Source organism: Oryctolagus cuniculus, chromosome 7 (genome assembly GCF_964237555.1).
Source record: "Oryctolagus cuniculus chromosome 7, mOryCun1.1, whole genome shotgun sequence".
NCBI lineage: Eukaryota > Metazoa > Chordata > Mammalia > Lagomorpha > Leporidae > Oryctolagus > Oryctolagus cuniculus.
Genome location: NC_091438.1, coordinates 68,193,832 through 68,447,129, shown reverse-complemented (window position 1 = coordinate 68,447,129; position 253,298 = coordinate 68,193,832). Strand labels below are relative to the sequence as shown.

Here is a 253,298-nt window from a genome sequence, read left to right as displayed (position 1 = left end):
TTCTCATTCTCTCTCTTAGGGAAAGCAAGGAATTTCCAATTGCCTGCTAGCTATAAGCACAGACGGGCTAAACAGCCTAGCTATAAAAGTAGAACACTAAAATTCTGATCAAGGAAAGAAATAACAGAGAATATTCATCTCAGTTTTTATTAAAGTGGAAGCAATTTCTCTCGCAATGTATCACTGCTTGGCTAAAGCTCCACAGACAAATTAAGAGAATAGTCCCCAAAAACGTAATTTCACATTCTAAAATACTCATCTCTGCTTTCTGATTTAGAAAAATTAAGCTGACCACAGAGGTGTGGACAAATTAGTCTTCTTTCCCATTGCTAGTTCAGCACTGTTATCATTGGTATTATTAGTTGTAACAGCAGTTGAAGGGAGACTAATGAAAAGCATCTTGTCTCACTGTTAATGTTTAACAGGTAAAAGTAACTGAAGCATTTGTCTTGTGTTATTGCTGACTCGTTTAACCTGATACATGCTCACTTTGTTTAAGCCAGCAACTGTTCAATTCAATTAGGAATGTAAGCATAAAAGTTCAAAACAATTCAAAAGTTAATGAAGAAAAGAACAATTAAACATCAAATATTGTTATAAAATGTGGAGTTTGGACTTTGAGATAATTTTTTCATTTTTTCCCAGTCTTCCTTCTTCCCTCCCCCATTTCCCTCCCTCCCTCTAGCCTATCTTCCTTCTTCCTTGTGTCTCACCTTTCCACCCTTCCATTTCGTTTCCCTCCTTGCCTCCCCTTCCCTCCTTCCTTCTTTCTTTCCTCTCTCAGTTAATTATTGGGAAACTGCTTTATTCCGGGCAGTAATGTAGATCCCGCAACACAACATGTGTGAGGCCCTGTATAACCTGTGTAACTCAACATGCTCTCTGCCATGATGGTCTCTACATGATGGCTCTGTATAAAAATAAGAGAAAATAAGCAGATTGTAAATTGAGTATAGGACTGAGTGTGATCAAGAGGCATTTAACAACGTGACAGTTTGAGGTAAAAAAAACTGAATGCACACAGTGGGATATAGAGGTGTTCCCATTGGTTGTTAGTGGGTTGTTCTTCTCTTAGGTACTTGGTCAAGTACTAGGGACTGCAACATTCATAAAGGCATTCTCTAAATCCACCTTTAATTAGTTTCTGTACCTGAAATTTTTTTAATAAATATTTAAATAAACATTTTATGCACCTGAAATTTTTTAATAAATATTTTAATAAATATTTTAGGCATACATCATTTTTTTTATTTATTTGACAGGTAGAGTTATAGACAGTGAGAGAGAGAGACAGAGAGAAAGGTCCTCCTTCCGTTGGTTTACTCCCCAAATGGCCGCCATGGCTGGCACTGTGCCGATCCAAAGCCAGGAGCCAGGTACTTCATACTGGTCTCCCATGCAGGTGCAGGGACCCAAGCACTTGGGCCATCGTCCACTGCCTTCCCAGGCCACAGCAGAGAGCTGGACAGGAAGAGGAGCAACTGGGACTAGAACCTGGCGCCCATATGTGATGCCAGCACCACAGGAGGAGGATTAACCAAGTAAGCCATGGTGCAAGCCCCCACCATAAAAATTTTCCAATTGAAGGGATGCACTGTCTCTCTCAGAGTCAAGTTGTTTATAACATAAACTTATGTTAATATTTAAAGAAGGCTTTTCTTATCTTACACTTCCTGTTTTCTTTCTTTCCTTTTTTTCATTCCTCATACTGTTCTAAAATGGTTTTGGACATCCCTTTTGTTCTGGTGAAACTGGAATATCAAGGTTTCAAGAAACTTTTACAGGACATAAGATGTTTCAACACCAACTAAAGAATGTCTTTTAAGTTACTGTCCCCAGGAAGAATTTCAGTACAGTCTGACCTTGTTTGTATGGTAACTCCAATTTTCTTTGCAGATTCTTTAGAGGGGACTTCTCCTCTCTTTCTTGGGTTCTCTAGAAGTTGTATCATTCCTCCAGAGTAACATACCCAACGCAAGTACATGTGATGAAACGCTGGATCTTATTGGAAAGATTTTACTGCATCATTAGTCAGTAACTGACAGAGATTGGTCTACCAAAACAGTTCACATACATTTGGGAAAGTAATTAACTGGAGAGGGTCAAGAACAAGGTTTTGTGTCTCCTTGTTTTATAAACATGTGAACTAATACTTCCCTGAAAGTCATTTAATCAAAATCACTGTATTATCCAACAAAATAAAAAATCACATCATTTCCTTGAAAATTTGACTTACTACTATACTCATTTTCTCTTTAATATGGATGCTCTGTATGGAATTTTCAGGAATAACAAGGCTTTACACTGGACCAAGATGCATAAGAAAAGATTTTGATAATAAGAAAAGAGGACATTCAGAATGTGGGTAGCTTAGAGGGAAGAAGGCCTTTTTACCCATTTGTGGAACAGAAAATGAATTGTTGACTGGACTACAGGAAGTATGTCAGGAAATAATGGAAAATAAACTTGTAAATGTTAGGTGGATTCTATCAGAGCAACTTAAAATCAGAATAATGAAAAAAAGGGTATAGTTTTTTAATAGGCAGATTTATTTCATAATGTTATATCAAGATGAACTTGAAAGAAGAATTCAGGCTAGATTTTATGTAGAGACCAGAGGTAGAGATACTTGCCAGTAGTGTTTTGCAGTATGTTTTGTAAGTAGAAGACAAAGAGAACTTATAACAGTTCTGAAACTGGAGTGTCAATAAGATGGAACATAAATATTTTTATATTTCAATGAGACCTTGGACATATAAAATGAAGATTAACAAAGAGTTAAATATGTCCAGAAGGATAGTGGTATCATTGATAAATCATAATGATTTGGCTGGTGAAGTTAGCAATATATAGAACCTACAGTTCATCAGGGAATACTCTCTCAATATAGACATAATTTTTGATTCCAGGAGGCTTAGAGTCTAGAGTGGGAAGGGAACAAGGAAATGGATTTTTATTTATAGTAAAAAATGGTGTGATGGAATTAAGTACAAGATAATATGGCAGGAAAAAGGGGGTATGTGTAAATAAGACAACTAAGTAGTAATTGCAAATCTTCCTAGAAGCAGAAAAATATAGGCTGATCTTTGAAACAAAAGCAAGAAGAAAGCAGATAAGAAAGACATGCCAGGAGTAGGCATTGTGGCACAGTGGGTTAAGCCAATGCTCTGGATGCCTGTATTCTTATATAATTGCTGGGATCAAGTCCTGCCTAAGATGAAAGATTCTCTCTCTCTTTTACTTCAATTTCAAACAAAATTGTGAGACATGAGCCAGTTGAGATCTCTATGGTTTTGGCTATTGCTCATGCTATTGTTGGCTATTGTTCACATGACGAAACTGTTGCACCCAGGTCAGCTGCAGACAAAGGCAGAGCTTTCGATGGAAATTTCCAATAAGTAGGATCAGTATCCTGAATGATTTATTAAAAAAATCATACCAGGAAATGGTGTATGATTTTATCAATATGATCCTGAAGACAAAACACAATTTGAGCAATGGTCACTACTAGGTAGAAGTGGCCCAGTCCAAGCAAAAGCATACCAGTGAAAAGTGAAGATCACGTTAAGAGTTTTTCAGGATTCTCAAGGCATTTTGCTTGTCGACTTCTTCAGTATTAAAGAAAGTTGACATCTATTCATTAGGAGAGTGTTTTGATTGTGTAAGAGAAACATCTGGTCAAAAATGCCTGGGAACACTTCACCAGAGAGCCCTTCTCCATGATGGTAAGGAAGGGGTAAAACACTAGAGAAGAGCCTTGGTTCTTCCACTTTATCCTGGCCTGGTAGCACATGTTTATCTGTTAAAATCTTGTCTTTTTTCTAAAGATGATCTTCATTTGTAAGGAAAGTCTTTACTTACTGGGGAAAAAGGCAAAATAGGGAAACAAATGTTGAGTGGGTGAAAAGTTGAAATAATTTTTCCTTTTAAAGTAGGTACAAGAGTTGGCATCGTGTCATAGTGGGTAAAGCTGCTGCCTGCAACACTGTCACCCCATGTGGGTGCTGGTTCATGTTAGGAAACCATTCATGGAGAAAGTAACTGTAGCGCCGTTTGAAAGAAAATAACTGTAGCTCCGTTTGAAAGAAAGTAACTGCGCAGTAGCAGCTTGAAAGAAAAGTAGAAAAGTAGCCACTCTAACTGGTAACATTTGAAAAGGGATGGCCTAACTAGATGGCCTAACCACAAACCACAAACTGTCATTGCCATGACTACGGGACCCTGTGAGGTCAGAATGTGGGCGGGGCTAGCCTCTAGAAACTGTATATAAGGGGACCCTCAGCCACTGTAAACCAGAGTTTGCTCAGCCTCTCTCCCTGGTCCGTAGTGCCTAGTGCCCATGGGGAGAAGCTCCTGGTCCGTAGTGTCTACTGCCCGCAGGAGTAGGCTTGAGCGATCTCTCCTCCTAGTCACCTAGAGTACCAATAAAGTGTGTTTAGCTTGACCTTTCTCAGTCTCCTCGACTCTTCCTTCACGGCAACCTGGCCAGTTCCTGGAGGGGGAGATCCTGACAGTTCATATCCCCACTGCCATACTTCTGGTCTAGCTTCCTGCTAATGGCCTGGAAAAAGCAGTGGAAGATGGTAAAAGTTCTTGGGTCCCTGCCACCTACATGGGAGACCCAGAAAAAGCTCTTGGCTTCTTGCTTAGGCCTGGCTCTTCCCTGGCCATTGTGGCCACTTGGAGAATGGATGGAAGGAAGGCCTCTCTCTCTGTCTCTGTCTCTCCCTCTTTCTGTAACTCGACTATCAAATATATAAATGAATCTTAAAACAGATACCAAAGAGAGAAATAATGCAAATAACTATGGCAACCTTTTTAATAAACTTTGACCTGGAAAATTTTTTTCTGTGTAGAAGTGTTAGTTACTCATTCAAGAGATGAAATTAAACCTAATTTTATCACTTTGCCATTTCCTATACTTATTCTCTTACCTTACTTAAACATAGAAATTTATTTCCAACAAAATAAATTAGGAAAAGTTAATTTTTTCATGATATTGCCAAAAGGGAACAAAGATTATAGAATTTTTCCATATGGCAAGGGGATTACTTGTCCATTCAGTTTTAGCAATTTGCTTATCATCATTTACTATGGTGTTTTTCTGTGTCAGATATCATGCCAGGAACAGAGCATGAGGAAAATAACTCATTGACCCCACTCCCGATGGGTTCACAATAACTTGAAGGGAATAAATAAAAGCAATGTGATGTGAAAATTTTAATAACACACAAGCAACAATAGGAACACAAAACAATGCCTATAAATGTGCATCAGAAATAAGACAACATTATAAGTGAATTTTTAAAGATGCATAGAAATTTAATGAATGAGAGTGAGAGGTCAATCTTGAAAGTGAATTATGAAGGATGATTAATGTAATCCCCCTTCACTTGACATGAAAAATAAGGACTTTGTTGGTACTGAGGCATTTTATGGAGCCATAGCTAATGGAAGTGGTCCTTAGGTAAGGCAAAAAGTAAAACTGATTTTTACAGCTGGGGAATCAGAGGTCAGTACTCAAAAGAAGAATGTCCAAATGGGGGCACCAGATCCAGGGCACAAATTAGAGAGTTGGTTAAGTTAGATCCAAAAACAGTGGATGAACTAAACAAGTTGAAATATGATATTGATGAAAAATACATGGAACAAACATTGATTTTCATGTTAGATTTTGTCTTTTTTAAAAATATATTAATATGAGAGTGTTGATTTTCAATGTATACTTCATATTCCAAGAGTACAGCAGTTTCTAAAGGAGTTTAATGGTAGAGGAACAGCAAAAATGTTTATTTTTATTATTTTTGTTTTACACTACAGTCAGAGCTAATGGATACATGTTTCTAAATTTTGGGGGGAAGAAAAACTCAAAGTAAACATCGGTGAGAGAAGCAGCCTCAATTCTCTACTCATCACGACTTTGTATAAATGTGACTGGAGTTCTGTTTTTAATAAAAAGTATTTTAAAATTTTCCTGCACTGTAGATTTTATACATTATCAACTACATGCAGTTCCAAATCGAGGAAAGTGATAAAACTTTATTTTTTGCTGTTTATGTTTTGTTTCAGTGGCTAATTTCAGAAGAGTTTGCACTTAGATTTGATGGAGCACACTGCATCTGCTCAATTCCAGCCAGAGTCTAATGGTGCTGCCAAATGACTGCATTAGAATTTTAAGTGAATGTTCTCCAGATTCAAATAGATGTGAGACAGGCTTATTATGATAGAGAATCTTGGGTCAGTAAATTGGGCATGAATGCGTCTGAACCAGTGGATCACAGAAAATGAACTGTCTGTCTGTCTATCTATCTATCTATATCTATCTATCTATCACAACTCTTCAGAGCATTTACAGGAGACAACTTAACCTTGAGTGTTCCTAAAGAAAAACTTACTGATAATACTATGGTATTGATTTTCTCTTTTCCTAAGTAAGCTAAAAATCTCAAGGGTTGCAAGGATGTTGATAGATGTTCAGTGCTTGCTCTAATAATATTTAATACATTTTTATTGAATTAGATTGAATTGACATAGTGGTGGTCTGCTGGGTCATAGATTTCATGGAGAATCTGATAAAAACTGTAAATCCTCTAATAGAAAAGTTATACAACCACACATCAAGTGAAGTATGTGTTTTCATGAGATCCCAGTCAAGTCCGGAAGTGCATTCTTGAACTTTAAGATACAGACCAAAAAACAAACAAAGATTCTGACACAGGGAAAGATTAGGAATACTTTGCTCAGGTAACCAGGAGGATGATGTCAAATTTTTCACGAGGATCGGACGCTGGCATTCTATTCTTTCAGGGGAGGGGCCTCCCTGCTTCGCCGGGATACCTCCTTCAACTGGGTTCTGTGGGGAGCAACTCGGACTAGACTGTTACTGGAATTAAGACTTATTCTATGCATCTGCTCTCCCACAATATGGCGCTGGGAGAGGAGCAAACAGCTTCTACCCAGCTGCCTCTCACCAACTTGACAAGCTGCAGGAGCCGCTCCTGATTGGAGGAGAGCAGCGCGCTCGGCGTGTGGGTAGCAGAGCACGGATTGGTGGAGAGGACTATATAGGAGGAGAGAGACGGCATGGTGGTGTGGGTTGGTTGGAGAGTGCGTTGGAGAGTTCGCGGGGAAGTTCGTTGCTTCGTTCTTTCTCATTTCTCTCTACTCATTCTTGCTTTGGGAGTTTGCTGTTTACTTATTCTTACTTTACTATAGAAAGGACTTGTAAAAAAGGGGAACATCAAGCGTCCGGTCTAGTGCGGCTCCTCCGCGTGCGGAGGAGCAGCAGGTTCTCTAAATATCATTTTGTACTTCAACTGGGCTCTCTAAATATCATTCCCTACTCTATCCTGCCCCTGGCAAACACCGAGTCACTCATTATAGATTCTTAAAATGTCTTTCATAGCAATTCATACAATGAGAACTTCCTTTTCACTAATTTTTGGTGTTGTTTCATTCTGCTTTCACAACAATGAAAGCACATAATGACTTAATCTGTTGACAGCTATATTCCTAGCATATAGACCATAAGTTGGTACATGGTTTTACTTAATGATTTTTCAAAACAAATGATTCAGAATTGCTTAGAAGCAAAGTCTGTAGACTACAAATTGGGAATCTATAGGAATTCATGTAATCTCAAGAATGATGTAGACAAACAACTGGCTGAAATGTTACTGTAGCAACTGTATTATTGCAGTTTGAGAAACTTCTATGACATGCTGAAACTGAAAGTGACCAGTATTTTCTTCATTCAGCTCAATTCTTGTTCCATTTTCAAGGATTTTGTCATATAATGTTTATTTTCCAGAAATATCTACTGATACACATTGTTTCCAAGTCTGAATTCTGTTAGGGAATGACATATACAAGCAATATTTAGTCATTACAAAAAAAAAAACATATTGAGGCTCTTCTTGGATTTGCTATGGGTGCAATCTAGAACTGAACCGCATATATGTATATATGATTGTATGTGTGTAATTAATCAGAAAACTCTTTTAGCCCGTAGATGTTTCTGAGAACTCTTTCATATCTACCAAATTGCTTTACATCTCTAACTAGGAATAATATTCTAAGGTGGCCATAGTTATGAAAGTTACTATATACTCTTGATAAGGTACAACTTTATGCTCTTATTTTATATTCAAGTCATGTTTAATAATAATCTATATTTTTAAAACTTAATTTGACATTTGAGGAACTGAGCTTCAAAGGGGATAAGCTTTATGCTAACCAGTTTGACATTTTGTAGACAAGGCAGAATCCAAACAGGATTAAAATCCCTCTAAGCCTGATGGAACAAATCAACCTAAAAGAGATAAACCACATAATATAATTTCAAGATAGGAGTCAAATATATCTGCTTGATAAAGACAGTTTGGAGAAGATTATTTTTTCATTGGGTAAATCATATAGTGAATAGTGTTCTATTCACTATTAAATAGATTTTGATGATTGAACTCATCAGTTCTTAGAAAAGTAATGAAAATATCAATGAAGTTGGTCTTTCTTTCATAAGCATGTTTTCATTGTATTTTTTCCAAGTATAAGTTCAACAATTAAAAAATATTTTATTAAGCTCCAGACCTTCTCTGAAGGGACTGATCATGACAAATCCCTAACATTTTTATGCTGAGTTTAGTTAGCTTTTAGAATCAGAAATAATTCCATATATAGTCCATTGAACTGAGTAATATTCAGTGACTCTGAGCCTTTCTAGAAATTTCCATTTCTAGCTATAAACAATCAGTGAGTAAGACTTTGTGTTATCCTATAGCAATCAAATTTTAATTCATGTCCCCTGCCTGTGGTACTAATACTTAGGAGACCACATTATAGTAGCTCTGTCCTTGGTCCACTTATGCAGTGACGGAGAGGATGAAGTACATTGCTTCTAATTGTCCACACTTTGATCAAATTAAGGAAACTCAATTTGTATATGTGATAAAGGATATAATCATAGCTACTCAATCAAATCAGTAAGATGCTGATTTTTTTGTTTTAATAATTATCTTATTTTGAAAAGGTATTTTGTGTAGATACTTCAATGATATTTTTTCATGTTTACTTTAACTTGAAGCAACACTTTCAATTTTATACCAATTGCATTCAAATTAACATTTGAACAAACAGTGCTATTAATACTGAGTGTCAAGAAGACAAGGTTTTTAAAAAATTAAGCTATCTATTCTTTATGAGGAATAATGCTAAAGGATTATTATATGTAAAACTTATACTAGTAGAGGAATAACTATTTTTAATGAATATAATCACAATTTTATATACATTCTAAATTTTACATACATTCCATACAATTTATATACATTCTAAAATAATTTTCTTCCAGAAAAATTTGTACTTGTAAGTTTGGTAGTTCTTTAATAGATATGGAGCTGTGTTTGATATTAGAGTAAGGATTGATAAGTAGTTAACATTATTTTTTGAAGCCAATATTTCAGCAGAACAAATGGTACTATTGATAAAGTTTAAATGACTCTGAGTGTGATCATAAGAATCAAATATTTGGGGTTTATGGAAGATCAAAACTAATCGCTCATAATTCAATGAAAGGAATTCAATTGCATTATATTCTCTTTTTAGCTCTACACAGTGGTAATGCACTGAAACACTACCATTTTCCATACTCATACATACAAGTTTAGATGCAATGAATAACATTTCTGATCCTTATTCCACAAATACAAATAACACACACAACACAATCAGACCACGAACATATTATTATTGAATGACATGAAAGTTTGCTAATGATCAGATTAATTAATTAATTCAGAAAATATCAGTTACACAGTTTACTTAGGATTACAAGTTTCTGAGATTCAACATATTTACTGCTTGAATTATATGGATGATTTAGAAATACACATTATTTGATAAAATTTATTTTAGTTTCAGAGATTTAAAAACAACAGTGATTAGAGTAAGTTCTTGTTTATTTCAGGCACAAAACCTATAATAATTCATTAAGAAAATGCTTTTAATTTGTAAATATTTAATGCAAATCACATTTTTAAACTCATGTTAACCCCACTTCCAGTGACACTAATAAATTCTGCTCTTATTTTAGTAGCACAAATACTATAAATTGGATATGGCGATGAAAGCTTACATAGAAAACGATAAAGTACTCAAAAGCTGCATACTTCGCACATAAGCTGTGATCCACCGGATTTTGAATGTGTATGATACCATATAACATCACTTTTAAAAGACAAGTAATGGAGAGATATCTATTAGAGGCCATCTGCTTGAATTTTCATTCATTTCTGAAACTCATATGTGACTTTCTTGCCTCATACAAACTCTTGGAACACAAAGATTTGACTGATTATTTTTATATGTGTGTACAACAATAAATGAACCTCCTAAATTTTCCAACTCCCATACTGAAGGAGAACTTGCATAAACTTTTTAAAAGAGAAGAACATTGCTAAAGGATCCAGAGTGGTCATTCAATCATGCTACCTTTTTGTAGGTAAAAAAAGGAAAGAAATATTAGTTAAATCTTTGTGAATAGTTTCAAGAATGGGTTATTTAATCCTATAATTTTGGCAGTGACATACATTAAAGTGATGTTTCACTTGAAATGAAATACTCTTAAATATCAGCATTTTTATCCAATACCTTATGTGAATTAACATATACTCATTTCTCAGAGAAAATTGTGGTATTCAGTATGTGTAAAACCAAAGATTTACAATAATGTAAGTAATATATTTATTATAGAATAGACTTTTAAATGTTAAACTAACCCATAATAGTTTCCATAAAGCTGCCTTAGGGAAGTATTTTTAATACATGGAAAATATATCCAAACTTAATAACATGTTTTGTTTTTCATATATATATATATTAATTGTATACTTTGAAAGATTATTAAGATAAAAATATTATTTAAGTTTCTTTTTGTTGGCTATATTGTTTCTGTACATATAGTGAATCAGTGTATCAAGATGTTGCCTTCTCATTTATTTTCTGAATTGGTTATTTATACATTTGAAACTGCACAGACAACTCCCAAATATCTTCCATCATTTTCTTTTACGAAAACACTGCCAATAACTTTCCAGTGATATTCATCTAAATTTAGAGGATTTAACAGATAAAATAATTAAAAGTTTTCATATGTGCTTCATAGGCTTTTTTTTTTTTTTTTTTTTTTTTGGACAGGCAGAGTTAGGCAGTGAGAAAGAGAGAGAGAGACAGAAAGGTCTTCCTTCTGTTGGTTCACCCCCCAAATGGCCGCTGTGGCTGGCGCACTGCGCCGATCCGAAGCCAGGAGCCAGGTGCTTCCTCCTGGTCTCCCATGCAGGTGCAGGGCCCACTGCCTTCCCAGGCCACAGCAGAGAGCTGGACTGGAAGATGAGCAACCGGGACAGAATCCAGCGCCCTGACTGGGACTAGAACCTGGGGTGCTGGCGCCACAGGCGGAGGATTAGCCTAGTGCTCCATGGCAAATTGTGTGTAAATATGTTATTTACCAGTGTATTTCATTGTATAGAATAAAATGTGTTTGATGTATAATAAATAGCTAGAGTCAATCCAAATCCAATTTTTATGACTTGGGTATAACTTCTGCAAGCATTTTTATGAGTTCCTTTCAGTGGAGTAAATAGAGTTAACTTAGCAATAGTGAAACAGATTTTTACCTTCATTTTCAGTGGATCTGCAAATGGAGTAAAATGAAGACTCAATGGAAGATACCTAATTTGACTTTCTGTTTAGTTTATAATACTTATGAAAAGGGGTGAGCCATGAAAATCCTTCTTGCCTACACTTGAACATTTAAATAACTACTGAGGATAAATTTCAGTGCATTTTATAAAAAATAGTACTTGCGTTCACAGAAGTGAATAGATACAATTGTACGATGGTGATTACAATGGTAGAAATACATATTGCCAATAAAATGCTAGCAAGAGATTTAAAAATGACTGTACAGCACCTCATCAGAGAATTGTGTTAACAGCAAATTGATTAATACTATTTTTCCATATAAATTAAATCCTTGATTTTTTTTTAGAAATAAATGGAGGGGGAAGTGCTTTTTTTTAAAATCCTATTTCCTACCAAAATATTTCTTGGTGTGGAGCAAAAGACAGTAAAAAATGACAGAGTTTTTTTAAAAAAAAAGACATTCATGCATTTAAGCCACCATTAGTCTCTGACTCTAATATAAGGCAGATCATCAATCATTTGCAAAACTATGACTTTAGCCACTTAAACTCTTTTTAGTGCTTTTCATGACAAGACATGATAGGCCTTGTAAATTTAGGAGTTAAGATGTGTTTCCAACAGATTAACATAGGTCAGCTATTTTTTTTAACACCAACTTTACAATAAAATGTTCTGCTTTGGAGAAATGATGCAAAGTTACAGTAAAGAACAATAGAAGGGGTCCTATAGAGTTTATCACGAATGACACTGTTTATATCAGTGAAAAGAAGTCACGTTTGTCTATGTGTCATCCTCAGTCTTAATGATATGGAAAAGAGTGACATTGAATAGGACCTGGTGACCATTGTTCCAGGCATAAAGAGCTCTATCTCTTGCATTGTAGTCAAGCATGGATATGTGAAAGTATTGGTTATGGAAGGGAATATCTGTGTACTCATAAGTGGAAGTTTTGGTGGAATAGGAATAGTAAACCTTGGCTCCAGTTAAGTGGGAGTTGGTGACATACAGTGTCCCACAGATCATGAAAGATTCCCCTGCACTTCTCTTGGGGTAGCCGGTGTTCCAGCTCTTCATCACCTCCAACGTATCTTGGTTAAGCTGGCTGATGACAATATTGCCTGCATTCTGGTTGGTTGCATATATGGCCCACAGCCCGATTTCATCAGCCATTAGATCGATGTCAGAGAATCCACCCCAGGTGTAGGGGTAAACGTTGTGAAAACCAGCATACTCTAGGCTTCGTTGGGCAAGCACTCTCCCCAGATCAAAGCTGTATTTGATGATGATATTACTCTGATACTTGTTAAAATAGAGTGAACCGTTGTAGACAACATGGTTAGTTCCTGCCCACTTGAAAGGGAGATTGTATGTCCTTGATTCAGCCCCACTGACAAAGTCTGCAATTGATTTGTATTCACGGACAATCTTATTGTTAGTATAACTGTCCATGTACCAGACCTAAGAAGGAAAAAAAAAAAAAAAAGAAAGAAATGGGGTGACTAAATTCTGTACTTTTCAAAGAATTCCCAAATAGACATTTCACAATTCTCAGGCTCCTGAAACCACATTATCTTACTTTTGACCTGCTGCCTGTGATAACATGAAAACTCTAAAGTTATAAAAATATTGGTTTAGTTTATGCGGAAAAGAAACATGGATTTTATTGACTTGAGGTTACTTTTGTTTTTCCTTAATTTTTAGATTTTTGACCACTGAACAAGCCAAACATTTATCAATACAGATTATGTCACCTTATAAATCACAGAAATATATTTAACCTTCAGAAAATTATGTTTATTGCAAACTTTGCTCTGTAAAAAAAATGGTTGGTATAGTTTTACATATATAACGTATCTTCCCTCGTTGGGTACCACAGAACCTTCAAATAACATTTGTTCATTGAACCAGATTATAGTTACAAATATCTTTTTTATGAATCTGATGAACATTTTTATATAAGTGATATTTATATAATCCATCTTTAAAAATATAGTCTAAAATTTGGGCACAAGGAAAATTATCACCATATCATTAAGAAAAAAACAAATGCAGAAAGGACACCAGCCTAAAAGAGAACTGAAGGAATGACCACTTATTGAGCATTTGTCATGTGTGAGGAACTGACAAATACCTTTTAATGAAGCTATTTTACTAGTTTAACAACTAGTTTGGATGGAGCTCTTGAAAAAACTTAATTTGGATAATGAGTTGCATAATAGAACATATGTTGAGCTATGGTAAATTTTAGCATATTACTTCACATAATGTAGACAATGTCAACTTATTGTCAAAAGTTCCCAAAAGTTTTGTTATTGTTTCTTTAAAATTGTCCTTAGACTCCATAGATATTTTAGCTTATTTAATGAATTGGCTTGGTTTTGAATTTTTCACATATTTAGTGCTATTGTCATTCACATTAATAGAGGAGTCTAGAAAGAATATACTGAAAAATTGGTATGCTTATAATCCATCATTTTTAAACATAAAATAAGATGAAAATTAAGAAATTAGAATCAGTATACTAGTGAATTACAATAGAGAATGTTGTACTAAAATAGGTTCATAAAATATATTTAGATATATTAATATTATCAAATGGCAAATACTTGTAAATGATGTAATACTTTTTAAGTTGAAACTAACAGCCCTGAAAAATGAATAGTCCAACAGGGAAAAGGTGTAAATAAAGCATAGTTCTAAGAAAAGGCATTTGTGGAAACAACATACTCTGTTATTTTTCTCAGATGCTAAAGGATCTGTCATCCAAGCACCAAATCGGGTTCCAGATGTCTTGACTGTAATTGGGCCTGTGATTTTCATCAATTTGCCACATGCTGAAATTAGAGAAACAGAATCCTGTTGAGTAAACATAGCTAACAATTCCAATAGAGACACTCATACCATCAGCAAAGACATAGATTCTAAAAGCAATTTCATGGGATTTATATCACATACTCAGAATGGAAGGTCATACTGGGTGCTGTTCATTTAACCAAAATTTGATTGAGTAGTAGTTTTTTCAAACTCTACAGTTTAAGTTTGCAATTTCAAAGTGGGAAATGATGTGTGCAATCTCGAAATAAACAAATGAGGAAAAGTCATTTTCATATCAATTCAGCAGCTGCTTTTTGAAAAGTAATTTATCAGAAAAATTTAAACAAATTGCCAATGGACCTATTGACCTGGTGAACAGCAATGCCTGTCCTTCCCCTGGGTGACTTACATAAACCAGAAAGAAAGCTACAAGATGATTTTCAGTTTGTGGGAGTGAATAAACAGCTCCCATGATAGATATCCTTATGGAGTAGAGCAATAAAAAATCCAATCACTGTGTGCCTGGAAGAGGTATATTTTTTGAAGGATAAATTCTTTGTATAGGGATGGATAGGACAGCCATGAACATGCAAGGAACACAACCCCCAAAATTCAAGCCCTGAGACTTATAATTCATATGCAGTAGAAGAGGTAGGGATGTAATATATGATGAAAAAATAATGACTTACATGAAATGTTTGATATTTTTCCCAGTATGGCTATAAATAAAATCCCAAGAATGGCTTGGGCTTCATAAATTTCAGGAGCAAAATCAAACAAATCCAGGCCTTTTTACACTACTTTAAAAATAGGAAACTTTAAGTCATTTGCTTCCCACATTATCAAGAACTATATGACTGACAGTAAATGCTGACCTTTGTGTCCTTTTCTATCCAGAAACTTCTTACATTGATATACAATCTATTTCACTATTTTTAATTTTAATTTTTGTGCTTTTGCAGTCTTTTCCAAAAACTATTTTTGCTTACACTTTCCCTTTCTTGTATAATTTTGTAGCTTCAGGTCTTATGTTTAGGTCTTTGACAAGCTCATTTTTTTGCATATGGTAAGATGTAGGAACCTAATGCCATTTTTCCTACATAAAATGCATGCATATATAGCAACAAAAAATTTTAAAAAGAGTTTTACCAGCATGATTTATTGGAAAGATTATACTTTCTCCATGTTATGTTCTTGGCATATTTGTAAAAATCATTTTGCAGGCAGTGTGCATCAGGATTTATTTCCGGATTCTCTGTTTGTTTGTTTTTTTTTTTTCATTGCTCTGGGTTCCTGTTTTTGTGCCAGTACCATGTTGTTTGGTTACTGCAGCTTTGTAATATGTTTTAAAGGTAGACAAAGACACACATTGTAATAGTTCTAGCAATTTCAACCACCTCAGGATCACTTTGACTCTCCTGGATCTTTTGTGGCTCCATACGAATTTTAGGATTGATTGTCTATTTCTGTAAAGAGTGTCATTAGTACTTGAAAGGGGATTGCATTGAACCTGTACATTGCTTTGGGGACTATGGTCATTGTAATAATAACTCTTCCAATCCATGACCATGAATATCTTTCCATTTTATTTGGATCCTCTATAATTTCTTTCATCAATGTCTTAGGATTTGAATTTTAGAGATCTTCAACCTCACAGGTTAAATTTATTCCTATTTTATTTTTTTGTAGCTATAGTGAATAAGAGTTTATTGATTTATTGTATCAGTAAGTTCATTATTGCTGTAAAAAACTACTATTGTTTTTGTATAATGATTGTGCATTCTGTGATTTCACTGAATTTATCAGTTTTAACAGATTTTCAGTGGAGTATTACAGTTTTTTTATGTCTTTCAATAGAGTAATGAATAATGTTCTGTATTTAAAATGGGCTATTATCCAGGTATAGAGGAGTACGGAATCTTGTCAATTTGCAGCAAAAAGGAAATAACTGAAAGACATATATAAGTGAAATAAACAAGGCACAGACAAGTACTATACATTCTCATTCATATTTGAAAGCTAAAATTGGGCTATCTGAACTTAAAATAGTGATTTATAGAGCTAGAAACCAAGATGAGGAAAGGGAGACACAAGAGGTTGAATGACACATAGAAGGATTATGTTTTAGTAGTCTACAGCACAGTGTGGTAATCACAGATCACATTAACAGAATAACAGTACCTTCTATATATTGTGAAGAACTAAGAGAGGGAACTCAAAACCTCCAGACATAAAGAAGTGTCAAGGAAATGAGAATGATGATTTTCAGATTCGATCAGTACATGTTGTATGCCTATGTTGAAATATCACACTGTTGCGTATAAATATGAATAATTATTTTACATTGATACTTTTTATAAAAGTAAAACATTGATTTCTGGTCTAAATAAAGGAGTGTCTGCAGGCTGGCGCTGTGGTGCAGTAGGTTAATCCTCCTCCTGCAGCGCTGGCATCCATATGGGTGCCGGTTCTAGTCCTGGCTGCTCCTCTTCCAATCTAGCTCTCTGCTGTGGCCTGGGAAAGCAGTGGAGGATGGCCCAAGTCCTTGGGCCCCTGCACCCGCATGAGAGACCAGGAGGAAGCACCTGGCTCCTGGCTTCTGATGGGTGCAACTCTGGCCGTGGTGGCCATCTGGGGAGTGAACCAGTAGAATGAAGACCTTTCTCTCTGTCTCTCCGTCTCACTGTCTGTACCTCTACCTCTCAAATAAATAATTAAAATCTTAAAAAAAGAGTGTCTGTTCCTAAATATTTATACCATTTTTTTGTTTATTTATTTTAGTCTTGTTTCATGTATCTCCCATTTTCCTTTGTCTATCATCAAAATGTATAAACTTGTAGTTAGTTCTTATTGGTTATTCTGTGCTTAAAAAAGAAATACCCAAAGCAAATCAGAGGCAAAGATGACTGCAGCTTGAAGTTTATTTTGGCTCATTTTTCTCTATATGTGCTCCTTATGGGAATAATTTACAACTGGCAGAATAATAAGTAGTGCAGGTAGGAAGTCAATGCATGGTAACTACTAATTTAGTAATCCCTAGCATTTCAAGAAACCTGAATTGAATAATTTTCCCCTGTTTAAAGAAATTGAATGTGATGGCATCTTTACACGATATAATGAGTTACATTATAATTTATTCAGACCTGATAAAAGAGGCCAATTTTTCAGAAGACTTTATGGCATTATCTACATTAAATAGCAAAACTTTGGGTTAAACATATTTGAAGTAAGTCAGCTCAACTTGTGGTAAATAAATGAACAGCCTATGGTTATAGAAGTGTCAAGCTGAAGTAGTAAAATATTAGCATATTTTGAATGGACCTCATGGAGTATAATACCTAAATATGCAATAAATAAAGTAATACAATCTTTAAAGACAACTAAGTAAATATTACTAATCAAACAGGTGATAACAGTATGAAAATACCAAATGTGTGTAGGTTGTAATGAACAGAAAACACCACCCTCTTCCAATACACAGCACAAAATGAAATAGGTGATTTTTTCTTTAATCCTGAGAAAGTAATACTGGCTTGAGATGAAGGACTAAAACATGATTTTTCCTTTTCCATGATCTCACTGAAATAACAGTAAAGGAGTAAAACATAGAAAAAACAACAAACACATAAACCCAAAATGAAGAGAATGGCCTAAGATCCATCAGTGTGGCAGCTTTAACAAATTTCTAGAAGGCAGGGGAGATGGAGAGTGATCATCAAAGTCTGAGGACAGTGAGGTGCAGCACTGTCTGTGAAGGGGAAGTCAACAGGGGAGGGAAACACACTACCTTGAAAAAGAGAAGTAAGGGACTTGGACCCACAGGGATACACGTGTTGGGAATGAGACAGGGCCTTGACAACAAGGCTGCTGAAGAAATCGTGCCTACAGAGCAAATGATTCCCTTTTTGTTCATAGCTACAGGACTCCAGGAGACAGATTTTAAATGATGTCTACACAGTTGTGCTGATTACATGAAGGCTTAGGCCAGCTAACACAGGTATTGGATGCACAGAACAAAGCCTCCTGCATAATGACATGGGTACTCACTCACTCTGCCTGCTTGCCATGCACAGAACTGTCATGCCTTACTTAAATACAGAGGGTTTTGAAGATGTATTGTTCAAGTCTTTAAAAATTAATGGACAATCAAGAATAATAAGATATTTTAAAAAACTGTGTAACAGGAATAATCATGGTGAATGTGCAATGAAATCAGGGCCCCAGTAAAAGATAATTCAGAGAGTTCAGAAAGCGGAAGATACCCCAGTATTTTCAGAAAGATTTCTGTACTGTATACTGCATATTGGAAAAGGAAAACACACCCACAAGAACTACTGGAAACAAGAATATGATTACATTGAAAAATGAATAGATTTGAATAAAAATTTATCCCTCAAAATAAACTAAAAATATGGAAGAAAATAGAATCAGTTCCCAAAGTCCAACACCTCAAGAACAGGTTTACAGAATGAAAGGAGTAAAAAAAGGAGTGGAGAAATTTGTCAAAGAAATTATACAGGAAAATTTTCTTAAATATTATGAGTATAAGGATATACCTTAATAAATAAAAACAAGATCTGCATCTAAATTATCACTAGGAAATGTTATAAGATTAAGAATAAATTGAAATGAAAACCTTTCAAAGAATATGAGCTTTTCACAAGCAAATGTACAGAAACAACATTGCAGCTGGGCTTCTTATCACCAGTCATGGAAGACTGCTGGAAGACAATAATCAGGTACTTTATATTTAGGGAAAAAAATCAGCTGAAGATATGAAAAGAATACTTCCTGACATATTAGTTCTCCAAAAGTGTAGCTATAATGCATTCTTTCCTAGGAAGTTACTTGAGGATATATAACAGCAAACGAAGTGAGTAAAGTGACAGAAGACAAGAGAACAGGAAAACAAGGACTTCCTGTCCCAGGATTACACCTGTGCTAATATTAAGCCTTGAGAACAAGTAATCCAGGATGGACAAGAATACTAAGAGGTATCAGAAATCAGTGAAGGCTGACTGTATGATGTCCTCCAGAACAACTGGGTGTGGTAAGGCAATAATTGGCGTAGAAGAAGTCATCTGAACTTAACTCTAGTGTATTCTTTGAATTGCAGAGATATTAAAATATTTCACTTAGAGACTAGGAGAGTATGTCTGAGTTACCAGTTAGTTGCCAATGAATTATGTATGCATTGTCATAATAATATAAACACTCATGTTTAACTTACAGAATTGACCTACAAACTCATTACAGAATATTTGGGAGTCATTTCATCTGTTCTGTGAAAGGCAAAGACAAAACATTTCTAGTCAGGATAACAGAAAAAAGGTAAAGCTCACAATGTTACGGAATTATAAAATGTGATATGAGAATATAAGTGATACAGGGCGTAGCCATCTTCATATTTAAAATATCTGATCATAAGATATTTTCCTGTAGTTGAAGAAAAAATAGTGACTATTTAAACGTGAGGCTTGAGTTATAAAATTGATAAGGGTGAAACTGTGAACAGTTGTAAAGGCCTATTATGAGGATAAATGAAAGAAGGAAAATGAAGTTTACTAAGTAATCTAAATTTTCATCTTACAGAGCAGGAAGTCAATAAGCAATGTCTAAAAGTGATAAACCAAAAACAATTGGAAAAATAAGCATATTACTAGAAATACGGGATTAACCAGAAGCCCTACAGCTAAATTGTTCAATGTGGTTGCCTCTAGAGAACAGAGCTGAAAAAAGGAAACTGTTGGTTTTCATTTAGAGCCTTTTTCCTTGTAACTACACAATACTACACAATTTTCTAGCCATGTGTGCATAATATTTACATTATTATTTAAAAAGATTAAAATAGCTGCAAAAACTTAACAGCTATTAAATTGTCACAGTAAAAATCACATTTATTTATTGCCTATTGAAAAATTACTTCCAGGTTTTATATGCCATGCTTCCTTGCAGAGCTAATACACAGGTAGAAATGGGAGATGTAAACAGTCTTCAAAATTAGAAGCTCTGAATAGTCTACGTTTTAATTTGGTTTGCATTCTGTAAGACTAGATTGAAGACTGAAGTTGTATTTTTCAGGATTCTAGCTCTATACTACAAGTCAATATCTTTCTTTTAACCCTTTCAGCCTTACAAAACTAGCATGCTTACTCTGCATTAAAACATTTATCAGTTAATTTAATATAGATGTCAACAAAGGCTAATGAGTTATTACAGTCAGTAGTACATGTTTAGGAGCTGTATTAAAAGATGTTTTGCACATTATTGAAATAGAATTAATGTTCATTTTAATTCAAAGTAGTTAAGTGATTATGATCTTGGGAAAAATATGCTTTTGTTGAAGACCCACCAGTTATGATGTGGGGTGGGGGCAAGGGAATTAGTGTAAAACATCTTAAAGCATATATTGAAAATAAATGATCTTTCAAGATCATTTAAAAAAATACATAGAATCCTATAAATCAGTTATTTGTTCAAGATACAGATCAATATAACATCTCAACTATGACACATAAATGTAAGAGGATGTTCATCCTCAGAAAACTTTATGCCCAGAGTATATAGGCAAATGAGAAGGCAAGCAGTATGGGATTACGGTGGCTTCAAGTTGTTTCTGTATTGAAGATGAATAGAGATTTGATAGTTATAGAATTTTGCTTAACATTTTAGATGGCTAAATTATATTACGAAACATTCAACCTGCCTTATTAGCAAAATGCTCTTTTCTCCGCAGGTAGCCTTCATTGGACAGACTAAAATATGATATAGACAAAGCAAAAATATATTAACCTCCATGATTCAAATATATGCACATTCCATACACTGATAAATTCACTGGGTTTCCATAAGTAGAAATTCACTTTAATATGAATAGAATTGGATGGGTTAGTAAAAATCTAAAAAAGAACTGTCTTGAATTGCACCATGGTGCTCATCTAATCAGTGCTGTCAAACAACCCTCAGCAGCACAGCAGTGGCTTGGGGCGTCCTGGCTTTGGTGGTGACTGACTTGGACCCAGTATTGTCTATGACAGTTAAGGGACACTACTGAGACTCAGGTTACTTAGATCCATAATTAGGACAGAATTCCTATGATGGCTTAAAAGCTTCTGAGATCTACAATAAAAACTTCTGTGGAGGCACATTGGGTTCATCTACTAGGTGGATACCTGAATCCCATATCAGAATTCTTGAGATCCAGTTCTTTCTCTGCTTCAGATCCAGCTTCCTGTCAGCATGTTGCCTGAGAGGCAGCAGTTTAGGGCTCAAGTACTGGAATCCCGCCACCCATATGGGAAATCCAAACGGAGTTCCTGGCTCTTGGTTCTGACCTTGGTCCAGCCCTTATCAGTGATTTGGAGTGAACCAGCAGGTGAAAGCTCTCTGTCTCTTTCAGTTGCTTTGCCTTTCAAAAAATTATGCACACATACACACACACACATAAAGACTTCACTTTCTCTTTATAATCATTTAGATGAAATATGTTAGATAGTAAACAAAAAAAAAACAGTTACTGTCTAGACATTTTAGCACTCATTTACTGACAATTTATTTTCTACCAGGACTATGCTAGGTGCTGGGAATGTAGATGAACAGGGAGACAAGATACATCTTGCATTGTAACTTTTGTGATGAAATTATTTCAGAAAACATTTTACTGAGAAGAAATGGATGAGTACAGTGAATATTTGTAGATATAAAAATAAATTATATAAATTCAGCCCTGAGTAGCATAACATATAGTTGCACTTCTTCCATTAAGACAGCTTTGTTAGATAAGTTGAAATATATCTTAAGTCAAATTTATCTCTACTTTCCTTCTGCAAAACATTCCCATAAACTGTAAAACACAGACACAAGTTTAACTGTCTCCCATAATTTGTTTTCTGTGAAATATGAAGGTCGATGTCTAGAAATATAGATCTAGACAAATAGATCAGAAATTAATTTCTTCCCAGTTTTCACTGATTTGGTATTGCACTTATGCCTTGGTACTAATTATCTGTTTTTAAAATTAATTTTTAAAGATTTATTTATTTATTTGAAAATAATTATTGCATAGAAGACAAAGGGAAAGAGGGAAAGAGAGAGAGAGAGGGAGAGAGAGAGAGAGAGAGAAAGAGAGAGAGATCTTCCATCTGTTGGTTTACTTCCTAAGTGGCCACAATAACCAGGGCTGAGCTGAGACTTCAATCCAAGCCTCCCATGTGGGTTGCAGGGGCCCAAGCACTAGGGCCATCCTGCACTGCCTTTTCCAGGCCATTACCAGGGAGCTGAATCAGAAGCGGAAAAGCCGCAACATAAACCAGAATTTATATGGGATGCCAGTGTTGCAGGCGGTGGCTGTACAGGCTGAAACATAATGCGAGCCCCAGTGGTAATTATCTTGTGTGTATGAAGGAGAATTATCCCTACATTCTAGTAAGTCAGTATAATTTTATATACTTTAACCTTTCAGTGTTTGTTTTTAAGGTTTATTTATTTGAAATTCAGAGTTACAGAGAGCGGATACACAGATAGGAATCTTTCATCTGTTAGTTCAGTTCCCGCATGACTCAAACGACTGGGTCTGGCCCAGGCCAAACCCAGGAGCCAGGAACTTCCTCCAGGTCTCCCACCTGAGTGCAGGGGCCCAGGAACTTGGGCCATTTTCTGCTGATTTCCCAGGCACATTAGCATGGAGCTGAATCAGAAGTGGAGCAGCTGGGGCTTGAACTTACGGGCATATAGGATGCAGGCGCTATAGCTGTGGCTTAACCAGCTGCACCATAGCACCGGCCTCGTGCCTAGGTTTTTAAGTTAAATGCAAACAATTTTCAATATATACTTGTGAAACCATGTGGTCTGCCTCCACATTAAGTCTGTAGCCAGGAAAAAATCCTATGAATATGTATGAACTTTGCATTTCACATTCTCTGATTTGCCTATGAGTAACCCTCTCTCCATCATGTATCCTTCATGTCTGTCATCCATTGGATCACTCCCGTCTGTGCAGTGAATCACAGCATGCAATGACAGGCTTTGTCTTTCTAACACCTTCTTGTATTTTACCTTACCAAAGTCATACCTTCTGAGTAAACAAATCTGGGGAGCCGGCGCTGTGGCACAGTGGATTAACGCCCTGCCCTGAAGCGCCGGCATCCCATATGGACACCGGTTTGAGACCCAGCTGCTCCACTTCCGATCCAGCTCCCCGCTAATGTGCCTGGGAAAGCAGTAGAAGATGGCCCAAGTCCTTGCGCCTGTGCACCCATGTGGGAGACCCAGAAGAAGCTCCTGGCTCCTGGCTTCGGATCGGGATCTGCGCAGCTCTGGCCGTTGCAGTCAACTGGGAAACGAACCAGCAGATGGAAGACCTGTCTCTCTCTCTCTCTCTCTCTCTCTCTCTCTCTCTCTCCTCTCTCTCTTTCTCTCTCTCTCTCTGCCTCTGCCTCTCTGTAACTCTGATTTTCAAATAAATAAATAAATCTTTAAAAAAATAAAAAGTTTCTCTTTATGGGCATTTGGTGGAGTGGTCGAGTTGCCACTTGGGATTCTGCATCCACATGTTCAAATGCTACTCCCAACTTGGGAGGCAGCAAGTGTGACTCAAGTTTCTGGGTTTTTGCCACACATATGGGAGACCTGGATTGAGCTCTAGGCTACTGGCTTTGGTCTGGCCCAATCTAGCTGTTGGGGGCATTTGAGGAGAGAACTAGCAGGTGAATAATCTCTCTGGATCTGTCTCTATTTTTTATTCTGTACTCTGCATTTCAAAAATAAGTGAAAATAAGTAAATAAAACTATTTAAATATAGAGGCCAGCATTGTGGCATAGCGGGTAAAGCTGCTGCCTGCAATACCAGCATCCTATATGGGAGCCAGCTTATATTCTGGCTGCTCCACTTCTGATCCTATCCCCTGCTAATTGCCTGGGAAAGGCAGTGAAGGGTGGTTCAATTGCTTGGACCCCTGGCACCCATGTAGAAAACCCAGATGAAGCTCATGGCTTCTGACTTCAGTCTGGCTCAGCCCTGGTTGTCACAGCCATCTGGAGAGTGAACCAATGGAAGCAATATGTCTCCGTCTCTTCCTCTATCTCTGTTACTCTGACTTTCAAATATATAAATAAACCTCTAAGAATTTTTAAAAATAAAGTAGCTCTTCCTTAGATGAACTTGGTGGAATGATTGTTGGCTAACTGACTCTTTTAATGTGTTTGGTGGGAGTAATTGATTCATCAGTCAACCCTACCTTAGAGAGCAAACCCTTAGGTGACTAAAAAAGGCTTTTGGATGTGGAGTTTTTCATTCAGTCACACATTTATTCATTGCTTCAGGTAAAATTTATTGAGCAGCAAGCACTGTGTTAGATACTGAAGTTACAGTGAAAAGCAAGACTTGATACCTCTGTTCTTAGAAATCTTACATTTTCATGGAAAAAGAGAGTAGATAACAAGCAAACGAGATAAATGTGTAAGGTAGGATTAAATGTAATATAGACATTTAAATAGAACAATTTGATAAACAGTGGCTACGGGACTGCTTGAGACTGGGGACCAATGAGTAGGGAAGACCTTTCAGAGAGTGTGATATTTAAGCTGAGATCCAAATGACAAGAAGTCAGCCACGGAATCATAAGTTGAAAGTAAAGATACTTCACTGTCTAGTTTGTCCAGTGGGTTGGCATTTCATTAGATTTAGCCATTTAGTAATCAGCTTTGTAAGGCAGCATCTTAAAGTGGTGGGGAGGGGTCAAAGGTTAAAACGTGTGACTGCCTAGATTTGGATCCTGATTCTATCCATTTCTCTGAGGAATATGAGGTTTCTAACCCTCTCAGTAACAACATATATCTCAAAGTATTATTGAGAATATTAAATAAGACTTTCATACTAAGGGTTTAGCATAGTGTTTGATACATATTGGCAAACTGAAGAAATATTAGCTATTACTATGGTTCTTGCAAGAGCCTAAAGTCTGGAAAATACTGGTGAATTAAGAGAAACCCAAGACCACAGTACCTAGAACACTCATGGAAAAGAAGATGTTGTGGGGATGAATAGTATAGTTTATGAAGTCTGTAAATCAGGGTGAATATTTGAATTTCTTCTAGATACGATTGAAAGCCATTGGAGAATGAAGATAAGTGAAAGAACAGGAGCTACATTTTTTAAAAAGATCACTCTACGTGCTGTATGGGAAATTACAAAGGAGTTAGAGAGTAGACAAAAAGTCCTATTAACAGGTTATCACATTGGTTCAGGTGAGCAATGATGGAAACTCTGATGGGACTGAGAAAAGCAGGTAGCTTGGGGTATATTTTCAAGGGTAAAATTGTCAGGACTAAGCCTTGGATTAGATGTGAGGATGGAGAGTAAAAGGGGATATAAAAATATCAACTCAAAATTATTATAAGATAGCATGGACATTTTTGGTTTGTCCAGATATGTAGATTATATTGTCATTTACTCAGATGAGATGACTGGGAGAGTAACAGGTTGGGGAGGAAGAATCAAGAATTCAGCATGGCTATTTCTGGTTTTTCATGGACACTGTACATGCCAATAGAGATCATATATAAAACTAGGAGGCAGACACTCTTTGAAGAAAGAGTTTTGACAGTCTTCAGTGTAATGACAATAGTGAAAGCCAAACACCGCACATTATCTTTGAGTGAGGGCATATATAGAGAAAACAAAGGTATCCAGAACAGATCTACAAATCAAAATATTTATGAAGCCCAGCAAAGGATCCTGATAAGAAACTGTAAGTGGGATAGAAAAATTAGTGTAGAATTCATAAATCCAAAAGAAGAAAGGATGCGGTATTCACCCATAGTAAATACTACAGAGATGTTTAGCAAATAAGATAGAAGAAATGATCATGACATTGGACAAGAAGTCACTGGTGATCACAGGACTCAAACGGAAAGAGTAGTAAGAGCCAAATTTGGATTGTAATTGATTTGAAATGTTTATAAGCAAAGTATCAGCTATAAAAGATACTTCTAAGGGAGAAGAAATAGGGAAACAAGAAGACAGGAATTTTTTTCCCATTATCCTGATGTTACTGCTGTTGTATATGAAAGAGGTTTATATATATATATATATATATATATATGAGTAATCTAGTTGAGAGGGAGATTTAAAATGTGCCAGTTTGGTACAGAAAATCAGACATGTAGACAAATGAAACAGAAGAGAAACCTCAGGAATCAATCCCTATATCTATAACCAACTAATTGTTAACAACAGAGCTAAAATCCATCCAGGGATTAAGGGAAGCCTCTTCAATAAATGGTGCAAAAAATTGGATCTCTGTGTGCAGAAGAATGAAATAAGACCCTTACCTTACAACTTATACAAAAATAAACTAAAATTGATCAAGAATCTAAATTTATGACCTGATATTATAAATTACTAGAGTAGAATATTGGAGAAATTGCAAGACATTGGTAGAGGCAAAGACTTTTTGGAAAATATTCCAATAACACAGGCAATCAAAGTAAAATCAGACAAATGGGATTACATTATGCTAAGAAGCTTTGTTACTGGGGAAAGTAGCACTTAACAAAGTAATGAGACAACTGACAGAATGGGAGAAAATATTTGCAATCTGCAACTGATAAAAGATCAATATCTAGAATCTATAAAGAGCTTAAGAAATTCAACAACAAAACAATCCAGTTAAGAAATGGGCAAAGGACTTGAACAGGCATTTTTCAAAATTATTCAAATGACCAACATACATATGAAAAAAATGCTCGGGATCATTAGCCATCAGCGAAATGCAAATCAAAACCATAATGAGATTTCACTTCACCCCAGTTAGAATGGCTCTCATACAGAAATCAACAAACAAGAAATGCTGGTGAGGATGAGGGGAAAAAGGTACCCTAATCACCTGTTGATGGTAATGTAAACTAGCACAGCTGTTGTGAAAGACAATATGGAGATACCTCTGAAAGCTGAAAATAGATTTACAATATGAACCAGCAATCCTAGTCCTGGGAAATGAAATCAGTGTATAAAAGAATTATCTGTAGTCCCATGTTTATTGAAGCTCAATACACAGTATCTAAGATATGGAATCAAGCCAGATGTCCACCAACTGATGACTGGATAAAGAAATTATGGCATGTACTACTCAGCCATAAAAAAAGAATGAAATTCTGTCTTTTGCAACAAAATATATGCAACTGGAAACCATTATACTTAGTGATATAAGTCAGCCCCCAAAAGACAAATATCATATATTTTCCCTGATCTGTGGTAACTATTAGAGTAACAAAAATATAATGTATAAGAGTGAAATTGACATTTTGAGCTTAAATGTTTGTTTATAGCCCTTGTCTCTACTGTTGAGGAATGATTTTTTATCTTCTTACTATTTGTCAAATTCTTTATTTAGTGTAGAGTTAATCTTATGAGTATAAAGTAAACTGAAAATAGATCATTGTAAAAAGTAAGGAATTAAGGAGGAAGAATGGGAGTATAGGCAGGAGGGTGGGTAAGGTGGGAAGTATCACTATGATCCTAAATCTGTATATATGAAATAAGTGAAATTTGTTTATAAAAAGAAAGGAAAAAAAGGAAGTTTTGTTTTGTGTATGTGTGTGTATGTGTGTGTGTGTGAAAGTACTATACTGAAAGTAATCTAGTAGAGAGGTAGAAACTGATCATGTGAAAGAGAATAATTAAACGCAGTCAAAGAGCAGATGGTTACTTAATCTGTTTAGTAACCATGAATAATCACGACTCTTTCTATCCTTGTGTATTTGTATGTTTTTGTCTGTTCTCACCTCCAGTAGTTTCTCAGAATATGTTCTTTGTGCAGTATATTTTACCCAGGTTAAAAAACTAAGGTGGAAATTAGAAAATCTAGTTTATAATCTAGGCCACAGTATCATGCTATTATGTAATGCTGGACAATGCATTCATTCTTTGGAATGGAGTATCTTTATCTATAAAATGAAAATTCTAAAGCATGATATTTTTCTTTTTTTATAAAAAAAGAATTTATTTATTTGCTCATTTATTTCACAGAAAGAGGGGCAGCATGGAAGGTGAGACAGACAGAGAGATATATTCCATTTGCTAGTTCACCACATAAATGCTCACAAGAGCCAGAGTAGGGCCTGCCTAATGCCCCAAACCAGGAACTCCATGTGGGTCTCCAACATTGGTGGCAGTGACCCAACTATAGGGCCACAACCCACTGCCTCCCTCCCTGGTACACTAGTAGGAAGCAAGATGAGAAAAGAAGGCAGAATTTGCCATTTTATTTTTTAAAACACATGATCACAGTCATCATCGACATCATGTACCTTTATTCCCAGAAGTAAAAATCAGAAAGACCTCCCATTGTTGATTCTTCCCAGTAGAATCTTCCCCTACAAATGCTTCTTATCTTCCTATATTAAAATAATGTTGCCAAATTAAGTTATGAAAATTAAATTTGGAAAGATTTATAAAACTTCTTTTCATTATAATTTTTGTGGACTTTAATGTTACAGAAACAGAGGTAAACTCAGATTCTAAGAGAGCACACAAAATAGAAAAATAAAGTAAAAAAAGCAGTCAAAAAATCATTTCTGTTTCTCAGATACTCCAAACTAGCTTTTGTTCAAACACATCATTATCTTTTTCAATTTAATCCTGCTTCCAATGAGGAAAACCATTGCCGACAGAAATGATAATTTCCTCAAATGCTCAGAAGACAAATGTTCCTGCAAAGGTAGATGGGAAACAAGGAAGTTAAGAGTCTTGCTTCATTGATTTTCTCCTGTTATGATCTGCTGTATGTCGTCTGACACAGGAAAACATTACTATTTATAACATATTGCCTATGTATATATTGTATATTTAGAAAACATACTGAATAGGTAATTGAGGAAAGTGACCATTTTGTTTTGCTGATGATTTTTATACATTAAATTTTTATGATCAGTCACAATCCATATTTATCAATCGGTAGCTCAGAAAAAAATATCATTTGGGATTCATCAGGATGATCAGATGTTTGGATCAACAAAGCGTAGAAACCATCTGTCCTCTCTGTTGTTCATTTCTTTAATATGCAATTGTATTTTATAGTATCTGGGACTAGTGACTTCTAGATGGATTTGAATCCTAAGAACACGTCCATTTATGTAAATGAAATTGAATAGTGAATGTAATTATGTATAGAATGTTGTTTCTTTGTACTTAGGCCACTGGAGAATTCAGTGGCCTTAAGAAGTAAGCCTATTTATTAAAGATATTTAAAGTAAATTTCCTTCTATCATGCATCTGGTAATAAAATTTCTTTATATTATTTAACATTTTATTTGCATATAATTATGCAGGTGAGGTACAAATGGGGATAAGAACAAAGAATGCCATACTGGCATAAGTATCAAAAAAAAAATTCCCATAGTTATCTGGTAAATGGGGTGGAGAATAATACAACTCTATCTAAACAATTCCAATTTTGCAAATGCAATTTTATCCTTCTAATCATTTAGAGAATTGCCTGAATTCTTGCTTTTATCTTTTCTGGGAAAAATATCTATGAATTTATCTTTAGGGAGAGACCTATTTAACAACCAAATGAAGAATTGTAATTGAGGAAAATGTTAGAGAAGAGGAAAGAGTAATGATAAATCAATTTATGGTAAAATTTATCAAATGCCCAAAAATGTGGCCTAAATAACTAGGTTCCTGAGTTCTAACATAATGAATCATCAGCTGAATGGGCACTGGAGAAACTGCCATTGCTGTTAATAGCTAGAGTCTGGGGGACAATAATTATATGATGACTGCTTTGAAGTTCTCCTCAAATAAATTTGAGGGACTATGCTTGTAAATGTCTTCTAATTCATTTCTTTTTTTTCAAGATTCATTTATTTATGTGAAAGACAATGTGAAATTGAGAGAAAGAGAGAGGGAGAGAAGAATAAGAATAGAAGAAGAAGAAGAAGAAGAAGGAAAAGAGGTGGAAGAGAAGAGGAGGAGAAGCAAGAGAGAGAGAGAGGGAGAGAGAAAGGGAGAACATCTTCCATCCTTCCATTTGCTGGATCACTCCCCAGATGCCCACAAAGGCCAAGAGCTGGACCAGGTAGAAGCCAGGAGGCAGGAGCTCCATCCAGGTCTCCCACATGGGTGCAGGGGCCCAAGAACCCAGGCCATCTTCTGCTGCTTTTTCCAGCCCATTAACAGGGAGCTGGATTGGAAGTGAACCACCACCCATCAGGGATGCTTTTACCTGCTATGCCAGGTAGCAGCTAAGAGGTGGAACCTTTACCTGCTATGCCACAGCAACAGCCACAAATATCTCTTTATTTAAGTAATAAGTAGAACAGAGATTCAGGTGTTTTGTGATAAGATTGTATTGCCAGGAAAGGAAGAAAAGATGGCAACAAAATCAAAGCTGAATAAAGGCCATACTTTTGTTATCAATAGCTATGTTTTCTATTTTATATATACTCATTTATTGAGAGTCATTAAAGTCATTTTATTAAAAAGATTTGCTCCTACACACTCTTCTAACACTAATTCTTGCCTACTATGTTTTGGGTATATTGTCATCAAAGATCAAGTTGAACAGAATGTAAATGGTTTATGACCTCTCAGAGCAGGGGGAATTCGCTAAAATAAAAATATGTTAAAATTATATGGGGATTTTCTACTTAGCTAAGTGTCATGGGAGATTGTGGTCAGGGGCTTTGGGAGACCACGCAAGGAGAATCCAACCAGATTGAAGAGCCATCAGGGAAGACTCTCCAAAAGGCTTGATGTCTGTTGTGTGAAGTGAAAACTTGCTGGAATAGGTACATTTGGGAGGAAAAGCATTACATGAAAGGCTAAACAAGCTCACTGTCCAGGAAGTGAAAAGCATGAACAACTGAGAAACTGAAATGATTAGAACAGCTACAGTTTATGGTGAGTGCATGATGAGAACTTGAAGAGGGCTAGAGAATCATGCAGAGTTCATTTCTTCCAGAAAACCATGCAAAGGTGTTTGGTTTCTGTTGTAATGATAAACCAATAAACACAACAGTACCATGGCCAGATTTCTATTTGAGAAATATTTCACTAAATGCTTAGTGTGCTGGAGAGGGGATGACTTCAACGAAAGCAAGGGATTAGGAGGCCATTGCCTGAGAAATGAAATATGATGCTCTAGAACAGAGTGGTGGAAGTGAGGATACAGGAGAGAGGTGGGTTTGAGAAACCAAGGAGATGGGCAAAGAACGACATGATGATTGCAGCAGGGGATGAAGTTCAGGGAAGAATCAAGAATGACTCTCTGACTTCTTTCTTTTTACAATTGAGTGGATGCTGGTTCTATTCACTGAATTAAGCTTTTTGAGATATTAGGAAATTTATATATTATTGTATGTACCAAGCATCATTATGTGAGGAAGAAATCTAGGATTCAAAGTTATTACCTCCAATATGTATCTTTAGCAAGTTAATATAAACTTTGTGAGCATTTTTAACATTGCCAATACAAATGCCTGTCCCAGAGTTCTTGCATAGATTAGAATTAACACAAGCAAAACAGCAGGCAGTGTGCCTGCCAAGCAGTAGGCCTTTAACAGTGCTATAGCAATCTACTTATGGGCTCATTGTCTACATTAAACTGTGAGCTTCTTGACAGTAGAGCGAGATGGCCTGCTATTCAGCCTTGTATTTGCAAATGCCATCACAAATTATGATGTCAATACATATTTGTTGAAGGGGAAACTAAGACTACTAGTACCTATATAATTTTATTTCCTTTTGAAAAACTAATATGTTGGGGGCCAGCATTCTGGAGGAGTGTTAAGCTACCTCCTCTGATGTTGGCATCCCAAAAGGGCACCTACTGGTCCACTTCCATTCCAATTCCCTGCTAAGATGCCCAGGAAAGCAGCGGAAGAGGACCAAGTCCTTGGACCATTGCTTCCCACGTGGGAGAACCAGATGGGGTTCCAGGCTTCTGGCTTCAGCATGGCCCAGACTTAGCTGTTGCAGCCATTGGGGGAGTGAACCAGCAGATGTAAAATCTCTCTCTCACTCTCTCTGTAATTCTGCCTTTCAAATAAATAAATAAATAAATCTGTTAAGAAGCTTATTTGTGGGGCTGGCGCTGTGGTGTAGCAGATTAAGCCGCCGCCTGCAGAGCCAGGATCCCGTATGGATGCCAATTCAATTCCCGGCTGCTCCACTTCTGATCCAGCTCCCTGCTAATGTGCCTGGGAAAGCAGTGGAAGATGGCCCAAGTGCTTGGGCCCTGCACCCACATGGGAGACTTGTTCATTCTTGGTTCCTGGCTTCCTCCTGGCCCAATCCAAGCCGCTGCAACCATTTGGGGAGTTAACGAGCAGATGGGAGATCTCTCTCTCTCTCTCTCTCTCTCTCTCTGTGTGTTTCTGCCTCTCCTTCTGCAAACTCTTCCTTTCAAGTAAAATAAATATTTTTTTAAAAAGAAAAGCTAATTCATTATGAACATAGTCAAGAAGTAACCCAAGTCACGTCACTTGGTGAACTCGTGTTTCTAACGCTATTGATTTTTCTGTTAAACATGAAATCTCTAAATGGTTTGTGCTAATATAAAGATGCTTCCAATACTTCAATAGAAGGCACCAAACCATTGTCCTAAAACAGAACTAACCCGAGCGAGTAGGGGACAGAGTAATGGAATCTGGAAAGCCTGAGTATAATCTACATTATGTATCTACTGCTGATCTTGGAGTGAGTGTAAGAGTTTAACTATACTTTTTATGTCAAATTCTTACATGCATATAACTATATTTTACATGTATAGAAATGTGAGATGGTTTAATTAAACACAGGGGACTTTATTATATTCAGTCTCACATAGAAGAAAATTAAGCACTTCAGAAAGAACATTACTGTACCTCATTCAGACCACTAGGGTGCATTGCTGTTGAAGGATTTTCCTACTAATTTTTCTTCTCTTTAAGCCGTTAATTCTCTAGAAGTAAGCTAATGGTGGCCTATTGGTCTTAATCACTTGTGATGCCCTCAGAGCCTTATTTACTATTTGGGAGTAACTTAGACCTTGCAAACAACAAGGCTAGTAGTTCTTTTTCTTTTTTCAGTACTTTAAAATTCATGTTATATATCCTATAATATTTTACTTAAAAGAAAATTCACTGAAAAAAAAACTGCATTCATCGTTGTTGCAATTTTATTCTTTCATCCCCATCTATTTCTACTCCCTGCTAGTTGATTGTGAGTGTTGAAAGAGGCTTTTGTGAAGAATGAAGACGCTGTTGATGAATGAGTCTTCCTACCCTTTGATAATATACTTGCTGATACTATGATTATCCAACGTCTGTTCTACATCTGAGCAGCATAGCATGTCGATTTTAGACCTTTGGAATATCAAACCTCTGATAATTTTCTTTTCCCCATGCTTTTTGTTAATTGTGTTAATACAGATTACTGTCTGTTTTTTGCCCCAAGCACATGTGTTCTAATATTTCAGTATTTGAGTATTTGTGAGAATACCAGGCATAGTGTTAAAAGTGTTCTCAGAGATGAACTGAGCCAACTTATTGCTTACCAGTAAATCTAGTACATATCTCTAAATTATGTTTTATTTCCTATATAACTCTTTGTGTATATATTTACATATATGAGTATGAGAGTGCTTCATATAGAAATGAAATTAAAATAAATTTAATTATAAAAATTTTGTAATCCATGCATAATTTTTATAAAATGCATTTTTACAGTTTGAAGTACCCTTTCAAATGGAGACATCCTCTGTCAATTGGAGTGTTCCTTTTTTTTTGTTTTTTTTTTTTTAAAGTTTATTTATTTATATGTATTTGAAAGGCAGAAGAACAGAGAGAGACAGAAAAAATAAGATTTGGGTTCACTAGCCAAATACTCCCAACAGCTGGAGCTCCATCTATGTTTCCTATGTGGGTGGCAGAGACACAAGAGCCTGAGCCATCATTTGCAGCTTCCCACAGTGAACATCAACAGGAAACTGGACTAGAAGCAGAGTTCGGAATGGAAGCCAGGCACTCTGATATGAGATATGGGCATCCCAAGTGACGTGGAGTATTCTGCTGTACCGCAATACCTGATACGCATCCCATTCCCATCCCCATTCCAAGTAGCTCCTTTTTAAATGGAAATACGAAGACTTGTTTATTGGAACAGGCCTTGTGGCATAGTGGGTTAACCAGCTTCTTGGTTCTCTCTATCACAGAGCCTGGGGATTAAGTCCCATCTTTGATTTTGATCCACACTCCAGCTAATGTGCCTGGGTGGCAACAGATGTCAGCTCAAGTACTTGAGTTCTTGCCATCCACATGGAGACTTGGACGCAATCCTGGCCCCTGGATTTGGCTGGGATAGAGCTGGCTGTTGCAGCATTTCTCTCTCTCTCTCTCATTCTGATTCTGACTCTCACTTTCCTCTTCCCCCAGCTTTCGAATACATAAAAATCAAACTTGTTTGTTTTTTCAGGTACCATGTAGTTTATACTTCACTATATTAGGTCTCTGTCCTCCTCCTGGAAGTATTTTTCTACATTGCAATTAAGAGTTGCAGTGCACTTGATAAATATCTTTTCTGCTCAGAAGATAATATAAGTGGTTAATTGCTATAAAAACAGTGGAATGCACAGAAGTACACAGTTCTTGAGTCTAAACTCTTTACAGAGTTAGATTGATTGTTTCTGACACTGGCCTCTCTACTAAATGACTAGGGAGCTGACAGCTACTAGTAATCTAGGGCAGATTTTACTAAACATGAGAAATACAGTCTTCCCTCTCTGAGTTCTGAATCTTCAGATTCAACCAACCTGAGATAAAAAAATATAGCAAAGTCCTATGATGGTTTTTCTTGTCCCTATCCTGTAAGTATAACAACTATTTCCATACTATTTGTATTGAATCAGGTATATTGAGTAATCTAGAGACGATTTGATGTACACAGGGTATTGAAAGCATTATGCCATTATGTATAAAGGACTTGAGCATCCTCAGATTTTTGGATCCACAGAGGATCCTGGAATCATTCTTCTATGGACTTGTAGAAATGACTGTTACTTTCGATATTATAAGGGCATCTCATTTTATTTAAATAGCATTTTCTCAATAAATAAAAAAGTTGATTACCCATTTTATTGCTGTTTGGCTTTTGTTTTATTAGTTACTGGATTTTATACTTCTTACTAGTTAAAATAAAAATAAGTATAAACTGAGGCAGTTTATTTGACATTTACATTCTCTCAAAACTTCTGTTCCATGGGGAAAGTAATAATAGCATCTGTGATGCCACATATATATTGAAAAAGTCTTAAGGCCAAAAACACCATGGAAACATTACCCATGGTTCAGTAAAAAGAATCAAAATGATGAATTTGTGTTCACCTAGGTTAACTCTTTATTCAAATATCATTTGCAATATTGGAGGAGGTTAATTTTGTACAGTAGTATGTAAATTACAGAAAAAAAAAACATGGGAATTATGAAAGATCTGAAAGGAGTGCAGAATTACCTAACCACAACAGAGATTATTTCCACATAAGTGAACTCAGACAGTGTGTATCAAATAGATTGTGGCAAACATAAATTAAAAAATAAGTTTACTTTGGTGCAAAAAAATTAAACACAGGTAGATTTTCATAAAAACAACTCACTCATATATAGAAAAATGGGAAAATGTAAGCATTTCCATACTAATTATTGAGAAACATGATTGACATCCTTTATGTTTTAAGGGGTTTATAAGCTCAGAGCATCCTGCTGACTATCCTTGGTTTAGCAGATTCCATTTGTACTTAGCAATGTCTGGTCTCTGCATACAATGTCTGTGTGCTCTGTTTCATTGTGAGATGTTAGAAACCAAAGAATTAATTGCTTCTAAATATCTGGAATGGTTCACCTATAACAAATGAACTTCTTCCAAGACACAGCAAAGTCCTACAAAGATCTGTCCTATGTGTTATAATTTATATAAAATCTGTAACCAGATATTTCATGAACTAATAAAATATGCATTGGATATTTCTTTGTCATCATCAAAGTAATTTGGATATGGGGACACTATGTAATTCTTGGGCTTGAGAGCTCCCTTTTGTTCCATGGAGACAGCATCTGGTCAGCTATGTAAGTAACAGGAATGTATTTAAACAGTTGTGGAAAAACTGAATTGAAAATGTAAGCATACTTTGGCACAAAAATAATGAAACATATGCATAGTTTATTCATAATATATATTTTCTACAAATTTTGAAAGAAATTATATAAAAATAATTTGGTGCCAAAACAAACATATTTTTATCCTGTTTTTCTACAATCCTTTGAATTTCTCTTTTATGCACACTAAGCTACAACTATTTTTTGAGTAGATAAATATAACAGAAGAATGAATGTATGTCAGTAAATTTACTTCCTATATATTAAGTTGTTTTTTTCACAGTTTGAATTATTAAAGCAGGGCATATAAAAGAGGTATTTAAGTGCTATGTCAAGTAAATAACTTTTCTTTGTTCAATCTTAATCACAGCTATGCCATTTTCACTTATATATTATGTAGCTAAAAGGAAGCACTTTTTGCAAGTTCAACTCTTCCTTCCTGTCACTTGAAATATCTAAATGTTAAAAATTATTCCTATACTCTTTGTAGAATTAATATATTCAGCAAATATTTATTGAGTAAACCTCCCCACCCCTGCTTTTTTTTTTGACTAGGTCGTTTTCTGACCATCGGTGAAATGTTAGGGTTTGAGAGTGCCCAGCAGGGACACACAGGATAGTGTGGAAGAGCAAGGAAGGTTTCTGGAAAGGCAAGCATTTAAATTGAGACCTGAAGAGTAAGCAGGAGTTTGCCACATGTGGCATGGCATGTAAGGCATGTTTTTAGAGAAAGGATATGGAGTGGTGGGGGGAGTGTTTCTGGAGCAGGAACAAACAGCCTCTCCCAAGAGTCCAGTGGTAAGAGAGTAAAGGGCACAATATCTAGTTATAGAGTTTGAGGAGGAAAGTGACAAAACCAAGATGGGAGAAGTAGGGAGAACCCCAAAGGAAGGCCCTTATAAGGACTTTCTAGGATACAAGGTGTGCATAGGACACTTGAAACGGAGCAAGATAATTTCAGATTTACACTTATGGAAATTCCTTTGTCGATAAAATGGACAATCGATTTGAGAGTCTATTGTTAAAAGATTAGGTATAGATGAACATGGGTGGACATTATCTGATGAACAATAAGGAGCTGAGGACTCCTGTACCTGCATTTAGCCTTTGGGCTTACCTTGTTTTGCTATGACTAATTTTATTGGATTCTCTTGGAAATTCTGGAATAACTACTACTTACACCACTACCCTGATGTAGTGATTCCTCACACTGTTTTGAAGCTTTGATAACTGAATGCAAAGTTTTGCATTTTGGCTATCCTTCTATTATTTGAATCATATTTGTAAGATAATATTTAAGGTGTTCTTCTAGTCCATTCACATTTTATTTTAAATATTTACATTTATTCACTGATGTTTTATTTTTTTAAAAAAAGATTTTATTTATTTATTTGACAGGCAGAGATATAGACAGTGAGAAAGAGAGAGAGAGACAGAGAGAAAAGTCTTCCTTCCGTTGGTTCACTCCCCAAGTTGCCACAATGGCTGGAGCTGCACCAATCCGAAGCCAGGAGCCAGGTGCTTCCTCCCAGTCTCCCACGTGGGTGCAGGGACCCAAGCACTTAGACCATCCTCCACTGCCCTCCCTGGCCACAGCAGAGAGCTGGACTGAAAGAGGAGCAACTGGGACTAGAACTGGTGCCCATATGGGATGCAGGTGCTGCAAGTAAAGGATTAACCTAGTGCGCCACAGTGCCGGCCCACACTGATGCTTTCTTGCTAGGAATTGATTAATCTTTTTTGTTCAAATACTTTACTTCTCTTCCCAGTTTATTTCCTATACAGAAAGGCTTTTCTTTACCATGAGTGAATATTTTTCTGTGGTTACTGAGTTGCCCTCTCTGTCATGTCACATCGTGTCAACAAGTACATTGTGCTGCAATAGATTTAACAACTCCTTGCTCAATTCTTTTTTTTTTTTTTTTTGACAGGCAGAGTGGACAGTGAGAGAGAGAGACAGAGAGAGAAAGGTCTTCCTTTGCCGTTGGTTCACCCTCCAATGGCCGCCGCTGCAGCCGGCGCACCGCGCTGATCCTGGCAGGAGCCAGGAGCCAGGTGCTTTTCCTGGTCTCCCATGGGGTGCAGGGCCCAAGCACCTGGGCCATCCTCCACTGCACTCCCTGGCCATAGCAGAGAGCTGGCCTGGAAGAGGGGCAACCGGGACAGAATCCGGCGCCCCAACCGGGACTAGAACCCGGTGTGCCGGCGCCGCAAGGTGGAGGATTAGCCTATTGAGCCACGGCGCCGGCCAAATTCTTGGCTATTTTTTTATTTTGCATTCAAGTTGGAGATGGTGCCAGTGACTACTACTTCAATTGAATAATTAGCTCATGGATGCAATGGAAAAGTTGGTAAACCCAAACCAGATATGGCCACACATTTTAGGAGACAAGAATGAGTTCATATCCCATGTCCCACACTTAATCTCTTTCACAGCATTGAATAGCTGTTAAACTAGATGCTTCTTTTTTATTTCTTGCATAGTTCAGAATAGTTGATAGCAATTCTGCATAGCATAGGATTTTTTTTTTTTTCTATTTGCACTAATCATTGCTGTTTCACATTAGCTCCCAGGGTAACTTCCGTTTCCCCAGTCAGTAACTTTCTCCACCACCAAAATGTCTCCTTTTTCTTAGTTAATCAATGATAAACCATTACATATTAAAACCAAGACTGATTTTCGTGAGTGTAGCCAATAGAGTAGGTTGCCTTTGCCAGACCATGTATTATAAGTCACCAAATGATAACACCAGTATTCTGACCAGGAAACTCTTCAGTAACCATGAGTATTCACACTAAGTCATTAAGGGACTTAGAATGCAGGCATTGGTGTCACTATAATAAGTTACTTTGGAACTATGAAAAATATGAAATTGCAGTTTTCATTGAAGCTACTTAAAATCACGACTTAGACAGATGAAATTGTCCTACTCACTGAGCTTTTTCATGCAGTCACGAAGTCTGGTTTCCAGGCTCAGCACTCTTTGATGGAGCTCCTCATAGTCATAGGCACCAATTTCTTCCTGAATTCCAGTGAGCACTGCAGATAGATTCCGAATTTCTTCCTTGAACTGGGTGATTAACTTGGCATCTGTTTTGTACTGTTCCAGCACAGGGATCAAAGGCAGGAGCTCATCCATCTTCTCTTTTAACTCCTGGAAAAGCAGACAATTGCTCTTGAGAGTTTTCTAAAACAGACCAACCCGCTACATTCTTTTTATTATGATACTTAAAAGAAACTATTCAAAAAGCTTCAAAATTTCATATTGATTTTTGATTGAGATCTAGTATTTTGTGAAAATGTAAGTGGCCATATCATCATTAGTAGTCAATCCACGGATCTTAGTGCTTCTCTAAAACTCTCTGGAATTGGCTGCATGCATTACTATTAAGCAAATGTATCCTTATCTCATTTAGAGAAACTTCCTCCAGTAGCAAATATGGGTTTGCTTATCATCTCACATCCTGACAGCATTTTAGGAAAGTGAACAATGCATCATGTACTTAGGAAATAGAAACAGGCTTCATCTTCTAATTATGAATTAAGTTTGAACAGGTCAAATACCCCATTACTGTATAGTTAAGTCTGCCTATCTGCTTGCTAAAAATCCATGTTACTGATGGGCACGCAGAAATTTCTGATTCTGGATCAGCTCTCTCCTAACTCTTAGAATTTTTCTATTCTGATAGTCTACCACTTTGCTCATCCATTGTGCTTAGATACCTGGATGTTTTTAATATCTATCTTAGCACAACTTCATTAGGAAGGTAAGCTTGCAAGTACAATAAATCATGTAAAGCTTCCCAAAGCTCAAAGAAATGTATGTTGCTGTTTACCATTTTGAGTTATTACCTATATGCAGACTCCATTTGTCTTAGCATAGATAATTTAGAGGTCATTATGGAAAGCAGAATTGCTTACCCAGGTAGGCAATTAACTCTTAAAGGGACCATGGTGCATAGTGTATGGAATAGATGAACTAGCTGCCCAGAGTTGTATGAAAAAGAAACACTGACTTTCCCAGGTGAGCAAGGCATGTATGTTGCCAAGTAGCGTCTTTTATTCCTACTTATCAGGGGCTAGGCCAAACCTTCAATGCCACCTTCAGTTTTCAGGTGTGTTACTTTTACTTCTTTCCTATAAACTTGATGTTAGTGGTCAATGAAAATTTTCAGGAGTTTAATTGTAAATTTATTACATATGATACCATTTGTCGAAAGAGCTGTCACTCTTATGACCACTTGAGAATAATCCATAGGTACTGTCAGAAACCATGCTGTATATTAACTTAAGGGGCTCAAAATTGCATTTTAAGATCACATTTAGAAGTTGCTCTTACTAAAAATGCATTACAACAGCAGGATCTCAGGTTGCTGCCCTAATTTATGGGCTTGTTTCTCGTGGTGAAATTTCCACTTGCTTTTTAAATTTGGGTATCATTGAACTTGTTGAGTGGAGTGAAAGGAGTCTTAATAATGAGAAAGATTCATAAATATCACATTCAAAAGGAAGACTAGCAGAGCTTTGCTCATTTTCATTGCTCATTTTGAAAAAACTTATTAGTATGAGCATGTTGTGGCATCCCTAAATGGAGACACAATTGTTTCATTAGGATTTTAATGAGAAGAGTTCTGTTGGTACCATTTGCTGCATATTACAATAACAGTTACAGTGAAAGCTTTTACATTCTACTATGGGCATATATAAAAGAGACAATACAATGTCAAAATTTTAGTGGCTCTCTTTGATCAAAATAGCTTTTTATACTTTTTCATTTCAAACTTCATTATTAGATTTTTAACAATGAATTTTGAAACTCTGGAAGCTTGTCAGAGAATAGTGAAATGTCCAATGAACACACAAATCAAATACTTAAAAGGTTAAAGTGGAATAGCTTAGTTTTGTGTTTACCAATGCCTTCTCAAATTTTACCTTCTGCCATGTTGCTCTTATAGCAAACGTTGTAGTGACAATATTTTCTTTAAAGTAATCTTTGCACATAAAAGTGACACCTACCATAAGCTTTCCGTCTGAAAATGTGCAAAAGATATAATGTACTTACTCTTTTTGGTAAGATGAAAATTAAATATCAGAAGAGGAATTTCTAGTTCTTTAACGTTAAACTTACTTTTGTTATGTTTTATTTCTTGGTTTCAAATATGGTGCCTCAACACTTCTAGCAAAATATGACTCCTGGTAAGAGACCATGACTAAATAACTGTCATTATTTGTGAGAGGCCATCCAGCATGGCTACTGAGAGGCATAAGTCTGCAGCTGGACTTTTGGCTTGCAATATTGATTTTGATTTGTATTAGATTATGATCCTGAGCAAATGATTCAATCTCTTCACCCATAGCTTTCCTTTTCTGTAACATAGGGATGCAAGTAGGATTGTTGTGAAGGTTAAATTAGTTAATATCAGGTTATATGGAATTCAAAGGTGTTTTGGTACAAAAAATTTTTGAAATCTATGTGTAGATTTCATACTATTCATTTTCCACTAACTTCTGGAAGAACCCGTGTATATTTAAGGCGCTTACAACACTGCCTTAAATATCTGTACTTGTTCAGAAAATTAATTATTGTAACTATTGTTAGTGCTAACCGTGTTTGGTCACATAACCAGCATATTCTTGGAGTACATGAACTAGAAAGATCCAAATCGTTATGTCACACAGTGTTAGCTGAAACTCGGGATTTGTTATTGGTAGGCTGGTTACTGCTAGGCAATTAACAGACTAGGCAAATTATTGTTTTGATTTCTCTCAGCTTTACATCTGTTTCATTTCTTTTTCTCCTGTCTTCTCCCAGGGGTTCCCAAAGATGCCCAAGCTTTCTGGTATATCTCCAGCCTTTCCTAGCAAGTCCCTCATTTTGCCCGTTGGTCACCACATAGGCCATCTGCACCAATCTGAGCTCCTCTCCTGCTGTGCCTGTAACTTTCTGGGCATGCATGGCATCATCTTCAGGTTCACATTCAGGGGTGGGAAACTTTTTTCTGCCAAGGGCCAACTGGATATCATTCATGGGCCATACAAAATTATCAACTTAAACATTAGTCTGCTATGGACTTATTGAAGTTAGGGTCCAGCCTGTGGTTGCCTTGGCAGGTCAAAATATTTTATGGGCCTTCCACGGTTCCTTAGCCAAGATTTTTCCCCTGCCCTATAACCCTAAACCTGAGCCTTGAAATTTAACAACAAAAAATCTTTTCGTTTCTTGATCCTCCCTGTAATTTAGTACTGGACAGCAGTTGCTACTCCTACACTGCTTTCTTAAATACACATATTGCCAATCTCCTGATTAGTCTTCTCCAGATCCCCTTTAGATAAACTTAGTAACTCTGATCCTTAGGTTTTTAAGTTACATTCATGCCTTCATTAACCATCAGTTTATTTACTTCTTAGTTGTCTTTCACAGAATAGAGATTATATACTATATATCCAGAAGAGGGCCCAGCACTATCTTGTGTATTATATGTGCTCAATAAATACTACTTAATATTAATTCTTGTTCTCCTTAGCCTTATATTCTTCTCTGTTTACCATTTCCCTGTGCATTCTCTATTGTCCGGTTCACTCATTCTCTTTTTTTCTAAAATCTAAATTTATTGTGTCTGCAAGGTATTGTTCTAATTTGCCTTCACTTCTTAACCTCTCAGTTTTGCTTATCTCTCTCTTAAATCTAAGCCCATTATTTATCTCTTCATTCCTCTCTTTTTTCAATGTTTTCAAAAGTTTTCCTGTTTTCCTCCTGTAGTAACCTCTAAGAGCTGTTAAGTTCAAGACTACGGTTTCTATGTTACTCTACTCAAGCCCTTTAGCACTAATGAAGGGAACTACAAAGCCATGGATATTTTCGCCACATTAAAAGGTGCTATGCAGAGATCCTATTGCATGCCATCCCCACCCTGTGGGACTACCTTCCCATGGGTCACTGTTGTGTACACAAAGCACTCTTTATTTGACCAAGTGCTTGAATTCAGTTAGACTCCCTCAACATTGTTAGTGAATTTCACTGCTTACTTGACAAGGAAAACACAGGCTAGGGAGTGAGCAATCACTCTGTTTTATAAATGGTGTGCTACACTTTTGTAGTGCAGATTATTTATTTTTAATTGAGACTCAAATGATATTATCAGATCCAGATTTTTTTAAATTCATGACTCTGCATACATAGTTAATAAAAATCCACATTGTGTGCTTAAAACCAGCAATTCTCAATTTTTGGTGTTTCTAGATAATTACTAATAAACCATTAAAATTAAAAAAAATATACAAAATTATGGAAACCTTCTTTCATTTACTTTATTAATGATATTATTGTGTCTTTTAATAATTTATATCCACTACATTTCAACTAATAGGGAATAAAACAATAAGAAAGGCTTTGGTAATTAAATTATTAATTTTCCTTGGGATTTCCCCTTGCCTGATACAATAAAGCATCTATAAATCTATCTGGAATTTCCACCCAGCTCTTGGAGGATAGGTTTTTTTTTTTTTTTAAATAGCAATTCTTTTATGCATTCCTACCAGCTAATGGTCAGTTTCAGTGGAGAGATGATTGACATCCCCAGTGAGTCTTTAACCTTGGACATATGGGCCAGTGCTCAGTTATTTCCAGCTGAGTGCCATGCTGGCTATCCATTGCACTCAGTGTCTTATTTGGATTGACAAGATTGCAGAAGCGAAACTTACTTGAAAATGCTTGGTCATTAGTGTCTTCCGATCATCCTCAATCTGTCGAAACTTGGCCTTTAGCCCTTTCATTTGGGTTTCCATTTTTAAAACATATTGGAAATCTCTCTGAGTTCTCAGGTTTAAGACTTCAATAGATTGAGACATGTTCTGAACCTGTTAAACAGTAACATTGTTGTACATTATGATCCGCCTATTGGTTATATGCAATAAGTAGCAAAAATGGCATTAACAAAAAGAACTGGAGATGCCAAATCCATAATTGCCTTCCCATGTGTACATTTTCAGAAGAAAACTTTTCATGATAAACATGCAAATAATTCAGCAAGAGAAAATTATACCTATGCTAGCATTAAGAAAGATAGGCATTCTAGCATTAGAATAATAAATTTATATTTAATACGCATAAATAAATGTGTATTTAATACATTAGAAAAATAAATATTAAAAATAGAATTTTCATCCCCAGGCTTTGGAAGCTAATAATACCCAAACATGTCCAAATAAGTTGTTTCCATAATCACTAATTTTGACTTATTAAAGATTACAGATGCTTAGCCATTGTGAATTGTTGTGAAAGTATCAAACAGAATTGTTTCATTCTAGTACAATTACTTCTTTTTGGTTCTAAATTACTCCCAAAGATGAGACTGAATTGAACAGACAAGTAGTGGTGATGCTGGGACACCCCTAAATTGTATAATAGCCTGTAGATGGGATGTAGAAAAGGCAAGTATCAAGAACACGGTAGACAGGTAGTAGACATGTATTAAGCTGTTAGAACCATCCCAGATTCATTGAGTCCCAGGCTAGTGACAAGTAGGAAGTAGATGACCTAGAAAGTGTGCAAATTGCTGGGTAAGAAATGCCACTTTAGGAAGTCATCTTCAGCCTCGTGATTAAGACATTTGTGTCCCATGTTGGAGTACTGGGGTGTGAAGGCTATGTCTGACTCCAGTTTCTTGCTAACGTAGACCGTGGGAGACAGTGGAAATAGCTCAAGATTTCTGGCTTCTGCCACTCACATGGATAACCTGGATTGAGTTTCCAGCTCCTGTTTTTGTCCTGGCCTACTTTCAGCATCGCCAGCATTTGGGGAGTGAGCCAGCAGTTGGGAGCTCTCTATATATCTGTCTCTCCCTCTGTCTCTCAAATAAATACAGTTTATAAAAATGATGCCTTAATATTTGTGGTAGTAAAACACTGAAAACAGAGGATAAGCCTGAAACCATGCAGGAGTTGCTAATTTAATTAAGGAATGGGATATGAATAAAGCCTTACAAACAAAAGGAGAGTACTCCATACTCTTTTGCTCAACGTATTGTCTTCTACATAACAACCTTGGCTCTACTGGAAGTCTGTCAGAAATGCGCACTCTCAGGACCCAACCTAGAGCTACTGAATCAGAATCTGCATTTTATCAAGATCCTCAAGTGTTTCTTCCTTTTTTTAAAGATTTTATTTATTTACTTGAGAGGTAGAGTTACAGACAGAGAGAAGGAGAGAAAGAAAGAAAGGTCTTCCACCCACTGGTTCACTCCCCAAATGGCTACAATGGCCGCAGCTGTGCCAATCCGAAGCCAGGAGCCAGGAGCTTCTTGTGGATCTCCCACAAGAGTGCAGGGGCCCAAGCACTTGCACCATCTTCTACTGCTTTCCCAGGCCATAACAGAGAACTCCATCAGAAAAGGAGCAGCCAGTACATGAACTGTTGCTCATATGGGATGCTAGCACCACACGCAGAGGCTTAGTCTAGTATGCCATAGTGCCAATCCCCTCAAGTGATTCTAATGTGTAGCAAAGTTTGAAGACCATTGCTCAACATGGTAGGATTAGCAAGAAAGAAGTCAGCATACTGATCTTTACATATAATTCGCATAAAATGGTAGTGGGGTTTCAGGTGAATTTCTGTTCCATATCTTTTTATACGGTATGCTATTTATTTTTAATTAATGTATATATTTATATAGTCAGTACAAAGTAATTTTCATTGAAAAATTTGTGAATTAAGAGGGATGATTTGTTTAGAGAAAAGTTTTGGTCATGAGGGGAAGTCACAGCTTAGTGGAGCAGCCAGCTGTCAGGAGCCCATGGCTGAGGCATTTGTCAGAATCACCATATTCCTGAAAAGGTAGAGGGCTCTGCTGACTTGACTTGTTTCAATTTCCACTCTTCTTATCAAACAAGGTCAATTTTCCTTTGGATTTTTCCCTGATGATCTTGATCCATTGCCTTGCCCTATATGAATCTTGTCTTTTGAAGACATATCACAGTCTGGCCTACATTAAAAGTACGTAGTGTGTGTTTGCAGTGAGGACAGGAAATGGCTCTCTCTCTCTCTCTCTGAATTCCCAGGCCCTAGAAGCTGTTTCCTCTGCATTTCTTTTGTTTCTAATACCTTACACAGAACCAGGCACAGTCTAAGTTCTCCACAAATATTTATTGACTAAAATTATCTTGCATTTCTTACAGTAATAATGGATGATAAGAGTTTATATGTTCTAAGAAGGACTTCCTCCCTCTTGTCACTGATTAGGCTACAGCATCACAGGGCTATCAGATATTTCTCAATTTACTATCTTTCTATATTCTAAAATCTCCATTTAAAAACTCTTCAATGCTGTACAGAATTACTGGGCCAACATTGAAAGCATGGTGACCCAATCAAGAATAATTACAATGCTTTCAAAATAATTTTCTAAATTCATTTATGGTGAAGCATGAATAAAGAAAAGCCATTAGTATTAAAGAAATTGTTTATCCTTTTTGAATATGACATTTTTCTGGAAGTCAATCATCACTTATTTGGCTCCTAAGAATTTTGTGTACCGAGGCAGATTCTATATAGATAGAAAAAAATGGGCAAGCGACGATATTTTAGATAAAGCTAAAATAGCCTCACTTTCATCGTTACCTATGACTCAATCTATTCAGTAAATTCTCAGTTTGTGTTGTGTTGTGGGAAAATGTACTGCAAGGAATTTTGCTGAGACTTGTTTGTGCCTTTCATATTGTGGAGTAACATTCTGGGAAAAAGTCTAGAGCTAGGGCTTCCCAGTGGCAAAGGCTTTGGCTCTGGGTTGATGCTGGATTGTCCTGCTGGCTGTGCCTGTGACCTGCTGAGCCTCAACAGTCGTACGATGCAGTTGTCGCATGTCATACATCCATGAGGACCCTGTGAGAAGGAGGTCTCATTTAATCTGCTCTCTCTGATGGTCCTCCATTCACCTTTCCCTGTGTGTCCCTATGCTTTGACCCTCTCTACATCCTTCAGGCAAATTCATTGTCCCCTTTCAATGTTAATTATTTTGAATGCATTTGTCCTGTCTTTTTTTTATATATAAATAAAATTTCCAAGGTCTTCCTTCCTGAACTTAAACACAGATTAACTGAAATTTCTACTCTTGTCAGTAATTATTATAGAGGCTAGCTGAGAAAATAAAAGTTCCATGGTGCAGTATGTTTGGAAGCCTTGCAATTAACAAAAACTTAACAGAGATTGCTTGACTGTGAGACTTTAGAGCCACATTAGTTATGAGTTATACTCTGGCAGCTTTTAGGAGTGAAGTTTCATGTACAGTGTTTTTAGACTTGTTTTTCTTGGTAAGGATGTTAACAGCATCCTGGTCCACAAATCACACTTTAGGAAACATTGACCTAGAAAAAACAGGACATCTTCAACTACAGAAGAAAGCCACATGACTAATAAAAAAATTAGGTGAAGCATTTTAGTTTTGTCAAAGTAGGACTTGAAATATTTTAAAATCATTTTTTAATATTCAGTAACATAAATACTTGCCAAAAATGTCTGATGCAACATCACTTAAATAAGAGTGAGTTCCACCAGAAACATTCTGGATGAAAACATGAGACTCATCTTCGATAGCTTCAGTACTCTACTGGAGCCACATGGGAATGTTTACAAGCTCAAAAACACCAGTTTCCTTTTACGTGAATTTAAAAAGAGAATCACCTCTTCTATAAGTGTTGCACTGAGTGATCAAATTTAAACATAAAAACATAATAATAATCATGGAAACTATAATTAATATTGTTGTTAGTAATAATATTCCCTTGTAGGTGACTAAATCAATTCTTTTGATTAACAATGAAGGGGCTGCTTAAAGGTTAAGCGCTGTTTATCCCTTCATACCATGGGTATATGTGAAACTAAGAGGAAGTCTGTGAGAAACTGGCTCTTAGTTTACTATTCCTCTGTTGGCACGAAACTTCCGCATTGTAAATCTGATAAAGCTAACCACCATGGTTTCACTTTTGTGTACAAACTTTATTTTTTAATCTAGATATTGACGAATTTTAAAGGTATAATTTGCAAAATTTCCTTAAAGCATTTAAATTACATATGAGATGGAGTGGTCACATATATTTCCATAAATGCTTCCTATTAATGCCCTGTTCATAGTTTCTTGCCTTATTTATCTTTAACTAATACCTAATTCTGTTATAGTTCCACAATACATTTTACTTTGAACAAGTAGAGGGAATTAATTACTTCCCGTCATTAATGTTTTCAACTGAATTATTCTCGACTGATTCGTAAAGAAACGTTTGAGTCTATGTACTGGCATGTGTATGCAGCGCTCTACCCAAAAATTGTAGCACATGCAGTTATGGTGTTTAAGAAAAGTTTTCATGATACCTGATATAGAAGAAAGATATTTCTGCATAGAAAAGAATAGTGGTGCAAAATGTCAGTACTCTGAGGGGAGAAGTAAGTTAATAGAAGAGTAAAATTGAATTTAAAAAGAAGACATATTTTTACTAACACAATTAATCTTATTGGTACCCAAACAAAATGAATCTACGTACTTGAATTTTTTCACAGAAATAAAGAAAATTAAAACAATACCCCAAATTAATCATAATCCATGTTTATGATTTCTAAGAGTTAACAAGACACATCAGTCAGAATATTTGGAATGAAGAAGACATATGCTCTTTCGTGGGGTTAGGTATGAGGAAGTAGGAAGAATGTATATTGTAAAAGGAGGCAATAAGTGATGATGACAACTACAAGGAGGGGAGGAAGAACAGACCAATCTTTGTATGAAAACATGAAAAAAACGTTTTTTTAAGATCTTAAGATACCAACAGACTTCTAAATAATGTACAGAGAGAAAGTTATTTTTATTATATAACATTAGAAAAAGTTATCATGGCTTAACCTGAAATTGTGAAATCTAAGAATGTCTACATCAACAAACTAGCTGTTGTTTTTTCCTTCTCTTAATTTTATGTTAAAAAATTCCTATTCAAAGCCATAAATGTGTGGATGATCATGAAAATGATATTGCACACAGTGAATTGGTGAGCATGATGTTCTCTTCAACACATATTACCTAATTTATCTTATTATCCCTGACGGTGTTTAAAATTCAAACATTTTGTCATCTTTGCATCATTCTGGCCATCCCAGCTGTCCTACTATATTCAGAGCCCAGCACAGAGAAAGTCTGAATGGGGATAATTGAAAGAACCATTCACTGGTCTCCCCTCTCCCCACCTAAACATAAAAAATCTTTTATGAGCTAACTTTTGTCTGTAAAAGAGAATAAATCAAAGGCATTCTGCATTTGATTGTCATGGATCCGGTTTAAGTAAATTATGGAAGAATGGTATTGAATAAAATTGAAGATCTTAATGTTCAAAGGGGTGACTTAGCAAATGATGATAAATACTTGGAATTATTCATTGTCTGTCAAGCTGGCTTACATATTGCATGCCATTACTTTAACTTTCTTGCAGAGTTGTTAACGGGATCCAAAAAGTCTGAGCTCAGTCAAGTGGGATCCTGAGGTTTATAGCTGACTTTCTGGCACTGGGATACTTCTTGCTTTTTTTTTTTTTCTTACTGGGAGATTGGATATTAAGACACTGATTTGTGACAAAGTCAGTCTTAAGAAACCAAGATTGGGAAGAATAGAAAGTCATGGAAATAGAACACATTGAAAGGAGGTTAGGTAAATGGTTTTGAAGAAAAAGTTTTTGAAGAAAAAGGAAAAGGCTTGTTTGAGAAGGGAGGCAAAAATCAGATGGACTCTTCTAAACACTACTTGTTCTTCCACATTTATTTCCTTTTAAAAGAATGATATATTCAACAAAAATACATGTAGGGGATGCAGAATACCTACCTTTTCCAGCAGTTGGCGAAGTTGCCTGCTCTTGGCATCCCTGGAACACAGGTTTTGTTCTGGAGCAACCACTGTGCAAATGCATCGCCCATCAGGATCCTGTGCAGAGCTGTACACTTGCCACCCTTCTTTGGGACTAATCTGAGTCTGAGAAAACCAACAGCAAACACAAAACACAGAAACACATTATAGAATAAAGCGAATGTGGGCTTGTACCATTTAAACTAAGCATCTTCACGATGTATTTTCATTTTGTAAAGATTTATTTGTTTTTGAAAGGCAGGGTTACAGAGAAGCAGAGGCAGAGACAGAGAGAGAGATCTTCCATCTGCTGGTTCACTCCCCCGATGGCTGCAACGGCCAGAGCTTGACCGATCCAAAGCCAGGAGCCAGGAGCTTCTTCTGAGATGCCCATGCTGGTGCAGGGGCCCAAGGACTTGTGCTATCTTCTACTGCTTTCCCAGGCCACAGCAGAGAGCTGGATCAGAAGTGGAGCTGCTGAAACTCAAACCAGCACCTGTAGGGGATGCCCATGCAGATGCCCCTATGGCCCCCATATGGGATGTTGGCACTACAGGAGGCAGCCCTACCTGCTAAACCACATATTTTCATTTTTTAAAAATTAGGAGAATAATAATATTAAACAATATAGGCAGCAAACTTCAGTTATAACTTCTTTATCCCTGCCCAGAAGGAAATTCTGTCGCTCCTTTAGTATCCATATTATTAATTCTTTGTTCATCTCACATCACTTTTAAATGTTTTCTGTCATATTTTAACATTTTAATGCAACATTAGAAGCATCTAGTAACCACTAAATGAATGTGACCATTTTTCTACATCACATTTGTTAGCCTGCCCTGCTTAACAGTAAATGGCAGTTGCTGGTATATTTTATATTTTTCTGACTATTATTCATGACTCATATTTTGAAACAAGGCTCTTTCTTAAGGAGCTTCTGATGCATCAAAACCCCAATTATTAATAAACCAGGAAAGAGACTGTATGATGATATAGGGTAAAAGTAATTAGGTAAACACTGTTTTGTAGGACATACATGCAGAATCTCAGAGGAGTTAAAGAGAGCTTTTTTGCAAGAGTCTGCTAAATTGATCTCCAATATCTACTGTGCACATATTACTTACTCTTCCACCCTTGAATCCTAGCTGAAACTGCTGACATTTAAACCCTAATACAGTCTGCCTGCTATTAATGCTCATAGTTTACCCCCTGTATTGCCCAGCAGGAACCTCCAATCCAGCCAAATTGGTCTTTGTATATCACGCAATCACACTGTGTTTTTATCTCATTAATAACATAATAGCATAAAATTACTATTAATTTAGTTGACAAATATTTGAAACAACACCGCATTTGCAGCGAAACTGGTATCCATGGGCTCTTCCTTTCTTTCTTGCTTTCTTCATTTTAAATTTTAGCTCCCACATGTAAGGGAGAACATATGGTATTTGTCTTTCTGTGTCTGGCTTATTTAATTCAACATTATGTCTTCAAGTCTCAACAATTTTGCTGCAAATGATTGAATTTGATTCTTTTCTTAAAGCTGAATAATGTTCCATTGTGTGTGTGTGTGTGTGTGTGTGTGTAGAGAGAGAGAGATACAGTAGCGTTTTGTTTATTCATCTGATGATGGACACCTTGGTTGATTCCGTGTTTTAGCAACTGTGAACTGTGCAAGTATGCCATGTTGATTCATAACTTCGTACGTTGCTCATTTCACTGATTGACTGGAATATCTCTTTTATAAATTGTTGATTTATTCAGCCCTTGTGACTTCAACATGTTCTGAAGAAGTGTCTCAAATATTCATTAGGGATTTAATATATATTGTTCAATATTGTTATTTTCCTTACACCTCTGATTTCAACAATTAACATTTAGCTGTGAGAAATGTGAAAACCTCCTATTTTCCCTATCAAGAATATCCCATGAAGTACAAAGGTAAGTATTCTTATTTTGTTTAATTGTTTTTCAAGAAGACTACCAATATACATCAGAGTAATGCACATTTATTTTCATTTATGTCAGTGGAAGAAAGCTGTCATGGTTAGACTTTTAAAAAGCTAAAAATATGAGGCTGGCACCATGGCTCACTAGGCTAATCCTCCACCTTGCGGCGCCAGCACACCGGGTTCTAGTCCCGGTCGGGGTGCCAGATTCTGTCCCGGTTGCCCCTCTTCCAGGCCAGCTCTCTGCTGTGGCCAGGGAGTGAAGTGGAGGATGGCCCAACTCCTTGAGCCCTGCACCCCTTGGGAGACCAGGAGAAGCACCTGGCTCCTGGCTTAGGATCAGTGTGGTGTGCCAGCCACAGCACGCCAGCCGCGGTAGCCATTGGAGGGTGAACCAACGACAAAGGAAGACCTTTCTCTCTCTCTCTCTCTCTCTCTCACTGTCCACTCTGCCTGTCAAAAAAAAAAAAAAAAAGAAAAGAAAAGAAAAGAAAAGAAAAAGCTAAAAATATGAAATTTCCACGTTTGTAATACAAAAAATTCTAGCTGATACATTTTTTATTTTCAATAAAAGCTCCTTTCAGAGGCCGGCGTTTTGGCATAGTAGGCTTCCCATGTGGTGCCAGCGTCCCATATGGGGGCCGGTTCAGATCCCGGATGCCCCTCTTCTGATCCAGCTCTCTGACATGGCCTGGGAAACCAGTGGAAGATGGCCTAAATCCTTGAGTCCCTGCACCCATGTGGGGGACCCAGAAGAAGTTCCAGGATCCTGGTTTTGATTGGTGCCCCTCCAGCTGGTGTGGTCATTTGAGAAGTGAACCAGTGGATGGAAGACCTTTCTCTCTGCTTTTAAATTTACCTCTTAAATAAATAAGTAAAATATTTCAAACAGCTCCTTCCAGTACACAAACAGCAGTGGTTGTGGCTGGTGTGTATCACTACTTAGGTGCCCACTCTTCCAGTTGCTGAGGATGCTGGCAGCTTGGTTCTCAGTTGAGTCTTGGAGGATTGTCAAGAATGCGGCCTTCGCAAGGGCAGGTCCTATTTCAGGGACAGTTGGCATGCATTGACTTTCTGATACAAGATTACGAAACAGCACCCTGAAAAGCGGGAATTGTTATCATACTCATTTCACAGAAAAGGAAATTTGTTAACCTTCTTGAGAACATACAGCTTGTATGTAGAGGACTAGGAGTTGAAGTAAGGTGGTTTGTGCTAGTGTAGTTCCATCCAGCAGAAATATAATGACAGCCGCATGTGTAAATTAAAATTGTCTGGAACCAGACTTCAAAAAGTAGAAAGAAACAAGTGAAATTAATTTTAATGCTATATTTTACTGAACTCAATTTATCCAACAATATTATCATTCCAACAAGCTTTGTAAGAAATTATTCATGAAATATCATATTCTGTTTTTTTTTTATTTTTCACATTAAGTCTTTGAAATTGAGTGCACCATTTACTTATGGCACATCTCAATTTGGACTTGTCACATCTCAAGTGCTCAGTAGCCACCTAGGGCCTCCTATTTAGACGGTATAGCTTTAGAGTTCTAGTTTTAATTCCTATGCAATGGCATAGCCATATCAACATGATGCTAACTATGCATATACTTGTTTTAAAGATTTATCACATGGACATTGAAGCAGCCACCTAACAGATGTTACATAGACAAATCATCGTTTTGCATCTGAATTTGTTTATCCTGTAGATTTATGAGCTAAATCGGTGGGTCATCTTAGAGTTTACTTTTACAACCAGGATTTGAACTTTTTCAGCCTTCTTCTGTCTTTCCAAGGGTTAGCAGAAAGGGAGGTATTTCTTGTATGATCAGAAGAGGAACGCAAATATAGATCCAAGGAAAGGAGGTATTTAATGAATCACTCTGAGGGTGCTTGGCCAAGGAAGGATAAAAGTAGGACAGAGTGAGAGACTCAGATGCAGCTAGGAACGAGTGGTAAATGGAGACTGGTACAGAACTATTTTGCACAATGTTCAGCATTACTGGGCTGCTATATTTACCTACAAACAATACGCTTGGTTGAGTTTTGAGAGCATAGTCTTTTTTTAAGATATTGTTTATTTATTTGAGAGATAGAGTTTTAGACAGAGAGAAGGTGACAGAAAGAAAGGTCTTCCATCCGCTGGTTCACTCCCAAATGGCCACAACAGCTGGAGCTGGACCGATGTGAAGCCAGGAGTCAGGAGTTTCTAATGGATCTCCCATGTAGGTGCAGGGACCCAATCACTTGGGCCATCCTCTACTACTTTCCCAGGCCATAGCAGAGCTGAATCTAAAGTGGAGCAACCGAGACTCGAATGGGTGCCCACATGGAATGTCGACACTGCAGACTGTGGCCTTACCCACTATACCACAGTGCCAGCACCAAATCAGGAGTATAGTCAAAAGACTGAGCTAGGCTGTTTTCTGTATCTTTCGATCTGCTATAATCTGTGGGGTCTTTCATCCACAGAATTCATAGAACAGACATAATATCATGATTATCATTTTGCAGGCCACAGGTCATCAGACAGCATAAACCAACACAAAGTTCCTTTTCTTTGCAAGGGTCTTAATGTATTCACCCAGGGAGCTGATAAAGATTCCAACCACAATCACGAACAAATATTGGAGAAGCTGGAAATTATAAACTCAGTAAACTCATAAAGATATTATAGCTGTTATCCTTGATCTATTATGAACAGCAAATAATGCCAGATCTGTCTTTTCAGTTTCTTTCAAGCAGTTCGTAGATGTTTTCTATACTGCCTTTTATTTCCAGGGAAAGACTCAGCGATATATATTTTATTTTTTATTATTGTTATTTATCTATTCGTTTTGTACCATTCTCCTCACACTTTTGTATATTATGTCTGAAGATCTAGTTAGGATAGGAGAGGTCCTTAGAATTATATAGTATTGGGGCTCGTGCTGTGGTTCAGCTGATTAAATCCCCAGCCTGCAGTGCCAGCATCGCAGGTGGGTGTTGGTTCAAGTTGCAGCTGCTCCATTTCTGATCCAGCTCTCTGCTGGTGTGACTGGGAAAGCAGTGGAGGATGGCCCACTCCCTTGGGTCCTTGCACCAGCATGAGAGACCTGAATGGGTCTCCTGGCTCCTGGCTTCAGCCTGCCCAGCCCTAGTTGTTGCTGCCATTTGGGGAATGAACCAGTAGACAGAAGATCTCTCTCTTTGCCTCTCCCATCTCTCTCTCTAACTGCCTCTCAAGTAAATAAATAAATCTTTGTTTTTAAAAGGAGTAATATACTATTAGAATTGAATAAAATCTTAAAGATTATTGGGTTATCATTTTTGATAGAAGAAAAATCCAGAAATTAGCTAGAGAATGGAGCTAGAAATAGCTTAACAAAATAGTTTCAATGATATAATTACAAATTTAAGCTGAGTAACAGCATGGGATTAATATATCTGGACATAGGCTGCAAAATTTTTTAGCTAGGCTTCTCTTAACATTGAACACAAATCTCAAATATGTCAGAAAATTAAGTTTTGTCACTAGAATGAATTTAGCTTATAGATAAAAGAGCAGGGGGCACCCAATTATAATATGAAAATATTTTAACAGCAGAGCAAACACTGATTATTAAACCTGGCAGCATTAATATTGATGCGCACTTGTCAGGTGTTTGGCTAACTAGCGTGGAGCTTATCACGACAGGGCTAGGTGTCAGTCTCTTTCTGGAATGAGGAAAGCAGGAAAGGTGAATAAGCTTGGGTGTTAATTTAGCATTCCCCCTGAAGTGTCAGCTTAATAAAAGCAAAGACTCTAGCCCTGTTTGTACTTCCGATTGTCTTCTTGCAAGAATCATTGAAAAGAATCACGGCCTTCTCTACTACACTTAGTTTGAATGATATAATTGATATGAAGTCAAGAAAAGGCACCTTGAAAGAGGAAAACCAAATACCTAATGGAAAAAATAGTGAGTGTCAGATAGTCTTGTGGGTTTGGATCGAGACTTCTGTGTTGGGCTGAGTGAAAAGAGAGGAAATTTCATGAGAATTTCTAGTGCTGTCTTTTACAGCACCCTTGATGTCACTGAAAAGAGCATCAAAAAATCAGCTAAGAAAGGCAGAAGAACGTACTTCGCTGATGTTTGGATATCCCAGAGAAAAGACTGGCTCCAATTATAATGATTTTAACATATAAGAACAATTGTTTGGGTTTCAATAATACTCATGTAATAGCGTTTATAGAATTTTATCTATATCTTGGTGTTTCATATATGTTGCCCTTGAATATCATAATAAATCTGCAGACTCTGATATTATTCTGCCCATTTTATAGATAAGGAATCACAGACGTAGAAACAGGAAAGAATTTGCTTTAGGTCAGGCAGAGAATAGTTGATGGAGCTAAAATTTGTACCTGGATAGTCTTATTACAGAGTCTGAAGTTAAACTACCATGATGCACCAAAAGTTCTTTGAGCCTCCCTTCATATATGATGATAGCAACCTTGACAGCACTTTCTGAATGACTGGGAAGTCCAGTACTTGAACCTGGAGCATACATATAGTTTATTACTACCCAGAGAATTACTAATCACAATGATTACTGATGCAATTCTTTGAACCTATTGTGTTAATTAGAAGAACTAAGTGAAGTATTTAGCAGTTTTTAATATTATAAAACTCATAAAATATTTTAAAATGATCTAAATAGGAAAATTGAAATGATCATTTTAACAATTGAATGTCAACTCCAGATTCTTAATTATAGCTTTATTACCAAAGTGTGCTTTTTAAATATGAAGCTATTGTGTGAGAGTTCTTCCAAAACTCTGGGGGCTTTGTACCAGAAAAGAAGAATCCTATGACCCGTGTGGTAAAAATAAAAAAAAATAAAATACTTTGCATTTCAGTAGATTTTTCTTTTTATAACATTTTTCTCCTGGATTAGTCTCACTTCTTTTGAGAAAACTACTTCTATCCTTAGAAACAGACAAAATCTTTACTTAAGAAGAAATTGAAACAAAAAATTTAAGTCATTTTCTGTCATTCATCTAGTTTAACTGATGCTATTAAGTGATACTTATACTAGCTTTCTCCATGTCCATCCCTAAACAGCTACAATGAGTACTTTAGAGGAGACAGACTCTTACAACTGATGAGAGGCGTTTGCATCCATGTAGGTCAAGGGCATTATTTAAACAGTATAAAATCGAGTAGCCACTGGTCCATCAAAGGAGCAATTAGCAGTTAAGGTTCATCAAGTTGCAACCACATAGAGCTGTGGAAGGCATTGCAATCACTTTTCAAGGCCACATGGACAGCTAGGCAAGGGAGAGGATGCTGCTCCTTTGAAGAGCATAAAGCAACTGGCTGAGTATGGCTGGAGTTTACATTTTATGTTGAGTTTTGGGATATTTCTTAAAAGTACAGATGAGGCAAAAAGGAATAAGGGATCTAGCTGGTGAGAATGGTGTACAGACGGGGAAAATAAAGCAGAAGGAAATGCTTCTATTAAAAACTAGTTAATTTACAGGGGAGTACTTGAGTGATGAAAGCCCTTTATACATTTTTTTTTTTTTGACAGGCAAAGTTAGGGGGAGAGAGAGAGAGAGAGGTCTTCCTTCCATTGGTTCACCCCCCAAATGGCTGCTACGGCCAGCACGCTGTGCTGATCCGATGGCAGGAGCCAGGTGCTTCTCCTGGTCTCCCATGAGGGTGCAGAGCCCAAGCACTTGGGCCATCCTTCACTGCACTCCCTGGCCACAGCAGAGAGCTGGCCTGGAAGAGGGGCAACCGGGACAGAATCCGGCGCCCCGACTGGGGCTAGAACCTGATGTGCTGGCGTCGCAGGCAGAGGATTAGCCTAGTGAGCCACAGCGCCGGCTCCTTTACACACTTTCTGTCAGAGGACGGGTTTGGTCATAGAGAAGTAAGTATGGGGTAGCATGCTAATGGCTTCTGTTGTGGATAGAGGACAGATGTGAGGACAGGAGTTGGTGTGATGTTGACAAACCACGCAAAAGGAAGCTATGCTCTGAAGGTGTTAATAAAGATGTCACCATGCAGAAATTTCCCTTCTATAACTTCTACTTTTTTGATTGCCTATTCTTCACTCCTTAGTGAAACCAGTGGGCTTAAAGAAAAGAGGAAACCACAAAAATAAAAAAAAACTAAAGATATCACCAAATTTAGGTTGGTCATGTCTGCTCATATCCTTTGGAAATCAGGATGGCTAAGAGTCGAAAAGTACAGAAGTCATTAAATCCTTTGTCTTTCTAGTCCCTGAAACTTCTCCCTGGGTTTCTGTTTGACCTCTGCCTGATAGGAACTTCACTGCTTAATTGACAGTCCCTTTCATTGGTGAAAAGTAGAAGGGTGTGGCCTGAACTTCTCTCTCTCTTTTTTTTTTTTAAGATTTATTTATTTATTTGAAAGGCAGAGTTACAGAGATGTAGAGAAAGAGAGAGACAGAGAGGTCTTCCATCCACTGGCTCACTCTCCAATTGGCCACATAAGCCGGAGCTGCGCTTATCTGAAGCCAGGAGCTTCTTCTGGGTCTCCCATACTGGTGCAGGGGCCCAAGGACTTGGACCATCTTCCACTGCTTTACCAGGCCACAGCAGAGAGCTGGATGGGAAGTAGAGCAGCCAGGACTTGAACTGGGGACCAAACTGGATGTCAGCACTGCAGGTTGTGGCTTTACCCGCTAGGCCACAGCACCAGCCCCAAACTTCTCTGTATATAACATTGATCTTTGGGCTTACTTCTACTTCAGGAACTTAAATTAGAATAAATCTTTCTCATCCACCGAATGATTCTTGTATAACATGGCACCTATCACACATTTAATGTCTCTCTCAAGATTTACCACTCTTACCCATCTCCATCCATGATTTGAAATCAATTGTCTTATCACAAAATGGACATTGACTAAGGAATTGGGGAAGCAAATTAGTCCCCTGAAAACCATTTAGGTCAGATGCCTTCACTCAGGACTAAAAACACACTAGTTAACTAAGAATGAGAAACTTAGGGAGCGACCAATGTTGTCACACAGTGGGTTAAGCTGCTGCCTTAGACATCAGCATCCCATATGGGCACTGGTTTGATTCCCGGATGTTCCACTTCCAATCCTGCTCTCTGCTAATGCTGCTGGGAAAGCACCTGAAGATGGTATTTGGGGAGCCCTGCTACCCATGTGGGACTCCTGGATGGATTTCCTGGCTCCTGGCTTTAGTCTGGCCCAGCCCTAGCCATCTGGGGAATGATTCAGGGGAGGAAGATAAGTCTCTCTCTCTTTAATAAATAAATACATCTTCGAAAAAATTAAGAAATTTACAGAGCACAGACAATTTCAGGCTATTCTACTATGTTTACAGAACTTCACATTGACTAACTCATCAAAGCAGTTACTTATGAGAAGTCAGCTGGATGTGTGAAAATGTAGCAAAACAAAAATTGTCTGTCCACAGGGCCCTTCCAGGCCTCTTCCCAGCACAGCAGTAGGGCTGACTGAGAGCAGCTGGTGCCTGCTGCCTGCCCTCTCCGTTTTTAATTGGCCCATTGCAGGTGCTTCCTGGTGTGGAGGCCACAGCGTGGGGCATGGTTCTGAAGCCCAGCCTCAAGGGGAAGTTACTGCGCATCAGAAAGAAGTGCCAGAGGGAGCAGCAGCCTTCAGAGTGCTGAGGCTTCCCACCGCAGACCCGCACTCCTCCCATGGCTGGCGGGCCCAGCCACAGTTTAGAAGGAAGAATCACAGAGAATGAAAGAAAGGAGTGCTTCAAGATTCTAAGAAAAGCAAGAGTGTGACACATCTGCAAGAGGCTGTATCTAACCATGTACTGAACCTTGAAAATCTCTTTCAACTTTTGAGACAACCAAATCCATGCTGCCTATTTATGAGCTCCCCCAACCCGCTAATATTTCATTGTCATTTCATGATAGGAGTCCTATTTTTTTTTTCTTGTTTCTGTCTGTCCAAGTCATTTGAAGCTACCATTACAGAAGGGCTATGTCAATATTTGGGCAAATCTGAATTTTTACCATCTGCACATTCCTTGAATGTGTTAAAAATAAGTCTTAAAACTTATGTATGTGTTTGTGTGTGTATGCATGTGTGTGTGATATGTACAAATGCAGATTCATCACACTCCTACTGTTCAAAACGAGGGCATAAAGTGAGGAAATTTTGGAAAAGAGCTGTCTCATTAACTTATAGCTGTGCCTGCTGGGCCAGGAACTGTAATGCGTCCACCGAGGGCAGATCTTCGAAGCCCCCGCGGTGGAAATACAGCCCAGGTCCCTTGGGGAATTAGCTGTAGGTGGCCAGAAGAGTCCCTCTGTAACGCTTTGCTACGACACCTAAAACACCAACAAAGGATGTTTATTTCTTTTTAGAAAATGGAAAACCTCTGGGAATGGTTGTGGCACAGGTGAGTTTAAAGCTTTTCTCTGGGACATGGTTAAGATTGTAGCTTTACTCTGGCTCTGGGAAGCCAGAATGAGTAGCAAAGCTATTTTGAAAGGATGAGAGTGTAGGGGTGCAAGAGGAAAGACGGGAGTCCAGCCACTTGAGAACAATCTGTGCAGGGCAGAGAGAACCTAGTGGGGCCCTGGGGCCAAGGGCAAGGCCAGGGTGGGGGGAGTTAGTGGGTGAGATAACTTCCCCAGCCACCACTGTAGTCATCTGACATGGTTCTACCATTGGCTCGGCAGTTAACCAGCTGGGGGAAATCTGATTAGTCATATATTTCGGGTCCATCTCCTTACTTCAAGAATGAGGAGGCTGGACTAGAACGGTCCTATTTCTAACTCAGTTATGGAGGGCGCTAAGGTTTCTATGAATAAATTTTGACTGGGGCCAGGAGTTGGTTGTATGAAGAAAGAGTGGATGGGGAAGGCCCAATAAATGCCTATTCTTTGCCTGTTGCATTTCCACTTCAGGTTTCATCCAAAAATATTTATTCTACATATATTATTTAATATTTAATTAGACAAAAAGATATGCTGTAACTATATAGAGTGAAAATAATTAGCCCAGGTAATTTCCAATATTTTTACCATCTTTTCAGCCTTCACATTTGATGATCTTAATCTAAGAAATGTAGATTTATTCATGAGTCACCATGAGAACCCTAAAATATGAGCAATCATCTTGGAGAACAGGGGAAATGTCACACAAAAATTAAAATAAGTAAATAAATAAAAAGCATTTTCAACCTCATTTCTTAAGTCCAGTGAATGCCATTTACTGATTTATTGTCCCTAGCAATAGTGAAAACTTTCCCGAGTCTTCTGTTGCTATTATTATTTGTTTTTTTTTTTCAAAATAAAAGCTGATCATGTCAGAACACTCATAGAACTATAGCTGCGCTTTAAATGTTTCCACTAACAAATTTTCAGTAACAAGGTAAAAATAATTAATTCACTTTAAATTTACAAGATAACTAAGTCTTTAAAGAATCACGTATAATTTTGGAAATTTGATTCTCTTTAGTTATTAGCAGTAGAAAATAACAAAACCAATGTCTGTACACAATAAACATTTTGTCTGCCCCAAAATAAACAAGGTACCTAGTTTGGAATATAGTTCATTCATTAGTTCCTTAGTTTTGATCTGTTTTTTTTTTTTTTTTTTCTGAGAGTTGATTCAAAAACTGTTATTGAGAACAATCAGGCACATGGTCACTGAAAACATTTGGCTTAGTAAATATTGAATAATGCATATTTCTGTTTTATTTTTGCTTTTTGGTGGTATATCATGATTTCTTTATAACTACAAATCTCTTACTCCTCTTGCCAGATCATTCAGGAACAGAAGAGAATCTCAGTCCTGGAGGAGCTGGGGTTAGCCTGTGTGACACAAGGGAGGTGAAAATGCAAAAGCAGGTCAAACTGTGCCTCGCACGTGCTCTGCTGATGCCTTAAGCACTGGGAGAATCTAGAAAATTATGTGATTGATTTGGACTGACTCTACTCAAATATACATTGATTGATAGATTAATTAGTAGTAACTGCAAACAACCCTTGTAAATGGGGAGCTGCTTTCCAATTCTGACTTTTTCTGATCCACTGAATAATTCATACAGGTAAAAAGCCCCACATGCTAAATATGCCTGTAGTTTTTATTAGATGGAAGGAAAAGTGTTTGCCAGGATACTTTTTTACAAGAATCTGTGAATTTTTATTTGAAAAATCAATGGTTTTCATTTTTCTTTGAAATGTCTTCAGAGTGTTGCTATCTAAACCTTGCTTCAAGCTATCAGAAAACACTTTGTTAGAATGTAGAAAGATGAAAAAGCCATTAATTTTAGGTGAATGAAGACTGTACAGGCGAGATTTGTGATACAAAAAATCTTCATAAATTATTAAATAATCCAGAAAGATGGTTTCATCAAGTAAATTTTCCGTTGTTCCTGTTTCTTAAAGCTCTTTTTGGCTGGCTTTAAATTGTTGAGGTTTTTTATTCATTTATGTTTAAAAGATTTTGGTTTCTCTGACTGCATTCATTACACACAGTCACAAGCATTACATTCCAAGGCAGAACCTGCTGTAGTAAAACAAGATTAGATAGAGCAGACTCTGTAGGGAAAATTGTGGGGATTTTATAGACATTAAAAGAAGTAAAATAATAAGAAACTGAAATCTATTTCTTTAAGAACTCTTCCAAACCTCAAATGAATACAGTTAAGTTATAGTTATTTATTTTTCCAAATTGAATGATTCTGGTATTTACTTCTATAAATAATATCTCATGCAGTCCTCTCTTTATTCAGTATAACTTTAAAGTGTTCATAAATAAATATCCATGACTAGAGTTACCACTTTAACATTATATCTTTGATGACAGCCTGTAAATAGAGAAACAAAATCTCAGCTCTTGCAATTCATAAAATAAAATCCACTGGTTTAATGCATTTACTTTCCAAAATCGCCAAACCCAGCGCAGTGACTTACTAAGGTATCTGGCGTCGACAGCCTCGTGGTGTTCAGTCCTACCAAGGATGGGAGAATTTGGGACATCCAGTTTGAGATCATTGCCATTGTACTAAGCACAGCGCCAAGCTTCAGCAGTGGAGGACTCATTGCTGTAGAGCTAATGAGTTTTCATAGTGACTGATTAGGAGCCTGGTGCTGGGCTGGCAGCGGGAGGCGTGACTGCAGCATGCCACATCTACAGCATGAAAGAGATCAACTTCCCCAGCTCTAGTCACGGGGAAAGCTTACAGAGCCTCCCTTCCCACCCACATGGGAAGTGCCCTGCTCTTCCTCTTCCTCCCTCCCCTGACACTTTGCTGGATTATCAAACAAAATATTCTGGCTACGCCTTAGGTGGTGATTCTCAGAGCAGGGGTTGGAAGGACGGGGAAAGTGAGCCTTTCCTGCTCCAGCAGTCAGTTACCATCAATGCAGCCCATTTCCTCTGGGCTTTGTGTACGTATAATCAGCTGCGCTTTACCCTTCATAAAAAAGATACTTTTGTAAATGGAGGTCTGCCAAAGTGCACATTTCAAACACCAAATTTAATATCTACAGATTTCTCTGGGCAAGGGCAGAGTGCTTTTTAGAAACAGCATGAAAATAAAATCTGCAAATAATTTCCAAGATGATCAGATAGTGAGTTGGAGACACATGTTTTAAACAGTAATCTAAAATTGGCATGGTTGCTTTAAAAATATAGTCAAAGATTAATAGCTACTGCCTGATGGCAAATGTTACTGTAAAACACTCTACACCTGAACAGAGAGAAAAAGCAGCCTGGGAAGAAAGTTCTCTAATAGAATTTTCTTATATTTCCAGCTTTGCTTTTAAGAATGAGTGCTTTGCTTCCAGGTGCTCAATCACACAGCAAACTCCTTTAACTCTATTTTCACATTCTGAAGACTAATAGACTGATGTTGAAAGTCTGTGTAGTGAGAAAAGGTGTGACGTATTGAAAAAGGAATGGGATTTGGACTTGGGGAGGCTGAGACTCCAGCCTTGTTCTCCTCTGGTAAGCTGTATAACCGGGCAGTGACTCAATATTCCTTGGCTTCAGTTTTGCTTATCATCTAAGGGGTTGGATTTGATACTCTCCATGGCCGCTTCTAGCTCTGAAATTCAATGATCTGCTATCAGAGCTCTGTTGACAAAATGGGATATATTGAATCTAGAGCTTACGTGTAATTTTATTATACTCTTTTTACAAATATTGCAAATTACCCACATCCAAATCTCAGGTCCCGAATGGAATAAATCAGAGACCATTGCTTGCATGATGTATGTGTGTTAGAATAAAAATATACAGAGAAGACATGGAAGGAAGTAAGGATGAATGAAAATTAAATGAAAAGAAATAGGTTATAAAAAGAAAAAATATTGTTTTGATTCCTTAGGAGAATTCTGGAGTTGTTTGCATTTGAAATTTTTGTCTAAAGATTTATACTTTTCTTAAACAGTTTTGGCAGGGGAAATAAAGAAACGTATTTAATAAAATTGAAATTATACATATTTATAGTGTGTGCTTGTTTTTGTGTATTCTTCTCTCAAAAACAGCTTAAACTGTTTTTTAAATTGGAAGCTAAGAGATTCCTCAAATTTTCTTTATGTTTATTATCATGGAATCCAGCCTACTTTTTTCCTTCAAAACACATCCAAATATTTCAGTTGGCTCTTATATTCTAGCCTCACTGACCTAATAGCCAAATATTATTTTTATATTTCAAAAAATCTAGCCATGATAAATCATAAGAATAGAAGCACACACACATATCTATCTATCTATCTATCTATCTATCTATATTTATGTGTTAGACATAGTAGGAAGTAACACAGACAATTCAGAGAAAGGACTATAGAATTTTAAAGTAGTATTCCAATGAAGTAATGACAAAAACTAAAGTAGATCTAAAAATTTAAATGTTTGAAAAATGCACCTGGAACTTTCTATGACTTTAATAAAGGAAGAATTAATGTCTTTTCAAGAGCTTCATTTCCAAAATTGAAAATTAATATGCATGCAATTAGTGTATAATTTGAGAAGCAATGTGACATATGGTAATTATATTTATTAATGAACTATCAGTCAACTAAATAATAGCATCTATGGAACAATATGAGATTGAATGCAAGGAGAAAACAATACTCTTGTTTGCAAATTAAAGGAAGGAAGGAAGGAAGGAAGAGAGAGAGAGAGGAAGGGAGGAAGGAAGGAGGAGAAAGAAAAGCAATACAAATGGAATGTTTTATATAATTTTCCACAGATGCAATAACTTCACTAAGGAACTGAAAGAGCACAAAGGTGAAAAGTTATGATTCACGGAAGTTTATGAACAACATAAAAGCTAAAATATGCTGTTTTTAGAATAGATTTAAATGACACACATTGAAGTAGAAAAGCTCAGATTTCAACGATTATCAGTTATGGGAAACAAAAATAGCTACAATTTGCAAAGGGCTAAATCGCTTCCATATCTTCATAATCTATTGAAGTCATTTCCATTTTAAAAGTTGAGTTCCAGTTTGTAGAGGGAAGGGGATTATTCTACATAGACTTAGCAACCTGTATGCAGGCCAAGGAGACAAGTAATTGCAGAAATTTCAGAAGCTTAGTATGACTAATAATAGAATAAATGGCAAGGTCTTAGGCTGGAAATTCTGGCTGTCATGGACCTTTATCTTTTTTGTAATTTAAGGATGTGAAGCAAAGTTGTGTGGTCTTTGGCTTTATGTCCTGAATTAGTTGGTTTTCATTTTATTATGTAGGATAGGCAAGCAGGACGTGTAGAGAGAAAAAGCACAGGAAGGTCACTTAGAAAAAAATTCTGGAAGTTTAGGCAAGATGATAATAAGGTCCTGGAATTATTGTTAGTAGGATTTAGGAAGATGAATTCCATACCAGTTTGCAGCAGGAGAATTGGCCATCTTTACCCACTGAATGAATGTGAGGTATGGGCAACAAGAATTCACCTGGGAGAACTTCCAGGTTTGTGGCCTGGATAATGAGTATCATTCATCAGGATACAAAACACTGCTAGGAGTATGACTTTTAGGGAGAAGACAGAGTTCATTGTCTAACCTTAATGGGCTAATGAAAATAACGTGTTGTTTGTACAAGACAAAATGGTTATCTTAGGAACTCAGTCTTAAAACTACCAGAGGTTTATTTTAGACATTAATTCGGCTTATTCTCGAGATTTAATTACTTATGCATTCTTTTGAACAAATAAACAAAAACAATCTCTCTCACTAATAAATAGTGAATGTATTACTAAATCTAATAATGTCAGAAATACGTGACCTGACTACACACTTATTTTCTTTATAGAATCCCATACTGGCTCAATAAATATAAAACCTACAACTGGGCATTATTGCTAATGCAATGTGGGAAGATATTGATTAACGTATTTATTCATTAGATTTTTATAGTAGCCTTCATTTTTATTAGTCAGAGAATATTTCATTATAAATGTATGTAATAGATAATTAATAAGCAGGTAAATATTAAGTGAGAAAGATTTGTAAGTAGTCATATGTAATATTGACATGCTCCATCATGGGAATTTTGCCTTTTCCTTGATTTGTATCACATAAGTTTAAAATTAATTTTCAATATATATGTCCTAGTTTGGGGGTTATATGACAAGTGTTTGTGGTTTTCTGGGGAATCTAACAACTGCAGATAGGAACTGTTAAATACATGAAAATAAAAACAATGTCCCATAAAATATGAAAGAAAACCAGTTAGATAATTGTACTCCAAAAGTTTAAGAAAAATGAGAAGAGGAACTGACATTTCTCGATAAAAATAAAATATAAAGAATAGTCTACGTGTACTTTATTTTTTGTAATTTAAAACATATGTTAAATTTGCTGATGGTTTGAGGCAGAGAGAAAAGCAGCTTATTAGATGTAGTTGGAAAGACACAACTATAAGGACTGAAGAATTATTGAAGAAGGAGCAAGGGGAGGGGGACGAGAAGAAAGGAGTCCAGGAGATCAGCAATTGGGTACAATACAAAGGTTGAGTGTTTAAAAGAACGGCTAAAGCAAGGACCTCTAAAAAAACAATGAGCACTGGTTAGCAAGTTGGAAAAGTTGGAAGGGGGCATAAAATAGAAGCTCCTGCTGAAATCACTTTGGAATGCTTCATACCTAGGAGGGGGGTTTTGTGTGAGAATGACCAGGTACATAAAAAGCTGGCCTCCCTCTGTGCATTTTGAAGACAGTTTGGAAGGTTATTATTTCTTCAGGTTCTTCCACTTACCAGCAAGGTATAATTTAGTCTTTCTGGACCTTCATTTTCTCATCTGTAACATTGGAGTAAAATTACCCAAAGGAAATTTTTTTTTGAAAATTTTTGATTTTGAAAGATTTTTGAATTGAAAGATTTTGATTGAGAGAATGTATTTGAAAGCACCAATAGCCTGTCAGATGGTCAATAAAATGCAGCCCTATCTTTGCAAAGAAATGCCATGGTAGAGGCAGGTTAAAAAGAGTAAGTCACCTGAAGGAAGAGTTAGTGGGAAGTTTTGGGAATTTGCAAGAGCTGGAAGAATCAATCTGGGATATGTGATGTCTGACAGCCTGGGCACTGCCATGAAGAGAATAATGTGACTTTGCTGCATTGCACTAAGTCATTCTGGAACATAGGGCTGATAGAGCCCCAGAGTGACTCACTTGGCCGACTCCAAGTAAAGGAAAGGGATTGCTGTTTTTGCTTCCCCTTCACTGAGAAATTGAAGCAACTACAAAAGAAGTCCTATAAGGTCCCACTATCATATCAATCTACTCCTCAGCAGTCCCCACACACAAGGGCATTTCAAAAAGTTCACAGGAAACAGAGTTTAAAGGGAAGGGGGTAGTCATTTTGCCCAGTGGTGAAAATGCCCACTTCCTATACTGCAGTATCTGGGCTCATTCTTTCCTCCACTCCTGAACCTTGATTCCTGTTGATGTGGATCCTGGTGATGGCTCAAGTAATTAGTTCCCTGCACCCATATGAGAGAACTGAATTTAGTTCCTGTCTTCTGATGTTGGCCCCTTGTGGGGAGCAACTCGGACTAGACTAAGTTACTGGAATTAAGACTTATTCTATGCATCTGCTCTCCCACAATATGGCGCTGGGGAGGAGGAAACAGCTTCTACACAGCTGCCTCCAGTTCAGCCAATAAACTGTAGGACCTGCTCCTGATTGGAGGAGAGCAGCATACTCGGCATGTGGGTAGCAGAGTTGGGATTGGTGGAAGAGGACTACAAAGGAGAAGAGAGACAACATGCACCAGGAACATCTATCTGAAGGAACACCTGTGCAGCCCCCGAGAGAGCCTGCCGGTGGTGTGCCGCTCCCCCGCGGAAGTGGGGAAAGTGGCTAGGGGGAACCGCCCTTCCACGGAGGTCGAAGGGACGGTAGCCAACCCGGGAAGAACCAGCAGCAAACCCGGGAAGGGCCGAGCAGACAAAAGAACAGCGCAGGGTCCTGTGTCGTTCCTCCATGAAGAGGGGGAGCGACAGCCCCTTAACCATTGTAGATATTTGGGGGGTGGAGGGCATGAACTAGTAGATAGGATCTCTCTCTATCTCTCTTTTAAATAAATAAATAAATGTTAAATTTGGTGCAAAAAAGTTTGGAATCCATACATAGAAGAGGTCTCTAAAACATCCACGGTTTGGGACACACTTGGTGGTGTAACAATTTAAACCATTGCCTCTGATGCCTGCATCTCATACGGGTGCTAGATTGTATTCCAGCTGCTCTGCTTCCAATCCAGCTTCCTGCTAATGGCCTGGGGAAACCAGCAGAGGATGGCCTAAGTGTTTGTGCCCCTGCCACTCTGTGGTAGACTCAGATAAAGCTCCTGGCTCCAGCCTGGTCCAGGGCTAACTGTTGCTGCCATCTGGAAAGTAAATCAGATGATGGAAGATCTCTTCATCTCTCTCAATGTCTATCCCTCTCTGAGCTCTTTCAAAACAAATAAATGAATCACTTAGAAAAATAAAAACATCCAAGAAAATGCGTACCATGAAAAACTATACGTTTTTAAATTTCATTTTCCGTGAACTTTTTTTTTTTAAAAGATGTATTATTTGTTTAAAGAGTTACAGAGAGGCAGAGGCAGAGAAAGAGAGCTCTTCCATTCACTGGTTCACTCCCCAAATGGCCACAATGTCTGGAGATGGGCCGATCTGAAGCCAGGAGCCAGGAGTTTCTTCTAGGTTTCCCATGCTGGTACAAGGACCCAAGGACTTGGGCCATCTTCCACTGCTTTCTGAGGCCATAGAAGAGACCTGGATCAAAAGTGGAGCAGCTGAGACTCGAACCGGTGCCCATATGACATGCCAACATTGCAGGCATTGGCTTTACCCGCTATGCCACAGCACAGGCCTCTTCCATGAACTTTTGAAATGTACTCATACTCTCTTTTTGCAACAGATTTTCTCTGCCTAGGCAAAGTTGATCTCTATCGCGTGCCCTAAGTAGATCAGTATGTTTCAGACAATCATGCATATGAATTATCTAGAAGCTTGTTCAGACCCAGATTCTAAGGTCCCACCAGGAGAATCTGCCTGAGCTACAGAGAAACACAAAATGATTTGCATTTCTAACAAGCTCCCAGATGACTCTGATTCTTGGCCCACCCCTTGAGTAGACTGCCCTAGATCATATTTCCCTCACCTACTTAAAGACAGCTCTCTTGATTCTTTCTTCCATCAATAATTTTTCCAAACGCTTTTATGGGTCATTCCCAAAGGCACACAACACCACCTTTACCTTCTACTTTAAATACAAACAAAACTTTCTTCATTTTACTTTCTCTCTAGACATTCCCCTTTTCACCTTCCCTTTACAGTATGCTTTCTTGAAAGAGTTCTCTATATGCATTGTCTTTTGTTTCTCGCTTCCTAATCAGGTCTCTGTCCACACTTTTCCACCCCACTGATGACGATTTTACCAAGGCTGCTAGTGGCCTTCACATCTCTAAATCTAGTGGTCAATTCTCAGTCCTCAATTTTCTTAACCTGTGGGCAGCAACCATCTAAATGTTACTTTATCCTTTTTAAAATAATTTTTCCCTTGGCTTCTGGAATACTACATTCACCTCGTTTTCCTCCAACTTTGTGACCTCTCTTCCTAAGTCCCCTTTGCTGATTCTTCCTCATCTATATGCTAATGACTCCCAAATTCATTTCTTCCTCACAGAACTCTCCTATCAATTCCGACCTGCATATCCAATTATCTACTTGACATCTCCACTTTGATGTTTAATAGACATCTTAAATTGAACATGTGAAAAATAGCACCTGATATAGCTTCCCTGCCCCCAGCAAAGAAAATTAAACAAAATATGGGCACAGAAGCTTCAGTCATCACTTGGGACACTTCGGTCACTACTTGCGGAGGAAACCAGCAGATGAAAGATTTTCTCTTTCTCTCCCTCTCTATATTTCCACCTCTATCTGCCTTTCACATAAAATAAAAAATAAAATAAATAAATAATGTTAAACAAACAAACAAAAAGTATACACATGCAGTTTTTCCTGTAATCTTTCCTATTTCAGCTTACTGGCAACTCCATGTTAAATTGCTCAGGCCAAAAAGTTAGGTTCTAATTTCCACATTTTTTTTTCCCTTCCAAATCTCTTGTCAATTCCATCAGCAAATTTTCTAATCTGTAATTTCAAAATATACATAGAGTTTGGTACCACCCCTACTGTAACCATGCTGGTTTAAGCTACCATCATTTCTTAATCTGGTTTATGACAAAAGCCACTGGTTATTGACTTGGTTTCAATTCAGTTCATTCAACTAGAATGATCCTGATAAAATAGAAAGCATACTATATTATTCCTTTGTTTAAAACTCTAATAGATTCACATGTCACTCATAGTAAAAGTCAGAATATTTAATTTCAACTGGATAGTTCTACATAACCTGACTTGCTTTTTTTTTTTTTTTAGATTTATTTATTTGAAAGATTGTGGAAGTGTGTGTGTGTGTGAGAGAGAGAGAGAGAGAGAGACAGAGAGAGACAGAGAAAAAGAGAAATATCTTCAATCCACTTGTTTATTCCCCAAATGCCAGGGCTGTAACAGGCTTGAAGCTAGGAGCCTTGCACCCCATCTGAGTCCCTTAGACGTGTGGCAGAGGCCCAAATACTTGGGCCATTGTCCTCTGCCTTCCCAGTCACAGTAGCAGGGAACTGAAGTGGAAGTAGAGCGGCCTGCATTCACCAGGCACTCTGTTAAGGAATGCAGGCATCCCAACAGCAGCTTAACTCACAGTGCCAGTGTCCCCTCAACTGGCCTCTTGTCTTTCTGACCTTGTTTCTCACACCTCTCTTCTCTGGTCACCCCACTGGAGCTACTTTATCCTCCTGGATGCTCCTCAAGACGATCCTTCACCTCAGCCTTCATACGCACTCCTTTCTAGTGGAATTCCCATCTCCAAAATACCTCCTTTTAGCCTTTTTGGTTTCACTCAAAGATCGCCTTCTGGTAAGGTCTTGGCTGACAGCATCATGTAAAGTCATGACAAGTCTTATCTCATTGCTCCATATTGTGTTTTATTACTCTGTATTTTTTTTTCAGCTTAAAACTGTTTGATTCATCATGCTCATTTATCTGTTTTTAAAGTTCCATGAGGGCAGGAATGCAGCTTGTTTTTTTTCACTGATGTATTTATTCCCAACACTAGGGAAATGCCTATCAGATTTGACATTATTTAGCCCTGGCTTTCTCCTTGTTTAAAAAGGAGACTATTTTCAGTTCAGATTTATAATATATTTTTGCAAAATGAGTCACTGTAATATATTCAAATTTGCATTTTGTATGTTTATTTTTGAGTGTGCAAGATGGATGCATATAGGTAGTGGTATAAAGTATTGAAACATTATGCTTAGCATTCCAATTATTTTTTCCTTCCAGTTTTCAGATTTAGAATGCAAGCACTTATGGTCTAAGCCAAGAAGTATTGGCTCTCATTTATCTTAATAAGCCTCAAGGGTCACTGGAATCTTAAATGAATCTGGAGGCAATCTCCTTTCCTCTTGCCTTTGAATAACCAAGTTCGTCTCTACTAGCATAGAAGAGGTGGAAGAGACTGTCAGTTATGGGAAGAATGAGTGTAAAAATATTTTTATTTGTATATACACCAAAATATATATTGTATACTTTTTATGTATGACAATTAAAAAAAAAAAAAACAAGAAAAGAGTGAATTAAAAAATGAATAGAGAAGGTATAGATCTGAGTGTCTATCTACCCAACTTGCCTTCAGTTTGGCCCTGAGCAATCAATTAGGAATCACTTGTAGCTCCTTGAATTCAGTACTTGGCCATTCTCGCCTTAAGGTTTCACCGTTGTCTTAAAAGTGCTCACTAATGAAAGAATGAATTGAGAATGAAAAACATTAGCAAAGTTCTTTAAAGGAGGGATTTCTGTCTTCTCATCTTTGCCTTCATCTGTGAGGCTGATTGATGCTCTATAAGCCCGGGGGATTCTCTGTTGGCAGCTGTAGCTGCTACTTCAAAAGAGGAAAAATGGATGTGTGGGGGAGGAATATATTCAGTGAAAACAGGTTTTTTTCCTCTGACTTTCTACTCAAAATAGAAAATGTGGGAAACTGTAAATCCAGGGTTAGGCTAGCATAGAGGAGGTTACTCTGACCAGAAACCCTCAGCTTAGTCCCTGCTTTGCTCTTGGTCTTAAATTCTTCACTTGAGAAATAAGGATATCAAACTAAATTTCTAATATAGTTATTTCCATAATGTAGTGCCACATGTGTAGTTGCTCTCCCTGCCACCCCACCACGTCACGTCCCTTTGTGTTTTGGCAGTACTAAGCAACAGACTATGTGACCTCCGAGAGGTGCAGTTTTCTCATCTGTAAGTTGGGGGTAGTAAGAAACCAGTTCTTGGTGTTCGTGGGGGAAAAATGAACTGTTGCAATAAAGCACTTGCCACCAGGCCTAGAATATATTGAACTTTTAATCAACATTTGCCACTGTTATTCTGGGGAAAAATGTTAACATACCCCCCCCCCCCCTTCTTGCAAGAAGGAATAGAGTAGAAATTATTAGGGATAAAGAAATGAAAGCCATTAAAGTTCAGGGTAAATTACTGCTATAAACATTTCTTTTTTAAGAGATTATTTATCTCTCTAATATGATTTTTTTGATAGGATTGACTGCTAACGGTATTCTGGATAGTGTATAAAACACACCCACCCCACAATCCCTCCCAGACCAGCTTCCTGTTTAAGTCTGTCTGCCTGGAGCTGTTTCTGAGAACTTTACTGGGATGGACTCATTCCCCACACAAACCAGTCGGTAGGAATTGCTATTATGACAGGTTATGGATACACAGTTGGGTCATTGAGAGTTTACATTGAGAGTTTAAATACCTTAGCGGAGATCACCCAGCTTATAAATGACAAGGCGGGGGGTGTGAGCTTCCACCGTCACCTTACAGATGATACATGCTTCTGTTATGAGGCCATGCCACTTATTCTATCTCACATATCACAATATTGCCTTTGAATTTTTGCCTATTCAAATAAATTAAATTAAATGGATGAAGCATTAGAGTTTAGTTATTTGCATTTTCCCAGAAGTTGAATGCTTAAAAATGAACACAAAAATTAAGCCATGTGTTTTCACTGACTGAGTTTATCTTTGAATGGGCAGAGCGAATTTTTCAGCAGGGAAACACTGTCAGGTGAGGGATTGGTCCCTGATTCATTTTCATTGGAATCTCTTCAGGTTTTTCTAATTCACCCAACTCACCAGGGCAGACTGAAGTGTTAAATTATTGCCAAAGGTTTTCTGGAAGAAATTGTTTAGGAAGAGAAATCTCAAGGAGGTTGGGAAATTGCCTGGTGATCAGAAAGGAGACTGTTACAGTGGTAGCGTGAAAGAACAAAATTGGATCTTCAAATGTGCAGTTTTCTGAAAAGTTGTTATAAGTTGTTTCATGAAGCTTATCTCCCTCATGGAATTGGAAATGTATGTTTAGTAGGAACCAAAAATCTGGTGGTGGTAAACAACTCCAAACATCAAAGTATGAAAGGAGATTACATTTGTAGCCTGCTTTTTAACATATTCACATAAATAGCAGGAGACCTTGAGAGCTGCGTTTTCTGCAGTAGCATTAGATTCACTATATGTCATCATTGCACCTCTATCAATATGTATAGTTAAGACTGTTTTCTGATTTGAAAGCTCAGGGCAAACAAACACAGTTAAATATAATGTTTTAGATCTGGACTTGGAAAAAAGGTATACTTTGTTGTTGGCAATATCGTAATTATACACTTTTCCACAAGGCATTAACTAAAAGTTAAGGCCAGTTCATTAAAATAACCACCACATAGATAAAACTGTACATACACTTGAACTCTTTAAACTGCCCTTTTTGATTTCAAAGCAATTAAGAACTGCTAACCTTATAAAAATTATTTTAGAGCACAAGCTAGTTGATTTAAAACAATTTCCTTTGTGACTACTCATCTAGAAGTGATTCAATGACATGTAGAAGTTTGAACTTAGGAAAAATTGTGAACAAAGGTTGCTTTCTGTTATTGAAATTAAAGAGTTGCTTTTTTTTTCTATTTTGTAGCTGTTTTTATCTCAATGTTTTCCAGCTTATGCATTTTCCTGTTGTCAGTAAATATAGACAGAAGTTATTACTCTCTCATTGACCTTTAAAGATGCTGATTTATTAAACATTTATTAAGTGTATTCTTTGAGCTAGGAGCTGTACCATCCTGAAAATTCCACATTAATATCACACAGCCTTTGTATGTAATATAGAGTAGGGAAATGGATATTGTAAAGAAGTTAAAGAAGAGGCGAAATGGTCAAGAAAGATTTCAACGGACATATATTGCTTGAGTTAATTTTGAAAGTTCAGCTTTGAATCACTAACCTTCCCAGGGAGACTAACAGAAACATTTACAGAGGACCCTACAGTAAAACAAATATAATCCATATGGAGTTTATCCTATGCTCCAAACAGTACAGATTTATATACCTCAGACTTTCTTTGTCAAAATATACGTCTTTTGTCTCGGTATACTTTACATTCTTGAAAATAAAACCGTGATATTTACCTAGCACACACTAGAGGCGTGAAGAGACTGTGAGAGGGAAGTGATCACTTGTTAAAAAAACCATCTTTTCCTTGAGAAGGAAGACAAACAATAGACATATCTGGGTTCCTGAAGGGCAATGGGTTATCAAGAAAATAGTTTCCAATTACATGCAAATATCAACAATGGGCAGTTTGAATTCTAATATTTATACATAGGTCATAAAGTACAGTGCTAAAACTTTACTTCTCATATAGAGGCCTCATGTCAGGTACGTTATTACATGAGAGTGATTGAGATCCTTGCCATTAATGAAAGTGTATTAACTGCAAAACATTCTTTCTCACTCTCTATTTTTTTCTTTCCTTCTCTTTTCTCCTCTCTCCTTCCTACCTTTCTTACACTCTTACATCCATCCTTCTTTCCTTCTTTCCCCCCCTTTCTCATTGTTTCTTTTCTTTCTTCCTTTCTCTCTTCTTTCACTTTATCCTAACTTCATGGAGTCCTTTCTAGGTGCTCCATACCGAAGCAGACTTTGAGTATGGCTTGAGAGTGTTCTCCAAGTGATTCTAATGGGCTCCATATTTTTAGCCATTATTTAAGCTCTATGGCTATTGTGTAGTACAGATAATTCTAATACTTTTCACTTCATATTTGCTAATCACTATGGTTTCCATCTGATTTACTCCTTAAACCTCATAGACCTCAAAGACTTAAACCCCAAAGTCTTTGCTGATGGCATTAAGAGGGTGGAAATTTAATCTAACTATGGTGTTCAAAGGTTCGGCCTTTGGAAATAGGTTAGATTACATTATTAGAGCTGGGCCCCCATGATTGAATCCTGCTGGTTTTATCAGAAGTGGGGTAGAGACCACACAGATGTAGACAGAGATGCACATGTCCTCCTGACATAATGTGATACATCTCCGAGCCTGCATCACACTCTTTAGACCTTGTATCTTTGGGATTATGACCAAACTAACTTTATTTTTTAAAGATTTATTTTATTTACTTGAAATACAGAGTTAGAGAGAGAGAAAGAGAGACAGACAAAGGGAGAGACACAGAGAGAGGGTCTTCCATCCACTGATTTAATCCCCAAATGGCCACAATGACCAGGGCTGGGTCACGCTGGAGCCAGGAGCTTTTTCTGGATCTCCCACATGGGTGCAGTGGCCCAAACATTGGGCATCCAGTGATGCTTTTCCAGGCACAATAGCAGGGAGCTGGATTGGAATCCGAGCAGCCAGGACTCAAACCGAGTCTGTATGGGATTCTGGCATTGCAGGCTGTGGCTTAACCCCCAATGCCACATGCCGGCCCCAAAATAGCCTCTTTTACTTAAAAGCAGCTTGTTGTGAAGTAACACCTTGACAGTAGAGACTCCATTTTAGAGCCTCTGAGACTCCATCTTGAAAAAGCACCCCTCGCCATGAGACTATGGTCTGAAAGTAACTGTGGTCTAAAACTTAGACAATAATAGGACACTGCATCCCACTTGGTAGAGCATAAAAACTCTTTAGCATGATCGCTCAAGCTTAAAACAGATAGGCTGCACCTGGATTAAAGTTAACATTGTAATTGATACTGGTTTCGCATAGGCCTTAGGTTAGCTTGGCCTAGTAACCATGTATTCTCCCTCCCCTCCTTGTTTTTGCCTTTATAAACCCTGCTGCTTTAAGCTTCAGAGTCAAGAGTTCTTTAGGGCATGAGCCTGCTCTCCACCACTGGCAATAAAGGACTATCAAATTTTATCAGTATGTGGTGCTCCTGTTTATATTCACTCGGGTACAATAGTTGCAGGCATATCATTATAGTAATGAAAAGCAAATGGATTTTTGTTTTACATCTGTACTCATTCAGAGCTCCTTAAACATGACAAAACAAGGCCAGACATTGAAGTGGTATGCCTGCATCCCTTATCACAGTGCCTGAGATTGAGTTCTACCTCCTCTTCTGATCTGGCTTCCTTTTAATACACTTGAAAGATCCTGGAAGGAAGAAGATTATGCCCCAAGTACTTGGTTTCCCACCACTCACTTGGGAGACCCAAATGGAATTCCTGGCTCCTGACTTTAGGTTGGTCCAGCTCTAGCTCTTGCATACATTTGGGGTTTGAATCAATGTATGGGGTATCTCTCTCTCTCTCTCTCTCTCTCTATATATATATATATATATATATATTGCTCTCTCTCTCCCTGCCTTTCAAAAAAACAAGCACCAACAAAACAAAAATTCTTTTCATAACATTCAAACGTGCACGCTTGGGCAATAATTTACCTCTTATAGCCATTAATAGATTTCAAAAATTTACTGAATTTAAAGCTGATAACTAGGGCTGACTTTCTGGTGCAGCAGGTTAAGCTGCTGTTTGCAACATCACATCCCCTATCAGAGTGCCAGTTCAAGTCCTGGCTGCTCTGGCTCAGGTCTAGCTCCCTGATAGTGTTCTTGGGAAGACAATGAATGATGGTCCAGGTACTTGTACTCCTGTTACCCATTTGAGAGATCTGGATTGACTTCTGGGCTCCTGACTTCAGTGTGGTGTGTGGCCCAGTCATAGCCATGTGGCCATTCTCTTCCCCTGACCCCCGTCTCTTGATCTCTGTCACTCTTTCTTTCAAATAAATAAATAAATAAATATATTTTAAAGCTGTGAATTATGTATAACTGCTTTTTAATAATGGTGGCACAACATTCAAGTAAGCCTCATTGTTAATTTTTTCCTCCATGAGTTGGTAATAAATATTTCCCTTCTCTGTGTTTGTGTGTGTGTGTGTATGTATGCATGAGGCATTAATATTTTTCTACAAAAATAGAGTTCAGAATTATTTCAGAATCAAGGTTTGTTATAAGATAAATTATTTATGCATTCAACAGGGTTTACTGATTATTCCCTTATATGCTAGATATTAAATACTAGAGATCAAAGATGAATAAAATTCACTCCCATTCACGATCTCAAATGGTAAGGGGCACAGAAAAGGAACAAAAGAGAACTGTAACTGTAAAGGTAATTTCAATGTGACGTGATACATAGTGTGTACAAAGTGCAGTGTACTGTATCAGAAACAGATAAGCGAGTAATTCTGGTTTGATAAGAGAGAAGCTTCAGGGGGCAGTGAATTTAGTTGGATTCAGTAAAATTTCCTCAGTGGCTCTGGAAGGACAGACCATTCAGCACTGGTGACTGCATGTGAGAACTCACTGCTGAGGTATGAGATCTCTTGTTATTTCGGGGACTAGATTAGTTATTTAGAAGAAGATCATTCAGAAGAGCTGCAGTACGTAATGGGCATACATGAGGAGTGAGAATGCAGTTAGGAGAGCACTGAGACAGCTACGTCAGTGCTTAAGTAAGAACAAAAGGACCAGGGGAGCCTAAGCATGGGCCAGGCTAAGTCCATGGGAACTTGTGAGAGAGTAGATTCAGAGACATTAGAGAGAACAAAGGCACAAGTTGTCTATAGATTCTTAAAAATACAATATTGCTGAAGAAGTCCTTGTGAATCATCTAGAACAACATTAACTAAACATTGAGGTGCATATGAATCACTTGGGGATCCTGTGAAAATGCTGATTTAGGTCTAAGAATTGGGAGCTGGGTTTTAATGCATTCTTAACAAGGTCCCAGTGGATGCAGAAGGAACTGGGCAACACATAGCCTTTTAAAAAACTTTTAATATTTTCATCTACTAGAAAGACAGAGGGACACACACACATGCACAAAGAGAGAATCTTCCATTAACTGGTTCATTCCTCAAATGCCCACAACCACCATGGCTGGGACAGGCTGAAGCTAGGATCCCACAACTCCACCTAGATCTCCTATGTGGATATTTGGGGCCCAAGCATCTGTGTCATGATCTGCTGTCTCTCAGAGGGCATTGGCTAGAGGCTGCATCTGAAGCAGAGTACCCAGGACTTGAACTAGGCACTGCAACATGAGAAGCAGGCATCACAACTGGCAACTAAACCTGCTGTACCACAATGCCCACCCCACAGAGCACACCTGCAGTCAAAGAGGTCAGAGAAGTCAACTCAAAAAGATAGATCCACATGAAATGCTGATTTGTCCAGGCAGAAAAGAATTTAGGAGAGAAGTCAGATCTGCAAGATAGGTGAAAATGAGGACTACAAAAACACATACGTGTTTTTTACAAAGAAAGAGATCTTCATTAATACTTTCAATGCAGCAATAACTATTAACAGAAAAGTGATATTTACAGTCAATTTACTTTAAATGGTACTAAATTTGTTTAAAAGCAAAGAAAAGCTGACAGTTGAAATTTTATCTTAAAAGAAAAGATGAACACAAATATAAGTTACCTTATCATACATTTGTGAGTATATTTGTCACCATGCATTAACTCAGTATAAATAAAAATAGATGAAGTATAGGACATACTAAATCTTGTAATTTTGTCTTTAGACATTGAATATACTAGGATATTTAAAAATTAATAGAAAATTGAATTAAAAGATAAGCTTATTTTAGTGGAAAAATTTGGAAATCCATGCATAGTTTCTTTTCACAATATGTATTTTTATGAACTGTTTGAAGGTCTCTCGCATCTATTGAAACAGCACACTGTACCTCTACAAGTATGTATGATAATTATATATCAGAATTTTAGAAAAGATTAGATGAAGAATTGATTTGTATATATGTGATTATTATATTTTAAAAATCTCACATTGATTTTCACAGCACAACTATTCAAGACTTGATTTTGCATAACTCTTCAAGGACTTCTTTATTCAGGGTTTCTTTTATTTCTTTGATATTCAAATCACTGCATTTTGAGGAGCTCTTCCCATAATTTCTCTCTTCAACTGTTAAAGGACATAAATTTCCCAGCCACTCTTTACTGATTACTTTGCATTTGATCAGTTCTCACACAACACTTCCATCAACTTCATGAAATCATGTGTCTTTTATATGATATGGATTAGCTTCTGTTTATAGTCGCAATACTCAAAAATCAGTGATTCAAGATACATCTCACTATTAGGCATTGAGGTATATTTTAGTGGGATTTAGAGGTAATTTACTCAATAAATGGCCATGCAATTAGTGATTTTTTATTACTTTGGGTGATTTTTTGCTGCCTTACATAGATTTGTAATGGCAGGACTTGGGTAACAGATACTTGGATAACCATAACTCAAGGTTGCTGGAGATTTAAATAGAATAGACAGTCACTCATGTACTCTAATTTTGGGATATGGGTGGTAAAGAGAGAAGGAGGATGCTTTCACATAGTTCACTGATTTAAAGAAGAGATTACATTTATATGTAGAAGGCTTAATGCACTCTATTCTCAGCAGCTATGGAAATTTGAAATGCATTTAGTTTGATTTGATTATACTTCCATTTGTCAGGATGAAAATGATCAGGAAATATGTAGAACACTGGGTTCTACACAGAGGGTCCCGGTATAGCCACTGAGTATTAAGAAAGCCCACAAACACAGTGAATTAAGGGAAGGTGCAAACAACTTTGATTGTCAATTGAACAAAGACAAAACTATACCCATGTGATGATGGGTTGGGAGGTGGGAACCTGGATTCCAGTCTAATTCTCCATTCTAAATTAGCAGTATGCATGCCTTAGATTCCCTTGAAGCTCCAAAATTCTGGTACTCATACAGCCCTGGGTTAGAATCCCAGTTTTGTCACTTACTACGTGATCCCAAGTTTTTTCCTGAATTTCATTTTACTAATTTTTTTTTTAAAGTTTATAGCAACTACCAATGAAGCCCATCATACGAGGAACACCACGGATATGTCTGTAGCTCTACGGAGTTTATTAACTGGTTTTATCAAGGAAGACTGTACAGAAGAAGAACCATGGAACACTTCATCAAGGAAAGAAGACACAAGGTTAAAAATAGGACTTGGGAGGCATGGAGTTTAGACAATATTTAAATAAAGGAGAATCTTGATAGTGCCAAAAAAAGAGCAATGATCTAAGCAAAGAGGTTAACACTAGGCCTGGGTTGAGAAGTGGGCTCTGGATTTTGTTTCCTTGGAAACTACAAAGTTAAGATACATGTTGAATATTGCATCAGAAAAACCCTTATCTGAAGTTTTGCACCTGGGCTGAAAATTGAGGCTGCTTCTAAGTGTCAAAATGACTCAAATCCTCCAGGCAGGAGTGGGCTGTTCCATTTTTACTGATCTGATTTCAAAATGCAAAGTTTCTAATAGTTTATGATTTTAGAGAACAAAGTATCTCAGTACTACAGCCTTTAGTAAAGTAACAAAAGCAGTTTTTAGCAGCTAAACTTGTAGTCTTGTACAAATAAAATGAGGCAATATATATTAAGTGCTGAGTATAGTGTTTGTTTTCTAAGCAATTGTGATTATTGCTGGTAGTAATATTGCTTGACTGTCCTTTCACAAATAAACCTCTCATAATAAAACTGAACACCAAGTTAAAGTGTCCAATCTTTGCTTACTGAAAAAGCAGTTTCAAAAACCTAACCAGCCAGTAAAGGGATGAAATTGATTGCCTTTTCCTTAGTATCCCGGCATTGACCAGTGATCTGGATGTTGCACAATCACCCAATCACCAGAAATGCTATTCAATTAAGAGTCTTGGAGTGGAACATGCACTTGTACTTTTTCAAAAGCTCCTGATTTTGAAGTGGCACCAAATTTTAGAAATACTCCTATAACTGAGTGAGAGCATCACCGTATATATGCTATTCCCAGATGGCCAGGAGGAATGTGTAGAACATCAAAGAATATGGCTCAAAGATTACATAGCACATATTTCACTCAATATTAGAATGCCTTTGCAACATTTCTGACACATTGATTTTTCAGACTGAACACTTTTCAGTGTTAGAGAAATCAATCCTATGATAGTAGATGGATATTAGACATTTCCAATCATGGGTAAGTCATTATCTTCATGCTCAAATCACTATCCTAATTATGCTTTTTGATGTACAAACCAAGAGATCTTCTTTAACCTAATGGCCCTTCAAATATCAAGGTCTCTAAACTTGTCACTTTCCAGGAAGAACATGCTCAGACTTTTTATTATCCCTCTTATGAAATGCTTGCAGGGACTCCACGTCCCTGGTTACGCTTGGAAGACAGCGCGTTTCCCTGAAAAACTCCAGGTGTGTCTGATGAGACTGGATCAGAGAAGTAAAGAGGCTCATTTAGAGCAACGGCAATATATTTTTCTTTTGTAGAAATAATGAAAATTATCACAATTTAAATATATCATCACTCTGTAAGGAATTGTAATTATAACTGACACAAAGACTACATTAGCATTATAACCCAAAAATGCAGTCTGTGAAAATTGTCTAGTTGCAGAAAACAGAGTAATTTTGCACTTGTGATAACATATGCCAATGATGAATTGGGTTATAATTGTCTCATCACTATGCACAAGGATTGAGGAAAGATTGTGCTTTTAAATCCCACTAAAATTCACCACTCCAGGATTTCCCAAATGGCTACTGGCTTGCAGGATATGACAGTCTTATAGTGCAGACCTCAGGGCAACTTGCTGCCTCAGGAGTGGACTGAGACTTATGAAGGGAACCACTTAGAGGCCATCAGTGACTCTTTACTGCTGCTTGGGGCTTTGAGCTTAGTTTCAAATTCTGGCTCTTCCTCTTCTCCTGACTCTCCTGACAACCCAAGCATACTGGTTTAGTTGACAAGGGATTGGTTTAACAGGGAATGATATTAGCATAACATAATTTATATTGGTTCATATACATTTTTCCAAATTATTAGCATTTTTATACCAAAGTGACAAAAGCAAAGTGTATTCTTACAGCTAAACTCAGCAAGTTGCAGAGGTTCTTTATGCAATGATCAGTCACCTAACATTTTTCTGACTTGACTTGGACATGTGCTTGCTCTGCTTTCTCCCTGACTGTGACTTGTCCTTTGTCTCTGTAACTTGGCCACTTCAATCTATTCTTCCAACCCATCCGATCAAACGATACTCAACTTTTCTTGAAAGCTGAAACTCTACCACTGAGGCGTTTTCTTACCTATTAGAAATCTAAGATCTTTAGAACTTGGTTAGTACGCTACAGTTGCTCTTAATGTTCAAACTGAATCATATGGGCTTGAGTGGTCGGCCATAACTCACTGTTTGATAATTTTCTTTTTATTGCATAATTTTGGAAAACATGAAGTTACCTTTCAGAATGCACTGTTACACCTTTTTTGCAGTGTAATCAGGACCCTTTTGTCCAGGAAAGACTGAGAGACAATATGGTTGAGAGGACTTTGTAAGGCAGGAGGCCTCTGAACTTCACTCACCTCAATGTCTGTACCTCCTCTATCTCCAACATTTGCAGTCAGCCTCAAAATCCATGCTGACAGGCCTCACTGAATGTGAAAACTCAGTACCTAAATAGATGGGACATTACTTCCATGTCTAGAACTTTTAGGCCATCCCTTTCCAATGTACAGAGAGACTGGCCCATGAAAACAGTTTCCCAAGATCATTCTATTTCTGCTTCTATCATAATAACCTCGAGCCCCTTCCACTTGGTTTTATCCAATAGGAGTTTCGCTTAATCGCAAGTCCTTTATGTCGATATCCTGGCACAAACCCCTAAAACGGATCAGTTTTTCTGTGCCTGCCACTTTTCATGTTCTCCTCAGGCTTTTGCACCATGGACTTTCTGTGTGGTTCTTCTCTTTATTCTTTTTTTTTTTTTAATTTTTGTTTATGTATTTGAGAGGTAGAGTTACAGACAGTGAGAGGTAGAGACAGAGAAAAAGGTCTTCCTTCCGCTGGTTCACTCCCCAGATGGCCACAACGGCTGGAGCTGCGCTGATCCAAAGCCAGGAGCCAGGTGCCCCTTCCTGGACTCCCATATGGGTATAGGGGCCCGAGCACTTGGGCCATCCTCCATCGCCCTCCTGGGCCACAGCAGAGAGCTGGACTGGAAGAGGAGCAACCGGGACTAGAACCAGCACCTATATGGGATGCCGGCTCTGCAGTCGTAGGATTAACCTACTGTGCCACAGCACTGGCCCTCTTCTCTTTATTCTATCTTCCCTCCTCTAGCTCTGAGCACTTTGGAGTCCCATCCCCTAGTCTGAAGACACATTAATTTCTTCAGATCAGTGGCAGGTTATTCAGGAGTGCTTTGTGTCAGTGCACCGTGTAATAGTTTATTGCTCTGAAATCATTATTCCAGCATATCCAACAGCCTCATAACATCACACTGCAAAATTCTTGGGAGACTGTGGCTGGGGTGCTCATTTGTCCAGGACTTGTAATGTCCACATTGACTTGGAGTAGGAAAGTTCAAGGACTAAGTTCAAAGTTGAAATCATATAGCCATGAAATAACATTTAACTCTACTAGATTTTCTTTTAAAAAGAAATGCATTTTTAAAATAATATAGTTTAAGAATTCACACAGCATTTCATTGAATGTTTATTTGGTGAGAATCTTTCTCAGGAAGTCCAACAATTTGTCATTATGTGCAACAAAGCTGTTCGCCTTTCCAAATGCTCACAAAGGAGAAAACAGCAACTGTTTTCATGAGCTGAAGGAATCTGTCAGAATATAGAGAATTAGTAACCATTCATTTGTATATTTAAAATTTAGCTGTATGAAATAAGCTTCCAGCAAATTGTCTTTTCATCTAAATGTATTTAAGGGAATACAAAGTTTGGTAAATATAAATAAATATAATCCAGCTATTGTCTACTTAAAAATGTAATTGCTCTGTTGAAATTAGATCACTACATTTAATCCTAGTCAATAGACTCATTTGAATTAAAGTGTAGTTTTAGGCTGGTAATAGATGGAATAAATCTGCCTTAAATATGTTCATTCTATTTTTACTTTATCAAATTAAAATTCTTTCAATATCATTATTTAAATATTGTAATTTACAAATTGAATCAATGGGTAGCAGAATTTAAAAAATACATAATGCCACATCAGTTTAATTTACAGTGATTAGTATCTTGATTTAAATACTTGCCTTCCTAAAATCCTAAGTAGTTTGTGAAATGTCAGAGTATATTAAGAGTGCAATCTTCTTCTTAAAACATCTGGTTTATGTTAATTTAAAAAATGTCTATAATAGGAGATGGAAAATTAAGGAACATTTAATAGTACTTTACATAAATATAGTCAATTATAAAAACAAGCATCTATCTTTTCATATAAATATTTTAATATACACATTTTGCATAGTTTTTGGAAATAAGGCAATAATTGAAATGCAATATTTAATGATCACTTATTTATTCAGAACTTGAAGATGTTTTTAATAAATAATAAGCATGGATCATAGAATGAAGCTTCACTAATTTCAAGTTTTGTCTAAGTGTGTGATATAAAATATTTGGGTTTACTATATGTTGAGTCTAAGAGATAACAAGAATAAATACTACATTTTAATGGAGTCAGAGGATTATGCCATTCCTAAAAGTTCAAGAACTCAGCTCATTGCCTGCATGGACACTGGCGAATTACAACTCTGCACCTTCATGCCATCAAAGGGCTTTATGAGAGAACACCTAAGTTGCATTTTAAATTTACACGTCCTTATGATCAGTTGCATTTTCCCCTTGTATTTGAGACTCATAGAGAAAAGGGGGAGTGGAGAGTGAGTGTGTGTGTGTGTGTGTGTGTGAGAGAGAGAGAGAGAGAGAGAGAGAGAGAGAGAGATATCTCCCATTTATGACTCATTCCCCAAAAGTCTAAAAAGACTGGGATGGGGCTAGGTCAAGACTGCATTTAGGGGTTGGGAATGTAATCCAAATCTCCCACATGGTTGCCAGAACTCAATTATTTGAGTCACCACCCCTGACTCCCAGGATCTTCACTGGCAAGAAGTTGGAGTCCTAAACCAGATCTAGGAATCAAACCCGGGCACTTCATTGTGGAATACAGGTGTCTTCACCACTAGACTATCATGCTCATTCCTGTATTTTAAATAGGTGCTTATGGTTAATTTACACTGTTCTGTCTACTTTAAAGATGAGTAACTGGAAGCCAAGAAATAGTAAAAAGATGATCAGCAATGGAAAAGGAGTTGAATCTCTGATCTATAAAATCTAGAAATTATCATTACTGCTTATTTCATTGTGATTTTCTAGGACTAAAGCATTTTTCAAGACTTATTTATTTATCTAAGAAGCAGAATTATAGAGAGGGAGAGACAGAGAGGACTTCCAACCACTAGTTCATTCCACATTCATAGCCACAACTCATTTAACTTTTCCAACACCTCTGTACCATAAATACTTCAATTTTTTTTAAAAGATTTATTTATTTATTTGAAAGGCATAACTACAGAGAAGCAGAGGCATAGAGAAAGAGAGAGAGAGAAAGAAAGAAAGAGAGAAGTCTTCCATCCACTGGTTCACTCCCCAGATGGTCACAATGGCCATCACTGGGCTGACCCGAAGCCCAGAGCCAGGAGATTCCTCTGGGTCTTCCACATGGGTACAGGGGCCCAAGCACTTGGGCCATCTTCCACTGCCTTCCCTGGCCATAGCAGGGAGCTGGATTGGAAATAGAGCAGCCAGAACTTGAATCGGTGCCCATAGGGGATGCCCATGCTGTAGGAGGAGATTTAACCTACTACACCACAGCACTGGCCCCCAACTAAAGCATTTTGCTTTTTAACCTAAAAATGATAGGCAGCCAGTTCAATATTGCAAAAGTGTTAGGGTCTTCATATCTTAGTTGTTCTTAATGTTCTCCTCCATATGAAGAATGCTCATGAAGGATCTTTAACTCCTTTGGCAGTTACACCATATTTGTAAAGTGACTCTAAACTAGTATATCATTTCCCAATCTGGTTGTTTCCATGTACGGCCATGTTCTGTGTCTTGAAGCAGAGGGAAGCTTACAATTGTTATCTCACCATGTCTGCATAACTCAGGAATGAAGAACTTGTATTTTAGAGTCATCCAGACCTAGGTGGATGTGGTGAATTCTAGCCTTGCTACTTAACAGCTCTTCAACTCTAAGCAAAGTTGTTTATCTGCAAACCCCTCAGTAACATGTTTACAATACGAACGGACAATAAGGCTTGCCTCAAAGTTATCATGAATGCTGTTAGTGCTGTGTCTGAAATATATCAGTATTAAAATGCTAGCTGTTTCAACATTAACAGTCTCATCAAAGGTTTTTGGGTAAATATTTCCAATAAAACATATAGTCAGTGGTTAATTATAAACATTTATTTGGTAATTATAAAACAATTATTTTACCTTTTCCACATAATATATATTTTATCTCTTTGCACCTGGAAATTGCAAAGAATGCTGAGACATTAGTAACCCCAAGGATGCTATTCATTGCCTTAAAAGTCTTCTGTAGTTTTTCAACATTATGATGCTCACCTTTGTCCTGTGCAATGTAACCTGGCACAGGATTTAGCCACAGTGCATAGTAGTGTCTTCCGGTATCACGTTTTCCCCATCACTTTCATGGAGAGTAGTAAATATGAAATTATTCACCCAAGAATTAGCATAGACAATTTAGTTGCATTGTCATACTATATGCAACTCCCAACTTTTCATAAAGCCTATATAACTTCTATGTTTAGCAGTTTGCTCTACTTTTTCCACACATTCCAATCTAAAATTTGCTCCAGTTACCAAGTGTCCAATGTCTCTATGCCCTTGAGTTTGATTTCATTCTTCTAGAATGATAGTTGCTTTCTAAGCTATCAAAATTCAATTTGAAACTTATTAGCTCTCTGAAGTTTCTTTTTTTAACTTGTAACCTCAAACAAACCTAGAAGAGAGTGAGGGTCTTCTTTCTCTCAGAATTTGTCCCTGCAGAGATTTAGACAGAAAAGGTCGGAATTATGTACATTTTTTTGAATTATCCATATGCCAGGAGCTTTCTTACCTCCAAATGCTGTGAGGAGTGCTAGACTATGTAATATAGAATTTTTTTCTCAAGTGTCTTTAGTAAAGCATACAGAAGTTACTGGCTCCTGGCTCCTAGCTCCTGGCTTTGGCCTGACCTAGACCCAACTATTTGGGGAGTGAACCAATGGATAGAAGATCTCTGTCTCTGCCTCTACTTCTCTCTGTAACTCTGCCTTTCAAATAAATGAAGTAAATCTTCAAAAAGAAAGTACAGTGCTAAGTACTTGATGGAAATCATTGTGTCAATGTGTATGTTTTTCTTTTGATAGATGAGTGAATATAATTTAGGACCATATTATTAATTTTATTGTCACTTAACTAGAAAACAAATAGAATAACAAATTACTTATTAAATTTTTGTTTGTCTTAAATGCAGAGAAAATATAGTATAAACATTAAGTTTAAATATTTTGTTTCATAAGAAATATCTCAGGTCATCATTCACTTTTACTGTCTACAGATATACTGAAATGTATGTTTTCTGATATTCTCACAATAAATTTTATAAACAATATTGAGTTATTGAGTATCTTTGGTTATATCTTCTGCAGAAAGACACATCATCATCATTAAAAATTGCTAGTCTGACAGGCTATCAATAGATACAGATCCTGAAACAGACACAAACCCAAAAATATCAGAAAAGTTTGGTATGTATTAATTCAACAACAAAGATCACAGATATGTCATTTAAATATAATTTAAAAATAGCAAAAAGCAAAAAATAATCAAGTGCGTATTTATAATCACTCTAAGATGTGCCAAAAAGATTTAATTTTTATAATTCATTGAGATATAATACATTGGGAATATGTGGATAGATATAATATGTTGTAAAAAGGTAGATGAATATGCATTGAAAGCAGAATTTACATTAAAAACTATTTAAAGATATGTATTTTTAGCTCCCTATGTGCTGGGACTTAGGTAGCACACAGAGCAGTGAGGTTATGTGTGCATAACATAATCTGATAAATGTCATAGAAAAATGAATAATTACTGTGGGATCACAAAGGGAACTACTTGCTTGAGTTGAAGGGTTGTGAAATGCATTAGAGAGGAGATAATGAAGCTGGATTTTGAAGAATGGGTAGCAGTTTCACAGGAGTGAAAGCAGAAGCTCAAAAGGAGATCCTGGAGTATTAAGGGAAAGATGGAAAGCCAGGTCCCTGAAGCACAGACAGGTGAGGCTTAGAGTTGTGTTGAGAGACACTGAAGGAGGTGGACAACTTGTAGGCCAGCGTCAGAGTGTCTGAGCAACACGATTTGCAACAGGGAGGTTGTAAAACTTTTTATTGAGTCATGGCATGACCAGATTTCTTTGTTTACTGATTTCAGTTACAGAATTCATAGATGAGAGATACTGGATTTGGTAGAGTGGCCAGTTAACTGGTCACAGTGAAGCTTCAGGAAAAGTCTTTTCAAAAGCCTGGAAAGAGGCTAAGGAGAAATGCTAGAAGATATTTTGGGTTGACTAGATTGGAGAAAATTGAAGGATGGGTGGAAGTGCCAAGAATGAACCTCTAAGAGGGTCAGGGAAATCAAGAGGAAGCACAGGTTTGGGTAGAAAGAAAAACATGCAGCTTTGAACATGTCAAGTGTGAAAGAAATGACAATATGACATTAAAGCGGAACTGTTTCACAAGCAGAAACATGAGTAGGAGACTTGGGAAGCTGCTGGAGCAGGAGAGTCAGGTTTGCTCTCTATCACTTTTGAGAGTAGAGGGGCAGCAATGAGAGTGAACATACAGAATTAAAGCAAAAAGGAAGATTGCAGACAGAATCCTGAAAGATTGCATTACTTTAGAAATAAGCTGAGAAAAAAAATGGGTGATCAATCACAAAAAAGAAGCAATGCTACAAAAACAGAGAAGAGAAATAGGGGAGAGTTTTGCCCTGTGTTTCTGGGAATAAGCCAGAGGCATCAACAGTGTCACATGCTGCAGAAAAACACAGTAGAAAAATGGTACTTTAATCAAAAAGTATATGAGCTACTCATAGTTTGATTTCCTTAGGAGGGTTAGGGGAGCCAGTCATCTGAAAGTTTGTGGAGAACCCAATGAGAACATCAGAATGGCAACAGCAGTATCATCTCCTAGGCAGATGTTTGACCGTCAAGAAACTTATTGGAAAAGTCAGATGATTTTAAATTATTCATGGAGTTTATAGCTTTTAATTCACCTTTTAAAAATAATGAGTATCAGCAGGCGCCGCGGCTCTCTAGGCTAATCCTCCACCTTGCGGCACCGGCACACCGGGTTCTAGTCCCGGTCGGGGCGCTGGATTCTGTCCCGGTTGCCCCTCTTCCAGGCCAGCTCTCTGCTGTGGCCCGGGAGTGCAGTGGAGGATGGCCCATGTGCTTGGGCCCTGCACCCCATGGGAGACCAGGATAAGTACCTGGCTCCTGCCATTGGATCAGCGGGGTGCGCCGGCCACAGTGAGCATTGGAGGGTGAACCAATGGCAAAGGAAGACCTTTCTCTCTGTCTCTCTCACTGTCCACTCTGCCTGTCAAAAATAAATAAATAAATAAAATAATGAGTATCTGTAAAAAGCTATGGTAACTCTCTTCCCTAGAAAGATCTCAATTGTTCTCTTTTAATCTGATTTCAGAAGTTAGGCTTGCCAAGTTAAATGATGATGAATGATAATTATTCTGTAATGAAACCTCAGCTTGGCATCCACAAGCTAGGCAGCCTGGAGTGAGGATAATAATGTTGTATCTGCTTACTATATTTTGGTAATGAAGATGAACATTTTGGTACTTTCTAGAATTCAGAAGTCTTATTCTATCAGTTTTGCTCTTGAAGCAGCTCTATTGAAGTGTCCCTTGCCCAACATCTTAATGTATCTGATGAAAAATAGAAATAAGTCCCAGAAAAAACTGAAAAAAGATTGATTTTCAGAATCTTTTCTCAAAACAAAGGAAATCATAAATGCCATGGAGCCAATGGATCTACAGCTGAATGAGCATATGGGTTTCATGGCAGTAGGACACTTTAAAGCTGGTATCAGATAAACAGTTATGCTTCAGTGAATATTTAAAACTTTGGAATATAAAATTCAGATTTTTAGGGCAGGCATTTGGCCTAGTGGTAAAGATGTCTCCATCCCATATTGGAGTGCCAGAGTTTAATACCTGGCTCAAGCTCCTGATGCCAGCTTTTTGCCAATGGAGGCCCTGGGAGGCACAGGTGATGATTCCTGTAGTTGGATTCCTGCCACCAATGTGGGAAAGTTGAATGGAGTTCCCAGCTGTTGGCTTTGACTTGACAGTCTCGGCCACTGCAGGCATTTGGAGATTGAACCAGAAGCTGGTTCTGTCTAACAGTCTGTCTCTCCCTCTTTTTTTTTCTATCTGTCCTATTGCCTTTCCAATTAACTAGCTAACTGATTAACTAAAAGGATGTTAAAAATAGTATAATACAATGCTGCAAGTCAGTTGGGGAACTTTTTTCACACTACAGGAATATATATGCTTTTTACTATTGAATATCAAACTGAAGGGTTTCCAAGCTTTTTCTCTATTTCTGTTTAAAATGATTGATTTTTAATGGAAAACACATAAATATACATACACACACAACTCACAATTATTCTACAGCCTATTCACTCTGCAAAACAGACACAAGTCAGACTGGCACACAAATAAACGGAGAGTTCTGCAGTACCACATGGGAATTTTGATTTAAAAAGCAATAATTTTAATACATTAAATTCCCTCTTGCAGCCTTCAAATTCCTCTCATTTGCTTTTCAGACTATCCCATGAAGTCTAAATGACCTTAATTTGCAAAAATACTAAGAGGTGTAGGGAGGGAGATTGGGTTGTGATTTTTTCATGGTTATGTATAGTATACATGGTACATCTGAGTTTTAAATTCAATTCTTTTTTCATAATGTATTCAATTCTTTTTATTCATAACATATTTTTCTCCCTCAATATGTCAGAATAGTTGGCTATAGCATCTCTGTAACTGAATGTCCTGTGTTCAAATTCTGTTCCCTTCATTTATTAGCTTAGTGAAGTTGCTTTCAGATGCTTGCATTTCTATTTTCTGTAATTGTAGAATGGAGAAAATAATGGTATCAGAGCTACTGTTTAGGTCAAGTAGGTAATTCTTGCTCAACATTTACATTTTGGCAGACCGGTTAATCACTAATAAGTATTAATTATTATTCAAAAATAGACATTTTATGTGTAAAAATGTGTTGTTTAAACTCTAGGACCTAGCAGGCACAGTATTTTGACTACTAAAATGTATTGTTTCCTCCAATGTTTACTTGCTTGTTTCTTCTTTTACTGCCCCTTGTGTGTAGGCTGCTGTCCTGAGAGCAGGAGCACTGCCATCCCTTCACAGTACTTGGATTCTGTAAGATTTGGGACTTTTTCCTGTGTACTTTGTTTATCATTGGCCATTTTTGAAAATGCCTTATTTTGTTCACTATGTCGTATTCAAAGACTGTATTTTGAGCAATTCTTAATAGCTCATGATTGCATGTCTAGAATGAAATTATGAGAAATACCAGTTCTGATGAACACTTGTTGAGTTTAATTTTGTCCTCACTAATATGCTGTATTACACAGGCAATTCAGCTACTGTCATCCATGTCTAGGAAGGAAGAGCTACACCACTTGGTCATTTTTGCCTGAACTGATGGCTGTAGTTATTATGGTCAATACTTTCTTATGTTAACACTATGCAATACAACTTTTAATAATATAGTGATGACAGTGGCAAACATCATTTTGCATCTAAAATGACAGGCATTATGTTGAAATATTTCTGTATGTACTAAGTAATTTGATCATTGCAGAACTAAGGAAAACAAGTGTCATATTTTGAATGAAGAATTTCAGGATCAGTAATATTAAATATCTTGTCCAAGTTCACACAATATAATTGGCCATGTTTTATTTCCTGTGTATTAGAATTAACATCCTAAATATGTTATGACATTATATGATGTATTGAGTGGAAGGAGATAACTTTTTTTTCTAAGTGAAGCTTTAAGAAATGGGGACAGGGGTCTGTTCTCACCTCTGCAATTGGCTAAGTAATTTCAAATTGGTCACTTTGATTTTTTTTTCAATACTGATTTAAGAAGTGAGCAGATATTATACTAAAAGTTACCTTAACAGGCTTAATCCAAATTTCTCTTGTTTGTGGATTACATTTTGTGAGTCATAATGACTGTGAATATTCTCATGACTACAATTTCATTAAGTAAAATTATTTCTAACTTTATAGCCTGGTAAAATCCATTTAAAGTAATTTCTTTATGATATAAAGTTATTAAATTTGCCAGTAATGAAGAAAAATTGAATGACTTTGTATATATCAATATTTTAAATATATAATCTTCTCTAGAATGGTAAGAAGCTACCAAGACAATACATAGTGAGCAATTTGGAAAAGCAATTAAAATATATATTCTAATAGAACACTGAAACTATTCTGTATGATACGTAAAAGGCAGGTAAATATCTGTATGTGCTTCTCAAAATCTATATAGATTTTGACAAAATTCAATTTAAACTAAATTTAATTTAATTCATCAAATCAATTAATTTAAATTTAAATTTTATTTTAATTTAATCTTGACAGAATTTAAATTTAATAACTAAATCATAAAGAAATTACTTTAAATGGATTTTACCAGGCTATAAAGTTAGAAATAATTTTACTTAATGAAATTGTAGTCATGAGAACATTCACAGTCATTATGACTCACAAAGTGTAATCCACAAGCAAGAGAAACTTGGATTAAGCCTGTTAAGGTAACTTTTAGTATAATATCCGCCCATTACTTAAAGCAGCATTGAAAAAATCACCATACAAAGAGTGAACTCTAAACTATGTACTTCATTTAATAATAATATATTAATGTTAGCTCATAGATTATAACAGATGTATCCTATTAATGCAAGCAATAGGAGAAACTGTGTATGTGTGTGCAAGATGGGTGGAGTATATGGAAACACTGAAATTTCTACTGAGTTTTTCTGTAAACCCAAAAGTGCCTTTAAAATAAAGTATAGGGGCCAGCATTGTGGCATAGTAAAGCCACCACTTGCTACATCAGTGTCTTATATGGGTGAAGTTTGAGTCCCAGCTGCTCCACTTCTGATCCAGCATCCTGCTTATAGCCTGGGAAAAGCAGTGGAAGATGGCTCAAGTGCTTGGGAGCCTGCACACACATGGGAGAACTGGATGAAGCTCCTGGATCATGGCTTTGTCCTGGCTCAGTTCTGGCTGTTCCAGCTATTTGGAGAGTGAACCAGTGAGTAGAAGGTATCTTTTTCCACATCTCTCCCACTGTTGGAACTCTGACTTTCAAATAAATCAATAAATATTTTTAAAAAACAAAAGAACATTTGCTTGAAAAACTATTTGGTCAAAAAAGAGGTAACTATTTATATTAATCACTGGTTTCTTCATTCTAAACAGAATTTCCCAGAATTTTTGGCAGATTCAGATTTGATCTCTTAATTTATTTACTGTACTTCAGATTAAAGGATTTTAAAAGTAACATAAGAAATATTTAAAAGATGATGCTTCTGATCAGCAATTATTAACTTCCTCTCTGTTTAAAATTTATTTTTCCTTTATACTTAAAATTGGGACTATTCAAAGTTGCTCAATTCATGAGTAAGTTTCCACAATCCTCTTCCTCTAGCAAGAGTCACCTGCTCTGAGCAGCCTCAGGGTGCAAAGTGTGTTAGAAGGAACTGGTAAATCCCAGAAGGTGGCACTGCCAAGTGTTGGATGGCTTCTCCAGCTCCTTCCTCCATGCAGGTCCCTGAGCTTCTGGGCAGGGACACTCTAGTGTGGATGCCTTATCTTCTCTGTCATACTCATGAAGTGTATGACTTGGGTAAAATGATCAGTTTCTGGGGGCCAACGCTGTGGTGTACCCATTTACACAATATCTAAACCATGCTTGGTGAATGATCCTTCATTCAACTGTTCTGAGCATATCTGTGAAACTTTTTTTGTGAACAATAAAGTACTATGCAAAGATCACATCCTAAATATGCAGATTTGAAACAGAGACAGAGATGTTCCATTTCCTGGCTCACTTCTTAAATACCAGCAACAGCCAAAACTGGGCCAATCCAAATACAAGAGTCTAGAGTTCGATCTGAGTCTCCCACATGGGTGACAGGGACTCACTTACTTGAGCTATCCCTTATTGTCTCCTACTAGTAAGGAGGTGGACAGGAAGCAGAGGAGCCAGGAGCTGAACCAGGCACTAGGAACTGGGATATGGCTGTACCAGGTGGCAACTTAACCACTGTGCTAACTGCCTGTCCCATCAGTGCTACTTTCAATATCAAGCTGTGTTTTCATTAAATACTAGGATTATTTTTAAAAATTTATTGAGAGGCAAAGAAGATAGACTGATAGAGTTCCAATCTACTGATTCGCTTCCCAAATGTCTGTACAGGCCAGGATATACTGAGGTTATGTGGGGAGCAGCCCGGACTGGACTGAGTTACTGGAATTAAGACTTATTCTATGCATCTGCTCTCCCACAATATGGCGCTGGGAGAGAAGTAAACAGCTTCCGCACAGCTGCCTCCAGTTCAACTAATAAACTGTAGGACTTGCTCCTGATTGGAGGAGAGCAGCGTACTCGGCGTGTGGGCAGCCGAGTTAGGATTGACGGAGGAGGACTATAAAGGAGGAGAGAGACGGCATGCACCTGGAACATCTATGGGGAACATCTAGCTGAAGGAACACCCGTGCAGCCCCCGAGAAAGCCGGCCGGCGGTGTGCCGCTCCCCTGCGGAAGTGGGGAATGTGGCCAGGGGGAACTGCCCTTCCACGGAGGTGGAAGGGATAGTAGCCAACCCGGGAAGAACCAGCAGCAAACCCGGGGAGGGCCGAGCAGACAAAAGAACAGCGCAGGGTCCTGTGTTGCTCCTCCACGAAGAGGGGGAGCGACATAATGGTGCCGTGACTCGGATATGAAGCCTAGGCAGGGTTTAGTGTCGTTCCTCCACGAAGAGGGGGAGCGACAGGTTAAAGGCAGGAACTGAAAATTCACTCCAGATCTTCCAGTGGGTGGCAAGAACCCAATTCCTTGAACCAACTACTGCTGTGCCCCAGGTTCACATTATCAGGAAGCTAGAGCTAGAGCCAGCTGTAGCTTGGGACATCCGCATTCCAAACCTGAATGCTTAGATTCAAGTTCTGGTTCCTCTTTCCATTCTAACTTCCTGCTAATGTGCATTAGGGTAAGCAGCAAGTGATGGTTGAAGTAGTTGAGTCCCTGTCATTCACGTGGGAGACCTGGATTGAGCCTCTGGCCCTTGACTTTGACCTGGGTGTTGACTTTTGGGGAGTGAACTGGCAGATGGGAGGTCTCTCTCTGTTTTTCTACTCTCTCTCTGATATTCAAATAAATAAAACTGTAAAAAATAAAAATAAATAACAAAAAACCCAATGATCTTAAAATTTTTCAAAGTAAATTAGTTGGTTACATGACCTTTAAGTTTTTAGACTTTAGTGAAGTACATCTCTTTCCAGATTTTTATTTATATAACACATTTTTTCATTAAGGCTTAGTTGTAACTTTAATATCATCGCAATAATGTCTTAAATCTCAGAAATGTTCAAATTCCCTCAGAATTTTCTGGCTAAGTTTTCTCTGGTTGGTGATTATGACACTGGCATAACATATGTATGGCAGGTGGCATTGCTTTAGATACAACTCAGGAAGTGAGAGAACTTCCTGAGCATGCTCTCAAGGCACAGTGGGGAATGTGTCTTTTTAACCGCACATCTAAGACAAACTACAACTCTGCAGGAGGCATTCATTTTAATGTAAAACTGTGAGATTCTAGAAACTGACTAATCTTTAGAAAGGCCCAAAGTGATTCTCTAGCAAGAGACATTCATCAGGTAAGTCTAGATAATACTTCTGATCAAATGGATGATTTAAAGGATTATTCATTCCCAATTATTGTGTTTGTGGTTCTATGCTTCATTTGTGGGTAAGGTGGTATGCAGTGATGGTATAGCATACCCGAGCAATGGATCTCATCAAGATGTAAACTTACAGTGTAGTGCACACAAAACACAAATATATTTGTATGCAAGTGTGTTGGGTCAGTCTATTAAACTATCACACCAGAGGAAGCTGACTCAACAAAAGTTGATACAATTTTATCCTACATCACCTACAATGATGAATAATGGTAGCTTCTGAGATTGGTGGGTAGAGGCAGCAATTGAAGTAAAAATCATGTAGGCAAGGTCACAGTGACCTGAGATTATGTTGGAAGTCATTACTGGGGCCGGCACTGTGGCATAAGGGAAAAAGCCACTGCCTGCAGTGCTGGCATCCAAATGGCGGCCACTTCTGATCTCTGCTATGGCCTAGGAAAGCAGTAGAAGATGGCCCAAGTCCTTGGATCCCTGCACTCACATGGGAGACCCAAAAGAGGCTCCTGGTGCTGTTTGCTCTCTCCTCTTATTCTCTCTCTCTCTGCCTCTGCTTCTCTGTGACTCTGCCTTTAAAATAAATAAATATTTTTTTTTAAAAAAAGAAGTCATTACTATGAAAAGCAGAATAATTAGTAGCAATGTGTCTTGTGGGTCAAATCTTTTGAGCCATTGCAGCCGAGTTCTAGAAAGCAAGCTCCTAATGGAAGTATACAATATTACTAAAGATCTTTAGAACCTAAAGAAACTTTAGAACAAGTTTGTTTTCATACTTCAAGATCAACTTTAGTTTAGTTAGCAGAAATCAGTCTCGGAAACAGCTTCTAGGTGGACCTCTTCATGGACTTTAAAACCATTTATAATGATTGACCTTCAGAGAAATCATATGAGCTGCTAAATCTAGGATGTCTGGACCATCTTTGTTGAAATTTTGACCATCAATACTCATGAAAGTTCTGAGGAACATCACCAGAACTGTTCTCAAGAATATTACCAAGGAAGCTTAGGAGCGGGATCATTTGGAATGAGCTGAATTATCACCCCAGCCTTGAAATTCTAATAAAATTAGAAGAGAATTGTGAAACATCTTCAGAGGATGTCACAGGGTCCCAATGTATTAAAGTATCATTCTTTTCTCAAAGACTAATGAGGGTCTAAAACACAGAAAGTATGGCTTCATGGTTATGTATTAATTACTGTATTTTCCTTTCAATGTCAATTTTTGGGCATTATTTATGAATGCTGCTGACTATACAGCACAGTTTGGTGATCTTCCAAATTTACTCATAATTATTCCTATTTTTGATATCTCTATGTTATATAAATGAAAATTTTTTTCTTGAAATAACCTACTCTCACTTCAATATTTTAGCTGGTTCAATGAATCATAAGCTATTCAATGCAAGGCTTTAGGCCATTTCATCTTTTCTTTGTAAAATATTTTGCTTGATTTTTGTTAGATAGTTAACATGTCGTACATGGATTTAATGAGCTGATCTTACATCATGGCTAGGTTATTACTAACACACATAATAAAAATAGGTTTATATATAGAAGCCTAGACTTAGCTATGAAAATGATCAAATATCATTTTGTTTATATAACTCTGAATAGTAAATAGTCGACTACCCTTTATTCTGTATTCAGGAAATTTTAATTTACGGAACAGTGAAACAAAGATTACTGGTCAATGCATTTTCTGAATTTCTTAAATATTCAGAGTCAGCAGTTGCTCCTCTATGAATTTGTAAGCAGCTATCTCCTGCTACAAAATAAAAAGAAAAAAGCCAAAAAACTAAAAATCAACATTCTCTTAAACCACATTCTAAATTTAAAGAGAAATAATATGTAGCAGATGGGAAAAAAAATTCCTCTCTGGCCAACTCCTGAAATCTGGGATTGTAAAAGAGCAGCTGATACAAAAAGCATCCAGTTCTTCAACTGTCAGAAGTCCCATCTGCTTGTTCTGTACTTTTGCCTAAATATTTAAAGTTATGTCTAGCCATTTGATGAAAACATGTAATGATTATTAACTATTCATTGGTTATAATTTTTGCCATGGACCTCAAGATAATTCATACCACATGATATAGTTTGATTTTTATACAGAACAGGAAAAATAATTCAAGTCAAATATAGATATATGTATTTGTATATACATAGATTTTTCCCATAACCCTCAGATATTTATATATATATATTCTTATATATGCATATAAATGTTATATTCTCTATATATGATGTTTACTTGATTTTAAGATATTTTGAATGTACATGAAATATTAAGGTTGTAAGTGTCTTGGGAGACCACTAAATTAAATATAAACATTAATGTATAGCAATACAATTTTTAGAAATGTTATTTTAAAATATATATGCATTTTAAAATCAACAAAAGTGACTTTATATTATTTCTATTATTAATATTAGTGCATATATTTATTTAAAATTAGAGTTCCTTTTTTTTTTTTTGCCAGGCAGTTAGACAGTGAGAGAGAGAGATAGACAGTGAGAGAGACAGAGAGAAAGGAAGATTAGAGAAGTTCTGCCAGTTCTTATAATACTGTCAGGTAATCATATATATATATATGTATATATATAAAATATCTATATATGAATATATATTGGATTAGGAATACTCTGAATAATACCAAGTAAATCTTCAACCAAACTCTCTTTTGTGTCTTGCAAAGCCATCAGCAGAGCTCTCACTCCTGTAGTCATGGCTGTCCATTAGCTCTGATATGGTACCACGAGAATCCCTGCAACTTTATCATTTTTCTTTGCCAGGACAACACTGATGTAGCCCTGGCAGGGCAAGAGGAGGTAAACTGTGAGATACTGGCTATGAGTTTGACATCTGTTTCATTTGGAAGAGAACACAGCAATCTAGACCTCTTGGACAGGGCTGGATAACACTGATCAAATAAAATTGCCGGTAGTGAGCAACACTATGAAAGTCTGACAAAGCTCAACCAAGTAAGGGCAGTTGCCAAGGAGGATGCAATCCAGGAAAAGACCTGGCCATTTTATGAAGTCCAGGTGCTTGTGAAAGAGTCCTTTCTAGGGTGGGAGTTGGGCACAGTGGTTAAGACTCCATCTGAGACACCCACGTCCTATTCATGTCTCGTTACAAGTCCTAGCTCCACCTCCTTTCTAGCTTCCTGCCTTTGCTTACCCTGGGAAGCAACAGTGATGGCCCAAGTAATTGGATTCTTGCCATCCACATGGGAGACCTAATTGGGTTCCTGGCTCTTGACTTTGACCTGGAATAATCCTATCAGTTGTAGGGAAGTGAACCAGGGGATGGGAGATGTGTTTCTCTCTCTCTCTCTCTCTTTCTCTCTCTCTCTCTCTCTTCTTTCAAGTAAATAAAAGACATAAAATTTTTAATAAGAAAAGTCAAACCATCTCTTCAACAGCAAATTTGATGAGGATCATTAATGCCTGGATCACAATGAAGATCAGCCTCCCTTGAACTAATGCATATTCTTGGCCTTTTAGTAAAATATTGTTGAGGAACAGTGTTTATTTCTTCTTACAGTTTGTTGAACTCTTTACTTAGTGTAGGGTTAATCTTAAGAGTATAAAGTAAACTGAAAGTAGATGATTGTAAAAATGAAGAGAGGGAATAAGAGAGGAAGGAGGTGGAAGGATGGGTGGGAGGGAGGGTTGGGAAGTATCAGCATGTTCCTACATCTGTATATATGAAATACATGAAATTCGTTGACCTTAATTTTCAAAACAAATCAATTTAAAAGAATGAGTAAAATTGTTTCCAAATCAAGAAGGTGAAATGGACATTAATTGCCAATTATGAAGAAAGTTTGAGGAAATGGTCAAATATCTGAAGTATCTCTGTAATAACCAAAGGGCTGAAATTACCCATTGGTGTGTCAGTTTTCTCTGAATTAGACAAGAGCCTGAAATCTACCAAACCCATAAAGTTAGTGGGGGCTGAGAGACTCTGTGAACAGCTATGGCAGTTGTAGCTTCCCAGGATCTAAAGATCACTAACACTAACTTATCCCTATCCACTGCCTCCCTCCCTTTTGTGTCTTTTCATGTCATGTCACATTGGTCAACCCTGATGTGTCAAAGTCTAAAGTTGTAGCTGCAGTTAGGAGAATGGAGCCTCTTTCTCATTCCCCTCTCATTTTAAAACTATGTCACTTATATCTACAACTCAAAGAATTTAGGTGGAGTGTTTCTAAGTATGGTTTCTGAGTTGAAAGCTTTTGGTATACTAAGACTTGCTTGAGTGAAGACAGGGACGAACTAAATTGTGATCGATGATGATCAAGAGTACCTCAAGCTATTCTGAATGGCCAATCCTATCCTGTAGAAATTGTCCCATGTGGATGTTGCCATCCCAGTGTAAGAAGGTGAATGTAACCTATATTGCTGTTTTAAAAAATAATTTTAAAAAACCTGATCAGTATTTCCACTTTGACTGCAAAGGAGTCTGATTAGAACCAAACACCACAATATTTACTGTTCTTTTTATAATCTGTATATACAATTCAAAAGAATAGCAATTCTTTCGGATTTTTACATGCAATGAAAATAATGTAGTCAGGGGCCGGAGCCATGGTTCACTTGGTTAATCCTCCACCTACGGCACTGGCATCCCATATGGGTGCCAGGTTCTAGTCCTGGTGGCTCCTCTTCCAGTCCAGCTCTCTGCTGTGGCCCAGGAAGGCAGTGGAGGATGGCCCAAGTGCTTGGGCCCCTGCACCCACATGGGAGACCAGGAGGAAGCATCTGGCTCCTGGCTTCAGATTGGCATAGCTCTGGCCATAGCGGCCATTTTGGAGGTGAACCAATGGAAGGAAGACCTTTCTCTCTGTCTCTCTCTCTCTCGCACTATCTAACTCTATCTGTCAAATAAAATTAAAAATAAATAAATAAATAAAATAATGTAGTCATAAACATTTTAAATTGTTCCCTGCTCCACTCTGATGTAAGCTTCCTAACTCCTTACTGGTAGTTGGACTATATGCTGTTGCACATTTTCCTTTACTATTGTCAGTGAAAAGCCTTTAATACTCTTGATAATGTCAGTTATGTTTTTTGCTTTGTCGCCTTTCTAAGGTATGTTCTCATTACTTGGCTTTTTCACTTGAGTATAAGACTGGCTTTTAGTATAACTTCCTGCCCTGTCCCCCTTTCCATTTCTCTCTCTCTCTCTCTCTCTCTCTGTCTTTCACACACACACACACACACACACACACACACACATATTCTCTCTCCCTCTCTTTTTGGCCACAGCAGTACAAATAAGAAGTGTTATAGGATTAATGACAGTAATTATAAAGATAGATATTTTTACATATATAATTTATAATTTCATCTTTACATTCTCAATAATGCACCTTTTGGAGTTAGAGGTTATATTTGTGAGACATGAGTAGGTTGAGAGTTAACTATATATCTAATTATATTTATCTATATCTAACTATATTTAGAATAAGAAATCAAAAGAGTAAAGGGCAAGTGAACGGGTTGCATTTGGTCTCTCAAAGAGCAGTAAAAAATTCTTGTTATGATTTTGTTTTTCCAAGCGCCAACTTGCCTTTCTCCATCTTTGCAGCCACTATCACCGAGTCTCACAGGCAAGCAGAATGTGAAGGCTTATTCATCAATGCTCATTCAGAGCACCAGCAATGATTTAGAAGAATCTGTCCTGTCCTGGACTTCCTACATCTTTAGTTGTTTATGCTCATCACATACTTTCTGGAACCTCACATCTGTTCTGATCCCTTTGAGATTTTCTTCTTTATTTGTTTCCTTTTTCATGTTTCTCTGTGATTAGAAGAAATGCATCAGTTTCTCCCAACACATATATAGATATCAGAGACAAAGGAAGAAGTTGTCTCAATGTTGAATTCATTTATTGTAAGAAGTCACACAAAAACCTCAGTTGAAATTTTGAAGATTCAATCTGGAGTTGCATTTGGGATGTGAGCAAGACAGCATACAAAAATGGGAAGGTTGCATTTCTCTGTGAGATATGAAGTGTGTCAGAGAAGAGAGGTGAGGGAGGAGAAAAAAAAAATGGCACAGGAAGAGCCAGTTCTGTGGCACAGGAGGTTAATCTTCCACCTGTAGCCCTGTCATCCTTATGGGCACCGGTTCTAGTCCCGGCTGCTTCTCTTCTGGTCCAGCATTCTGATATAGCTTGAGAAAGCAGTAGAAGATGGCCGAAGAGCTTGGGCCTCTGCAACAGTGTGGGAAACCCAGAAAAAGCTCCTGGATCCTGTCTTTAGATTGGCCCAGCTCGCCATTGTTGCCCTTTGGAGAGTGAACCAACAGATGTTAAGACCTTTCTCTGTTTCTCTCTCACCGTCTGTAACTCTATCTCTCAAATAAATAAATGAATAAGTAGGCATGGGAAACAAAGGTTTAAAAATTGTACAATATTTTAAAATTAAATATAACAAATACTCAATTTTAGTTCTTTTATAGGACCGAGGCACAACTTTGGATCAAATGTCACTGACACATAAAAATCTTGGAAAGGGGGCAGGCTGGGTGGTAGGCAGGTAGTGGGGCAGGGTGTGTGATAACTATGTACGTGCAAGATTTCATATTTGTTTTTCACATCTGATTTAGTCCCAAAGCAGGGAAAGACAGTGAGTGAGACTAGTAAGGGAAGAAGTAGCATCAAGGACATGAACTGTTGACATCAGGGAAATCAGCACTGGCTGTTGTAACCACTAGCTGGGACATCAGACTCAGCGGAGAAGCCATCCTTTGCAATTGCCGCAAAGACACTGAGTGAACCACTCAGCTGAGGCCCATTAACCCACTGAGCTGGGAGAGAATCTTAAATCATTATGTGAAGACACTACATTTTGGGGTGATTTGTTACACAGTGGTGGATAATTGGAACAAACTACTTTAGCAGATCACTAATGAGATCATATTTTTTTATTTGTTGATCATTGCCATTTTTTTCAGTAAACATTCATTAAGTGTCATATATTATGACAAGTTCTGGGAATAATTAAGAAAATAAAATATCGTATCATTTTACTCCTATGGATTATAAATAATCTACCCTCCATTATATAATTTTTGCCATAAAAACCTTAATAGGGGAAATTAATGAATATTTTAATATTTGTTATAACACAACTAGACACTTTCAAACAAAAATTAATGTAGACTTTTTTCAAATTATCTACTAAATTTTTAATAAAATAAAATACAATAGAAAAATATATACAGAGGCTGACACTGTGGCATAGAAAGTTAAGCCTTTACCTGCAATATGACATTCTATATGGGTATCGGTTCGAGTTCCAGCTGCTCCACTTCCAATCCAGCTCCTTGTTGATGTGCCTGGGAAAGTAGCCAAAAGATGGTACCAGTGCTTGGGCACCTGTACCCATGTAGGAGATCCGAAAGAAACTCCTGGCTCCTGGCTTCGGCTTGGCCCAGCCCCAGACATTGTGGCCATTTAGACAGTGAACCACAAGATGGAATAGAAGATAAAAGATCTCTGTCACTTTCTCCTTCTTCCTCTATGTCTCTGCCTTTCACATAAGCATATAAATCTTAAAAAGGAAAAGAACATATATACAGATTGGATGTTTGCTTAATTTCCTAGTGTGGTTTAAACAATCCAGAGACAAAACCGTGAAACATAAATTTCAAAAATTCATTCCATAAAATTAGAAGATTATCTTTTATTGTGGCCAATGCTACAGCATTCTGAATAAAACAACTGATAGACTAAGAGAAAGGAATTATATAATTTATGTTCTAACAGAAAATGTTAAAAATCCCTAATATTTAAACAACTCCTAGTTTTTTATAATGAAATGTCAACATTTCAGGGGAAAAAAAGAAAGAAATATAGAAATACAACTCACAAATAAAGAAATGAAAATGGTAGATGATCACATAGTAATATATTTAAATTCACTACTAGGAAAAAGAAATTTTGAAAAAATTCTCACCTTATTAAAATAAGACCTAGAACATCTATTCAGTTAGCTTCTTGAGGAATAGCATAGCCTTTTATCTTATTTCAAAGGGTAGGTGGGGATATATATATATATATATATGAATTGGTAAAATCTTGTGTAAATTAAATAATGATTATTAAAAATCAATCACACAGTTGTCTGTTATAAAAATCAATAAATAAGGATATATATATATATATACATATATAAAACATGCCAAGTGTTGCATTGTTTGAAACAACATACATGGAAATCAATAAAGAGCAATTAAATTGATTCTATCTATACAGCTATTAACTGGAAATTGTTGACTTGGAAAAACATTTTATTTTTAAAATGGAAAAATCAAATTGTTATATTATTATGATACAATTATATTTTATTGGTTAAAAGAGAAAAACATGTAATACATGTATATATTTTAATATATTGATCTAGCAAAGGAAATTTACTTAATAATATACTTAGATAAAACTGTAAGCATTAACAGATAAGACTAAAGGAAGAGACTTTTTCTATATGTATCAATGATACTTGAATATATTATTTTTATAATTTTAAATATCTTCTGTTTTGTAATAGTTCAGTTCACAATTCCACATTCAGAATCCATTTTTTAAAGATTTATATATTTATTTATTTGAAAGGCAGTGAGAGAGAGAGAGAGACAGAGAGTTAGAGACAGAGAGAGAGGTCTTCCATCCCCTGGTTAACTTCCCGGAAGGCCATAACAACCGGAGCTGAGCCAATCCAAAGCCAGAAGCCAGGAGCTTCTTCTGGGTCTCCCACACAGGTACAGGGGCCCAAGGACTTGGGCCATCCTCTACTGCTTTCCCAGGCCATAGCAGAGAGCTGGATTGGAAACAGAGCAGCTGGGACTCGAACCAGTGCCCAAATGGGATGGCGGCACTGCAGTCAGCAGTTTTACCTGCTGTGCCACAGCGCTGCCCCCCTAGAAACCATTTTAAGGAAATAATTGAAAAGTGAAAAAAAAAATGTAGAGCAATATTATATAATATAATAACTAAATTAGAAGCATTTTAAAGATTCAGTCACAAGGAACTGATTAAGGAAATCATATTGTAGTCCAGGTATTATTTTCATGATTATTAAAATTGTGCCTTTCAAAGAACATTTAATGAAAAATAATTGTAATGTAATGTTAAGTGAAAGAAGGAGGATAATCACTGTACTAGTAATAATCTTAGCTATGCTAAAAAACAGAACCCTTCACAATTCTGCTCATTAACACACACACACACACACACACACACAGAGAAACCTAAACAATCTGGAAGCCAACCATGGTGATGATACCTGGCTATGATTAGAAGGGAGATTCTTTTCATTTTTTTTTTATTTAAAGGTTTATTTATTTATTTGAAAGGCATAGTTACACAGAGAGAGAAGGAGAGGCAGAGAGAGACAGAAAGAGATCCTCCATTTGCTGGTTCACTCCCCTGATGGCTACAAGGGCTAGAGCTGTGCCTATCCGAAGCCAGGAGCCAGGAGCTTCTTCCAGGTCTCCCATGTGAGTGCAAGGGCTCAAGGACTTGGACCATCTTCTACTGCTTTCCCAGGCCACAGCAGAGAGCTGGATAGGATGTAGAGCTGCTCGGACTTGAACCGGCGCCCATATGGGATGACAGCCCTGCAGGCAGCAGCTTAACCCACTAAGCCACAGCACTGGCCCGGAGATGTTATTTTCATTTTACTTTTTAAATCTTTCATAATTCTGGAATTTTTAGAGTGTCTACTGATTTACCAGAAGAATAAATCACAGCCAATATGTAAATACTTGAATGATTCAGGAATTTCTTGAATTGTTTAAAATGGGATTGGTTGATTTTCATTACACATAAGATAAAACTTTTTTCTGATATCAAAATAAAATTTTTATTATGTCATATGATTATGCTCCAAACCTTTTAAACACAGAGCAATATTAAATAAACAAAAACTCATACAGAGAAAATCCTGAATTTTAAAACTCAATGAAAAAAAAACCTACATGATTCACTTCCTAAATAATTATAAAGTTTGAGAAGATGGAATTTCCATACTAATGAAAATAGATAATGGTCCAGCAAATTCCAGGAGGCAGACCAGATTAACCTCACTGAAAATAATTAAAATTCAAATAGCAAACATTTTCACTTTCTGGCTAATACAATGAGTTTTTCAGGTCTCCATAACAAAATGTAATTTTAGCCTAACTAAATATTTGGATAATCTGATAATTTGAGTTAATAAAACAGCCTCTCTTCAGTAAGTTATTAGTAATACATTAGCTTTCACACTGATTTAGCAAATGTATCTTCCTAATTGAACTAATGTCAGCACCCTGCAGATAGTTCTTGGTAGGAGAGCATATTACTTCTACCCATCCCTTAGAGTTCAAAAGGATTTAGCTAGAAGTTTGAAATCTATACTGGTTAATCCACCCCATGAATCATTAACCTCGTGTGTAGAATATACAGCACCTTCCTAGTTGGGTTAGCCAAGGCAATTTAACTCCATTACATGAATTCAAATAGAAAACAAATTAAGAGGACATTTGTCTGGGAAGAAATAATATTTTTTAAATAATATTTTTTAAATCAAGTGTTCCATATAAAGAAGAGGGGTAATATAAAGTAACATGTAAGTTATTAGTACATGAATATTAAAATAAAAGTATTAAAAATGGAAGAACCAGAGGAAAAGAACAAAAGTACTGGTGAACTGAAGACCACTTTTAGTCATAGAAAGCACAGTTTAGAGTATTTGGGTCAGTTTCTTAGATAGCATCCCCATTTTAAATGAATTCTATTTTTTGTGTAGGTACAGAAGCACACTCAGTGCTATCCAGATGTGATAAACAATAAATACTAGTATTTATATGCATTAGATCACCCACATTAATGCCAGTTTCACTGTTGTCTAGCCTAGTATGGAGCCTGAGTATTACACAAAAATGATGGTAATAAATGCATTTCTGGTAAGTATATACAACATTACATTTAATATTAATTACAACTGTTTAAAATTTCAGGTTTGACACAGACATTATTTACTATGGAATAATGGAAATAATGAAATGTAGTTATATTTTACCAAGTATTATCACCACACTTGTATAAAATTGCCATTTTTAAAAAGATATAAGTTTGGGCTGGTGCCATGGCTCACTTGGTTAATTCTCCGCCTGCGGCGCCGGCATCCCATATGGGCGCTAGGTTCTAGTCCCGGTTGCTCCTCTTCCAGTACAGCTCTCTGCTGTGGCCCGGGAGGTCAGTGGAGGATGGCCCAGGCCCTTGGGCCCCTGCATCCACATGGGAGACCAGGAAGAAGCACCTGGCTCCTGGCTTCAAATTGGCACAGCACTGGCCACAGTGGCCATTTGGGGAATGTACCAACGGAAGGAAGACCTTTCTCTCTGTCTCTCTCTCTCACTGTCTATAACTCTACCTGTCAAAAAAAAAAAAAAAAAAAAAGATATAAGGTTAAATATTGCTGGTTTGTTGTGATTTGACCTAATATATACTTTTCCCCAAACCTCAGATTTTGTGCACTATCGCTAGCATGATTTGGCCTGTTTAGTACACACCTTTTTTAATTTTTTAATAGATTTTGGGTTCACTCCCCAAATGGCCACAATAGCCGGAGCTGCACTGATCTGGAGCCAGGAGCCAGGAGCTTCTTCCCGGTCTTCCCACACAGGTGCAAGGGCCTAAGGACTTGTGCCATCTTCTACTGCTTTCCCAGGCCATAGCAGAAAGCTGGATTGGAAGAGGAGTAGCCAAGAATAGAACTGGCACCCATACGGGATACCAGTGCCACAGGCAGAGGATTAGCCACAGGAAGAATTAACTATTATAAACGTATATGCACCCAATTACAGGGCACCAGTTTATTTAAAAGATATGTTAAGGAACTTAAAGAGAGACTTAGACTCCAATACAATAGTATTGGGGGACTTCAATACTCCACTTTCAGAAATAGACAGATCAACCAGACAGAAGATCAATATGGAAACAGCAGATTTAATTGACACTAAAGCCCAAATGGATCTAACAGATATCTACAGAACTTTTCATCCTACATGTAAAGAATACACATTCTTCTCAGCAGTACATGGAACTTATTCTAGGATTGACCACAAACTAGGCCATAAAGCAAGTCTCAGCAAATTCAAAAGAATCGAAATAAGCTGGCGATGTGGCTCACTAGGCTAATCCTCCGCCTTGTGGCGCCGGCACACTGGGTTCTAGTCCTGGTCGGGGCGCCGGATTCTGTCCTGGTTGCCCCTCTTCCAGGCCAGCTCTCTGCTGTGGCCAGGGAGTGCAGTGGAGGATGGCCCAGGTGCTTGTGCCCTGCACCCCATGGGAGACCAGGAGAAGTATCTGGCTCCTGCCATAGGATCAGCACGGTGCGCCGGCCGCAGCGTGCTGGCCGCGGCGGCCACTGGAGGGTGAACCAACGGCAAAGGAAGACCTTTCTCTTTGTCTCTCTCTCACTGTCCACTCTGCCTGTCAAAAAAAAAAAAAAAAAAAAAAAAAGAATCGAAATCATACCATGCATCCTCTCAGACCACAATGGAATGAAACTGGAAATTAGTATCCCAGGAATCCCTAGAGCATATGCAAACACATGGAGACTGAACAACATGCTCCTGAATGAACACTGGGTCATAGAAGAAATCAAAAGAGAAATCATAAACTTTCTGGAAGTAAATGAGGATAACAACACAACATATCAAAACATATGGGATACAGCAAAAGCAGTGTTAAGAGGAAAGTTTATAGCAATAGGTGCCTACATCAAGCAATTGGGAAGGCACCAAATAAATGAGCTATCAATGCATCTCAAGGATCTAGAAAAATTGCAGCAAACCAGACCCAAAACTAGTAGGAGAAGAGAAATAATTAAAATTAGAGAAGAAATCAACAGAATTGAATCCAAAAAAAAAAAACATAAACCATCAGCAAAATGAACTGCTGGTTTTTGAAAAAATATTTTTTTTTATTTCTTAACAGTCTCTCTGTTCTCAAAAATTGAAAAACTCTCTACTCCCTTTCTCTCCCCTCTTTCTCCTTTCCTCTCATCTTCCTTTTTTCTTTTCACTTTAATATCTAAGGTTTTGGAAGAAACCAAATCCTTTTTTTGATTAATAATTGTAAAAAATGGCCAAAAATCCATGTTGTGTGCTAAGCACAACCACTCTTTAGACTGACACCCAAACCTCCTTTCCTAACACCTGTGAGTTACATTTAGCATTCTCAGAGCCTCAGCAAAGATGCCACAGGGGTGGCAGAGCTCCACAGTAGAGTTTCTTTATGTGCAGATTTGGTCTTCTCTATTCAATCTCCAATTATTCAATAAACCAAAGGTAATTTTATGCATAGTTTGCTATCATTTCATTCAATATGGTTGGTAAATGGTAGTAGAGGTAGGATGTGACTTTTTCCAAGCAGATTGATATGAAAGATTTTAGTTTATTTTAAATTATTCATTCATTCACAGGCTTATTAATCCATTCATTTTTTTTATAATCCTTGAGCCTTGATCTCTCCTACATGTGAAAGAAAAATTAATGGTTTACGTGAGCTAATTTTTGGTAACTCAGGAAACTATTACATATACAAAGATCAGCAGGGCTGACAAAGTTCTCCTCACCTTGGCACCACATAGTATAAATTTGTATACAGAGTATTGTAATAGAGATATATCATGGAGAACCAGAAATATTAACTAAGTGCTCCACTAGTGAGATGTCAGAAGGAGATGATTTTTCTAAAACAATCTCTTTTCAGAGACTAACACTATATGATGAGATGCACAAAATGGTCTGGTTTATTAAATTAGTACTGCTAATAGTCTTGACAATTTTTAAATCCTAAGAATAACTTTTCAGGTAGGTTTCATTTTTCATTTTAGCTGTGTAAATTCAATGAGAATTGTACTTTTGCAAACTGCCATTTAACACTGTCAATTATAGTATAATGTTATTTTAGTATTTGCCTTTATGTATTATGTTGTCTCCTTTTAATATTAATTTCAAAAATAATGTAACAATAATACAAATTGTAAGTATTTCAGCAACTTAAACTATTTGCTCTGTAACACTGTAACTTCAAGCATCTTTGACATAAATCACATATTAGCAAAAAAGATAGATCTTCTACAGGTTTGCCATTAACATATTTTTAAATGATTTCACCAAATGGAGCTAAAGATATATTACAGCATAGAAACACCTGCATGATTTCTTGTTTCAAATTCTCAGGCTATATAAAATATAGCCTCAGTGTTCAGCTGTTTATTTTCCAAGAGGGAAGAACTATCAGTAGCTATAGATGTAAACACTCTGCTTACTTTCAGGTCAACTCTGGGTCAAATGACTCAATAAGATGAATGAGTTCAGGTTTTAACGTCTTCATTTGCTAGTCCTTTTCTGAGAGTCATTATATCCTTACATGCTGTATAACCTTTATTTCAAACCTCAATTAATGAGACATATTTCTTCATCAATTTTACCCCAGCCCTGGACTACATTACTGTATTTGCTTATTTATTAACAATCTATTGAATTGTTTCTACTGGTTTCAACTAGAACATTAAACCTCCAATTCATGAAGCAGAGATAAATCATCCATGTCATCATATTCTGAGCAAACTACTTCTTATTCAGGCTAGGATTTTGACCCTAGACTTAATGTGTTATTCTACATTGGTAAATCTCAAGGAGAGTTTTTATATTAAAGTAGACCTCAATGATATGTGCTCATTCCAAGAATCATGTATTAATCAAGTACATTAATAAAAACTTTTGCAAGTTTTTTCCCTTTATTGAAAGTCTGAGCCTCCCCACCTCACATGCCCCATTAGGCCCAACTTATGCCTTTGAACCATGTCAAGACACCCCTTGAAGCTTTTGAGCACTTTCTCAAGGTATGCGGAGTAGTTGTTTACAAAGAGTATGATTTACTTGTTATTAGGACATTAAGTTAATTTAATGGTCATGAATAGCTTTTGAACTTGAAATGAAATAGAATGTATGAGATAAATTTCATGATTCATTGTAAATATGAGTATATAAATTCCATATATGTTCATGCATATGTTTGTGTGTGTGTGTATTTGTGTATACATGAGGATACTTATAAAGATCATGGAAACGTGGAATTAAAAGATAAGCTTATTTGGTGCAATATATATGCACCAAAGTATCCCAACTACCCATAGCAAAAATAATCAGTGATAGCAAAAATGCCAGAAGAAATTAAATGATAACAACGCAGGAATTGTTCAAAATTAACACTCCAGGTAATCCTAAAACATAGCAAAAAGTATAAAAATATTTAAAACTAGAAATCATCACAAAGGCAAGATGACAACTATGATGAACTTGCAATGAACTGTAGTTTCCAAATCTATTACATGCTTTTTTTAAAAAATGATTTGCTTAATTGTTCAAAAGTCAGTTACAGAGAGAGAGAGGGAGAGCCACAGAGAGAGATCTTCTATCCTTTGGTTCACTCCCCAGATGGTAAAAACAGCTAGAGCTGAGCCAGGCTGATGCCAGGAGACAGGAGCTTCTTTCAGGTCTCCCGTGTGAGTGGCAAGATCCCAAGTGCTTGAGCCATCCTCCACTGCTTTTTCCCAGGCACATTAGCATGGAGCTAGATTGGAAATGGAGCAACCAGGACACAAACCAGAACCCACATGGAATGCTAATATCTCAGGCAATGGCTTTACCCCTACGCCATAGTGCCAGCCCCTCTAAACCTATTAAATTCTAAAAATTTGAATGTGTATGTGGAAATGATGAGCCTTATAAAGTGGCTAGGTATTGCACTGCAAGAGAAGACTCAAATACAATGCTAAGTGAGCTGCTTCATCTGTATAGTTTGTGAATGTCAAATTATAATAACTCCTATTAACTCTCTGAACAAGTAACAAGTATAGCTTTCAAGTGCGCAAGCAATTCAAAACAGTGAAAATTTCATGGAACTGAAGTGCACTTAAAAAAAAAATCAGTTGGCAACCACAAGAGCCCATGTAGATAGTGAACAACAAGGTAGGAATAAAATGTGTTAGAATTTTAACTCTAACATTAGAAATAATTTCAAATTTTTCAACTTTTTGAATGATAAATAAAACTGTTCTTATCAGAACATTAAATTATCTGGGGCTGATGCTGTGGTGTAGTAGGTTAAGCCTCCGTCTGCAGCACTTGCATCACATATGGGCACTGGTTCAAATGCAGCTGCTCCAATTCAGATCCGCTCCCTGCTAATGCTCTGGAAAAACAGTGGAAGATGACTCAGGTGCTTGGGCCCCTGCACCTCCATGGGAGACCAGGAATAAGCTCCTGGCTCCTGCTTTCTGATCAGCCCAGTATTGGCTGTTGTGGTCATTAGGTAGTGAACCAGCAGATGGTAGATCTCTCTCTCTCTCTCTCTCTCTCTATCTCTCTCTGCCTCTCTGTAATTCTGCCTTTCAAATAAATAAATAAATATTTAAAAATCATTAAATTATCCTGTAGTTGATAGATTCTGTAATATGAAAATTAATATAACCCAAGCAAATCATCTAATGTGGTAGGAAAATCATTGGTTCTAGACTACATACAACCTTCGAGATTATGATTAAATGATTAGGATGCAGTTTATAAGATCATAAAAGAAATTTTTCAGGGCTGGCGCTGTGGTGCAGTGGTTAGGCCACTGCCTGCAAGTGCTTGCTTCCCAGATGGATGCAGGTTCGAGTCCCAGCTGCTCCACTTCCAATCCAACTCTGCTAATGCATCGGGGAGAGCAGTGGAAGATGGTCCAAGTGCTGGGAACCTTGCACCTATGTGGAAGACCCAGGAGAAGCTCCTGTGTCCAGGCTTCAGCCTGGCCTGGTTCCCTGGTTCTGACCATTGCAGCCATTTGTGGAATGAACCAGTGGATGAGAGATTTCCCTCTGTCTCTGTGTCTCTTTCCCTGTCTCTCTCTCTCTCTCTCTCTCTCTCTCTCTGTATCTCCCCCAGCCCCGAGTTTCAAATAAACAAAATATATGTTTAAAAATAAATCTTACTATTGCTAAAGCATCTTTCTGAAATTTACTTATCATCTTAAAAGTCAATATATTTTAATTGACTATTGAATCTTATCTTGTGAAACTATGATGTGTATGAAAGCAAACTTTTTTCTTTTTTTTTTTTTACTTCTGGGCATTCATTATTTTATTAGCTTTTATATAGGAAAATGTTTGAAAATTGAGTTACCCTCCTTTAATATTTATCTATACTAGAAATGCTTACTTACTAACTGAAAAAAAATGCTTTAAAGAAGTTATACCTTCACCTTAGGATGATTTTATACATTGAACTTGCTGAGCCAGTGTTTTGTAGAAGATACAGCCACATGAACTATTTCATTTTGTTCCTTATTTTTAAAAATATTTATTTATTTTATTTTGGTTTTGAAAGTGAGAAAAAGAGAGGGAGGGAGAGAGGGAAAGAGAGAGAGGGGGAGAGAGAGACTGAGAGAGACAGAAAGGATAAAAAGACAGAGATGAAGAAATAGAAAGAGAAAAAGAGAAAGAGAGAGAAATCTAGCATCCCCTGCTAGACTCCCAAAATGCCACGAGAGCAGGGCCAAGCTAAATCCAGGAGCCTGGAACCCAGTCTCTGTCTCCCACATGGCTTACAGGGTTCCAAGTACTTGAGGCATAACTTGCTGCATCCCAGGGTGTAACTTAGCAGGAAGCTGGATTGGAAGCAGAGGACCTGGGTCTGGAACCCAAGCACTCCAATATGGAAAGTGAGCATCTCACATTGGAACTTAACCACTGTCTCAAATGGCCGCTCCTTGTTCCCTTTTTTGTCAGAGATTTTTTTTTTTTTTAGTTTTATTTAAGGAATACAGACTTGCATTTAAAAACACAAATTTGGGGACATCGCAATTCTTTCCCCCTCTCTCCCTCCCACCCATTGCAATACATCCTAGTGTGATTTTACTTTGAAAAGGAAATCTTTGCTTTACAATTGGGATTTTCCTTCTTGAGTTTTTGTTTAGAAGTAATGAAGCCCATATGAAAAGAAAATGTCTCTTAACTATATAATATTTTCTAGATTATTCCAGGGATGTAGGAAAAATATCAAAGAAGTTAAAACACAGTTGCTTGGCATTTTCAAACTGCATCACAATTTCTAAATGCTCTTTTAAGGAAAGAACTTGATGGATAAGGACAACAAATTGGAGAAAATTAATGGTGATGCTGTGTGTCTTGGCATTTCTGTCTGCTAGACAAAAACAAAGCTATTAGTCTATGAAGATGTTTCAAAAATTTCATGGAAAATGGAATTAAAAGATAAATTTATTTAGGTGCAGAAAATTTTTGAAATACAGTTTCTTTATAATATATATTTTCCATTAACTTTTTGAAGACCCTTTATATTTCTTATAGCATCAAGGATCATAAACAAGCAAATACACTTTACAATGATTTTTAAAATATTGTCATGATAACTCAAGCTCTGTGTTCTGATCTTGATTATGAATTCTTAGGTCATAATTGTTTTTTCAAATGGAGTTAATATAGTCTAGGTAACATATACTTCCAAGTGCAGAATAAATTGATATATTTAGTCTGACTTTCAGGGTTTTTGAAAAAAGATATTTTTTCAAGGTGTTTTGTTTGTGTCTCATTATAGCAACTACATTTTTGTTTATTACTGGTTATATGTGCCAATTTGCTTGAAATTGTATTGAATTTAATCATCATAGAAATCTTCTGAATTGGGTAATATAATTTCTCTTTGACAGATTAGAAAATTTCAGAGCATTAACAGGGTTATATATGTATATATATATATGATTAATAAGGTTAATAAGGTCAGAGTGTTTATCCAAGGTCATATCACTTGTAAATGGCAGTTCTTGGATTTGATTTTTGACTTTTTGATATATGAAATAGCAGTTTCATTTGTGATATGATTAAAAGTTTTAAAATTACAGTGAGTGAGTGGTTAAATGTGATTCTGAATAGTGCTCAAACTTGACTTCTCTATGTTTAGGTATTTATATAGAAGATCAAGTAATTTGGGGAAATAATTTATATCGGCAAATATGAATTTCTATTAAAAGACAGAATGGGATGATAGAAGTAGAACACCTTGAGCATATATTTAATCAGTCCACTCAACAGGTATTTATCCAGGAGCCATAGATTATAAAAAAGGAAAAGGTAATTGTATTCGATATCTATTGTTGTGAAACAAAGTACGAATTTATTCACTTTAAATCACCAATATTATTTATTTCACAGTTCCTGCGTCAGGATTGGTGCAACTCAGCTGGATGCCCCTGCTTTAAGGTGTCTGACAAGACTACAGTCAAGGCTGGGGTTCTGATCTGATCTGAAGGCTGAACTGGGGGAAGATCTGTCTCTAAGCTCTTGTGGTTGTTGGCAGGATTCCCCGCAAGTTGCTAGACTGAAGGCACAGCTTCCTCACCGCCTATTCACCAGAGGCTGCACTCAGTTCTTTGCTGGCCTCTCTCTAGAGCAGCTCACAAGAGGATAGCCGGTTTTCTGTCTAATAAGCCTGGGAGGGAATAAGGGCAGATGAAAGAAAGTGAGGAGGTACAAGACTGCAGCCAATCTCTGTAATTAATACTGAAAGTGCAATCCTATCACTCTTGCCCGTTCCAGTCATTAATGGAGTCAGAGATGGATCCTTAGGGTGAAGCGGGGAAAATTGTAAAAGGGCATACATATTAATGTCCAGAAATACTTGGGGACAATGTAGAAATGGCCTCCCAAGGCATTCACCATTTGGTAGTTACTGGTAAATATTTGGCATATGAATTAAGAGTCATAGAAATTAGCATGCCTTTTATCTTATGAGTTTAGTCAGTAGGTGTCTTCCCAAAGGGAATAATTAGAAACATGAAAAAAAAATCCTTAACATACTTGTCCAAGAATACTTTTAAACTGCAGAAAACAGAAACGATATGATCTATCAATATGATTGGATTAAATAAATACATTCATAAGTTTCATATGTGAAATACATAGATTAAATTTGGAAATGGATTTGTACATATTTCATCTAATACAGGATTTTTTATTTATTAACTTTACTTCAGTCTTTATTCAAATATTAGCCTCTTTATTTATTTATTTGACAGGCAGAGTTATAGACAGTGAGAGAGAGAGACAGAGAGAAAGGGCTTCCTTCCTTTAGTTCACTCCCCGAATGGCCACTATGGCCAGAGCTGAGCTGATCCGAAGCCAGGAGCCAGGTGCTTCTTCCTGGTCTCCCATGTGGATGCAGGGGCCCAAGCACTTGGGCCATCCTCCACTGCCTTCCCGGGCCACAGCAGAGAGCTGTACTGGAAGAGGAGCAACCGGGAGAACGGACACCCATATGGGATGCTGGCACTGAAGATGGAGGATTAACCAAGTGAGCCATGGAGCCATGGCGCTGGCCCCTGCCTCTGTGGTGTTTTTTTTTTTTTTTTTTTTTTTTTTTAGATTTATTTATTGCTGGTGCTGTGGCACAGTAGGTTAAAGCCCTGGCCTGAAGTGCTCGCATCCCATATGTGATAATTAGGGCAACAAGCAACATTATAAGAGAATGAGATGTGCAAAATACACAATTGTCACACTGAGGGAAGAACCAAGATGTTAGGGAAATTATATTTGACTAGAATCCTGATGAATTCATAGAGTTTCATCAATCTCATTGGATGAAGTGGAATTTCAGAAGGAGATAAAAACCTGACAATTGGAGAAATCAAATGTGGCAGGCGAAGGGAAAGAATGAAGATCAACATGAAGCATGGGGAGCCCATATTTATGGGCACAGAGATCAGAGCTGGAAAGGTAACTTAACATAGAGAATCAGGTTACAGGACTAGAGATTTGGATTTAAGTGGTCGTCTGAAAGTTTTCAAGGCTAATGACATGGTCAGTGAATGGAAAAATGCAGAGGCAGGTAGATGAGTAGCAGGATCACTATCTTGGAGGCTATTGCAACAGCCATAGGCAGGACTGATAAGAACATGAACATGCAGGAGGACATAGACATGAGAAATGCAGAGATTGTAGACTTGAGAAATACTTGATTGTGGGGACAAATGTACAGGAGAGTGCTAAAGCTGCCTCTCAGATTTTAACTGGGATAATGGTGATGCTTCAACTAAAATAGAGAAGTCAGTGGAAAAAGCACAATGAATTTCATTTTTCTGGTTTAATTTAAGATGTTAGAAGTAAATAAAAGTGGGGATAAATGATATTCAATTTAAATTGTGAGCTAGGGATTCAGTAGTGAGGCCATAACAAGGGTTTCCGACTCAAGAACACTCTGCCTGAAGGCACGAGTCAAACCCAGAAGGATGAATGAACTTACCAGTTACTATAGAGCAGAGAAGACTAAAAGCAGAGCACATGGTTGCAAAAAGAGATTATTACTGGAAAGCTGAAGAAGCAAGAAGAAGCAGGACTGGAAACAGCCAAAAAATGCTTAGAGAGAGGTAAATGACAGGACTATGACAGAGGAGGAGTGACTGCAAGGAGGGCATGATTGGCCAGAGGTCAGTAGCAATTTGCAGAGAATAATGACAAAACCATACTCAATAGACCTTTCGCTAGACTAAGTGCACATCGGAAGCCTGACTATGGGGTTAAATTTGAGAAGGAAGCAATCCTGAGAAAGTGGAGGCATGATGACATTGCCTCGTTCCGTAAGTTTTGGCAGTAATGCAAGGGAACAGATTGTGTGGGAGCTTGAAATAGCAGCATCACAAGGAGGAAATGAAGAAACTGAACATGTTTGTCACCCAAATGGGAAGGAACTATAGAGAGGGAGAGCTTGAAAATGGAAATGAAACTATGGGGAACCAACAGTTTTTAATATGCAAGGGGCCAGAGAATACAGATTAAAAGAGAAATGCTTATAAGAAAGAAGGTCTCAGTCATCAGATACACAAAAAGAGAAATGGGGCAACTCTGGGGCTCAGCAGTTTAAGCCATTGCTTGACATGAATTCCCCCTCCTAGCAGAATGCCTGGGCGGAAATCTCATCACAGTCTCTGATCCAGCTTCCTGTTCTTGTGTTCCTGTTGTTGGGCACTGTGAGAGGCAACAGATGATGACTCAAGTGCTTGGGTGCCTGCTATCCATGTGTGAGACCCAGACAGAGTTCCTGGCTGCATGTTTTAACCTGGCCCTACCCCTGCTGTTGTGGGCCTCCGGAAAGTGAACCAGTGAATGGAAAATCTCTCTCTCTCTTTCTTTTAAAGAACTAAAAATTAAATAAACTGTAACAAAAGATGAAAATGGAAGTTTCAGTATTAATGGATGTGTAAAGGAAACAATAGTTGGTTTGTTATTATTGCAGTAGTCAATGAAAAAAGCTACTGCTTGTTTAAGGATTACTGTTTGCTAGGAATTGTGCTTGATGGTTTATATACATCAACTCATTTAATCTTTCCAACACCTCTATACCATAAATACTCCACTTTTTTAAAGATTTATTTATTTATTTGAAAGGAAGAGCTACAGAGAAGCAGAGGCAGAGAGGGAAAGAGAGAGAAAGAGAGAGAGAGAGAGAGAGAGAGAGAGGTCTTCCATCCACTGGCTTACTCCCCAGATGGCCTCAAGGGACAGATTTGCACTGATCTGAAGCAGGGAGCCAGGAGCTCCTTCTGGGTCTCCCACATGGGTGCAGGGGCCCTAGGACTTGGTTCATCTTCCATTGTTTTCCCGTGCCACAGTAGAAGATGAATCAGAGGTGGAACAGCCTGGACTGAAACAGGCGCCCGTATGGAATACTGGCATTGCAGGTGGCGGCTTTACCAGCTATGCCACAGCACTGGCCCCATATGCACCAGTTTTATATGTAGGAAACTGTATCTTAAGAAAAGTATTGTAGCATATCTGGTAAAGCTGACAAGTGCAACACTGGCATCCCATATGGGTGCTGGTTTGTGTACTGGCTGTTCCACTTCCAATCCAGCACCCTGCTAAGGACCTGAGAAAAGCAGTGGAAGATGGTCCAAGTCTTTGGGCCTCTGCAACCAAGTGGAAGACCTTGATGAAGCTCCTGACTCCTGGCTTCAGCCTGGCCCAGTCCAGATGTTCTGGCCTTCTGGGGAGTGAACCAGCAAATGGAGGATATCTCTCTGTCTATCCCATTCTTTCTGTAACTCTGACTTTCAAAATAAATGAGTTTTTTTTTTTTTTTTTTTTTTTTTTTAATGAAATGTAACTTGTTCAAGGTTTGCCGAGAGAGCTAGATCTGGGAATCACATGTAAGAGTCTGGCTTCAGACTCCGCACTATTGACCATTGTTTGTTCTGGGAGTATTGAAAGCGTGTGGATGATGAAGATAAACGGATTCACCACTATTTGGAACAAATCCCACTGGGGATTCCCTAGTGGCAGTGGCAATCTATTTGATAGTCTGGCTTAGAATGTGCTGTGCTTAGTGTGAATCTGTGGCTTTGAGAGAGAGACAGAGGAGGATTTCAGTTTTGGACAAGCACTGCAGAAGGACAAAGCACATGGAAATTATAGGGCAAGAGTTGGCATTTATTTGAAATGGCTGATCCTGGAGTCCAGTTTGGGGTGGAAAAGGAAGGAAGTCCCCATGGAGAGTGGCCAGTGGGCATCACAAGAAAGATGAGTTTTGTTAGGTTGGTAATATGAAAATACTGTGTTGAGAGGAGTACCATTCTTTCAAAAATATTTTATGTCGAACATGTGCCACTAGGATAAGTTCTGCATATACAGAGGTCAATAAGACATAATTGTGCCTGAGAGAAAAGATTTAACATGACATTTAGAGAGTGTAAGTGATGGAGAGGTTGCTACAGTCATGGAGCTAAGGAATGCAAGCTGGTATAGAGAATACATTGACTTTAGAAAGTATTTATGTTTATAGTTTCCTTCCCTTTCCTATTTTAGCTTTTATTATTAATGATAATTACAAATTTCTTATTTATAGCTTCTGTTAAAATCTGTAACATTTTGCATGCCCTATCAATGAAAAATGATTTTTAACACTTTTGTGAATAAATAGTTCTAAGGGGGGGCCGGGGTGGTGGCACACTAGGTTAATCCTCCACCTGCGGTGCCGACATCCCTTATGGGCACTGGGTTCGAGTCCCAGTAGCTCCTCTTCCAGTCCAGCTCTCTGCTGTGGCCCAGGAGGACAGTGGAGAATGGCCCAAGTGCTTGGGCCCCTGCACCCGCATGGGAGACCGGTAGAAAGCTCCTGGCTCCTGGCTTCGGATAAGCACAGCTCCGGCTGTTGCGGCCAACTGGAGAGTGAACCAACGGAAGGAAGACCTTTCTGTCTCTCTTTCTCACATCCTATTATTCTGCCTGTCAAATAAATAAAGAAAAAATATCTTTAAAATAAATAAATAAATAGTTCTAAGATAATATACTTATTTTGCAAATAAATTTGAAACTCATGCATGTAATATTTAAGGATATGCATTTTATATGAACTTTAAAAATGCCATTTGTATATAGGATTTCAAAAAATTTTGCACCAAATTAATCTTTTAATTTCATTTTCCAATAACATTTTGAAACATCTTCATTTAGTTTAATGTATTTCAATAAACCTCCTTTTAAAAGAATTACATACCTGAAAAATTCTTATAAACAAATATATAGTATTTTAAACAGGAAAGGTTTTTTTCATGAGTATAATCTGTATGCATTGTAATACATTATATGGGGTTAATATTTTGAAATGACTCTGATTATAATAAATTTGATTGTGTTTTAAATATGATGCAAATAATTACTTTTGATAGGATTTAGATTCCTTTTTTTTTGGACGGCTATGAATATGGGAAAAATATCTCCTTATTTTAAGAAAATCAAATTTTTTCAAACATCCCCTTTTCTATAACAGTTATTTCCTAGGCAATATGGTCAACTATGAGATTTTTTTCTGTTGACTCAGTTATCACTGTAGTTTATTAAGCTATAGGTCTTGATGTATAGTTTCTTATTACACACTTACCTGAAGAAACTATTTAAGATCATCAAAAAAATAAATGGAGTAAGTTACAAGGAAGTGATGTTTTTAAGTGATTGAAAATGGGAGAGGTTATGGCAGGGCAAATTGAAACAGAGCTTCAAAAATAATCATGTCTGACAGGAGAAAAAAGTCCTGATTTTATTTTAGGAACTAGTCTGAAGTTATTTATAATATACAGCAGGGTAGAGGAAAGAAAAAAAAAATCATTTCTGATTTCTGAAGATGCAGCTGCTGACTAGAAGTGGACATACGGTTCTACAGAAAGAGTGAATGAAAATGACTTTGTCATTTTCTAACTTTCAAGTAACTTAGAATAAATTGTTTATCTTTTAATATGTAGAGGAAAGCTAAATCTGTTTTAGCACTTGAATAAATGTTTGATAAATACAGGGAAACTGCAATACTCCAAACTGTGAACAGAATTGCAAAATGCTGGCGGCCAGTAATACAACTTAGTGATGACAAATCACTGTTTCTCAAACAGCTTTCCTTCTTGTAAGGTGAAAATTGATAGCGAAAAAAATCAAGGCAAGCAACTTTCTCCCTGCCACTGGAATAACTCTTAAAGTTACAAAAAGCATTCATGCAGGAACAATAAAACTTCTGAGATCAATTCTTCTCACCTCTGTTTACCTGTGCTCTCCAAGACCAGAGAACAAGCACCAGCAATTGTCTTAACTCCCGTTCATCATGTGGCAGACACAAGAGTAAAACTTGGAATCTTTGGTTGACAGGGTTGGGGAGGTGCTTCAAAGATTCTGGTGCTGGGGTAAAATAAAAATACCTTTTCCAAGATTTTCAAAATAAGGTTTTAGTAGTAAGGTTGTAGCAAAGCATGACTAGGTAGATGTAAACTTGTCAGAACACGAAAGTGCATAGTTCTGCACTTTCATTTTTCATTATCCAACCAGCTACTCTTACTCCTGGATACATTTTTGGGCTCCTCCAAACCACGCCTTCTTCCAAGCTGCAAAACCCTAATGCAACTGTGGAAGAAAATACTGCCCCCAGGTTTTGAAACAGTGAGAGTAATCTGAAGAGAAGGAAGCATGCATTTGATTGCAATTGGCTCAACTAAACTTCCCAGAACATCAAAATCTCATTAATAAGTCTCCATCAAGTCCGAATATCACTTAAAACTCTCTCAACGATGGACTCAGGCCAAATATAATTTAATACTCTGACTGGGTATGGGAAACTGTTAGCTCATGGCTGTGTTGTATAGCCAAAAGAATTATCTTACTTTATATCTATTTACTTCTTGGAGGAAGCCTACAATTTGATCTGTAAGAGTTCTCCTGCAGATGTAAGAAAGTTACAAACTAAATTTCTCAATGGGGAGCGATTATCAAGTTAACAGCCAGTTTCCAGAGGGTAAATATAGCCTTTTGAAACCTGGATGACTACATCACAAGAAAAGGTGCTATAAAAATTGTGATCACTGACTTGCAGAACTGTGATTGACAATTAATGCCTGAAGTCGCAGTCACAGTCACTATTTTCAAGACAGAATTACTAGTGGCAGCAGCTACCTATGAAAACACTCAACAAGTGCTCCAAACTTACCTGGAAAGTACAATGAATAATTCAGAACCAGAAATAACACTCTGATTTGGAGTGGAAGACCACAGTTCTTAGAAGTGCAAGGAGGGGATGGTCTACTTTCAGCACATTAGCTCTGTGTGGGCATCTTTCTCCCTTTTGTATCTGCTTAAATCACTGGCAACCAGCGGGGATCAGGGAAATCTCATTCTCTCATGCTTCTTCCTTTTTCTAAGTAGGGCAGGAATAGGCTTGAATTTAGAATTCCTTTTCCTTGAAGAGACAGGGGGAGAAATAGCAATTTTCACCTAAATATTGGGAGTTTTTCTTTGACTGATAAGCCAATTCCACAGAAACCAGGGTTTAGATTGTGTTGAAGAAATGACTTGTATACCTACAGTCCTTTTAATGTTTGACTACTAAATATACTTACAAAATATATCATTTTAAGTCATTACATTATAATAAACATATATTTATAAATGACTTGGATTTGAAATTCAAGTCCTAGCAACAATGAGAAAATTCAAATATCTGAATATAATCAGTGCATCTCCTTGTTTCCAATTCTGCGTTACCTACTCGCTGGGGCTCCTATTTTATCTCATGTGTTTTGTATTAACAATGAGATTATTTTCAAACTGATTTACTTGAATGCCCTCATACATTTATGGAAATTCAGGCACAATGTGGATAGAAAGATACTAGAAAGTTGGTTTAGAACATAAAATCCATCAACTCTAGCCTAAGCCTATCATAATTTTAAATGAGTCTTTGCAGATTTTAAAACAATACAATAAAACCATGGAAGAAGTTAAGATCTTCCAGAATGCATAAAACTAGAGCAGGAATAAAGTTCTCATTGCAAGCAATGGAGATCACATAGTCTTTCAGACAGGGCTGAATTTTGGGCACAGGAAATTGAAATCTACCTCAATCAACTGGAAATCTCATAGCTAGAAACATTCACTTGATTTCTAACAACCTCCATATAACATCAGGGAACAGATTCTGAATATGGCATATAAATATAATCACAATCCATGTCACAACCATTTGGTCAATGACAGGTCAAGTAGAAGATCACGGTCCTGTAAGATTAAAACAGATGAAAAATTTCTATTTCCTAGCAACATTGTAGCCATTCTACTGTCATAGCTCAAGACATGACTCAAGTTAGTGGTGATTCTGGTGTGAAGGAACCTACTGTGTTGCCAGTCATACGAAAGGATGCTACATAGAATTATGTATAGTAGATAATACCTGGTAATGAAAATGAAACTCTGCTTCTGGTCTATTTATTTATTACCATAATATTTTAATCATTATTTTACAGTGCATTCCTTCTATATATAAAAAATCACTGTCAAACAGTAGGCAATGTGACACCAGCAGCCTCATAACAGGATACTTCAAAAACTTCACGGAAAAATAGAATTAAACAATAAACACATTTTTTTGCAAAACAGTTTGAAAGCCATGCATAGTTTTATGACATTGCATTTTCTGTGAAAGTTTTGATGATTTCTCCACGCATAGATTTGAATATATTTTCCGTCAAAATAAACCTATCATAATTCTGTTTTCCATGAAATTTTTGAAGTACCCTTGTATATCTTTCAAGTTTGCCATGTCTCTTGACCACAGCATTTTTTCTTGTGCATTAATCTCTTGATGTTTTGCTCCTCATGGCCTTAGCAGCAATAGGATACACACACACACACCTTACAGCTAAGGTGTGGAGTAGGCTATACCATCTAAGTTTATGTAAGTACCCTCTTTGATGTTGGTGCAATGTTGGAATAGGCTGGCACATTGATAAAAATATTTCCTCTTCATTAAGCAACACATGCCTTTACATGAGTGAATTACATACATGCATGAATGATTATATGCACACACAAACATAAATACACACATGTATATATACATATATGTTGTGTTTTTTAAAGATTTGTTTATTTATTTGAAAGTCAGTTACAGAAAGAGAGGGAGAAACTGAGAGAAGGGGAGAGAGAGATAGAGAGAGAGAGAGAGATCTTCCATCTGCTGGTTCACTCTCCCGACAGCCTCAACAGTAGGGATGGGCCAGCGTGAAGCCTAGATCCAGGAGCTTTTTCCAGGTCTCCCACATGGGTGTCTGGAGTCCAAATACTTGGGCCATCTCCCTATGCTTTCCCCAGGCCATTAGCCAGGAGCTGGATTGGAAGCTGGAGTTGGTAGGACAAAACTCACCCCGCTTCGTAGTCGGCAGTTTTACCTGCTATGCCACAATGAAGGTTCAATATACGGTGTTTTAATGCTAAATTAGAAGTGCATGATTAGAATACTAATGCATTATTTTTCATGTTCAATTTTCATATTTGTAATATTTTAGATCCTTTATTTTGAAATAAATTGAACAGTGTTTAACTGCTGAGTGTGACAAAAGTATTCAGCGCTAAAGGATAAATGTGACTATCTGATGGAGAAATCTTAAATCAGGTTTCCCTTAGAATAGCAATTGAAGTTTTTAGCATTTCTTTTTCTACCTTTGCAATGGATTTAGTTAAATTCTAAATTGAGATATTTGGACAATCATTTAAATATGATAAAAGGAGAAACGTCAAAGGAATTTTAAGTTTTTCATTTCTGCAGACAATATAGTTAAATTGTATCTGCCCATATAACACGCACACCAATCTCCTGCCAATTATTAGGACTACTTATATATGTACCCTAAATACAAAATCATCTTGATGACAATGCTATTTTCTGCCCAGAAGATATTAAATGCAGAAATGTGAGGCTAGTTTCAAAAATTTGCCTTATTGCTGCTGACTACTTGATCTTGCTTGATCTCACCTGTGCAGATGATAAAGTAGTCCAGTCGATATGACTTTGATAGCTACTTCTGTGATATAATTAGCAGAATTACGAAGTGACCCAGGCCAACAGGCAGAGATAGCAAACAAGAATGGCTCTCAATGTGGTTTTCAAATCACACATTTTTAAATGTTTATTTTAAAGGTTTTCTTACATCATATTACTTTAATGTCAGTGTTTTGTTTTGTTTTTGGTACATTGTCTGCTATAATAAACCCAAATTCTAATGAAAATAAATATTTTTCTGGGTAATTTGGGATTTTTCATGGTTACAAGAAGGCATATTTAGGAAGTTATTTCTCTTAAAAGAAACATCAGGAATAACATTTAAAATGTATTATTGTTTTCTGTATTAAATTAAAGTCACTAGAAAACTATCAATTTTATTCACTTTATAAAAATCTATCTGGGGGCCAGCACCATGGTGCAGTAGGTTAGGTTAATCCTCCGCCTGTGGTGCCGGCATCCCATATGGGCGCTGGTTCTAGTTCCAGCTTCCCATCTTTCAATCCAGCTCTCTGCTGTGGCCTGGGAAAGCAGTGGAAGATGGCCCAAGTCCTTGGGCCCCTGCACCTGCATGGGAGACCTGGAAGAAGCACCTGGCTCCTGACTTTGGATCGGCGCAGCTCTGGCAGTGTCAGCCAATTGAATGAACCAGCGGATGGAAGACCTCTCTCTTTCTCTCACTCTCTGTAACTCTACCTCTCAAATAAATAAACAAAATCTTTAAAAAAATCTATCTGGAACTTCAAAACACATTGTAAGAAAATGTTTGATGGAAATAGTTATCAGCTGTAAAATTAAACTACTTAGAATTTATCTTCCTCACCAAGTATGGTAGACGCAATTCAAAATGTAACACTCAAGCATAATTTTACATTGTGTTCTACATGTTATAAATGGATTTTCAGTTTATAATCAGTCCATACACACAAAAAGCTTAATTTAACTCAATTTAATCTAATCACAATATGTGTCTTCCAGGAATAAACTTTAACCTCATTTTATAAATGTGTAAAATGATTCAGAGAGAGTTTGATTGATTTGACTAGGAAAATGATAGAACACTTCAATAAATAGGATCAAATTCTTTCTAACAAGTTTTGCTATTTGTGATTGAGCCACGTGTTAACACCTGACAAACATGTATAACTAAACCAATGAAGAAAAAGCATTAAGGGGGGGCAGACCACACTATCAGAAAACAGTGGGAGAGAGGAAATGGTATGTGTTAGGAGATCTTGAGCAGCTCTGTGCTGTTTGGTGGAAGAAGATGTGGGTGGAAATAACAGCTAGACCAAGTGGTTCTTAATGGAGCAACACCATATACAGATGGCTGAAGGTACTTCAAAATAGAATTTTTTTAAAAAAAGTCTATTTTGATGCAAAATATTTTTAAAACCTGTGTATTATTCTTCCATAATACACCTTTTCCATGATATTTTAAGAAGTCTTGTGTGCATGGCTATCGATATTCTTGCACCAAAACAAGCTTTTTTAAAGATTTTATTTAATTATTTGAAAGACAAAGTTATTTATATATATATAATATATGTATATATATATATATATATAGAGAGAGAGAGAGAGAGAGAGAGAATCTTCCATCTACTAGTTCACTCCCTAGGTGGCTGCAATGGCTTAGGGTTGGGCCAGACTGAAGCCAGGAGGCAAAAGCTTCTTCCTGGTCTCCCAGGTGTTGCAGGGGCCTAAGGACTTGGGCCATCTTTCACTGCTTTCCCAGGAGCATTAGCAGGAAGCTGGATCTTATGTGGAGCAGCTGGGACTCCAATTAGTATCCCTATGGGATGCTATTGTTGCAAGCAGTGGCTTTACCTGCTATGCCACAATGTGGCCCCCCAAACAAACTTATCTTTTAATTCCAGTTTTTTTTTTCTATGAAAAATTTGAAGTATCTTCATTTTCTGAAGATTTGCAGAAGTGTTTTTGGTTGTTACTATGATCAGATATAATAGCCTGCAGTGGAATTGGGTTGTAATGTTAATTATGCCCATCTCCCCTCCCCCCCATCAACCCCCATCAGAGATGTCTATATCCTAAATCCTGAAACCTGTTCATTTAATCATATTTGAAGAAAAGTATTTTTGGAGATGTAATTAGCTGAAGGATTTTGTGATTATCCAGAGAGGTCCTGAATCCAGTAAGTGTCCTTTTATAAGAAGAGCCAAAAAGTGGTGTTCCACCTAGAGGGTTCTGAGGCCCTGTTGATGCCTGGATTGCAGACTTTTGGCCTCAAAACTGAGAAAGAACAAATTTCTGTTGCACTAAGCCAACAAGTGTATGGTAATTTGTTACAGCAGTCACAGTAAGCTACTAGTCATAAAGAGGATTTTAGACAATTTTTGAGTTGCCCACTACTTCGCTGACTTTTTTCTTAAACTGTTGTGGTAGACCAGCTGCCTCTATTTAACTGTATGATGCGTCCCTGTCTCTGTCCTATGGTCTCTTTACTGACACTTGTGGGACATCTCTGAGGAACCACCCAGTCACGCTGACAGCTCCGAGTGACTCAGCAGCAGAGGGGAACAGAACTGCCAGACTTAAGAACTGTCCCAAATTATAATAATCTCATGGGGCTCTCAGGGCACTCAGATGCTTTAATAGACACTCAGAAAGGCAAAAATCTACTGGCATACAATTGTTTAATAATGTATTTTTAATTTTGAAATATTTATTGTTTCATTACATTTATGTGTTTTATACATCTCAATTATATTACAGTTGGATAATTATACTTAGTTTTTATAATTATTTATACTTTTAAAATAATTATATTTATAATTATAATATTTATAAATATTAGTCATATATAAAATTTATAAAATTTTATAATTTATTTATATTTGATAGCGGTGGGTTATTTTGTGTTATTAATTCAAAAAATTGCTTTAGGGAGATGTTTCTAATAAAAGACTATGTATTGGTGTGGAAATTGTTAAGATCCCTGATCTATGTCAATGTCTTCAAAGGCAGACTTGATGTTCAGATAAACTGTAGAATTTTCCAGTAACATTCTTTGCATCATATAAGCATAGGCAAAACTCATCTGATCTTAATGAATAATATTAAAGAGCTTCCCCTCCCCTCGTGCTTTCCCTTTTTCCTACGCCTCCTCTTTATCTTCTTTTCCCTTATTTCAAAGAAACCTCAACTTTACATTTGCATAGTCCTCTTCATCATCACTAGATGTTAACTGAGTTCTCCTTAAGTAATTTTACATGATAAATAGACTACATAAAGTATAAATGTGGCTTCCTATTCTCAAAATTTTATCAAAAACATAAAGAGTAAATATACATACATGAAACCATGATCAGTCATGTCAATTTTCTGAATTTCTTTTTTGGGTAGCATTTTGCATACAATTTTGAGTTTTTCAAGCTGATGTTTTCTTAGATTGTGAAGTCCTAAGGGGTTGGGATCATATTTAAATAATTCTCTTTGTACAGACCCTAAAATAGCACAATGTAGAATTAGTACTTTGAAATTCTTTTTGATGAGTGAGTGAAGTTATGCCTAAATCCCTGATAGAAATCTCCGCTATTTCCAAATTACATAAAGGCTCTATCTAAATCTTCTGAAATGGAGCAATTAGTAAGAACTAAGATTCAGGGTTGCCTTTGGGGGACTTAGAATTCTAGTGAGCGTTTTAAAGTGATCATTCAGAAGGATGTTCACTCTATAGTTATTGGCATTGTAGTGTTAAAGTATTTGAAAAGAAACAGCACAATGGCATAGCAACTCATAATGGTAATATTTCATGAATCTTGTTATTTTTATGCATAGCTTCCCTGTGAGTAGAGGCATTATTAATTTAGTCAATGATTTACTGTGGAGCTCAGCAGGCATCCTTTGAACAAAACGGAAGCAAATATCTAGCAGGACAAAAGCATCATCTCCTGCAACTTAAAATAAATATGGGCGTATTTGAAAAATGACAATAGAAGATGGGAGGAGAGAGTAGTAGGATATGAGAATGAGATTTTCATTTAAATAGAGAAAATTAATAATAAAAAGGAGAGCCAATATGCAAAACTAGAATCTGAGTTGTGACTCTGGGAAATACAAGCATTGTGATAAAACAGGTAACGGACTGGGACTGCATGAACCCATTGTGATTACTAAGGAGACAAAGGATTTAGTTTTAGTACTCTGACGATGAGACTGCCTATGTGACTGCAATACCAGAGAAGAAAAGGAAGTAAAATGAGCATGCTCTGGGTGTCTACTTTCACACATTATCCAATGTTAACTTCACAACAGTCTTCAGAGATTATTAGGAAGGTAACAGATAAAAAGAGACAGTGATAGGCAATACAGGCAAGTCACCATCTTAAGGCTTTATGCACACACATACACACACAGACAAAATGTAATTGCCCAGTTCTTAGAGAGGATGAAATCCAGCCTAAAACAGATTAGGAAGCAAGCACAAGACCATCAGTCTGTGAAGTTCACACGGAAGATTTTTAATTTGAGTCTTTACATTTATTTGAGCCTTCACATTAATCTGAACTTGTAAGATTTCAAATAATTTCTTTCAACTCTTTCTCATATCTTAAATCTCTAATCTCACTTAACTAGATAATTACAAAAAGCTTTTTATTCAAAGTTTGTTATATTATTTTTGTACTGAATACATTTATTAATATTAAAAGCATTACAGTAGCAAAGCTTTAGCAATGAGGCAGGGAAGACCCTCAGCAAGGTCTATGCAATTTGACTGAACACCTTTTGGCTCTGTCTGACACTCTCTGGGCTCACACACATATCCTAGTTATGACTTTGCAATGAACTCTGTAGATATAATCTCTTATCCCTGTTCTTGGCTGCATCACAGTCCTTGTAGGGTTTCTCAGCCTTGCAGCTTCTCTACTGTTATCTTTTGGAGTGCCTATGGGAATCCACTGTGACATTTGGACTCACACATACAAACCTGGAAGTGCAAGGCATTTAACACTGCCAACTGTAAACACTGAGAGACTTGGATCAAAGGATAAATGCTCCCCTTTCCATCCTGTGTGGGAGCAATTTGAGGTGCACCAACATGGCTTCTCAGAGGATCATCAAGACTGAACCTCATTTGTCATTCAGTGAATGTTTGTGACAGTCCTATTAGGCAAGTTCTGTTATTATCTCTACTTTAAAGAAGAGAAAACTTAAGTTCAGAGATATAAAGTAAAATGGCCAAAGTCACAAACTTAACTTCCTTAAGGAGAATCTGAGTTGTGACCCACATTCTCATTCACTGAAGTCATGCAGCAGGATTGAATCTGCTGGGTAAAGGGATTTGGATTGAGGTTGAGAAAACTATGAGGACACCTAGAAGGAGAAAGAGAGAGAGAGAGAGAGAGAGAGAGAGAGAGAATATGTACACTTGAGGTACATCATATCTGCTAGTCTACTAAACTGGTATAATTTAAACAACAGGATGATAGCTTCTGCCCCTAATCACTCATCTCCTACCTTTCATGATAATATGAATTTATTCCATTAGATTATTTTTTAAAAAAATTATGATCTTTTGAAATGCACAAGTACAAGATCATTACCCATTGCTGTTTCATTGAGTACTGATTACCCAGAAACCTGTTAAAATAAATTGCAAAACAAGCTCAGCAAGTTACAAAACAATATTTTCAAAGGTAGTGATCTTCCTAGATTTAAAGAAAAAATTAGTTACAGTGGGCCAGGTCCATGCAGGAAATCTGATTCTTCTGTCTGGCTAGTTTATGATAAAACAAAAAACCCCCAGAAGGGTGTGATACCTAATTTGTTTCTCAATAAGCAGGGAGCCCAAAAGGATGGGATTACCACTCCCTTACTATTCTTATGGTAAGACTGGGGCAAGAGAGGGACAAAAGACCAATTGGAAACCATGGAGACCACCATTCCCAAACAGACATAGTAGACTTTGGGCTAGGACTGGTTCTAAGATAAAGTCCAAATTCCTAGGTTGGGCAGGGGGAGATACAGTGAGAATGGGGGTAGGAGCTAGGGAGGAAGTACTCCAGAGCAGAGAATGACTTTGAGGAATAGCTGAGCAAGGGGCTTGAGATAGGACAGAAGAGGCTGACACCGCCCTCTGGAATTCTGCAGGAGGGGGAGGTGATGATGCAGCCAGGTGGATTCCACAGCTGCCACATGGGAGATAATGGCACTGGACTTCAGCCTCTGAGGCCTCAGGAGTTGGCTGAGCCAGTGCCCTTAGATTGGAGCAATAAGGGGGAGGTTCATCTGCAGGATCAAAGGAGGTTATGGTACTGGAGGTACCAAGGTTAGAGGTATAAAACGAGGTTTTCTGCTCAGGCCTCTGACCCCTAGTGTGAATCTTGGAGACCAGAAAGACCTGAGTGGGAGAGCAAGAAGTACACAGGGAAGGTTTAGTTCGAAGATAGGAAAAGGCTTGAACATATGGAATCTTCTTCCATTTTCCTGAATGCTCACAGAAATGATAAAGATCTTGAATGTTATCAGGGTCAAACTACTCCGACTTCCGATCCCTCAGGGCCAAACACGCCACCATGGAGGGGCCGCTTTTGAGGGCTGGAGCCAATTTGAGAGGGACCATCAGATGGAATGGGGTTAGAGAAAAGTTCCCATTGTGACCTGTAGAGTCAGATCCGTGGATTGCAAGCATCCTTGCATCCTGGCTATCTGACTAGTGAGAGAATATGGGAGCAGAAGGCAGGGTTGTCATCCAAGCACCCACTGGAGCCCAGGGCCTAGCCTGTAAAAAGGGGAACAGAGATGGAGTCGTCACTCGCAACCACTATTGCCCAGACACAGTGTCTGTGGGGGCTAAAGGCCTTAAGTAGGAGTAAGAGACCAGTGCTATATGACCTTTAGGAGAGTCAGGAGAGTATACGACAGTAGACCACCACTTAAATAGCAGTCCCCGTGAAGAATTTTCGTTCCACGTCTTACCTCAGAATTTGGAAGGCTGATGTGTGGATGGAGATCGCAGGGCGTTCAGTGGCATGGAAGGAGTTCTGGGGTGTGCTTTGCGACTGGCTGAAATTCAGGACCCCAGAGCACTTTTGGATGCTGGATTACCAATGTAAGTTTATCCGAGTCTCGTCACCAATGTTATATATTAATGTTAGCCATCACAAAACACACCGAACACTGGAGTAAGGGAAAGGGTTTATTGGGGAACACCCAACAGACCAGAGTGAAAGGGCGGCGAAGGGAAAGAGAGAAAGAGAGTATAAAAGAGAGAGAGACAGAGGAGAGAAGATAGAGAGATGAGCCAAGAGAGCAGGAGAAGCCAAGAGAGCGCAAGAGAGAAGGGCCAAGAGCGAAATGCATATCTGCTTTTGCAAAATAATTACAAAGTTACTTCTTAAAAGGGCTAATTGTCAACTGAGAGCAACACCTTTTTAAGGTATCCAGTAGTACCAAGATAGCAAAACAAGGAAGGAATTGAAACTGAAAGAGATAAAAGAGTTACAAAATCAGATTTCACTTTATTTTCTTTAAAGCTGTCTTACTAGTAACTATAAGGCATGTGAAATTTCAAAGCAAAGATTAATTAGTAGGAAAGCCTCCTTATTTGAAGTCTTGGATGTATTTAAGGAGCAAAGCAAATTCTAAAAGAGTGCTCCAACTTTAGCTTTCTAACTTTAGTTAGGATATAAAGAAATAATTATATATCTGCCTTAGTTGTAATTGTACCATCTTTCCTCTCATGAAAGGATACAGATTATGTAACTGCAGCTATTGATTTTCTACATCAGACATTTTAATTGAAAGGTTAAGAAGAAGCTGGATCAGCAAAGTTTGAGGTTACTAATTCTGTATTAAATAATTTGGGATTTAAACTCCCTTACCAGTCAGGAGGCACAGAGTTTTATTAAGAAAGAACTCACTTCTTGCAATCAACATCTCACTACTAGCAATCAACAGAAGATAAAGTCTGGACTGAAATAAGCAATGTGAACTTTATGGAACTTTATCTTTCAAATGGAAATGTTTTGCCTTTACTTATTTTTGCTGATCATGATTCAGACTACAAGGGAATCTACTGCCACTTTATAGTTGACATCATTTGCAATGATATTGATGGTAACATTTGGCTAATCAGTTGAAGAAGATGATGTCGCAATGATTACATAGCTATTACTGGCATCCAAAGGTTAAAAGTTCAGTCCTTAATCCTAAAAGTCCTACAGAACAGAAGATCAATAACCAATTTTCAACTGTCAAAATGCTAATATTGTCTAAGCCATGTAGTAATTGGAAGCAATAACTCCCATCACCATTAAGGATGAAAATCATCTAAAAATTTATTACTAGAATAAATGATTTAAATACTTCAGGAGAAAGAAATAAATAAATATAAAGAGGAACTATGAAAGATAAAAACATTGTTCAATCTAGACTGATACAGTAATCCACGTCAAACTTCAACTATATTCCTTGTATATTGAGTGTATTAACAATACACATTAGGCATAAAACTGAAAAACATTTTAAAACTGAATATTTGCAATGAGATACTCATAAAAAATCTAATTATATTTGTCAATATTTTCCAAGTAGGCTTTGCATTACTTAATTTTTTTCTTTTCAGAAAGAATTTAGATATGCGTAATTTATTAAGTAAACCATAACTTAGCAATTACACATTGTGGTGAAATTACATCTAACAGAGCTTAGTCATCCTGCAGGTCAGCCTTGCTGACACATCCTCATGAAGCCATTCTTCGATGCTTCTGTCTAGATTGAGTCCCTCATCTCACCTCCCACAGCCTACAGTCCATACCCATCTCAGGATCTCCACACTGTTTTTGAAATTGTCTTTTTGAAAGTTAATCTCTTCCAGTAGACTGAGTACATGGTTGATGGTGATGTCTATGTTCTACACAACTTGATAATATACTACTGTCCCAACATTGCTTGTTAAATGTCAGTTTCTGGCATATTGTAGCTGATAGCTAATAGCTATAATCCTGGAAATTTCTCAGGTAGGAGAATATCATGAAATGTGGATCAATTGTCAAGATTTGCTGTGAGGTGTTGCTGAAGAAGGAAAAATCTGCATGGCGATCCCTCCACCTCTGATCTATTGTAGTAGATAAAACAATAGGAATTTTCACAAAACTTAAGCAAAAATCATTGAAGGTATATAAACATTTATACAAATAGAATTACATGAAATTTGTTCACCTTAAAAAATTTTAAAAATAGGGGCCAACGTTAGAGTTTCTCGGGCTTGGAAATCCAAGACACTGTGGCAAAATAAATAACCAAAATGAAAGATCTCTGTGAGTGAGATCCCAGTGGAAAGAATGGGCCATCAAAGAAGGAGGTACCTTTCTCTGAAGGGAGGAGAGAACGTCCTCTTTGGCTATGGCCTTGTCTAAATAAGGTCAGAGTCTGTGAACTCAAGAAGTTTCCATAGTCTTGGTAGCTCATGACAAGAGCCTTGGGTAATTACTGACATCATAAATAAGAGTGTCAATTGTTAAATCAACAACAGGAATCACTGTGCACTTACTCCCCATGTAGGATCTCTGTCCTTAATGTATTATACTATGCGAATTAACAGTAAAACTAGTATTCAAATAGTACTTTATACTTTGTGTTTCTGTTTATGGGTGCAAACTGTTGAAATCTTTACCTAGTGTATACTAAGTTGATCTGTATATAAAGATAATTGAAAAAGAATGGGATGGGAGAGGGGGTGGGAGATGGGATGATTGTGGGTCAGAGGGAGGTTATGGGTGGAAAAGCTGCTATAATCCAAAAGTTGTACTTTTGAAACTTATATTTATTAAATAAAAGTTAAAAAAATAGAGGCCAATCCTGCCACATAGTAGGTTAAGCCTCCTCCTGAGATGCCCATTATCCTATATGGGCACATGTTCGAGTCCCAGTTGCTCCAATTTTAATCCAGCTCCATGCTAATGCACCTTGGAAAGCAGTAGAGGATGGCCCAAATTCTTCAACACCAGCAACCATGTGGGAGACCCAGAAAACTCTCCTTGCTCTTGGGCTTTGGATTGGCCATCTCTGGCTGTTGTAGCCATTTGGGGAGTGAACCAGCAGATGGAAGACCTTTCTCTGTGTCTCTCCCTCTCTCTGTGTAACTCTGTCTCTCAAATAAATGAAGATTTTTTAAAAAATAAAAATAAAAATAAAAAATTAATTAAAATGTGCTTGAGTGAAATATGAGTTTAGGAAACTTCTATGCAGAACTGCAATTTAAATGTTTGTTAGTTTCAATAATAATTTTTTGCATTTATCATTTGATACTTGAGAATGCCATCTATTTTCATTTATTGACTGATAACTAATAATTATACATATTTATGAAGTACAGAATGTCATTTCGGTGCATGTATACAATGTGTAATGATCAGACAAGGTAATAGGTGTATATATATATATATGTGTGTGTGTGTGTGTGTGTGTGTATACCCTCATAGATATATCATTCATTTGTGTTGGGGGCATTCAAAATCCTCTGCTATAGCTAGTTTGAAATATTCAGTGATGCGTTGACAACTTCAGTTATCATTCGGTGCTATTGAATGTTAGAAATCATTATTATTCCTATTCAGCTGTACCACCCACCATCTATCCCTCCTGCCCTGATGCCCTTTCCAGGCTCAAGTCATCCTGATTCAATTTTTTACTTCTTTGAGATTAATATTTGTAGTTCCCATATATTAAAAAGAACATTTGGTATTTTTTCTTTTTGTGTCTGACTTGCTTCACTTAAGCTAATGCTCCTTAGTTGCATCCATGTTACTGTAAATGACAGAGATTCTCATTAATTTTAAAAGCTGAATACCATTCCAGTGTGTGTGTATCACATTTTCTTTATGTGCGTGTATGTCCACCCATTAAAGGACACCTTGCTTGATTCCATTTTTTGGCCTTTGTGATGAGAGTTGAAACAAATAAACACAGGAGTCTAAATGTCTCTCTGACATACTGATTTTTTTTTTTTTGACAGGCAGAGTGGACAGTGAGAGAGAGTGACAGAGAGAAAGGTCTTCCTTTGCCGTTAGTTCACCCTCCAATGGCCGCCGCGGCTGGCACGCTGCAGCCAGCGCACCGCACTGCTCCGAAGGCAGGAGCCAGGTGCTTCTCCTGGTCTCCCAAGGGGTGCAGGGCCCAAGGAGTTGGGCCATCCTCCACTGCACTCCCTGGCCACAGCAGAGAGCTGGCCTGGAAGAGGGGCAACCAGGACAGAATCTGGCGCCCCGACCGGGACTAGAACCTGGTGTGCCGGCGCCACAAGGCGGAGGATTAGCCTAGTGAGCCACGGTGCAGGCCTTGACATACTGATTTCAATGTCTCTGGATGTATATCCAGTAGTGGATTTTCTGGATCTCTATTTCTAGCTTTCTGAGGAACCCTGTACAGATTTCCATAATGGTGATCATAATTTACATTCCAAACAACAACATATGAGAGTATCCTCATCAATATTTTTCAAGTTTTATCTTTTTGTTAATAGCCATATTCCGTTGTGGTTTGATTTTCATTTCCCTGATTATTAGCAATGTTGATCATTTTTTTGCACATGCTTCCTTGTCTTTTGTATATGTTCTCTTGAAAAGTGTCTATAGAGGTCATTCATTTATTTAAAAAAATTCATTATCTCTGGTTTTATACTATTAAATTGTTTGAGTTTTTATATTTTCTGAAAATTAATCCCTTGTTATAATAACAGTTTGTAAGTAATTTAGTCCATGTGGATTATCTTCATTTTCATTGTTTGTTGACTGTTTATAAGTTGTTTTATTATTGTTATTTCAATATAATCCTATTTGTCAACTTTCACTTTTGTTGCCTGTGCTTCTGAGGGCATAATGAAATTTTTGCCCAATGTCTTGAAGAATTTACACAGCCTTTTGGAACACCCATAATGCAAATGTTTGCTTTTTTAATGGTATCACATAAGTCTTTAAGCTTTTCTTCATTATTTTTTTTTAAATCTGTTATTTCAAAAGACCTGTCATTGGGATCAGGAATTTCTTTCTTTCTAATCAATTCTGCTATTGGACTTTCAACTATATTATAGACTTAGTGCTTTAGGAGTAAGATTTTTGATTGGTTCTTTTTAATAATCTCTATCTTTGCTGAATTTCTCATTCATATCATGAATTATTTTCCTGATCTCATTGAATTGTCTGATAGTATTCTCTCATACCTTTCTGAGTTTCTTGAAAATCATTCTGAATTCTTTTTCTGGCTATTCATGAATTTATTTTTCTTCATTATCTGCTACTACAGAGTTAGTAGAGGGTTGTTATTCCTTTGTAGATGCCATGCTACCTTGTTTTTCATGCTTCTGTGTCCATTATTGGTTTTTGTGTACCCGGTAAGCCAATTGCCTCTATCAATTTTATAGACTGACTTTGTCATAAAGACTTTCTTCTGGTTACGTGTGTTTCCTAGGGTGCTTGTTGGGTAGGCTGTATTGATTTTGTTTCTAGGATGGCACTTTAGAGCAGTGTCCACATAGCTTCTTCACCTTTAATTAACATTGATAATGGCTTTGGATATTTCAGAGGACTAGGTTATAGTGGTTGTGGCACTGTACTCCCAACTTCAATGAAACTTCCATGGACAGGGAAGATTTTCTGCTAGTTCTGGGTTTGCTGTACCTAGCAGTCAATGTGGAGTGCTAGCCAGTTTCTGAGGGTTCTGTGAGGGCATGGGCACCTTGGTGGGTCTAGGTTGGTATGGCACAGCATGCTCAGGGTAGGCTGTCTGTCAGTATCTGAAAGCTCCATAGCAGCCACTACACACTAGGATGTCCAGGCTGAACACCTGTCAGAATCCAAGAGCATAAGGAAAAGCGTCATGGGGCTTCTGGAGACCAACCTGCTCAGGGAGGTCTGCCTAGCTATTTTCCAGGGATGAGAGTGGGTAGGCATGGTTGAGCATCTGCTATTTAGTGTCTTAGTGTACCAAGTTTATGAAAACAGGTTATTCAATTGCTTCTTGGGGCCACAGGATCAGGGATGGGGCTGCCTGGCTGCTTCCTGGAGGTGTTGGCAGGCTGTGCCTCTCAGGGAAGGTGTTTGCCTTCTTCTCTGAATTATGTATTCATGGGAAGTACTGCTCTTCTGCTCCTCTGCATCTTTGTGGGCTTAACTGCTCAGGGAAGGCTGCCTGACAATGTTCCTAGGTAAATATTGGATGAGTAGAGCAGCCTGGCTGCTTCCCAGAAGCCACAGTGGGCTGATCCACTAGGATGACCTCCCAGTTGCTTTGTGGGATTGAGCACATACAAATGGGAATGCCCAATGGTCTCCAGAGCAATAGAAAAGTGGACAGGGCTACCTGCTCACTTCTTGAGGCCAAAGTAGCTGGGTGGGGCTGCCTGTGTGTGTTTTCAGCTGGGATCTTGAAGGCCCTGCCACTCATGTGCTTCCCAGGCCATGGAAGGGTAGATGGGGCTTCCTTGCTGCTTCTAGGGCTGGGCTGGGGAAGCTGCTGGAGGCAGCTGCTCAGCTGTTTGCAGTACCCAAGCGGGCAGTGTCTCAGGATGACTCAATAAGCTGGGAGGAGGAGGGTACCTGTAGGCTGGGTTGTTTCTCTGGAGCAAGGCAACAGTGTGACAAACCAGCAACTCCCCGGACTGGGCTCAGGGCCAATGAGGGCCTGGGGAGATGGGGAGGAGGGGTCTTTTCCCCTGCGGTAAATGTCTCGCATATCTGTGGTGTGAGTGGGGACTTCCAGGTGCTTCTTGATTATTATCTTGCCCCTGCAAGCAAAGGTGCTTTTGGTTCAGGGTCGATCTCTACAGATGGGACAGTAGATGCAGTGTGCTTGGTTCCCTTCTTCGTAAGGTCGGTTGTATCTCCTTGCTCTAATGTATCTCCGGCACCTTCTCACTGCATTCCACTGTCTCTCCCTCAAATACTCCAGCAATATAGCTAATGTCTTTTGTTTTGTTTTCTTTTAGTCCTGTGTTGTGGAAGTAAACATTCTAGGCAACTCCAGTCATCTTAATGATGTCACCAGAAACTGATTTTTAAAAATTTGATTTCATTACTCACTTGGCCTCTAAAGTATATATATTTCAAGTAAATCCAGAAAACATTAACAATTCCATGAAGTCCAGAAATTATGTAGTACCAATATGGCATGAACTAGGATCACACTGCATCATACACTGTATTCAGTATAATCAACAACCTGTTGTTGATGACTTCATGGAAACTTTTAGGATACAAAGTTGCATAAAAAATGAAGTCAATTTGATTTTTAAGTGGCAAGATATGTAGATGATATCAATATTTATTGAACCCTTCAGTGATTATGCCAACAAGATACAGAAAAAAATAAACTGATTAATTTTCTCGGTGGCCGCTTTTCAGCCAATTGGAATTATTTTTTAAATGATATCACAAAACTGTGCTGAAAATAGTTTATGGACTGTATTGCTTTAAGATGTTGATGTGCTCATTTTAAGAAGCATTTTAAAATTAAGTAGAAGTCACTAATAAAGAGGATCCTGATATTTTAAGATAAAGAAACATGCCATTGAAACAATGAAACATTATCTTAAAATGCATGTTTATTTTTAAAAGCTTGATTCTATATTCCTGAAGGGCTTAAAATAATGTTAACCTTTTGACAAAGCTGGAAATACAATAACTCTCCCACTTTAACTAAACTAGTTCAAAACTCCAAACAATGTTGGCAAATATACAAAGTATGGCAACACTGATGAATGTTAAAATAAAGTAATAGTCATCTCTGTAAGGTAGAGTGGTTTCACATCCTATAGTTGGAAACCACACAGAATTGAGGCTATTTCAGCTTTGGCATCCATTCAGAAGTCTATTTCAATATACTTGCCAAATCACTGGGAACTTTCTATCCTGAAAATAGATCATTGTAATATCCTCAGTAAGAAGGCCTGTTGTTGAATTAATGCCAGATTTATCTGTGCTGTTAAAATTATTATGAGTATTAGCGCAGCTATTAATAACACCACTTTGTAGTTTTCAAAGAGCTTCCATTCGCATTGCCTCATTTAATTCTTTCAGTGACTCTGAGAAGCATAAAGGATTGGTATAGTCGTCATCATTGTACAAATGGGAAACTGAGTCATCAAGACTGAACAGACTCAGTTACACAGGGGAGGCAGTGATTCATAGGTTAGGAATCTTTCCAATTTAAAAAAGTAGTGGACATGTGTATCGAATGTCTATCATGGACAGTCACTCTCACCTCTTAATAACAGTAATTGTGTGTACTGTGTGTTCTTCGTGCTGGGTAATTTGCACACACTATCTGTAAAAGTCCAAACAAACCCTGCAAGACTGATATTGCTGTCCCTTTCCCAGGTGAGGAAGCAAAGGCCAGGAAAGGTGACGTGATCAGTTTTAAACTCAGATCTGTTTGACTTTAAGTTCAAACACTTCCCTCTGAGCTATTACTTCTTTTATTTTCACACTGCCCTTCTGAAAGTTGGTATTGTGCTTCTCCTTTTTTATAGTTCCAAAGATGACCTCTGAGAGTTAATATTACAAGGAGAGCCTGGAGAATCAGCATTCTTCTTGACTTAATTCTTAATTTCATGATTATTAAAAATAATGTTGAAACACATGGATAAATTTCTGACCCTACTAAATAACATATTGAGAATAATTGGAGTTCTTGTTGAAGATGGATACCTTCCATTTTAAGGACTATTATTTTTATTTTGACTTGTATAATTTTTATGTAGAAGTTGAGGGTGGTAGATTGGCTTGGATCTATACACCTGTCATACATGACTGAATGTTATTTCAAAAAATAAATGATTAATGTTGAAAAATTTTTTATGATTATTTGAGAGATGTGGGGAATTGGTTTGGTATTAAGGGTTATTTCGAGCCAGATACCTGACTGTATAGTGAGTATGCCCATAGTCAAGTAGACAGGTCCATGAGCAAACTAAACATACAAATCAGATATTACAATATCGGAAACATCACTGTGTTCTGAGAAAAGCAAATTAATGTTTGCTACATTTTAAGCTTAATTTGATAAAAAAAAGTTTCACTGAGTTAAGAACAATATACTACTGAATTATATGTGTAAAGTATTCATAAACAGAAAAACAATTCAACAGATTTACATTCCTTGTTAAATATAAATATAATCAGTGAACAATATTATTTTGGGACATTTGTGTTACTTGAAATTTGAGTGCAATATTCTGTTATGTTCCGAGAGGACATATTAATTTATCTTAGAGTTAAATTAATAGCTAAGACATCAGTGATTTTTAATACTATTCCTAAATTGAGGTGCCATCTGTTATAGTGATAATATTGCACTGAAGGGTTGAAATGCAGTATATCATGGGTTACAATAATAGTGACAGATTTTGTTTTGTGTAATAGGGAATTTGTTTTCAGAAAATATTATTTTAGGTAAATTTTTATTTTTCTCCTTTTTTGGATGTCACACCAAAATTAAAAATAAAAATAATGAATACCCTACTTTACAAATTACAATCATTCTAGATATTTTAAAGAAATAGTGAATTACACCTAAACAAATCCTAGAATATAGTTATATTACATCCTTGCAGACATCAAATGTTACACTTCTTCTAAAGTTTGGGCTTTATAATAGCACTCTCCTAATGGGGAAAGACAACATACTTTATAAATGCTTGAGGTCACTCATTTTGATAATTTCCTGTGGAATAAACATTGATGAAAAATACCACATTTTTTCATTCTTCCCTTCAGGAATTCCTTCTTCACAGATATTTTTATAATTACACTCTGGTTTTGGTATAATCTTTAAATATTAATTAATCCAACAAATTCAATAACTTTATTGAGAAGTTCCTATGGAATATTATGCAGAAAAATAAGGCATGAAAAGATGATTATGGACAGAGGCGTTCCTCAAGGAGTTTGTAGTTTACTGTGATATCTGAACAAATAGAGCAATCGTACATGATGCATTAGCTCTCTATTGCTCATACACCAAATCGCTACAACTTAGTGACATAAAACATCACAAATTTATTATATTACAGTTCCTTAGGTCATCAGAAACTGGTCTCTTTAGGCATATTGAAAGTGTTGCCAGGGATGTGTTGGTTCTGGAAGGTCTTGGAGAGAATCAAGTTCCTTGCCTTTTGTGGCATGTAGAAGCTGCCTGATTCCTGGGCTTGTGGCTCCCTTCTATCTCCGAAGCCAGACTTGGATGATTGTAACTACTGTTACTACCATATGACCCCAGTCCGACTCTTTCTGCCTCCCTTAATGTGCCTATGGATATGAACACCAGTCTTGTAAATCAATACATATGACAATATGAAGAGTAACTTGTGAAGTCCAATAAAAAATAATTGCTACCTTTTTTAGCTCTTATGATGAGAAGACATTGTCCTAAGGAGCTGACATTGAATAAATAACCCACAGAAACTCTACAGAGTAGTTGCTAGAATTTCTCCCAATTTATAGATAATGAAACTGCAGCTCAGCAAATAACCAGCCTAAATTAGTAAAGTTGCAGAGCCTGAGTGTTATCAGCCCCGTCTGAGCACAGAGCCCTGTGGCTTAGGCCTGAGCCTCAGAGGATTTGGCCCAGGCCTGCTGAATGCCAGGTCTTCAGCGTATTTTTGTAGGATGACTGCCTTTAACCTGATTGCCCCAGTGAATGCTAACTGTAAAATTTACACAAGGATATATCCCTTCCTGTGTGTCTATTCATTTGATTTAGAATATTTGCTTCGAATATGATATGAGGATATTTTGGTAGAATTTATAAATATTTTAAGATTCTCCTGTGACCATGTCCTTTTAAATCTGTGTATTTATGATCTCCCACCAATTGCTTATCTTTAACTTGTATTTTTGCATTAAATTCTAGGGGGAAATTTGAAAACATTTCTATATTTCTGAATTCTGAATAACCTGGAAATAGGGATGTCTCAAGTTTATTCTTAGCCTCGTCTTGCCAGTGAATTAATTAAACCATGGGTAACATCTATTTAAAAATTCATGTAATTAGCAAAGCTTGAGGGAAAGGTCTTATTTAAATTTGACAACTAAAATATATATATATTTTTTTAACTATGCAAAACATGAAAAGAAAAATTAACTCATTTATCAGAAAGACCTAAGTCTCTAAAACTTTTTTACTTAATTATCTGGAGCTTCTTGACAGTTTCTTTGATTTTCTGACTCAGTTTGTGTACATCAGTACAGCAGTTAGGCAGCTATAGTTACAATGGTTTCCCTTCAGTGTTGGTTGGTGTTGTATTGCCTTGTGTTTTTAAAAAATTTTTTTAGATTTATTTGACAGGTAGAGTTATAGACAGTGAGAGAGAGAGACAGAGAGAAAGGTCTTCCTTCTGTTGGTTCACTCCCCAAATGGCCACTATGGCCAGCACTGTGCAGATCCGAAGCCAGGAGCTAGGTGCTTCCTCCTGGTCTCCCATGTGGGTGCAGGGTCCAAGCACTTGGGCCATCCTCCACTGCCTTCCCAGGCCACAGCAGAGAGCTGGACTGGAAGAGGAGCAACTGGGACTGGACCCGGGGCCCATATGGGATGCCAGCACTGCAGGCGGAGGATTAACCAAGTGAACCACAGTGCCGGCCCACCTTGTGTTTTTATCCTGAACTATTTTATATCTTAACATTCTTAGGCGCAGTAAAAAATAATCCTCAGATTTGTTTTTTTCTCCACCTGAATATAAAAATATAACATCAAAAATTTTGAAAAATAACTATTAAACTTAATTTGTTAGAATCAGAATTTCCCATTTGTGTCTTGAATGCTAACACTACCTGTTAAGCCTGGTTATTCTCCCTTGTATAGTTTACCATTATTCAGAGCTGAAAATAATTCTCATTACCTACGAAATGTTACCAGTGGCAAATCAAAAATTTTCTCTTCACCATCTTTGACAAAAATGTTTCTACTGTGTATATTAAAAAGCCAACCAGTCATGAGAAATTTAAACATAAATGGACATGACTCTATCGATTTTTCATTGAGTGTCAAGACAATGGATAGAGTGCCTTCCTGGATTTCGGGAGATAGTCACAAAAGCAAAATACCTACTGTTATAACCAGAGAGGGATTCATAATTCTTGTGCCTTTTATTTCCTTTCTGATTCTAAGGCATCAAGCATATTACTTTTGTTTCAACATTCAATCAGTACTAACGAAAAAAGATGAAGCAAGAGTGACGTGGGCGTAATAGGTATCAAGGCCATGTTATGCATGTACAATGTCATTACTGCAGTTTAGGTTCTGGAGAAGTCACTGCATCTACTTCCATTTGTATTTCCACTTAAAAATATTGTATACCTTTAAATAATATATTTGCTTTTACCACCAATTCTTATTTGTCTTCCTGATGATTCTATGTAACATTGTCACTCACAGTCTAATGAAATATTCCTGCTTATACTCTCTAAGTCACATTGAAAAGGTTATTTATTGGGCATCCAAATTTAATTATCATGGTGGTTTATTTTAACCTCTTGAATTTTTTTTTTTATGTCAACACTACAACTCTTTAAATGTAGCATCACCAATCAGATCAAGAGTGTTTAAGAACAGGAGTCCCTTCTTTTGTGTTCAATGACTATTTGTCAATTCTCGATATAGATCAAATTCTATGGTAAGAATTTGAGAATTTAAAGATGATTAAGACACTCAAGAAGTCTGAAGTCAGTGTGTACAATGTGATGGGAGAAGCACTGTGATGTGGATGTGTACAGAGTGCTCTGAATCACAGGGGATTGGAGAAATACTGTAGGGTGGAAAGGGCCTAAGAGATGTGAAACAGAATACCAAAAAATTCAACTTTTGCTTCAACAGATGAATTGGTACATTTCTGATGATTATAATGAAGATCATAAAGAACAGGACCAGGTCAAGAGTTTTCAAACATGGCCTGCTTGAAAAGGAGGGTAGTTGGGTGTGGTTATGAGGCATAGGAGAGAAATGGTAGGAGATAATTTAGTTAGATACAATGCAATCGGATTATGAAGGTCCTACATTTTGTTATTTTCATCTTAAATATATGTATTTTACTTTGTGGAAGTAAACCTGATCTATATTAGATTGGAGTGTTTAATACAAGTAAATATTACTTTCATTAAAAACCTTATCATTTCACCATCTCTAATTTAGTCATCTTCTTATGTATTCCCATATTCCACAGTATGTAATTTTTAATTCTACTATAGTACTTATCACAAAGTTTTATAAGCATGTACACATGTCTACAGTCTATACTAAACTGTGAATTCCTGGGGGACCCTGATAAACCTTCTTATCTGCTTCACTCTTAGTACCTATCACTTGCCTTAGCCGATAGTTGACATTTAATAAATCTTTGGTGACTACATTAATGACATTTTTAGGATAATAACTCCTACATAAGTGTGAAAGATGCAAAGAAGTAAGGTAAGATAGTAGTCAAGGAAAATGACAGGGTCTGGATTTGAATCTGAAAGATTATTTTAAAGTATAATGTGCCGGCGCCGTGGCTCAATAGGCTAATCCTCCGCCTTGCAGTGCCGGCACACCGGGTTTTAGTCCCGGTCGGGGCACCGGATTCTGTCCCGGTTGCCCCTCTTCCAGGCCAGCTCTCTGCTGTGGCCAGGGAGTGCAGTGGAGGATGGCCCACGTGCTTGGGCCCTGCACCCCATGGGAGACCAGGGGAAGCACCTGGCTCCTGCCATCGGATGAGCGCGGTGCGCCAGCCACAGCGGCCATTGGAGGGTGAACCAACGGCAGAGGAAGACCTTTCTCTCTGTCTCTCTCTCTCTCTCTCTCACTGTCCACTCTGCCTGTCAAAAAAAAAAAAAAAGTATAATGTATTCAACATGCTATCTTCTCACTCACTAAGTTGCTCAATGTTTAAAATCTTATGTTAGTATGAATGAACTAGGTCTTTTAAAATATTAGAATTTTCTAACTATAGGCTAGGCCAGTTAAGGCATATTCAACCACATAGAACTATCTGTTCATAAATCTCTCTATGGGAACAGAGATGATGCTAAAATAGATAGAATATCTGTATCTGTTATGGTAGAGCACATTAAATTCAATACTTTGTTTATATCTGTCTTAGATTTCTTATCTATAATCATAGGATTCCGTATTCTCATCCATTTCCACTCATTCATGCTGTCATCATAGTTAGGAAGCCTTTGATAGATCAATAGTACAGGGCAACCTAGGAGAGGAAGGAGAGCCCTGTATAAAGAAAGTTGTCTCCAACAAGCATAGAGCTCTGCATTTAACTTGCCTTGTGACTTTGGGACAAGGCCTCATAGTCTAGAGTCAATGCTCTGATTTCTGTTAGTTACATATAAAAATGAGGCAAAGCATAGAAGAATGCACCTCAGGGTAACTGGTATTAGGCTCCTTCCTGATAACTTCTCTGAGTTTCATCACTTATTAAAGTAAGGAAGTTAGTTATCATTTCTGATGCCTTTGTAAGTATATGATTATATGTAGATGGATTATGAAACTAATTGTTTTCATTTCACATACAGTAGATGATTATGTCTCAACTATAGTAGAAAACAAAAAATAGAAACTAACCATAATTCTCTAAAATTGGATTAAATGAAAGTTTAGTGTTCTTATGCAATTAAAAAAAGAAAGTCCTTTCATACAGAAAAACAGCAGCCATAACAGGAGAATTGAAAAAATAATTCCACATTCCCAGAGATTGAAAAGCATTTGAAAACCACATTTAGCTTTAAATATTTAAAAAATTATTAAACCCTATTTCTAAGGAAGAGAAGCTTTCATTTTTTACATATAGCCACTTTCCTTTTTTTGCAAAAATAGATGGAAGGGACTGAAAATGACTATCTTCTACAGCTCTATGCTGTAAAGGCCTGTAGGGGAATTGTGAGAAAAAAAGCAAAAAACTGCCTGAAACGATTTGATATAGAATGGCATTTTTTCTAAACTGATTCTGACTTGTCTCAGAATTTTTCTGAGTGAAACAGAAAAGAACCAGCTTCCTATTAATATAGAATGACTTCTTTTACCCTTCTTTAAAATAATCCATTCACACACCTCTTGGCAGTATGGAGGAAGACTTGTCATATCAGTCAGCGTTTTCTTTAAGAAGCCCTGTTTGATGAAGTCTACCTTTTAAGACTGGAGAATAACGAATAGCTAGTAAGAGGATAGCCAGCTTATAGTTAGCAGTTCTTGGAAAAACTCCCTTTCATGAGGCTACGAGGGCTATTTGGCTCTTCTAAAGCTTAGAGTTTTATTTCCAACTCTGTTTTAAATTCCCATTAATTCACAGCATGAAAATTCTATTAAAAGGGAGCATAGTGAATAACTGCTACCAGTAATCACTAAGCTAAAGAGTAACAGTTTTTATCCAAGTAGTTATATAAATGAAAAAGTGGAAAAACACATACCAAATAGTGATGGTGATGCTTTCCCAGAGATTAGGACAATGAGGGAAGTTTTCTTTCTATTCTGGATCTTTTGAATTCTGTGTGAGAATGTTAATGTTTTTAGTGAATAGAAAAAAAAAAGTCTTAAAAAATAGCAGAAGACCAATATCAGAAGATAGGGAGGGGGGGTGAAGGAGAAGGCTTAAACCCCAGAAGAGTAAGCTCTATTGCTATCTTGTTCAAGATTGTGTTTTATAGTGCCTGCATAACAGATAGCATTAATAAACTTCTTGAATGAATGAATGAAACATTACAGAAGCTGCCAGAACTAATTAGAAGCTTTCCTTAAACACCACATGAAATCTTTGCCTCATATGGGAACATTTGCATTGTTAGAATAGGATATACATTTTTGGCCATTGCTGTGGGAAGCAAACACCTTCAAAATACAGGTGCAAGGCTTCATTCAGTGGGAAGAAACAAACAGCAACCATGTTCATAACGTTTTTCAGAATGGCTCCTGTTTCAGATTCTAGGGGCTTGTTTGCATGACTTACACATTGGATTTGGCAAGATCTACAGATGAGAAGAATAGCTGCTGACTGTTTCTCATCTACTCCTGCCCTCCTTTTCTGAGAGAATGTTTTATGGGCATGTTTTCTCAGAAACACTGGCATAGAATATACATCTCCTTTCACTTCAATTCATAAACACCTTTTGATTTTCCAACCCAGAGAACTAGAGAGAACTCACTGAGTCTTAAAATGCCACAGTCATTCCTGAGATTTCCTCTGGCCTTCGGGCTCAGTGGGTGTGACAAGGTATAATAACTTTGTTGTTGAGTTCACACCACTACGGGGTAAGTGGCAACTACTCTGTTCTTTCAGAAGGCTTGCGTTACATACATATATTTTACATTACATATAGTGAATGCTTGCATCATGCATGTGTTCTAATTAAATTCTTCTAAAACCTCTTGCAGTAAGTACTATTATACCCATTTTGGATGGCAAAGCTGAGGTTCAAAAATACTAAATTTATTCACACAAGGCATATATGGAAATTATTGACCTAAGGCTCAAATTCTGGCAAATTTGGATCTAAGGATGTTTGCTTTGTTGCTGTTTTATTTTGCAACTTTACTGTAATTCATTGCCCTTATGACCTCACTTGCCAACTTCCCTTTCCATGGGAAGAGCGTGCATACCCTGGAAATTTCTGATCTAAATTAGAGTACAATCCTAAAACGCCAGGACTTGGGTTGCATTCAACCTGTCACATGCTTTCTAGTTATGATGTATGGGCCTGAACTCATTAGTGATGGATTCTGAGCAGCAGCAACTACACAGGTAAAACTTCTTAACTAAGCAGATATTCAATCATTCCGACACTGTAAAATGTCCTAAGTGCTGCCAGTGTAATCATCTTTTCATTTCCTGTTACATTGGAAAAGTAGAACCAGGAAGAGTTAGAATAATGCCAAACTGTACCAAAAGAATAGCATGAACACAGAGTCATTTTGGGAAATTCACCTCTTTTGTTACACTAAGCTTTATGGAATCCTGATCATTTAATGCCCACAGTACTAGATGCATTGTAGTCCTGTTCATTTGAAGGCTGAGGAGTAAGTGGGCTCAGCTTTAAACTACTTGTCTCTGTGTCTGGCAGTCTCTTAACTAACTCTACCACTTAGGTTTCAGGAGTATGTCACTTGGCCACCCTGTGAGCTCCTGAGACACCATGATGAATGGTCAAGGGTCTCCAGTTCAGGTAACTCATATGAATTAGAAATACCATAAGAAATAATTTAGGGCTCTATAAGATCAAATTTAAAATACTACAAGCAGAGGTCATAATACTCCACTTCAACCATTCTGCCACACAAGACATGGAATTTATTTGAAATATCCAAAAATTAAAAAGTCAGAGACAATAGAATTTTTCCAAGTCTTTTGAAAAAGAAATAGCTGCAATAATGTTTTCTTGCTTGTCTTGTTGTAAATACCCTAAGATCTTATTTAAAGATTGATTAAAATTATAAAGTGTATAAAGAAAAGGTTTTCAACATATGATAAACATATAAAGGGTATTTTATAATTTCTAGAAATTTTATGGAATTTATGATGGAATAGAACATAATAGAATTAAAATATGGGGAAATGGTAGAATAAAGAATATGGAGAAAAAAAGTGGTGTTTGTGAAGAAACCACATAAAATTCTATGATGGATAGAAAAAAATGGAACTGAATTTTCTGTACAAGAGGTATAGTAATCTTCCTCTTTTTAAAAAATTATTTATTTTATTTGAAAGACAGGGTTACAGAGAGAGAGAGAGAGAGGGAGATATCTTCCATCTGCTGGTTCACTCTCCAAATGGCTGCCAGAACTGAGCCAGACAGAAGCCAGGAAACAGGAACTTCTTCAGGATCTCTCACATGGGTGCAGGTATCCAAGCACTTGGAACTTCTTCTGCTGCCTTCCCAGGCTCATTAACTGGCAGCTAAATTGTAAGCGGAGCCGCGAGGACTTGAACCAGTGCCCATTTGGGATGCCAGCGCTGAAGGTGGCGGCTTTACCTGCTATACTACAGCACCAGCCCCAGTGGTCTTCTTCTTGAAAACCATTTAATCCTTTCCTTTGCCATAAATAGAGCTACACTTAAATCAACCCAAGAGTGCTGCTGCAATCTATTTAGAAGGTTACATTTCTCAATTCCACCGATATTTATTAAAATAATCATCATGGGGACCGGCTCTGTGGTATAGTGGGTAAAGCCGCCACCTGAAGTGCCAACATCGCATATGGGTACCCCTTCAAGTCCTGGCTGCTCCACTTCTGATCCAGCTCTCTGCTATGGCCTGAGAAAGCAGTGGAAGATCTACATCTACGTGGGATACCCAGAAGAAGCTCCTGGCTTCAGATAGGCACAGCTCCGGCTGATGTGGCCATCTGGGGAGTGAACCAGTGGTTGGAACACTTCTATCTCTTTCCCTTCTGCCTCTCTGTACATTTGCCTTTCAAATAAATAAGCAACTCTTAAAATAAAATAACATAAGCATTATGAACTTAAATACAAAGATCAGTAATATTCAGTTCTGTCTTCAAGGAATCCATCATTCCACTAACTGGGTAAAGCAAGCACTAGCATCTCAGAGTTCAAGGAAGAATATAACAGCAGCCTCGGGCAAAGTGCAAAATGCTCTGAAGGGTAACTACATGAGATTGAAGTCTGCATGGAAAAGTGAGAATGTATACAACTCAGGTTTAAATCTTAACTTTTCCACCCTCTAGCTGGGAACCTAGGACATTATTTAATCTTTTGGAGTTTTACCTCCCTTTTCTGCCAAAGGAAGGCAATGGGAAGTATTTCATAGGCGTTTTACATAAGATGTTCTCAAGCACTCATTAATTCCCTCACAAGGATATGCTGACTGTCTGCTCCCTGAGCGTACAGCCCTATGGAGCAATGGTGTATGGGAGGCAGAAACTATAGTGGGTGCTGTAGTGAACGGGACATATGGGTTACAACAGCGCTTTAAAGAAGACTGAGGTCAAAACCACTTAAGGGAGACCTAGCATCTGTGGTAGAGGAGGCTGCCAATGTAATCCTTACTTCACAGATGAGGAAACGAAATCTAAGGTCATTTAAAGAATTGTCACCAAATGTGTAGTTAATAAGTGGATGAGCCAAGAGCTGGGGGAGTCAGTACTTTTACCTAACAACTTCAATTCTATATTAGCTTTGACTGGGATCATCAAAATGAGAGGAGCTAAAAGAATCACATCTCTGGGAATGTGCACATTGTATCATCTCAAAGGGTTTAAGATACACTGACATTTTGTTTTACAATTACTTTTTCCATAACTAATGCTACAATGTATTCATTTGCACAGCTGTCATGTAAAGTCATTTTAAATACTATGTTGAAATATTTAAGTCTTCAAATTTCAGGTTGCTTGTAAGGAGTTTTTGTCTTCAAACCATCTCAAGGAAAATAAAATGTGTATTTTAATAGTAAGCGATTATGAGTACCACAAAATATGTGTTATCCACATTAAATCACCATGCACTTTTAAAGAAGTATAAAGCCAAAAACCAAAGTCTTGGTTTTATTTCAAGGTAATTGTAGGTTAGGATTTGAGAGAGGCTGTAGGGGATGGTTTGTTTCTGCTTCAAGATGTCTAGCATCTCAATTAGAAGGCTCAAGACAGGGAGATGGAATCAATTGAAGGCTTCTTAGTTTATGCTGAAATTGGTATGAGCACTTGGCATTGGGCCTAGCTGGGGGTATCACTTGCATCAGTTTTATGTGATCTCTTCAGGTAGCCTGGGATTCTTTGCAATATGGTTTCCATATTCCAAAGACAAAAGTCTAGGGAAGAGACCGCTAGACAGATGTCATATGCTTTTTATGACATAGTCTTAGAAATCACAAAAGAATGTTTCTACCAAATTCTATTGGTTAAGACAGTTATACATGTCCACCCAGATTAAAGTAAAGAAACATAAGGTACTACATCTTGATTGAGAAATATTAATATTCCATTATAAGAAAAGCACATGGGATGGGAGAAATATTAGTTTGGTAGTTTTGGAAAATACAGTCTGTCCCAACTCAAAAAATTTACTATAAGTAGGTTAGTATTTTAATGAACATTGATATTTATTTGGTTTGAGTGGAAAACAGAGGAAGAAAACGATCTAAGGCACCCTGAAACAGTCATAATATCTGAAATATTGGGGAATTCTGCATGTTAATGAATGGAGTTATACACAGTGCTTATTCTTCCCATGACATGGCTTTAAAATAAAAGCCCTCCAAATAAAACAAATATTTTTTTTTTCCTGGAACAGAAAACCACAGTAAGCTAATCTTTCCTTCTCAAATTGCTTCAGAACTCATCCTTTAGCCACAATGACATATACAGTAGCAAAAAGCAAAAAAAAAAAAAAAAAAAAAAAAAAAAAAAAAAAATCATCTGTCTTCTAGGTTAATTTTCACAGTTTGTTCCTGATGTTTTAAGATTTTAATGTTTTGGTCTGGTGTGTTGCCATAATAGGCCAAGCCTCTGCCTTCAGTGCCAGCATCCCATATGGGTGCCTGTTTGTGTCCTAGCTGCTCCTCTTCCAATCCAGTTCTCTGCTTCTAGCCTGGAAAGCAGTGGAGGATGGCCCAAGTGCTTGTGCCCCTGCACCTATATAGGAGACCCAGAAGAAGCTCCTGGCTTCGGATAAACTCAGCTCTGGTCGTTGCGGCCATTTGGGGAGTGAATCAGCAGATTGGAAGACCTTGTTCTCCATCTCTCCCTCTCTCTGTCTGTGGCTCTACATCTAAAATAAATAAATATAATCTAAAAAAATTAAATATTTTAAACTATTTTAGAAAAAATCTACAGATGTATAAAATATTTACATTTATAATATTTTTCTGATGACAATATGTGTAAAGAAGTATCATGAATTGCTTTTAGATTTCTAAAAACATTTTTGATTCAATGTAATACACATACAGTAATGAATAATTCATAGGTCTATGTGTATGAGAAATTTTCCCAAACTCAATATAATCAACACTTTGACCAAGAAGACACAACCCCCACCTGCCAAAGCTCTGTCCACTCTCCTGACACTATGCCCCATAGCACATGGGTAGCCAAAATCATTACTTCTAACTCTACAGATTGATTTTGCTTATTTTTAATATGTAAGTGGAATTGTGCATGCAATGGTTTGAATATAGTCTGAATGTGTCTCCCAAGAGTCCAAATGTTGGAAAATTCGTCTTCAGTTTGGTGTTGTTAAGAAGTGCTGGATCTTTAAGATACAGAGCCTAATGGAACGTCTTTGGGACGTCTTTGGAAAAGATTTTTTTAGTTCTTACTGGTACTCAAGTTAGTGGTCACAGGAGCGTTGCTTTAAAAGAGGAAGCTTGGACCTGCCTCTTTACTCATTTCTCATGATATGAATGCTCCCTCCTGCTTGTGCTCCAATGGTTGGGATGCCATCCATCATAATATGATGTTGTGGGGAGCTAGATGGGGCTCAAGAGACTGGGTACCCTGCTACTTGGACTTTCAGCCTCCAGCGCTGTGAACTACACAGATTTCTTTTCTTTATAAAGTGTACAGCCTCGGGTATCTCAAGAGGCTAATTAATACAATGCAAAATGCACTACCTGCTCTGTTCAAAGGAAAGCACAGTTTGAAAGTTTGGTAAGAGTATTTAGAATATAGTACCTCTGTTAATTTTCACCATGCTAGTTCCATTGCTTTACACTGTGCATGATATGATCATTAAGGAAATATTTTCTGAACAAATGAAACAGCAATAAAGTAAAAATTCTATTCTGTGTTTTGATTTTGGGCCACCTTTGGAAAAATGCTCTTAAGGTTTCTTTGGAAAATTAGTCAAAATTTTTACAATTTAAGTGTTCCATTTCCTTAAGTAAAATGGAAGTAATAATTAACACATACTGTGATGATCGCTAACTGTGCTGTTTTTTACGGGACTCCACAATACTTTTTATCCTTTACTTTTCTCTCTAATTAAATTTCCTGTTGTTATTGTTCCACAAATAACAACCAGACATTACCTGAAAATAGGTTTATCTGGCAGATATTTTCCTCATAAAATCTGTCGTTTTACAGGCATATTATACTGATGAACTGCAGACTACTGCTTTATAACCAATGTCACCCAAAACATGAAAGGATGTTTTCATGGCCAACATCAAGACCATTTTTTTCCCCTCTCAAATGTACCTATTTCTTGAGGGAAGTTTGTGAGTATATTATAAGAGAATCTCCCTATGGCTTGTCAATTCTGCATGAAAATAATCCAAAAATAATATAATCCAATGTTTCCAGATATATTGTTTTCCAGGTATATTTTTATATGAAACTCATGTTTACAAATTTATAATAATAATATATTTTAATTTGTCCATGAAACAACTATGAATCCTCCTATGATAAGATAAAGCACAGCCTACAAAATCCTCTATGCTGTTTCATGTCTCTGAGTCTTTGTTCATGTTAATTCCAAGTTACAGCTATACTATTTTTCCTTGGAGTAATTCCTACCTATCTTCCAAAATATTTCAAGCGTCATTTTTGTCTTCGCACACATTCCCCAAGACTCATCCACCCTCATTTATTCTGTACATTCATCTTCATATGAGAACTTTCTAGAGTTTATACTGGGTTCTTATTAATGTCCTTTTTCGATAGTATTCCCACTACATGGGAAGAACTTCCTGTCTTTAAAACCATTAATAAAATGGCTCAAGCACACTTATCAAAGAGTAGCAATTTCGCTAGCTTTTCAGAGTTTCTGAAAATGATCTGACATATTTAGTATTGACTCTAATTTCCCATTACAGCTCAAATCTGAATTGCTTTATATTTTGTTTCCATCATTACATTCCCCTCCTGTGCCATATTGACCTCAAGGAGATCTGTATCTCTTTCAGTTAACCTGAGCTAACACAGAGTAGTGCTTATTAGAAAGGGATAAAATTACGGAGTATACACTCTGCACGAAATAAAGAAATAAAACAATATTATGCAATTAGTTATTATCATCTAAACTTCCATAGATCATATCAAATCGGGGAAAGGGGTTCTTGTTTTCTATTTTTTCTGTTGGTTTCAGTTTACAATTAGCTCCTTAGACTTTTATCGCCTGACCTATCATCCTTACACTCCTCTAAGACTTTCAAAACTCTCTAGTGCTACTTGGATTCAGGGAACAGAATCTAAAATCCAATTATCCATTATGTAAAAAAATGATTGTTTTCTTTTTGTTTTACTTTTATTCTATGCAAAATCATGCCCTAGTTTAGAGAGGTAAGAGATTTGTGGAGAAATACTGAGGTTTTTTTTTATTTCATAAAAGTTTATTTTACAAATATTTTAACAGTATTTGGCATGCAACTTCTAGTTAAACACATAAAAGTAGAAGTAAGGAAATTGAATGAATGGGTGGAGATTTCCTGATTTTCTATGATATGTTAACATTAATATGCTATTTTACCTTTGTTACTCAGTCTAGTTACCAAAATGGATGATTTAGATTGTTCCAATTTTACATTATAATGCCATCAGCAATAGATAATATTTATCAAGGGTCCACTAAATACAGATAGTTAAGAGCAAGGCATTTCCTTATTGTGTTTCTATCTCTAGTATTTTATGTAACAATTCTTCATATTTTATTTTAATGGCCTGTCCAGAAGAGACATTTCAAATTTTGTAAAATCGAAACTTAACTTTATGAATTATTCTATCAAAAGAAAGTTATCCTGGGGCCAGCGCAGTGGTGTAGCAGATAAAGCAGCAGCCTACACTGCCAGCATCACATATGGGTGCCATTTCAAGGCCCAACATCTCCACTTCCAATCTAGCTCCCTGCTAATGCACCTGGGAAAACATTGGAGCATGGTCCAAGTCCTTGGGTCCCTGCACCAAAGTGAAAAACTTGGGAGTAACTCCCAGCTCCTGGCTTTGGATCAGCCCAGCTCCAATCATTTTGGCCATGTGGGGAGTAAACTAGCAGATGGAAAATCTCTATCTCTTTCTTTCTCTCTCTCTCTCTCTCTCTATTTCTCTCTCTCTCTCTGCTTCTCAGTAACTGCCTTTCAAATGAATAAATATATCATTTTTTAAAAATGAAAGTCATTTAGGTAATTTCATTTCATTTAGCTCTTTTTTTTTTTTTTTCCAGAGTGTCTTGGCTTTCCATGCCTAAAATACTCTCATGGGCTCTTCAGCCATATCCAAATGCCTTAAGGGCTGAATCTGAGGCCACAGTGCTATTTAGGACATCTGCCATTCTATAAGTCTGCTGTGTATCCTGCGTATCCCATGTTGGATCGTTCTCTCCCTTTTTGATTCTATCAGTAAGTATTAGCAGACACTAGTCTTGTTTGTGTGATCCCTTTGACTCTTAGACCTATCAGTGTGATCAATTGTGAACTGAAATTGATCGATTGGACTAGTGAGATGCCTCTGTGAGTGAGATCCCAGTGGAAAGAGCAGGGCCATCAAAGAAGGAGGTACCTTTCTCTGAAGGGAGGAGAGAACTTCCACTTTGACTATGACCCTGTCGGCAAACTCAAAAGGCTTCCATAGCCTTGGCAACTCATGACTAGAGCCTAGGGAGATTACTGACACCCGTAAACAAGAGTGTCAAATTGTTAAGTCAACAACAGGAGTCACCTTGCACTTACTCCTCATGTAGGATCTCTGTCCTTTAATGTGTTGTCCGATGTGAAGTAATGCTATAACTAGTACTCAAATAGTATTTTACACTTTGTGTTTCTGTGTGGGTGCAAACTGCTGAAATCTTTACTTAATATATACTAAATCGATCTTCTGTATATAAAGACAATTGAAAATGAATCTTGATGTGAATGGAATGGGAGAGGGAGTGGGAGATGGGAGGGGTGCGAGTGGGAGGGAAGTTATGGAGGGGGATCCATTGTAATCCATAAACTCTACTTTGGAAATTCATATTTACTAAATAAAAGTTAAAAAAAAGGAAGTCATTCTTTTCCACTTAGCATTAACAAACATATTGTTCCATTTTATGTCAGTTTTTATGCCGGCTGCAGTTGTGTATTTATCTCTCTCCTTAAATAAAACATTTGTTCCCTTTGATTTATGAGACATCATTCTCCTTTGGTTCTTCCTCCTTACTTGCATCTCCTTCTCAGTCATAAAACATTAGTATTTACCTATCCTATTCAGAACAGTTCCTAGAATCCTTACAAAGCCTACTAGACTGCATATTTTTCACTCCACTCACTAATAAATCACCATGCATTTCTTATCATTCAACCCCTGAATTTGTTGATTCATAAAGGGATGCATAAATGCTACCCTATTTGGTCTTTTGCCCTTTCTGTTCTTTCTGTGTGGAAACTTCCATAAACTTCTATCCCAGATACCTGCATCTCATTTTCACACTTCTTCAGATCTCAAATACTTCCTTATAAAATTTGCAGCCTGATACTTTGTACTTATGCAATATTTGATCCTCCTTATTTGCATGATCTTTCTTATAAGCATATATTCATCCTATACCTAATGTTTCTGCTAATTTGCTTCTTTATTGGCTATTTCTCTTTACTGGGATGTAAATTCCTGAAGGGTAGGATTTTGTGGGCCATTTATTGATTATCTCTTGAACTTCTTGAACAGTTTGGCACCTAGTAATTGCTCAATAACTGTTTATTGTATTAATGAGTATACATCATATTTTTCTTGTTTTCCATTATGCGATATAACTAGAAATTTAATTTTTTTTAATTATAAATGTTTGAAAGTTACTCCAGAGGGCCAGCGATCTGGGGAGTGGGTAAAGTCGCCACCTGCAGTGCTAGCTTCCCATTTGGGTGCTGGTTAGAGACCCGGCTTCTCTGCTTCTGATCCAGCTCTCTGCTATGGCCTGGGAAAGCAGTAGAAAATGGCCCGAGTACTTTGACCCCTGCACCCTGTGAGAGACCTGGCGGAAGCTCCTGGCTTCTGGCTTCAGACTGGCTCCGGCTGTTGTGGCCAGCTGGGGAGTAAACCAATGGATGGAAGATCTCTCTCTCTCTATGCCTCTCCTTCTCTTTCTGTGTAACTCTGACTTTCAAATAAATACATAAATAAATCTTTTTTCTTTAAAGTTACTCCAGCACACTTCAGTGTATCATCCTACTTCATTCCCCTGACAAACAGGCATCCAGTATTTGTATAGTATCCTTTATCAGCTTCTTTATCAAACGAGGCCTACTATTTGGTTTTTTATTTCACTGAGCTCCCTTTGTAAATACTACCACTTGCATAATTGTTGCTCTAAGGCATTCCAGCGCAATCCAGACGCACAAATGTGAATTAAAACAGTCCTTTAATTTTCAGTGTCTAACCATGTGAATCCCTGGAATCCACATTTTCTTATTCCCCTGAAATGTATAAATCTTCAGATGACCATTGGCATGCCTTTAATGCTAGCCTTTTTTTCTACTATACATATTAATTTATTTATTTACTTATAAAAAGAGAACGGTTTTCCTGTATTTAATATATATGATTTTTTAGAAAACCTCTATTTAATAAATATAAATTTCCAAAGTACAACTTTTGGATGATAGTGGCATTTCCCCCCATAACTGACCTCCCACCTGCAACCATCCCATCTCCTACTCCCTCTCCCATCCCATTCATCATTAAGATTCATTTTTAATTATCTTTATATATAGAAGATCAACTTAGTATATACTAAGTAAAGATTTCAACAGATTGCAGTTACACAAAGTATAAAGTACTGTTTTAGTACTAGTTTTACCGTTAATTCTCATGCTACAACACATTAAGGATAGAGATCCTACATGGAGAGTAGGAGCACAGTGACTCCTGTTGTTGATTTAACAATTGACACTCTTATTTATGATGTCAGTAATCACCTGAGGCTCTTGTCATGAGCTTCCAAGGCTATGGAAGCCTCTTGAGTTCACAAACTCTGACCTTATTGAGACAAGGCCATAATCAAAGTGGAAGTTCTCTCCTCCCTTCAGAGAAAGGTACCTCCTTCTTTGATGGCCCGTTCTTTCTACTGGTATCTCACTCACAGTGATCTTTCATTTAGGTCATTTTTTGCCACAGTGTCTTGGCTTCCCATGCCTGAGAAACTCTTATGGGTTTTCTAGCCAAATCCAAATGCCTTAAGGGCTGATTCTGAGGCCAGAGTGCTCTGAGAAACAATGGCTTGATCAGCCCTTATCTTGGCTGTGAAGGAACAGCTTACTATTTTATTCTTTTTAGTATTTTCTTTTTCTACTTAATACAATTCATTGAACTCTTTAATTAACACATAATTATTCTTAGGTGTTTAAATTTTACTGAAAATTGATTCCTGTTAAAAATAAGAGTGGGAGTAAGAGAGGGAGGAGATGTACAGTTCGGCACATGCTCATTCAGTCTTACCCCTAATGATAAAGCTAGAAATGTGTCATGGGACTCCAAATCCCATTAAGTGGGCAGGTACCAATTATATCTCACTAGCTAAAGTGATCAGTTTAAGTTCATAATTGATCATAGATAGGATTATGTGTCAAAGGGATCACATAAATAAGACCAGTGTCTGCTAATATAATTGATAGAGTTAAAAATGAGTGAACAATCCAACATGGGAAGCAGGATACACAGCAGACTCCATATATGATTTTACGCACATAATGCTACTTCCCACCCTCCCTCCTTGTCAGTCTGTTATGCTTCCTTGCTGTCTTCCTGTGGCCCTGTTTGTGACTCAGCCTTCACTTGGCCACTAAGTGGTAATTTGATTGTCACCATTGCCATCCGTGCAAATGTTCCTTAACGTTAACACATACTGCACTACAGGCTGCTTTTGTTAGAGAGGAAGAGAAACTTTAGCCCATTTGCATTAAAGATTATTGGATTCCCTGCTTGGTTTCCCCATTAATACAATTTTGTATATTTTGCCCTGGCATATTTTAGGAGGAAACTCTTATTAGGGTCATTCTCTCAGTTTCTCAACAGCTGTCTTTCTTAAGGTATTTGCATTATGTTCCCTTGAGGCTTCAGAGAACTGGAGTGTCTCTCAAGTATTCACCGAAATCATCCTCCCATGCTGAGAATCAACATATTTGTCAGGGTAGATCCCAGATGGTTGTCTCCCTCTATCTAGGGTACATTTTACACCCACTTTGAGTCTCTGTTGAGAGATTGGTGCTGGAGAGAGGGGGTGGTTCTTTTCTGTCCCTGTTTTGTTCTGTAGTCCTAATTTCAGTATCTTTTATACACTGTAATGCCAAGGTAGACTTCATTTTTAAAATCCCTGCAATGCTTTTAAAAATAACTTCGTTAGAAAATAAGCCTTTTTTCAACTGGCACAAATAGCATCCAAAACTATATATACTCAGGTAAAGAGAAAGATTGCAACACATCTATTAAATCTCATAAATTTTATTCAAAAAAACAAATGTCTGCTTCTTTATATATAAACTTATTTAGGAACTAAAATTGGATGAAGAAATTATAATATATATGGGAATAAATGTCTAACTATTTTTTATATTAGAAGGATAATTTGAAAGTGGATTTTTTCGTGTATGTCTTCATCTAAAAAATTTGTTCACTACTCATTACTGGTCAGACTTGTTTGGATTGCAGAGATGAATACACAGTCCATGTCCTCAAGAATTCAAAAGAGTAGAGATGTAAGTCTAAATCCCGAGTCCTGAGAAACTTGTGTGTTTCTTAATGAATGTGATGATACGGGTGAGGTTCATTGGAATAGGTGACAGAAGACAAAACCCAGGAGGCAAAGTATATGTGTCTGTAAGAGTTTGAAAAGCTATCATGTGGACCAATGAGTAGATACAATGTGTGCGAATTCTGATGGAAAAATTAAAGAGAGGCAACATTGGGTCCACTGAGAAGTAGACTGCTAAGAGAAGATAGACTTCTATAGGAAGAAGAAAATTTCAGTGGTGGAAGTTTTCAAACAAAGATGCCATAGAAGTCATTTATTATTGCTGTTTTGTTTTGCATTGCTGTGAAATTGCACTAAAAATACTTCTGGTATTTAAGATGATCAAACATTGTTCTTGTCATTAGCAGCTTTTGGTGTAGCATTTAAGACACCACTTGCATCTGATATCTTGGTTCAAGTTCCAGTTCTGCTTCCTGTTGGAGCATATACTGTGAGGAAGCAGGAGACAGCCCGGTAGTTTGGTCCCTGCCACTTATATGTGAGAGTTGGAAGGATTTCCTGGCTTCTGGCTTTTGCTTGGTCTAGGCCTGGCTCAGCCACTACCACTACAGTCATTTGAGGTCTGGACTAACAAATGGGAGCTATGTGCCTATTTGTCTGTCTCTGCCTTTCAGATAAATAAAAATCGAGAAAAATTTTAAAAAAATTATTTATTTTTTGACAGGCAGAGTTAGATAGTGAGAGAAAGAGAGACAGAGAGAAAGGTCTTCCTTCCATTGGTTCACCCCGCAAATGGCCGCTATGGCTGGTGCATTGCGGCCGGCCTGCGCACTGAGCTGATCCAAAGCCAGGAGCCTCCTGGTCTCCCATGCAGGTGCAGGGCCCAAGTACTTGGGCCATGCTCTGCTACACTCCTAGGGCTACAGCAGAGAGCTGGGCTGGAAGAGGAGCAACTGGGACAGAATCCGGCGCCCCAACTGGGACTAGAACCCAGTGTGTCGGCGCTGCAGGCGGAGGATTAGCAGTGGCGCTGGCCAAAGAAAAAAATCTTTATGATGATTACATGTTATCATTGACTATATTCATACCTGAATAACATTTATACTTTCTCTTGGATCAATTGTATCTATTTTATAAAAAGGGCATTGATTTATAATCTGAATATGAATCATTGATTCATATTATAGTAAAATTGGATAGAATCAAGCAAGTGAGTCAGTGACAAAAAATAATCTGCTTCATGTTTCTATCCAAATTTTATTTAAACTCAATGGCATCTACTCATAAGAATGGGGATTCATTTGTAATAAAGGTAATGCGAGTGTATTTATTATAGGCAAATATAAGTGTTCTTTCTAATGTTCTGAATCTCCATCTTTCTTCTTCTTCATCATCTTCATCATCATCATCTGTCTAAATCTAGCTTTCACCCATCTACTTTTGTGCAACTGGTGGATAAAGTGAGGTGGTATGCATCCCTTTATAGCCTCTAAACATTAGTAACTGATCATATATATATATGTATATATATACATATATATGCATATCTACTTCTATGGGCATAGCTAGATTTACATTCATATTTATATCAATATTTAATATACTGTATACATATATAAATCTATTTATCTCAGTATCCACTAGTAGGAACCTGATAATCAAATCTGGGATTCCAACACATTTTCATTTTTTTAATTTGGGCTGATGGTTGCATTTGTACATTGGGTTGTCATAGGCTATAGCTAAAATACCAAGAATTGCATTAAAATTTTACAATGCTGTAAGGTTCAAGTCCCTTTTGTGGGACCATCATAACAGAAAGATGTATACTGTATCCCATTGTGAAGGATAAAAGCACCAGTAGATTGAGAGCCTAAATGTTTGACAAGGGTCGACCTCAGAGCAGAGCAGTTAAGATCAGCCACAGCAATGGTAGAGCTATTGGCAGGCAGCATCTTGCCCTAGGTATTCCAGTATTCCAGTCATGACAAGGAGGGTGAATACGAGCAGCTTGGTTGTAGAAAACATTGGCCCAGGGTGAGGCTCAGCGGGTGTTGTGGAGCAGTAAGTTTTCAGATAGAATTGTAGAATGTGAGAATCTCATTGGGTTAGCCTGGGAAAATTCTAGAGAGAATTTTAAAGGTTGAACTGTAGTTACCTCATTTGGGGATAACAAGTTCATGAATGTGACTCCATTAAGAAAGTCCTGAATGAGGTTAAGGAGGCCAGTGTGATTATAAGTTATCTCTGTTACTCTAATTCTAAGGCAATTATCTAATGATGAGGCAAGAAAAGGTAGGAAAAGTCTAGAAACAATGGAAAATTTTGCCCAAACAAGCACAATTTCTATTCAAATTAGTTAAATATTGCTATCACATCTTTGTAGAAGCAGAATACTTTTAGTAGGCTGTTAGAAAAATTCTCAGGATAGAAGACCAGCAATTACTCCTTCAAAAGATACCAGTAAACTAACTTCTCGTATTTATCATCTCCTTTAGTATTCACAATAGCCCATTCAAGAAAAGATTTTTATCCTAATTTTTGTAGATGAGGATGCAAGAACTAGAAAGATAAAAACACACACTAGTTCATAGGAACTTTGAACTTAAAATATTTCAGTTATAACTGCCTAGCTATCAGTATATAAACCCAGCATGAATTTCAGACATTTCAGATCAATAGAATATTTGCAAGCCGAAAGAAAGTGGTGAAGCCTCTCCTCAGAAAACAAAACAAAACAACAACAACAAAAACAACAACAAAAAAAGAAAACTACATGGATATGCAAACATACAAATTTGAACTACTCTTTCAGAAACACCCCTTCTGTATATTCTGGGATATACTGTGTGCATAAAAACCTCAGGGCAAAAAACTAGGCTGAGAATTAGTGGTATATTGAGATGCTATGACAATTTTAGTAACTGGAAAGTGTATGTGAAAAAAGAAAAGAAAAAAATCTTAAGAATTGAATTTTGTAATGCAGTCACATATCTTAAATTCCAGGTTTATATTATTAAATTCTTCCTCCTAATCTAGTTTATATATTCCCACTGGGGAAGCAGGTATTCTATACTGATCTTACTTCCCTTTCCTCTGTTCCTAAGTATTTCCCAGTTACTGTAGCAGTAATCCACATCATCACTATGTGGAATAGTCCTTTACAGTTCTATTATTTTATAGACCTGCTTCAGTTTTTCCAATTACTACTAGACAATTGCTGTCATAATTGGTAGCCACGGGGTGAACTATTTTTTGATGCATGTGGTACAATACGAGGACTTTTAAATTATGTTCCTCGCACAGTTAATGAATAAATTACTGGAGAGTGATCTTTGAATAATAGCATTGCATTAGAGGAAGCCATGCTTCCGTTCTTGCTTTGTTCTTATAAAAACAGAGGGCAAAGAAATCAAGATTGACTTTTAACCTCTTAGCAATTAGATCATCGTTTCTTCCTTGGTTAATAACAGACTGCTGCAAGCAAGTATTTACAACTCACACTCTTTTATGTAACCTAGAGTGATATGATCTATGACTGTCTAAGTTCAGAAACAGACACAACAGGAAAATCTCTCAGCATTCAGGACCCATGTCAGGACCCTGCAGCACTGTGATGGCCTTTGGGGTGTGCTGATTTGGTGAGGGTACAGTCCCAGGTTCTTCAATCAAACATGAATCTAGGCCGGCGCCGCGGCTCACTAGGCTAATCGTCTGCCTTGCGGCGCCGGCACACCGGGTTCTAGTCCCGGTCGGGGCGCCGGATTCTGTCCCTGTTGCCCCTCTTCCAGGCCAGCTCTCTGCTGTGGCCAGGGAGTGCAGTGGAGGATGGCCCGAGTCCTTGGGCACTGCACCCCATGGGAGACCAGGAGAAGCACCTGGCTCCTGCCATCGGATCAGCGCGGTGCGCTGGCCGCAGCGCGCTGGCCGTGGCGCCCATTGGATGGTGAACCAATGGCAAAGGAAGACCTTTCTCTCTCTCTCTCTCTCACTGTCCGCTCTGCCTGTCAAAAAATTAAAAAAAAAAAAATGAATCTAGGTGCTACTGTAATTTGGAGATGTGTTTCAAGTTCATAACAACTAATTTTATGTAACACACAATACCTGAAATGGTCTTAATGAGACTGATTCAATGGGTTGAAAGACCTTAAGAACAGAAGTATTGCCTCAACAAGAGAAAACAGCTTTAGCTTGTGCTGTAAATTTCAGCCTCCCTTTCTGGACAGTCTATCATACAGATTTCAGACTTGCCTAGATAGGCTCCATAATTTTGTAAGACAATCTATTGCAATAAATACCTTGATTGCTCCTATTGGTTCTGCTTCTGTAGTTGAACACATACTGAAACAGCATATATGAAAATATTATTTGATATAGATCAATAACTTGGTGTCTTTCCTCATTCCTCAACGACTATATAGGCTCAATGTAAGGAGTGATCCTGAGTTATACTGGGATGTGGTGATTCTCTTGAAATTTTTAAAACATTGAATAAGAATGATGCTATTCTATACATACATTTATCCTTTAATATAACAATTTGTAAAAATTATCCGTTTTATTTCGAACATTGTCTTAAGAAAATATATAGGTACATGTATCTATGTATTTACACATCACCTACTGCATATATATATATATATATATATATAGGTCTACATTTAATACAAGTCAACATGTGTTTGCGCAAGGACATCCAGAGAATAAAGCCTTCTACTTTTGCATATTTAATAATACCACATCTGATTAAATTCATAAAACTCTAAAAATAAAATTTATTTGCCTCAATTACTATTGTTTCTGAGATGAAATGTTTGTTTCTTGTAGCAATGCCTGATAATTTATGATGAAGTCACTCCAGTGCCATATTTCATTGCAAGTTACTTTCCCACTATTTTTGTTAATACAGCAGTGACAATGTTATTGATTTATCTCTGAATTTAAATAATCTATGACTATCCGTATTTTATGTTTTATTATTACACATGAATTATATTTTATTGTTGTTTATATCTAAGGAAATAAGTTCTGAAAATTGAACTTTCAGGACAATTCAATACCCCAGTTCATTGTCTTGAGAGAATTTCCACACCTTGGAGCAAGGGACACTCAGGAGGATTCCAGGAAACTTGCCAAACTGAGAAGAGGAGACTGAGTCTTATAAGATTTGAGGCCATGAGAAGGAAGCCGAGGGAGTAGAGAGACATCTGGAGATTTGTCTTCAAATATTCAGCAAATATTGATCAACACATTTGAGGAAATTATCAGAGAACACAGAAGATGTTCAGTAGCATCCATCATTGGAAAATAAAAAATTAAAACCACAAGAGATCACTAATAAAATCATAAATTATAAAGATTGCCCATGCTAAGTATTGATAAGAATATGGAAATATTGGAATTCTCAGTGCTATTGATGAAAATATAAATGATTAAACTATTTGGAAACTAGCAGTTTCTCCAAGAATATTATATATTATATTATATATATATATTATATATATATGAATAATATTCAACATATTATTTAGCCAGTCCACTCCTAGATATTTATCCAGAACAAAAGCATATGTCCAATACAAACACTTGTATGTGGATGTTCATGCAGTTTTATTTGTAATACCCCCCAAACGGAAATAATTTAGAGAACCATCAAAAGTTGGGTGAATAAAGGAACATAATAGGTCTTACAGTAGACCACTATTTAGCATTACAAAAGAATGATTATTGATATATAAAACAAATGAGTGAATCTCAATAATGCTGAGTCAAAAAGGTAAAGGCAGAGAGTGCATACAGAATAATTCCATTTACAGAAGATTTTTTAAAAGAATTTTTGAAAATTCTATAGTTACAGAAAACAGATCAAGAGTTATGTGGGTAGAGTGTCAGGGAGGGAGGAGAGGGGGACTCTAAGGGTTTCTAAGAAATTTGGGGGGATGTTGTGTTCTTTATCTTGATTGTGTTAATCATTTTCTAGATTAATGCAGAGGCCAAAACATACACTGATGAAACTACATACTTAAAAAATCAGTTATTGTGGGGCTGGTGCTGTGGTGCAGCAGGTTAAAGCCCTGACCTGAAGCGCCAGCATCCCATATAGGTGCTGGTTCCAGTCCTGGCTGCTCCTCTTCCAATCCAGCTCTCTGATATGACCTGGGATAGCAGTAGAAGATGGCCCCAAGTCCTTGGGCCCCTGCACCCATGTGGGAGACTTGGAAGAAGCTCCTGGCTCCTGGCTTTGGATCGGCACAGCTCTGGCTGTTGCGCCCATCTGGGGAGTGAATCAGTGGATGGAAGGCCTCTCTTCTCTCTCTGTCTCTAGCTCTCTCTGTAACTCTTTCAAATCAATCAATCAATAAATAAAATAAATCAGCTATTGCGCACCAATTATATTCTAATGAAGATTTTTAAAAATGCATTAGCAAAAAACAGAAAGAGTTTGTATAAAATATAAAAGGAAAGTGGTTGTGGTTTATACATTGCGACAATGATACTTATATGGGATGTCAATAAGAGAAACAGAGGAGGGTTGTAAGAATTCTTTGTATTACTACCTCACAATTTTTGTTTTGCAAATTTAAAACTATACTGAAGTAAGATGAAAAAGAAACTAAAACAATAAGTTTTTATTAAAGAAGAGCAAGAAGGAAGATTGTTTTTAAATATAAAGGAGGAGATGGCTTTCCATTGATACTGATGAGGCAGAGACATGGTAAGAATTTGTATATTATTAAAAATGGAATCATATACCAAAAATTTTGTCTTGTAAGAATAAAATTACTAGTACAATTCTTCTTTCAGAAAATGCTTGATCAGAAAATGCTGGATCAATCATCTAATCTCAAATTGGTAGCTTGACTAGCACTATACTTTTTTATAAATTAATAAATTGATTTTAATTTCATTTGAAAAACATTGAGACAGTCAGAGGATATTCAATCCAGTGATTCACTCCTACAAATGCCCCACAGTCAGAGCTGGGCCAGGTTGAAGTCGGGGGCCCAGAACTCACTATAGATCTCCCTTGTGGGTAGGAGGAACCCAAATAATTCAACCATCATCTGCTATCTCCCAGAGTGTGCATTAGCAGGAAGTTTGACTAGAAGCAGAGTAACTAGTACCAGGCACTAGTTCTAGTAACTAGAACTAGGCACTCTGATACGGGATACAGGCGTCCCAAGCAGTAACTTAACCATGGTTATTCTCTGCCCCCTAGTACCACTTTAAAATTTTGCAGAATTACTGCAAAGGTAGAAGAGAAAAACAGTTCAAAGATGCCTACTTAGATATTCCTTTAATCAATCAACAAGAGTCCAATTTGACTCATGAGTTATCATTATGTAAAAAATAATGATTTCCAGTGCAAATGTGTAGAGGACCATGACACAAATAATACTATTTATTGGGCATGAATTGCCTAATTCCCACAACAAACCTCTGAGGAAAATATTAATATTGTCTCAGCTTTATAGATAAGGAAACTGAGGGGCAGAAAAGTTAAGTAACCTGTCCATGGTACCAGAGATAATAAGGGCTGGGAATTGGAATTAGTACACACCCATGTTAATTGTTCTCAGTTCCAAGAGTTTGTTTTCTGATACATGCAAATTAATTTGATATCATTATTTCGAATATCCAGCTGTCTATGAAGGAAAGCAAGATAAAGAGAGAGAGAAAAGAGATTGAGAGGGATACAATGGGACTGAAAAAGAAATGAGATATGAGGATATGATACCTCCTTGACATCAATGGATATGTTGTAGAATATAAGAAAAGTATGAAGACTTAAGTATTTATGAAAACTATAGAGACAAAGAGACATAACTTGCACATCAGAAGCAGTGTGCAAATAAGTTAAGCCACATAATAATTGATATTATACCTTTAAATAAACCAAAAATGAAATCAATAAATCAATAATTCAAAATTTACATGTTTAATAACTGGATATCATCATCTCAACTATAGTTTTAAGAGTAGCAATAATTTGAAAGGCAAAGTTACAAAGGCTTTAAGTGAAATTTCTTTATTCAATTAATTATATACCTCATTCAGCCATTTAGACATTAATTTAACAAACATTATGTGGAGTATTTACTGTTAAATGCTGTCAGAAACTGACATTTAGAATGAGACTTCAGGGATAAAGGATATAGTTCTTGTGCTCTAGGAGACTGAACTCACAATTTAATTGGCAGGTAAAGTGGAATCAATAGTAAATAAATAAATCAATAACTTTATATATCACATTGTTAGTAATGTATCCTTGAAATAAATGTATTCTTTCAGTGATTGCAGGGGTGAAACATAAGTATTTGCACACAATAAAATGAAAAATGCAGTTATTCTGATTTGTTATACAAATGTGAATGAAAAATGACTTTTGGAAGATAAAATTAAGCACTTTTCTTAATGTGAAATGACTGACATTTTAAGTAAGAAAATCATGGCTTATTGCCTATTCAGCAATTGAAAAATTGCATGGCTTCATTTGTCCTTGATATGATTTGCTAATTTTTGGTGCACTGTCCTCAGAATAATTTCATTTCAGTTTTAAGTATATTTCCAATGGTAGGAAATTACAGTGATTATTAATTGCTATAAAATTTTAGATTATTCATTCTAATTCCATAGAAAAGCTTTGCTTGATCAAAAAATATATTATTATATGATTTGAATTTTACTGAGGAAACCAACTTGAAGATTGAAATAATTATTTCACTTTTGCAAAAGGTGTTATTTCTTTTTGTAAACATAACATTCACTCTATTCATAATGGAAGATATATACAAATAAAATTTAAATTACAGCTTCTAATTTGCGTAAGTTCATATCTTATTTGAGGAGATAAGATAGACTAAATAGTAGTTTAGAAATAAAAGTATTTCTAAAATTAAACATAAAATAAAAAATTAAGTTTTGATATGAGGGGCACAGGTAAGAAAATGCTGTAAGATTGCTAGATTAAGGGTGGTTATAAGCAGATGTTCAAGTTCCACTGCTATCATTTAGTGGGTACATGATTTGAAGTGTTATTTGCTTCTGTTCCTAGTACTTGCTGAATCATAACATTGTCCAGAGGATTAAACAGATTTCTCTAAGTTACTCAAACAGTACCTGGCACAAGAAGTGAGTTGTGATCAATTAGTGTCAGTGCATGGAAAAGCAGTGTGACAGACAAAGTTTGCCACCTATGTGATTGGGAAATTGTAAAGACTAGAGTTCATCACAAAGGGTCATATAAGTCATACAAAACTAAATGATAACTGAAGACTAAAAATTTTAAATAAAATATTAAAATATGAAGTATGTAAGCCTTTTTTAACATTGAACAAGGTAGTTATATTAAAAAAATACAATTACCAGGACAACAAAGATAAGAATATGTAATTGGGACCTCCATTGACACGCACCAGGTTAAGATGCTACTTATCACACCAGCATTCCTATTGGAATGCCGCTTTGATTCCAGGTTGCTCTGCTTCTGATCGAGGTTCCTGCCAATGTGCCTAGGAAGGAAGCAGAATACCGCCCAAGTACATGGGCCTCTGTCACCCACATGCAAGACCTGAGCATAGTTCATTGCTCCTGACTTAGCCTGGTCCATACATGGTTGGTGGGTAGGGCAGTGGATGGAAGCGCTAACTTGCTTTTCCTCTCTTTTTCTTTCCTCCTCTCTGTTGCTCTTTTTTTTTTTCTTCAAATAAATAAATATAAGAAAAAATAATTTGGAATTAAATTGGACTTGAGTTCAGTGTCTGTGAGATGGATCATAAATGAATTAAGCCCCCATCAGCCTCATTCTCTACCTACGAAATTATGTTGTACTGATTGAATGTAGATGATGAATGGAAATATTTTTGTAAAGTAAGTTTCCTTCCTGTTTGTCCTTTATCCTTTTCTTCCTGAATTAACTTCAAGGAAGGCCAAATAGTAGAGGCAAGATTGACTTTCTTAAGATTTGCATTGAGATTTGTGTAGGTTTTGCTTTGTTTTTGTTGGTTTAAGACTTCAGTCAGATATGTTTAGGTATATTAGTCAGTTATTTTTTAATTTAGTACTAAATAAATTCTGATTCCTCACATTATTCCTGACCCTTCTTAAATTTCAATGTTCACATTTCATCTTAGAAATTTCTGCTCCTTTTTTCTAAGTAAGATTCACTGGAACATATTTGTGTGCACACATCGTCATTCTCTGTTCCATCAAGTTGGGCACTCAACTTAATGTCGAAACACTTTGGCTTGTCTTTACTTTTTTGCTTTGGCATAAATGCTGATTTTATATTCCTAGCTACTTGTCCTATAAAGGAAAAGCATCATTTAACAGTGTTATTCACAGATATAATACATCGAACAACAACAACGAAACCCACAACTGTCATTTAACATCAACTTTTCAGGAGATTAGAGTAGAATAAAGGTGAGTTCTCATCATTTTTTTAAATATTACTTACACAAAATTCCTTTCTACAATTCTTCTTATTGTATTTCATTTTATAATATATATTAGCCCTATTATAATCATATATTTATTTATTTATTTATTTATTTATTTTTTGACAGGCAGAGAGGACACCGAGAGAGAGAGACAGAGAGAAAGGTCTTCCTTTTGCCGTTGGTTCACCCTCCAATGGCCGCCACGGCCAGCGCACTGTGGCCAGCGCACAGCGCAGATCCGATGGCAGGAACCAGGTACTTATCCTGGTCACCCATGGGGTGCAGGGCCCAAGCACTTGGGCCATCCTCCACTGCACTCCCTGGCCACAGCAGAAAGCTGGCCTGGAAGAAGGGCAACTGGGACAGAATCTTGCACCCCGACCGGGACTAGAACCTGGTGTGCCTGCGCCGCAAGGCGGAGGATTAGCCTAGTGAGCCGCAGCGCCGGCCCATATATTTATTAATACAAGTTTTATGATAAATCTTCAGAATTCAGTAGTTCTAAAATACTTCAGATACATTTTTTTTTTTTTTTTAATTTCCACACATGCCCTTGCTTCGCTCCTTTTTGCCCAATGTCAGTTTAGCAGACCAGGCAGAACCTCAGCTTGGAATGTCTCAGACAAGCTGAACCCCTTACTCTTGGTCCCTTCCCAAAGATGAATTACTTCTACTCTTCAAATCCATATGACTGGTAATGTTTTTATTTTTTATTTGTTGCATTGACTTTCTCTATCCACTGCACAAAGTACAAACCACAATTTGTTCTTTTTGTACATTGCTATATCCCTTAGAACAGTGCCAGGGTCAGCAAAGTACTCAATATAAGTTTACTGATTGAGCAAATAAATGAATTCCAGATCTGACACGTATTGAAAACTTAGGTAAATTACTCTCTATGTTCCGGTTTCTTTATTTGCATAGCATAAAGAAAAAAATCTAATTATAGAATCTATTTAAAGTTAAATATCAGTATGTGCTCTATGACTACTTTAGCATATCCTAAGTCTTAACAAGAACTTTATATTGCTATGATAGTAGCACCAGGAACTAGCAGTATTTTTAGCACCTTAATGCTTTTTATTCCTATTTGGTAATGAGTCACTTTCATCTGTTAATCATTTATAACAATTACCATAAACACATGTTTTAGAAGACCAAATGAGACGTTAATAAATTTTGAAAAAGTAATTGTTAATGTTTTATGGGAATTTAAAAACCTTTTTTCACTCAAGTTTGTCTAAGCAGTAGGATATATAAGGAGAACTGAAGTATTAACCTACATATTTGACAAAATATTTTAAATGAAGCTCAATAGTCTGTCTTATTTCAATATTCCAGGTGTATGCAGCTTAGCTCTCATAATCAACTAGAGACTGACATAACAAATCCTTCATGATTATTTTGGACTAATCAGAATGATCTGACATTGGCAGGAGTTTCTGCGATAAAAGGAAATCATCTACTCTCTGTAACTGGTTCAGAATCCCCAAGGTTCTTAACCACTTCTTATTCTTCTTTTTCCCACCAGCACTTAATCATTGTCTGTTTCTTTGTAGACATTTATCTTGAATAAGCCAAAAGAAGAAAAGGTCACCCAGATTCAAGATTTCAAAAGTGTCATTTCTTTAGCAAACATGTCCTCTTCTTGATAGATTTTGAAATATTCTGCATCTATAAAGCTTTCATTGGGAATTGTAAATTATAAGATATTTCAATCTTTAAAATGAGAACATGTTTTGAACTGAAGTCAGCAAAGCAATTCATACCAAATTTTCTTTGTTCTAAATAGCAAAAGTTGTTGAAACAGTTGCCTAAATTTTGAAGAATAACAGTTTTCAGTTTTTTAATCTTGAAGAGAAGGCAGATTTTAAGTTGAGAGATCTGGGTGGGATAAGTATTTCTTTAAAATAAACCTAAAATATGTAAATATTTAAAGTTCTTCAAATGACCCAGGAAGAACAGATGCCCAATGTTACTTAATATTCATAATTGTTTCTTTAAATTTCTTCTTGGTGATATGAATTAGAAGTGATTTCTTTCATACTGTACCAGCTTTGTTATTTATCACCATAAGCCACAGATTTGCCTAAGAAACACCTTTGCAGCTTTCAGAACTTAGCTCAAGGAGGACTACCTGCCTAAAGAAGGCAGATAGAAATAGCTTCTCCTCTATTATTGGACTGACTGGTTTACATATTGGTCTTCTTTGTAATTTATAGAACCCCTGGAGTATTGCAGCTTTCTTATTTTAGATACTTAATTTCCCAAAGTGTATTTTAACTTTTTTATCTTCATTTTATGAGAGAGACAGAAAGGGAAAGACTCAGTTTCAGTGGCAGGAGATGGGCCCATTATACCCCACATTTCATTATGAGGCTGTTCCAGTAGACCGATTATTGTATAGAGTAAACTATATAGGTCATTTTGGCATATTAAAATTCCATTAGCTGGTTCACTCCTCACATGCCCCAACAGTCAGTGCTGGGTCAGACTGAAGCTAGGAGTCTCATAATCAATCCTGGCCTCCACGTGTGTGGTAGGGACCCTAGAAATTGAACCAATATTTGCTGCCTCCCAAAATGCACATTAGCAGGAACCTGGAATCAGAAGGATTACTGGGACTGAGCTCAGGCACCTTGATACAGGATGTGAGTGTACCCACTAGAACCTTAACTAGTGTGTCAAATTTCTCCCCTAGTTATCTAATGTTTTATACATTTATGTATTACGATTTCATGATTTATTTGAAACAGATTTTTGTGAATAGATGATAACTATATTGACTCTTCCATTTAATGCTACTCAGTTGAAAATTTCTGAGTATCTCTAAAGAAAGAAAAAGATAGTATTGGAGAACTGTAGAATCACACACACACAAGACAAGGCCCCTTTTTCTGAAAAAAAATCTTTTAGTCTAAAAAATAGCAAAAACGTGAACTGAATAAAATATATAGGAATATAGTAGGGGATGCTCCATCCATTTATCAGTTTCCATTCTTTCCATTTTTATTTATTCACTTATATAATCTCACTTTTTTCTGTTTGGCCTGTCAGTAATAAGCTATTCCCCAATTATCTTTAGAAAAATGTTGCAACTGAAAATCATGATTTTGGAAATTATAGGCGCCTGGCTACTCTTTATGGTTCAACATGAGAATCACTAGTCAGTCGTGACTATTGGGCATTTAAAATGTGTTTAGTATTAATGAAAAGGTGCTGTAAGTCTAATAGGCACATGTCAAATTTGACACATGTCAAATTTCTCAATAGTTTTTTTTTGTGATTTATGACATGTTGAAATGGTAGCATGTTGAATACATCAAGTCAAATGAAATATATTAACAGTCTTAATTTCATCAGCTTCTTTTGACTTCCCAATGAGATTTCTAATTTCTAACAGCTTAATTTTTTTCTAGAAAAAATCGAACTACATATATGGTACACACCATAATTCTACTATATGGCATTACTCTGGGACAAGGATTGGAAAACAACTATATTTTGTAAATTTCGTTAGAACATAGTCACATTCACTTGTTTGTATGTTGTCCATGCATGCTTTTTAGGTATAATGACCTAGTAGAGTGATTGAAGGAAATACTGTATGGCCTGCAAAGCCTAAGATTTTTACTATCTGGGCCTGGATAGAAAAAGCCAGCATACCCCTGGTGTGGCTGGTCATTCTTTCATATCTCTGCTTCTTGTTCTGTTACTCTTTCTCCACCACTTATTATGAACTAGATATCTCTTGGAAATTTCTAAATTCCAGAAAAAAAAAAAAAACAGACTTTTGGGCTCATCCAATCATCATTGATTGTATTTGGTCTATTTTTGAATAGGCCATTTCATGCAATCTATAGATAAGATACTCAATATTGTTAACAGAGTTTGCTGTTAACAGGCAAAACACAAGGCTGAGACCAGCAACAATGCAACACATATGCCAAACACATTTGGCCCTATGTCAGTCTCCGGGTAAAAACAAAGTAGGAAAGTAACAGGTATACAGATATATAACAGGAAATAGTTAACTCAGATTTTGGGTAATAGAAAGAGTCGTAAAGATTGGAAGGATTGGTTAATACTAAGAGCAGAGGAAATTGTTCCATTTTCTGGCTTTTTCCTATTTTGATTTTCATTAGTTTTATTGTTAATATTCAATTTAAAATGATTTTATTTGTAGGATACATTTGCATTTGAGCATAAATATTAAAATATTGATTCTAACATAATTTATCTTTTAAAAATACATTTATAATTATTTGTAACTTTTATTTAATGAATATAAATTTCCAAAGTACAGCTTATGGATTACAATGGCTTTCCCCCCATAACTTCCCTCTCACCCACAGCCCTCTTCTTTCCCTCTCTCTCTCCCCTTCCACATTTATAATTATTTTAATGAGACATTCTCTTTTATAATTAAGAAATGACAAATTTGCCCATACATTTTAATAGAATTATGGTTAAAAGGTAATTTACTTTTCTATCTTGTTGCAGAATTAAATAAATTAACTTGTCATGATGATTTACATCAAATTCAGATGTAGGAATATATAATTTCTTCCCTCTGTAATTTTCATTTTAGAAATAACATGAATAAGTAAGCAAAATTTGAAAGTATAAAGGGATAGTTATGATTATAGTGAAATCAAAGAGAATTGCATTCCATTTCTGGAGATTATGACACACTGTTTCTTGTTTGTAATAAGCATGTATCCTAAAATGTTTTAATTTAGGTTTTTTTAACTTTTATTTAATGAATATAAATTTCCGAAGTACAGCTTATGGATTACAATGGCTCCCCCCCCCATAACTTCCCTCCCACCCGCAACCCTCCCCTTTCCCTCTCCCTCCCCTCTTCCATTCACATCAAGATTCATTTTCAATTCTCTTTATATACAGAAGATCAGTTTAGCATATATTAAGTAAAGATTTCAACAGTTTGCACCCACATAGAAACACAAAGTGAAAAATACTGTTTGAGTACTAGTTATAGCATTAAATCACAATGTACAGCACATTAGAAGGTATTGGTTAGGTTAATTTATATAGAAGAATTTATCTTTTCCAAAATGTCATCACTCTGGGCTATTTTTTATTCATACTATGATACTATTTCTCTTGTTCCTTATACATTTAAGATTCTAACAAATTGTTACACATATTTCACATGTATTCTTTACTAAACCTGCCTTTGCTGTTTTATGAAAACACTTTAAAGCTAATAACCTCTTCATCATCATACTGATAACCTGTTTTTAGTACTACTTGATATTTCAGTATGACTTTTACTGCAAATGTGCATATCTTAAAGATTCTTTTTTGGAAGCCATTGTAAATTTGATTTATTGCACACATACACACACACAAACTGAAAACAAGTTTTACAGTTAATTCTCATAATACAACTAATTGATTACAGAGGTGCTGCATGGGAAGTAAATATACGGTGACTCCTGTTGTTAATTTAACAATTAACACTCTTATGTATGATGTCAGTGATAACCCAAGGCTCTTGACATGAGATGACAATGCTATGAACTCTTTTGAATATAGAATCTGTCAGTATCTAGACAAGGGCATAAGCAAAGTGGCTATCTCCTCCCTTCAATGAAAAGCACTTCCTTCTTTAATGGCCGTTTCACTCCACTGGTATCCCACTCACAGAGATCCTTCATATAGGATTATTTATTTATTTATATATTTTGTCACAGTTCTTGGCTTTCCATGCCTGAAATGCCTTCATGGGTTACTCAGCCAGACCAGGAAGCCTTAAGGGATGATTCTGAGGACAGAATGCTATTTAAAGTGATTGTCATTCTATGAATCTGCTGTATGGACTGCTTCCCATGCAGGAACATTCTCTCCTTTTTAATTCTATCTATTATTATTATCAAATACTTGATCTTATTTATATGATCCCTTTAACATTTAATCTTATCTATATGATCACTTTAACACTTAAGACTTCTTTTTTGCCATCCAGCTTAATGGGATTTGGGGTCCCATGGCAAGTCTTTAAACTATACCCTTAGAAGTAAGTCAGTAGGAATGTATGCAGAAATATACAGCTTTACAGTTAAAAACTTTCTCCTCCCTCTCTTACTCCCAACCTTACTTTTTGCTGAGATCTATTTTCTTTTTATTTATTTATTTATTTATTTATTTATTTTGACAGGCAGAGTGGACAGTGAGAGAGCGAGACAGAGAGAAAGGTCTTCCTTTACCGTTGGTTCACCCTCCAATGGCCGCTGCGGCCGGTGTGCTATGGCTGGCGTACCGCTCTGATCTGAGGCCAGGAGTCAGGTGCTTCTCTTGGTCTCCCATTCGAGTGCAAGGCCCAAGGAGTTGGGCCATCCTCCATTGCACTCCCAGGCCACAGCAGAGAGCTGTACTGGAAGGGGGGCAGCTGGGACAGAATCTGGCACCCTGACCGGGACTAGAACCCCATGTGCTGGCACTGCAGGCAGAGGATTAGCCTATTGAGCCACGGCACTGACCCACTGAGATCTATTTTCAATTGACTTTATACTCATATGATTAACTCTATGTTAAGAGTTCAACAAATAGTATGAAGAGGAAAAAAAAAAAACTCTTCCTAACAAAATGGATAAATATGGAAAACATCATGTTTAGTGAAATAAACCAGTCCCAAAGGGACAAATACCATATGTTCTTCCTGATTGTGTTAACTAATAGAGTACCTAAAAAGATATCTGTAGAAGTGAAATTGACACTTTGAGAAGCAATGACTTGAACAGCCCTTGTCTCTTAGTTTCTAAGACAATTTTGTCTTCTGACATTATTTGTATGTCTATGACAATTATTGCTCAGTTCCACTTTCTGATGTCTTCCCTTTGTCCACTGAAATTCTATGAACTTTAAAAATTTTTTCACTATATTTGAAATGCGGAGAGATAGGGAGAGAACTGCCATCTGCAGAGTTACTTCCCAAATTCCCCCATCAGTCAACATAAATCTATGTCCAAACCAGGAGCCCAGAAACTCCATCCACATCCTCTGTGTGGCTGGCAGGGACATAGCACTTGAGGCACCACAATCTACCTTCCAAAGTATGCATTAGCAGGAAGCTGGAACCGGAAATAGAGTTAGGACTCCAATGGGTACTTTGATAAGGGATATTGGTGTCACATTTGATAAGGGACATTGATGTCCCAATCAGTTTCTTAACTGCTGCATCATTCAAATGGATTCAACCTGGATTCCACAGGTTTTGATTCTAGATTTTTCGTTCTAATGACACAAGCACACATATTTCAGAATAATCTGCCCCCTTTTAGATGATTCCAATTACCTTCAGTGTGCTGATGCTAGTCAGATCAATATCTTCAGTCCTTAATTCTAAACACAAGTATATCTAATTGCTTTGTAAATACACCCAAGATCCCTCAAGTACTATAGTTACCAAAATTTCATGGTTTCCCATAACCACCATCTCCAGAGTCTTTCATTTATTTCATTTTATTTTATTTAATGTCATCACCATCCACCATGAAGCTACAAACAACAGAATTGTTAATCTTTTTCTTTTCTCTGATTAGAATTGGCAGTTGTAAGGTTCTGTCCATTTTACTTTGTGATTCTCTCTTATATCTGTCATATCTCTATTCAAACATGATGATAGTTTTGAAAACATATCTGTTCTGAATTTTCTTAAAATTTTCCTTGCTATCTATTATTAGTCTTCTTTGTTTCCCATTCCAGTCTTAACTTCACAGTGCTACTATCAGAGTAATCTTGCTGAGAATGAAATCTCACCAAAATCAAGGTCTTTGATTATAAGATGAAATTTATACTCTAATATACCATATGAAGCCTTTTATAACCTCACCCTGACTGACTAGATGGTCCAATCTTAACCTTCATTCGCTCTTATCTTTAGAGCCATTTGTGTTTGGTTCCAGCTACATAACATTTGCCATTGGATCTTCAGTTGTTTTAAAATGATTTGCCTTTTGCCATTGTTTTCTTACTGGCATTACTCTCCCCTAAACGTCTCTTCTTAGAAAACATCTGTTTGCCCTTCAGTATTCAAATATTATTATTTTTCCTTGATATTCAGGCACTAATGAATCTGTTCAACATCAAACATAAATTCGGCTTTGAAAGTTTTGAGCCCAAAGGCAGTAGCTTATTTATTCCCTGTACTACTAATGTCAGTGGAAATCTCCTATATTTTGAATGGCCCTTAGTAGTTCTTCAAATGCCTGTTTTAGTAATTCAGTAAAAAGAGCATGTAGCTGCAATTGAACAGATTTCCCAAAGCATTGTATATGAAATCAAGAGAAGAAAGAAAACATTTATTTACATCTGTTTGGTCTTCAACTGTCTTAATTCCTTATTCTTGTATAAGCCTGTCATGCAATGTAATAACTAATGCTTTATGCTTCTCCCTTCTCCAATGGATGGTGAGTTTTTTCCAAGACAGAGATTGTCCAGAGTCCTCTGAATACCGAACGAAAATGTGGCTATAGTCCAAATTGTAGTGAAAGAATATCAGAGAAGACATTCTGGTCAGGAGTGCTAAAGCCTCAACCTTTCTTTTTCCCATCACACATTTTCTGCCATGATACATATCAGCTCCTCCTTTTCCTCTGTAGAGAATAATATTTTCAAAAATTGGTGCTCTGTCTTCATTGACAGGCTAAATAAATTCAGTTGAACAGCTATCATTCTGAAGCTATTTTTTGGGAGGAGTTATTCTGAGGCATACACTGTTGGAAGACATTCTAATATCTTTATGGATTAATCCTAATGGATGGAGAGTCTGTTGTACATCATCTTATCTTTTTTTTTCCTTTTTCTATCAGCAAAATTCCTAACAAGTCTGTTCATATTTTATATAATTTTTAATTATCACGTTTTGCTCCCTACTCCTAAGCCCATTTGAGGTCCTGTTATTTTGGGTTAGAGTGAGATGGTAGAAATGATAAAGCAAACTGGAAAGTCTATTGCAGAGATAGAATCCAGAAGAATGGAAATGAAATGGAAAGGAAAATGATTAAGGAGATGGTGTTAAAAATGACTTCCAGGGGCCAGTGCCATGGCTCACTTGGTTAATCCTCCGCCTGGGGCGCCAGACCCCATATGGGCACAGGGTTCTAGTCCTGGTTGCTCCTCTTCCAGTCCAGCTCTCTGCTATGGCCCGGGAAGGCAGTGGAGGATGGCGCAAGTGCTTGGGCCCCTGCACCTGCATGGGAGACCAAGAAGAAGCGCCTGGCTCCTGGCTTCGGATTGGCACAACGCTGCCGTAGTGGCCATTTAGGGGGTGAACCAATGGAAGGAAGACCTTTCTCTCTGTCTCTCTCTCTCTCACTATCTATAAATCTGCCTGTCAAATAAATTTAAAAAAAAGAAAACTTCCAGGTTTCTGATTTACGCAAGTACACGGGTGGTAACATTTACAGGGACAGAAAATAATAGAGAAAGTATGTGTTAATGTGAGAAAATGGAAGTCCATCACAGATTTCAGGTACTGTTTCCTAATCTGCAGTGTGATATCAAATTGTTAAAAATGTTGACTTAGAGTTTGAAGTAGAATTTTCAAATATTACTAATTAATTAGCAATCCTGCTGACTAATTGAAAATGGCATTGTGAGAATGAACTAACTTAATACTAAATGTTTGATGTTGATAATTTATGTGAGCTTACATCAATGTTGAAGGTACAAAGATGGCTAATAAAACCTCATCTTTCTAAGAGCTTGCAGCCCATTCAGAGGACTGATTCTATGCATATATATATATATGTGTGTGTGTATGCATGCAAAATACACAAATATTCAGAAACCTACATACCACTCTTGACACTTTCTCTATTCTATTTCATTTCCTTTCATCTTGCTATTTCTTGCTAAATATGTTAAATATTTCTAGTTTTCTCTCATTCCACCTTACTCCAAAACACTAGCACTTTTAATGGGTTTAGGGGTAGAAAACAAAATGTGATAATTAAAACTTATGTAAAACATAGGCATATCATAAGTGGCATACTATAGGTGTAAACCAAATGCCATTAGGCTTTATAATAGGAAGTAAATACCTCTGTTGAATAAGTGAATGAAACTTAAGGGAGAGGAAATGAAACATGAAATTTTGGCTTAGTCTTAATGGAATATGGAGCAATGTCATTTTTAATTGAACAGAATCAAGGAATTCTTAGCACCATTATACTTCACCGCATACTCAAGACCAGCAAATGGTCTTTGTGAAAGGAATATAGTCAGATAAATGACATTTTGCCTATATCTCTAATTTCCAGGAGGAGGAATCTTTGCAAGCACTAGGCAACAATTCTCTTTCCTGTAATCTTGTGTTTTGTATTTTAACTAATCTGCCCAAGATAACAAAATTAGGTGGATACACTTCTAGACTAAAGTATGTCTTTTCACGCCTGCATCATGTCTTTGTAAATATTCTGTGGTTTTAGGTAGCCTCAGTGCATCTGAAACAAAATGTCTATGTAGTGCTTTGGGGCCTTTTTATCATTGTGCATAATTTCCACTAGGGAATCCCTGTGCTCCTGATAATATGAAGCATGTAAGTATGCATTCAAAGGACAATTCCTGACTGAGTATTGCCTGATAATTTTATAGCTATTATGTGAGGCAGGATTATCTCTAAGTTTCTCCACAAAGCCTCTCACTTGATGTTTTTGATTGTTGAAAATGAAAGATGTTTGAAAAACACTTAGACTGTTCAGTCACATAATGTAATCCACCAGAGTACAAGAGATAATGAAGATCAAAAAGCAAGAAAATGAAGAAACACCAAAGGGACTGTATAAAAGCTACAAAACAAACTCTAAAGATAAATGAAAAGGATCGTAGGGAGTGCAGTGGAGGATGGCCCAAGTGCTTGGGCCCCGCACCCCATGGGAGACCAGGATAAGTACCCGGCTCCTGCCATCAGATCAGCGCGGTGCGCCGGCCGCAGCGCACCGGCCGCAGCGGCCATTGGAGGGTGAACCAACAGCAAAGGAAGACCTTTCTCTCTGTCTCTCTCTCTCACTGTCCACTCTGCTTGTCAAAAAAAAAAAAAAAAAAAAAAAAAAGAAAGAAAGAAAGAAAGAAAGAAAGAAAAGAAAAGAAAAGAAAAGAAAAGAAAAGGATCGTTACCTTCAGAGTAAATCGCACAGAGGAATTCATGTTAAAAATAAGAATTCAACACAGTATTCTGTTAAAGCATAGCCTAAAAATCTAATTGCCACTAATTTTATTTTCAAATATGGCTGAAATAATGGTGTATATGATTATTGCCCTGAAGAATGGCTACAGAAATTAAATAACGCCTAATAAGTTCCATGTACTTTTCTTTCTTCCTTGAAATTCGAGAAAGTTACAATGACTGGATGTTACATAAATGAGGTCTCTCTGGGAAGAAGCCGAATAATTAGGAAGTGAAACGATAACATTGTGGGTTCTTAAAAGGTTAGAGACTATTAAAATTGACAAATCACCAGTTCTAAGCAACATATATCAAGGAATGGTGAGGTAGTGAAAATGGAAATTAGAGAAACTTTAGATGATACTTTCTTCCTAAGTGCATTTAATTCAGGAAATATCCCAAGGGATAGGAAGATAGTAACGTATTGCTTGCATTTAACTGACAACCAGAGCAAAAATGGGAGTGCACAGCAGGAGAAATGGAGTGACTATGGAACTGCCCAGTGACTTACGCAGCTGAATGAATGAACTACAGAGATACAGCATTGGAAGGTGAACGGCTTAAATTACTTATTCTCCCAATTTCTGAGGCTGTTATAGTTAACACAATTTCCTTGAAACATTAACTTCGATTTTTCTAATCTTATCTCAATGGAGAATTGTAACGTTTTTCATCATAAAACCAAGGACAATATTATAACTTTTTATACATAGCTGTTACAAGTAAGACAATCTGTCATTAAGCAAGGGTAAATAACTTAAAAAATGAATCCGTGGTTTTTGCTCAAAGCCAAAATGTCTTTTTTTTTTAAATTTCTATGTTTATTTCTGTGATAATATTTTAAATTTACTTTATTGCCAAAGGCTTAATGGCTTTACTAAACAAGGAGTTCATTAAGCAAAAAGAACACAGTCCAGCAGGAAAATTGGCAAGGACTGTAAAAAATAATCATATGAAAAGGTGCTCAACATCATTCACATTAAGTAAATTTAAAAATAGTGCACAAATAGTTAAAGCTATATCAATTCATAGTTCCTATCAATTTCTTTGACAAAGATTTAAAATAAAATTTGACAAAGCACAGTATTTACAGCCAAACTCCTGAAATTTTTAAAGCAATTGCAGGGCAAAACAAACTGCACACTTCATTTTATACTTACATTTCAAATTACCAATTGGATCCATTGTTTTCATTAGCTTAGTAATTTCATTAAAATTTCACATTTTAAAAAATCATGCAACTTCAGAATAATTATTGACTTGTTTAATATAGCTCATCATAAATGTTCTAACTAAATCATTTCTGTGGCTCTTCTCTACACTGTGACGCATGACTAATACCATTGGTTTCATTTGATTCAGAGAAAATAGACTCAGATGTATAATATTTGTTTTCCCAATTCACACAATTTATTAGCATGAAGTCCATGCTACTTCACTAACTCAGAGTTTCACTGCAAAACTGCATTGTGGATTTGGGGGCCAACAGATATAAAAATTAAAGTATCTTAAACATTCTTTAGGAAATGTAAGCTTCCTATCATCCTAATCCTAGAATGTGGCTGTGATTACCATCTTCAAGCAGGCGACAGAGAACAGATTTGGAGAAGGCACAGGGAGAATTTTCTGGCTAAAGTGTATGAACATGAGCATAAATTCTTGAGGTAAAGCAAGTTTCCCTCTCAAATAGTGTAAGAAGAGTCTTTACTTCTTAATATGTTTACTTAGTTACAAAAAATTGTATACATATATTTGTGATGTACAATCGTGATATGTATTTATTGCTAAATGACTGAATCAAGGTGATTGACAGCTATCACATCACAGGCTTATTTTTTGTAGTAAGAACTTTTAAAAATCTGCCTTCATAGTAATTGTCAAATATAAAGTACATTACTAATTATAGTATTATGCTGTGCACTATGTCTCCAGAAAGTATTCTTTTTGTCTAACTGAAAGTTTGTAATTTTTGACTAACATCTTCCCATGTCTCTCCCTTAACCCTTGTAGCAAATCACTACTATTAGAATGCATTTTTGGATAACATAGCTATAGGAAGCTTTATACAAATTACATGACTAACATGTGTTCAAGACCCATTCCCCCCACCCCCGAGAACTGCATCTGAAGCTACAGTGTGTCTAAGGAATATCATTTATGTTATTTTTATATTTGGCAAGTCTGCAGGTAGCTTTTTATTTACTGTTAAATATGGTTGGGGTATAAAATATCAAACTGAACTAGATTGATCTTAGACTTAAAAAAAATACTTGTCTCTAAAACCTCAATGCATTATTTTCCCTCGCCTTTTTCCCCTTTTACTTTTTTTGTGGCTCTTGAATTTGCTGTCACAAGAATTGGGAAGGATTGGTACAAATGAGTGCGTTGCTTACTGTGAATAATATTTATAACAGGAATATTTATCAAGTACTTCTACGTGACAAATATGTGCTAAATTTATGAAGCATTTACAACAACCCTTAGCAATGGACGTATAATAGATATCATCATTTCTTAGTGTAGAATTTGTCTTGGTCAGGCTGGCATTGTGGTGCAGCATGCTGTGCCACCACTTGCAACCTAAGCATGCCATATCTGAGTCCTGTTTTGAGTCCTGGCTGCTCCACTTCTAACCCAGCTTCCTGCTAATGCACTGAGGAAGGCAGCAGAAGATGGCTCAAGCACTTGTGCTCCTGCCATCCAAGTGGGAAACCAGGGTGCGTTCCTGGCTCCCAGCTTCATCCTGGTCTGGCCCTGGCTGTTGCAGCCATTTGGGCAGTGAGTGAATCTGTGGATGAATATTCTCTCTCTCTCTCTCTCTCTCTCTCTTTCTCCCTCCCGCCCCATTCTGCATTTCAAATAAAAAAATACTTTGGAGAGATTAATTGAGTTATCCAGATTGGGGTTTTAATCTATTTCTCATTGTGTTGTGATACAGAAATTAGATATTTGAAATGCTTACATGGCAAGATAGAAAGATAACTCAACCTTGACTGAGGTGACAAAACTGCGGAATGAGGTGGCATTAATCTCTGCAAGTTTCTTCAACTTCAGAATCTGTTTGCTATTAGATGTGAATGAATGATAGGCTGAACATATGCTTCAACCAAACTCAAAATGGATTGACACACATAATAAATTCACAAGAGAAATATGAGAAATGAATTAGATATTTGCATTGGATATACTAACTTATAATTATTAGGAAAACAATGTAGGAATATTTAATCATATAATTAAAATAAGACTTATGTCTGTTATGTTTCTCTACAGAGGTATAAGTGTTTGTGTCAAAATATGAGGCTTGTATTCTTGAATAGCCCTTTGTTCTGCAAAACTGTACTGAAAATAAAACAACAAGAGTTCGGGGGAAGAGATGATAGGGGCAAACCACACCCAAGTGATATAATTGTGTACTTACAGCACTAACAAAAGCAATGATTGATACTTTAAGAGATGATTTGAGAAACTTGAGGAAGCAGCTGCAGACAGCTGGAGTTTGCACAATGCAATATTATAAATGATGAATGAAACTGAATGAAATGCTGAGTTTTGGGCCCTGGGACAATGAAAAAGGAAGCAGAACTCAGACTCACTGTGACTACTCTTTAGATGGACAGAGCAGTGAGTTACATGACGTGAGCCCATAGCAATGCTGGGAGTTCATCACTGTGCAGTGTGGTCTGGATTTGTCATCATTTTACTGTCACCTGCCTAGCAGAAATCACCTATAAACAAATACACGACTTCTGTTTTATTAGCATTATTGGTATCTGTATTAGGTTGTAACAGACCAGTCTGATGGAGCACACCATGTAATAACTTCAGCTAGGTTTTCTCATTATCACTGTCTATGTTTAGAAAGGATTAAAGTCTAACCCTACTGCTTTGCCAGCCCTACTGAGGAAACCCCACACAGCATCCAAGTCTTTGCTTGAATTCTCCTAGTGATAGGGAGTTCACTGATTTCTAACATGGCCCATTCTTTCATCTCCTGATAAGAAACATACAGGCTCATGATATTTTTACTCTTTGAGTATTTGCAGAAAAAATAATATATTTACAAGAGCCTTCAGTTTAACAATAAATCAAACAGGAATGAAATTCTTATTCTATTTATAAAGACAAAATGATGAGTTTAATTTGGATACGATACAAACAATGTTCAACGACTCCAGGAGATATCTTTTTGACTATAGTCATTTACCATAGGAAGGCTTATCGATAGAATGTATAAAAGAGGATGATAGTGACAATAAAAATTTTCCTGAAGTGTACTTTATAGAATTAATGAGTTTTGTAAGTTTCTCAAGCAGTTAATAATAGATTCTGTATGGAAAGCTGAAAGAGTAGCTAATTTTCAATTAGATATAATTTTGCACCTAAAGTTTTAATGAAGAAATTTAAATTCAGTAAACGAGATAATATAGTTTATAAATCAGTTACTTTGATATTGTATTCAATAATTCAAAAATTCAAAATTTTGTATTTTATAGTTAATTTCTATAATCTATTACATGTGTCAAGCTTTTGTTGTTAGTCAATAAGAGCAAAGGTATAAAAATTCACCTTTGTTAATATTGGAAATTTTTGCTAAAAATATTTTTTGAAGATTTATTTATTTATTTGAAAGAGTTCTGGGGGTGAGGGGAGAGACATCTATCTGCTGGTTCAATTCCCAAATAGCCCAGCATGGATGGGCTACGCTGAAATCAGGAACCTGGAACTTCATCCAGGTCTCCCCATGGGTAGCAGAGGTGCAAATATTTGCATTGTCTTTCACTGCTCTCTTCTATCAGGGAGCCTGAACTCAAATATGTGCTCATGTGGGATGCTAGCATTGCAGATAATGGCCTAACCTGTTGTGCCACAATGCCATCCCCAAAAAACTCTTCATAAATATTTGACTCTAGTAAATGATGTGAAATTATAGATAGAAGAAACCACCAAGTACTTGGGTCCTTGCCACCACATGGGAAACTCAGATTAGGTTCTGGGCTCCTGGCTTCAACTTGGCCTAACCTTGGCTGTTGAAGGCATTTGATGAGTGAACTAGCAAATAAATGATCTCTCTCTCTCTCTTTTTTTTCTCTTTCAAATAAAATAAAATGTAGTAGTAAAAAAAGAAAAGAAATCCTTTTTATAATGACACACTGATCTCTGTAAACTAAAGCATTATGTAATAAAAAGTCATTCATATTGTTATGATTTATTTGTTAACTTGTAGTGTTTTCCAATAGAATAGATAGGAATGTACAGCAGTGAGGGGAGGCCACATATCAAAAAAATAGTAAATCTCATAATTGGCTTCAATTATTTCCATGATTGAAAAAAATACAACTTTAACGTGATCCAGGAAACTGTGTACAAAATTAACACAAGGTTAGCTTTGGATCTGGAATGATAAAGATATCTCTTGCTATATATAAGTGTGTATGTATTCACTGCTGAATTCTACCAGACATTTAAAGAAGAACTAACTCCAATTCTTCTCAAACTATTCAGAACAATCGAAGAAGAGGGAATCCTCCCAAATTCTTTCTATGAAGCCAGCATCACCTTAATTCCTAAGCCGGAAAAAGATGCAGCATTGAAAGAGAATTACAGACCAATATCCCTGATGAACATAGATGCAAAAATTCTCAATAAAATTCTCGCCAATAGAATGCAACAACACATCAGAAAGATCATCCACCCAGACCAAGTGGGATTTATCCCTGGTATGCAGGGATGGTTTAATGTGCGCAAGACAATCAATGTGATACACCACATTAACAGACTGCAGAAGAAAAACCATATAATTATCTTAATAGAAGCCGAGAAAGCATTTGATAAAATACAACACTCTTTCATGATGAAAACTCTAAGCAAACTGGGTTTGGAAGGAACATTCCTCAATACAATCAAAGCAATCTATGAAAAACCCACAGCCAACATCCTATTGAATGGGGAAAAGTTGGAAGCATTTCCACTGAGATCTGGTACCAGACAGGGATGCCCACTCTCACCACTGCTATTCAGTATAGTTCTGGAGGTTCTAGCCAGAGCTATTAGGCAAGAAAAAGAAATTAAAGGGATACAAATTGGGAAGGAAGAACTCAAACTATCCCTCTTTGCAGATGACATGATTCTTTATTTAGGGGACTCAAAGAACTCTACTAAGAGACTACTGGAACTCATAGAAGATTTTGGCAAAGTAGCAGGGTATAAAATCAATGCACAAAAATCAGCAGCCTTTGTATACACAAGCAATGCCATCGCTGAGGAAGAACTTCTAAGATCAATCCCATTTACAATAGCTACAAAAACTCAAATACCTTGGAATAAACTTAACCAAGGACGTTAAAGATCTCTATGATGAAAATTATAAAACCTTAAAGAAAGAAATAGAAGAGGATACCAAGAAATGGAAAAATCTCCCATGCTCATGGATTGGAAGAATCAATATCATCAAAATGTCCATTCTCCCAAAAGCAATTTATAGATTCAATGCAATACCAATCAAGATACCGAAGACCTTCTTCTCAGATCTAGAAAAAATGATGCTGAAATTTATATGGAGACACAGGAGATGTAGAATAGCTAAAGCAATCTTGTACCACAAAACAAAGCTGGAGGCATCACGATACCAGATTTCAGGACATACTACAGGGCAGTTGTAATCAAAACAGCATGGTACTGGTACAGAAACAGATGGATAGACCAATGAACAGAATTGAAACACCAGAAATCAATCCAAACATCTACAGCCAACTCATATTTGATCAAGGGTCCAAAACCAATCCCTGGAGTAAGCACAGTCTATTCAATAAATGGTGCTGGGAAAGTTGGATTTCCACGTGCAGAATCATGAAGCAAGACCCCTACCATTTACCTTACACAAAAATCCACTCAACATGGATTAAAGACTTAAATCTACGACCTGACACCATCAAATTATTAGAGAGCATTGGAAAAACCCTGCAAGATATAGGTACCGGCAATGACTTCTTGGAAAACACTCCAGAAGCACAGGCAGTCGAAGCCAAAATTAACATTTGGGATTGCATCAAATTGAGAAGTTTCTGTACTGCAAAAGAAACAGTCAGGAAAGTGAAGAGACAACCGACAGAATGGGAAAATATATTTGCAAACTATGCAACTGATAAAGGGTTGATCACCAGAATCTACAAAGAAATCAAGAAACTCCACAACATCAAAACAAACAACCCACTTAAGAGATGGGCCAAGGACCTCAATAGACATTTTTCAAAAGAGGAAATCTAAATGGCCAACAGGCACATGAAAAAATGTTCAAGATCACTAGCAATCAGGGAAATGCAAATCAAAACCACAATGAGGTTTCACCTCACCCTAGTTAGAATGGCTCACATACAGAAATCTATCAACAACACATGCTGGAGAGGATGTGGGGAAAAAGGGACACTAACCCACAGTTGGTGGGAATGCAAACTGGTGAAGCCACTATGGAAGTCAGTCTGGAGATTCCTCAGAAACCTGAATATAACCCTACCATTCAACCCAGCCATCCCACTCCTTGGAATTTACACAAAGGAAATTAAATTGGCAAACAAAAGCAGTCTGCACATTAATGTTTATTGCAGCTCAATTCACAATAGCTAAGACCTGGAACCAACCCAAAGGCCCATCAACAGTAGACTGGATAAAGAAATTATGGGACATGTACTCTATAGAATACTATACAGCAGTCAAAAACAATGAAACCCAGTCATTTGCAACAAGATGGAGGAATTTGGAAAAAATCATGCTGAGTGAATTAAGCCAGTCCCAAAGGGACTAATATCATATGTTCTCCCTGATTGGCAACAACTAACTGAGCACCAAAGGGGAAACTTGTTGAAGTGAAATGGACACTATGAGAAACAGTGACTTGATCAGCTCTTGTCCTGACGGTTTATGTACAATGTAATACTTTATCCAAGTTAGTATTTTTTTTTGTTCTAGTACCATTGGTTAAACTCTGTAATTAACACACAATTATTCTTAGGTGTTTAAATTTTAACTGAAAAGTGATCCCTGTTAGGAATTTGGAAAACATTATGTTGAGTGAAATAAGCCAGTCCCAAAGGGACAAATACCACTTGTTCTCCTTGATAGGTGACAACTAACTGAGCACCAAAAAGGAAACCTGTTAAAGTGAAATGAACACTATAAGAAACGGTGACTTGATCAGCCCTCACCCTGACTGTTGATGAGCAACTTGATATGTTATCCCTCTTAGTATTTTTTTTGTTTGTTCTACTTAATACTTTTGGTTGAATACTGTAATAAATACACAATTCTTCTTAAGTGCTAAAACTTAACTGAAAAGTGATCGCTGTTAAATATAAGAGTGGGAATAAGAGAGGGAAGAGATGTGCAATTCCGGACATGCTCGAGCTGACTTACCTCAAACAGCAGAGTTAGAAACATACCAGGGGATTCGAATTCAATCCCATCAAGGTGGCATGTACCAATGCCATCTCACTAGTCGTAGTGATCAATTTCTGTTCACAATTGATCATAATGATAGGACTAAGAACCAAAGGGATCACATAAACAAGAATGGTGTCTGCAAATACTAGCTGATAGAATAAAAAAGGGAGAGAACGATCCAACATGGGAAGTGAGATACACAACAGACCCATAGAATGGCAAATGTCCTAACAACACTCTGGCCTCAGAATCAGCCCTTAAGGCACACAGATCTAGCTGAAAAGCCCATGAGACTATTTCAGGCATGGAAAGCCAAGACACTCTGTGGAAAAAAAAAAAAAAAAAAAAAACTAAATGAAAGATCTCCGTGAGTGAGATCCCAGTGGAAAGAATGAGTCATCAAAGAAGTAGGTACCTTCTCTGAAGGGAGGAGAGAACTTCCACTTTGACCATGGCCTTGTCTAAATATGATCAGAGTCAGTGAACTCAGGGGGCTTCCATAGCCTTGGCAGCTCATGACAAGAGCCTAGGGTGATTACTGAGGCCATAAACAAGAGTGTCAATTTGTTAAGTCAACAACAGGAGTCACTGTGCACTTACTCCTCATGTAGGATCTTTGTCCTTAGTGTGCTGTACATTGAGATTTAATGCTATAACTAGTACTCAAACAGTATTTTTCACTTTATGTTTCTGTGTGGGAGCAAACTGTTGAAATCTTTACTTAATGTATGCTAAACTGATCTTCTGTAAATAAAGAGAATCGAAAATGAATCTTGATGTGAATGGAAGGGGAGAGGGAGTGGATAAGGGGAGGGTTGCGGGTTGGAGGGACGTTATGGGCGGGAAGCCATTGTAATCAATATTCTGTACTTTGGAAATTTATATTCATTAAATAAAAGGTAAAAAAAAGAAAATAAACTATATTGGAATGTGTACATTCTGAGAAGATCTCAGGGTTTAACTATTTAGCTGCTTCTTTGTTCTTCTTCATATCCTTTTTCATACCCACTACAGCTTCACTTAGACCTATAAGACTCTGTCCATGTTTTGTATTTTATTCTTCAAGATCATCTAATTGTCCTATTACTTAGCACAATTTCCACTTCCTAGGAAATAGGTGCAGAAGTATTTTCTGGGGCTCTGGCTTTGTGGCATAGCAGATAAAGCTGCTCCACTTCTGATACTGTTACCTGCTAATGGCCTGGAAAAAAAGCAGTAGAGGTTGGCCCAAGTACTTGGGCTCCTGCTACCCATATGGGAGACCTGGAAGAAGATCCTGCCTCCTGGCTTTGGTCTGACCCAGCTCCAGTCTTTGTGGTCATTTGGGCAGTGAACCAGTGGATGGAAGACCTCTCTCTCTGTCTCTCCCTTCTGCTCCCTCTAACTCTGCCTTTCAAGTAAAACAAGCAAATCTATTTTAAAAAATGATAAAAAAGAAATGTCTTCCAAAGTTTTAAAATGTACATTTCTCATCTGTCATTAGTATATTCTTATTTTGAGAAGATTTAGTCTTGTAAGGCAAAGGAACGCTGGTTAGAACTATGCGGATTCTGAAATTTGTAGATTGGCAACTCAATGCCATAAACTTGTATGAAGCTTTTACTGTATATTATATATCCCCCATCCTTTGGGGATGCCTTTATTCTAAAATTTTTAATAAATTTTTTACTAATTTTTTAATTAATCACTTGATAAATGATTAAAGTAAATCCTGATTAGTATAGGAGTGGTAGTAAAGTCCCCTTTCCTTTTTAAAATACAGAGCCATCAAACAGAAGAAAAAAAATCACCTGTAGTGTTCTTTGGAGAATAAATGTGTTTAGTCACTCACTAGCTAGTTGCACATAAATGGTTATGGAATGTCAACAAATAGAACTTTATTTTTGACTTTCATTGCTCCATTGTACTTTATCAAAAAGAAAGTTCTAGAAGGTCCCAGGGCTTTTGTATCTTGGCAAAAACAACAAATGATCAAAGAACAGAAGCTGGATTGTGTTAAACATTCTAGTGTTGGCTTCAAATAGGAAGCCTATAGCGTGGTTGTAAGCTCTTCATCCTTTCTACATGTGCATTTCCACCTTTCCTTGATAGTTATCTCTCAAACAAAGTTGAAGGTTGAGGTTGGTATCTGGAAAGCGAATAGTTAGGAAATAAGCCAGTTTCTTCTTAACTATCATTATGTTCATTGAACTGTTAAATTTAGCACCCTTATGTGGAGTGACAGTTACATTAAGTCATCTGCCTCCTTGTTTAACTTTTTGAATTTACACAAGTTTCCTGGTGGGCTTTCAATCCTGTATTTCAGTCACTCTTAGCAGGTGTACCATGTGCAGAGTGGAACTTATTTCTCAGTTCCAATAGGCAGCAGGCAGTACACTTTCAGGATCTTGTACTGGGTGTTTCTATGTACATTTGGGACACTCTAATGGGCAGTGCCCAAAGACCCCATAGTGCATTTCTTCCTCATTACCACACATAATGTGTGACAAACTCCAGGGTATCCTTTTATTGATACACCCTAGAATACAAATTTCATTACGACATACCTTGGTTTGCTTCCCAGTGAGACAGTTTTTCTCTTGTCATCTAGATTCTTCTCAGTTGGGTGGTTAACCTTAGTCTATAGTAAAGCTCATTTGGGTCTGGTTGACTGTAGAAAATCTATTTCAAAGTTCTGACAGTGGTACTTTTGAAGCTCTGCTCAATAGATTTGTATTAGAAGGTAGCACTGTGGCATCTTGCTGAAGAGGCAGAGGTTTACAACCCAGCCTGACTCTCAGGGGAAATCTACCAGTTTACTTTATTTTTTAAAAATAATTTTTTTCGGGTTCTTTTATGTCTTCATGTTCAATGAAAGATCTAAGAGCTATAAGCAAGTTTCTTTTAACCCTTTGTGAAATCTCTTTTATTCTCTTTCAATATCCTTGATTTTGATAAGGAGATCAAGAAATGAGAAGAAATACTAATTTATCTACTTCATAAATTCCTGTGTGAGTTGGGGTTCTACCCCTTTATCTGTCTTGCTGATTTTGAGCTTTACACTATCAACATAATAGCTATTAAGTGGTTGGGCAATCTTACTGACAGAAGAGTTTATTCTCCCAAAACTTACAAGGTCCTACAGGGTATGAGCATTTCTTATTCATGTTTATATTACAGTAACTGGCATGGTGCTGGGGTATGTGAATATTCAATAAATAATCATAAAAATCAAATTTATGCTTTTGTTGTTGCAGTTTTATTTTCATTGCTACATCTGATTATTGACGGTTCTCTAGTCTCAGTTCAGTCAACATTCATCAAAGTTTTAGAGGAGGGATTCCTGAATTAGACTTGAAGAGATTGTAGTGCCAGTGATGGATATAAATAGATGTGGAATATATTTTGGAGGAAGTATGGACAAAAGAAAACGAAGTACTATATGATATGGAGGTGAGGAACAGCGTATTGGGAAAAGTTGAAGATAATTGGATTTTGTGATAGTATGAGAAAGCCATGAGATGAGGTTAGACAACAGCATGGGCAATTAAATTTCTATTTTATCTCTAGAAAAATGAGAAGAGGCTTTGAAGAATTATTAGTGAAAACACATTGAGGACAGAATATATTTTCATAAATTTGTAAGTGAAGGTCTTAAAGTAGAAAATTCATCATATGATATTACTTATTGTTTTGAAACATTCATCAGTAAAGACTCAGGTTTCTGTTGCTTAGTTTGTAAAATTCGGCATGGACCTTACCACTATCCACTATCGAGCGTTTGTAACTTTCTCACAATCGTTTGCAAGGAAAAAGAGAAGCGATTGATTCTTTCCATTGTATTGGTTCTATTTTTAGTGAAAGTAAAACTCCACACAAGAATGTCAACCTGCTGGCATACGGTACCAAATGCATTTTTGTTTTAAACAAATAGGTAGAAGCCAAGGAAGGAATACAGAAACTAGATAAGATGAAAGGCAAAGCTACAAATTGTGCTTTGTTATATTCTCTTATTTAAAGGAGAGATATGTGCTGTCATGTGGGTAAAGTATGAGGAAACATTTCTGAGGCAGCAAATTAGTTCGTATAAGAACTCAAATCTATGCTACGGCTCAAAGGGGAATATCATTCAAAACCTCTTTAAATTGTGATGAAGTTTAAAAGCTGAGAAAATTGCGCTGACAGCAACTCTTTTAGGACAGAGCAGCATTTGTTTAAAGACCACTAAAGGATCTCAGGAAAATGCAGATGTAGCCATAGCAGTTTCCTCAATACACACCAAATAGTGCTTTTGTTATATTTGACAAAAATAAACCTGAAAATCTCCTGAATGAATGTACATTAGTATATAAAAACTGGGCAAATGCGAGCTACCAAGTTAGAGTATAAGGCCCCCAAAAGAAGGAGGAATGTTGTAAAATTAGAATGTGGACTGCCGAACAGGGCACAGATTTTGAAGGAAGGATAAAAAAATGGTATTTCTGAAGAATTAGCTATTAAATCATGCACATTTATTATCACAAGACTTGGCAGTACAACTGCTGGTAAAAATATGTCAGAGGTTTCAATATAAAACTCCTATTAGAAGCAGTTATTGTGTAAAATTAGCTATCCAGATCTTTGAGCTTCCCACACCATCTGGCAGACACATACAAGCCCAGATGTCCTATGTCTTTATGCAGAGTTCAGAGTCCCTGGCTATCAAACTAAGAATCATAAATACCCATTCTGAGAAAAAGCTAAGGTAGCACTCCATTTCAATATATTTGCTTTATCAGTAGCTTAAATTTCCCATTTAGCCCACTGAATAGCAGAGAATAGTGTACAGCATGAATTTCAGAGTCTAGTAGATGGTGTCATGGAATAAAAGAAACTTAAGGAAGTGAAAGAAGACCTCCTACTCAAAAAAAGAAATTAGCTTTAGAACTCCTTCCTCACAGCCATATACATACCACAGATAGTTCATATATCTCTGCTAATTTAAAGACATTTTATATAGAGAAGGCAAAAGTAAAACTACTACTTTATTACTGAATTTCATTCTTCTCAAATTAGTTATTTCTGCTATGGCAAATTGACCCTATCTCTCAATGACTTCATTTAGAAAGAATGTGCTGGAATTGAACAAACTGCACTAATGTGTGAACAAAAAAACAGTATCTCCTTAACATTCTTGGAGATAATTTTAGCTGTTAAAGGGTGATGGTTTTGTAATGTGTATCTTTATTGGTAGAATTCTAGTAAGGATAACAAGGAAATCAAGTGCCATCATGAAGTACATAGACTAGAAATTACAAGTGGAGACACTCCTGCTTGAAATAGCTCCACTAAGCTCTTTTTTTTTTTTGCCTTTTTGCTTTTTCTGCTGCTTATACTTCAAAGTTCGCAGATCCTCTGACTTTTTCAATTGTTCTCCTAGCAAAGGCATTAATAGACAAAAGTGAACAGTCTTTGTATGTCAGAACTATTTCTATTATTTCGCTAGATCAAATCTTACATTTCTTTCTATTCTTATAAAGGACAAGGACATATTGATCTATGAAATGATTGGTCAAAGTACACAAGACTTTTCTGTATTTTCATGATCAATTTGCTTCCTATGTTATTCAGATTTCAACTCTATGCTTTAATATATTAGATATCATTTTGTATCTCTAGGTCCAGCAATCTCCAATATTGCCCTTAAGCATAAATCTTTTCTGGATTTGCCTTCATATTGACCCTCCCCCACCACCACCAATTCTTTGGGTTGCTTCATTTCTTTGCCATCGCTAAGATATATTTGTGCGGAGTTAGAGCTGTGAGAAGGTACTGGGTCTGGGGTAGTTTTTTTTCTGAAAGGAGATTGAAATAACAATGAGCCCTTCTTGTCTCTTTAATCAAGTCAGTTTCGCTGGTCTGCCTTGGTCAACGGATCCATGAGTTCTCAGGTGATGACAGAATCTTCATTTCCCTTCATGTTAATACTGCTCTTGATACCTGCTTACTTCAGACATCTCTTGGAAAAAGTATTCGTGGTAATGGCTATAAAGAAGTATGAAGATAAAAACAAAGTGTTTTTTTTTCTAAATACCATTCTCTGCTAAAGAACTCCGGCTTTCTTTTTCCCTTTCCTGCTATTCCTCCTTTTCTTCCTCTTTCCTACCTCTTTTTATCCATTACTTGCTTATTCTTTGAACAAATGTTTACCAAGTACCTATTTCCTGTCAAGCACTCTGCCAGGTTCTAGTAATATAAACAATGATGACAGGACTCTGATTCATGTCATTAAAATTTTCACATTCTAGTAGGGAGAAAAACACAAGCACACTGAGGAAATTCATAATAAAATTTGTTTTTGAAATAACTTCCCAAAACGAAGGGAGAAAATGTAGACCCCATATTTTCTGCTGAAGTAAGCTTCACATGAGAGGAATAGTTTGAGCTGAAGCAGGCGGTGGGGGTTGCAAGGCAGAAAAACATGGAGAGGTAGGTATTCCCATCAGCAGCAAAGGTATGAATATAATATAATGTGACATGACCGAAACCCGTGTTTTGAATTTGAAACACCATCATTGCAGGGTGTAAAGTGCGGGGTAGTTGAATGACGGGGATGAGAAATAGTGGAACAAACACTTAAGCCTCAGCCATCTTAGCTCCTTGCCTCAAAATAAAACAAATCTGGGTTCCTTTACTCCTGCATTCTTTTAAGAGACTAGTTCAGTCCTACACCCTATACTTCTCCAACCCACCCTTTGCATTCTTTTCCAGGTTTGAAAGCCCATGAAAAAACCTGAAAAACTTGTGAGAAACTCTTATTCGCCTACTGCCTTCCCTCCTCCAGACCCTTAGCCGCCCTAAGACAGAAAAGACCCAGGAGTGTGCCCCCTGCCACATGTTTAGTCTGTGTGCACACCTGCAGAGGGCCATCTCTGTGAATTTGCTTTCCCTTTGATAAATTCGTCTTGACTTTGTGTTGGTATCCTGTCTCCTCTCTATTCTGTTCCTCGTTTCTTTACAAGAAATGCATGGCGTTTATGAAGGCCTTTATATGCCATGTAAAATTCAGATTTTATTCTGAGATAGTGCAATGTCTTGAAGACATAATGACATTTTCAGCTGACCACCATGTTGATGATATACAATGAGCATGTAGTACTGGAAACAAGTAAGCATTGACTGTTCTGGTCTCCTGAGAGGTGAAGATTGAGCCAGAGAACCGAGAAAAGAATTGAAATGGGCAGACAGATAAAAGTCACTCTAATGGTACAGATACAAGGACTGGTTATTGCTTTCATTTGGGATTAGGTATGGGGAGGTATTTGGGAAAATGCCCACATAAAGACTTAGCATAGCCGGAGGCTTTTCATTTTTGTGGTTGCCTGCCAAATGTGAAACTGCAACTAATAAAGAAAATAATTGTGCATTCAAGAATGCTTGAACTCCATTTTCAAGTATTTTTGTAAAATTATTTTCTTGCTGCAAATTAAAGAACAATTCCACTTTGTAGATCTTTGATGGCCAAATTACATTTTTAGTGGTTTACAAAAATGCAAAATTAGTAAATGAAGTTCAGAAAACTTATTGAATAGAAATGAACAAGTGATTTGAGTATATGATGTTGTTTTTGACATTAAAATCATTTTCGAGGCCTAATCAGGTCAACCTTCAGTGTGACCTTATAACCAAGATGACCTTATACCAAGATGTGGTATACAAATACCACAAAGACAATAGGTGAAAGAATATCATTTTTTATTTATTTTTTCATGTATTTTTATTTTTTCATATATCATCAAGCAAATTATTAGGAGTGTAGGCACTATTAATAAGATAAATAAAAATATCTTTTTATTTTTAAAGATTTACTTATTTATCTGAAAGGCGGAGTTAGAGAGAGGCAGAGGCACAGAGAGAGAGAGAGGTCTTCCATCCATTGGTTCACTCTCCAGATGACTGCAAAGACCAGAGTTGTGCCAATCTGAAGCCAGAAGCCAGGAGCTTCTTCCGGGTCTCCTGTGGGTTGCAGGGGCCCAAGGACTTGCACCATCTTCCACTGTTTTCTGAGGTCATAACAGAGAGCTGGATCAGAAGTGGAGCAGCCAGGACTTGAACTGGCGCCCATATAGGATGCCAACACTGTAGGTGGCGGCTTTACTTGCTGCACCACAGCACTGGCCCCCAAAGATATCATGCAAGTATATCATGCAATCTTTAGGTACCAGAAGGTTGATAATCTAATTTGGTTTTGCTTTAAACATTTCAGGTTATATGTGTGTTTAATATATTTATACAATGTATATAAATATAAAGTTGATTTTAAGAAAATTTTAAATGCCAACTTTTTGAAATCGTAGTTCAATAAATTTTAATTGGATTTTTCTCTCATTGCATATCTATAACTGTGTATAACTAGTATTGTTTAAAGTTTATTAAATTTGTTTTAATTTTATTGCTTTCATCCTTCTTTCAGAAAGTAATGATGATGTGGCAACTACTGTTCCTTGGGTAGATATAGGTTTTTTTTTTTTTTTTTTTTTTTTTGTCCAATTAGAGGACAACCTTGTAAATATTTCCATAAAGATATAAAAATCTTTATGTTGAAAATTATGCCTTTATGATAATGCTGCAGGGCCTATGATATTTCAGTGGTAAAAACTGAAAATTAGTACATTGATCTTGACATTAAAAATGTGTCCCTTTTGCTACTTGATCAATAGTATTTCCTAGTGGATTATCTCATCTGTCTGAAGTACTTGTAATCCTTTATTAGCTAATTTTTGAGACTAGACATTAAGATATTGGTCTGGAAAGCATTTAAGAGATGATTGAGTTCAAGCCCTTTAATTTTCCTTAAAGACAATGAGGTACAGCGAGCTCTGTGAGGATAAATGTCTTAAGCAATACTGTAGAGTCAGAGCTAGATATTCAATACTCTTAAGCACAATCCAGTATTTTAAGTGTTGGGTTCGTGATATAAAAGATTCACAATTATAAGAAACCGGGCTTTGTTTCTTTTTAGAAGGTATGCCTTCTGTTCTTCTGAACATAATTATTTTCTAAAGACATCTTGAGGTTAAAATGGTTATGTCCCTTTCACTTTTAGAATATGAGATATTGAAGATAGGCAGTATGTACCACAGAAAGTGAGCATAAACATCTATTAATCTCAGTTTAGGCAACAACCAGGTACTGAGTAGATACTGCGGGAGAGTTGTGCCTACTGTTGGACAAATACAAAAAGAAGTAATATTGAATTTTTCTGCTCTTGAGGAGTTCATGAGGAATTTGGACACATACACAAATGGCCCTAAATTATTAGGCTGTTTAAATATTATAGTGGAAATGAAAATGAAATAAATTGGGGTTGTATTAGCCAGAGTTCTCAAGAGAACAAATAGGAGATAGATGATAGATAGATAGATAGATAGATGGATAGATAGATAATAGATAGATGATAGATAGATAGATAGATAGATAGATAGATAGATAGATGATAGATAGATAGATGATAGATAAAGAACAGATATTATGAGAATTGGCTCATGTGATTTTAGAGGCCAAAAAGTTACAGGCTGTGCCATCTGCCACTTAGGAGAACCAAGAAAACTGATGATATAATTCAGTCTGAGTCCAAAACCCTGAGGATCTGGTAGGTAGCTGATGTTAAGTCCTGGAGTTTTAAGTCCACAGAACCAAAAGCACTGATGCCTGATATATTGGACATCAAAGGACAGGAGAAGATGGATGTTCCATCTCAGGAAGAGAGTGAAATCACCCTTCGTGCACCTTTTTTAATCTCCATTTTTCTCAACACATTGAATGGGGCTCACCCACATTGATGAGGATAGATCTTTGCATAGGCTATTGATTCAAATGTGATTCACTTCTAGAAATACCCCCAAAGGCATTCCAGAAATAATTTTTTGCCAGATATGGAAGTATCTCTTAAACAAGTCAAGTTGACATATAAAATCAACCATCACAGAGGCCATGGAAGATAAAGCAGAGTGAAATGATGAGAAGTCAACAGGCTTCTGTGAGTTAAAGAGTGGGAAGATTTGTTTTCTAGGCAAAATAAGTATTGTACAGCAACACAATGGGGCTCCAAAGGCATAGATGCTTTGGGAATACTACATATTTTAATGAGACTACAGTAAAAACTGTCAGGGAAGACTAGAAAAAAGAGGAGGCCATATTGTGAAGTATTTTTCACAGAATGCTACATTTTTTTTCTGGAGAAAATTTCTGAATATTAAAGGTTTTGATAAGACAAACAGATGGAAAATAACTTGCTTTGTTTTTCCATTGTTCCAGAGGTTTTGAAATCACATGTGCTTATAAAATTATTGTGCTTCTGTTGGATTTCTGAGTGCAAGGTACTCCTTTAATACTGACAAGGTTGGTAAGTACCCTACCACCTTTTAATGCTTGTGCTCTGAACCATCTTTTGATAGTCAATTTGCATACAAATAGTATTTTTCTATTTATCTATCTATTCATTTATTTGGTACTGGGTCCACAATCAGACTGAAGCACGATGAAGTCACGATCGCTCCTCACGTACTTTTGGACCATGTACTTTAGAACAGGGTATAGGCTAACTAGAAAATGAAAACAAAGCTTCTCTTGGTATTCAGGGCCCCTTATTCTTCTTTTCTGTTTGTGTGACTGATGCCATTGTGACTGGATCATGAAAGCTCTTGCTCAGTCACTGTTTACCATGGAGCGTGTCTTCTGAGCTATGACTTAAACTCAAGTCAGTGGGTAGCCAAGAGGAGGTCATCAATACATGCTCTGTGGAGTGACATGAAGTAATTCTTCTCAACAGGAAGACGATCATTTGAATTATCTGAAATTAACTACATTTCCAGGTTTCTCCCAAACAGCTGTTGTTTGGGTACATTGATGTGGATACTGCCAGATAATATTTATATTACCATTTAAAGTGACACAGCAACCTGCCTTACCCACCTTACATAGACCCATGGATAGAAAATAATTCCCTGGCTAAATCACATCATGCTTTAGTATTAAAAATGACATTAAACTTACTATTTGTGCACTCATGTTTTTATCTATATAGAGCTATCTATCCTATAGAAATTAAAGAATTAATAGCAAAAACATTAAAATAGATATTCAGTGTTTGAAATATACCAATTTTTTGTTGTCAGCACAGGAATCTGCAGAAGTATGAAATAGTCTGCTTTATTTTCTAAGGGAATAGATTTGTTTTTTGGTGGTTTTCTGATTTACAGCCAGTCCTTTCTGGCAAAATATCAATGTTTTCTTGAGGATAAAAATAGCCTCATTCCAACCAGCAAAATGTCATTTGGAACTCCGAGTGACCACTGCCACAGAAAATGGAAACCTTTTATTATTAATGTTTGCAATGTAAGGCACATAACAAATTCATTTAAAAGCTGCTATTTCCCTGTAATTGAAAGTTATCAGATAGAGATGACAAAGGCACGAGGAAGGCAGTAGAGGGCAGCTCATTGCACAGAGGGAGCTATCTTCAGGAAAGGATATTTAGGTAACACTGGAAGTGGGGGCAGGGCAGCGTACACAGAGCTGAAAAGAACAGGGACAAAAGAATATGTAAAAATGCAGAAAAGCATAAAAGAAGAGCAAAATGAAAAAAAAAATTCAGAAGGAAAGAGAAGCAGACTGGGGTGGGTATGTGGTGCAGCAATTATTCTTGCAGACTGGGATGCCCACGTTCTGCAGTTCCTCTGCTTCCCATTCCGCTTCCTGCTGATGCTCCTGGGAGTACAGTGGACAGTGGCCCCAGTCCTTGGGTTCTTCCCATCATGTCAGGGACCCAGATGAAATGGCCACCCCCTAGCCTTTTCTGGCACAACCCTGTCTTCTGTGGGCACATGGGGTATGAACAAGGGAAATCTGTTTGTGTGTGTGTGTGTGTCTCTCTCTCTCTCTCTCTCTCTCTCACTTTGCCTTTCGAATAAACAAACCTTAAAAAAAGTAAAAAAGAAAGACACACTTTTAAGGATTTTCTCTGAGTTAACAAAAATATTTTTGTAGTTAAGTGGACATTATTAAATTCCAATGGGACATTTTAAGCTCTTTGAAAAATTAATAAGGAGAGGAAAGGAAAGAATATAATATTAAGGCACAGGAGTCCCCAAAACACAGAGACATACTACAGTCAATTTGCAATTAGTTACTTGTGTTTGTCTTTTTAATTAGTCTTTTAAAATAAATGTATCTAGTACATGATTAGATAATTTTAAAGTATTCCATTTGTGTTTGAATTCCACTTAAGGAACACCAGTCTTTATATTATGTGAAGAGAATCAATGCTTCCAGGTAGATGTAGTGACCATCTGGTGACTGGAAGGATGCCCAGGAAAGACTATTGCTGATTTTTTTGCATACCCACACTGTTGTTTTTTTTTTTTTTTTCTTTCTTTTTCTGACTGGAGAGGGCCTACATAATTAGTAACTGAAAAAGAGCCATTACACAAAGATACAAACACTAATACTATTAATAGAAATAGATACCAGGACATAATTGGTATAAGTGGCTTTAATTATCTGTATCTTTCTATGTTTCAGATACCTCCAGAAAATATGCCACATACCTTCCACAACAAGCTCATGAGACAACTTTCATTCCCTTAAATTTATACCTAAGTAAATTCAGGCTTGTAGAAGTAAATGATTTCCTCAAAATTCTATGGCTAAATAGACACTCAAAATTTTTTATGTGTTCTAATCATACTTTTATATATGCTATATTCTCTAAATTAAAAATGAAATATTTATCATATACTGGAACCCAATTCTTTCCTTCTCATTGAGAATATGAAAATTCTTAGCACACTCACTGACAGATTTACATGGCATAATAGTAAGGTATACATTAGTAGGAACAATACGATGTGAAGAGGGAGATGCGGCAGTACACATCCCAAAAGTTCTTACCTGGACAGTTTGGTTTGACATATTGGTACAGTCAAAAACGTTCCTTGAATAGTTTCTCTCAATAATACTTTCAACAAAAACAGGGCAATAGTAAACAAGAAATTCAACTCTAATAATTTCAGGGGTAGTTACATAAGATATGTGTTCAAACAATTGTACAAAGGGTGGAATTAATTTCCTTTATCAAAATGGAAGATTCAGAAGGGTCTATAATATACATTTGGAGGTTCCCATCAATTCTTTCCTCATTCTCAACATTCTAAGTAATGGTTGGGAAAAATTCTTGCATAATCTGGTAACATTATATTCTACTATGGTCATTTAAAATTAGTCTTTGAGTTCTTTGAAATATTCTACAATACTTTAGAACTTGACTAATAATAACTGAAACTTAAATCTGTTTGTATATCTCTTTTCCTTTAATTATATGTTATGATTCTGGATTAATACCAAATGTCCTCCAAGTATGAAAGGAGCATAGAAAGTTGAAACAGTCTAAAATCACATTCTCTGAGAGAATTGAACTGATAATGTGTTCGGCAAAGATTTGTTGAATTGAAATACATTTTAGAAGTTTGTGGGATCTTATAATCTGTTAGCTGTCCGACTTTGATGCAAAACAATTTTGAACACCAAAAGTGATTTTCCAGAGTTCAAAGGTAATCTGTAAGGTTAGAAAATTTAAAATCGTTTCCTTTCACACATCACTTGTTAATTCTCAGAAAATCATTTGGTATCATCTTTTTAAAAAAAATAATTGTGCTCCTGATTGGTTTCTGAATATATAGCCTTTCTTGTTTAGAAAAGTTTTTGTGATTTAATTTCTTTTGGTTCTTTAAACACTTTAAAACCACTTGAATGAGTAATGTAAGGTTATAGATCTAGGACATTTGTTAATAGGTAGGATGCAGATTTTAAAATTTTTGTATAAAAATAAACTCTCTTAAAAATTTCTAAGCTTTTATTTTGGAATGATTTTACATTTACAAAACAAAAATTGTAGGACTGAACAAAGAGTTCCCATTTACCCAACACATGGCTTCCCTGGTTGTTAACATTTTAACATATAAGCATATAAAATGTTAATATTCTATTTTAGCACACCCAAATTCCCCAAATTTTAATCTAAACATCCTCTATTCCTTAGAATATTCTCAGCATCTAATATCAACAATCTATGTTCATACTGAGCATTTATTTTACTTATTTATTTATTTTTATTTTATTTTAGCTCCTGCATATGAAGGACAATGTTGAGTATCTGTCTTTCTGTGTCATACATACTTCTCTTAACATGACTTTTTCTACTTCTATGCATTTTGTCACAAATGACAGGATGTAATTCTTTTTATGGCTGAATAGTACTCCACTGTGCATACATATACCACATTTTCTTTATCCACTAATCTGATGACAGACCCCTTGTTTGATTCCATATCTTGGATACTGTGAATAACACAGCTGCCAACATGCTGAAGCAGGTATGTTTTTTTTATTTTTTATTTCTTTTTTTTAAATTTTTTTGACAGGTGGAGTTAAACAATGAGAGAGACAAGAGAAAGGTCTTTGTTTTTCCGTTGGGTCACCCCCCAAGTGGCCGTTACAGGCGCACTGCACTGATCCGAAGCCAGGAGCCAGGTGCTTCTTCCTGGTCTCCCATGCAGGTGCAGAGCCCAAGGACCTGGGCCATCCTCCACTGCCTTCCCGGGCCACAGCAGAGAGCTGGACTGGAAGAGGAGCAACAGGGACAGAATCCAGCGCCCCAACCAGGACTAGAACCCGGTGTGTTGGCGCTGCAGGTGGAGGATTAGCTTAGTGAGCTGCGGCGCCAGCCTTGAAGCAGGTATCTTTTGATACAATGTGTTCGTGTCTTTTGGATATATACCCAGTAGTGGGATTGTTGGGTTGTCCGGTAGTTCTATTTCTAGTTTTTCTTTTGTTTTTGTTTAAGAAATTGCCATTCTATTTTCTATACTGGCTGCACTAATTTATATTTCCTCCAACAGTGTATGAGAGTTCCCCCTTATCCACATCCTTACCAGCATTTGTTGCTGTCATTTTTGGTAATAGCCATTCTAACATGGGTAACGTGATACGTCATTTAAGTTTTGTTGTCTATTTCCCTGATAGCTAGTGATGTTAAGCATTGTTTCATCTATCTATTGGACTTTTGAATTTCTTCTTTTGTGAACTGTCTATTCATGTCCTTTGCCCAATTCTTAACTGGCTTGTTTATTCTTTGGTTGCTGATTTTTTTTTAATTTGCTGATATATTGGGTCTATTAATCCTTTGTTGTATAAGTAGCTTGGATATATCTTCATTGTATTGTTTAATTTGCTGCACACAACTTCTGAGTTTGATATAATCCCATTTGTCTAATTTTGTTTTTGTTGCCTGTACTTTGAGGTCTTATTCAAAAAACTCTTTCCTACACCAATGTCTTGAAGTGTTGCTCCTATGTTTTATTACAACAATTTCATAGTTTTAGGTCTTCTATTTAGGTCTTTGATCCATCTTGAGTTGATTTTTTTGTATATATATTTTTTGTGTATCTATTTATCTATTTATCTATCTATCATCTATCATCTGTCTACGTATCTTGTTGTATGCCTGCACCATTTATTGAAACAACTCTCCTTTCTCCAATGTATGTTCTTGGACCTTTGTCAAATATAATTGTTAGTTTGTGCATGGGTTAATTTCTGGGATCTATATTTTGTTCCATTGATCTTTGTGTTAGTTTTTATGCCAGAACCATGCTGCTTTAATTATTACAGTTGTGTGATACGTTTTGAAATCAGGTATTGTGATGTCTTCAGCTTGATTTTGTTGTTGGTTTTTGTTTGTTTGTTTCTTGTTCTCTTCAGGATCACTTTGGTATTCTGGGTCTTTTGTGTGCCATATGAATGTTAAGATTGTTTTTCCCAATTCTGTAAAAAATGCCACTGATATTTTGATAAGAATTGCATTGAATTCTATAGATTGCTTTAGGTAGCTTGGATATTTTAATAATCTTAATTCTTCTAATTCATGAATACCTACTATCTTTCTATTTCCAGTGTCTTTGTTGATTTCTTTCATCAATGTTTTATAATTTTCATTGTAGAGATCTTTCACTTATTTAATTACATTTATTTCTGAAACTTTAAAGTTTTTGTAACCATTATGAATGGGAGTTCTTTCTTGATATCTCTTTCAGCAAAATCATTGTTGGTGTATAAAAATGCTACAGTATTTTATATGCTGAGTTTTTATCTTACGGCTGTACTGAATTGGTTTATCCGTCCTAACAGCTTTCTGCTGTAGTGTGTAGGTTTTTCATGTCAAAATTGTGTCTAATCTTATCTTTTAATTCTACTTTCCATGGACTCTTTGAAGTGCTCTCACTCAGCACAAGCAAGTTTTCAAACACTGATTTACTGCCAAAGAAGTTACTGTTTACTTATCACTGTACTAAATGACAGGCAGTGCATTCAATGCTTCAAAATGTTATCTTATTTAACCTTCATGTAGTCCTGCAAGGGGTATGCTTTATTCCCTCCATTATGTTACTCAGAAATGTGGGATTTGGAGTAACCAGATGAGTCATTGATTGTGATTTCAAGTAAAAGAGATTATTTATGGCAATTTCTCATCATATATTGTCTATAACAACTGCAATAAAGGTTAAAAGTGTCATTTTTTTGCATAAGATGAAAATAAGGAAGCAAGCCACAAAAGTTGGGAATTTTCTATTAAACGAAATTTCACTCAATTTAAATCACATGAGAAATTAATTTGAAGTCACTTATGTTCATTTAGTCGATAGGATTGTTTGCAAGCATCTCACATAGTCTTACAATGAATTCTAACAAAAAATTCTATTAGGCAATAGGTCAAATGAAACATATATAGTTAGCTTAGGTTATTATGTGTTTTGGAAATAATTAAATGCCTTTAAGTTATTTTAAAGTTTACTTACTTTTGTCTAGAATTAACACAATTAGTTTTGATTTGGGGGTTTTTACTCTCAAGAGTTTAACAAATGAAACTCACACTCTTTAACAAAAAACAGTGTAGGCACATATGCAGCCACACACTTTAGCGTTTCCATTTCCAGATTCTTAGTTCAGCAACATTACCTTGCCTTAAGCTCTCCTTCTACTCTATTATGTCATCTTATAGCAAGAGAAATGAGAAGAATGCAAGTAGATCTTTATTTTTCTTCCTTTAGCCACAGAAAAGAGAAGTTAACAGTTTTTTCATTTAGTTTGTTGCATAATTAGAAAAACATAATATAATATGTTAAGACTCTGTCTCCTTAGACATATGCTAAACTAGAAATAAATTGCCAGTGCCGCGGCTCACTAGGCTAATCCTCTGCCTTGCGGCGCCGGCACACCGGGTTCTAGTCGTGGTCGGGGTGCCGGATTCTGTCCCGGTTGCCCTTCTTCCAGGCCAGCTCTCTGCTGTGACCAGGGAGTGCAGTGGAGGATGGCCCAAGTGCTTGGGCCCTGCACCCCATTGGAGGGTGAACCAATGGCAAAGGAAGACCTTTCTCTCTGTCTCTCTCTCTCACTGTCCACTCTGCCTGTCAAAAAAAACCCAAAAAAAAAAAAAACAAAAAACAAAAAACAAAAACTAGAAATAAATTGCTCAATATAACAAGCTGCAAATTTATTCACATTAATATAGTGCATTGAAATTTTATTTTAAGATCTATTTATTTATTTGAAACAGAGTTACAGAGAGAGAGGTAGACACACATACACAAGTGTGCATGCGCACGCACACACACACACACACAGAGGTTCTCCATCCTCTTGGTCATTCCACAAATGGCCACAAGGGCCATGGCTGGGCCAAGCCAAAGCCAAGAGCCAGGAGTTTCTTCTGGGTCTCCCAAGGACTTGGCCCATCTTCCACTGATTTTCCCAGGACATTAGCAAGGAGCTGGATTGGAAGTGGAGCAGCTGAGACTTGAACCAGTGCCCATATTGGGTGCTGGTCTCATGCAGAAACTGCAAAGCCCCTATATTTGATTTTTGACTCAAGATATATGAAAGAAGTAATAATGAACGCATTCTGTTGTGTGTGTTTGGTGGGGCCAAGCCAACATGTTCTCCTGGACATAAGGTAATTGCTGATTGGAGCAGATATCCTCCACATCAGTGAGCAACCCAGCGTTCTTATATTGCTGTAAGTAGAAGATGGCCACCCATGTGGGAGACCTGGAAAAAGCTCCTGCACCCTGGCTTCAGATTGGTCCAGCTTTGGACATTGTGGCCATTTGGGGAGTGAACCAGGGGATGGAAGATCTCTCTGTCTCTCTGTCTGTCTCTCCTTCACACTTTCTCTGTAACTCTGCCTTTCAAATAATCAAATAAATCTTTTTAAAAAAGTCTCAAGGGAATTTTCATGGTAAGGTTTTGACTTAATGTGGTGAAACTGCATTGTGCCACCTATTGTCAGTATTGTTCTTTCCTAATTATACCATATTGCTTCCAGGGTTCAGTCTTCTCTTTACTATTATATGGTCATCAGGGATAAATCTGGTACAGTGATGAAGAAGAAAGTGATACATTTTGCTACTTTCTACTCTATTCTGTGTTGGATGCCCTCCAACTAGTTTATGACTTTGTGCATTTTCCAACTCAGGAAAGAACTGTACTGGCTAAACCTTTTTCATAGGGTCAGTGAGAAAAATAACTTGTTCATTGGGAAAAGTCAGACTTGTCTTTCAAGGTACATGAAAGATTCATTTCCCATTACTGCAGACTGCTACAAGTGAGAAACTCACAATCAATCATTAGTGACATTTCCTCTTGTCTATTCATTTGGCAGAATTTTTTTTTCATCTTCTTACTTTTATTGAAATCTGGATTTCTCTGTGTACACATTTGCCCCTAAAGATCTCTCACGGTCTTTGCCATATCTCTCCATCAATGAGCCTGGCAGTGGAAAAGCTGTCCTTCTGGATCCTAACTGTGGTTTTCAGAACATTATTCTTTTCTTCCTGATGTCAATAACCCGTCCTCACTCTTCTGTGCTGAATGTACATTCTAATTCATGGAGAAAATGAAAGCATTGACAAGTGAGCCTCCAACGCGCTCACTTTCCTCTATCTGAATTGTCAAGGCATTTGGAACACATTGTTTATCTTTTCATTTGTTCCTATAGAGGACGTCTTTGTATTTTCATTTTTAAAATAACCTATCATGGATCATTCCAATCAAGTTGTAACATGGTGTTACAGTTTCCACTTTAGAAAATGAACATAAATCAACCATCAACCATGTCTTGCTTATTTTTTTTTTTGACAGGCAGAGTTAGACAGTGAGAGATAGAGACAGAGAGAAAGGTCTTCCTCCTATTGGTTCACTCCCCAAATGGCCGCTACGGCTGGCACGCTGTGTGGATCCGAAGCCAGGAGCCAGGTACTTCTTCCTGATCTCCCATGTGGGTGCAGGGTCCAAGCACTTGGGCCATCCTCCACTGCCTTCCTGGGCCACAGCAGAGAGCTGGACTGGAAAAGGGGTAAGCAGGACAGAACTGGCGCCTCAACTGTGACTAGAACCCAGGGTGCTGGCGCCACAGGCAGAGGATTAGCCTAGTGAGCCGCATTTAAAAGTAGTCAGAAAAAAAAGTTCTTCAGGGCTTTGTGTTCCATTTTATATCTCTTGAACTTCATATATGTCGTTGCCTTTGAATGGCATACCCATTGCTGTATTATTTAGCTAATTTTGTCAACTATCTCCTCCCTCAGCAAATTTTCTCTTCTTCCTAATTCTGCTACAAACGTCATCCCCCCTAAACTTTACTTTTGTCATCTATAAGTCCCTGCAACAGGAATGTCATAGCTTTTCACCACTTCATTTCTGAGAGGAACCACTTAGGAAGGAAGAAGTTGTATTTGAGCTTACAGTTTAGAGGTTCGCAATTCAAGACAAGGTGACCTCATTGGTTGAGGGATGTGGTGAGAACAGAGGATACTGGAGGGGCGATCAGGAAGTGAATAGATGGGAGGAGCATTCTCTCCCTACACATCTGTGTTTTCCTCTTTGTATAGACACAGTGACTCTATCATAAGAGCTCCCCTACCAATTAATTCAACCCAATCACTTTCCAAGATCCCAGCTTCAGATATCATAATCTGATTAAGTTGAACCTTAATCCATTAACATTAAGACTCTGGGAATCCAGACTTTAACACCTTTAACACTTCAAACTTTGTAAGACACCCAGATTATTTTTAAAACCATGACATACAGTATTGTAGTTACTAATAAGCCTCTATGAGTTATCCATCACAAAATACTAAGGAATTTTTGAAAAAGAATCTATTTCATTTTCAATGCCTAGAATAGTACCAGTCATAAATATTTATTAGAAAAATGATTATAATAAGGACACTGATGATCTACTCTTCCCCAAGTGATAATTATAATTGAGAAGATTTCAATTCTGGATAAAATATTTTCTTCACTACATACCTTTTCTTAAAGGTAAAGCTAAATATCAATTAAATAAAATTAAATAAGCAAATTCAGCAATACTTTTTTGTTAATTGCATGCAAAGGAATGAATCCAGCTTATATTATTTGGTATGCTACCAAGCAATCCTCAAATGTTTGACTCTGTGTTTATTGGGTAACACGCATTGGCTTTGTAAAAAAAATCAGTTTTATCTGAAGATTTACCATTGCCTTGAGAAATCAATTTCTTTTAAATTTATTAATTTGTGAGACAAATAGACACACACACACTCACTCACACACACCCATACACACAGTGGGTGGGAGAGAAAGAGAGAGAGCCTCCCTTCCTACTCCCCAAATGATGCAATGAGTGGGGGCTCCAAAGCCAGGCAGGAGCAGTTACTTGAGCTAGCACCATTACTTTCCAGGATCTGCATTATAATAAAGGTGGAATCATCAGCCTGAGCTGGGTCTTGATCGCAGCACTCCAGTGCGGGATGCGGGTACTGTAATCAGTAGCTTAATGAGTAGGCCAGATACGTGCCCTGGGTAGATCAAACTTTGACTGAGGAAAATGAATGAAAAGGAGAAGAAAGAGTCAGTAATTATGGAACTAAAGCACAGATGGCCCATTTATTTGTATTTTCATTGCAGAGAAACCAATATAAAGGACAAGTGTATTTAAAAGTCATATGGTGGGGCCGGTGCCATGGCTCACTTGGTTAATCCTCCACCTGCGGCACTGGCATCCCATATGGGCGCTGGGCTCTAGTCCTGGTTATTCCTCTTCCAGTCCAGCTCTCTGCTGTGGCCTGGGAGGGCAGTGGATGATGGCCCAAGTGCTTGGACCCCTGCACCCGCATGGGAGACCAGGAAGAAGCACCTGGCTCTTGGCTTCAGATCGGGCAGCGGGCCGGTCGTAGCGGCTGTTGGGGGAGTGAACCAACAGAAGGAAGACCTTTCTCTCTGTCTCTCTCTCACACTGTCTATAACTCTACTTGTCAAATAAATAAAAAGAAATAATAAAAGTCATATGGTACCAAAGAAATGAAATGACAACCATCCAATGTACAATGCTTAGATAAGGTCAGATTCCATCGGAAGATTTTTACCTAACAACAAGAAAAACAAAAAGACTTACTTTGTGTCTTATAAATGTCAAGTTAAGAAAACAAAATCCTATCATGTAATTCTATTAGGGTTTGTGTAATCTAAGTAATGTCTTCTTCTATAAGCAATATTTCATTTCTATATTATCTAGGTTACTTTATAATTTTTAGAGTATACTATAAATTCATGTCCATGGTCTCTCAAATTTTAATATCCAAAAACATAGACTACTGCATTACTTGGCTGATTTTATTTTTTCAAAATAATTGCTGATGTAGTTAGTAATTATTACCAACACATGTAGGCCAATACATTTGTTTCCAATTGCTGCTATAACAAATCACGACAAATTTAATGGCTCAAAATAATACAAATCTGCTCTCTTAGAGTACTGGCAGGCAAGAGTCTGAAAGAGTCTTGGGAGCCTACTATCTGAGTGTGAGCAGGACTGCATTGTTTTATGGAGACTTTGGGAAACGATCCCTTTTCTTACCTTCTAGATCCTAGTCGCAGTCTACATTCATTTACTTGTAGCTCCTTCCTCCATCTTAAAAGCACGTGACTGTCCAGGTCTGTCCTCCTCGCTTCATTTTCTGACTCAGTGCCTCCAGGCTTCCTCTGATTCTATCAAGCCTATCTAGAAAATCCAGGCAACATCTTTCCATCGCAAGATATTTAATCTCATCACACCTACAAATTCCACTTGGCCATGTAAAGTAATACATACATAAGTTTGGAGTATTAAAATATGGACATCTTTGGGAGTATATTATTCTGTCTACCACTGCCAATAAGCCTTTTTCCCTCATTTTATGCAGTCAAAAATGAGTCATGATTCAGTAGTAAAAAATACAATTGGAAGGTATAATTCAATTTAAAAAGAAATGTTGTAGTAATTATGTAATTTATGATTAAAAAAGAATCCAATCCCTTGAATACTGCCCCAGTCACTAACATTGGAAACCTGAAGAAATAAACTGGATAACCCCATTATGCTATGGAAGATGTTTCCGCCTTTTATCCCAAATTGAAGGAGAAAGTCTCTATAACTTTGAAAGTCTCTATTTTACCTTTTGTAATATAAAGACAGTAAAAACACAATGCTATTTATCCATTGATTTTTCAAGTCAACTTGTAAAAGCTAATGAAACAAGACATAGAATGGATGTTAAACATTACAGAGTGCTTGAGATATGAACTGAATTTACATGTTTTAAGTGTTTGTGTGTGTATCACTACATATGTGACCGGACTGCACTGATTTTGTCAATGAAATATCTGATATCTGCAAAATAGAAGAGAATCTGAATGTTTTCACTTTAATTTAAACAATTTGAGGGGCTATGATAGGATGAATGAAAGGATGATAAAGTGCATTCTTGAGAGATGAATTCTCCCTTTTTATGACCTAGCAAAGATCAAGCAGCATTTGAGGGAGTCACTAACCTCATAATGTTCATGAAAAAATGGAAACCACAAAACTTTAGAGTTTCCCAAGGCCTTGCAGCTAGACAGTTGCAGAACTGACATCAGGCCCCAGCTATAACTCTTAATCGAGTGCTCTGTTTACCCGTTACAAAGTTTCCAATTTCCTATTGAGTGTACGATTTTCTCTGATATAGTATGCTTTTTTTCTTCTTTTTTCTTCATTTTAAGTGTTAAATTATTATTATGTAGATTGAATATCTTGAGGAGGAAATAATGTATTTTTCCACTATGTGTACAAAAGGAAAAATGCAATCAAATTTCTATTGTCTCCCTCTCCCTCTCTCTCTCTCTGCAAAGTAATGAAAAGTAAGGGAGTTGAGAAATATTTTCTTGCTTCTAATTATTCTTACTAAGAAATACTAGAGAGTACTTGAACTAAGGATACCATTTTCTAAAAGCAAATGCTGACAGTATTACAAGGGTAACTAGGACTCAGATTAGTTAACACGATTATATTCTCTCTCCCTCTGATTCTCTGTGTATGTGTGTGCAATGTTGGTTGGGGACAATAAACTGCATTGAAATGTTTAAATTTACATTAGTGAATTTTCACACCTTCTGTCAGAGCTTCTCATGTACAAACAACGCCTAAACAAATACTCATTTCCCTTCAATTTCTGTTTCTCTTTTCACTATGTTTAAATGTGTTCACATTCATGCCACATAAAACTCATTTATAATTTTATTGCTTTTTTAAAGTCTTACTCTGTTTTTCGTTTTAAAACAGATAATTGGACTTGGAGTCTTTTCTTTCTTTGATTGACAGTGAAATCATGATGCTTTGGCACCAATGATGGACATCATGAATAAATTATTGATTCACTCCATTCATTTGATTCCTTATCCTCCACTCTCTTCTGCCCAGCTTTGAGTCATTGCATTACAATAGTTTCCTCTTGGCATGAGCTTTATAACACTCTGTACATTTCCTCCTGCTTATCCCTTGAGAACTTTAAGGTACATAGAAAACAAACTAGATCTTTTTATCCTCTTTGTATTGCACTCAACTAGTAAAGACAAGGCTATATCTATAGAAATATACATATAAATAATAAATTATAAGCATAATAAAAAGTTTTTACTGAGTCTTGAGCCAGATAATATTTTAGTTTGTTTTCTATTATGATGACACATGCTAAGATATAGTCATTATGACACAGAACATACATAGGTACAAACACCCACCATTAGTACTAATTCCAGATCAAAACTTCTCTATATAGTCATAGATGTAAACCATTCCCAGAAGTGATGACATCTTTTTAAGGCAATATTTCACCAGTGACATCTTGGTGCTGGTCAATCAACATTCCCAATATTGATTCTCTATTTGATGCAATCCTGTCATCTGGAATTCATTGCTTTCCTAATGCTATTTAAATCAACATATAATAGCAATTTTTTTTTTAAGATTGACTTATTTGACGGGCATAGTTACAAAGAGAGAGAGAGAGAGAGAGAGAGACTCCCCAAGGGGTTACCACAACCAAGGCTGGGCCAGGCTGAAGCCAGGAGCTCAGGAGCTTCTTCCATGTCTCCCATATGGGTAAAGGGGTCCAAAGTCTTGGTCCATTCTCTGTTGCATTCCCAGGCACATTACCAGAGAGCTAGGTTAGAAATGGAGGAGCCAGGACTTGAACTGGCATGCATATGGGATGCTAGCACTGTAGGCCATGGCCTAACTTGCTGTGCCATGGCACCTGCCCCAAGATAACACTTCTTAATAATCTTCTATTCAGTTGTAAAAATAGAGAGGATTATTTATTCAACTTATTTCCTCCATTGAGGTTATCTTGGTAATTACTTGTACTATTTTTTTTAATTTATTTTTTAATTGACAGAGTTAGACAGTGAGAGAGAGAGAGAGACAGAAAGAAAAGACTTCCTTCGTTGGTTCACCCCCTAAATGGCTGCTATGGCCGACAAGCTGTGCCAATCCGAAGCCAGGAACCAGGTGCTTCCTCCTGGTCTCCCATGCAGGTGCAGGGCCCAAGCACTTAGGCCATCCTCCACTGCCTTCCTGGGCCACAGCAGAGAGCTGGACTGGAAGAGAGGCAACCAGGACTAGAACCTGGAGCCTATATGGAATGCCGGCTTCGCAGGCGGAGGATTACCCAAGTGAGCCACGGCGTCGGCCCACTACTTTACTATTTAAACGATTTTGTTACTGACATTTCTTTCCTATTTATAGTATTTTAACTAGAATGTTAATGATGGAAATTGTAAATTTCCGATAATATTTACAAGTTATAGCTCAAATAAATCTATCCCCACTGTACTTATATTTGTTTTTAATAATTAGAATCATTCATTAGTATTGTCATCATACAGAAATGTAATGATGATATAGAGGAATTATTCTTCTTTTCACAAGGTATCATAACAATATGTAGCAAGATAATTTGAACAGAGTACTTCAGAGCCTTAAAAAATCCTCAGCGCTTAAAAAGAGATAGAAAATCATAGATAGTATTCTGACTTATCAAATAAACTAAGTCATTACATAAGATAAAGACAGTCAAAAGCAAACATACACATTTATAAAATGTTCAGAATTATAAACCCATCAACTAAATGGCATGCTTTAGAATAAGACGATTCACTAACCAGACAATAGGAGAATATACTAATTTTGCCATCGAGCCTTTTAAAATACAGTAAGCAATTCAGAGGAGCTTTAAGGTTATAGCATCTCAGAGATCTACAAGTCAAAGACAGCAATGGATGGGTGGAGAAGATGATTGACAAATTTAAGGAGAGACAATTTTTAAACATTAAGTCAAAATAAATATCCTGACAGTAGTTCTAAGTCCTTAAAAATAAGGTTCTTAAAATCTTACTTTTCTGGTCCTAATATCTTATCTGATGGGAGAATGGAACAAACATACAGATTACATTCATGCATCTTTTACCCAGGACTTAAAGTTGTAGATGTTCCCTGATTTATTGGTTCTTCTGGTACTCATTTGTTCACTCAACAAATATTGTTAAGTATCTTATCGGAATAAGGCACTACACTAATTGTTATACAGGGAAGGACAAGATAATGACCAGGACACACAGCCTAACCTTATAATCTAGTCGTAGAAATACAGTGTAATAAACATACTCCAATTTAGTAAAATAAATAATATAAATAAAATAAATACCATTTTGAAAAAAAGGATTAGTATACTATCAATGCCATTTTAAAAAGAAAATGATTGGAAATTACAAATTGGTGGGGGGAGGGAAGAAAGTCAAGGCAAACTGTGTTTTTGAACAAATATTTTGTGTCAGATGCAGTGCCAGTGGCTGTAGAAGCACAGATAAATACAATGATTCCTCTCTTCCAGGAGTTCTTGGTTTTTCAGGATAACTTCCTCTTGGAGAGTAAGGCATATCAGAGAAGGCTTTATGAAATAAGTGATATTTTAGGTGCAACTTAAAATGTAGGTAACATTTCGACATATGGGTAAAAGGAAAGAGTTTTCTAGAGAGATGCAAAACCATGCGTGAAAGAACATCTGTGATCTTCTCTCTAAACTTATTTTTATTCTTCTGAATGCTAGGTATGAGAGTAACAGAAGGCATAGCTCTGTCTTTGCAATACCTTGTTTTTAGAGCAAAAAAGAAATGTTCCTAAGAATCTTTTAATTATTATTTCATTTTTTTAGTTTATTAATGCTATTCAAATTATTCAGTAGTAAAGACAGAGTTGGTTTATGCTATTCCTATATCTTGAATTGCCTCAAAGAATTTATAACCTCTTGTAACAGAGAAACGTTAAAACTCATTGTCATGGAGGCAGGCATTGTAGCATAGCAGGTAAAGGTAAAGCAGGTAAAGCTGCCAACTAAGATGCCATCATCGCATATGGATGCTGGTTGACATCCCAGCTATATCACATCAGATATAGATCCCTCCTAATGGGCTGGGAGAGTAGTGGAAGATGGCCCCAATATTTGGGCCCATGCTACCCAGGTGAAAGACATGGAAGAAGCTCCTGGATCCTTGCTTTGGCCTGGCCAGCACTGGCCATTGGGGCAATCTGGGGAGTGAACCAACAAATGGAAAATCTCTCTTTCTCTGTCTCTCTTTCTGTAACTATGGCTTTCAAAATAAATAAATAAAACTTTAAAGAAGTCATTGACATGGTGTGCACATGTTTTTAACTGATACATCAGTTGTTCATGAGTAGGATATTTCCTAGATATTATATTATTTCTTCCAGATATTTTTGCCTTCATATGAGCTGTATGAGTTGAGGAAAGAATTAACTCATAAGTTACTCAGGGGATTTGCTATTGGATTAGAAACATCAGCAGAAATGTTATTACAGTGGCTAACTGAAGATCAAGGTCTTCTCAAGGTCTGTATAGATATCTACAGCGAGTAGCTGAGGGCCTGAAAGAATAATCAAAACAAAAAGAGTAGAAAAATTATGTTCCTCAATATGGTTGTTTCTTCTTGACTGAACACGTTTAGACTAACTCTAGAAAATCATTTTATTCACTTGTTTTTTCTGTAATCCTTTCTTTATAGGATTTAAACTAGCTCATTATTAGCACACTTTGTAAAGAAACTAGGAATTTATAGGTGGTGTGCTGGGCAAATATGGTGGACTGCTTGTTAAATATACCCATTCTGGGTGCCAGAGCTGTGGCACAGCAGGTTAATCCTCCAACTGTGGTATCAGCATCCCAAATGGGCACTGGTTCTAGTCCTGGCTGCTCCTCTTCTGATCTAGCTCTTTGCTGTGGCCTGGAAAAGCAGTAGAAGATGGCCTAAGCACTTGGGCCCCTCCATCCATGTGGGATATCTGGAAGAAACTCCTGGCTCCTGAATTCGGAATGGCCCAGCACCAACCATTGCGTCCATTTGGGTAGTGAACCAACGGATGAAATACCTTTCTCTCTGTCTCTCCCTCTCACTGTCTGTAACTCTACCTCTCAAATAAATAAATAAAATCTTTAACAAACAACAACAACAAAAATATCCATTCCTTCTTAGATTCCTTTTCTGATATTAGTTTAAAAGATATTTTCTTGATGTGCTTTGACTTTAACATCATGGAACTAGTGTTCATGTCTTGTAGTTTCTCTTAAAAACTTGTAGGAATGCATTAAGTATCTTTTAAAGATGAAAGTTATTGTTGTCATTAAAACAATTTATTTGAGAGACAGACAGAGAGGGAGACACAGAAGGAGAGAGATCTGCTATCTGCTGGTTCCCTCCCCAGATGCTTGTGGGCCTGGCTGAGCAAGGGTTAAAGCCAGAAACTCATTGTAGGTCTCCCATGTGGGTGGCAGGGATCCAATTACTTGGGCCATCACCCTTACCTTTCAGAGTGTGCCATTGGAGGAAGCTGCTTATTGAATTTAGGTGCTCTGAAGTGGAACATGTGAATCTTAACATGTATCTGAATTTCTAAGCCAAATGCTTGTGCCAGGTGAGGCACTTTAGCCAAAAGGATGGGCTCGGTCTGAAGAGCTGCACTGTTAACCTTCGATGTCATTCATTCTTCTGAAAGCTGAGAGAAGCCGAAGAGCAACCCTCATGAAAGGTCCTCATTATTATTATGTGTCATTACATACTAGGTACACAATGGAGTTTAGATTTGGTTATAGACTAACTGATGGAACTTTATGGTTTAAAATACATTTTCACATATATTAATATCATTCAAATTATTAAGCTCCACTTTTTTATGTTATTCCATAGTTATGAAAAGTGAATTTCAGACAAGTTACTTGACTATTGAAAAGTTGTATTGCTAGGACTTAAAGCCAATTCTTATGGTTTTATGCCTAACCTCTCTTTTGACACTATTTTGGAAATATAATTTCAAACATTTCTGTAAAAAATTATCATGAAAAGGTTAGCATTACAAAAAGACTTCAACATTTTTATTGAGAAGTGACTGGGCTTGAGTAGATTGAAGATCAGTTTTAGGTGAACTAAAATTTCCAAGGACTATAATTTTATATCATATTTTGATTAACACAACAGTAGTCAGTGTTCAAATAGCATTTGATGTTACCGTAATATTTTAATGCCTTCAGGCAATAATTCTATTCACACATTTGTAAATACGCAGATAATCTCAATGACTCAGTGTACCTTCGGTTCAACTACCAAGACAAAAATTCAGTTTTGTAACTCTTTTTTGATCTTCACTACTGTCCATAAAGTTTTGTTTTGCTTTTAAGTAAAATGATTGTTAATTGATACTTGCATACATCAGATGTCAAATCTTATTTTCTAGATTCTGGCTTTACCTTGTCTGATTTTTTTTCTTTGAACATTTCCTTTGTATAAAAATTGAGGTTGTCTCATGATTGCCAGTCTAAAGTAATTCCTAACAGTGTACCTTTTTAGGAACAGTAAACAGCAGAATATGTTGTCTATTATAAATTGCTGTTACCCCTCCTATCTCTTTGGTACACAGAACAATTTCTTTTACCTAGGATACACGTTTTCACTTTTTTTTCTCTAGAGAATTTTTATTAAATAAAAGGCTTGTGTCTGAAGCAGGGACTGTGTTGGCTTTTACTCCCATTAGATTGATAAATGATCTTTTCAGGAGAGAAAATTTGGTAGGTGAATGGATAGAAGCCCGAACCCACGGGTCATTATGTGGAAGCACAAGGGAAGGAAAGTGTTGTAACAGGAAACAGGATATTGAAGACTATGAATGCCTCACTCAGAAGATAAAAATGTCCTGGTAACAACTAGGCGGGCTCATCCTCAGGTGTCACGAAGTCTCACTAAGTGCACCTTACAGAGGAATTGGCTCATTTACGTGTTTCTAGTATCAGTAGCATGGTCAATATTAGAAAAGAATCCTACCCTCTGCATTTCTCATTCTTGTGCTGCTTTCACTCCCAACAGAGCTTTGATCAGCACAACAGTCACTCTTTAAAAAGAAGATTTGCAGAGTCACAGGGAATATGAACTTCTGAAGAAAAGCAGAGGAGAGCAGCATCTTTTTAACCTTTTCATCCTGCCTGGAGAAATAGCAAGCGAGAATATTTGCTTTTTCCAAAATAAGAGTTTAATTAGGTTAAGGAGGATGAAACAAAATGAGAGCAGGAAGCTCTTTGCTCTTTCAAAACCTAGATGGGCTGCCTTGACCTCTTCAGTTTTCACCATCTCAGGGATTACTGGTGCATGAGGACGGGTCCTTGCCAAATGCCATCGATCCATGTTTTCTGTTCTAATTTGGGTTGATCCTCTTGTGTAGAGGATGTCTCTAGCACACAGGATATGCAGATGATAGATTTCTAAGGGGGAAATTTTAAAGTAAAATGATAAGAATATAAGTTTATTTCTCTTGCTATTTGTGCTTTTTCTCCATTCATTAACAACATGAACCTTAACTAGATTTATATAGAAAATATGCCTTTAGGCAATTGGGTATTTGATTATTTTCTTTAGCAATACCAAATTATGAAGGCACTTATGATATATTACATTATGAAGCATAACAATTTTATTACTCAAATTCTCTCGGTTCCCATAATGTGTATATGACTTTAAAGCAATTGTCTAGTTTAGGAAAAGAGTTGTAATTGGCTGAGTTGTCTTGCACAGAAATCATAGTTTGATGTTGGAGATTGTTGCTGAGTCATTGTTGCATTTTATGTCCATAGTAGGGACAAGTATCATGATGATGAGTTTAATATATTTCCAGGTTAGAAGATAGTGAATGCTTCCTCACTCTAAGCCTGATTCCTTTGCTAGGACATTTAGCAATATATTTATCACAAAGGTATGACTGCTGTAAAATTCAGCAGTCATTGTCAAAGGTGGATATGCCCATGTCACTTTTTTTTTTTTTTTAACTGTTGCCCAAGTGCCCGGCTCCAGTGCAAATGCTCTGTTTGAAAGCTTCACCGCCACCTTACCCTCCTAGCTTCGTAGTTCAGCATTGCAGCGTTGAGAAACTCATAGTTCTGATTCACAAGGATTACTGTTTTGTTGTAGTGTTCAAAAAATGGTCTGCTAAAAATCTTCTTGTAAAAGAAAAAAGAAGTCCACTCTCGTACTATCAAGGTCAGACTGAACTCTGTATCTTCAGTGTAAAAGCACAGAGATGCCATCTAGCAGCCACCTTCAGGAATTTCCTACACAGAAATAATTTCTTTCTCTATGAAACAGCAATAAGTGAATTTCTCCAGCTTTCAGCTTTTACAGTCTTATTCATAGCATGATGTTTTGGCATATTGCCTATAATTCAGACATTCCATTACAAATGAAATTAATTGATATCTTTTAAAATAATCAAAATGATATACTCATGAGTTTTTCTAAAAGGACTAGAAATTTGTTAATTAGGCTTTAATTAAGAAAACATAATTCAAATAATTTCCCTGAGAGGAAATTGATAATCTGTCTATATAAAAATGCAAACAATTAATCAGCAATGAATTGCCTTTTTTCACTGTACGAAAATACTAATCTTGCCAATTTTTGGATATATTAAATGAGGAAGTAAGTGCATGCTGAAAGTAAGTTCATTCTATAAATGTAAATGCTTGTACGTTTTTTTAAATTTAAAAACAAAAATGACTTTCAAGTAACATATCTTACCATAAGATGGCGATACTTAAGCACTTTATAAAATGTCATATGAGGTATGTAAGCTTCAATCACAGGAATAACATACATTATAAATATAAACATCATATGGTCTATGAAGAAATGGAATTGGAAGTGTTAGCAGAAAATCTTTTTGCTTTCAGGTAAATTAATATACACAAATTACTAAGATATAGTTTTCCAAAATCTGATATATGTAAAATCCTATTCCTGAAAAAATATCTGGTAAACATTAAGAGCTCTGATATTTTGCATTTCTATGTATCCATATGTGATCACACATATGTCTATAATAAACATAAGGTGTAATAACATAGGATGATACTTAAAAATCAATTAAAATTTTGATTACATCATAAGTCAGTCCTAACATACTAGTATATGAAAAAGCAACTATCTGGTACTTCTCTACATTTAAGTGTCATCATTTACATGACTACTCATTTGTTAAGAAAAACTGGCCTTTTGTGGCTTTTTTTTTTCAATTTCAACTTCAGCAGACATAATTTGCTTTTTATCTTAAAATCTAAACCCTTATGTAGCACAGTGATAAGTAAAATTTGAAAAAAATTCCCAGTTCAATAATCTAATTGATAATTCAGAACATGATGTTGACATTGTAATTTTTTAAGGGGGCAATATAGTTCAGTCATCAAAAATAGTTTCATAAAGCAAACATACTGGAATGGCTTCTATTCAACTTTTGGAGAAATATTTTGTGTAAAAGTCCAAAAAACTTTTAGAAATATTAAAATGATTATTTATGAACATTTTCAGTATTCTCTGTCATATATGGCATAGAATAAAATAGCCTTTGTTCTTTGCACACTGTATTGCAGTATCCAGGTGCTGGAAAAGAGTTTAAAAAGTTACCATATTTTTTCCCCTCCCCTGGATTTCTCAGCTAAGTTGCACCACATATCCACAGTTCAATCTGAGGAAAGTAGAATGTCTAATGTCACAGAATCTGAAAGAATAAACTAATAAACTAATCAACACTAGAAAAGAATATGTTACTCAAGACAGGGTTTCGGGGGGGGGGGTTGGGAATTTGTCTCCATATTTAACAGAATATTATATGCACACTTAATTTTGGAAAGGATGGGAGGCAAACAGGATATTTATGTATTAAAGACATTGGACAAATATAATCACATAAACCATTGTGAGTGAAGATTTGCATTTCTGAATTCACTTTAAAGAATGATGAATCACGTTAAGTCTGCTGAGTTTTTCTGCAGTAACCCAGTAACTAACTTTGCTTTCCAAAAATGGTTTATCTTACCAAGAATATGGAAGTGAGATATATAAAAGAATGTGTTAGAAAGTTTAGACCAGTATAGCGAGAGTGGTGATAGAACATGTCACTACAGGTAGAGGAAAAAAAAATATATATGTATATATGTATATATATATATATGCAAAATCAACACTTTTACTCAGGTGCAAAATGACTTGAAGCTCTGTCAAATATGGTATTAAGATAATTAACATGACATTCACACACAGTGTGACGCGCTCATAATGACAACAGTAGCACCAACATAGCTTTTCAGTCCCGTGATTTGATTCTCCTCAGGTCTCCCTGAATATGAAAAGTGTACAGAAGGAATAACAAGTGCCTTTGACATGATTCCAAGTGCACACCATATTCTGTCAGGCCTAGAAATATCACAAGCAGGGCGTGAGACTGCTGTTTGCTTACATCTTAGTTCTATTCAATTACGTAAGTTAACTTAATTTCCGTACCCTATACAGATGATGGATAGCTTTAAAAATAACCGTACAGGACTCCAAAACACGGCTTTAAGTGGTTGTGTAACATTTCATCTTTGCTCCTGTCGTGTCAAATCGCTGTTGATCAGTTAAATAAATAAAATAACAAACGCATTGCCTCTTGTGCTCCTTTAACCAGATGCTTTATCTTTCACTCCAGAGAATTCTCATTTTCTTAGAATGCTGAAGCTCTCCGACAACCTCGCTTTATATTCAAGACTCTTCCCATACATTGCGGAAAAGCTGAAGATTTCTCTGCTTTTTCCCCCCCGAAGGTGCTTAGCGTTCACTTTAAGGGCCAGTCTCTGACAATTTTCAGAGTTGAACAGCTATGACACAACTCATCCTTCCTAGCGCCCTCCTTACTTTGACAGGGTTCTCACTTCCTGCCTCTCAACACTGTTAATCAGAACTTCCCCGGCGCCCCTAATTCCCTTCGTGAGAAGAAAGAGGCAAACGCCAGCCCCTCTCAGCACCGCCTCTGGGCCGCGGCCTCGAGCGCGGCGCGGCTGCTCCGCCGTGTGGGTTCAAGGCTGCATCCCGCATGTTTTGGACACAAACCGCAGCACGTCTGCGATGGGAGCATTAGCGGCCGGGATCGGCTGGAACACGCTGCCCTGCTTTCCACAAAAGAAACGGGCTACCGTCTCTTCAGCCGCGTTTGCCAATTGCATTGTTTCAACTGCAAACTCCTTTGCGTTACCTGTCCGACTTCAGAGGAGAACGGGAAGCAGTTTGCACGCGGAATCCGCGAAATTCCCCCGAGAGAGCCGCAGTGCCCGCTGCCCAGACCCATTATCGTCGCTCCTGGTCCCTCCCCCCTCGCCCCAGGACTCTACCTGGAGGAGCTATTCCTCCGGTAGTTCAGCTCGGTATCCCCTCAGCAGTGGGGATGCACCAGGCACCTCCACGTAGCTGACAGCGCTGTCTCCCGCGTCGTTGCGATCTATTTGCGATTTGGGGTCGATTTGTTACATATTGCACACGTATCTCAAACAAGAGTCAAATTGTGGTCCCTACCTTTGAAGGATCTAATCCGGCGAGCAGAGACAGCAGCAGGAGGTTGAGAAGCTTGGACGTCGCCTGCATTCTGCTCTGGGTTTTTGCCCCCTCTTTACTCTCTTTGCTGGAGCCACCCCACTCTCACTGCGGAGACCTTTCCCTCGTCAGTTGCACTTTGCGCCTGCCAGTCAGGGCAGAGTGGAGGCAGAGGCAGCCGCGGCAGCAGGAGCAGTCGCCGCAGCAGCAGCGGCAGCAGCAGCGGCAGCCGCCCTGGGGGGCGATCGTTCCGCAGGCATTCGGAGCGGGGAGTCCGGGAGCTCAGCAGGGTGGGTTGGGCTGCAGTGGGCGCTGGCTGAGGGTGCTGGAGCTCCTCCGACATGCGCGCCCCGCTCCCTCCCTCTCCCCCCGCTGCTCTATAGCTAGCCCACCTCAAAAAGTTTTGACCCAAGAACAAGATCAAGGGAGTAACTGCTGAGAGAGGTGTGGAGACCTGGGCAACGGATATGACATCACTACAGCTCCTGGGGGCTCAGGGGGAATATTTTGCGGGGAATTTGTTAACCAAACAAGGACTGACTTTCGTGCTCCAATTCAGCATTTGCTGGCAACTTGAGCTGCAGAGTAGTCGGCTAGATCCAGAATTATGAAACAAATAGTACACTGGCACCTTCTGCTGTCATTGACAGAGGACTTGATCGCATATTTAGTGATTTAGACAAAGTTTGTTCTGCAGACTGTCAGTGTGTTATTTCTACCCAATGTACTCAGTTTTTAGCTATTATAGATGTGGTCATCGACGGAAAGCTTATTGAAATAACTTTTTTGGCTAAGTATTGTGCATTTATCTAAGGCTTCCAGTCACCTGAAGATGCTATGCATGAATAAGGACACTTTATTATTTTTCCTTTCATTATAAATGGGGTGCTCTATGAGTGCCCCCTCATCTGAAATATCTTCCCTCAGACACACATCCATTCTCAGGAGGACAGTTTCCCTGTGAATGTGACTTGCGTTGGTGCCTGGGGAAGAATTCAGTGATGGATGAACAGCGAGGTGGGAGAAGTGGTTATCGCTGTTTCCAAATGCTCTGTTTTCCAGAGCTCAGAAAGAGGCAGCGCAACTGCCTCACAAGAGCTAGGGAACTGTGACTGGTGAACTCCCCCTCTCAGTCTACGCCACTTCACTGCACTTAAGCAACTTCATTTACTTGAGGCTGGCAAAAAGTTTTCTCAGAAAGATAAAAAGGTGAGGAGTAATTGGCTGCTTCCTTGAAACACCCCTCTTGCACAATTATGCCTTTAAAACTCTTCTGTTCTACAGAGATTTTTCTAGAAATAATGTCTCCCAAGGATTGAAATATGTAAACTAGAGCTGTGAGCATTCTTTGCCTTATTTCAGCCATAAAAAGAAGACAGATTGAGATATCAGATAGGCGCTCTGTACAGAGCCTCTGCCGACTTTGCACTAAAAGCATTCCATATTTTTTAACACAAGAAGTCTCATTTAGGATTCAATATATTTGACAGAATCCCCAAGGATTTACATAATACTTTTCTGTTTTTTTTTTTTAAATATTTGTTTTATTTATTTATTTGAGAGAGTTAGATAGGGAGAGGGGGAGACACAGAGTGAGCTTCCAACTGCTGGTTCACTTCCCAAATGGCCACTACCAACAGGACTAGGCCAGGACAAAGCCAGAATTCAGGAGCTTCATCTAGGTCTACCACGTGGATGCAGGGGCCCAAGCACTTGGGCCATCTTCCACTGCTTTCACAGGCACAGTAGCAGGGAGCTGGTTCAAAAGGGTGATCAATCTGATGCCAGCATTGCAGGCTGCACCACAACACTAGCCCCTATATTTTTCTGTTTTAATCCTTATGTATATACTTATATATATACTTATATATAAGGCTGTAATAATAATAATACATATATTATATTTATACATAATAATAGAATAATAATTTATACATAATATAAATTTATATTATGTATAAATTATTATTCTATTATTATGTATAAATATAATATATGTATTTGTTTATAGTTACCTGAGGTATATTTTCCCACATCAGTGACATAAAGTAAATTAAAGCTGGGGATTCCTTTTGAAAGGATGGATCAAGCATATTAAAAGGGATTACAGAATAATAGGAAGTGGAGCTACTTAATGTGCTGCTAATTTAATAATAACCCTAGCAATCCTAACCACATTTAGAAATCCCTATAATCTTCTATCAGAAATACAAAAAGCAAGTTTCATTTTGAGACAATAACTAAAATTACTGAGGTATGTTAGATACTCTTTGGGATAACGTATAAAGCATATTTGTCAATAAATCTCTCTTCACATTTGTTTCTGAATGTAAACTTGTTTTTTAAGAAATATTTATTTATTTACTTACTTATTTGAAAGGCAGTGTTACAGAGACAGGGGAGGCACAGAGTGAGGTCTATCTGCTGGTTCACTCCCCAAATGACTGCAATCACCGGGTCTGAGCCAGGCCAAAGCCAGGAGCCAGAAGCTTCTCATGTGTTTGGCAGGGGCCTGGTTACATGGACCATCCTCCACTGCTTTCCCAAGCACATCAGCAGGGTGCTAGATTGGAAGTGGAACAGCTAGGACTCAAACCTGTGCCCAAATGAGATGCCAGCACTGCAGGTGGTGGTTTAACCCTCTGAACCACAGCACATGCCCCTAATCTAAGCTTTGGTTATCTATATTTTTCTGTCTTTATTTGTTGGCTAAATCACCCTAATTTTTTAGTGATTCACACATAAAAATTTTTGATGCTTTATCATGTACCTATTTTTAAAATTTTCCCATGATACACAGGTTGAAAATGGATCTAATGAGGTGTGGTAGCTAAATGATTATAATAGTGTATTTTATTATCCACTACCTAAACATAATTATGTATTTTTTGTATGTATATTTGCTTATTGTTTCTTCTCAATATGCCTTCTGTCATGTTTTTTGCATCTCCATCTCTGTAGGCAGTACATTAAGTTTGAGTATAGAAAATCATATTTAACAGACATACAAAAATTAATAGAGAAACATGATGTAACTATTTTATCATTTTATCAACAGAAAATCTTGTAATGACAATAACTTTTTAATGGAAAGCAAATTGTTTTGATCTTGTATTCCATAATATTAGAAGTCAGAACAAAACTCCTTTTTGGGTACATTTCTTTAATCCCCATTTTCTTATATTCCATGGTACTGGAATATCATTTGAAACAAGGAGTTAAAAAGAAGACACTCTATGAAATTGTGCCAGAAAAAAAAATCTGATAGAAGACTATGGTAATATTTAGAGATCCAAAGTAAATAATGTATGGTAATTATATTACAAATGAAAACAGATGATCTTAGCATATTTACAATATACTTGCCATACGAGAAGCTTAGTCATTTGAAGAGAAAAATCAAGTTCGGTAATAAATCAAAGCTGTATTAAACATGCCACTGAAAAACATAAAATTCACCAATATCCTACTACTTCCTGTTTCTTTTAAAATAAAACAATAAAATTGTATAGTTTTTCTTAAATATAATTATGACTATTGCTTTTATTTAGGCGTTTGTTTTGTAATAAAAATTTGTAATAAAAATTTCTTTTCCTACAATCTAATGACCATATAATCTCAATTTATAGACTATATTATACAATCTATAGCAATCTATAGAGCATTTCTCCTAGCAAGAAACAAAGTCTGTGAAGCTCTGTCATCTTGTACCTTATATTGGCTGGTCAAAAAAAGTTCTGTCACAGGTAAGAAAAGGTGTATCAAACTTTGTGCTCACTGTTACCACATTAATGAAGATAGTTAACACAAAATTATAAAATTTAATAACATAAATTTAAAAAAACTTGCAAGTTTATCTATCTAACCAACATCTGTCTTCTATGCCTACAACAGGTAAAAATTGCTCTGTAATATATAAAGCATTATGAAAATTTTCACCAATACTGTCTTCAAAGAATTCATTGAATTAATCTTTATGTGAAGGTGTGTACATCTACAAAACCTAGAACAAAAAAATGCATTTTAAAAGTATTTATGTCCAATCTTACAAAAGTAAATCCTTAGTCATACTCCGGTAGTAGATTATATCGTAAGCTGCATTTAAAAATATTTGTTTATTTATTTACATATCTGCGAGTAAGAGGGAAAGGGGAGACGAATTGAGAGCAGAGCCAGGTCTTGAACCCACACACTGATATTTTAACTTCTAGACTAAATGCTCTTCCCAGATGTTTTTCTGTGTGTGCTCTAGTGTTCTTTTGAGAAGAAGCTCTATGATATACCTCTTTCTATATTTCACAGTGCCTCAGCATTTCAGACTTTCCATTATGTTAAAAAAAAGATGCTCCTACCTATTTTGGTTTCATCTATCACTTAGCATTGAGAGAGTTAGCTATTTTTGAATACAAATAAAAATTATCCTACAAGTAATATAAACTCTTGGACAATTTTTCATCTTACATTATAGAAATGAAAAGTACCTTTTATTCGTCCCGTAATATACATGTCCTGACAGAATACTTTTGTATTTTTGCATTCTGTTCAGCTGCTCTCTGGGGTGGGGGTGGGAGAGTTTTTTATAAAGCAAGCTTCTTGCTCCTACCTCCTACTCGCCCTATCTTAAATGCACTATAATCATTCTCTATTTAAGTATTATTTGTTCATATTGATGTTTTCTTATTGTCTGTCTCTTTATTAGAATATGCTCTAAAATGACTTTGCCTACTTGGTGCTGTGCTGTAATAGAAGCATTCAGAAAAGCGCCAGGCTCATCGAAGTAAATTAATCAGTACTAATTTAATCAATAAATGAATGGATTATGTTAATTCTGTCATATGAAATATTTTCATTCCCCAAGTGTGCCAGGTGTCAGTATTTAATTTCTTATCTCACAAGCATCTATAACTCAATATTTCAAACCAGTATCTCTCCTAAATCATATGAGATTGTGGTACTATTTTCTCCCCCATTTCAAAGCTAGAAGCATAGAAGGTCACACGATATCTGCATTTTTATCCCCTGATTTAATATCAAAAGTCTTTTATTTTTATCTCTAGTCTATCTCTTTATCCATTCTACTTCACTAGGTATACCAAAGTGAAGACCTCACTTTATGTCATCTGTTTATGTATCTTTGCTCTTTTTGTATAAAAGGTTTATTTATTTGAAAGGCAGAGCAATAGAGAGAAATGGAGAGGAGGGAAAGAGAGAGAGAAAACGAGAGGGATAGAGCTCTTCTATCCAGTGTTTCACTTGCTTCCCAAACGGTCACAGCAGCCTGATCTGCTGGTCCATACTGAAGCCAAGATCCAAGAACTCCATCCTGGTCTCCCATATGGAAAGCAGAGGCCCAAGCACTTGGAACATCATCTGCCACCTTCCCAGGTGAAGTAGTAGGAATTTGGATCAGAAGTAGAACATCCAGGACTTGAACCAGCACTCTGATACTGATGTTAATGTTGTAAGTATTGGTTTGACTCTCTGTACCACAAGGCAGGCTCCCTCCCCCCATCAATGCCAGTTTTTCTTTTATTGTGGCTTGTAATTTTACTTTTTATTTATTTAGCTATTTTTAAATTTATTTTATTTACCTGAAAGGCAGAGTGACAGAGATGGTGATAAAGAGAGAGAGAGAGAGATGCTCTGTCTGCTGTTTTGCTCCCCAAATGGCCATAATGATCAGAGCTAGATCAGGCCAAAGCCAGTAGCCAAGGCCATCATCCACTGCTTTCCCAGGCTCATTAGCAGGGAGCTGGATCTGAAGCAGAGCTGACAGGACTCGAGCTGGCGCTCTGATAGGGCATGCCAATGTCCCAGGCAGCAGCTTAACCCGCTGTGCCACAACGTTGGCCCCTCTCTTCTCTTAGCACCAGTTTTTCTTTTACCTTTGCTTTCATTTTGCAATTCCTTGTCCACACAATACTCAAGGTGATTGATTTACAGTTTAACTTGGCCATATTGCCTCTCAGACCTGATCATACAGAAAATAGGGACTTGCTAAAGGCCTTTCATCTAAGAGGTCTTAAAATAGCAGGGCTCTGTATAATATATTCCTCATCCTCCTATCCACTCTCTCTTCTAACCATTGTCTCCCAACAATTTGATGATAGCAAGATGTTAATACCTGAAATCTGCTTTATATCATTTCCCTATAGTATTAGTAATTTTCCTTTTATCTAAATATCTTTTTTATTCTTCTCTGAAGTTTTACTTTAAATTCCATCTCATCTAGAAAGCCTTTTTTTCTGGATCATCAGTATCTTCTCTCAAAATGTATCTTCCCAGTATTTTTCATAATATTTCGTGCATACTTTCATTAATATATTCACTACCCTTGATTATTAGAATCTACTTTTGTGCCTTTCTTCACTTAATTGTAAGACTCTTGAGCATTTTCAGGTTATCCATGGTTGCATAAATAACTCTTCCAAAATTTAACAGCTCAAAATATTGATATAAACTCAGGATTTTGAGACAGTTCTTTAGATTTTCAAATAACTTCAGTCAGATGGAACTATTATCTTAAGGCTAGACTTGATTTATGGCCAAGATAACTCACTTACATGGCTTCGGTTGATTCTGACTGTTAACTATGCATTTGAGGATATTTTGACTAGACAACCTCGATGTAATCTTTCTATGTGGCATGGCAGCTATGTTCTAAAAGGAGATGCAGACAGCTAATTATCTAAAAGCACTGACAAACGGGGCCAGTGCTGTGGGTTGGTGGGTAAAGCTGCCGCCTGCAGTGCTGGAATCCTATATGGGCACTGGTTTGAGTCCTGGACGCTCTACTTTCAATCCAGCTTTGTGCTATGGCCTGGGAAAGCAACAGAAGATAGCCCAAATCCTTGGATGCCTGCACCCACGTGGGAGACCCAGAAGAATCTTCTAGCTCCTGGCTTTGAATTGGCCCAGCTCCAGCCATTGTGGCCAATTGGGGAATGCACCAGTGGATGGAAGACACACTCTCTCTCTCTGCCTCTGTGTAACTTTGCCTTTCAAATAAATATATAAATCTTAAAAAAAAAGACCTTGCAAAAACCTCAAGAATTTTTAAGACCTACTTTTAGAAGTCCCATGAATCACATCTGTTGTGTATTTTAAGTAAATACCTAAAATCAGCACAGATTTAAGGAGAGGATGATTAGGCTCCATCTCTCAATGTCATGTTCACTTGGGGAAGGAAGAAATTGAGAACACCTATATTTGAAAAGATACTACAAAAATGATTATTTTGTACACTCATTTAAAAATGCCCATAATGTTCTTACTAATCATTGATCTGTCAGGGTTGAGTTTCTAAGGTAGATTTTGATTTGCATGTAATTTGGCAGTTTAAAGGAAATAATTTTAAGAAAGAATTTCCTATTTACAAATAGATGTTGATTTTACAAAGGACTTGTGCTTCTATTAATGTAGGACCACTTCATCTGGATCAGGTTTCTTATTGAAAATAACTGGAAGAGCTAGGATAAAATAGATATACACCTACTCGATGGCACGAGGGCTCCACAATGGCGGTGATGGCATATGAGACGAGGATGGGGAGAGTGAAGGACCAGAAGGCTGGGAGTCTGATATCTTGGGCCTCCTTTCCTCTGACATCTGCCACTTTAAGAAGAGATCACCTACAGACTGGGAAACTGTTCAGAGCTTCTGACAACGTCACAGGGCTAGGAGAACACAAATTGGAATTCTACATTCTTCTGCCAAGGTAGGACCTTAATACTTCTGCCTCCACCCTTACTTTGGCTTGAGATATTGAAGTGAGACCACCTTTGAGTAAGAGCAAAGCTCAATATAACAATTTCAGACAGGTGCTTCTTCCCAGCTCATGATCACCTCCATCCCTGACATCACATTAAAGCGATCTATTTGTTATTCTCAAACCAGGTGTTTATTCATTTCTATACTTATTTTAAGAATGACTTGGCAAAACGCTGTGTTTTATTGGCTAGTAGCTACTTACAGCATAACTGAAGTTTCAGTCTTGGTGGCATACTGTTGTTATCAATAACCAAAATAACAAAATCATGATGTAAATATGCTGGGTTTTTTCTCCCTTCTTTTTGAGAAAGCAGACAAAATATTTGTTGGGATTACTCAGTTTGGATGTGAAACTGAAAACAGATCTATGTACAAATTAAGAGTGGGAATGTAAGAAGGAGGAGGAAGAAAGGTTGGTTGGCGCATGGGCTGGAGTGGGGGGTGTATCACTATGATCCTAAATCTGTAAATATGAAACACATGAAACTTGTATAACTCAAATAAAATTTTTAAATTTTTTTTAAAATGAAGGACATAAAGTCAGAAAAATCCCCACTATAATTCAAAATGTAATGTTTGACTGCAAAAAAAAAATCATATAGATTAGATACACATAAAGAAAAATTCTGTAGTCCATGACTTAGAATAATAAATTTATACAGCCTAATATATCCTACTTTCTGGTTATAGTGTTTCCATTTATATGTCTTCCAGATGTACTTGATACCAATTAGACATCTTTTTTGTTGTTGTTGTTCTGAAGTGGAGCAGCAGAATCATATTATTTTATTATAGCTCTGTTGAAACAATAATAAATGAAAATATATTAAAAGATATCCAGCCTCTCCAGCAACTAAGATATGACAATTAAAATTGAAATGAGTTTTAATTCTGTATTCTTAGGTTTGAAAAAATGAAAAAAGACTGAAAAGATTAAAAAATGGCTGACTGGCATGTCAGGAAATGTGTTCCTATACAACCAATGAGAATGAAAACTGGAAAATCCATATGGAAATAAATAAGCAACATGGAGTAAGTTGAAAATGCACATAGCTTATGATACAACACTTTGATTTTCTACAGGTACTATATAGAATCTGTCAGACATGTGCATAAGAAGAACCTCTTAGATGCCCTCGGCATAATAGTTGGTAATAGGAACATCAGAAGAAAATGCCAAAATGCCTCTTGATAGAAAAGGAAGAAATATTTTATCACATAACCATTTCTAAAATAAAAAATAGAAGATATTAACATAATATTGAAGATAAAAATAATGTTTAAAATGTATGCCAAGTATAATGCAATTTATATAATAGAAAAGCTAATGTATTACCATTGTTTATAGACATCAAAAAATTTTAAAATACAATTTTGTATTTGGAAATTAACAAACCATGCTCATGCTCACTTTTATGTGATTAGTAAAGTTTGAATCCCTTTTATATGTTTTATATATAAAAATGCACACACATAAATCTATATATATGTTTATATATTTATAAATGCATTTATAATTATATTATAATAAATAATATGTTTATTATATATTATATAATTTGTATAATAAATAATATTAATTATATAATACAGTACACATTACAGTTTTTAAGGTTTGTGTGTATATATACATATATAAAATATCTACATAATATATATCATATCATATAATAATATATTGTATAATGTAATAATATAATAATTGTATAAAATATCTACAATATATAACATATTGTATAATATACGTAATATACATTATGTAGATATTATATATATTTATATATACACACACAAACCTTAAACAACCATAAAACATTAAATTGCTAATACTAGATATTTTATTCTCTGTACTGCTCTGTATTATTTTAGCATTGTAAAACTATGTGTATTAAAAGCTGTATGAATTAAAACAAGGTGTCAAAAGCCTCAGGGCATGGTTTCCTTGAACAATAATCTTGCAAAGCATTGTAACTACCACAGGGAAAATTACATAGCACTCTTTCAACTTTCAAGTAATTAAAACTTTTAAACACTTTAACTGTTAGTTTTCCACTTAGAAATATTTTATGTTAGAATTTTAGGTCATTCAAGGTTGCTGAAGGAGAGTACTGTGCTAGCAGCCCTCTAATGAGCTACCATATGCACATAAGCACAGAAGGGAACGCATGTCCCAATTCCTGGTTCAGTACTCGGTAGTCCTGTCAGACTTCAATGTGTAGGACAAAGCTTCCCCCTCTCAGGCTAGCCATAGAGCTGCATTTGTCAGACAATTCCTCCTTTGTCCAAGACTAGTTTTTTTTTTTTTTAATTTTTATTTTTTATTTTTTGCCAGGCAGAGTTAGACAGTGAGAGAGACAGAGAGTTAGTTATAGACAGTGACAGGAGAGACAGAGAGAAAGGTCTTCCTTCCACTGGTTCACTCCCCTAATTGCCGCCATGGCCAGCACTGTGCCCATCCGAAGCCAGGAGCTGGGTACTTCCTCCTGGTCTCCCATGTGGTTGCAGGTACCCAAGCACTTGGGCCATCCTCCACTGCCCTCCTGAGCCACAGCAGAGAGCTGGACTGGAAGAGGAGCAACTGGGCCTAGTACCCAGCGCCCCAACGGGGACTAGAACCCAGGGTGTCAGCACCGCAGGCAGAGGATTAGCCAAGTGAGCTACGGCACCTGCCACAAGACTAGTTTTATATCCTTAAATATTGCATTTCTTGCTGATATTTCAACATCTGTTGGGCTCCACCAATGTACTTGTTGCTCATTCCCAAATGAGTATTCATTAGCACTTCCCATTCCCATCTCCTTGCATTTCTATGTGGGTGTTCTGTACTATGCAAACCTATCCATGTTTTCAGTCTCCCTCTCTTTATTCACTATATCTGTGAGAAGAAGTGTGAATTATCTAATTTCAGAGTTTGGGAGATGTGACTAGTCATGGTTAGTTTAACTGCTCCTTCTTGTTCTCTTTGATATTTGCCTTATGCCCATGTTTAGCTCTTATTTGGTTCAAAACCCAAAGGCTTATGCACCAAAAAAGTCAAGTGAACAGCAAGGTGCCTTCTACTCATCTGTCAATATAATTATGGGTTTTTGCAGTAATAAAACGTATTCAGTAAAGTTAGATCAGTTGAAGGAGAAAAATCCTTTTAGCTCTGACTCTAGTGAAAGGATAGTCTCCTCACCTCGGAGCAACATCTTTAGCAGAACAGGGGAAGCCGTGAGAATGGGAAGGAGATGCAGAATGTACAGTTAGATAAGGGCAATTTCCCTGCACTGTAGCTAACCAGCAATATTTATTTAAAAGATTACATTGGAAGAAAGCAGTGGACAAAGGCTCTTCCTTTAAAATATTTGAACAGAATAAATCCAGAAGAGTCAAGAATATTTAAAATTAGCTTTAACAACATTGATACAAGTGTGTCTTCAAGAGCATTTGCACATGGGATTAGGACCTCAGAGAATACCATGAACATGTCCTGGAACTTGCGGGGAAAAAAAAAAAAAAAAAAAAAAAAAAGAAAGCCGATTCAAATCAACTACTTTAAGCAAGCCATTTAAGTCAGGCATCTTGTTAAGCACTTTAAATGGATTAGCTCATATCATCCTCACATAAACTTGGAAAGGCTTCTATTCCATTTTCCATTTACAAACAAGGAAATTGAGGACCAGAGAAAGTGTTTGTCTTAACCTAAGTTGCACATGCAGTAAGTGAAGTTATCACTGTTGAGGTCAAGCAATCTGATTCTGTTGACTGTACTTTTATATTTCATTAGACTACCTTTGATTCTCATAGGATTAGAACAGTGATAACTCTTTTTAAAAATCTTTCTGTGTTTAACCCTCAATGCATCAGCAGCAGAATCATCCAAGACACTTTTTCAAAAGATCAAATTTTTCAGCTCCACCCAAATCTTCTTTACTTGAATTCTTTCATTTAAACTAGTTACCTGCGTATTGATCATGCATGCTAATGTCAGGGAAGTACTTAAGTGAATTCTTATTAAAGTATCCAAAATATCCAATAAAATTACTAGCAAATTTCTAATGCATATTATTTATATTTGGGGCAATAAAAGTGCTCAGTTATACCCAACAAAATGTTTTTATGGCATTGAGCACAGGTACTATTGTGCAATTATATTTTGTTTGATAAGACCCAGGGTAGAGGGTTTCCATTCTTGTCAGATAAAGTTTTAGAAGATCAAATATGTTTTAGATAAATATTTGAATTCCATATGATACCTACAGAAATATTTGGAAGAGGGTCAAAGTAGAAAATCCAAGCAAGAATAATGGTTTTTAATCCTACTATGTCAAGATTTTTTGTTGTCTAAGTTTGCTATATCTTTTACTTACGCACTTGTGCATGTGCACACACCGGCAAAACTCTTTTGAACTCTTAAATCATTGTACTGTAAGCTTTCCAAAGGTGATAAACTGAATGTAAAATATTTGTTCTACTTCTACTAAAAGATTTCTCCTTTTCCTGTTTGATCCTATGAAAAGAATAAATTTCTCAAAGATTCCAAGGAGTTATCAGATCACATTTAAAAGTCATCTCTATTTTAGGAAAAAGCTCATTATTACACAGGTTGAGGCAAGGAACAGGCTGGGAGCTCTGATTGGAAAAGGGCTAATGAAATGGGAGACATTGTAAAATCCATTCTTTCTAGGCACTGCTACTGTGGATTTTCTCTGCCTATCCAAACTTTAGTCAGGCTTCTCTCCCGTTTCTTAGACCCATCTGTGCTCTTTGTTGTTAAATCTAGTTTTAGCAAAGAATTTGGCTAAATCACTTTAGCAAGAAGCTCCTGCCCCTGGCTGATGTCTGATCAACACTCGTGTCTTATTAGGTTCCTCTTCCTCAACTATCCCAATGTAATGCCGGATCACTCCGACCTATCTCTAACAAAAATCACATTAAGAAGTTTAACCTAGATCCCCTTTTCCTCTGATGTGTCCTTTCAGTATTTTTCCATCCACTCACCTCTGTCCCACTCCTTGGTTGTAAATCCCCACTTGGCCATGATGTGTTTTGAGTCCAGTCCAACCTCTCTTCTCTGCTGCAAGGTTCTATTTCAGTAGTCCATACACCTATCATGCTGCATAGAACTAAACCGTACCTGACCTGCCTTTTCAGAATCTCATTGGAATCTCTCTCTCTCTCTCTCCCTTTCTCTCTCTCTGCCTCTGTCTCTCTGTGGTTCTGCCTTTCAGATAAATAAATAAATCTTTAAAATAAAAATAATGAGAGTCATTTTTATAATGAGGTTTATATTATAAAGAACTTATCAGAAATACCTTGAACAATGATTGCCCTCTACTTGTGGAGTGACAGTGAACAGCCTTGAAACATCTTAGCGGATATTCGAAAGCTAACACAGCTTCCCAGTTGTTGGCTTTTTTGTTTAAGATTTATTTATTTATTTGAAAGCCAGAGTTACAAAGAGAAGGTAAGAGATACAGGCAGAAAGAGATATATTCCATCTGCTGATTCATTCTCAAATGGCCTCAATGGCCAGAGCTGGGCTTGTCCGAAGCCAGAACTTCTTCTGGGTCTCACACATGTGTGCAGGGGCCCAATCCCATGGGCCATCCTCTGCTTCTTTACCAGGGGCATTACCAGAAAGCTGGATCGGAAGTGAAGCCAGCTGGACTCAAACCAGAGCCTATATGGGATACCCGTGCTGCAGAAGGCCTCTTTATCTGCTTTGCCACAGTGCCACCCCGCCCCCCAGCACCAGTTTGCTTTCTTTGGACTTTGCATTTTTTGTATCCTGATGTATCTTTATGAGTTTATTCAAAGTGAAATTTTTTAGTTTTTTTTTATGTTGTCACTCCCTTTGCAACACCTTTTCCTTGTCATCAATATGACTTTATTTATTTTTTTATTTATTTTTAACATGTAGAGTGGACAGTGAGAGAAAGAGAGAGAGACAGAGACAGAGAGAAATTATTTTACCATTGGTTCACCCTCCAATGGCCGCTGTGGCCTGCGCGCTGTGGCCAGCGCACCGCGCTGATCCAAAGCCAGGAGCCAGGAGTCAGGTGCTTCTTCCTGGTCTCCCATGCGGGTGCAGGGCCCAAGCACTTGGGCCATCCTCCGCTGCACTCCTAGGGCTACAGCAGAGAGCTGGGCTGGAAGAGGAGCAACTGGGACAGAATCCGGTGCCCCGACCGGGACTAGAACCTGGTGTGCCAGCGCTGCAGGCCGAGGATTAGCCTAGTGAGCCGCGGCGCTGGCCCACTATGACTTTCTTATTTTGTTTTGTTTATAAGTTCACCCTCATTAAGTTCCTCTGGCTGCTTTATGAGAGTCTCTTGAACAGTGTCAGTGTCTACACTCCCATGGTCAGCTGTTTCTTCAATCACTTTATGCACTCTCCATTTAAATTTCACTTCTGGCATTAGCATTTTTAATTTCTGTCTACATTTTCACCTTTTTTGGCCACTTCTTTCTTTTGAGAGTCTATTTTGTCAAAGTTAACACTATAGAAAAGGGGATAACACAACCACACTCTTACAAACTAAATAATAGATCCAGAGCAACCAACCGTCGATAGACTTGCAATCACTGATTATAGTGTGAGTTTGTTATTTACTCAGCAATTTCTGGTCTAAGGGGTAATTATAGAATTGTACTTTGTATAATTAGTCAGAACTATTAAAAATTAGTAACTGAAGTTTGAACCACTCCATTTCAGGATGACTTACATTTAATAAAGCATGGCCACATCATATGTGCACATTATCTATGCAGAGGACCAGCTATACTGTGCATGTTCTCTGAGAATCAAAATTTACAAATAAACATACTATTTAGAAATGTTTAAACATATAAATATTTACAAATACACAGCAAGAAAATTAAATATGGCAATCTGGAGGGAAAGGAAGAAAATGCCCACCCTCTTTTTCTGTACATCTCTATCAGGCCTTAAAGGAGGGCTTTTATAATAGTATGCCAAATTTAAATCATATAATAAAAGTTTGTTGTCATCATATACACTCATTTTTAAGGAAGTTAAAGTCTTGTCACCTGAGATTGGAACTTCCAAACACCTTTAAAAACATATTGTATTTATTCTCAATGGAAGTAATAGTGACCTCAGTGGGGCAAAACTTGGTTTTGGAAGAAAGAAAAAATTGTAGGTATTACAATATTTTGTGAACCTCCAATGTTCAACCTTATAAAATATTAATAATTATATTCATTAAGGAGAATTCAAATTTAACTTAATTTTTCAGCTTGCAAGATCAAATTGAAGAAGTTAAGAAACACAGGCTATAGTCAAGCTCAGAAATCATCGGAGCCTTTAAGGCTATTCAGCAGTGGAGCTAGAGGAAGGCAAAGTGAATTTTACGACAGTAAACTGTATTAAGAGACATCAAGTCGAGAAGACATCCTTGACCACTTATTGAACTCCATTCTATATAAGCTTGATGAGAAAGGTAAGAAGGGCCAGCCACTTGGCTCACTTGGTTAATCCTCTGCCTGTGGCCTCCGCATCCCAAGTGGGTGTCGGTTCTAGTCCCATTTGTTCCTCTTCCTTCCAGTCCAGCTCTCCGCTGTGGTCCAAGAGGGCAGTGGAGGATGGTCCAAGTGCTTGGGTCCCTGCAGCTGTGTGGGAGTCCAGGAGGAATCACTTGGCTCCTGGTTTCAGATCGGAGCAGCTCTGGCTGTGGCGGACATTTGAGGAGTGAACCAGTGGAAGGAAGACCTTTCTCTCTGTCTCTCTCTCTCTCACGTCTATAACTCTACCTGGCAAATAAATGAATAAATAAATAAATAAATAAATAGGATGGTAAGAAAGTATTATACAAGTTTTTGAACCCAATAATATCCTTGTTATTAGTTAGCAGAAATTTTTTTTCCTTGTAATAAATTCTGCCTGCATACTTTTCAGACATTTTAGGCATTAATTGAATTAGAAAACCAAATCACTATTTATTTAAAATCCTGTTCTGAGCAAAGCCTAATGCTGTGGATGGCACTACGTCCCTACATTTAAGATCTGTAAGTTCATGTGAAAAAAAGCATTAATTTATGAAAAATAACATACGTAGATATATATGTCAAGTGCTGTGCAAGATCAATTATTGATCGAACTGTTGGTTCATAAGAACTGTAAGTTCAGGAATAAAATTTTTAAAATTGATCTTGAGAAGACTTGACCTGACCTTTAAAAGATACATAGTATGGTATAAGAATTTTAAAATATCATAGAAATATATTAAAATACACAAATTTCTAAAAATTACACTTACTTCTCTAATAAAATCACCTCCAGTATTTTTTCAAAATAATTATTTTAATTGACTACAAGCTATTAAATTACATTTCTTAAAATGCTAAAAATAGTTTTCATAGTAATGTAAAATACATATTTATAAAAGATTTCATTTAACTCATTAATTAACAAGGTAACCAGGAAAGTGATGCAACAAATTTGAAAGAGAATCTGAAGAGTGGATATATTTATAGGCCAATAGAAAATCTGAAGTGAATTTGCTTAATAGATGCAAAACTTCCCTCTTCCATTGGGGAAATGAAATCAATTGAACCTCCACCAGACAGACCTGTATTTCTATGGACAAAAATATTTGCATAGCTATTCATTTTCTACAAATTAATTTCTGTCTCTCTAGAGTTGCAAAATAGGCTATTCAAAGCAATAAAAGGCAAAGATAACCTATAACATTGGCTAGAAATCTTTTCTAATGTTTGCTTACATGATAATTGGAAGTTGCATTTTAAATTTATAAAGCTTAGTCTAAATAATAAGTGACTTTCAGTTTATGAAGTGATGTAATTTTTTAAATTAGAGGTTGAAAATATATTTTAAAATACAAACTTCCAGATATGCCCTGTGGGTGGCAGGACCCAACAACTGATAGACTTCTAGTCCCACACTTAATCAATATGGGATCCCTAACATCAAGATTCAAGTATAACTGAACAACCATGAAGAACTCCCTAGAAGGTATTTACATCACTTAAGTGGTCAAGAATGCCAACAAACTGTACTCATCCTCCTCTGACAGTATGTTTTCTTACAAGGACACTGTATAATTTTTTCTAAACAAAAGTATTTGAACATGGCACCAAAAGAATAGGAAAAAATGCATTTGACTTTACTGAAACACAAAATGTTTGCCATTTAAAATACTCTATCAAGAGAATGAAAAAAACAATATTTGCAAATCCTAAATCTGGTAACAGATTAATACCCAAAATACAACTCAACAACAACCAATGATCCAAAATAAGAATAAGATGTTAGCAATGTTTCGCCCAAGATGATATACAAACAGCCAATAGACAGATGAAAATCTGTGATTATTAGAGGCATCAAAATGCAAACCATGGGGACAGACATAGTTGCTCAGTGGGTTAAGCCACTGCCTGGGACGCCTGCACCACATTTTGGAGTGCTGAGTTTTAATCGTAGATATGCTGCATTTAATAATCCCACTTTCAGCTAATGTGCCTGAAAGGTAGCATATGATGGCAAAACTTTGGTTCCTATAATCCTTGTGGGAGACATGGATGGAATTCCTGGTTCTTGATTTTGTCCTGGCTCAGGCCTGGCTGTTGGAGGCATTTGGAAAATGAATCAGTGGATGGGAGATCTCTGTCTCTCTGTCTTTCCTTCTCTCTGTCAGTATACCTTTCAAATAAATAATATGTCTTTAAAATACAGTATGATGGAATAGAACATATACATTAGAATAGCTTTTGTTAAACAAAAACAGAAAACAGTAATTTCCATTAGGATGTGGATAGACTGAGAATGTAAAATGATAAAACCACTTTGGAAACAGAGTAACAGTATCTCAAAAATTTGAGCATAGAATTAACCTATCATACAACAACTCTACTTCTAGCCCATACTCCAAATAACTAGACTCAGACAGTCACACAAGAATGTTCATAGCAACATTATTTGCAGTGGCCAAACGGTGGATGTAATCTACATTTTTACCAGTAGATGAGGAAATAAACAAAATATGGTACATACATAAATGGAATATTGTCCAGATTTAAAAAAATATGAAATTCTGATAAATGTTATATCATCTATGAATCTTGAAAACATGCAAAAAGGAAATAACCCAAATACAAGGGGAGAAATATTGTGAGCCCGCTTGTATGAAGTAACCAGAGTAGGAAAATCGAAGGAAAAGCTGTTACAATGGCTGTTTTTAAGGCTGAAAGAAAAGGGAATAGGAAGGTCTTATTCACTGAGTTTATAGCTCTGTCTGCCATGCTGAAAACATTCCAGAAATGGATAATGTTGATGATTGAACAGCACTGTGAGTATATTTAATACTATTGAATTGTGCATTTGAGAGATGTTAAAATGGGTGTCAGCATTGTGGTGCAGCATGTTAAGCTGCAGTGTTAGCATCTCATAAGAGTCCCAGTTTGAGTCCTGCTTGCTCCACATACACCCCAGTTCCCTACTAATTTGCTTGGGCTCCTACCAGCCATGTGGGAGATCAGGGTGGAGTTTCAGGTTCCTGGATTTTGCCAGGCCCAGTCCCTGACATTGCACCCATTTGGGGAGTGAACTAACAGTCTCAATCTCTTCTCTCTCCCTCTCTTTCAGTAACTCTGCCTTTAAAATAAATAAAATAAACCCTGAAAAAATGGTCAAAGTGGTATATATTCTGTCACATATATTTTTACAACAATAAAAATGAATGAGAAGGAAGCAATTTGGAGAAAACCAACAGCTTGATGAACATTCGTTCCTTCATATGTACAGAACATGCCTGATTATTGATCCATCATCAACTGAAAATTAATCAAGACAGGAGAAATATCTATCTATCTATCTATCTATCTATCTATATCTCTCTATATACATACATATAACTGTAAATGGAAAAAAATATTGAAAAACAGAAATAAAAGGATGTTTGTTCTTCAGCCAGATCTGAATGCCTTAAGGGCTGATTCTGAAGACAGAGTGCTATTTAGGACATCTGCCATTCTATGAGTCTGCTGTATTTACCGCTTCCCATGATGGATTGTTCTCTCCCTTTTTTATTCTATCAGTTAGTATTAGCAGACACTAGTCTTGTTTATGTGATCCCTTTGACTCTTAGTCCTATCATTATGATAAATTGTGAACAAAAACTGATCGCTTGGACTAGTGAGATGGCATTGGTACAAGCCACCTTGATGGTATTGAATTGGAATCCCCTGGCATGTTTCTAACTCTACCATTTGGGGTAAGTCCAATTGAGCATGTCCCAAATTGTACATCTCCTCCCTCTCTTATTCTCACACTTATATTTAACAGCGATCACTTTTCAGTTAAATTTCAAAACTTAAGAATAATTGTGTATTAATTACAGAGTTCAACCAATAGTATTAAGTAGAACAAAAAAATACTAAAAGAAGTAAAGTAGTAAGTTGTTCCTGGACAGTCAGGGCAAGGGCTGATCAAGTCACTGTTTCTCAAAGTGTCCATTTCACTTCAACAGGTTTCCTTTTTGGTGCTCAGTTAGTTGTCGCCGATCAGAGAGAACATATGATATTTGTCCATTTAGGACTGGCTTAATTCACTCAGAATCTGTTTTCCAGATTCCTCCATCTTGTTGCAAGTGACCAGGTTTCATTGTTTTTGACTGTTGTATAGTATTCTATAGAGTACATGTCCCATAATTTCTTTATCCAGTCTACCATTGATGGGTATTTAGGTTGATTCCAGGTGTTAGCTATTGTGAATTGAGCTGCAAAAACATTAAGCTGCAGACAGCTTGTTTGTTTGCCAATTTAATTTCCTTTGTGTAAATTCCAAGGAGTGGGATGGCTAGGTTGTATGGTAGGGTTATATTCAGGTTTGTCAGGAAACTTCAGACTGACATCCATAGTGGCTTTACCAGTTTTCATTCCCACCAACAGTGGGTTAGTGTCCATTTTTCCCCACATCCTTGCTAGCAACTGTTGTTGGTAGATTTCTGAATGTGAGCCATTCTCACTGGGGTGAGGGGAAACCTCATTGATTTTGCATTTCCCTGATGGCTAGAGATCTTGAACATTTTTTCATGTGCCTGTTGGCCATTTGGATTTCCTCTTTTGAAAAATGTCTATTGAGGTCCATGGCCCATCTCTTAAGTGGGTTGTTTGTTTTGATGTTGTGGAGTTTCTTGATCTCATTGTAGATTTTGGTTATTTATCCTTTATCAGTTGCATAGTTTGCAAATTTTTTTTCATTCTTTCGGTTCCTCTTCACTTTCCTGAGTGTTTCTTTTACAGTACAGAAACTTCTCAATTTGATGCAATCCCAATAGGTAATTTTGGCTTTGACTGCCTGTGCCTCTGGGGTCTTTTCCAAGCAATCTTTGCCTTTGTCAATATCTTGCAGGGTTTCTCCAATGTTCTCTAATAATTTGATGGTATCAGGACAGAGATTTAGGTCTTTAATCCGTGTTGAGTGGATTTTTGTGTTAGGTGTAAGGTAGGGGAGAGTATTTTAGGCATGGAAAGTCAAGACACTGTGGGAAAAACAAACAAACAAACAAACAAAACCTATATGAAAGATCTCTGTGAGTGAGATCCCAGTGGAAAGAACAGGTCATCAAAGAAGGAGGTACCTTTCTCTGAAGGGAGGAGAGAACTTCCACTTTGACTATCACCTTGTGTAAATTAGATCAGAGTCGTTGAACTCAAAAAGCCTCCATAGTCTTGGAAACTCCGGACAAGAGCCTTGGGTGATTACTGATGCCATAAACAAGAGTGTCAATTTGTTAAGTCAACAACAGGAGTCACTGTGCACTTACTCCTCATGTAGGATCTCTGTCCTAAATATGATGTATGTTGTGATTTAATGCTATAACTAGAACTCAAACAGTATTTTTCACTTTGTGTTTCTGTGTGGGTGCAAACTGTTGAAACCTTTACTTAATATATGCTAAATTGTTCTTCTGTATATAAAGATAATTGAAAATGAAAAAAAAAAGAATAGGCTGAGCAGTGATATTTAACATTGTGCATTAAAAAGGGAGCAGGGCAAGGAGTTCACAGATAAAAGCTATTTGAATGGAAAAGAAAAGGACATTTGTTTCCCTATCAATCAGGAAATTACAGAAATGATGCTTTTCATGGTTCAGTGTTCTTCTTGTCTTTTGTAAGTGCTGTCCTTTGATTGTGAGATCAAATCAAATGTACTTTCATATTCAGGGCCACTAGCTTAACAATGGCAAGTTGATACATTCTGTTAATAGTATGAGAAATAGTTCCATAGAAAACTTAAAAGTCATATTTTCCTTTTATGTCCTGTATTGGTATTTGTAAATTGTTTTCAATATTTAGGGTTCATAATCTCTTAATTGACTTTGATTTTAGGAAGGGAGCCATAGTGGGTCTTGTCACTCTGCAACATAGCTTAATACATTAATTTTATTACAAATAAATAAACAATTTCTAAAAAGAAATGTTTCTGTATTTTAATCAAATTCTGTTATGTAATGGTAGAAAAGCTTTAAATGTGCCTTTATGATGATAAGTAACATTTCTGTAGTCTTTTCTAGTTTTGTTGTTGTTGTTAAAGATTTATTTATTTATTTATCAGAGGTGGAGGTAGAGAGAGAGACAGAGACAGAGAGAGAGAGAGAGAGAGAGAGAAAGAGAGAAATGGGAAGAGGTCTTCCGTCCTCTGGTTCACTACCCAAATGACCACAAAGGCCAGAGCTGGGCGGATCAAAGCCAGGAGCCTGAAGCTTCTTCCAGGTCTCCCATGTGGGTGCAGGGGTCCAAAGACTTGTGCCATCTTCTACTGCTTTCCTAGGCCACAGCAGAAAGCTGGCTCAGAAATGGATATGGGATGCTGGCTTATCCATAGCAGCAGCCATAGCACCATCCCTGAGACATTTTTTAAAAACTATTTTTATTTATTTATTTAAAAGTCAGAGATACACAGAGAGAGAAGGAGAGGTAGAGGCAGAGAGAGAGAGAGAGAGGTCTTCCATCTGCTGGTTCACTCCCCAGTTGGCTACAATAGCCGTAGCTGCACCGATCCGAAGCCAGGAGCCAGAAGCTTCCTCTGGGTCTCCCATGTGGTTACAGGGGCCCAAAGACTTGAGCTATCCTCTACTGCTTTCCCAGGCCATAGCAGAGAGCTGGATTGGAAGTGGAGCAGCCAGGACTTGAACTGGCACCCATATGGGATGCCGGCACAGACATTCATTTTTAATGAGAAATTCCTCCTTTAAAATAATCTCAATGGTTTTAAATTTATAGGAATCATTTTTTTGACTTTTCTTTTTAAAACAGTTTTCAATTTACAAAACAAAAGTTGTAGAGTTGTACAGAGAATTCTCATATCCTCCACACCAAGATTTTCCTATCAGTAACATCTTATATTAGTAATGTCAAAATTTCAAGGTCCTTATGTTCTTTCACTCTTATCTTTGAGCATTAATCAAAGATTATTGCAATACTAGTCTATAAACAAACAGGGAACAGGCAAAACTAATGTATGTTCTTTTCTTATTTTTTTGTAAATGAGTGCTTTAAACCTTTTGAAATTACAGAATTGCCATTTTTTCTTGCGTTTTTTTTTTTAATTTGAGAAGGAGAGAGAGAGAGAGAGAGAGCAAGAGTGCTGATGCTTCCATCCACTGTTTCACTTCTCAGATGTTTGAAATGGCCCAGGAATGAGAACTGAATCCATGTCTGATTTCAGGCTGAGGTAGAGAACTGGGAACTCAGTTCCTGCATGGTGGAAGTTCAATTACTGAACCATCATTGCTGTCTCCTAGAAACCGCATTAGCAGGGTGCTAGTGAGGAGCCAGAGCCAGGGACTGAATCCTGGAACTTCAATATGGGACATGGGTTTTCAAACCACTAGGTCAGATGCACACCATAGGATAGTCATTTTGAACTGAATAATTGGAAAAATAGGGGAATTTTTAATTAATCACACTTTTCAAGACCTTAATGATTACAGCTATCAGATTACAATCAACATCACAGTGTGCAGAACAAAGCTTGTAACCAATATAATCTTATCTTTCAATGCCTATTAAAGCAAGGGAAAATAAATCTTGATTTAGCAGGTATTTTTGTTTGTTCCCAATGACAAAGTTGTCATAAAAAAAGTTATCCAAAGCTAAGCATACTTTAAAAAATGAATTCCATGTATTAACTACAGAATTTGCCTTTTACTTACCCACTATTATCCATTCAACATTTGAATCCTTCTACAACCAATGGTAGCCTCTTCCTAGATTTGTGTAAAGAAACTCAGAACTTGATATTATGGAGATCCTAAAAGAAAATAAAATGTATTGAAGTTTGCTTTAGCTCATGTAGCTTGCCATAAGAATACCATGAAAATTCATCAATTTGTAATGGTTCATAGAGCTTAATGTCCAGTACTTAGTATTTAGTCAAACATGACAGAAATGTGACTGGTAAATTTTTAGGGTAATGAGGCTATGCCGTGGGTCCTTTCTCTAATTAACTCTAATCTTTTGCAAATACAGGAATTCAAGTTCAGCAAAGAGATTATCATTTATATAATCCTGACCGAGCATTTAATAGGAATGTGAAGAACCTTCCAAAATGCAAATCTGATCCTTTGGAAAATCCTTTAGTGGCTCCCCATTGACTTGATGATGAAAAATACAAATCCCTTAGATGGCACACAAAGGTTTTAGCATTTGGACCCAGCCCTCTCTAGCATCAACTTCTAATTGTTAGGTGAAAATAATCTTGTTATATTGATATATTTGTAACTCTTCAAAAACGCCATGTGCTCTTGCATAACAGGCTTTAAACACAGACAGCTTTCTACCTTCAGTTTCTTTTCCCAACTGTATATTTGGTTTCACGTCTCCATTTACTTCTTTTCTCTCCCCTTCAGGCTGTTTTAGGCAGCTCTTTCCTAGATTTCTATTACATCTTAGGCTTGTTTCTGGCATGACATTTATCATACTGAACAGCAATCGTGTGTCTGTATCTCTATTTTCCCCACTAGACATTGAACACTTTCCAAACTTGGAAGTGTATCTTTTACATCTTTTTCCACAATATTCAAACATATCAAAGTAGATATCAAATTAGACAGGAATGATTGAATGATTTTGCGTTTACACTCAAGAGCAACCATTTAGAGTAGGAGTTGGTAGTTTTAATCCCTATGGAAAAATTTGAGAAAAAAAAGATTAAAAAATAACTATTCTCTTTTTCTTGCCTAAGGTGACAAAGCCAATGAGTGACAGAATCAAAACACAATACAAGCTCTATTACTTAAAATAATGTCACTGAAATAATCACTTCCAGTACGTATTCCCCTAAAAAAAATGGACCTGGAAGTATCTCATTACCTAGTTTTTTGCCATTCAAAGATTTCAGTGACTACTGAAAGCATATTTTGTTTATATTTGATGGGTAACAACTTTTATTAGAAAATATTACAGTTTATTCCTAAAAATATCATCAACATCAATCATACCTCAGGTTGAGGCTTCATGATTATTTATTGATCATTTTTCTTTTTTTTAAGATTTTTATTTATTTATTTATTTTAGAGGTAGAGTTACAGACAGTGAGAGGGAGAGACAGAGAGAAAGGTCTTCCATCTGCTGGTTCACTCTCCAAATGGCCGCAACAGCTAGAGCTGTGCTGATTTGAAGCCAGGAGCCAGGAGCTTCTTCTGGGTCTCCCACATGGATGCAGAGGCCCAAGGAGTTGGGCCATCTTCTACTGCTTTCCCAGGCCATAGCAGAGAGCTGGAAGGGAAGAGAAGCAGCCGGGATTAGAAATGTCACCCATATGGGATACCGGCGCTGCAGGCGGAGGATTAACCCACTGTGCTGTAGTGCCGGCCCTTAATCTATTTTCTCTGCAATTATATTCAGATGTTTTAAAACATGCTATTTTAATTATTGGGCACCACTGGACAATCATTTAAGGAAAACATGAGAAGAACAAATTGTTCTTTTCTTTGAGATGTTTTTGGACTTTTTTTTTTTTTTTTTTTTTGACAGGCAGAGTGGACAGTGCGAGAGACAGAGAGAAAGGTCTTCCTTTGCCGTTGGTTCACCCTCCAATGGCCGCCGCAGCCGGCGCGCTGTGGCCGGCGCACCGCGCTGATCCGGTGGCAGGAGCCAGGAGCCAGGTGCTTTTCCTGGTCTCCCATGGGGTGCAGGGCCCAAGCACCTGGGCCATCCTCCACTGCACTCCCGGGCCACAGCAGAGAGCTGGCCTGGAAGAGAGGCAACCGGGACAGAATCCGGCGCCCCAACCGGGACTAGAACCCGGTGTGCCGGCACCGCTAGGCGGAGGATTAGCCTAGTGAGCCGCAGTGCCGGCCTTTTTAATTAAGAAAATTAGGGTCTAGGTTAGATTGCGATGGGAAAGATGGAGAGTTGTATGATTCCACATAAAATGGTTGGACTGGAATTTTTAGTTGTTCTATTAACTCAAAAAGAACATCCCAATAAAAGATAGGGTGCAACAGAAACAAATTTAACCATGAGAAAAGATGGAAAACATAATTTTCTTCAGAAAAGCAAGGAGGATTCCAGCAATATGATTTTTTTTTTTTTTTTTTTTTTTTTTTTTTTTGACAGGCAGAGTGGACAGTGAGAGAGAGAGACAGAGAGAAAGGTCTTCCTTTGCCGTTGGTTCACCCTCCAATGGCCGCCGCGGCCGGCGCGCTGCGGCCGGCGCACCGCGCTGATCCGATGGCAGGAGCCAGGAGCCAGGTGCTTTTCCTGGTCTCCCATGGGGTGCAGGGCCCAAGCACCTGGGCCATCCTCCACTGCACTCCCTGGCCACAGCAGAGGGCTGGCCTGGAAGAGGGGCAACCGGGACAGAATCCGGCGCCCCGACCGGGACTAGAACCCGGTGTGCCGGCGCCGCTAGGCGGAGGATTAGCCTAGTGAGCCGCGGCGCCGGCCCCCAGCAATATGATTTAAAGTCAAAGCTTAACGCCATAAACAAGAGTGTCAAATTGTTAAGTCAACAACAGGAGTCACTGTGTCCTTACTTCTCATGTGAGATCTGTCCTTAGTGTGTTGTCCAATGTGAAGTAATGCTATAACTAGTACTGAAACAGTATTTGGCCGGCGCCGCGGCTCACTAGGCTAATCCTCTGCCTTGTGGTGCCTGCACACCGGGTTCTAGTCCCGGTCGGGGCGCCGGATTCTGTCCCGGTTGCCCCTCTTCCAGGCCAGCTCTCTGCTGTGGCCAGGGAGTGCAGTGGAGGATGGCCCAGGTGCTTGGGCCCTGCACCCCATGGGAGACCAGGAAAAGCACCTGGCTCCTGGCTCCTGGCTCCTGCCATCAGATCAGCATGGTGCGCAGGCCGCGGCAGCCATTGGAGGGTGAACCAACGGCAAAGGAAGACCTTTCTCTCTGTCTCTCTCTCACTGTCCACTCTGCCTGTCAAAAAAAAAAAACAAACAAAAAACAAAACAAAACAAAACAAAAACAGTATTTTACACTTTGTGTTTCTGTGTGGGTGCAAACTGATGAAATCTTTACTTAATATATACTGAATTGATCTTCTGTATATAAAGATAATTGGAAATGAATCTTGATGTGAATGGAACGGGAGATGGGAGGGGTGTGAGTGGGAGGGAAATTATGGGGGGGGGAAGCCATTGTAATCCATTAACTGTACTTTGAAAATTTATATTTACTAAATAAAAAATAAATTAAAAAAAT

General features: G+C 37.0%; 1 protein-coding gene across 2 annotated transcripts; it reads right to left on the bottom strand.

Moving 5' to 3' along the window:
• Window positions 1-9,725: 9,725 nt before the first annotated feature.
• Window positions 9,726-227,320, bottom strand: OLFM3 (olfactomedin 3). 2 transcript variants are annotated; one of them, XM_008264808.3, is made up of 6 exons: window positions 226,823-227,320; window positions 50,500-50,646; window positions 44,348-44,503; window positions 39,581-39,800; window positions 14,428-14,534; window positions 9,726-13,158 (listed from the first exon to the last, which is right to left on the bottom strand). In XM_008264808.3, the coding sequence occupies exons 1-6, from the start codon at window positions 226,889-226,891 to the stop codon at window positions 12,481-12,483; spliced, it is 1,377 nt and encodes a 458-aa protein (XP_008263030.1). In that variant the 5' UTR covers window positions 226,892-227,320; the 3' UTR covers window positions 9,726-12,480. The 2 variants fall into 2 exon arrangements, with proteins under 2 accessions (XP_008263030.1, XP_002715873.1); XM_002715827.5 differs by lacking the exon at window positions 226,823-227,320 and adding an exon at window positions 63,397-63,641 and having other exon boundaries at window positions 11,163-13,158.
• Between the last annotated feature and the right edge of the window lie 25,978 nt (window positions 227,321-253,298).

What these genes read in the sequence shown, in the direction of transcription:
- OLFM3 (XM_002715827.5), bottom strand. Translation starts at nt 63,525, where the DNA reads ATGAGTCCTCCACTGCTGAAGCTTGGCGCTGTGCTTAGTACAATGGCA. An exon ending in TTCGCCAACTGCTGGAAAAG is followed by an intron (nt 44,504 to 50,499) that starts GTAGGTATTCTG and finishes ACTGTTTAACAG; the next exon opens with GTTCAGAACATGTCTCAATC. An exon ending in TAATGACCAAGCATTTTCAA is followed by an intron (nt 39,801 to 44,347) that starts GTAAGTTTCGCT and finishes CTGCTTTTCCAG; the next exon opens with GAGTTAAAAGAGAAGATGGA.